This window comes from Podarcis bocagei (genome assembly GCF_964188305.1).
Source record: "Podarcis bocagei genome assembly, chromosome: 3".
Lineage (NCBI taxonomy): Eukaryota > Metazoa > Chordata > Lepidosauria > Squamata > Lacertidae > Podarcis > Podarcis bocagei.
Window position 1 is genome coordinate 46,042,869 of NC_138127.1, and position 272,031 is coordinate 46,314,899.

The window sequence follows — 272,031 nt, forward strand, 5'->3', positions numbered from 1 at the left end:
AGCCATATTGATAGTCATGCATGTTTGAGACTCAAGTCTATTACTTTTCACTCAGTCACAACTAACCAAACTACAATCTAGGTAGGAAAAAGCCAGCAAGTAAAGATAGACTTTCAGTAAAGATAGACTTTCAATAAAGATAGACTTTCAGGGCATAATGGAAAACAATGCATGGCCACTAGGCATTGTTCTCCATTATGCCCTGTATTCATCACATGCAGCACTGTTTCCATTCTGCTGCAGTTCTTCCACCAAAATATAGTTTATTCATTTCACTGTGCACTGTAGCAAAATTATGTAACATATATATATTTATTTATTTATTTATTTATGTAGATTATTTTGTCACTATGTTATTCCACCCCCACTAATTTCAGTGCAAATGAAATGCAATGCAAATGTGGTGTGTGTGTAATCAATTACATATTGTTTGTAATCTGAAAACAACAACAATAGCAAATGGTGATCACATTTCCTTTGAAAAAAATTATATATATTTTTCATTTATGTACATTACAACAATTATTTTGCCAAGTTTTAACATTTTCAATTTCAACTCCCTTCCCCCTCTTTCTGTGGTTCCTTACATTTATTTTTGTCCTTTCCTGCATACTCTATTTTTTTTTTTAATAATAATTTTTATTAAATTTTCCTTTTACAAATTCGCCATCTCAAACAATTTTCACAAATTTCAGCTTTTTGGACTTCCACCAGCTTCTCCGCCAATCATCCATATTTTTCCATTTTAACGCATTCTCTATATTTAATATTACCATTTAATATTATCCTTACTGTTCTATTTCTTTTTTACAATACACCTTTAACTTTCACAAAGCCTCTTTAAATCCCACTAGCGTTGTTTGATCGTCACATATGCTTTTCAGATATTCTGTAAACTTTCCCCAGTCCTCGATGAACTTGTGATCCCGTTGATATCTAATCTTCCCAGTCAATTTGTCCAGTTCTGCATAGTCCGTAAGTTTCATTCTCCACTCTTCAAGGGTCAGTAGCTCCTCTTGTTTCCATTTTTGGGCCATTAATATTCTTGCTGCTGTTACTGCGTATTGAAAGAGTTTGTGGTCCCTTCTGTTTATCTCTCCTCCTGTTATTCCTAACAAAAAGGCTTCTGGTTTCTTTACAAATGTATATTTAAACGTCTTCTTCAACTCATTATATATCATTTCCCAGAAACCCTTCACCTTCTTACATTCCCACCACATATGAAAAAACGATCCTTCTTTTTCTTTACATTTCCAACACTTATTACATGTTTTAAACATTTTTGCTAGCTTAACTGGCGTAATATACCATCTATATACCATTTTCATAATATTCTCCTTTAACGCAGTACATGCAGTAAATTTCATATTTTCATTCCATACTTTTTCCCAGTCTTCCAATTGTATATTATAACCAAAGTCTCTGGCCCAATGTATCATAACCGACTTTACCTCCTCATCCATCGTTTGCCATTCCAACAACATTTTATACATTTTTGACATTGTCTTATAATCGTTATTTATTATCTCTGTTTGAAATTTCGATTCTTTTTCTGTATATCCACTCTCTTTGGAATCCTTTTTAAACATTTCATTTACCTGGAAATAATGCAACCAATCAAACACATATTCTTTTACTTGTTCATATGGCTTCATTTTCCATTTTCCACCTTTTTTAATTATTAATTCTCCATAAGTAATCCAATTCCCTCTCATATTAATTTTATTTATACTCATAACCTCTAATGGAGACAACCAGTGTGGAACTTTGGGTTCTAATATATTTTTATACCTGTCCCATATTTCTATTATGGAACTCCTGAAAATATGATTCTCAAAACCCTTATGACTTTTCTTCTTTTCCAACCATAAATACACGTGCCCTTTCCTGCATACTCTAAATTGTCATAACTTATTCTTTTATTTGTCTATTCTGATATATATCTCATATATATTTTAAAAGCTGCAGGTTGTTACAATAATCCTGCCAATGTCTTAATCTGTTTACAGTTTATTTGTAAATAAACCACTTCCATTCCTTTCTAAAAAGTTGTATCGATTTCTTATTCTTCCAGTAAGTTTCTCCATTTCTGCATACTCCATTAGTTTCTGAATCCAACCTTCTTTCGTTGGAACCTCTTCATCCTTTATCCATCACATTTTCTGGACTGATTTCCATTCTGTACATCAAATTGGCAATTTCCATTTTCATTGAAAATTTCTGTCATCCCTCATGGTGACATAGGTGACAGTATTTATTATGGTACATATTAAACTATAAAGCAACTTCCCTCCATGTTTAAATAAAAATAATAGTAACAACAACAACAACAAAGATTTATTCTACATTACAAGCCATATTGATAGTCATGCATGTTTGAGACTCAAGTCTATTACTTTTCACTCAGTCACAACTAACCAAACTATGGATACAAAAAAAGGAGGGGTTGTGAGCATTTAGTGTATACTTTGGTGCAAATCCCCAAGGACTACTCCAAGGTATAAGTAGATATGATATGTGTTAATTATATATACAACCTACTCCATCTTATTTAGGAGAGAGGTGGGCCATTGTCTTCAAGTCAAAGAGAAGTTTCACATTCTATCAACACGTTCCATTTTCATACTGCTAAAAAACTAAGCCACATTTTCTATCATTTCATATTTTTAATGCCTTTTACAACCATGGATGTGTTTCAGGAGAAGAAAAGAAAGCCCAACTTTATGAAATGTTGTATAATATACTTGAGGTTTGTTTCTTTTTGTTTTTACTGATCATTTCCCCACTAGTTTGAGTAAGTGTGTTGCTCTAATGCCTTCACACATTCTTTTGTTTACAGATCCACATTTTGGTAGAAAACCATGTCCCTATTAAAACGAAACTGAATTTTTAACTAGCTGAATTTGAATTAAGTTTTAAGAAATAGTCACTTTCCCCATAATCATTGTGTTAAAAAATGCTCATGTCCATTTGCATTAACGACCTCATGGATTTTGCTAGTTAAAAATGAAAGCCAAGAAACCAGGACTGATGCCTGATTGGCAAAAAGCCAGTTTAGTGAAATTAAGAACATATGTTGAAGAATCCATTTGTAACAGCTTTCCCATTTTTTTAATGGCAGCTTAAAACCACCACCATGTCTGTCTGCTTTTGTTTTTTGTTTTATCTTATCCTCCCCCCCCCTTCTTTATATATATATTTCCTGGTGTAGTACCACATTGACAGAAGTATTCAAAATAATGTATTATACACCTTTTGCAGTGCATTCCTGTGCAGGACTGTTCCAAAGTAAGACTTCTTTAATTCTATGGGTCTTACTCACAGGTTAGGCCACCATTTGAACTCCCACCCCTTGCTGGCAGGCTCTGAGGAGTGGCAAGCCATCACCCCCATGGAAGGCAGGAGGGGGCAGGTGGAGAATCAGACTCAGTTCAGACCTGGTCTTTGCACCAGCAATTTGACTTGACTTGATGTTCTGTGGTAGGTCAACTGAGCCAGGAGAGCTGGGCAGAAGGACACTTCTGCCTGATCTAATCCCCCTTCCATCCCAGTGTAAGGAGGACATTGCACTGCTCCGCTTGTGTGCATCAGATTGCAGCTTAAATGGTTCTTTTGTAGCACTCTCTCTCTTTACCAATTATTCTAGTGATTTTTATGATTTGGGACGAGAAGAGATAACGAATGCACTGAGTCACTATTTATCAACCTTACACTATCTATCTCATGGAGGGAACTAGACATCATGCAGAAAACATAACCGTGATTAGAATCTCCTGCCCTCCAGTGTTTTCCTGGTTAAACACACACACACACACACACACACAGAGAGAGAGAGAGAGAGAGAGAGAGAGAGAGAGAGAGAGAGACCAAAGCTATGTGCAGGTATTATACAGTATCTGTGTATCAGTATCAAGGATTATACAGTTTCCCATTGGACAGAGAGCAGTTGGTGGGCAGCACTGCTTTCTTCAGACATCAGCTGCATGAGCAAGTTCCCTGCAGGCAACTCTCTTGTACAACCACTCTAGCATGCTTCAGCTTTGTTGCCCATCAGCTGCTAGGCAGGAGAGCCAAAGCCTTCTTTCCCTTGCCAGTGCACAACTGAGAGGGAACTGGCAGGCTCCTGATCGTGCACTGGCAGCTGCATGTCTACCTGCCCACATGTGATGTCAGGCATGGGGCAGATGAGTGTGGTTTGGGGAAAACAGCCATGCAAGTAAAATTTGAACCGCTGACAGGAACAGCTTGCCCTGTGGGTTGGAGGTTCCCCACCTGTGGCGTAACTAAACATGCCTCTGACTTTGAAGAAAGCACCTCTATTTAAAAGATGCCTGCTTCTTGGGAGAAAAGAAATGACAAACCTAGACAGCATCTAGGCATCACCTTGCCGACCAAGGTCTGTATAGTTAAAGCTATGGTTTTCCCAGTAGTAATGTATGGAAGTGAGAGCTGGACCATCAAGAAGGCTGATCGCCGAAGAATTGATGCTTTTGAATTATGGTGCTGGAGGAGACTCTTGAGAGTCCCATGGACTGCAAGAAGATCAAACCTTGAGAGTCCCATGGACTGCAAGAAGATCATTCTTAAGGAAATCCGCCCTGAGTGCTCACTGGAAGGACAGATCCTGAAGCTGAGGCTCCAATACTTTGGCCACCTCATGAGAAGAGAGGACTCCCTGGAAAAGACCCTGATGCTGGGAAAGATGGAGGGCACAATGAGAAGGGGACGACAGAGGACGAGATGGTTGGATAGTGTTCTCGAAGCCACCAACATGAGTTTGACCAAACTGTGGGAGGCCATGGAAGACAGGAGTGCCTGGTGTGCTCTGGTCCATGGGGTCATGAAGAGTCAGACACGACTAAACGACTAAACAACAACATTAGTAGTTTCATCTTTGGCCCACACACCCACCCATATTTGTTTGATGAACCTGCTGGATCAGGCCATTGGCTCAAGTAGCCCAACATCCTGCTCTCAGACTGGCCAACCAAATGACTACAAGAAACCCACAAGAAGGACCCAAACACAAGAGCTCTCTCCCCTTCTGTAGTTTCCAGCACTTGGTATTCAGATGTATTACTGCCTTTGACCATGGAGGCAGAGCTTCGCCATCATGGCTAGTAGCCATTGGCAGCCTTCTTATGGATTTGTTCAGTTCTCTTTTCAAGACACCCAGGTTTGTGGCCATTTCTGCCTCCTGTGGGTGTGAGCTCCATAGTTTATACACTGTGTATAGCCCCAGGTAATGGTGATGAAGAAGAATATGTTAAATCAGCCTTCTACCACATACAGCCCTACCCTCAAGGATCAATATTATGGTCATGATTAATAAGTGAGTGTCAGAGTGCAGTGATTGGGATGTAGGGATACTGATTAGCTGAGATTCTTTGTGATGACATGAATAACTAAGGAAACCATCATTTCATTTGGGTATCTTGTATTAAACAATTTAACACATTTAGGTGTATTTTTGGTATCTTGTGTTAAACAGCAGAATCCATTCTTAGGAATTGTTTTGACTACGGCTGAGTTCTAGCCATGCTTTAAACACGCCTTATTTCCCAAATAGAACTTGACTCCTTATATAGTTTGCATGAAATTATATTGGGCTTATAAACTATTTTAACTTTATCTGAACTTTTTCAAAGCAGACGTTTTGGAGCAGGAGTGCTATAAATAATGTGATTTGCATGGTGTAAATGAGAGCTTACAAATGCACACATTAGTTTCTGAGCTCGGCCAAGGAGTTAATATTGAATAGTTTAGTGCAGCTGAAATGAATGCCAAATTTACTCAGGTTGTCCTGCGAAATGAGCACAGATCACATTACTTATGATGGAGCGCTAGGGGAAAATGAAGGCACGAGTTAAAATATTACCTGCAATTTCTTTGTTTTTACTCAGCATACAGTTAGAAATATGATAACTGATAATGAACTTCGTGGATTTGTTTCCAGAGGGGTAGCTATGTTACTCTGTTGTAGCAAAAAACAACAACGGAGAGGTCTGAAGCAGCTTTAAGACTAATAAATTGATTGTGGCAGAAGCTTTGGTGGACCAGAGCCGCTTTCATCACATGCCTTATATTTTTGTTTTGCTATGTTATTATAAAATTGTTATTATTGTGTTTGTTTGAAATGCATCCCTGTTTCTGTGTTGTAAGCCACTCTGAGCATGATTTTTTTTGTGTGGAAATGAGATGATAAAAGCTTTACCTTATTTGGACTTGATCAGTCTTTGTAAGCAGGGTGCAACCTGCAGAAATAATATAGGCAACCCAAAGCTACTTGTGTGTTTTGATGTGTTGTTGTGTTGTATTGTTATATCTGATATGTTTGCATATTTTGCTGGCTTTAGAAAAAAGAGATAATACAAGTAATTACATTTTGCTTGATAAAATCAAAACACAACTTTGTTAATATTTTAAAAAATGAGCAACTCTACACATGGCCTTGAAATGATTGTTTAAAAAGATGTAAACCGAATGTTTGGAGAAGATCTGCCTTTGCATAATACCCTTACTCTCTGTGTCAATGGACAGTCCAATAAATTGTCAGGGAGTTTTTTTATTCCTCCCATTACAGCAAGAACATACATTACATGGGATTTTGGATTGCCTGCTGTCTAAAGCAGGAGATGGCATCTTTTGGCATCTCACTAAAGTGAGTTCCAGTTGGAGTTTATCAGTTTTATATAATTATCCTTTGGACCACTTTTACACATAAGGAGGTTATCATATCATTCATATCTTTAACGCCTGCTTTGAATTTGTTTGCTGCCACTTATTTATGTAGGAGAAAATTAGATACGGACGATCATTTCCCTAACAGCCTTTGATTTACCCTGAAATGACTAGTGTTTTTATTCTTTTTAAAAAATGTAAGTACTTTTATGATGCACAGAAAATAAGCCCCACTTTCCAGCTGCAGTTTCTCTTCATGCAGCCTTGGAAAATATCCTCAGTGTGCAAACAGTGCAGGTGATAGCTTTTGTGTGCAGGCTGGCTGCTTTCTAAGGCTGCATCATGAGGTGGATGAATCTGTCAATTTTGGTTTCTCTCAGTGTCTCATTTTTCCCATCTTAACTTAGGTCTCCCATTCTCATATCCATTGGGGTTTCAGTGCAGATTTCTCCTAATAGACACATATGTGTATACTAATGTACACATTTTTTGCAAAGCAATTTCACCTAATGGAATGCATTTTCACTAATATGTTATTTTCTTTGCAAGATTTACCTTAGCTAAATGCATATATATTTTTGTACACACTGTGTGGTATGCAACTAAGTTTTACTCTGCCTAGACCCACTGAAATGTATGAACATGACTAAGTTAGGCCCATTAATTTCAAAGAGTCAACTCCATTACTTGGCATCACAACATTCAGAGAAGTGGAAGATTCAAAGGATGGCTGTGTTTCAGTTCACCTATTGTTTCCAAAGATGTGAATTACCGGTAAGTAGGTTTGCCTTTATATGTGAACTGAAACCTGGCTACACCCAGGGGAAAAAAGTGTTATATGGCAAACATCCATCCTCTGTGGGAGGTTCCAAGATATGGGTGCTTCCGTCCAATAGCAGTTTTTCCAAATGCAACCCTTGAAAGCAGGCGAAAATCCAGTTCACACTTCAATCTAAAACAGAGGTGAATGAAGGGGCTTCTCTTACGTTTGCCTCTCCTTTGAGGTGAGTATTACCAAGTCCCTGAAGCTCATTTTTGAGCCTGATCCCATTGAACTCTGGCAGGGTTCCTAGAGAAAATCACCTTAAGGTCATTTCCAGATGAGCTGTTTATTGAACATCCATCCTGATTTGCTTGCCAGGGGATAGGATTCTGATTTGGTTCTGCAGAAGTTAGACAACGTCAACTGTTTATTGAGCATCCATCCTGGTTTGATTGCTGGGAGGTTTGCTGGCATGGTGCCAATGAAATATCCCACACCTTCCAATTCATTTCCCCCACCACTTTCTGAATTGCACAAAGTTGGGGGGGGGGATTTGTGCAAGAGCTTCAAATCAACTTTAATTGTGTAACCTGAATTTGTCGGTATGGGATTCAATCCCATCCCAGAATGGCAACAATGTGGAAGCAGCCCAATCACATTTGGACAAAAAACAAGTCAAAGTTGGATACCAGATTGATTCTTTGGATAGCAAGTGCAATTTGACCCATATAAAAGTTTTCTGTCAAGCGAGATTTAGCCTACTGAAGTTTCATTCAATATCCAAGGATTTATGGTCTAGAAGATCACAAGCTTTCGTTGTTGAGCTGGAAAAAAAGACATGGAATGTTTTTTTACTAGGAAATTAGTGGAGGGGTTTATTTGTGGGAAAAGGGACACCCTTCGTTCTTGCAAGGCTTCATATTTGCATTGCAATTAGGTTCAAAGGACAGCCTTGGCTCAGGTTTAGCCCTCACAAGCTCCACACAAGCTCCACAATCGGTTTTCTGAAAAAAGAATTGGGAGTGACCCTTCTCATGTCACTTCAGAAAATGGCTCTTCATTCTGGCAGCCTGACTTGCTTTCCAGGGACCCCCTTGTGAGGACTAGAAACCTGCATGCAGCCTAGCTCAGGCACCTCCAAACTCGGCCCTACAGACATTTTGGGACTACAACTCCCATCATCCCTGACCACTGGTCCTGTTAGCTAGGGATGGTGGGAGTTGTAGTCCCAAAACATATGGAGGGCCAAGTTTGGGGATGCCTGGCCTAGTGTTTGGAAGTCATAGAATCATTGCCTGCATATGTTCAGCCAGTGTGATGTTTCTTTCCATTTTCGACTTCATTCCAGATTCCTGAAGCAAAGCTGGTGCAACCACCTGAAAGTGGGCATACTTATTTGGGAGGCTTAATTTGCCTTTAAACTTTCTTTTACACTGCTTCAACTTCTGTTGAAGTTACTGACTTTTTGTTTCCATGCCACAAAGTGGGTGGGGGGGGAGGCATTTGTAATGCAAATGAGTATTCTGGCCAGTTTTCATAATTGTATTAGAAGCCCATGACTGATGTAAAAACTGCTTCAAGCTACTAGTGTAGGAAGTGCCCTGTTTGATTTGTTCTGGCAGTAAAAGGAGAACGAAGCTGAAAAAGAAATCCTTCAGTTCAAACAAAATATGCAGTTCACTTCACTGCAAAAATATCTTTAACTCCAGCCCTACAAGGTTAGTTTATTTTTTGTTGAGACCTTCAAAAATATTTAAAACGCTAGCTGGCTCCATCTGCAGATGCTAATTGCTGTTGCCGAGAAGTAGACTCTGAAGAGGGCTTTGGCCGGCACATGACAGGGAGCGCAGAGGGGGAATTTTATTGCACTTTGAACAGACATCTTAGTCTCTTGCATCACATGTATAACATGTCAAGAGACAGTTCCTTTCTAACCACATAAACCAAGGCTTGTTCCTTCTTCTTTCCTGCTCTTGCAGTTTGAAGAGCTTTGGGTTGACTTCCTTGAAGAGAGAGTGAGAGGTTTCATGATGTGTTTTCTTTCTCTTTATAAATGAAATTATCAAAGGAATGCTCATCGAAGACTGAGAAGCGAAAAGTTGTGGTGAAGTTCTATTTTTTAACTGGAACATGCACCATGCTGTGACACACACGCACACATCCAGGAAAGGGGGAAGATTGATGGCCAGACATGTGGAGAGAACTGCCACTGATTGAAATCAGACAACTGCAAACTGCGAGGGAGAGCCAGGGGAAAGAGTTTTAACCACAGCAATCCTCTTTCAGCACAATGTGCTTTCCTGTGACTGCCGTCTGCACCATGGGACACAGGGAAGTTGGAGCAGTAGGACAGGGGCCGAATACCAAATTAGTTTCTGTGACACTATCTAATAATACAATGGTACCTCAGGTTACAGATGCTTCAGGTTACAGACTCCGCTAACCCGGAAGTAGTACCTCGGGTTAAGAACTTTACCTCAGGATGAGAACAGAAATCGTGCGACAGAGGCACAGCAGCAACGGGAGGCCCCATTAGCTAAAGTGGCACCTCAGGTTAAGAATGGTTTCTGGTTAAGAATGGACCTCCGGAACGAATTAAGTACGTAACCAGAGGTACCACTGTATTGTTATGAGCTGGGGGTGGGGGGTAGGTTGTATGCCGAGACCCTTCTAATTCCTGGATCCAGCATGTGTTAAAATCTATGTGAGGATTCAAATTCCTGGAATAGCCAGATGACAGCCTAAGTATGGGTCATTAAAGTACCCAAAAAGTGGCTCTGTGACAGATGATAAATGGGTGGCTCCCCCTCCATCAACTTGCTGGTAGTTAGAAAGACAAAGCCCAGAGTTGAGAGTTGTGATGTGAACTAGATGAAAGCAACAGGCTGGGAAGCCAGAGAGACTGAGTGATGCTTGATTTCTGCTTGAATCCTAGCTCTGTGGCTATGGGAGAAGCAAGACCCTATTGATGCTATGAAGCCCTCCATCATATGCTCAGGTTGAATATATGTGTAAATAAGCCATATGTCATAAATACGCCACAGTCTCTCCTGTACCCCCTTGTGAAGAAACACGGGTAAGTGTCTGGAACTTCTGGAATCCTGTACCACTTGGAGATTGGGGTGGCATGCAACGATATAATGGATTTGGTGTTAGCCAGCACCTTTACACCTAAATTATTTAAATTTCTCAGGTGCAATCAATGTGAACTGAACTGAATTTCTCCTTCATCCCTTGAGGGGAAGTCATACTTGACATTGAAAGATGTAGAAAATTCAGAGGACCAGGAGAATGATTGTGACTGGCTGCCATTAATTCCTGTCAGGAAAAGCAGGACACTCAACTCAGGGGCAATGCTGGAAAACCTGCCTACCCTGGTGGTTAGTGGTTCATCCTCTGCCTTGTGTGAGAAGTGATATCTGGTCTTTGCCTCCAGGTGGGGCAATGTTTTTCCAAATATTCCTTCATACCCAACCCCTGGATTGAGAAGGGGTAAGAAAACTTCCTTAAGCTTAGTCCCTTCTCAGGGCTTCGAGGTCACCTTCCGTTTGAAGGAAGAGAAGGTGGGCCAGAACTGAGCCTATGCCTTGCTCCATAAATGGCTTCAGCAGTGGATGGGAGACAGAAGAACAATGGTGTTCAATTGCTGGGCCCCCCCAATCTTCTCCCACCCAATTTGGTTGGTTGGCTGGATAGATGCCCGTTCTTCAGTTTCTGCCATAGACTAGAATCATGCCAAAAAATGAAAACTGAGAATGAACAAGACCAGCTAAATTCTCTGTATAAAATGGGCTTGTACACTGGTGGTACAAAAATGCCCCTCTGTGTACACCCCTTTACTCCTTTGGGGGAAAGTACTAGGAGAGCACTTCATGTCCACTAGGTAGGTCTGGCTTCCACCAACAGGGAACCCATGGGGGTTGCCATGTGCTTCTATGAACACAGACTGAACTCGGTGTAAGGTACGGCCTGTTCTTCTTTATATACACCCCATGTATTTAAATACTGTACATGCTGTGGCTGGGAGCAGGGAGAGAGAAGAAGATTCTATGTCTCCTTACCCCTCCTGACTCCACTCTTGGTGAGCAGAGAGTGCAATGCTGCTGCCACCTGCTTCTCCGGCATGTTGCCAACCGGTTCAAGCTTGCTCACTTTGCATGCACCTGTACCCTGCTGAGAACAGGCATGCACAGTCAGCATGAGTGCAGGGCTGCTGGAAAATGCCTGAAAGCCCCATGCTGCACTTTGCAGAAGTTGTTGCCTGCCTCTCCTCCTCTGCCCTTCCTCACAACCATTACCTGACTGGCCTGCCTTCTGACAGCCCCAGATTGCTCTGGGTAGGCTAACCTGTGATCTGATAGGTGATCTGGTGCTATTTCAGCCTGATCTGGCCAAAGCCCAGATCCCCCCAAATTGATCCAAATCTCATCCACAGCCATACTTAATAACATATTTGTAATAAGTGTAGATTACAGCTTTATAAATGTAATAATGAAATTCTTACTCCTTTTATATATTCAGCTTTCTTTAGCTCATTTCCCGCTGCCTTAGGAATCAAAAAGCCTTCTGGAACCTGTAATCATTTTAAGGTTCATATTACCATCCTTTTGGCTTTATTTATCTGCTATGAGACTTGGTAGATAAGACAGATTAAACTCCCAAATAAATAATGCAATTGCATCTCTGGTGTGAAAAAAATAGATATACTGAGACATCGCACAGAGCCCCTGCGCTGATTTTTTTCTGCCTTTTTAAGTAAATGCACAACCATGTCAGTGAATTCTCCATTATGTTCCCTATCTCTCTCCATGCACACTGAATTTAAACATATCAAAGACCACCCCCAGTGCCACCATGAGAGGCTAATAAAAGAGCAAAATTATGACATGGAAAAGTAAGACACAACCCTTCTTTGATTCCTGAAGTGTAGCTCTTGTTCCCCTTTTTAAATGGGGAAAATGTGCTTCCAGTGCCTCGCTTAATGCACATCACTTAGATTACAAAGAGTTTGGTGTTGGTAACAATTGTGGAGCTATGCACTTGCAATGAGACATTTTTATGTCATTACAGGTATCGGCTTACAGCCATTAGCAAAGCAGATTGGTCTGAACCAAAATGCTCTTGCATGTGTGTGTGTATGTGCACTCACTCACACACACACACATGCACGCACACCTTATCACTAGATCTCCTCCTTCCATTATTCAGGCTTTTAAAAAGAAATACAGAGCGAAAGAAGGAGGCTTTAAGTGCATTATGCTCCGTGACTTGTCTCTGTCCTCTACTCAGAATTGTCTGAAATAGGTTTTATTGGAAATCATTATTTATATTCCTCTGCTGAAAAGAGGAATATTGATCTCTTCTACATAATAGTTACCAGACTGAAAAAAGTACCAAAGAGAGGCTACGAGTGGCCTGACAAAATGTCAGTGACAATTCATATTTTTTTTACCAGTTAGGATGCTGGTTTAATATCCTGAAAAAAGCACTTAACACCAGCCTTTTCATAGCATCTGTCAGGGCGCTTCCACTTGGCTGTTTGTCACACGGTGTGCTTCCAGGCAGCCTTGAGGCCTAACTCAGAAGCATACCTCCCTCAGTGGCCTTTGAATTCCTCACGCACTCAGTCAGTCTCTCTCTCTCTCTCTCTCTCTCTCTCTCTCTCTCTCTCACACACACACACACAGAGAGAGAGAGAGAGAGAGAGAGAGAGAGAGAGAGAGAGAGAGACCACCCCTCACCACACACTCCATTATGGCGCTGGGAATACAGGAGACCAACTACTACAACTTTGGGGCACATTTCTAACTTCCATGTAAGCCATGGTGTGTTCCAAGTCCAACATAGACACATGCATGTTCTATGCTCATGATAGATAATTCACTCACAATCTGTGTGTCTGGCCAGTTATTTCCTGCATTCCCCTTGCAGTGTTATCAGTTTTGTTTCAGGGTATAAGCTGAGAATGTGAGTCTTCATTTCTCAAATGTGAGTCTTTGCTCTTCTTTCCTCTGTGCCTGGGCGCATATGCGCACTCCCGACAAAGGCTCAAACACTAGTTTGTTTGTTTTTGTTTGCAAACAATAACAATTTTATGGAAGCCACAAGCTGTAACTCTAGGGGCTTGCATATGAGATTAATTACATGGAACTAAAATGGTAAACCATATGTGCAGATAAAGTAATGGAGACATGGAGGGAAAGCATTTATTTACATTTGTGGAATAAAACCCGTCCAAAATTACAGCGCCTGGTGGTGGAAGAAGCACACACACAGAGGAATCAGCTTTTCCTTCAAACTTTCTTTTGTTGTGATATATAATTAAATTTCGTACAACAAAGTGTGAAAAATGTATTTGTTAGTATTGGTAAAAGGCTTAAGCTGCCATTGGATACACACTTACCTAGGAGTAAGCTTCGTTGAGCAAAGTAGAGGTTTCCTCTGAGTAAACAGGCATGAGACCATGTTGTTACTCTCTTACATTTTTCAGTTGTTGTTACCTGGACATTAGTGTAAGCTGATGACACAAAATGACCATTTAACACTTCCCATGATTAGGGAAGTGGGTGCAAAGTATGAGTTTTAAGAGCATATTGCAACCTCAAATGAGATTGAAGTAAGAGAGCAATTCCACAACATGCTCCTTTATTCCATTTATATTTGGAAGATCTGAGCACTTCCTTTGTCCATGAGCTTGTTCCTGAGCTGGTAGCCTTGGGCATACCACAACTTTGCAAGCCCACCAGTTACCCCTGTTATTACTATTTTTAATGCCCAAGCATTCCTATAAGCACCATGCAGTTGAAGCTGAGGGCTGCCATTTTATTTTTCCACAGTGCTCCCAACACAGCAGTGTCCCTCATCACTGTGGGAAAATTTAAATGGTAGCCACCACTGCAGAACTGGGAGCTGCCATTTTAATTTCTTACAATACTCCCAAATGCAATGTCACATGGATCATTATGAGAAAGTTAAATGGCAGCAGTTTGCTGAGAGGCTCCTTAAACTTAGGGGCAGTGTAGCTCCTGAAAAAGTTGGCACATGCAAGGGTGTACATCACTGCATTTCAAAAGGATGCTTCTTATTTCATCAAACTGAAATCCACATTAAGTCAGTTGATGTTCAGCTCTCTTCATAGTTTCAGTTCTGACTCGGCTTTTTAGCTCATCCTGTGTAAACAATGTGTACAACTGCACATTCACGTCCAAAATTATGTCAATATTTTGAGCAGAGGACATGAAAATTAGAGAGTTGCACAGAAATCCAAACTAAACAAGCTTCACGGGATAACTTTTCGTTCTTGATGCAAACCACAACTCTACACTAAATGCAGAGATGAAAAGATAACCGAGAAATCCACAGCATAATCCTCTCTAACAATACTAACTTGAAAATGCTTACCTCAAAAATCCACTCTGAAAGTTTGAATGGCATGTATGTTTTCATAGAGGAAAAATGTCCTGAAAGTTACTTTCTAAGTTGACAGAAGGGCAGTCTATTCAACAGAAAGTCTTTCTTATAAGGAAGGGTGGGCATCAATGTCTCAAGCACCATCACATAAAGGAACCTGCCCACTCTCCCTGGCCTGTTGCCCAAGTTTAACTGAGGAGAGAGCCAGCTGTGATATGTGCTATGACATTAATTGTTTTTGCCTTATTATTATTATTATTATTATTATTATTATTATTACTACTACTACTATTACTATTATTATTAGAAAACATCTAATAAAATAATATTATAAGGTTCGGGGTTTGTTTTCCCTGCTATCTGCATGACTCATGCAGTCACATATAATTATTATTATTATTTATTACACTTGTATGCCTCTCTTCATCCGCAGATCTCAGGGCGGTTCATGCTACAAGCCCCTTACTGCACCTGGATTGATACCTTTAGACAAGGACTTCTTGAGGTTTCCAAAGTTCCCATCAATCCTTGTTTATCTCACACCTGATGGGAACATGCTGATAGAGGACTTGCTTAGAATCTGGGCATTTAGCAATGGCATTGGGCTGGACTAAGAAGGAGGACCAGCTCCTAAATTTTGAGGCCAAAAGCAAAGCAATACCTTTCTACCTTTAGAAGTGGGTCTTTCCTTCCATCTTCCAAAGATTGTATCCTTTTCTTCAGACACTCTTGGGTGTTATGATCAGCAGAGGGGATCTTCTTGGTCATTCCACTTTCCTCAGAAGTTTCAGGAATTGGTCCAGAAGAGGGCATTCTCTGTAGCAGGCTCTAAGTTGTGGTGCACTTTCATCACACAGTTTCTGTCGTATGCTGAAGATGCATCTCTTTACCCTGGCCTTTGACCATACAGACACACACAGGCAGACACACACACACACACACACACACGGACCAATTCTATTATTGTGACTGTAATTTGTTTAATGTTTTTTTTAAAAAATATTTTTTTAATTGTTAAAAATACACCTTATGGTGAAGGCTGGGTAAGACATCATAATATGGACAATGTGTATACATGTGTATAATACAGTATGGACAAACATATGAAGGTTCCATAGATACATTAAATAGTCACACTTAAAATTCGCTTCTTTAAATCACGTCATCTATTTCCCAAAAACAGTTTAGACAGGCCTACTTTTTCCTATATCCCTGATCTATTTCTTCACCAGGGAAATTAGATGTGACAAGTGAATGAGTTAGAAATTACTACATAAATCGCACACCTTTGTCGGTGCCATCATAAACTATTAATATATACTTACATATTAATTGCACTGTCAACAAAGTAACACAACTAAGAGCCATAAATCTGAGTACTGCAGATCTCAACTGCATGGCAAGAAAGGCAATAAAAAAATAGGGTAAATTCACATGACTGTTTGAACCCATCACAACTTAATTGAATCTCCCTGCCATTTTGATGTGGTGATGGGGTCTTGGGAGCACCATAATATACAGTGTGATCACAAGTCATGAGATCCTGGAAAATGTCTGGAAGCTAGGCTGAGTGTGGATCCAGTGAGTTGTAACTTCATAATGTGCTGAAGCCTTCACAAGATCAGTTTCCCCAAGGCAACCGTGTAGGCTTAAAACATTCATAAATTGGTGCTTGGTGATTAAAGGATGTTGTAATTCTGTATGGGCAAAAAATCATGGGCTAAATAAATAAATAAGGAATATGCACATTCCTGTTTACTGTGTGCTCACGTTTCCAGTGGTGGGTTTTTTTAATCTGTGTTCTCATTGGAATTACGAGTAGGTCCCTAGCAAATCCTGCTTGGACAAGGGTAGCTGGGTGGGGTGCAATCCATGTTCCCACACTACATACAGGCTCTGCTAACTGAGTTCTCACCTGAAGCTTCCCCTCCACCACCTTTTCATTTGGCTTTGAGTTCTGCTCTAAGTGAAATGGGATGACAGCTCCAAATGCTTCAAATGCGACCTGAAAGAACTTTTGTGTATTTTTGGTGGTGGAATTTTCCATTTGCAGCTTCTGCTTACCTGCAGAGCAGGTAGTGATCTTGAAAAATGTACACTGTACAATCAGATCAATCACAATTCTCTTTATTCTGCTCCATAAGGGCATCAGATTTCCCCTATGCCAAGCCATCCAGTGCACAAAAAGCAGTGCAAAGGCCTTGAAAAAGCACCCCACTTAATAATCTTTCTCTTTTCTTTTCTTTTCTTTTCTTTTCTTTTCTTTTCTTTTTACAGATCAGACCACTCATACACTTCCTACCATCTGGCATATGGGGAGATCAGAACCCCTCCCAGTTTCAGCTCACATCACTCTGCAGAACACCTTTCCGAGCTATTAGTTGAATGCAAGCAGTCAATGCTCTAAGGAGCAGTGAGGGAAATGCCCACAATGTGGCTTTTGTGGCTGTCACTTTTATAAGCATTGCATCCATTTTGTCTCCAAATCACACTTGCCATGTTAAGATTGGGGGGTGGTGTTGGTGCAGGGAATTCCCTCTCCGGCTCCTAAAATGTTTAACAAAGGAACTGAATTCATTTTCCCCTCCCTCTCCCAAAAGGAATGCCGTGCATTTTATAAGCACTCTCTTTGGAAGGTGTTTCTGGAAGTTGACCTGATGTGTGAGGAAAGCTTCTGTCTGTTTATATGAACACCAGCTTAAAGCAGGCACTAGGTATGGCGAGGTCCTCTGAGGAAGAGGTTCACTGCCCTTCCACTCCCCTCAATTCCTTCCCTCCCTAACACTCAATGAGGTGTAAACAAAAAGTGGCATTTCCAAAAAGCTCCGCAGGTCTGTGTATATAAACTGCAGTGACTGCAGCCTTTACACGGAGAGTAATGCCGCCCATCAATTGTGAAAGACAGTGCTGACGGGCTTGAGGTTACAGAACACTTTCTACTATTTTGAAACAAAATACAGTGGTACCTCGGGTTACAGATGCTTCAGGTTACATACACTTCAGGTTACAGACTCCGCTAACCCAGAGATAGTACCTCGGGTTAAGAACTTTGCTTCAGGGTGAGAACAGAAATAGAGCAACAGCGGCGTGGCAGCAGCAGGAGGGTCCATTAGCTAAAGTGATGTTTCAGGTTAAGAACAGTTTCAGGTTAAGAACAGACCTCCAGAATGAATTAAGTTCTTAATCCGATGTACCACTATAATCTCATTGAAGGAAAGCTACACAAAATGTACCCCTGCGGCTGCAGACATGCCATTTATTGAAAGCACCTCCTCCTCCTCTTCCTCAAAGAATCCTGAAAATCATAGTTCACTCAGGGCTGCAGTTTCGTGGGGCTACAGTTTCCAGCACTTTTAAAAAACTACAGTTCCCAGGATTCTAAGCAGAGGGTGCTCTACAGGTATGGTGCATATGCAGCCATACGTATTGCTGGATGTTTCTGCTGGGATTAATCATTTCTTTCTTTGTGTATTTTTCCTCCCAAACTCCACCTTCATTTAAACATGGATTCCAAGACAGTACATATAAAAATTCCAAATAGCTATACACTTTGGAGGAGGGATATTTCAATTACCGTGGTACCTCTGGTTAAGAACTTAATTTGTTCCAGAGGTCCATTCTTAACCTGAAACTGTTCTTAACCTGAGGTACCACTTTAGCTAATGGGGCCTCCTGCTGCTGCCGCCACCACACGATTTCTGTTCTCATCCTGAAGTAAAGTTCTTAACCCGAGGTACTACTTCCGGGTTAGTGGAGTATGTAACCTGAAGCGTTTGTAACCCAAAGTGTGTGTAACCCCAGGTGCCACTGTAATTGAGATGCATTTATCTGAGATGTAATCATGTATATAGAACGTTGATTGTGCCAGGTACTTTATATTAATTTACCTTTTTGTTACTCATTGGTACAAAGTACTATCTTATCCAAGGGTCTTATCTTCCCCCCTGCTTTTTGTTACTCATTGGTACAAAGTACTGTCACATTTCTTCCTGGGCAGCCTTATGAGGGTTGCATACCAGAGGTGGATAGGACCAAATAAAAAAGTAGGCAGAGCAACAGGCACACATCTTCTCGTGGGATATCAAATCCAAACTACTACTACTACTACTCCTCCTCCTCCTCCTCTTCTTCTTCTTCTTCTTCTTCTTCTTCTTCTTCTTCTTCTTCGTACAGCAGCCTATATGCCAATCACACAATAGTCAAAGGTTTCTGACTTTTGTCAAAATTTTCTGACACACATGGACTTTTTGCTGCCCACTTTTGGTGGTTAATGGTTTTAAGGATAATATTTGTTGTTGTTTAATAATTATATTATGAACCACCCTGTGATTCTAATTGGATGAATTTTATAAATAAAAAATGTCTGTGCCAAAAATCTCATTTGGAGGTAGGTTACTGTGTGCTGCTTCTTTTGTTTTTTAAGTTTCTGCCTACTTTGGAGTCAGATATCCTACCACTAACAAGTTGAGGTGCTGTACAGCTGACATGACCAGCCACGCATGAGACATATATATCCTGAGTTATTACATACATACATACACACAGAGACATATATATCCTGAGTTATTACTACATGTTAAGGGGCAGCTGTCCTTATAAAGCCACAATACTTTAATATCTATCCAGTTTTCAAGTCTTTAATATCTAAAATGTATTGCATTTGGCAAAGAATCAGCACAATTCCTTTCCAAATTCTTCATCACTAGAATGCAGGATTGCAGCCTCAAACCTGTTCTGCTTGGATAGGGGATGCAAAGAGATTCATCAACAGAATGAAAATAGCTAGATTATTCTCCGTTTATAGTACTGAAGCACAAAGGTTGAAGTCTGGGATGATAATTTATTTTAGCATTTCCTCTTACAAGCATATCATATATTGTGGCTCTTACAGGGCCAGTGCTATCCATAGCTGTCAAGTTACAGATTTGAAAATAAGGGACCAGCAGCCAAAATAAGGGACCTGCGGCCTCACCTGTTCCAGGCACTCCAGTCTTCCTGTCCTCCTGCAGTCTGGTCAAACTCATGCTGGTAGCTTTGAGAACACCGTCCAACCAACTTTGTAACCAGAGGTTCAACTGACTAGAATCTGAATCACATGCACCACAAGGCCTATGCAGCCTCAACTTAAGATGGCTCCCCAGCCTGGTTTTGCACTGCAAAGTTTGCAGCAGCACGTGCAACAAAATGGCGTCCAGCATTCAAAAAACCCCTCAGCTTGCATTAACTAGCCACACACAAGGCATGTAAGCTCCACCCCCAGTCGTTCTTAGACTTCTTATTAGGTGAGCAACACAGCCAAGCAACACAGTTGGAGCTCCCCTCCTCCCTGGCCAGCAGGGAGGCAGGGAGAGGAGCTGCTTCCTTTGAAATTTAAGGACATCATTTAAGGTACATTTAAGGGACATCCATCAATAAGGGACAGCAGCGGGACATGGCGCTGGAATAAGGGACTGTCCCTTCAAATAAGGGACACTTGACAGCTATGGTGCTATCATTAGGCCAACTAGGCAACTGCCTAGGGCACAGACCTCAGAGGGGCACAGTACTGACCTTTGAGCACAATTCAAAGTGTTGGTGCTTACCTTTAAAGCCTGATATGGCCTCAGCCCAGTATACCTCAAGGAGCGTCTCCACCCCCATCGCTCAGGTCCTCCTCCAAGGGTCTTCTGCTGGTTCCCTAACTGTGAGAAGCGAAGTTACAGGAAACCAGGTAGAGGGCCTTCTTGGTAGTGGTGCCCTCCCTGTGGAACTCTCTCCCTTCAGATGTCAAGGAGATAAAGAACTACATAACTTTTAGAAGACATTTGAAGGCAGCTCTGTATCAGGACGTTTTTAATGTTTGATGTTTTGATATATGCTGTAAGCCACCCAGAGTGGCTGGGAAAACTCAGCCAGATTGGTGGGATATAGATAATAGCATTATTATTATTAATTATTATTAATTGTGAGCACATCTTTATACAGATTAGTTTTTGTTATAGCTTAAAAATTTCTGGTAATGTTTTGCTTTTGAAGAATTTTATCATTTTTTGAAGTAATTCATACTTTAGAATTATTTGAGGCAGAAGTTAAAAAAGGAGAAAGAAATAGCAGTTTGAGTATGAGGCCCAAGAAGAGGCATTGCAAAATCCAAAGTAGAAATTCAAAGGTTTCTACTATGCTGTCTCAGACATAACCATACAATCTTCTGAAGAGAGATTCCAACAGCTACAACAATAGGATTCCCTGTTTGGCTTCCCGTATGACATATGCATTATGAACAACAACAAAAAATCTGTTGACAATATACTTAAGGCTTGCAAGAATTTGGAAAAACAATTGATGCACAATGGAAACAAATATATTGATGCTGAATATCTATGCCGCCGCAAGGAGTCCTTCTCCTCATAAAAGGTAAAGGTAAAGGTACCCCTGACCATTAGGTCCAGTTGCGGACGACTCTGGGGTTGTGGCGCTCATCTCGCTTTACAGGCCAAGGGAGCCGGCGTTTGTCCGCTTCCACAGACAGTTTTTCGAGGTTATGTGGCCAGCATTACTAAGCCGCTTCTAGTGAGGCCAAAGCGGCGCACGGAAACGCCGTTTACCTTCCCACCGGAGCAGTACCTATTTATCAACTTGCACTGCGTGCTTTGAAACTGCTAGGTTGGTAGGAGCAGAGACCAAGCAATGGGAGCTCACCCCATCGCGGGGATTCAAACCACTGACCTTCTGACTGGCAAGCCCAAGTGGCCAAGTGGTTTAACCCACAGCGCCATCCATGTCCCCTCCTTCTCCTCATACTACAAAAAACAAATAAACAAACAAACTCCTGGATAATGGTTGCTCAAAGGATCCTCCTCATACTTCCACTGTCAGTGGCACGGGGTGAACACAATTTCTCAACACTCAGACTTATAAAAACTTACGTATGCTCAACAATGTTGCAAAAGAGAGTAGATGGCTTGGCAATTGTATCATTTGAATATGCCCAAGCATCAGTGCTTGGCCTGAAGGAATTGGTGACAAAATTTGCAAAGGAGAAAGCATGCAAAGCAAAATTTTCATATGCCAGAAATTGAAACTTTTCAGAGATTTAGGAATTGGGGGGGGGCAGGGGGGCATGTAGTTAGCCTTGCCTAGGGTGCAAAATAGCCTGGCACCAGCACTGGGCTCGTAAGCAAAAAGTTAGCTTCAACCAGCTGTTGGTTTCTATGGGACATGCACCTCATCATAAGCCTGTTTAGTTATTGAATTTAAGCAATTGTGAAAATAGTAGGCTCTTGGTTGGATAGGGACTTGGACTGATTTGTTTTGCATATTTCAGCAAAGTTAAACTATGCAATGGGACAAGGTATTTAATATTGCATACTTTATAGTAAACCAATCAAAAACAAGAGGCTAAAAGCCAAAGAGGTCGACTATGTAACATGCTACCTTTTTATTGGATGGTTTTACAGTGTGGCAGTGATATTGGAATTCGTCTCACTGTATCAAAATTTCTTTCATGGCCTTTTCACCAACAACTTTGTAATGGATGGCAAAGCGTTTGAAAAACGAATTCTCTTCATTTTATTTGCTTCTTAGGGACACACACAGTAACAATAGCTGTCTAACCCAAATATTTCTTATATATGTTTTCCTTTTCGTATTGCAGTTTGGTATTTAAAATACTTAGAAGCAGGCACACATCGTATGTCGGCATTTCTTTAGTCAGTATTGTTTAAGTTGGGTTTGCCTCTGAATTATAGGCCTGTTATTGGAAATAGTTTTATTTTAGAGCATCACAGTCTGGTAGAATATAATGGCCAGCATTTATTTCAAAAGACTCCACTATTAAAGCACTTTAAAGACTAAATAGAGCAGCTCCATATCTTAAATATTACATTTAATGTAGGCTTCATTCCTAAGCACACTTGCTTGAAAATGCTAGTGCTCACTTATTCTTGTTTCTTTGTTTGCATAACCAAGTATAGAATACACAAGTTCTGTGAAGTATGCAGAAATATTACTTGTTATGTATTTAGGCACCTTTCACAACTCTGTATGCTATGATATATATTTCACTTTGAATCTGACATGGACTGACATACTGGCATTTTACCATTCATTCCATGTTCCAGGTAAGTAAAAGGCAACACCCCATAACCCTTTTGCTATGTCTGAAGGTGGGTCGTCATTTTTCTCTAATGCTGAAGTAGCTACACGAGTGACTTTTCATTTGACGATGGTTTTATATTAGTGCAAGGAGACACTTCAGGCAACCACCGCATCATGGAAAAATAGCACATTGCTTCAACTCACTACCTAGCATGCCTTGTGTGAATCAGTCCTGTGCTCATTCATATGTTCAGATGTGCACATCATTTTTCTGCGCTGCATTAGTTTCAGAGGCATATGGATTTGGGTGCAGATGAGTGTTGGGTGAATTCAGGGATGGGAGATCTGGATCCTCCAGATGTTGCTGGGCTCCATCTCACATCAGCCTCTGTCAGGGATGATTAGAGTTGAGAGATGCAATATTTGGAGGGCCATAGGTTCACTACCCCGGGCAACAGGGAGACGCTTCCAACCCTGCCAAAAAATAGCAGTCATCTGAGGGAACGGGCACTGTAAACAGCAATGAAAAAATGTGCAAAAGAGGGGAAGCAAAATAGTAGAGGGTGAGGGGTTGGGGGGGCAAAAAAACTGCATTTCCTGAAATGGCAACTTTCACAGGAAAAATGGGATATCAAAGAGAGGATGAACTTGGAATAATTCATTTTTAAAAAATCTGTTGGAAAGATGTATGTGCACACAAACTTCAGCATTCTTTCCCTTTTGTTGTTTTTTTTCTTTTATCACGCTGGCACTTCTACTCAACCCACACCCATAAGAGGTTACAACTATGTGGGTTGTGAAACGAAGAAAGGTTTAGAGAGATTAAAAACTAAAAATGCATTTGTTGGAGTTTGTGCTCCAGTGAACAAGCCTTATCTATGAGATGCAATCTGATATATGGATTTAAACTATTGTTGTTCAATTATACGTTTCAGGTCTTTGGTGTTTCTTTCCTTCATTGTGTCTTGTACGTTTGCAGTATATAGTTTACAACCTTAAGTCAGAGGTTCTGAAAACATTTTGCTTGCGAAAAGTATTTTCTCCTGGTATCTGGAAAGAGACGGATGCCTTCAACTCTTAATGTTGTTGTTTTTAGTTTGCTGTGTGCCAGGGGTTAGCAGGGGGCTATTAATTATTTGTTACTCAAATGCAAGTTGCGTATAGGATTTTTTTTTTTTTACACTGCACATCAAATACATTATAGTTACAGCTGCCATTTTCATTTTAGAAAAACAAATTGTGGTTTACTTATGAATTGAGTTTTTATTACCCACTGCAATTTATGTCCAAATTATCTGGAGGTTCATAGTAACCAATAAATAACTGTTCCTATGTTTCCCATTAAACATAACTGCCTCATAAAATATAGAAAAGTAATAGTAAAGAAAAGTAAAATATAGAAAAGGGCAAAGCTTGCGTGCAGTAAGATGGAACTAAGGCCTACCAAGATTAACAGAACTTAGTGCAAAGTGAGTGTGAATAGAATTGTAGCCTTAGGGGACAATCCAGATCCAAGATCTGCCAGGATGTGTGTGTTGGGATCCAGCAGATCTCCAGATCAACCAACTGGCTCCTGGTCCATCTGGGCTGCACCAACATAAGCCCCACACACTGGGGGAGGAACAGGGGAGTGGGGGGAGCGCCCCGCCCCCGATGGCACAATCCCAGTGGGGCACCATCATGGCTCCCCACCACCCGTGCGCTGGGCGTCACGCACCCACCGGCGGCTCACCCGCCCCCTGGAATGTGTGCCACGCCTCCGGGACGCGCGCCAGCCATGCCCCCGCCTGCTCTCTCCCCCTCCACCAGGGCTTGAAGTTCCGCCACTGGCCCCACACCCCAGTTAAGCCAGTGATATACTGCCATAAGTCCTTCACCTTGACTCTGCTGGGCTCAGCCAGCTGGGCCTAGACTGGCAGGTCTTATGCCAGTATAAACCCTGAAAAATGAATGTTCTGAAGAGTAGCAGAGGAGTGGTGGGGCAAGCAGGGGGGGGGACTTATGCTGGATTTTAACATTGTTCAGCTCAGACACATGACTTAGCAATTCAAAAGAACTTAGGCCAGTAAAAAGAGTGGTGTACATCAAACTCTGTTTTAAAGCCTTGTTTCCCCTCTGCCAGGTTTAGGCAAGCTAGCAGTAGTCAACTTCCTGAAGGGAGTTTGGAAAAAGGTGTAATTTGCGGAGGCTTCCCCTGCTAAGGGTTGCTCTGTTAGCCTGTGATCTTGTGCACAGTGAAATGGCCTAATTCCCATTGCCCTCAGCAGAACATATTGTGCAATCCTTAGGGTGTCTACTCTAAAGCAAACTGTATTGCGTTAAGTCAGGCCACAATCCTGAGTAACAGTGGCACTTACCTTTGAATAAGCATGCATGGGAATATGTGCAGAACCACCTTCTCAGTGAACTGCATAAGCCAGTGAACTGCATAAACCTTTGTCAACCTGGTGCCCTCCAGGAAATTTGGACTACAATTCCCATCATCCACAGCTGTGGCCATGCTGGCTGCAGCCGATGGGAATAGTAGTCCAAAACATCTGGCGGGCACCAGGCTGGTGAAAGTTGATGTAAATTATTTCTGTATCTTCAAAAGTCCAAGATACTAAAATAAGATAATGAATGAAAAAGCCACTGTTCAATGTACAAAGCAAATGAGTTTTGAAAATACATCATTTTGGTTTTTTTAAAAAGATAAATCTCAGCTGAACAAGGAATATATCAGATAACTCATTTAAAATGGGCTTTGTCCTCAGAAGAGGTTTTTTTTGGGGGGGTGGTTGGATATTTGCTGGTAAGAATGTCACTTTAAATAGAATGCAGACATGCATTTTCCAGCAAAAAGTTTTCTTTTATGTCAAATGAAAATTTAAGGACACCTATTAATTTAGAACTGAACCCTTTACTGTCAAATCTGATTCCAATCATTTAAAAGGAGGGAAATCTGTTTTTGTAATTCAGCCAGAAATGCACTAACTCTGAGAAGGTAGCCAGACTCATTGGCAAAAATATATGTGGTTAATCAATTAAAACTATGTAGGAATGTTGGGACAATCAATCAACTGTTAGAAACACTGAAGTGCAGAGCTGCTGTGAGAACATTATTGAGCTATGGTAGTAGTCATGAGTATGAGAACAGCTATTTGAAAGATGTATGTTTTTCTTTTCTTAACAAGCGGTTGGTAGTGGAATATGAAGTTTTATCAGTAGTGATGGGCAAGATTTCCATTTCTTGATTCGGAATGTGCTTTCCTAAAACAAGCACAGTTCAATTCAATTAAGGCTCAAACCCGACGACTGACTTACCATGGGGAAACGTTTTCCATCACAGATTTATGTACTTGGTTTGGTGTAGTGTGATTGCCCCCTTCCCGCGCACAATCTGGTGTGTGTTGAAGGCTAGGGGCCTTATCAAGGCTTCCTCCCATTAACCATTTGGTGAGTTAGTCATCCGTAAGCACCATCCTAACAAACACACACACCAATGTCAATGGCTGGGCAGTGTTAGGATAGTACATTAGGGGTCCTTTGCCAGCTCCCACTGCCCCTGTGAAGCCCAGACAGGTGGATGGCTATCTATGGGAGAAGACATGGAAGTCCATGCTCTAGCCAGGTGGGTGACAAGGTAGGTAGCCAATGAAAACTCCTGAAACAGGGCACTGTGAGGCTGGGGCACTGGTAGCTTTCGATCCATGGGATCCAAAAGTCTTGCTGATCCCCTCAGGGGCCCAGATGGTGCCCTCTTTTACACCAGATTGAAAACTGGGACACGGACCCTTTTTGCCCAGGCTGGTATGAGCCAGCAGGGCTTCAGATGTGGTGGTGGACCCACCATTCTGCTCCTCTCCAGCCTCATTTAGGGTTGCTCTGAGTATTAGTAATCTATGGCACCTGGCATCACATAGAAAAGATATTCCCTAGAACTATAGAGTCTCGTGGCTAGAGTGGTCTTTTGAGGAACAGGTTTCCATTCCTTCTTTTACTCCATGGTTTTCAGACTTTGAAATATTTAGTTACTTGCAGATTGTTTGAATATTCACCTGAATTTGGCTTTGGTTCAATAGGTGCAGCTTTTCATATAACTCATGCAGACTGATGCACATATTTACCTGAGAGTAAGCCCCACTGAACTCAACTGGGACTTATTTCTGGGTAGACCCATATATGCTCACACTATAAGAAAAAATCTTTATTGCTGGGATACACTGGGCAGAAACAGAAACTGGAAGAGAAAGATTAAGGGTGGAACTCTGCTGCACCTCATGATCATGAGGTTCTAAATTTAACCCCATAGTCATCAGATTACTACAGTGTGTTTGAGGGTGGATGATGATGAAGATGAAGGGAGAATTTAGTAATATCTCTGATTTGGGTGAATTCTTACCACAGTGTGAGTGATCTATGATGAGGGGGCTGAGAGATATATATGTGGGTGTGGGTGTGTGATTAATTTTGATTTTTTAAGTTTGAAAGCACACACCATAGATGGCTAGACAGACTTAAAGGTGACAGGTGGAGACATATTCCCCCTAACTTAAAGCAGGCTGAGTGGCTGTAGGAAACAGTGGAAGTACAGGCACTTCCAAATCGTCACTGTGTTTGGGTGGGATTCAGTTACATACTGGCAAACTCAAGTTGCACAGTTATAGCGGGTTGAGAGGTCTTGCACAACAAACCCACATCCCCAAAATCAGACTTCTTGCGATAAGGAACTCGATGGGAAAATACGATGGAAAGTGTGGTATAATGCTTGTTTTAAGCAATGTCATCTAACCTCCCTGCCAACAAATCAGAATGGATGCTCACTAAGTAGCCAATGTCATTAATTTACCTGCAAGCAAATCAGGATGAATGCTCAACAAACAGTACATTTGGGAGTGCCCTACGACTCTGCCAGTGAAGAGAGAACACTGCTAGCCAAGGACACATAAGTCAAGAGGGATGAACTAGTTGTTTATTTGTTTTAATTTATTTTTTATCAGTTTTCAAATTATTATGGAAGCCCAGAGACTAATAACAAATATTCAAAAACATATCCATCCAAAGGAAGTGCATACAAAACTTTAACATATTAAATCTGAAAACATGACAACCACATTTCTCTAGAGCAGCAGTTCTCAACCTGTGGGTCCCCAGATGTTGTTGGACTACAACTCCCATCATCCCTGAGCTCTGGCTTAGCTAGCTAGGGATGATGGGAGTTGTAGTCCAACCTGGGGACCCACAGGTTGAGAACCGCTGCTCTAGAGGGTGGGGAGAGATGTAATGTTTATTATTTACAGTGGTACCTCGGGTTACATACGCTTCAGGTTACAGACTCCACTAACCCAAAAATATTACCTCAGGTTAAGAACTTTGCTTCAGGATGAGAACAGAAATTGTGCTCCGGCAGCACGGCAGCAGCAGGTGGCCCCATTAGCTAAAGTGGTGCTTCAGGTTAAGAACAGTTTCAGGTTAAGAACAGACCTCCAGAACGAATTAAGTTCTTAACCCGAGGTGCCACTGTATTATTATTTATTTATGGCATTTTTATACTACCCAATGAACAACGCACCTCCGCACCCCATTCAAACAGATTAATCAATCAATGGTCTTAGCAACAGTTCCCATCCCATTTTTTCACCTCTGGATGCCCACTCCCTGCATCTCTGTCTCTCCCACAAAGAGAGCCCTACTCTGCCCAATAAATGTTTTTGCTGAAGATATTTCAATCTAGGCACCAGCTAAATGTATTTTGTGGATGGCCTTCCCTAATCAGGATACCACCGCAGAGAAGACCTTTACTGCTATGTTATGCTTGTTAGTTCCTTTTCTCACAGTTACCCAAAGCGACTTATATTAAAACTACCAATTAACATCCAATAAAAATATAAAAACACAGCTATACCAATAATAGACAGGAGTTGCAGTTCAAACCCCACTAAAAAAAAGGCCACAATGCCACCTGTCAAATTAAGGGCAAAACACCCAGGTAAAAAGTAAAGGTTTTCCCCTGGTGCCTGAGCATAGATGAAGACGGTAGAAGAAGTAACCTGGAATGAACAGGGTCTCACCAGGAGATCTTAAAGCACAGACTGCCTGGCGCTGCATCATACTGGCAAACGTAGACATATTTGCAATGTGGCTTTTAGATTACTTTAAGGATGCAAAAATATTTGTGCCACGGCAGAAGATGTAGCAGCATACAAGTGAAGTAAAAATGATACAGATCGGGGGTTTTTGTGTGTTTTTTTAAAGGAAAAACCCCACCAAATATTAGCAGAAATCATTGCACCTAATTTAGGGCTAGATCACCTGTGAAATGTGCTTATTAAGTTCCTTTAATGAGCAGGAGACTGGATGTTTTTGAATAGACTAGGTGTGAATGAATTCTGCAGAGAAGAATGTTAAGCATTATTCATGGCTGAAATTTGTTTTATAGTACAGTATATCAGTAACAGAAAAGATGTAAAAGCTATTTCCAATCTTAAATGGTCAAAACTTTTACATCATACCCTCTTTTTCTCCCATTTATGTTACTGTCTTTAAAAAAAAATCACAGAGAACCCCACAGCTATTTCATGTATATCAGATCAGCTGGCAAATATCTCTGTATAAGAGATGGTACCAATGGTCTGACATAGCATGAGGCTCCTTCATATGCAAGGCTCACATTTGCACTAAACAAGTACTTGTTCGTACTATGAAAACCATCACTGTTTATTTAAGACTTGAGGAGTTCTTCTTTGTAGTTGGGGATCTTTTACAAATATTAAAGTGGCTGAAATAAGAGTTGGGAATCTCATCTCCGATATTAATCCTGACACTATAAAGCTTCCCTTGATTTATCGTTTATCCACATTTGGTTTAAACTCATTGCTCACATTAGTCAAGATCAGGACTTATTCTCTTGAGCTGGAACTGAGAACAGAATCTGTCTTGTTTAGCACTATAATAAATGAGGGTCTGCTCCATCCCTCCTTACATATGTTTTAAAGCAAAGTTCCCAGTCATTTTCTATTTAGAATCTCCTCTTAGTGTCATTAAGGGAATATCTGAGACGTTCAAATAATGATTTGCCTGTGTTCATTTCAGCAGAAATAGGTTGATTTAAAGAGCCAAACTAAAAGTGACGATAATGTGTTTGGCCTTGCATATTTGTTTTTACTGTCTTATACAGGCTTCCTTCTGTGTTTCTATAGATGTGAGCAAGCGTATGGTCAGATAGGTATGGAATAATAAAATAAGATCCAGCAGTGGTTCAACCCCACCTGTTTATTTGAAAATAAGTCCTGCTGGCATGCAGAATGTACATAAGATTGCAACCTTGTATGAATTACAGGAATTACTAGGTATGTACTGGCCACAATATTTGCCTTTCAACTGTAGGTTTGGGAAACAGTCTGACCTGTTTTGGAGTTACTATTGGTCTTTCCAATTGGACTGAACAGATCTGTTAAAAAGAGGAGCTCTCGTTGCCCATTCACTATAATGGATAATCCAAACACATATACAATTCTTTTTACTTTTTGCAAAAGTTGGTGAAATTTGCAAGCATAGCAGCCCCTCCAGAGTCGGATGTGTCTGCAAACTTGGAAGCAGATACATCAGGGTTTTCATAGGGACATCCTTAAAGTTTCTATTTTACACAAAGGAAAAGTCTATAACTTTTCATTTTCTAGAAGAGTTGGATGTAAAATTCATGTATGGTCATGCCTTATAAGTGGATGAAGCCTGCCAAGTTTCAGATAGCTACAGTGGTTTTCCTGCAAAGGTAGACTTTTCCATTTTGGGGTGGGTACAACAGGAATCACCCTGATTTTGGGAAAGATTGAGGGCACAAGGAGAAGGGGACAACAGAGGACGAGATGGTTGGACAATGTTCTCGAAGCTACCAGCATGAGTTTGACCAAACTGCGGGAGGCAGTGGAAGACAGGAGTGCCTGACGTGCTCTGGTCCATGGGGTCATGAAGAGTTGGACATGACTAAACAACAACAACAACAGGAATCACAGGTGGTAGGTTGGTGGGCAAAAGACCATGGATGCCTAGGAGAAACACAAGGTAGAGAAAATATCAATCCCACACACCCCAGCACGGACTCTGTTACCCCAGTGGACATTGGTGGGGAGCTGGGCTGCTGTCCCACAATGGACTTTTAAGGATATAGCATCTCTCCTTGGGAAAGAGAAATATCTCCATCAACTTGCATAAGGGAAGGCATAGATCCCCCTGAAAAATAAGCATAGTTTTTATTCCCTTCTCCAAATCATTGCGGTTGGAGTGCCCTGGAGAAATAATACACTGTAATTAAAAGCTAGACCTGTTCATCAAACTGAGCATTCTTCCACCTCTCCTCTCAAGTTCTGGGCAGTCCCAAACCAGCTTGGTTTCATTTCTTGGGGGGAAACTGCCATGTCACTCATGCATTTATTGCACTGAGCCTCTCAAATGCTTAGACATGCCTTGATCTGACTCTAGATCCCTTGCTAACAGCTCAATCCAACTGGGAAGCTTCCTGAAGCACCTCACTTTGCCCTATATCGGGGTACACACAGAGTTGGTGCACACTCCTAGTTGTTACCACTGTACAAATCCTCCTGAGCAAAAGGATTATCTTCAAGTCTAAGAAAAATAATCAGTTATTGGAAGAGGAATACAGTGGTACCTCGGGTTACATACGCTTCAGGTTACAGACTCCGCTAACCCAGAAATAGTGCTTCAGGTTAAGAACTTTGCTTCAGGACGAGAACAGAAATCGGGCTCCAGCGGCACGGCAGCAGCAGGAGGCCCCATTAGCTGAAGTGGTGCTTCAGGTTAAGAACAGTTTCAGGTTAAGTATGGACCTCTGGAACGAATTAAGTACTTAACCTGAGGTACCACTGTACTAAAAGATTTGTAACCTTGAAAACAACTTTACAGCACCAAACAGAATATAGAACAGTCATTTAGATGAGCAAAAATATTGTTTTCCTAGCCTGAAAATTACCAGGTTTCTTGGAGAGAGAACTATGTAGGAGGAGGAAGTAGCCCTACCTACTTGCCAAAAAACATAACTTTTGTCATCTTCAAAGTATTTGTTGTGTCTGTCTTTGAAATGCAGAAGAGAAAGCTCAAGGTCATAGCACTATCCAATTCAGCCCAAGTTAAGGTCTTTGGAAAGTCCCTATGTTTGATTTCAATGGAGGAGAGATCTTTGCATTATCATCCTTATTTACCCTAAGGTTGCAGGGCAGGTTAAAGGTACCCCTGACCTTTACGTCCACTCACGGACGACTCTGGGGTTGCGGTGCTCATCTTGCTTTATTGGCCGAGGGAGCCGATGTACAGCTTCTGGGTCATGTGGCCAGCATGACTAAGCTGCTTCTGGTGAAACCAGAGCAGCGCATGGAAATGCTGTTTACCTTCCCACCTATTTATCTACTTGCACTTTGACGTCCTTTTGAACTGCTAGGTTGCCAGGAGCTGGGACCAAACTACAGGAGCTCACTCCATCGTGGGGATTCGAACCACCGACCTTCCAATCGGCAAGCCCTAGGCTCTGTGGTTTAGACCACAGCGCCACCGCATTCCTTGCAGGGCAGGTTACAAAATTCAAAAACAATATTAAAAAGTTTAAACCAACTTATTGCATGAAAGAAACTGATGTTATTTCTTAAAAAAAATGCTTCCCAGATTTGTCTTCCTGTAGCATCTCCCTTGTTTTAAAGTCTAAAGGCAAGCCGAGTGTGGCATTTTGAACCCAAGCTTATTCACACAGACATTTACTGCAGCATTAGAAGAAACAACGAGGAGCAGCTTCCCCACCTACTTTCTCAAAGTGCAGTCAAAATTGCTCTCAAATGTTGGTTATAAACTTGTAATCTGAACTCCAGCCACTTGGCAGGGCTGCAGAAGAATTTACGATGTGCTAAATATTTCCTTTGTTCTTCCCAGTGGTAGCCTGCTGTAGCAATTAGAAAAGCAACTGGCTGCACATGTAAACTGTAGCTGTTTTCTACAGCCCTGGTGATTACTGTTGAAAGCCTCAGCAAGAATAACTTGGGATTTTAATATTGCAGTATTTTACTTTATTTTTTAAAAAATTAACTCTTCATTACGCCCCGCTTCATTTTCTCCTTGGCCTTTGTAACCTACAGCTGTAGCAGTAGCAGTGGCCCATCACGGCTGATCGGCTAGCCTTGAAATGAAAGATAAGAACTGGCTTGCTGGAGCAGACCAACCTGGCTCCATCTAATAATAATAATAATAATAATAAATTTTATTTATATCCCGCCCTCCCCAGCCGAAGCCGGGCTCAGGGCGGCTAACAACAATCAAATAATCAGACAGTAAAATAGTTACACAATCTAAAAATATTTCATTATAAAAATTAATTAAATCAAATTGAAGGCAACGAATTAAGCAAAATTCTGTGCAGGTTGCCAGAGGAGGGAGTCAGGCTGCGCCCTGACCAAAGGCCTGGCGGAACAACTCTGTCTTGCAGGCCCTGCGGAAAGATGTCAGGTCCCGCAGGGCCCTAGTCTCTTGTGACAGAGCATTCCACCAGGTTGGAGCCGCAGCCGAGAAGGCCCTGGCTCTAGTTGAGGCCAGCCTAACCTCTCTGAGGCCTGGGACCTTGAGGGTGTTATTATTTGCAGACTGTAGGTTTCTGTGGGGCATACCAGGAGAGGCGGTCCCGTAGGTACGAGGGTCCTAGGCCGTATAGGGCTTTAAAGGTTAAAACCAGCACCTTAAACCTGATCCTGTACTCCACCGGGAGCCAGTGCAGCTGGTATAGTACCGGGTGAATGTGATCTCGCAGTGAAGACCCCATAAGGAGTCTCGCCGCGGCATTCTGCACCCGCTGAAGTTTCTGGGTCAGTCTCAAGGGCAGCCCCACGTAGAGCGAGTTACAATAATCCAGTCTGGAGGTGACCGTCGCATGGATCACAGTGGCTAGGTCAGGGCGAGAGAGATAAGGGGCCAACTGCTTAGCTTGGCGGAGATGAAAAAATGCCGCCTTTGTTATAGCTGTAATCTGCGCCTCCATAGAGAGGGAGGTATCGAAGATTACACCCAAACTCTTAACGGACGGTGCTGGCACTAATTGTACCCCCGCAAGAGATGGGAGTTGCCCCCTCAATCCCATATCGTCCCGCCCCAGCCAGAGGACCTCTGTCTTCGAAGGATTTAACTTCAACCGGCTCCCACGTAACCATCCAGCCACAGCTTCCAGACATCTGGTCAGTGTGTCTGGGGCCGAGTCAGGATGGCCATCCATCAACAGATAGAGTTGGGTGTCATCGGCATACTGATGGCAGCCCAGCCGAAAACTCCGGACAAGCTGGGCGAGGGGGCGCATAAAGATGTTAAAAAGCATCGGGGAGAGAATCGCACCCTGAGGCACTCCACACACCAAGGAGTGGCGCGATGACAATTCCCCCCCAAGCGCCACCCTCTGTCCCCGACCAGAGAGAAACGAGCGCAGCCATTGAAGGACTGTGCCCTGGATCCCCACGTCGGCAAGGCGGTGGTCCAGGAGTTCGTGATCGACCATGTCAAAGGCTGCTGACAGATCTAGAAGAATCAGCAGCCCCGACCCACCTCGATCCAGCTGCCTACTGAGATCATCTGTTAGGGCGACCAGAGCCGTCTCGGTCCCATGACAAGCACGGAAGCCGGACTGGAATGGATCCAAAGCAGATAGTCCAGCTTTCTAAGGCCATGTACCCATTAGCAGCTTGAAATGCAGTGAGGTGATTCCACACACATACCCCCCCCTGTTGCATTTCAAGTCATATTTGCACATTGCTGCACCCATCAGAATGTGTGTGTGGAGGGGGTGTCTTCATCCAAGGGCGCATTACCTGTTAGGCTTCCCCACAACTGAAACCCCTCAAATGCCTACCCAGGAATCAATGCACTCTGCATGCATTGCCTCTGCTCATGCACAATGGCTGTCTAAATGTGCACACCTCAGCTTATCTGCAACGTGAATGTGGCTTACATTTTCAAATCCCTTGAGGGAAATGGCACCAAACAGGAATATTTATCAAAAAACTACAGGATAGATATGGATTGTGGCTATAGCATGATGCGCACAGGGCTTCAAACATCAGTGGTGGGAGTGCACTGGAACCAGGGTACGTAAAGGTAAAGGACCTCTGGACGGTTAAGTCCAGTCAAAGGTGACTATGGGGTTGCGGCGCTCATCTCGCTTTCAGGCAGAGGGAGCCTGCGTTTGTCCATATACAGCTTTCCAGGTCATGTGGCCAGCATGACTAAACCACTTCTGGCACAACAGAACACTGTGACAGAAGCCAGAGTGCACAGAAACGCTGTTTACCTTCCTGCCGCAGCAGTACCTATTTACCTACTTGTACTGGCGTGCTTTCGAACTGCTAGGTTGGCAGGAGATGGAATAGAGCGATGGGAGCTCACCCTCTCATGTGGATTCAAACTGCCAACCTTCTGATCAGCGGAGCAAGCCAGAAGTTTCTGGAAACTTGTAAACAGGGTACTGGAGGGGGTGCACCCCCTGTTTCAGTCTTTTGCAGACTTCTGGCAGCTAGCACATTTTTTTTTAAAGGAAGAATTGGAGGCACATTTTCATTCTTATATCTGAAAAGGTTGTTTTCTAGATTGTGTATGGTAAGAGTAAAATCTAACTGCACTAACATTAATCCCACCCATGGGTGCTAGGGCTGGGTAGTATTCAGAGATGAGCCTGGAGCCTGAAAACCAAGGAGCCCTAGGCGCAGCCAGGAGGAAGGATGGAAGAGCAAGTGAGGCCAAAAAAGATAAGGCAGGAGGCAGGAGCAAAGAGCAAGCCAGACATCAGGATGGAATGATAAGCAAAGGATGCAGGAACTAGGAATGGACAGACATCTATACTTCTGGTCCATGCCAATTTACATGTGTATAGTGGTACCTCAGGTTAAGAACTTAATTCGTTCCGGAGGTCTGTTCTTAACCTGAAACTGTTCTTAACCTGAGGTACCACTTTAGCTAATGGGGCCTTCCGCTGCTGCCGCACCGCCACCACGTGATTTCTGTTCTCATCCTGAAGCAAAGTTCTTAACCCAAGGTACTATTTCTGGGTTACCGGAGTCTGTAACCTGAAGCGTCTGGAACCCGAGGTACCATTGTATATTGATAAGTCCATCCTGCTCCATTTCCATGTGAATCTGTGGATTCTTTAAAAAAAAAAACACTGTACGAAAGATTGTATTTAAGAATGTGTTGATAAATGCATACTTTATCACAAAATACTATTTTGATACATATTTTATTTCAGCATACACATTTGTAAACACCTTTTGTCCTAAAGTAAGCATCTTATTATAATACATTTGGGTACATTTTTTTTGAGCCAATAACTGTACAGTAAGTCCACAACTTATACACATTTAACTTGTGGACATTCAGCTTATGTACGTGGCAAAAAAAAATATGGAAAGGGGGGTTCCAGGAAAAAGGACTTTGGCAATCCCATCCACCATTGAACCCAATGTGTGTTGACTATACACAATTTTGGCTTTGGCTTTAGGTGCGATTCCCAGAATGTAACCCCTATGTCAGTTGTGGGCTTACATTTCTAGCAAGATTCAGAGAAGGGTAAAATGTGGAGGATAATTATATTCCAATTCTCATCTCTATTTACCTCTTGACTAAGGACCCAGTCCAGGCAACTCTCAGAGTGCAGTGGAAGATTGTAGGTAGACTTGCTTCCACAGGGTGTTTCTCCTCCTACCTAATGGATGGGAATGATGGGGAACTGATCCTCAAGGTATCAGTATTCCCCATGACATGGTAGAAACTTCAAATGACTCCTCTCAGCTCAATTTGAAATTGGGTCAGTATTTAAATATATATATTTAATGCACACACATATCTCTCTATATTCTTTATGTAGATTTATAAATTGGTAAAAGGTAAAAAAAGAAAAGAAATGAAAAAGTAAAGGACCCTGGGTGATTAAGTCCAGTCATATTTGACTACGGGCTGCGGTGCTCATCTCTGCTTTCAGGCTGAGGGAGCCGATGTTTGTCTGCAGACAGCTTTCTTGCTCATGTGGCCAGCAGGACTAAAAAGCTTCTGGAGCAACAGAACACCTTGATGAGTGCCAGAGCACATGGAAACGCCGTTCACTTTCCTGCCCCAGTGGTACCTATTTATGTACTCATGCTGATATGCTTTCCAGCCGCTAGGTTGGCAGGAGCTGACTGGTATGTAATGTTTGCTGCAGCTTTCCATATTGCCTTTCCTATTGCCCTGCCTCTGGTTAGTATGCAGAACTTGGACCAAAGCAAAAGAGACTAAAATGAACAGATCTTGTTTTACATTCTGAGCTATATGAGAGAACTCCTCCAGGAAATGACATTTAGATCATAACTGTTGAGCATTGGCAGTTCCTGTTCTGAAGCAGGTAGTGGCAATCTCACTACTTCTAGTCATCCTCAAGGATGTCAGTCACTGCTAAGAGCAGAGTGATTCCTCTGGGGTAAGTAGACTGGAAGTACAGATTTTAGGTGCCCCCAGGCCCAATGGCTTGGAAGCCCCCCTTATCTCACTGAGCACACTGAAAATTTACAGAAGGAGTGTCCACTCATTTCCTGCCTTTCCCTCTCATGATATATGTTTGGAAAAGAAGATGAGGAGGCCAGGAAGTCATGGGATGGTTGGCTCTAAGGTGATGTAATTATGAGCTGAGCTAAACTTCAAGAGCAGGGTTGGTTTCTCTCACATTTGGCATGCATTTTACAAACTATGTCTTCTCTTTCTGAACTGCCCATTCTAAAATTCAGTGCCATCCCTAATATTGTCTTGTGTTGACTGCTACTGCGTGTCACCTGCCAAGTCTTGTCAAATACTGACTGCTACATGTCAGTTACAGTTAAATTTCGACTGCTGTCGAATGCCACCTGTCAGATGCTGTCAAATGTTGACTGCCACTGAAAAAAACTGAGGGTGGCAAACATTGATGCCGAATATAAAACATTAACTGAATATCCGCAAGGCCCCAGAATGTTCTGATTTGCAGGGCATCCCCCAGTGTAGATCAGCTGACCCCAAATTGTTGCCCGCCAGATGTTATGGTCCATGTTATGGACTACAGCTCCCATGATCCTCAGCCAGCAAGGCAAATGGTTAGAAACAATAAGCATTTTAGTCAAAATCATCGGGAGGGCACCAGGTTGGGGAAGCTGGTAGACTGATTACCAGTCTGATACAGGAATCCCATCCTCCTTTAAATGTGTGATGGAGTCATGAGACATCCTTCTCTTCCCATTTTCTGGTTAACAGAAATTTTAGTTCAGTTGATGGACTGAGGGGGGAAACTGCCCTGGCTGATGGTAGGTTTACACCAAAGGGGATGGCAACTTTTGAGACAACATGCACTATTAGTGATGTTTATGAATGTCATGTCTTTCTAATCAACATCTGATGTCAAAGGAACGCAAAACCAACTTTCTAGATAACAATTTTAATTCTTATGGAGAATTATGTAATCTTAGCTGATTTAATGGCACCTGTGTGGATTTACTCTGTATTAAAGGCAAATTGTTTGAGCAAGTGTCAGCCAACTAAAGGTCTCTGACTGCCACAATTTCACCTCTCCTGCTGTGGCTGCCACTGTGTGATGAGAGAAATCAAGCAGGTGGCAACAACAGAGAGGGCTTTTTCATCGGTGGCATCCCTGGTTATAGAATTCTCTCACCAGGGAAGCTTGCCTGGCACATGTCTTGTTGACTTTTAGATACCAAGTTAAGGCATTTTTATTTTCTTGGGCATTTTAAAGGAAAATATTTGTAAGATTCAATGGAAAAAGAGGCTGTTTTGCAAACCCTGCAACTGTGCCACCTATTTTGCTGTCCAAAAGATTTTGAAGGTGTGATGAATGTGGAAATCACCTTTGTTTTAACTCTGCACATGTGTGTATTTTTAGAGCATGATAACTACACAATTGTATTTTATATAGCAGTTTCCTACTCTTAAATGCCCTGAAATGTATTTTCATGAAAGGTGGTATGCAAACACTTTAAATAAATAAGTTACTTTTAAAAATAATCTTTACACCGTTAATTCTATGGTAGAATGGACATACTCAAAAAGTTGCTCTGTGAGAAAAGTCTTGTGTTGCCTTCCTTCAGTTTGGGTGATTTAAGTCTCTCAAAATTATTCTCTCTCTGAATCAATTGTGTAAACTTGCGATGCACATTTCTGATAGTTCCATTCCTCGTTTTTAGCTTACACGCCGGCAAAACAGCAACAACGGTGTGAGAAGTCTAGTACAGCCCTGTCCAGTTGTGCTGTCCTGCCCACTAGCAAAAGTCTCAGTCACCAACCTCTGATTATTTTTATACTTTGTTTGACAGACACTTCTGGAAATGTCTCCTAGTTTTACGTCGTCAGCAGAGCTCCCAGGCTAAGTTCCTTACGTATCTTTAAATACTGCTAAGCTGATTGGCATTTGCTCACCCCACCCTATAAGAATCATGGGGTCTGCCTTGGCAAGAATTATTGTTATTTTTTAATTGAACAGCTGCCTTTTAAATCTTAAGCCTATCTGTCTCTTTTTTGAGGGGAGGGCGGAGGAAGCAGGTAAACATTAAAATCTGTTCTCCCTAATTGGAGGAAAACACTCTGTAAAAAATTGAAAGGTCTTTTCCTACTTCTGGCCTGACATTTCCACAAAATGTTTAATGGCTTGCATGGGCCTAAAGGGTTAGGTTCTTTTTTTAAGCTGCAGGCGCTCCCTGCCAAATACTCGCTTGGACATGCTGTGAGCGGTTTTTTGGGTCACCAGCAGCTTGGGCTATTTTGGGCTCTGTCACTCCTTGCAGATGTAATTAATTGCAATGGTCCTGACAATCATAATTACAGTTGCACTTGTTTCTGATAGGGCTGCCTTAAGAATATTTCCCTTGAAGAGGATCCTACCTTGGATTTTCACTTCCAGAATACAACTCTGCAAGGAGTCTTCGGATCAAAGGGTTTGAGTGCAAAGCATCCTTATCTCTGGGCATATCCGTGTGGTTCTCTCTTAGGACTAGTGCCCAAAGTTGTGCAAACAGCAACACAAAGTTCCCTGGAGATAGGGCAATGGTTCTGTGAAAGTGGTGGATTGTAAACTGGAACCGAGTCATGTGAAAGAATGCTCCCTTCCCCCTTTTCCTGTTCCCTCCCAGTCACTGCAAATTCTCGTTTGATTCTCTGTCAGCTTTAATTCAGTTTTATCAACACATTAAGACTATGAACTTGATTCCCGACTCAGCCGGGATTTAAAGCCAGATTTTGCAGTAGACTTGTAAACCTTGGTTACAAGGGAACCTGTTTAGTGTTGCTGCAGATGCTGTGCTAAACTGTGGAAATAAACAGAGAGAGGGAGGAACATATATGACAAGGAGCATCTGTTCCTGAGACTGGATCCTGATTTGCAAACCATAGTTTGCAGGGAGCCAGCATTATGTCTGCACCAGGATGTACTTCTTCTGTGCATCTGGCTCCTGCAGTACATATAGGTTGCTTCCTCTGCTACCAGACAGCTAAACGATGCTGCTTTGTCTGCAATGGCTGGCTTCACTTAGTAAACTCAGAGGTCTCCAGAGGGAAAGGTTTTTTGCTTTATCAAATAATAGAATGAATGTTTTGTATTTTGGTGGGATGGAGGTGATAGAATGGAGGCTAATCTGGCCCTAATCTTCCTCAAGAAGTTTGCCAATTGCCAAACCCCTGTGGTTGTTATCTATAGGAAGGATACTTCACAAATCAGAGAAATCATAAACTAAGTTAAAATAAGGCCACAGTCCCAAGTATGCGTACTTGAATGGTAACTCTATCAAAATAATTAGCACTAGCTTCAGAGAAAATATGTTTTAAGATGGGAGCATTACAGTGAAATATACTTTTACTTTCAGAACTCGAACATGGAAAAACCTTCCTCCTGAAATTCCCTTTGTCTTTCCTGTGCTTCCTAAATGTTTTTTTTAGCACTGCCACTGGAAGGTAGTGACACTGAATGTGTCCTGGTTTGGTTTAATGTTTCTATTCTGGGTATATCAAAAACACATTAGCATATAAATAAGGCAAAAAACACAAACAAATCCATAACACAAGTGCACAGAAAAGCACGATAAAGCTTATTTCATAACTTTTCAATTGAATTCAGGTCAGGGCTATTACTGGTCACTTTCTAGGTGACCAGTCACCTCTTTTCACTGTTTGTCCTTGTTCAGTTTGGACTTAAGGAAATCCACTTCTTGTTACAAAAGTAGGTGTGCTTTCTTTTTCTGGTTATTTGGCTATAACTTTTGGTAGAATAAAGATAATTCAACACAGTTGGCTGCATTATATTCGGCATTAAATTATCTTTCTAATGATATATAGTTTCAAGGTATCATTTTATGCCATTCTTCTTAAAAAGACGGATGTTATGAGTCATCAAACCTTAGAAATACAACTTTTCCTAACGGTTTCCACAATTTTCGCTACTAGTGTAGATGTGAGAATAGCAATGTTATGTTGAGTACCATGAATGAGTTCAGTCAATTTAACAAACAATAAAACAGCAGCAAAGAGATGAGGATTTAAGCCTATTCATTAAGCTCACTTTCTGATGAGTTAAAACAGACTCCTTAACTTCATGCTCCATAAACACCCTGCGGCAGTTCAAATCTGTCACGGATCAGGCTGCTGTGACAACATTTATACATTTCCATAATATAGGAGTTAGAAAGTGTCATCAGGCTCCACATATGGTGACATAGTTTCCTTAAGTCTGTAAAGTACGAGAGAAATTTTCTGGATAAAAACCTTAATATGGGCTAATGGCACGTTTGATCCTACTAAAAATTAGATATCTGTGGGACAAGTTTTGAACAATGGAGCTGCTCAGAGTGTCATTACTAAAAAAGTGAAGCCATTGTTCAAAATTGTTCCTGGCTGGAGAGTCGTGTGGTGGGAAAATATTTTAACAGGTTTTCCTATTAGACAGACTGTTCTCGATATATAATGCTAGTGTTTAAACTACAATAGAGCCTTCAGCGAGCAATTTCTGTTCACATACTTTTAAAAACAAAACAAAAATTATCCATCTGAATATTTATATTTCAGCAGAACCTCAAATGACTTGTTTCACTCAACAAAATTATTCTAAACTGGTATATATACAGTGGTACCTTGGTTCTCGAACGGCTTAGTTGACAAACAAATCGGTTCCTGAACACCAAAACCCTGAACTGAGTGTTCTGGTTTTCGAACATTTTTCGGAAGCTGAACATCCAGCGTGGCTTCCACTTGAGTGCAGGAAGCTCCTGCATCCAATCAGAAACGATGCCTTGGTTTTCGAACGGTTTTGGGAATCAAATGGACTTCTGGAACAGATTAAGTTTGAGAAACAAGGTTACACTGTATATTTTCCCATTGGACAATTACAGGATCAGCAGTACTGTACTGGTATGGCCATTTCATTATTTCTGACATAGTGAATTTATAATTTTTAAAATGTATTCTATTTTCATCTCACCCTTCCTCCAAGTACCTCAGGGTAGTACACATGGTCCCCTCGCCCACCAATCCATTTCATGCGCACAACAACCCTGTGAGGTAGGTCAGGGTGAGAGACAGCCAATTTCAGCTCTGTGGCTCATTGTGGAATTGAATGTGCCTCACCACATCAGGCCTCTACGCCACATAGGTTCTCAAATGGAAGACTATAGAATTTTATGGTAATCTCTCCTCTGTATTCCTGCACACACCCTTTAATACTAAGGTTGTGGTCTCACACATACTTATCTGGGCATAAGCCCCATTTAACTCGGTGAAACTTGCTTCTCAAATGACACGCACAGACTAAAGATTCAGAATTAAAACATTTTCTTGGAATTAAGCCCTCTTGGCTTTTAAATTAGCTCCCCTTCCCCCAAGTAAATGTAGCTAGGATCAGGAACGTTAGATAGAAAGGGCATGGGTGCAGAAATCTAATGGGGAAAAAGTTTGTATACAAATGAGAAACTGTACTCATATTTCATTATTCAGTTGCATAATTAGTTGATATATTTGTACAACATGCTATACACTTGCATTACGTCTGCATATCACGGTAGATAAGCTTTGCCACGGTTTACAGAAGAATGATGAAAAATTGTGACATGCATTAGTAAAGTTGTTGTCACAATACTGTCGGGCCCCAATCCAGCTGTGGGTGAACACCACAGTACCTTCTGAATAGTGGGGGCAAAACACATCAGCTGTTTTGTAATAATAATAATAATAAATTTTATTTATATCCCGCCCTCCCCAGCCGAAGCTGGGCTCAGGGCGGCTAACAACAATCGAATAGTTCAACATTCTAAAACATTCATTATAAAATTAATTAAATCAAATTAAAATCAAATTAATGGCAACCATCAAGCAAAGTTTTGTGCAGTTTGCCAGAGGAGGGGGTCAGGCTGCGCCCTGACAAAAGGCCTGGTGGAACAGCTCTGTCTTGCAGGCCCTGCGGAAGGATGTCAGGTCCTGCAGGGCCCTAGTCTCTTGTGACAGAGCGTTCCACCAGATTGGAGCCGCGGCCTAGAAGGCCCTGCCTCTAGTTGAGGCCAGCCTAACCTCTCTGAGGGTGTTTTTATTTGGGGTCTTTAGGATCTTTAGGGTGTTTTTATTTGCAGACCGTAAATTTCTCTGTGGGACATACCAGGAGAGGCGGTCCCGTAGGTACGAGGGTCCTAGGCCGTATAGGGCTTTAAAGGTTAAAACCAGCACCTTAAACCTGATCCTGTACTCCACCGGGAGCCAGTGCAGCTGGTACAGCACCGGATGGATATGATCTCGTTTTGTGGGGAGAAATTGCCATTCTAGTGCCTTTGGGCATGAGATGGATCATTAACTTATCTGGGAATAATAACAATTATTATTTATACCCTGCCCATCTGGTAAGCTCATGCTGCATACAGAGCAGTTTTTCAGTGGGATGCCAGTCACATGAAATGTCAGATGGACAAACTTTTCTCATTTGCTTAGAATAATGTCTCAGTTGAGCAAGGAAGGAATTGTATGTGCAGCTTTCATTTGTGCATGAAGTTCTCCATCCATTTGGAGTACAGTGGTACCTCAGGTTAAGTACTTAATTTGTTCTGGAGGTCCGTACTTAACCTGAAACTATTCTTAACCTGAAGCACCACTTTAGTTAAAGGGGCCTCCTGCTGCCGCCGCGCCGCCGGAGCACAATTTCTGTTCTCATCCTGCAGCAAAGTTCTTAACCTGAAGCACTATTTCTGGGTTAGCGGAGTCTGTAACCTGAAGTGTATGTAACCTGAGGTACCACTGTATATGTAAAGAAGCTTGCTTCCACATGCTTATACCCTTCAGCTGAGTTAGGGCATAGTATTTGATGGATAAACTGAAGTTGGTTCCCCCCCCCCCAAAAAAAGCCAGATGCACATCACTTGCATGGTTCTAACAATTCATTTTGACTTTACCATTTTGTGTGCATCTGTCTCTGTGTGGCAAATCTATGAATGTTAAAATACTTCATGTATAAAAGAAGGAAACCTTTTTAGTAGAGGCAGAAAGCTTCATAAAATCCATAATCCATTATGTTTGAGTCTGTGCACAGTGGTTAAACAACATTTTTGTTGAACGACAAAAGCAAAGAGCTTGGTGCCAAGAGGAAATGATCTCTCTGAAAGGAAACGATAGGTTGAATAGCTTTAGTTGTAGTTTCACCTCTTCAGTTTTTGGTTGAAAGCCATCTCTGCTATCCTTCTCAGAGAAAAGTAAATGCATTCATTGAGGCTGGGAAGTATCATGAGACTGGTTATCATCAAAAATTAGATGACTCTAACCACTGTATACTTTCAAGGACTTCTAATACAATCCAATAGTACTTTTAAAAAGATCTCACTTCTTGGGAAAACAAGGTCCAATGAGATGGATCAAAGTTGTGCTTTGAGAAAGGAAAGAAATAGCCCTTGTATACAGAATATAACTGCACAGAATAACTTGGATATAATTGAAAGATGGGAAGGAAATAGCTATGCTGATGTTCACTTTTGTGTTAATACCAGTTTTTTGAGAGGTTACATAATCTTGGAGAGTTGATCATTATTTCTTAGACTGATTACATACAGTGGTGCCCCGCAAGACGAATGCCTCGCAAGACGGAAAACTTGCTAGACGAAAGAGTTTTCTGTTTTGGAGGTGCTTCGCAAAACAAATCTCCTATGGGCTTGCTTCGCAAGACAAAAATGTCTTGCAAGTTCCTGCGGGTTTTTTCCCCTCCCCCCCCTTTGCTAAGCCGCTTATCAGCTGATCCGATAAGCCGATAAGCCGCTAAAAGCGGCTAATAGCGCTAATCCGTCAATGGGCTTGCTTCGCAAGACGAAAAAACAGGCACCACTGTATATGGATGGCACTAAGGAAAGCGAACTGGCCACCTACAAATTTTGGGTGCCATTAAAGGGTGGGAAATTAAATTTATGATTTCATTATTACCTTGAATATGCATTATTTGGATTGTCCCTCGAGTCTCACATCTTCAATATTTTCCCCACCTACCTGTTTGATCTTAGGGGTTAACTTATTAAGCCTGACCTTCTCCAAAGTACGCAAATGAATTTACATGCACCAGATTTATATTTCTGGTAATGCAAAGCAGTACTTTCCTTCACAAGGGCCTAAGCATAGGAGGTGATGGTGCTCTGAAATGCTTCCAGGACAGCAGGTAGCTTTTGAAGCAGAGGAGCTGAGAAGGCAGGGAAACCAAGAAGATGGAGAGAATGTTGGAGAACCCTGGACATCTTGGAAAAAGAGAAGCTGTGTGTGCATCCATAGATGATGCCTGCATCTCATGTATTCATTCAGAATAAGCATATCTTGGGTGGCAGATAAGCCCCCTGAAAACCTAATCTAGAAGGACCCGCAATCCTCCAGGACAGATTTCCTGGGAGGCTACTGAGGAGAGAGGGAATTACCAAAAACTGCCTTCCCTCCTCTTTCGTGAGCATATTTCTCAGCTAGTGCCACAGTGCTAAGAAGCTTAACCAAATATCAGCCAGTTTTTTACTTTGTAAAAGTCTGAACTGCATTTGTTCATTTTTAATGTTTCTGTAGAGTATCTAGAGAACTAAGTTAGGTGGGCAGTATACAAACAGAATAAAATAATATCTGAAATACAAACAACATGGAAATTAAAATGCAACAGAAGGAACTACATCAAAAGCACATGGGGGGGGGACCACCCTAAGTAACTGACAGGACAAATCTAACAATATCTACTCAGGAACAAGTCCAGCCGAATTCAATCAGGCTTACTCCCATGTAGCTAGGACTGAAACTTTAAACATAATCTCGAGCAGAAAGTGAAAGTAATTCTAGTAATAATCAGGGAGGGGGGAAGCAATCTTATCATCCATGTCATATACTAATTGTGTAAGTGAAAAGAATATGTACGGTTGTGTGTTGCCTTGGTATATTGTATACCAAGAGTTTTCAAATGAACTCCTTTCAATAAATTTATCTGGTGTGCATCCTTCACATTGTTTATATTAATATATTGAAAAATCTTTCACGAAGAGGTCGTTGTTATCATTGAGTCGTTATTTGTGCCAACCACCGTTTCAGCTGGGCAATAACGTGCTGCAAATAAATAATGAAAATAAAATAGGTATACATTTTCATATACATTTTCCAATAACAATTTATGTCCTTCATTCACTGCTGGGTTGTCCTGCATCATTTGATATTTATGAGAAAATCCCCAGGGCACGCTGTTCGCTCTGAAAGTTAAGTCAGCAGCTGCGCCACATTTAACATTCACTTACTTCTCTCAAGAGGATCCTCCGTGTCTCAAATGGGGTCTCTAAAGAGCTACCTCATTTTTCTCCCTGCTGTTTCAGATCCGATTGTTAGCAGTTATATTACTGAAACCATCTTCCCAATTGATAAATACTGGCTTGGAAGCAGGCCTTTGGGAGCTTTTAGTTATCCAGAGGGTTTTAGTCATCCAGACGAATTGCTGAATGACATGAGGTGCCGTATTCCCATATCCTTCCACTGTTTCCGAGTCCTGATTACTGGGGAATGTAAAATGGGGCCTAGCAGTAGGAATCACGGTACTAATGTAGTCTCCTGGATTTGAGGAAGTACTTAAGTGCTTTCCTGTATTGGATCAAGAGGAAGAATGCCATCATGCACTTGATTGCCACCAAATAGTTATACCCTTCTTGGAAAATCACAAATCCTCTTGCAAGTTAAATTTAGCACAGATGCACACGCACACACAGGTACATTAATTCCTCCAATGTATTTTTTTTAAGAGCTAGATATAGCAATGATATTTTTAAAAGCTTGATTTTTGGGGGTGGTAATGATAAATATAAACAAGTATTCAGAGTGTTCAAATGAGCATGCGGCAAATGTATTCTTCCCTGTAAATGCAGGGCTAAAAGACCATCCACTTTCCCTGAAAACTAAATGGTCCCTCACAGTAACATTCTTTCTATATATACAAAAAAGGAGTTACTAGTTACAAAACCTCGTTAAGAGTTGCAGGTCTTCCCTTTTTCTTCGTAGGACATCTTACTTTTCCTCCTTATCATGCGGAGATCCATCATGATCTAAACTCTCAAAGGCAGATGCTCCCAAATATAGCACCTGGGTACCTGATTGCCCGGGACGCAGGTGGTGCTGTGGGTTAAACCACAGAGCCTAGAACTTGCCGATCAGAAGGTCGGCGGTTCGAATCCCTGCGACGGGGTGAGCTCCCATTGCTCGGTCCCTGCTCCTGCCAACCTAGCAGTTTGAAAGCACGTCAAAGTGCAAGTAGAGAAATAGATACCACTCCGGCGGGAAGGTAAATGGCATTTCCGTGCACTGCTCTGATTCGCCAGAAGCGGCTTAGTCATGCTGGCCAAATGACCTGGAAGCTGTACACTGGCTCCCTTGGCCAATAAAGCGAGATGAGCGCCGCAACCGCAGAGTTGGCCACGACTGGACCTAATGGTCAGGGGTCCCTTTACCTTTACCTTACCTGATTGCCCAGTTCACAGGTTTAATTCCCAACTCCACACAGGCCACCTGTGACCCTTCAACCTTCACATCTTCAATGATTTCCCCACCTACCAAAGCCTGATCTTTGGAGAAGGTCAGGCTTAATAAGTTAACCCCTAAGTACGCAAATGAATCTATATGCACATTTTTATTTCTAGGTAATACAAAACAGTATTTTCCTTCACAGGGGCCTAGGCATAGGAGGTAATAGTGCTCTGAAATGCTGCCGGGGTAACAGGTAGCTTGTGAAGCAGAGGAGCTGAGGAGGCAGGGAAGCCAAGAAAGTGGAAAAAGTGATGGAGAGCCCTGAACATCTTGGGAAAAGAATATTATGCCTGCATCTCATGTACTCATTCAGAATAAGCAAATCTTTAGAAGGCACACAAAAAATGGGGGCACTTCCCTCATTATTTTGTTGCAGTACTCCTAACATTGAAGCTCATGGAAAAATGCTTGTTATGTGTGGGAGCTGTAGATTCACATCACAGATTTCACATGTGGAAGGAAGCAGCAGACCGAACTATTTGAAAATAAACAAAATTGACAAATATGCAATTATGTACACATTAAATTCATCTATTTTAATGAGACCTGTGCATGCAGTGTATAGATTTAGCAATAGGATTAAGGTCAATCCCCGAGCTAGAAGCTAAACATATTGTTTACAAAACATAATTAGCAGTGAATACCATTTCACAGGGAACATATCTGACTACTTTCCTGATAAAAATCAACTCTTTATAACCGGGATTAAGGTGCTGATTGCTTTTGGCAAAATGCCACAAATGACATTTGTGGTAACAGTAAGATCAGAAGTATCAATAAATGTTTCTATCCATAAGAAACAATAACAATGGACAATTTGGCATGTATTTGCACCTTGAACTATACTAGAGCCACCATTTACAAAAAAATACCGCTGCAGCATTCAGATATCAATTTCAGCCTTCATGTATCCCGTAAATTCTGTTGTTCTAAATTCTGTTGGCTTCATCTTGCAACACAGGAGGGCTGTTAGTCAAACCACTGGTCTACCTAGCCCGGTATGGTTTGCACAGACTGGCAGTGGTTCTCTTCAGACAAGTCTTTTCCAGCCCCACTGGGTGTTGCCAAACACTGAACCTCGGATTTTCTGCATGCAAGACAGGTGCTCTACCACTGACATTTGGCTCTTCCTCTTTAAATGGCACTACAGTGGTACCTCGGGTTACATACGCTTCAGGTTACATACGCTTCAGGTTACAGACTCCACTAACCAAGAAATAGTACCTCGGGTTAAGAAATTTGCTTCAGGATGAGAACAGAAATCGGGCTCCGCTGGCGCGGCAGCAAGAGGCCCCATTAGCTAAAGTGGTGCTTCAGGTTAAAAACAGTTTCAGGTTAAAAACGGACCTCCGGAACGAATTAAGTACGTAACCAGAGGTACCACTGTATAGCGTTTCAAACCTTGAACTTGTGGCACTTTCCATTTGCTTCATCCCCAACCTATTTCCTTAAGTGCCAGAAGCCAGAGGAGAGTGGAATTTGGGGGCGACATTGGGATATTAGCTAGCTATGGAAATTGGTATTACAGTAAATCTAACACACACACAAAACCCTGCTTAAACAATTTCTTCAAAAACTTACATTGCTTTGGAAAAAGCTTGCTATTTATGTAAATATTTAAAACTGTGAAGATTCATAATTAAGAATATCATATTTTTCATCCTTGCTTAGGAATTAAAATTTTAATATATATTTAACTGTGAAATAAATAACTTCTAATCAAAAAATAAAGTATGTGTTATTTAATAAATCTGCAGGCATAGTTGGAACTTCAAGTTTACAATCGTTAGTCTGTGGTAACTTATCACTGAATCCACAGCTGAACTCTTATACATGTTGAGTTATTGAAGAGGGGAGATATCTTTCTCTCTCTTTTTAAAACTTGAAATCTGAGAACCATGGTAAAAATAACCCCATTCATTTTTACTTTGTAAGAATCTGGGGCTCTGAAGCACTGGCAAGATCCCCTGTATATCATCTACTACAGATTGATGAACTTGCTTTCAGACGAAAAAAGCCTGCTGAAGTATAAAATAAGGCAAAATAAAGTAATTGTGTGCCTCGCAGCACATGCTCTTGTTCTTGACCTACAAAGAATCTTGTCAAAAGAAAAGGAATGGATTGGGATTGCCCTGGGCCACACAGTGTATTTAGGATCATGGAGACAGGAACCAAAGGGAAGCAAAAACTTTGTGTCAAAAAGAAACGCTTTCACAATGGATTTCAAGTTCTTAGGTAAACAATGCAAGGTGGGTAGGTGGGAAGTACAAAGCTTCTTGTATCTGGATGGAATGAGGTCAGGCATGTTGCCATTCTATCCTTTGATTCAACTGAGAAGCAGACTTGGAGCTAATTCATACATTACCACAACAGCATGATAGCAGCTATCCTCTGGCTCCAGTAACACTTCCATGCAAGAATCACACAGGCATAAATACTCAGGCGGTGGCAGGATATGTAAATGGTCCCACCATGTGGTTTCTCTGTCCATATGGGACACTTGGACACACACAGTCTCCTTGCAATATATATGTGCATATCAATTTTGTATAGTGTCTGTGCAAATTGTCCTTTTTGCTAGTGTTATATCATCTGAGGCCCTTTTCCTGTAAGGCTTCTAAAAGTGCTGAAGCTGAAGCTGGAGACAGACAATACAGTGGTGCCCCGCAAGACGAAATTAATTCGTTCCGCAAGTTTTGTCGTCTAACGAATTTTTCGTCTTGCGAATCACGAAATCCCATAGGAATGCATTGAAAATCAATTAATGCGTTCCTATGGTCAAAAAAAGTCCAAACAAAGCCAAATTTGGTACAACAACAGTTTATTAACTGCTCTTTAATGTCACACATACTGTAAAGAGCAGTTCAAAAATTGAAGGGAAAATAAATTAACTTTATAAACAAAACATGTCTTTGTTTTTAGACAAAGGAAACAAAGCCGCGAGACGTTTTCGTCTTGCGAAGCAAGCCCATAGGGAAATTTCGTCTTGCGAGGCAAATCGAAAACGGAAAAACCTTTCGTCTAGCGAGTTTTTTGTCTTGCGAGGCATTCGTCTTGCGAGGTACCACTGTAATTTTTTTAAAGGAGTTGAAGGTGTTATGAAGCACCTAACATTGCCTGTACTTATTTTATTATTTATATATTCTATTACAACCCCCCCCATTCTGATTTTCTATAGAAACTATATACAAGTCAGCTCACAATTTTAATATAAAACATTAAATAATAACTAATAAAACAAATTGAATAATTTAAATAGCAATATTTAGGGTGCAATCCCATGGTTATAGGATACTATAATTTCTTCTCCATTGGAAGTCAACCTCGCAGAGGCCACTATTTTTCAGCCCCAGGATCCTCCATAGTTGTTTCTCCTCTGCTGTCAGCTTCGGGTTTGCTGACCAACACAGAAACTGGCATACTTGTTTTCTGTCCAGCTGCTCTGACTCATGCAAGATTGGCAGGGCTCTGAATTTGGTGGTTCTTTTGCTTTCTCCATCCCCCTTTTCTCCATTCTTCTATTAAATTGACCTCACATTAGAACCATGCTGGAATGATTTGGTCTTCACTGTCCACCAAAAGATAGGAAGTGATGAGGTCAGATGTACCTCTCTGGAGTTGGTGTTCCAAATCTCAGCCATAACTGAGAAAGCACCAGTGGCGTAGTGTAGGTTGTCAGCACCCGGGGCAAGGCAAGTAATTTGCGCCCCCTAACCCGTGGATTTGCGCCCCCTAACCCCCAGATGTTGCGGCCGGGGCCCCCTGCACCCCCCACGCTATGCCACTGCTGGTGAAGGCGCTGCAATTGTGCTTAATTGTGCGGCGAGGTAAAACCAGAGTCCCGAGAACAATAAGCGAGGCTGCCACAAACCCCCGAGGGGTGTTTAGCTGGAGGGTCGCCGCCGCCCGAAAGAGAAGCAGCCGGAGGGCCCCGGAAGAGCCCGGCTCGGAAGAATCCTCGCCACAGAAGGGCGACTGGCGATTGGGAACTGCGCTAGAGGGAGCGTGACTATCTCTCCAGAGGGAAAGGCTGCAAAGGGCGCCCCACATGCTGTTCAAGCAAGGCTTCCCTCCTCCAAAGCAGACCCGATCCAGGCGGCTCCATAAAGCTCCTGGAGAGAGGCGGGGGGGGGCGCGAAGAGACAATGCCAAAACTCAGGGGGCTCCTTGAGCAGAGACACTTGCGGCAGCTTAAGACAGTTGCCAGAGATGAGCCCCTCGGGGGGAGGCAGGGTCCTCTATCGCCCCCCCCAGCTGCCCTTCTTGTATCTACAGCCAGTTTGGCAGGGGGCGGTGGAAGGGTCTGGAAGGAGCGGGGACCACCGCGGAGCACACATACCGGGAGCTGGAGAGGCGAGGCCCAGCTGAGAAGGGGCCAGCCCGAAAGGCGCAGCTTCACAGCCGAAGCTGTCCTCGGCTTGGGGAGCCGGAGAAGCTGTCGGGTCCGGGCCCTGGCGCAGGCCTAGCCGCTCCCGCGACGCCTCTTTGCTCCCGGGATCGGGGCCGCCAGCTCAGCGGTGGAGCGGAGGGAGCCCCCAGGCAGGCCTGCGAGCAAAGGCAGAGCCGCCGGGCGGTGGCCGCTTCTGCAAGGCGGCCGGAGAAGCGGGGACCCCCTCCCCTCCCCGCGCCCCCCCCACTCGCTCCCCCCTCTGAAACTTTGTTAACACTTCCACGCTGAGCCTCTGACAATAGGGGCGGGCCGAGGGCACGACGCGGCTGGGCCCTCTGGACTCGCCCCCCCCAGATGTTGCGCCCGGTGCGGCCAGCACCCCTGGCACCCCCCACGCTACGCCACTGGAAAGCACACCTCCCCATGCCAACTTGCTGGCAAGGGAACATGGAGGAAGGTCTTTGGGATGAAATGGACTCCTCTGTCAGGTTTGTAGAGGAAAAGGCTATTCAGATATCCTAGTTCCAGGCTGCTTAGGGCTCTGAAAGTCAAAGCCAGCACCTTGAACTGAGCCCAGAAACTAATTGGCAACCAGGGAAGTTAGTGAAGACCAGGGAAGTCAGTGAAGGATCAAAATAAATGGAACACCTTACTTTCCTGGCCTTGCCAAAACCTTGGCAGCCACGTTCTGGGCCTGTTATTACCTCTGATTAAACAGGCATTGCAGGTTTGTAGCACTACAAAACCCTGAAAAGCCTGACCTGAAAGGCAACAAAAAGAAAAGGAGAAACAACAAGAACCACCACCAGTTATCCTCTGTTTCCTATTTGGATCAATATCTTATTTGTGTTTTTGGTTCTTCATTAGAACTAATATGAATAAGCAGTTCACTTAGTGACACTAAGCTAAAACAGTTCTATTAACAAAAAGCTGGTATACTTAGAGCCATTACAAATGGCTACATTTTATAATCCAGGAAATTAGTCACAGTCAGAGACTCAGAGGGTCCTGGGACACAAATAATGAAAAATTGAGTGAGCCAAGGGTTGTTCTGCAGAATCTTCTGCAATGGTATAAAGAATTTTGGTTGCACAACTGTGATCACATTCTGCTTCACTGGTGCTCTAAAAATATTACTGGGCAAAGAAGTAACAACTTTGATTGCCAGGGGAGTCACGCTGGCCTTGGGCACACCAGTGGTGGGTTTAATAGTGTAGTATTAACTGTGACTGATGTGTGAGCAAACACTCAGTTCAGTGAGCAAACACTCAGATCAGTGATACAGGTGGTATTTGGTTGTATGTGTAAGGCAAGGAAAGTTACAACAGACCAAAGTTGATAGTCTTGGGAATGAGTAGTGTTTCACACCAAGCACAGAAGAACAAGCATGATACGCATATTCTGGTAACACACTTTTTAAAAAAAATCTCATCAAAGCAATACTACACACCCACACCCCAAAAACAAAAAACAACCCAAAAGAGAAACAACCACCCATTAACTTTTTCCTTTGTAAATAGTTGTGCAAAGCAAAGATAAAGTGCAAAGTCCAATATATATTGGTTCCTAAGGCAGAAAATTCAAATAGTTCCTGCGTTCCCCCAAGTTGCAAAACTGTAATAGGAAATTTTGGCTGCAATACTATGTATACTTATCTGAGATTAAGCACCACTGAAGAGGTTGAGTTTATGACTAAAAACATACATGGTAAATAATAATTTGAAAGTATTCAATAGTATCCTAAAATCCACCACCTGAGGAGAGCTGCCTTATCTTGGTAGTGTGAACCCTGGTACAGAAATGCACCTGTACAAGTAGAATCCCACACAAAACCAGATGCCTAAGGTTATAACAAGGGAGGAGAAACTTTCAGACTTTTGTGGTTTCCCTCACAGGTTAATTAGTTCCCTCTGTGAGACTGATATGCAAGATATGACGATAGCCATTCCTGTCATTTGTCCCCAATCTCACAGAGATGTTGTCCCTGTCATCAACATGGAGGTTTCATTTGCAGCTATTATAGCTAATAGTCCTTGATATATTTTTCCTCATTGGATTTGTCTGTATTATTTATCTGTTGCACTTTTAAACCCGCCTTCATCCAATTACATCCGTTTCTTTGAACATTGGGTCCTCAGTTGTTGTTCAACTACAACTCCCATCATCCCTGATCACTGGATAAGCTGGCTGGAAATGATGGGAGTTATGGCACCCCAAGTTGAAGAATAGATAAATAGATCATAGTCTAGCCATCTTAGGATCCAAGCACACTTTCCCCATTCAACTCCTCTGCCTGATAATTCTAAAATGGTGGTGGGGCAGAAACCACACGCCCACAGTGTTGTCCTGCCTCCTGATCTCCAGCTGAAGCAATGCAAAAGCAGTGCATGAGAGAAGACCGAGACATCCACTGCGGAATGTAGCGAAGTAAACTGCCTACACTATGCTTTGCCATAATCCAAACATCCAGCAGGCTCTGTATGGCAGGGGTGAGTGGAAGGTAGCTCCGGATCTACTGGGTATCACACATTAGACTGGCAAGTACTGTAGATTTCTGACTCCTAGTTGTTTAACAATAGCATCAACAAAACGAACCCCTTGCTGCCCTAAATAATACTGCTGAAATGAAGAAAGCTTCAGGGAAAGGAAGGACAGATTGCTGTGTGTGGAAGGGCTGTAAAACCCATCTGGTGCTACTGGAAACAATTATTCAATTCTATATGTTTGCCTTTCGCGCAAGGCTCTAGTTGGCAAATACTGGAGCTTTAGTAAAAGAAATCTAGAGTAGATCCCACAAGCCTGAAGTCTGCCCACCCCTGTTTTATGTTGCATGACAGAAATTTGCCAGTGTCCCTCACCATCACTCAATGCACCATCTATTTTAACCCCAGCTTCAGGGATTCAGGGCTGGGGGCTGCCCAGTCTGAAGTGGAGGTGGGTGGGTGGCTGGGAGGGATCCAAAGCAGAATGCGAAGGCCATGTTTGTTTGCTTTTAAATCACTGCAAGCGGAGTATAGGAAACCTTTCCCCCATTGCTGGGCGAGCACCTTCCTCTCGGGCAAAATGGTTCTATCCCCAAGGGAGGCTGAGCGCACCTACCCTTCTTCTCGGAACCAGCGGGAAACTGAAGAAGGGGCGGGGCAGCAGAAAACTTGCGCGCGCAGCAGGGTCGGCGGCGTGGGAGGGGCTAGGCCAACGGCCCGAAGTGCACGTGCCTCTTCCCGCCAACGTAGCGCCACCAGCCAATGCCCGCGCGAGAAAACAACCAATAGCGAGAGGGAGCAGCCGCTGCTGTAAACATGCTTCTCCCTTTCCTCCTTCACACACGCACACATAAATAAACGCACGCGCCGTCGTTAACCCGCGGCCGAGCGCGCCACCACAAAACTTGCCACGGCTCCCTCCACAAGGGCAAAAACAGGAAAGCATCCAGAAAGTTGGGCAACGTGGCGCGCTTCCTCTCCCCCCCCCCGCGCCTCCTCCCAACTCCCCTCACGCGCGCGCCTGGGTGCGTGTTTTCGTTTTTCTAGTTCTCCTCACGGAAAGCTCTCTTTTGTTTTCCTCACAGTTGTACTTTTTTCTCCTTCTTCCTTAACTACTTGAAGAAAGACAGTGGTGGTTGGTGGTGGGAGGAAGCACAACTTTGGAAGGGGTGCCCCCACCCCCTTTTTTATTTTTTTGCCTCGACTTGGAACAGGGAAGAGAATAAATCAATAAAGGCGGAGCGGCGACCGCGGGAATAAAAGTGGTGGCAGCAGAAGGTGAGTGCGCCTCTTTTCTTTCCCTCCCCCTCCTCCCTCAGTTTCTCCCATTTGCTTCCCTAGACGGGGTCTTCCCTGGTGTATGTGGGGGACATCCCTCCCCCCCCCAACATCGCCGCCCCTTATCTAACGCCGCTTTCCTTTTAAACAGTCCCACAAGCGAGTGTCCTGCTCCTCCTCCGGAGGCAAACATGCCCAGGAGCCCCCAGCTCAGCTGCTGACGAGGAGGCCCGACGGCGCCTTGTCTGGCGCGAGGGGGGGGGAGGACCATTCCGCGTCCGCGGAGCTACCGAAACCCATTTTGCCCTTCGCGTCACGGGACGAGGTCCAGGCGCAGAGAGAGAGGGCGGGCGTGTGTTTGTGTGCGCGGCAGAAACACGCGACATTTTGCCGAGAGGGGGACGAGGGCGACGGTGGTTGGGCTCGGCAGGGACTTGGTGCCCCTCGCCTCAAATCTCTTGCCTCCCTCCAGGTGACCTCGCCTCGTTATTCGCCCCGTGACGGGGGGCGAGAGGAAATCGAGGGGCGTCCAGGGAAAAACAACCGCAAAACTTTTTGCCTCGTTTTCTCTCCTGAATCCCCACTTCGCCGGGGCGATTCTGTCTCGGGTTTCCTTCCTCGGCTTCTTATGCCATTATAACAAACGTGACATACCGGTAAGAGAAATCAGGCGGCCGCTTTTGATCTCGCTGCGCTGCTCGTCGCTGTCGCTTTCCGGGTTTCTGTTTCAAAGGCTCGCCTTCGCTCCGGGTCCCCCCTGGGCGAGCTGCTCGACCCGAGCCAGGGCGGTGTGGTGTTTCAGCTCCGGGGAGAGAGAGGGGCACGGTCTGGGTGCGGGGTAGGGTAGGGTTCTCTCCCCCCCCCCTTTCCCTTTCTTGACCGCAAAAAAGTCTCTTGAAAGTTTCGGTGCGAGGGCTGGTGTTGTGCAACTTGCCAGCAAATGGAAATTGCACGCATGGAGGTCGTAGAATTAAGAAAGTCGCTCTGCGAACGGTGGGAATTGATGCCAACTTTTTGGGAAAGACCATAAACTGTTTTTCTTTCCCCTGGACTTGGATTGTAAAGCTTGGATCTGGAATATATATTACTCTGCTCCGTTGAAGAGCCTGGGACTTCCCAGCCTCCGTCTTACGTTCTTTTTTTTAAAGCAACATCGCAGTTGGTTTTTTGTTTTAAAGGATATAGTTGCTGTTGAGGCTGGCGCAAACGTAAAATACAGATAGATTTCTAGACTAGTAGAAAGGTACAGAGCTCAAGTGGCTTTTTGTTTGTTTGCTTCGCTCTCTTTCAGAAAAACCGAGTGTGCATGTAGGCTTAAAAGTACACAAAGCAGCTACTGCTTTGTTTATGTGGTGCTGGTGGGGGTGGGGGTGGGTGGGGGCGAAGGAACTTTCCTGATCTCAGGGAGTATCGTGATCTTCACTTAGGTGTAATGATCACTATAACGGGGCTTATGTTTTGCTCTGAAACCACTTCCACGTGGAAAGGTCTGGTGTGTATGTACATACTTGAAGTAATAGAATTCTCAGTGTTCGTCCCAGTGGGCTTTTGGCCATTAGTTTGACTTTCTGCCTGTCATTAGACACTCCCAAAATCTGCTATAAAAGAGCTGAAGGATAGCTTTTGGCTTTATGGTTGCATGGTATGTTGTTTTAACGTTCTTTTTCTCTTACCTTGAGGCCGTTGAATCATTGGTGGGGAAATGTGAATTGGTAAAATGTGTCTACATGCAAACTTCCATTGTCTGCTTTTTTTAATTCTGATGATCGCCTTACCTTTGCATCATTTTCATTGTCATGCATTGAAAAACCATTGGCGTATGAAGTGCTGCTTTTCCAGTGAAGATTCAGGGATTGACAATGGGGTTTTGTCTACCTGTGAAATCTTACATAATTGTCATTTGTTTGATATTTTACCCTGTGGTCAAAGTTTTTAAAACAAAATGTATGTTGCTTTTATTCCACAATCGCCATGAATAGAAGTTTGCAGAGAATATCCCATTACCATTAGTAGTTCACATATCTTTAATATGGAATTAAATTTACTTTGAAAGATAGTGTTTTGATCAAAATACATTTTTGATACATTTAATTGTTAATATGGTTAAGTAGAGTAAGAAAGTACACCATAAATTGATTCAAATTTGATGTGTCCTATATACTCCCTTCTCTCTGATCAGATTTTTAAAGAAAGAAATTGTGGAGTTCTAAGCCAACTTTTCTTTGGTTTACGAGCACTGCTTTACTTTACCTCAATAAAGCTGTAGTAAAGGCACATAGGTTTTGTATATCAGCGCTATACTTCATTCTCGCTTCATTACACCGATAATACAAACTTTCTCACTTATTTTGACATAACTTTATTCAGTGCTTTACTATCTATCTTTGAAAGAACAAGCTCATATATAAAATAATCTCTAGCACTTCTATTCTGTTTATATTGCAATGGAACTTTAAGTCTTGCCACAAAATAAAAGCCACATATTTACAGATGTGTTATGGGTGCAATTAGTAATGTAATACTTTTTCCCTATTGCTTTGAAGTATACTAGCATATATTCAGTGTATGCTTATTTCATCTGGCACAATGTTTTTGGAACCCTTTGTTCCTGTGCAATAGAAACCTGTTTTGACAGTAATTGACAGAGAGCTCATGGACAGAATTCTAGGTCATGCTGCCATACTATTCTTGAGTTTCTCAGTAGTATAGCTCACAATGATTTATTACATAAATTCATTAGAGATGCATATTTAAATCTGCATTCCTAAGCACATAATCTTGGTAGTTCTCCTAATATCGGTGAAACTTACTTTCAAATAAATGTTTTTTAGGATTGGGGATCACAACATCTTTTTAGGCCATTGATGCAAATTTGAGATGCAAACATGCATAACTACAGTATTTTGCTGTAGTTGCAGTTAAATGGTCACATATCAAATGTGCCATCTTGTTGCTTCTGATGGGTTGATACCATGTTACCCTGTAAATTATCATTTGTCATGTCCTCAAATATTATCATATTCTTGAAAGAGGACAACAGAATATGTAATATGTTAATGATGTATCTTATATTGACTTCTGTAGGGCTTCTTATATTCAGGTAATGATTTTTGCCTCCTGAAAAGGAAAGTTGGTTTGGGGGTTGGGTTGATTGCTCAATCACTTATATCTGAGTATTATTTTTTGTAAAGGTTTTTATTTTAACTTTTGAAAATGAAGACTTATGAACCCTTTCTTAAAAAGCAGGTTTTCTTTTTTATATGGTGAGTTTATTTGGCATAGTTTTATATAGCAGCTGCTGATCATATTTCATAGAGCTGTTAAAGCACTTAAAACCTAAAATTAGGTACTGTCTGGTAGTAAATATTTCAAATTGTTGCTTGAAGAAATAAATGGAGAAGTGGTTCTCTAAAATCCATTGCTGAACAAAAAGCAAGTAGGATTTTAATATTAAAAATAGCAATATTATTATTATAAATAACTGGGACAATTTACTTCCATATAATATGTTTTTAGTGCTCCTTTGTAAGTGACTCACTATTGAGAAATCTTAGAATGATTTCTCTGTGGTTGTTGAAAACATGGGATATTGACACTTCATTCAGTTGTAACAGCGAGCACCAATTGCACCCCTACTTCTTTTTCGCTAAAACCTTGTTGTAGAACAGAAGATTGCACATTTATCTGCTTTGTGTGATCAAAGTTTAACATATTCCCCCAAAGTATTCACTTTTCTCACATTTCAAACTAGTGATGAATTTGGAATTTTACAAAATAGCTTCAGATAGCTAGATACTGATTTTGTTTAATTATTTAACCTCCAGTTAATAGAAATGAACTAAAGATAAATAATGTTGTGAGTAATACTCTATGTTAAAACACAATGTAGTTTCAAGCATTTTAAAAATATATAAATCCTCGATACATCGGATTTGATAACATCAAGCCCAGTCTAGTGTCTTACATCAATGCCACAGGCTTGAATGTGCTTTGTAGCTTCAGCCCTGCTCTCACTGCTGTCTTGGACATAATTAATAGAAAGATGCACTATTCTGTGTATGCAATTAATAGAAAGATGCAATTTTCCGTGTATAAGACTAGGTTCCCCCCCTTAAAAATAATGTCAAAAATTAGAGGGCGTCTTATACTTTGGGCCATTTACCCCATTTTTTAAAATCTTAGTCTCCAAAAATAGGGGGCGTCTTATACATGGGGGGCATCTTATAGATGGAAAAATATGGTAAGTATTTTAAAAAAATAAGTAAATGTTAGTTACAATTGGAAAGCAAATTGTTAATAATGCTTTGTTAAAAATTTATAGCACAAATAGATTGATACTTTGTGACTATTTTACAGTTCAATCAATGATTTGAATGTAAACAAAGCAGTTTTACTAAGAACACATCATTTTTGTCTTTTTAAAAAAGAGTATTTTTATAAATGATAGCTCAACTCTAACCTTTCCCTGTCAATGAAAAGTGCTAATTGAATATGCAAGTTTTGACATAATAGTTTAGATTGATGCTTGAAACTTTCAGCCTTTCTGTCCTTTTTAATTGTTCTTCAGATTTCATACCAGTATTCTGCATGGAACTATTAGGCTGCAATTCTATACCAGTTGTATACAATTCTATGCCTGAGATTCTCATTTAAATCAAGGGGACTTATTTCTGAGTAGAGAATTGTGTTGTTAATGTATTATAAAATAATTGTTATTAAAGATGAACTTTATATTTTAACAAATTAATTTTTTAAGAGCTCAAAAAGGTATTAATATTTTGTAGTGAAGAAAGATTACAGTGTATGAACACAATCCAATAGAAGGTGTTCAAGTTAAAATTTGGGAATTGTATCCCAATCCTATCGTCACTTGCTTAGGAGTAAACCCTATTGAGTTCAGGAGGACATTTCTTAGTAGGCATGCTTAGGATTCACTTTTAATTATAACTGGGGTAGACTCACTAAAATCGACTAAGAATGAGCTAGTTGGATACAAGCCTTGTTTAGCAGAGACTGTGTTTTGGCAAACCATTTGTGTCCAAATCTGTTCTGAAGACAGTTTGAAGTGCTTTACATACTAACTACTTTGCCGTTTAAGAAATACAGCCATCATCCCATTGATGGTTTTATCTGTCATGAAAGAAGAATAGGCCATATTTATCATGACAGGAATGACCAAAAGTGAGTCTTATTCTTGTGCCCTGCTTTCTTTTCCTTTGCTGCAACCACATGGAGAAGAAAATGTGTCCGCTTCCATTTTAGATTAACCACAGATTAGCTTTATGTCCAAATCCTAAAGTGTGATTAATCTTAATTACGGTTTGTTGAACCAAGCAAGCTTCATTTCCAATGGTTTTAAATTGACCTGTTTCAAACAAACCATAGTTAAGATTAGCCGCACGTTGGGTTTAGTCATAATGCCAAACTGCAGTTAATGAAATGGAAGTGAAAACATCTGAATGTCTCATGACCATGCCAGAGGAGGAGAAGAGTGGGGCCACACCTTGTCACAATAAACCATGGTCCATTGTGATCTCCAAATTCAGCCAGTTACTTTGATTTATAGCCTTATATAAGTAAATATATTTATAAAAATACATTTGCAACACTTTCTATATAGGGCTGTAATATAAAGTATTGAAGGTTATTTTTATTTGTTGCTTTAAAAGTTTAGACCTCTTACTGTGCAAATTATCCATGTTTTGTCTAAGTACTATTTGATTTTTTTCTCACTTTTAATCCAGGTTGTTAGATTGGTGTTCTTTGTATATAAATGTTTTTTGCATAATCTGACAACATAATTACAGCAGGGTTGGGTATTTTTGGAAACTCATCCAGTTGTTTTGTGAGTGCTCTGCTAAGTTAGTTGTGACTGATACATTTTTTTTCTTACTGTTTTACAACTCATCAGAAAAAGTAGGAAAATTGATTTGGTTTTCCTACTAGGTAACAATCTCTGAATTGCTGCACGTATACTAAAGATGTTTCTGACCTGTATCTATCTATCTTTCTCTCTCTCTCTCTCTTTTTTAGTGGATAGTAACTAGCATATTACATTAACTCCATATGAAGCTATAATAGGACATTTCATTACAATGAAAGATCTATATTTCACATTTTTAGTCAAGTTTAGAATAGTGGACTAGACTTTTTGATACCTATAGTTGTTCATAATTAACTTGAATAATGTGCTGCATCAGTTGGAACCTAGTTTAAATTTATGTTCCCAGTAGTGTAAAGTGTTATGCCCTTAATGTTTAAGTGAAAACAAAAAAAGCAAATATATTAATAAATCTATAGGTTATGTTACAAAGCACAGCACACAAAGTTCTACTCACCCGTGGGAGCGTGCCTCATGCACACTACATTTTAAAATTAAGGAGACTTTCAAAAGTAGTTTCTGATGAAGGTGTAGTGAAGTAAAAAAATCCCATTGCATGTCCCTGAATCTTTGAATGTTTGTATAAAGTAGTTCTTCGAATCTTTGCCATAATTAAATCCAGAAACACCTACCTCAATAAGTAATGACATTGTTAATCCAGGTCCTAGTGAAGGAAGGCAGAAGCGTTGATATTGGTGTAGGCAGCCAACTGGATATAACCTGGATTGGTTAATTAGATGTGTGTAATTTGGAAAAATAGTCAATGGGCATACTTCTTTTAAATATAGTATTTGTATATGCCACTTAGTATAAAGTATACTTAGCATATCAAACTGCCACGGCACCAGAAAACTACTTTTCCACACCAGCCATCTGCGGTGGGTGAATTGGCTCTGTGTGCACCAGAGTTCCTCTGCCTTTAAAGCATTCTGTACTCAACAATAGGAGAGGAAACGCTGTATGTGAATAGTGAGTGACTGTACATACACATCTTCTCTAATAATGATGTTGGCATGCATAGCATCTTAATGAATACATGGAAGCTTCATGGGGTTCCTGAATTGTGGGGCAAAAATGTCTATAGCTATACAAGGCTGTGATAGTACAGTATGGACCTCAAAAAGTCGTTTTAGTTAAAATATGAGGTCTTAATTTGGTTTTGGTTCCTTTCTGCTGACCCTCTATGAGGTTTTAAACTCTTGGGGTTCTAGCCAATGCTATCTATGTGACTTCTTCTCACACAATGAGACTTCACTTTCCTCCCCTTCCTGCAGTCCTAGGTGTACCGTTAAAATCTACTCTGGGGTGTTGGGAGAGAGGAAAGTAAAGTCCTGTTGCACAAGTGGAAACCACTCTCTGTGTTGGATTATGCCATTGGATTTAGTTGTATGTAAAGAATAATGTTTATATTGAACATCATTGCCCAGCACCATATTTCTTTGAAGATATGATAAACTGTTGTTTGTTTGTTTTTTAAAGAATAATGCTATAGGTGCTCAGGAATGTGATAAATTATTTTACAAACCAGCTTTGTAGGTTATGATGAGTCTACAGACGCTCTTTTTCAGCAACTTAAACTATTTTTGCCCACAGGTACACACAGTGAGGATCATTGTACGTATTATGGGCCATATAAACTACCTCTAACCAAATTTCCGTTTCACTTTCAATGTCCTATGCAGCTCTGTTAAAGGGTCTCTAGCATGTCACGGGGATGCGGGTGGTGCTGTGGTCTAAACCACAGAGACTAGGGCCTGCCGATCAGTAGGTCGGTGGTTCGAATCCCCACAATGGGCTGAGCTCCCGTTGCTCGGTCCCTGCTCCTGCCCACCTAGCAGTTCGAAAGCACGTCAAAGTGCAAGTAGATAAATAGGTACTGCTCTGGCAGGAAGGTAAATGGTGTTTCCGTGCGCTGCTCTGGTTCGCCAGAAGCGGCTTAGTCATGCTAGCCACATGACCCGGAAGCTGTATGCCGGCTCCCTCGGCCAGTAAAGCGAGATGAGCACCGCAGCCCCAGAGTCGTCTGTGATTGGATCTAATGGTCAGGGGTCCCTTTACCTTTAGCATGTCACAAGAGCCTTTTCTTGGAAGCTCTGGGTGCCGCAATGAGGAGGGGGCAGAGAATTCCCTTTACACAAATGACTTTGTGCTCATCCTCCGTTAGTTACAACTCAGTACCTTCTGGTGGACACCCAAAATAATTGAAGTGCACACCTTAAAATGTAGCATGCAAATATGTCAGGATATTCTTACCATCGAAGAAGACTTGACAGAGAGCTGGGATTAGGTGTTATGCAATTTATTGTCAAGGATACATTTGGAGGCAAATTTGGGTTTGCTGCTTTGTAAAATAGCTGCCCCCTGTAATGCCTGGTTTAATAGCTAAAATATGTCCTTGAAGTACAAGAAAAATATTTCTCCTACAATCTTTAAGTCTGAAAAGCTATTGTCTATACATAGCCTCTGACTGACTACCGCCTAAAATTCTAGTAGGCTACCTGCCAAGTCAGGTTGAAGCAGTGGCTGTATGCTAAATGTACTCAGATGCAAGACTGAGAAACAGTCTTACTCATCTTGCTTTACTTTTTTCCCCAAGGCTGCACTTCCGTTTTACAGGTAAAATTGGGCTGGGGCTTTGAACAAAATTCAATTTAAAACTGCTGGGAGTGGTGTCTGCATACTGTTTCCTAGTTTCATAAGGCAAAATACTAATTCTCCAAATGGAATGACTGTAAAATATCCAGATATTAGAATGGCAGATATTAGAACAGCAGGTTATTGAAGAATCCATTGAACTGGTTTATTGCAATCCCCTCATTTTTATGTACTGTAAAATAATGTTTTGTATTTACCACCCAGTGAGCTATTTTGTTCCAGTCTTATCATGTTTTATGATTTATGTTTGTACAAAGAAATGATGATAATAGTCTTGTGCTCTGTTATTGAAAAATAAAAAGGGAAACACAAAAAACAGGTTATTTGTATTTATTATGAATACAAGTTTACATGTTTATCTCCAAAATTACAAATCCAAAACATGTAAAATAACTTTTATGGTCAGTGGTTTAGACCACAGTTCCACTCGCATCCTTTATGGTACTAACACCCAGTGCAGAAATACCGGTACATATTGTGAGTTGGAAAGTTTACAAATAATCTTCTTGTATGAGCTTGGTATATATCTTTGATGGTTGTCTTCTTTATTGTTAAGGTTTTTTTATTGGAAGTATTTGTTCTACGATGGTCTACAGGATAGACTGTATTGGTTCGGTAGTTTAGAGGCAAAATAGTGTTTGCATTTGGACATGATGCAAAATAATGTCTTAGTGTCAGCTATCAGGCATGCTTGCTCCTCCCTTTGTCTCCGGCATGGCTCTGTTGGGGAGATCAGTAGTTGTGCATTAGATTAATTGCAGATTTGTCATGATATTCAAAGACTAAATATATAAATATTTAATTTTTGTAACTGGCATTTCATGGCCACATCCCAGGTGATAATTGAATATAGATGAATAAAAAACAAGAATGTGAGTGTGATATGTAGAAGTGGCAGTAGTGATTAAACAATACTGTTCATAGGTATTTCTAAGTCATTTTTTTAAGGAATAGCAACTTGTAGCACAGCTTTCTACACCGTTCTACAATTGCAAATACAAGTTGAAAGACAGAAAAGGAATAAATTAGCTGAAATACTCTAAATCTGGTTGTAAAATCTTCCGAGTAGTATACCTGCCTATTGTTAGTTACACAACTATGTTCAGATGTAGAAGGGATATAAGGTATGCAGATTTGTGTGTTGTTAAATGTAAACAAAACACATAATAGATTTTATGCTCTATTGTAGCAGTTTATGAACACAATGCTAATGTGAGAATAATGAGGGGGGCTGATGTGGAAGAGGTACTGTGGACAGGAGTTCTGCATACAGACCAGGATGAAAGAAGAACACAGTGAGGCACCAAGTTGTTATGTTTTGTTTTGCTGGGCATATTATTCAGTGATAATATTGAAGCAGAACACTCTTCATTTTGTGAATGATATTGAAAGCTCATTGCTGGTTTTTCCAGGGAAGGGGGCCACAATTCACCTAATGAGTCTGTCAGCAAAAGCACTTCACAAGGATTTCTGCTTGTGGGAGTGTAACCCCCCTTCCCCACAATTAACATTGTAGAAAATGGCATAAAGTTAGTTTGGATGGAATATACACTGTTTGCTTCCACAAATTTCTGCCTATTTGGCAGGCAAATACAGCAGCATACTGTTAGCGATACAGACACTGTATAAGGAATAAAAACTACTTATTTATGGATATTTATTTTGTAGTATTTTTACTTGAATGGTCAAACTGTTTTTGTTTGTTTTTTTAGCTTAACTGAATTGTTATTTTACTAATTAACAACAAATGAACTTCTAAAACAAAAACAAAATTCATACTGTTTATATTTAGTGTGTGCATGTCTATGTTTCTTCGTGATTTGTTGTTCGGAGGAAGTGAATCATTTTGGTGTGTACAGCTAGATTGAAAAGTAATGTTGCATTTTGCAATTTGCAAATTGCAAATTGGCTTGTACAGTATTTTGTAACTGGGAGATAATGAAACATGTTTTCAAAATGACAATTGTTTGTAAGGAATCTGGCATGTGTCCTTGTTAGCTGCTTTTCTGACCAGAATACCCTGTGTTTAGTTGATTTGGAAGGGATTGGAGTGTAAAGGGATTGTAAACTTAACATACTATACCTAAGTGGGGTCTACAATCTTTATTCTTATCAGTGCTTGGGGGCTTCCCACATATTTGTTTAATTTCCATTTGTTTTTATGGTTATTGTTATTGTACATAATATCTCTTTAAAATACTGTGGAATGGATAGTCATTTCCTTAGTGTTTTCAGATTCTTTATCAGAAATGAAAATGTTGCACCCACATTAACGAACAGACTAATCCCCAGAATTTTCACAATGTTTTACTTGAATCTGGAGTATTGCAGATCGATTAGTGGATTGCCATAAGGAAGGCTAGAAAACTTTGGATAACAGAAAAAAATAGGGCATGACTTTGAGATCATTTTAAACTTAAATCTTTAATCTTAATTACTTAATTAATGATCTTGCTTATTTTTAGTGGATGGGGTTCAGTTGGATCTGCTCTTTTATCTGTATTATTGATGTGTTAAGTTGCTTTATTCTTGTTTTTTAAGTTAGTAAGTTGCTTTGAATTCTTTCTTTCTTTTAAAAAAGTGACTTAATAGATAATAATAATAAATGCTAACCCATAGAATAGGGATGCGGATGGTGCTGTGGGTTAAATCACAGAGCCTAGGACTTGCCGATCAGAAGGTTGGCGGTTTGAATCCCCGCGATGGGGTGAGCTCCCATTGCTTGGTCCCAGCTCCTGCCCACCTAGCAGTTTGAAAGCACGTCAAAGTGCAAGTAGAGAAATAGGTTCCGCTCCGGCGGGAAGGTAAACAGCGTTTCCATGTGCTGCTCTGGTTCGCCAGAAGCGGCTTAGTCATGCTGGCCACATGACCTGGAAGCTGTACGCCGGCTCCCTCACCCAATAAAGTGAGATGAGCGCCGCAACCCCAGAGTCGGTCACGACTGGATCTAATGGTCAGGGGACCTTACCTTACTTACTAACCCATAGAATAGGCAACGATCTGTATGGTAAAAAAATGTCTGAATTGTCAGATTATTGTATTAGAAAGGGGTGCCCCATCTCAGACTTCCCAGTCTTTAACCCAATGCTTTGCCCCATTAAAGTCACTTCTAGTGGTTTGCTTGACTGAGGTTCCATACACTACTATATGGATTTTCCCCCACTTTTATAGGGTCTCCAAAACACACTTAGGGATACTGCCTGAAAGAGCCTTAAATGAAAAAAAGCAAACCTCTGGCATAGGGCTGGGCAGTATATCAATTATATTGTCCAAAACTGGTTTGAAGTTTATATTGTGATACTGGTTTCATAATTTTTGACCTGGCAATATGTTGCAAATCATGATTGTGTGTGTGTGTGTACGCGCTATGCAAAAATCTGATGCAGGAAAAACTGTGAAGCCAGCCAGTGCCTCTACATAGCTCCATCCTTATTCAGACACCTTGAAATATTGATATATTGTGAATGTTTAGCTGGTGGTATATCACAATGTTGAAAACCAGATGTTGTCCATCCCTGTTCTGGTAACACCTCGAGAGTGTTTTCAGTGATCTCATGGGAAATGGAGTGCCTGGAGTGTGGGGTGATGATGATGGGGGACACTTCCCCAAACCTTTCCCTTCTGCAAGTGTGCAGGTCAGAGAAGCTACAAAAAGTGTTAAATAGTGGCTAAGAAGTTTTTTTGCTTTGTTTGTTGGACTTTTTACCTTCAGGGAAACCTTGAGAATGGGATCCAGTGTAGCACTAAGTGAAAGTCAGCACAAGGATTTCTGCTTACATAACAGATCACCCTCCCCATTTTCTCCCCCAGTGCACAATGTAAGTGTTCTAGGGGTTTCCCCAATACCCAGGAGCAGATTTGGAGAGAGTGCTGGGTGCTTGTAGCAGGAGGAGACAGTGGAAAGTCCAGTTGCACTAGTGGAAATCCTTGTATTCATAATACGTGTTCGTTGAATACCATCCTGTATTTCATGATGTCCTCAGCTAGTATGAGCCAGCTGCTCTATGTTCTCTAAGAGGACAGGTACTGGATGAAGTCCTTGAAGGCAGTTGATTTGTGGGTAGGTTTGTTGATGGAGGACCTATTGGGTTTGAGAGATGTTGAATCATTCTAATCTCTTTGGGGATGATTCCATCTGAGGAAATTCAGAGGCAGGGAAGGATGGAAAGAGGCAGAACCATGTTTTTGTGTTTTCAGGTTTGAATCCCTGCTTCTAATTTTCAACTGTTGATATTAGTGTCAATGCTCTCTGTGGGGAATTGGAATACGCATAGTAAATTTCTTCTACGGGCACAGTCTGGTAATATTCAATGTCTTGATAGCCTTCTTGGCAATTTATGCTGGTTTTTTTGTGCACAAATTGGGCACAACTTTTCAATAATCTGCTCAAGAAATTATAGCATAGTTCAGTCATCCCTTATCTTGGAGCTCTTTCTGAATAACGTTTGATGTGTCCATACATATCTCCTTCTGGCTTCTGCCTCAGAGTGCTGTGTTCCCAGCTTGTGCTGCTGTACTTCTCAGTTGGACCATTGCCATTTTCCATATTGTTGATGATTTGTCAGCTTTGGTCTTATTTTCCCCTTCTACATTTCTCAAAAGAGGAATACACAAAGCTCATGGTAGTGGCTATGGTGGCATACTGAATCTTGTGGGAATATAAAGGACTACCAGCTTTATTGCACTGTTGGTGAATGAAGAGCAGCACACTAGGGTGAAAAAGTTTCCACTGTAGTCTGTCCTCCACCTCCACCATCCTGCTCCTGACGAGTGGTGGGGCCTTTGTGCCTAAACTGAATGATTACCGGTAAGCTTGTGCTGGATTCATGAATGCATGAATCTAGGGTGAGCGCCGCTCTCTGTTGGCCTGTTGGATGGTCCCTTTTGTTCTGGTCCCAGCACAGGCAGGAACTGGTCTTTCCTGGAATGTGAGAGCTGGGAAAAATGAAGATGACATTATTTGTACAGAAGGAATATCATTAAACTCACTCTCTATTATTTTTACTTTCTTAGCTTTTGAATTGGACTGTGTAGTTTGATATGTTGATAGCTGGTATTCAATTGGATGAAATATGTTCCACAGCAAGGTTTAAGGAAAATAGTATTAAATGCATTTGTTGATCAGGAAGTTAGAAGCCCTCTTCATCAAGTATTTAAAAAAGAAAATCTTGGGACATAAAACACTTCATCAACCTTAAATCCACATCTGCAGAAACAGATGCCTCTCTTCACACTAACTTGTCTGCAAGTTTAAAATGTTTTACAGTCATTTTAAAAGTAGTTAAAAATACTCACTGCATAATCGGGATACAGCAGTTCCCACCCTCTGTTTTTAATCTGATTCTATCAATGGAGTAAAGCATGAAGGTTGATTTGGCAACTAGGTTATGGCCTCATAAACTCAATGAGCTTACTATTATCCCTTAATTTTATATATTATTTAAAGGGAGAATTCCACCCTTATTAGATTAATTGAGTTCTGTAATATTTTATAAATTAGAGAAACTATGCTAAAAAAAGAAGGCAATCTGCATGAGTGCTGTTATTTAATTCTGCATTTGTAATAGCATTCAATAATTAGTTTTATTCTGATTTGTAAAAAATATATTTATTTATTTATTAACCAACTGCTTCCCTGAGGCCATCAAAGTGCTGCACACTTGGGTTTTGCATGATATCAGTATTATAGAGAAAGATTTTAAACATTTATAATTTTGATTACTGGTAACTTTAAAGTTTGAAGCAACATGAACATTGACAATGGAAATAAGCTATGCTTTTGAATCGGCGAGGCAGAACTTAGTAGGAGACAAACAGTAGAGCAATTAGAAAATTGAAAGGCAGAGGGCACTGCTTTATCTTTTGTAGAAGTTTTATAGAAATGTGGAGGCTGCAGATGACATCAGTTTCTACCTTTTGCTTCTCTGTGACCTGATATAATTGCTAGCTACAGCTTGGCTGACCATTGGGGCCTGAGCTGAAGGCTCACACATTTTCCCCTCCTTCCCCTGTGCTCTCCAGCAATTTTCTTCACTTTGTTGTTTACAAAAATAATTTTTCTCTGATCGAGCTGAACAACAACAACAAAAGGTTTGCACAAATGACTGCAAACCAGAATTGAGAACCTTGGTTTTCACAAGGGGAGGAGGAAATGGGAAGTACTTATATGCCATGGTTTGCAAATCTGTATGAAGTGAGTCAGTCTGTGGGTTAGAGGCAAAGATGCAACGGTAAGGGAAGTTGATAGGCAATGCCAATGGGCAAAGCAGGGTGTGCTGACATTTTATTGGTTACCTTGCTTTACTAATCAAATACCAAGTCTCATTACCCACTGCAGCATTCACAGTTAAACACTTCCATGTACAATGCTTGGCTTGCTGTTCAGAACATGTGTGGTTTTGTAAAATAGACATGACCAACTCCCAGCATATAATTTCTGAGTTACAGAGCAGGTAGGTTTAATAAGTATTATTCCCACTTTTCCACAATTTACATGCTTTGCCCAGTTTTTCCTGTAGAATAGTTGAGATGGAAGAAGGGAAGAAATGTATTCAGGTTATGTAATGGATATGCAAGTCTTCAGTCAGGCATTTAGTGTCGCCAGTCCCATGCTGTGGAACACTCTTCCAGCAGTTGTTCGGCAGGCATCCTTGCTTTTGACTTTCAGACATTTCTTGGAGATTTTTTATGCTGACAGACCTATGGAGTTGCATTTTTTTTATCTTGAGTTGCCAGTCATTTTTATGCTTATTCTGTATTGGTTTTAAAGGTTGTTACATTGATGTACACCGCCTGACATTTTGGAAGAAGGAGGTATCTAGGTGTTGTTTTTTAATATATATATAAATAAGCATCTTTCACTTTCATGTAAGCAGCAAACATCACAATTCACTAACCAATAGTACTTATTATCTCTCAATTTCACTTGTTACACTATGAGTCATATGTTAAACTCCAAAAGAGTAAAATTCTTGAGTGGGGACTTAGCAACTTCCTTTCACATAAATAATTATTTGTCTAAAAGTGTTGCCATTGTGAAAAATTAACAGTTACCGTTTGGGGCAAACTGTGAATACAAAAGAGAGATTCTATCATTTAAAAAGAAGTGTGAAATTAGACTTATTAAAATTGCAGCAGTGCATATATCTTCCCCCTCTGCTTTCACAGGTTGGCTTATTAGATTTGTTGACTATTAACATTTGGAAAATAGGAAACTGTATAACATCTTTTTAAAGAAGTGAACAAATGAATGCAGGAATCTAGAATCCTCTTCGTGAATCCATCTGAAAAATATTACAGTACCCACACAATATTTTCTATATGTGTTAATGTGATCCCTTTAAAAAGTCAGCGAGTTAGCACAAAATCCTAGATTATATTTCTTGGCAGGAGAGTGTAATAAAGCTGACTATCCTTGTAGTTTTGATGTCTGCCTCATATTTTTGCTGGTTCATTCCAGAATAGTATCTGCAAAAGGTTCCTGCCAAGGGCTAGCATTTACATTAAAAAAAATTGCATTTAAGGTGGAACTCTATTTTACACTTGCCATGGGATTACCACTGAGAATAGCTGGCAGGCCAGTCTCAATTCCTACCCCTCCCCATGACATTTAGACATCTGTGTCACTTAACTACATTTCCCCACAAGCAATAAACAATAATTTAGATGTAGAACCAGGAACTGCACAGCATTATCGTGTTACAGTATGAGTAAATTGGATGATGTCTAATGTTGGTTGTACTCTTGAGTAGGCCCATTGAAGTAAATGTAACCTCAGTTTGGGGGTGTGTGCTGAGTTTGACTTAGATATTACCCAGAATATCCAGTTCAACAGTGCAACTCAGAAACAAACTTCAATAGGACTTACTCCCATATACGTATTTCAGCCTTAAAGTTAGGGGAAGGGAGGGAGAGTAAAATGCGGGGCTTGTTATCAGTGACGGTCCAGTATTCAGCTTAACATCTAATTCTGCCCTTAGACATTTTCAAATCTTTTTAGCTGCTGTATTTAAAATGATACTTATTGTTCATGTGAAAGAATTGCTATGTGTGCATATCAGTGACTTCCCAAAGGAGCTGGTTTCTAACAAGTTGTGCATGTTATAATGAAGTGTTTTGTTTGTGAATGTAAAACCAAACTAACACTTTGCTTACTTTTTTTTAATATTAGGACATCCAGTTACAATTAAAAGGGAAGTTACTTCTCTTTGGAGGAAAAGAAAACTGAGTTACCTCCATGGAAGACACTCAGGATTTAAATGAACAGTCAGTAAGTAAAAATTGTTTAAATAAACTCATTAATTTTTCCTATGTGCTGTGTTCAAAAATATTTTTCATTTTGCAGTTTGTTGTTAGAATTGGTATGTAGCTGCGTGTTATAAAGTAGGGTAGAACTTGAAGGTCTGTGTAAGAAACACTGATATATGTGTAGAAAGCTCTAATGTTTGGCTTGGGTTACTGTTCAGATACTATTGAAAAGTTGCCTGGAGTCATCCCAATTTCACAGTGGGAGGGGCTTCCTTGAGCCAATGAGAAGCAATGCATACTATGCTAGTTGTGCAGGCGGTGCATATCTTATGGGGTAGGGAAAAGAGCTGGCTGGTCCAAAAACAGAGGGAAGCACATTACACCACACTCAGCAACCTGATGTACCTCCCCTTAGGAAATGGGACATTTTCCCCAAAGTGTGGGTGTGAGTGATGTTGGTTGATATAGTGCTCTCTGAAGTGATTTCCTGTTTCTAAATGACATGGAACCTACCAACATTGAAAAGACAAGCCTTCCTTTTTTTTTCAACCTTGGGAACTGTGCCATTTGTGCCTAGATACATTGGTGCCTGGGTAGTGACCAGGAGTGGCTGGCTTCCACTAGCACACAGGATTTGTTAAATCTGGCCCTATATCTTTAGAGGTGATCTAATGTGAATAGTGAAATATCTTGTACAGTCATACCCCAGGTTACAGATGCTTCAGGTTGTGTTTTCTTCGGTTATGGATCCGCCGAAACCCGGAAGTACCGGAACGGGTTACTTACAGGTTTCGGGGGTTACGCATGTGCAGAAGCGCCGAATCGCAACGTGCGCAGGTGCGCCGCTGTGGGTTGCGAATGTGCATCCCGCACGGATCATGTTCGCAACCTGAGCGTCCACTGTACTTATACTTTATATGAACTGGGTTCTTGTCTTGGAAGTATGAAACATTTTTATTCTGAAGTAAATTGCTCTGGTACTGTAAAAGGAACAGGATTCATTCATAATTACAGTTGTACCTTGGTTCTCGAACACCTTGGTACTCGTACGTTTCGGCTCCCAAACACCCAGAAGTAAGTGTTACGGTTTTCAAATGTTTTCCGGAAGCTGAATGTCCGACGTGGCTTCCGCTTCAGTGCAGGAAGCTCCTGCAGCCAATCTTAAGCTGCGTCCTGGTTTTCGAACGTTTTTCAGAAGTCGAACAGACTTCCGGAATGGATTACGTTTGAGAACCAAGGTATGACTGTATTATTTTTGTATGGCTGCTCTCCAGTCTAGCTCTTGAATGGGAGAAAGTCTGCCATGATGTCCACTAATGCTTAATTTTGCTCTCTTGCCCTTAAATCAATTACGCTTTTTTGAACACTTAAAGGATCTAAGGATCTTTTTCATATGTTCAGTTACTTAAAAAGATTATATTATGTTGCATTTCCCTACAAGACACTTAATGGCATGAACACATAACCTTTGTAGCACTTTACATTTTGGAATACAGTGGTACCTCTGGATGCAAATGGGATCCGTTCCGGAGCCCCGTTTGCCTCCAGAAGTGAACGCAAACCGCGTTCGCGCATCTGCACAGGTCGCAATTCGTCGCTTCCGCGCATGTGTGTGACATCATTTTGACCGTCTGTGCATGCGCGAGCAGTGAAACCCGGAAGTAACGTGCTCCGTTACTTCCGGGTCGCCTCAGCGTGCAACCCGAAAATACTTATCCTGAAGCTACTTCAACCCGAGGTATGACTGTAGTAAGCAAACCATATGCCTGTGATAGAGATGTTAACTCTGTATTTTGTTTTACTTCTAAAATGTTGTTTACCATTCAGTCAACTTTTTAAAAAGAAAAATAATCTAGTGGCTAACTTCCCAGTATATTATTTCAAAAGAGGCTTTATTAGAAACTCATGTAATTTCATCCTGAAGCTTTCATATAAGGTTGCATATTTGGGTTAGTTGATTTTTAACTTAAACAATAGATTCAACTACTGTAAAATGAGAAGTTCACAGTTATATGTAGTTAAGCTTGGTTTAATTTGGTGACATGTTAAGAACAGGACATTAAAATGATGCATGCAAATTTGCTTTACTTCCATAGCAGTAGGTGAAAGGGTATATAGCCCATGTCTTGCTTTTCTTGGCCTTGCTGCTAATCCTTATCCTCCTTTCCCAACAATACAATTTCCTTTGATATTAAAGCACTACTCGTTAAATGTTAGAAGATATCCATCTCTGTTTGGGACTGTGTTGCTCCTGGAAAAGGCAAAAGTGGTATCAGATTGGTTCAATATTTTGCCATACTGGCCTTGCCGCTACTTCTTTCTGCAAACCAACCTATAGTAACTGCTTGCCTTGCAGCTAAGTTACACATTTGCAGCCAAGATTAAAATTTGGTCTGGAAATGGATTGGCAGTTGCTGGATAGGAATCACCTTTCTGGGTGAGCTCATAATCTATTGGTCTCAGAGCATTTCAAGGAAACGGAATTTGGGCAGTTTGTGGAGTCAGACTTTGGGGGTGGGGACGGGTAAAGAAAATGTGTTTGAAAGTGCTATTAGCAAAAGATGCATGACATTTCATGAATCTAATTTTTTTAAGTTCTATGTTTGCTTTGAGCATGTAATCACACATGGATTTGTCCATCCATCCAGTACTCTCAAAGTTTGACATGCTGTTTTGCCTTTAGATTGCTTGACTAATGTTTCATTGACATGCTGTGACCATGATAGCTTAGCAAATAATAAAGACAGAATTCTGAGAACTTGTTATTACCACACTACATCAAATATACCGGTATATTTGCCACTTGTCTACACCTGGAAAAAAAGAATTCTAACAGCTCACTCATTTTAACTGGTACCTTGACGTTTTAGGTGCTCAAGAACTAAATGGTTTTATTTATTTTTACTGTCTGACTAGCAGCACTTCTTCAAGGATTTGGGTTCCAGCCCCTTATAGCTGCCCCAGTACACAAATTTACTTTGGAACTGTTCCTTTGACAAAACAAAACATAACCTGCAGAACATTTTGTGGAAACCCTTTAAGCCAAGTTCAGGGGGTGGGGAAGGGTTATTGTATTAAAAAAACCTCTTAGAGATTATGTAGTCCCCATGATAACAGGTCTCACCTTATGACCTAACACCATTTTCTGGAGCCTTGAAAAATAAAAATAAATGCTCAGTTGGGAATTTCTGCACAGTTCCCTGAGAGCAGTGTATCCAAGGCAGGAAAACAGTTTTGATTTTCACATAACTTGACAGGCCTTTTAGATGAAAAGTTCTCACTTCTTGACACAAAAATTGAAACTTGCAAAAAACCAACTTTTACTTCAAATATAATAGTTAATTTAAATAGGATAACATTGCTGATTTCTTTCTTTCTTTCTTTCTTTCTTTCTTTCTTTCTTTCTTTCTTTCTATAGCCATTTTTTTCAGGGTGTTTTTATATATTTTTATAATACCATTAGTGTTTCCTTGGGCAATATTTCAGCCATATTGGAGGGTAGTGAAATGTCTGGTTGAAAGAGCTAGCTTTGAATGAGCCACCGTGCTGAAGTCAAGGGAGCAGAATGGAAACAGAAGTTGGTAGTTAAATTCTGTTAAACCCCATGGAACTTGTATGACCACAAAAAGAGCATGGCCCAGAACGTTTGAAGCAGGCAGGTGAAGTGTTGATGAGCAAGGAAGATTGAGGAAGCAATGAAATATGGTGCCACATACATCATGTGTAATGTGTATTTCACCCTTACAGATGTCTTTAAACTCAGCCTGTAAGTGCAACTAGACATTTCTTCTTGAGAATGTAATGCATATAGCAGTCAGTTGCTGGACAGTCAGATTGACTCTGGATGATATATGTAACAGATATCACTTCTGAATTCTTGAAAACCTTTACTTCTAAAAAGCTCCTTTTGCCAATCAGGAGAGAGGATGATAGTGTGTGGGCTTAGGGGAGTTAATTATCCAGCTATAGTCATATTTGCAGTGAACTTTGATACTACCATGTAACTAACAAAGTTCTTCCTTTGTTGGCCCATGCCACTATGGCCATTTTTTTAAAGTTTTACTAAAATTATTCTCACATGTTGGGTCCTAGTCTTCACATGCCCTCTTTATACCTAGTTCACTTCAACAAATATTACCCTAGAGAAGGGGGAGCCAATATGGTGACCTCCAGATGTTGACAAAATCCTGCGTTCATAATCTCTGACCATTGACAGCTGGCTGGGGCTGACAGGAGCTGGACTCTAAAAACATCTCGAGGGCACCATGTTGGCTACCCTTGCCCTAGGGCATCATGAAAAAAGGTTCTATTTCCAGATTCCCATAAGCTCTTATAATAGAAGCCACAATGCAAGACCTAGAGGTCTGTGGTTTATATACTGTTCCATCTTGTATGGCAGAATTGCCTCTTTGGGAAAGGAAGTATGTACACATCCTAAAACTGGCTTGCATTCAAGTTTTAGATGTATACCTCTTTGTAACACATGTGTTCAGCCTGAAATGGTAGAATAGCTGGCTAAAGATTACCAAGAAGCAGACTAATGAATAGAACCAGGAACTGCAAAAGCTTTCCCCAGTGTAATATTTCTGAAAACAAAATGCAAAGTCACTCCTTGTAGCATTTCTTCCAATTCCCTACTTTTAGAACGCTGAGAAACTAGGAAAAGCACATGAAAGAATGCTCTCTCACAGGCACTTTTTCTGCTGCCCTTTTTTCAGGCTTCTGGGAACACAGAATTTTTAATGTCATTGGCTACAGGGAACCATCTAATCTCTGTTCAAACTCCTTTAAATAATTTAATAAGTGTGAGTGATTAAGACATTAAGAATTAAAGTAACTTCAGACCAGTCCCTGATAATGAACACATGTTGTCCATATTTCAAGGTGAAGAGAAATATGGAAGAGTAAACTTTATGTGCAGTTTACTCTAGATTTGAGTAATATTAATAAAACTCTAGAGTAAGTTTAGAAATGTTTTTAAATAAAATGTCATGTGACTGTAAACAAATTTGCATTGTCACAAAGTTTTATTGGGATGGTATCCCCCCACCTTTAGAACTTCCTCCCCTCAGAGATACTATGAGTACTTTGTTGTTGGTGGCAACCTCTTTGTTTCCTTCACTAGATAAAAACCTATCTATTCACTCAAGCCTTTGCTGGATATTTGTGCCTGGACTGATGCCATTTTACAGTTTTTCTCATTGTGATTTTCCCGCTTTTATGGTGTTAGTGGTTGTAGTATGTATATGGGCTAGTATTTTAAATGTAACCTTCTCTGGAATTACATTGCAATGAAGTGTGGATAAGAAATATTTAAAATAAATAAATGAAGTTCTGAAATAAAACCAAGACAATTGTTTAATAACAGGTAGCCAACTATTGTTTGATCCAACTACCATTAGCCCAGCCAGTATGGCTAATGGTCAAGGATGAGTCTGAAGGGCACCTCATTGGCTATCCCTGGTTCCATACAAAAGCTATAATTAAATTTACTAGAAAAATGCAACCTGTGCTGCTGATAGAAGTAGTGCGACTCATGCAACAAGTTGGCGATTAATATACACAGAATAATAAATTATACATTCTTTATCAACCTTCTGAGAAAAATACAAAACATTAAACAAAGCCACAGAGACTTGTGAACTACCCAACCTAAGATGAACTTATAATGTCTGTTTTCAATAGATCTTTCAAATGCTTAACTCAGTCTTTTAGATAAGTTCATGGAGATACTAACCATGTGTAATAAAGGGAGATCTAAGTGCTGTGGATGTAGTTGGTTCCCTTCCTTCCTTTTTAAAAGTTAATTATTGGTTCTAGCATATTACTGAATGAAAAGTGTTTTTGTTTTTGTTGTTGTTGTTGTTTTTTAACATGACACTTCTCATCTACTAACTGGCCTGATTACTGCTGTAACTCATTGCCCTTTCCTGGTTGAGGAACAAAATCCCTGGTAGCTGGGTGCCTGAGAAAGGAAATGGTGCAGCTTACTCCTACCTCAGACATCTTGCTGCAAACTGTTAAAGTTAAATGTTCACAAACTGTTAAAAGGAGGGATGACTGTGTTCATACTCCTTAAAAGGAGTTTCTCTTATGGTAGTAAAAATGGTGTTGGCAAGCGTGAGCTCTTGCGGTGTCTCTAAGGCAGGGATGGCCAATATGGTCCCCTTCAAATGTTCTTGGACTGCAGTTCCCATTAACCTGATGGGAGTTGTAGCCACACGGCATCTAAAGAGCACCAAGTTGGCTACCCCTGGACTTAACAGTTGCTAGGTTGTGCTGCTGGCCAGTTTTCTAAGTAGAATGTCAGATCATGTTGCATCTTCAGTTCAGACAAGAGGAGGAAAGGACAACCTGTGGACTGCTCTGACCTTACATTCCCAATCTCTGGTGCATCAGCAACTGATGTCGCAGCAGTTAGTTGTGATATAGGATACAATTTGTAACTGTCCTCATTGTCAGTTTATAACTGTCCTCATTGTCAGTTTCCAGTGGGATAGACAAGTCTGTCAGTTTTGGATTTGTTCAGTTTTTAAATATTTTTCTGTCTTCAGTTCTCCATATTTCCACACCAATTTTCTTTTTTAAAAGCTCTCATGAAAATTCATCAGCATTTTAGTTTGAATTTCTCACAAGATACACGTTCTTCTATGGAATTTTGCCAATTTTTTGCAAAGCAGTTTCCCCTAAAATAATGCATTTGTGTCATTTTCACTAATGCAGTTTATGCATACCATAGTGTAGGCCTTTTTGTGCACATTGCGTGGTTGGAAAACTGCATTGCAAAATTTGGGGAAATGTAAATTTTATGAAATGGCTGTGTTTCAATCTGCATATTGTTTTGATAAGTGTGGATTAGGTAAGATATGAACTGAATCAAATTTTAAAATGTATGAAAACCTCATTTTTTTCTTTTTACTTTGCTCATAGAGCAGCTGGGTATACTGAAAGCTTACTGAGGGTAACCATGAGCCAATCAGTCCCTTGCATAGGGTTTTTGTGAGAAGGACAAACCGGGCAAAAGGGAAAACTGGGAGCACTGTTCTGAAATGTAATAAATAAAATATATCCAGGAAGTTGACAAGTGCAGAAGAACATAAGGACAATAGTAGTCCCCTGTTATATGTCACCACTATCTCACATTCAGAAAAAGCGAAGGCTTTTTCATAATATAACAGGTTTTAAAATTTGTCATATACAGTGGTGCCCCGCAAGACGAATGCCTCGCAAGACGGAAAGGGTTTTCCGTTTTTGAGTTGCTTCGCAAGACGATTTTCCCTATGGGCTTGCTTTGCAAGACGAAAACGTCTTGAGAGTGTTCCGATTTTTCCCCACTCCCCCCCTTTTTCTAAGCCGCTAATAGCCTTTTAGCCGCTAATCCGCTAAACCTTTAATAGCCGCTAAGCCTTTAATAGCGCTAAGCCGCTAAGCCGCTAATAGGGCTGCTTCGCAAGACGAAAAAACTGCTAGACGAAGAGACTCGCGAAACGGATTAATTTTGTCTTGCGAGGCACCACTGTATCATGTTTAAAAAAACCCTTTCTGATATTGTTCATCTCTCCAGTTTAAGTTTTATGTTCCCATCTCTAAAATGGGCAAATATTTTCTGGAATGCATTTTTCATGCTTCATTCCTTAATAATAAAAAGCACATCATGTGCTGCTTGACTAACTTTTTTACTTATCTTCAGTGCACATAGGTTTCTTCCTTTGCTGGATATAACATTTGGATGGTATTGACTGGTGGCAGGGGGCTTGTAAGTTCCTGCTTAACCAAGCTTTCTCTCAGTTGTGGCCACCTTTGTATTACTAGTTATCTGTTTGTTGACAAATTTTAATCCTTGAATGTTTTAATATTTTTAATGTAACATTTTATTGTTCATGGTTTATGGAAAAAGATTGTAACTTATAAAATTGCTAAATAAATACATACAATGTATGAGAGAAAGGAGGAGTGGGTGGGCATGAGACTGAGAAAGAGAGAGAGGTTATGTTAAAATCTGCCTTTATTTGAATCTGCGTATAGTTTAGGATATTTGTGTCAGGGGCTTCCAAAATAGTTATAGATTTGAACATAGGATTGGATTATTACTCTTATTTGTGTCTAGCATGAATGTGGTGTGCTGTTAAATTAACACATCTTGGATTAAATCATGAAAACTCCCTATGCCATACCTATTGCTCTGCAGTTAGCACTGTGGGTCTGAGAGAGACAGAGAAACACAGACTGCAGTGTAACCTTAAGGTTTCCTTTTCTTTCTTAGACCACCAAAGATCTATTCTCAGAATCATTCAAAGATGATTAAATCAGCTGTGCATTAATTTTAGCAGGCTGGGGATCCATATAGAATTGTGTTAGTTCTAGAGGTGTGTTTTTTTTTAGTGCTGCCATGAATAATCCTTTTATGAGACAGGATGGGGTAAGCCATGCATTAAAACCCCCAAGGAGCTGACGTTAGAAATCCTTAAGAATAAGAATATTACAGGTGCTTGCTGTGTTATGAAAGAGCTCCTTTTGCTCTGTCCCAGCTCCTGCCAACCTAGCAGTTCAAAAGCATGCCAGTGCAAGTAGATAAATAGGTACTACTGCTGCGGTGGGAAGGTAAACGGCGTTTCCGTGCGCTCTGGTTTCCTTCACAGTGTTCCGTTGCGCCAGAAATGGTTTAGTCATGCTGGCCGCTTGACGCCAAAAGCTGTTTCCCAGCAACTGGTGTTGTGAGTCCTACCACCTCTGATCCTATAGGTGCCATTTAGTCATTATGGCTTATAGTCGTTGATTGCCTTATCCCCATTAATTAGGGTAAACACAACAGTGAACACAACATGAAATACAAAATTCTGAAGGGGGCATTCTGTAACTGGGGAACCACAGCTAAAAAGGCCCTTTATCTTTTATTACCTGCTGTATCTAATTAGACAGGGCCACTTGGATAAAAGCCTCAGATGATTATGCCAAGTCCCTTTAAATGTGGTTTTTTTTGGGGGGGGGGGGGAGGGCATTGGTTTATTTCGTACTTGTTTTTATTATATATTTCATGGTTTTATTCTTACTAAGTAAAGAAATCAATAAATCAGATGAAAATTACTTCAACTTTCTAAGCATCTGGGTAAGAGAATATGGCCCCTTCTACCTGTACAGAAAAATAAGTCTGGTCTGGACCTTTTTCTTTAGATTTGGCAGTTTCCTATCCCCACTGACTAAATATGCCTAGATGGCTCAGGCTGATGGAAGCCAGAATCCAACAACATCTGGACGTCCACAGGTTCCCCATGATATAAAGGCTCTCATCTGTAACAAGCATGCTTTCAAAATATTTGACAGTAGTTGTAATTAGATTTCACCCTTTTCATTTCAATATTAAAGGTTTTGGGAGGATGCAAGAGATTCATTGTGTATGCTGGCACTTCTCAAGTTAATATGTGCAAGTTTTGGAGCAATTAATTGCTCAACATGATGTAGTATTTAAGAGCACACCTTTAGATTCAATCCTGCCTAATATGAACAGCTCATCGGAACTCCCTTTATACCTTTCATCAGCTTCTGAACAGTTTCTCTTTGCCTCTGAGGATCACAATGTGTTTTAATTTTTTAATATGAAGTTTATTGTCATGATGGAAAATGTGCGCAAAACACATAATGAATGGTTGAATAACTACTAAACCTAATGGTGTAGTTTCCTCTTAAGCTCATAGTCCCCCCTAGCTTTGGAAGAGAGAAGCAATACAAAGATTTGCAATTCTTGTTTAAAGAAAGATGATTACATTAGTAGTTGCCTCTGTATAACAAAATTAATTTGGTTTTGTAACTAGTGCATAACCATTATGTTGATGGCTAACAAGTCAAACTTCACAGGTTTCCTGGTAACTTTCTAGCGGGTAGCAACTTGGGTAAGACTAGTAATTATCCTATAAAGTTACCTATAGCTTGAACTGACAACCAATTGTATCACCAGTAAGTGATTGCTACTCAGCCTGTAACAATGTTTGCCATCTACAAGGGAGAGCAACAATGGTGGATTCTAAGGTTACAGCTCCATCGATGGCTTGTGTTGACAGCAGTCATACAGAAAAGCTTGAATAGTTTTTCTAGATATCTGAATCCTACTGTGAATTTATAGCTCCCTATCTTTATTTTACAATCCTAGTTCAGGATTGCAATAATAGTTGGTGGATTTGTGAAACATAGTATAGAGGAAACAAAAAGATGTGGCACTCTTTTTTTAAATTATGTGAATTCTGCACTTATACCCTAAGTGCTGTGCTTATATAGTGGTGTGGATAATAATGCAGTGCTTTGAAGCAAGGTGGATTTTGTAGGTGAGACATTTGCCCCTTCAGTATGATACTCTGCTTACTTCTATAATTCTTAATATGCATTATTTCAGGACTTCTTTAAAAAAATGTGTCTAATTGTTTAAGCATTTTAATACATTCAAGTAAGTGTTCAATCACCTGAGATATTAGTGATTCAGAAAAGTAAAATTTGCTTAGTTTTCTGTATTAGTATGTCTGCAGCATATAAAATATTTGAGTTTAGTGTTAGTGAAGCTTAAATTAATATTAAAACACATTGCATTCTGTTTTGCCTAGAAATACAGTAGTACCTCGGGTTACAAACACTTCGGGTTACAGACTCCACTAACCCGGAAGTAGTACCTCAGGTTAAGAACTTAATCTCAGGATGAGAACAGAAATTGCACGGCGGCAGCAGGAGGCCCCATTAGCTAAAGTGGTACCTCAGGTTAAGAATGGTTTCAGCCTAAGAACGGACCTCCAGAACAAATTAAGTTCGTAACCAGAGGTACCACTGTAGATATGTAGGTTTCAATCAGTGCTGGAGACAAGCAACTCTTGATATTTTAACTTAAAAGGGACTCCCTTCCATTGCTTCTTTATCCCAGATCTTAATAAATGGCAAACTGCTAACTAATTGAGTGTGCAACGCAGCATTGTGAGCATAGGTTAGTCCTATATCATGTATTACTGACCGTGTGAATTAAAAATGTGACACTTGGAACATTTGTGTCTGTATCTTTATTTGGATATGTGGGAGGTTCCATTACATATCCCACTAGTGAAATGTTGGAATTGGTTGAGTTCTGCATTTTTTAAATTTGGGACACCCCCCCCCCCCGAAATCTGTGTCATCGTCAGCTTTATTTAAAAGATTGCACAAATGGTGACATCTGGGAGCCAATTCACCATTTAATTAAATTAGCCTGTAATAAAATCTGCCATAATGAGATTAAAATTAATTATTAATCAGGAGCTGACATAGGCACAAAGCAGCATAAATAATAAATGAAGGCTGTGTCTGCTGTTTCTAATTGAGGACCTACTTCACTGCAGTAATACTTTTTATGAAGCGTTATTGGCATTTCTGCAGTGCCTTAATATATCTTATTTAGACTATGATCCTATACTCAATTATTTGTTAATAAATTTCACTGTCACTGTTGGTGTAGCATACTAGTTAGTGTTTATAGCAAGTTTGAAAGAGTGGTGTAAATTTACTGGAGAACTAAATATTTGGGTTTATATTGTAAAATAAAATAGTGATGTCTTGCCCACAATGGCACTTTAAACTTCTTAACTATGTACAGAATTGTTTCCAAAGCCGTTTATGAGGACATTTAAGAGGATCAAGGGGAGGGACAGATGGACAAATCTAGGCTTGTGTACATCACTGCAAATTTACAATACCATTTACCACAGCAGGAGCCATACCTGAGCCTCTTTGCAAATTTTTCACATTTGTCATTTTGGGAGGTGTTTCTTTAACCTCTACCCACAAAGGGACTTCCTCTCTAGGGAGTCCTTTATCTCAGATGAACCCACCACAAGTAAGATGTGTCCTGCTTGTTAGGAAAAAAAGGAAGGGAGAACTATGGAGATTCCCGGGGCTATTAAAAAAACAAGACAGAAGCAGGAAAAGTGCACTAAAGCGGGGAAACAGCAGGTCCTTAGGACCCCTGTGATTTCATTTGCCTGGTGAGCGAACATCTCACTTATCAATCACAATTTCACTAATTGGCTAATAACATTCACAGTCAGGGCCAGCTGAATGGGCTCATTTCCTAGAACAGAGCTTTCCAAACGTTTTTGTGACACATTAGTGTGTCGGATGCAGTGTGTAGGTGTGTTGCGCAAACGCTCCCTGAGCTCTTCCCGGGGCTGGAAAGGGCTTAGTTTAATGTCCTGTTTGCTAGTAAAACTGAATTACTAAGTTGTGAAACAATACATGTCTAAAAAGTGTGCCACCAACATGAAAAGTTTGGAAAGCTCTGTCCTAGAATCTCTTAGAAGGATACCCACTAACTTTGTTTAATAATTTTATTTCATTGCAGTGGGCTGGACTAGATAGCCCTTTGGGTCCCTTCCAACTCTACAATTCTACGATTCTAGGAGGGCCAAAGACTTACCTTTTTTTAAAAAAAAGATAGCTCAGACTGTAAGGCTCCTGCCTGGGGACACTAATAAAGTTCTTTACAGTCACCCCTTATTTTAAACCTTACATGTGAAAATACCCTTGAGTTGAAAATGGCAAATAGAGGATATGGTGGATTCTTGGGTATCTGTCAGACCAAAGGTATTTAGAGGTAAGAGTGTGGTTGAAGAGGTTCTAATCTAAAATCCAGTTAGGTTGAGCAATTCAGAGATAAGGTCTATGGTGAATAGTCTATATTATCTGTAGATTATAAATGTTCAGTATTTGCCTAGTGGTAATAATTAAAAGTTGTCAAATAAAACTCTGATTTGTTGCCTGAGTATTACCAAATAATCTTTTCTGTAAATAGTTTAAATAGCCATTTCATTAATTACGCAAAGGAAAGATTTCTAATTTTGCAGAGTAAATTTAGAGTAGGCCTTCTTTCTTGCTACAAGTTTTTCTAGTTGTCTGTGATGAAATGACTTTCTGGTGGATCACCAGTTAAATTCTTCTTATCCTTTTGGTACTTTGCCTTAGACATCAGGATGTTAGAGAACTATTTACCTATTACATTCTACCCCTACCCCAAATCCTAAAAGTAAGCAGGAGTGAGTATTGCTAAACTAATCAGCAAGAGCCAATGGCTGTATTTGAATCACAATAATCCAGAATTGCTGACTCACTGTGGTTAATGTGAATGAGTATTATTCTGGTTCATAGTGCCCAATCACTTCTTCCTTACTTCTCCCCTGGCACAAGTGGGAGAAGAAAATCAGAAAGCCTCAATTAAGTTAGGCTTCCTGTGACCTCCGAGTTCATAATCCTGGTTTGCTGATCTCTTAACAAGCAAGATTCATAAACCAACAATAAACTATGGTTAGGCTGGCTAGCAATCCTGGCTTTTTAGGGAGCAACAAACCAAGATCCTGGGTTCAAATGTCACAGAAAACCAAGCTTAATTGCAGTCTTCTGATTTTGTTTTTTGTCTTTGACTGTGGAAAGGTTGGCCTGTGTGCTTGAGCAGGCCACTTATTCACAATAAACCACAAGAAGTAGCCAACTCTCACTTATTGTAACATGTGAATACAGCCAGTAAGAGGAGCCAATTAACCATCTTCCAAATGCTCTTTGTTTCTACAGTGGTACCTCAGGTTAAGTACTTAATTTGTTCCAGAGGTCCGTACTTAACCTGAAACTGTTCTTAACCTGAAGACCACTTTAGCTAATGGGGCCTCCTGCTGCCGCCGTGCCGCCAAAACCCGATTTCTGTTCTTAACCTGAAGACCACTTTAGCTAATGGGGCCTCCTGCTGCCGCCGTGCCGCCGGAGCCCGATTTCTGTTCTTATCCTGAAGCAAATTTCTTAACCTGAAGCACTATTTCTGGCTTAGTGGAGTGTGTAACCTGAAGCGTATGTAACCCGAGGTACCACTGTAAATCCTTTTATAAAGGTTTTTTTCTGTTAAATTTTGCCAAAACTTACTTTCAGTCTGTGCATATACACTGAAGGTGAAAGAAGAACGTGTTATGTGACCAGTGGAATATTTCCACTTATAGGCAAAACTAGGGATTTAGTAATCTTAGTCACTCCATATCAAGGTTAGAATTTTCCAAATTCACTTTTTTCATATCTTGCCTCTCTCTGTGCCCCTGCATGGCATGTTGTAATAGCCCTTTATGTGTTACACTAATACCATGTTGATTTTTGTTCAGAGCACAGGCTCATTCTTTCAGTGTTTGGTTGCATTACACTTTTCAGTTGTATTTATTTCTGTTCTGTTATTGTGTTCAGAAGTTGTTTTATTTCGTGTGTGTGTGTGTTTAGTAGAATTTAAGGGGTTTTGTCCAAACATTTCATACTTATTCCACTTACTACACCTAGTTGACTGTGCCTCTTAGCTCAGACATTATAGTACTGCCAACAATGCATATTGAAAATATCACTTGAATTAATTAACAAAGTAAATAAGTGCTCTGTAACTGCAGGCTGAAGCACTTTTCCTCTAAGGGTTATTTCTTTAATCTAGTAGTACCCACAATAGTCTTTACCTAACTTTTTACTTGGCAAAAAAGCAATGTAAGAGATGGGAAGGCAATTTAATCAGATTCTCCTTTGCTGCTGCAGTTCCCTGTACCCCAACTTTGTGACATCAGAGTGACACCACTCAACTTTGTGACATCAGAATGACACCACTCAAACCTCTCTGTTTCTTCAGCAGAGAAGTAGTGGACAAATTTTGGCTAAACAAACTTCAAATCACCCTTGACAACCATTAACTAACCCTGTTTGTTAGCAGGTCTTGTGATGATTTACCACATAGTGCTTGCATGGGGAGTTGTTTTGAGTGGCTGTTAAAGCTTACCAATGGTGTCCAGGGGCTGCCTTAAGCACCTGCATATCAGAGGCATGCTGTAACAGTCAAAACAATTCCTTCCATGAGTACCGTGTGGTGGACCATCACTGGACCAGCCGCGAACTAGTGGTTTCGAATGGTTAAAAGGTAAGACTGGTATTGTTACAGCTTTCAGTTACAAGTGTCAACACAGCATTATAATATGCCAACAAAATTAAAAGTTGGAAGAGGTTGAGAACTAAGAGCTATAAGTCTTTTGGATTTACTTATAAAGCTTGCAATCCATCTGCACAGTCTTCACATCTCACAGGTTGGGGAGCACGACTGGAACCTGGCGCAGGAGGCTTCAGGGTGAACAAGCCATTTGAGAAAATTACTTACTCTCTTTTACATAAGCAGATGCTTTCACTGTATCAAAAATTGTTCTACAAGCAGAACAGCAGCATGGGATTTCACCCATTGTATTTGAATTTAGGCTGAAAATGTTTTAAAGAATATTAATTTAATTTACTGTGGTATGTTTAAAGCATTTGCTTAGCTGGAGGCTGTACAAAATATTTCCCCCTAACAGTAAAGCAAGCAAAAAATACGCTTCTCCTTATGATTCAAACTCAAGAATTTTTGGGGGAATGATTTACCTGAGAGATAAAAGGAGTTTTCTTTTTAAAAGGAAGGTAATTGATTTGGTTGATTTCAGTTTCTCTTTTGGAACGGTGTAAAGAAAGATGAATTGTTTTTAAAGGTTTTACATTTGGCTCTTTAAATGACAGATACGGGAGTTCCAGCAGTTACTCTACAATTCAATAGACTCTCCCATTCTTTCTACAAATATATAATAGTTCGGTCCCAAATCTTTAGTATTGTGCCAAATTAAATATAGGTCGTTTGAGCAAATCTAGCTATGCAAACACACTTCTGAAAAATATGTTCACTTTACACTGACAGGCTCTAACTTTGTGTGGATCCTTAATTGTACTGGCATGAAGTCAAGACAATTCCCAGACCATTAGCCTAACTGCTGTTGAACTTCTAGAAAGACCACATTTCCCATCATTTGTAGGCAGATATGAACTCCACTGTTTTTACACCATGCTTTGGAATCGCCCTTTTGCAAAAAAAATTCTCCCAGGTTCAAAAGTCCAGCCTGGTTTTTATTACTAGGACTTTGAAGTAATAAGATGGTTTGTGTCTTTACAAGAGGTTTATTACTCCAGAACACTGATTTCCTCCATTTATTATTTTTAATAAATGAATTGCCCATTTGCAGAGATGTCTAAATAGGGCCTAAACTATAATAAACTAGCATGCCCAAAAGATTGAAGACATAAGCATACTATTTTGTATAGCTTTAGAGTTTTATATTTTTTTCTGATGCTATATATTTAGGAGCTGGGTGAATAAACTTGACAGGAATTTAGTCCCCCCTCCCCCTAGCCTGGGCAGGTTGCCTGTTGCATGCCTGACTGAGTCCTGCTACTGTTAAGGATATGCTGAAGTGTTTTTTTCTGACTTTAACTGCATTGTGACAAAATCCAGAGTCTAGTGCAGTGTTTCCCAACCTTTTTTGGGCAAAGGCACACTTGTTTGATGAAAAAAATCTCGAGGCACACCACCATTACAGCCCTGTGACGTCAGCGCGCAGCGTCACGCCGGGAGGGACGCACGAAAGTGTAAGTTTCAATTTTTTTCCCTCCCCCTTGCCGGGGAACCTCCAAGCTTTGGGGGTGGGGGGGGCGGAGGCAGCAAAGCGAGGCAGGAAGGAGAGCGCGGCTTGGCTGGGTGAGCTTTGGCAGGGGCAGGGAATGAGAGCCACGAGGCGGGCGCTGCGGACGGAGGCGCTGCCCGCCGAGCTCGCAGGCAGCCAGGCAGGCATACGGCGAGAGCCCCGCGCTGGGCGGCCTCTCCTCGCCGCCGCCGCCCCGCCTCTCGCCGCCCGACTCACCCGCCTCCCTCCAGGCAACATCTCGCGGCACACCAGGCAACATCTCACGGCACACTAGTGTGCCGCGGAACAGTGGTTGGGAAACACTGGTCTAGTGGATTGTGGGACTGTCATAAGATATGCCTTGCTCACAGATCCTATTTGTGATGGGAATATAAATGATAATATTTTCTCTTTGTGGTAAAGATATGCATTGTGTGTGTACATTTGAAGCAGAAATTGGAAATAACTTTTAGTGAAACTCATATTTTTAGAAGTTACTGGTAATTTTTAATGCTCCTTCAGATACTTATAAACTAATGCTAAAACTTCAGGATCTAAAAGTTTGGTTTCACGAATGGAAGGAACTCATTTTCTGAGAATAAATCTTCAGAGTAGAAAGACCCTATCCCTTAATGGATCCAGTTTTTAAATTCTCCATATTGAACTGTTTTCCAAACTTTAGATGTTTTCAGGCATTTCCAACTTTCCTATGCTCTTAAGGTAATAAGATTTGACATACCTCTGCCTCCCCTTGGAGTATAGGAAAGCTGGAAATGTCTGTAAATGGATAATGTTAGAAGAAATGGGTTGGATCCAAAGGTTCCATTGCAAAAATGGAAGGAGCTTTTGCTCCAATCATCATGTTTTCCTATTGATAGGGTATGAACTCTGTTCTCAGTGCAAATTCTCAGTGTTCTGAACATATAACTGGGGATGTGCAATAAAAACCTAACTGCTTGTTAGTTTTTCCCCATTCTTTGAGGGATGCATGTTTGTATAATCCCTTTATTTGAAATGATACATTTAAACATAATATTTTAAAGCATTTAAACTAGCAAAATCCTCATTTTACTCCGTGTCAAGGTGGAACTTTTTAAACTAACTCCCACAGATACGCGAACTATCACACTGGTGCATATTCTCCAGGGAATGCTGGGAAAGATTGCTCACCAGTAAAAACAACATTTCATATTCAACATTTGCCATATTTAAAGTCAAATCATTCGGACTTCCGGGGTGGCGCCATCGGCAATGGCGGACTCCCTCTGATCTGGAGGGACTAGCTCCACGCAAAACGGGTCTTTACCACTACGGCGAAGCGGGGACCCTTTCAAAAATCACAGGCGGATGAAGCCTGTGACCATGGGACTCGGCGGGCACCTTTAGCGCCCCCCCAACCCGCAAAGGAACCCACTAACGGGCTCTGGAGCGAAGAGGGGGAAGTGGCGCGGTGCTGAGAGTCAACTGCTTCTTCTGTGGAGTGAAGCCGCACAGCCGTTGCCGGAGAGCGCTGCCTTTTTCCTGGGACAATTTGGCTTCTAAAATAATCACCCGTGAGTACTTAAATCTCGGACAATTGGACTTTAAATAAGGACTTGCGAGTAAAAAGGAAAATTGGACTTAAAAGTTTACTTCAATTTGGCACTGAAACGGGAAGGTCTAAACAGGAAGTCAGCCTTCCGTTTCTTGGTAGATAGATTAAAGCAAAGACATGGCAAACTAGAGCTCAGAAAATCGCTTGTAAAAGGTTAACTTTCATCATTTAAAATTGTTGAACCCCCTTCGGAAGCAGGAGAAGAGGGGGGATTTTTTTCGGACTGTTTAAACCTGCAGAAGTGAGTGCAAAATAAAGTAACTTTCCACCGTCTTGATCCTGGAGCGGGGTGTCAGGACTGATGTTTTTTGAAGCTCTTGACCAAAGACAAACGTCTTTGACAGATAGCTAAAAGAAGAGAAACATAGTGATTCCATTGTTCCCCTTCGCATTTTAAAGGAACAAATATTGACAAAATATCTGAAAAAGGAAACTTTGTTGTCAGACTTGTCTTTAAAAGAAAGAACATAGAAGTTTCCCCCCTAGAGGGAGACTGTGAAACTGTAACCAGCTTGCAGCTGTTACTGATTACAATCGTGGGAATAGACTCTGACCTTGCAGGACAATGTATTCAGAAGCTCTGTTGTGTGCTCTCTGTAAAACAAATGCCCTACTGGAACAGCTACATGAGAAGACGGACTTGATGACTGATGCGATCAGAAATTTTGAACAGGCAGTGGGAAATTATATGGAGCCCACCCATGAATTAAATCAGGAGTATGCCCTGACAGAAGAGATGAGGGAAGAGGATGTTGCTGAACCTGGGGGCGCCAGATATGGAGGGAGCTGTGGCCCAGCAGGATCATGAGCTTTTGGATTTGACAAATGAACTTGGAAAAAGCCAGATTTGGAAAGATAAAGTTTGGTCTGGTTTGGAAATGGGGGGTTGGATAGACCCCCCCCCCTATGCAGGGATGTTTGGACTTTTCAAGTCTGGCAATGGGCCGTGAGATGTTTGGGGTTGTGGGGGCTCTTAGTTTTGGAGGGACTTTGAAACATGTTCTTAAATACCATATGGAGTTTAGTGTGGACTATGGAAAAGGGGCTGATTTGTCGAGAAGGGTCAAAAACATTGTTAAGCTGGAGTTCCCACGAGTGAAAGGAGCAGGAGACAAAGGAAAATACAGCTATAAATATGAAGAAGAGCCGCCGAAGGGACATGGAAGAGACTTAAGGGCCTTGGATACAAGATTGCCAGGTTAATGCGCTAGATTGATGGGATAAAAAGGACTGACAAAACCCGGGACCAGGAAGAAGAGACGTTGGATGAAGATTGGATTGTTTTTACTTTCTTTTTATTACTAGGATTGTCTTATAAAATTGATGAATGTTAGAAAAATGTTGGAACGAAATTACTTGGCTTTAGCAAAAATGTTTAAAGAATTATGTAAGAATATTATGGTTATGAGAAGTTGGTAAAAATAAGACTTAAGTTTTAAGCTTTAAGGTTTTTTATAGTAAGATAAGATTAAAATAGATTAAGGTAATGTAATGACAGAATATTATGAAATATGGAAAGGATTTGCTGCGACAATTAATAACCAAGATACAAAAAAAGGGAGGAGGAGGAGGTCAAAGAAAGAAGGTAATGACAGTTGAGGATTTGAGAATGATGGATTTGTTTTTGAGTGTTTGTGGTGTATTTTTGTTTTTTGAACTTGTATTGTTTGATGTGGTTTGTTTTTTCTTGTTTTTTCTTTTTCTGCTTTGTTTTCTTTTGTAATTCTAAAAATTTTTCAATAAATATCATATTAAAAAAAGAAAATAAAGTCAAATCATTGAAGGAAATGCACTTGCATCCATTGATTTCAGTTAGCCTGACTTATGTTAGATATCAGCTGTAGGCTCTCCCTATTAAGAGAACAGTGACTTTTCCATTGTGATAGCATGTCATGTACTGATGATATCAATTCCACCTCAAATATAGTATTCACACATGTCCCTACCTCAAATTGCCAGTATCAAAATTTCATTCTGAAGCTCTCTTGTTGTTTTCGACATGTAAGGACATATTGTATTCAGGCTGCAGTGCTTCTTCCATTCTGTGTTTACACATATGCTTTGGGCATCTTCTGTTAATTACTTTTGGCGTGTTCCTGCTTTTTCCTGTTCTTACAAGATTGAATGCAGTTTGTGATAAATGTTATTGCAAGTTCTTGTTCTCTATCAACTCTATTGTTACAGAGTTTTATAGTTTTAAATTGATGAAAGAATATTTATTGTGAATTAGAAGTTGCCTTGAGAGGAGAGCTTATAAATACTTTAAATAAATAAGTTCTGCTTTTAGGCTATAAGCAGCTCTAACACTCTTATTTACCTTCAGTATCTTGTACAATTGTACAAATACTTTTCATAATTATCTGGGCTTGCTTAGAACCCATCGAAATAAATGGGACAGGTAAGTCATGACTAAAGATTGGTTGATTTCAGTGGGAACTAAATGCAATTAATGCATTTTCTCCCCCCCCCCCTTTAAGCTTGTTTAAGAAACTTTATGTGCACACACATGCACACAGGGATTGTTCTCTCCCTATTTTTGTTTCCCAACTTGGGCATCTACAAGTACAAGTACAGTCAAGATTAATAGGCTTCAGGTTCAACGCTTTAGGGTTGCGCTCTGGGGCGACCCGGAAGTAATGGAGTGCGTTACTTCCAGGTTTTGCCGCTCACGCGGTATGCGCAGAAGCGGCGCAATGCGACCCGTGCAGACACGCTGTCACATCTTACATTCTGTTCAGGATGTGAACGGGGCTTTGGAACGGATCCCGTTCGTATCCCGAGGTACCACTGTACCTGAATCTTAACGAAGCAGACTTTAATATTTTCTTTTATCACTTCCTTTGCTATTTTTTTCTTTTAAAAGGATAATATATATTATATTAGTATTTCTATTTACTTTCTTTGAAAGTGTACTTTCAAATATACCTCTATTTTCGAAACATTTGTGACTCCTATCCCCTACATTTCTGTCCTTCTTGCACATTCACATAGCTTTATGTTTTAGGGTATGCAAACAAAAAGTAGTTTCATTCCTCCATCCATTCAAATTGCATTCATTTAGTTTTCATTTTTTGATTTTTCAAACTCATCCACTTTTTCTTTTTCATTAAGGGGAAACTCAGCCAGTTTTCTGCTACTTGTAGCATAGTATCGTTTTCTATCCAGTGGTATGAAATTTGTAGGCTTCCTAGTAATCTTGACGTTAGGAAATTTAGCACATTTCAGATAGTTATGACAAAGGATCTCATTTTATAGGCAATTAAAAAAGGCTGGCATAAGAGAACACTACGCAAGTTCCTACCATTTCTTTGCTAATTTTATTTAGTTATTCCTTTTGAAATGTGGACATCTCTGCAGTTATCTAATTTCTAGTGCTTTATTTTCTTCCCTCTTTTCTTTGATGTACAGTGGCTTGGATCCAAAGAGCTGAGTGTAGAGTTCCATTTAGTGAACTGTACTTTCTGCCCCCTCCTTTCTGTCTGTAACTCCATGTTCCCTCCAAAGCAAGTGGAATAGGGTCTACAGTTGTGGGGGAAATTGGCAGCAATCTGAAACCCTTCTCCCTTGCATGAGTGGAAGTGCCATTGAATCTTAGCCAATGTTTTCATCTTATAATTTTGCTCTTTCTTTGTCTCTATTTATGTAATGTTTTTCATTCTTCCATACAGATTACTTAATCCTTGTCTTATATCACTTGCCTGCTATCTTTTCTCAGAAGTTGATCTGTAACCTTTCTTTTTCTCTCAGTGGCATCATTCACACATCATGGTATGCCATAAATCATTGCTTACTATGTATGAGGAAATGTGGCCACTTCACTAGTAATTTTTAGCTGTGAGCTGATAAACCACTCCTCACCCCCCACCCCCACTTTGTATCTCTCTATTTTCTGTTTTGCTGAACAGGAACTCTTGTAGAATACTGTGACTTTAAAAATCACCTTCAGAGCCACAAACTTTCCCCCTGAAACCTGGCTTCTTCCATATATACTGTGCATCAATTACTAAAATAAGCTGTGAATTATTTGAACATTCAGATCTGAAGGTGCTATAAAATATGAATTTTACATTTGAAGTAGTAAAAATTAGTACACTTACAGATCAACATTCATTTGTAAATATATTGTTTTGGATATGATGGCAAATTCTGGTATTATAATGCTGCTATATAAATATATGGTGCAACCACATTTTGAATACTGTGTACAGTTCTGGTCGTCCTCCTCAGAAATTATATTGTAGAGTTCAGGAAAGAGTAGCCAAAATGATCAAAGCAATAGATCAAGTTACAATATTTCTGTTTCTGTAATTCAGAGAACAGGCTTGTAGAAGGCAACATGGTAGAAATGTATTAAATAATGCATGGTGTAAAGGAACTGGGCAGAGAAAAATAATTACTGTTTTCTCATAACACTAGAACTTGTGGACAACTAATGAAGCTAAATGTTGGAAGATTCAGGACAGAAAAAATAAAGTATCTCTTCATGCAGCACATAGTTAAATTTGTTCCCATAATAGGCAGTTTGACAACTAACCCTGATGGCTATGTTCTACTCCCACTTTCAGAGGCAGTATGCTTCTAAATACCAATTTGCTGGTAACCACAGAAGGGGAGAATGTTGTCACACTCAGTTCCTGCTTGTGTGCAGCCACTCAAAATTCAAAATGTGCCCACAAGTCCAAAAAATATTGATGACCCCTGTTGTACATGCATGAGCTTTGGACCTTATCTACACTGGGTTGCATCAAACTAAGTCATAGAGTAGCCTCGTTGATTTCACTAAGCTTCAGAGTAGGCCCCTTGTTTATTGATTTCAGTGGGCCTACTCTGAGTATGACTCTGTTGAATATCACCATTAGCTTTCTCCTCAGTGTTGAACAAAAATGCCTCCCGTTCTCTGCCATAGTTGTAGATAGCAAATTTGAAGCGAAGGTCTGTTTGTTAATTTTTTTAACCTCAGCAGTAGTTTTAAACCACTTCAGCTATCTTTGTTTTCCCATACAGAGTCTTAGAAACTAGTTTGAATGATCTGAGTATTCTTTGCTAGTGATTTTGAGTTCTCAATTGCAGAACTTCTGTTCCGAGGATTCTCTGAAAAGAGGACTCACCAGCAAAATCAGTTTATTGGCATGGAGATACCATCAGAAGTGGGGCAAGGGCATTTTTATTTTGAAAGACATTTAATCTCCATCTGTAAACTAATATTTTATTTTTGTTTTATATGCATTGGGTACATTGAGCTTTTTGGTGTTAATTTTTTGTATTTTTATTTTTCATAAATGTTCAGATTATAAACTATGTTAATTTATATGTTGTTTGCATAGGTTTTATTTTATACAGATTTAGTTGCTGTTACTGCATTGCACCTTTTACTCTGTTTCCCTTTGACTTTTGTAGCAGTAAAAAACAAGGCTATAACAATATGCTTCCTTCAGAATTTAAACATGCTTCAGCGGGCTTTTATTGTCAGAGTCTGGCCTGGTTTATGCTGGTTAATGCAACAAAGTGAGTATTACTTGAGATGTTAATGCTTCGGATAATTACAGCTGAGGGGCACCTGTTTAAGGAAGTGCAAATGCTCTGTATTATTTGGGGGTGGGAGAGAGGCAGTTGTAAATAATATTCCCAAGAATAACTATGAGAGCTTGGGAGCAGATTTTTAAAAATCGTGTGCATAATACATTTGTTATGTAACTTTTTAAAATAAAAGTTATGCATTTCTGAGTTACAACCAGACCTTAGATACATGAGAATGTCCATCAAATTCAAAATCTAGAATGTGCTATATATATTTCTAGTGCAGAATAGACTGTGAATGGGAAGTCTGCAGTTAAACAGCATCCCAACAATTAACTCTCTAGTGATCTTAGGCAAGCTATTACTGTTTTCACCTCAACCTCTGTTCTCTGTAATATTAGAATCATAGTATCAGCCTGCCTTACAGGGTTGTTGCCAGAGTTGCTGAGATAATGTCTATAAAGGGCTATTTATATGGTAAGGATTCCCCCCCCCTCTCCTTTCACAAATACAGCTTGTACTTCATGATATATACTTTACCTTTACCTCTCCTTTAAGACACTGAGGACATGGGGTAGAGCATACTCATGTGTCTTTTAAAAAGTAATGTGGAAGATGGTCCTAAATGTAAGCATTATTAATGACCCTCATGGTCCTGGCAAGCCTTTCTAATAATAAAGTGTTGGAGCTGTCAAATGATGGCACAAATATCCTAATCTACTTAGATAGCTTTTTAATCCGAGTCATCAATCATGTTTTATTAGCTTTAACAGAGTCAAGCTGCTGTCATTTAAATGTTGCACTAGGACAATGTGCCGACAATGTTCTGCAGGTGTAACTTTCACTCAAATGCTAAGTCTGCACAGCAAGCTAGATTGTGCTCATGTTGGGAGAGAGTGCCATCTTCAGTTTTAACTCTCCACCAAGCTTCTGAATTTTGCATCTTTGTAGAGTGTAAAATTATACTTCCTATTCTAAAGGAAAGGGTGTGAAGCAGGATTCTCAATACGATACGTGACCATCAATAAACTGAATTGTTATTTTTAAAACTATTAAATATTGTTTTACACAACTGTTGCAACATATGCCTTAAAATATGCTAAAGGCAGCTGGTATAATAATAGTTGCAATAATAATAACAATAACATTAGACAATACTCAGAATATTTATTTCCTACCTTAACATGCAAAGTACTATTGAAAGCACATATTTGTAGTACTACAACAAAAATATACTCTGGTAAAAATGGTGGTAACATGAATGAATAAAAAAGTCTTATCAGCATTGTTTGTTTTTTGTTGAGTTGATTCTGCCCATGGAGGAGAGAGAACAGATTTTCTGTGGATATTAAAGTAGTGTCCACTTTTATTCGGCAGTTCTCTTTTGTTTCTGGTATGTTACCAGAAACATCTACTGAATTCTTACGTGCTAGTCCTGGGACAGATATGTTATTTATTCTTACTACTACTGCTGCGGCTGCTTCATTTAGAAAACACATTTTTTAAAATAAAGTAAAAACGCTTTAGTGTTAGTATGTTTACACTTCATCTAGAATGAATCATTGATATAGTGTATGTGTATATATAGACATAGCTCTGTGCATTTAAATTTTAAAGGGATTTCATACAATAAGAAGCAGATGTGTCACAGTGACAGCAGGCAAGTAGGGGCTGGGGAGCTGGGTTCATTAAAAGAGCCTTGGGATAAATGCACCACATAAGATACCCACTGAAAGACAGAAGCTGTTGATGAGGGTGACCTCTGAATGCAAGTCATCTTACTATAAACAGAAGGGTGTGGAAAGCCATTGGTCTGAGCCAAGCTTGTTTACTATCCAGATCTCACTTTAGTTAACTTAAGTAAGCCCACTGAGCCTGCGGTGACTGCTCAAGGAAGAACAAAGTGTCTTTCGTTCTACCTGAATTTGAGACAATCGTGCTGTCTACAGAATTACCTGATCCTGTAACTGGCTACACATTTCCAGTGTTGGATAGAGGAATTTTGTTGCTGCAGAACTTAATATACGCTTCCCCCCCCTCCCAAATTTGAGTCAAAGTGTCTGGGGAATTCTTTTAAATATCTTGAGAGGGAAATGAGGTAAGCCTGTAATTTATTTCCGTATGTGACAATGATTAGCATGTTCAGAAAGCAATTGAGACTAAATAGTGTCTGTTTATTTAATCAAATCATTAATGAGATTTTTTCCTATTTAGTGATAATATTCCATAGTTTACTTTGCATGTTTTTATAGGGTTTTTAAAAAATTGATCACATCTCATATGTGTGGAAGTTATTAACTGCTCTAACTTCAACCATCATTCATAAATGATAGTTATTTAAATATGCGTTCACGATATTTATACATTTCATAGTAAGCATCCTGCTTTTTTACTAATATATGAAATATTTAATTATGTTTCGGGAGAGACATAAGATCATCAGACATTTGGGGGAAATACTTTTTTGTTCAAAAAAATAATAGCACTATACTGTATATTTTTACTCAGAAGTTACCCCTACTGTGTTCTGTGGGGATTACTCCAGGATAAGTGTGTTTTGAATTTTAGCCTCTGTGTGTGTTACGGAATACCTTTTACATACTTGTTTTGCAATGTTTCATAGACTAATGGCTGTTTGGAATAGAAAACTACACATCATTTATAGTATTTCTTTCGCTGTTAGATATTTTAATCTGACATTCTGGAGCTAAAATATTGAGCTTGCTTTTTGTAGCAGTTTATCTGGGTTTAAAAATCATTCAAACATTTTAATATAGTTTATAGTGATGCAAATAATGTATTTGGCTGTAAAACAATAGTAGTTAAGCAATGCTATAGCTATGTATACATAAATGTTTTTTCTACCTTGTAAGGAGAACAACAGACCATAGAGTTAAGTGCTATATTGCACTTCAGGATTCGTAATGTGAATTGGCGTTAACAACTACTGCTTCTTAAATGTCTCTTTCATTCAAGAGAACTTGGGAGAGTCTTTTGCTTCAGGAGTATTTTATTACCTTAGAAAAGGAAGTAAAGCTTTGGAGAGAAAAATAAAATGCTTGAACTGTCCACTTGTGAAAATAGATTTAGAGCTGCAGGGAGTTGTATTGTTAAGGGACACTGTTTTGCAGAAAAGTATGATAAATTATTACAGCCAATATGCTGCTCAACTTGGTTCGTAAGGTCTAGTGAACAGCAAGCAGCAGTATCCAATTACATGTTTCTTTTCTTAGATTGCTTAGTATTTTCATATTTCAGTTCAGCTGAACCCTTTTTTTTTTTTAATCAGACAGGGTTTGGCTTCTAAACTAACAGCTTTTAGAACACTAAAATTTTACCTATGAACAACTCCTACTAGTACATTTTAAAATGTTTAGATTAAACAACCCCCTTTTCAAAAATATTTTTGTTAGGCTTTATTTATAATTACACTGTGGTTTTATAAAATAGTTTAATGAATACCATAAATTGAAACATAAAAGAGCATCCGGAAAGTCCTCTCAAATTTAATGTTGTAAAAATGATGAGTGTATGTTTAGAAAACGCAAGACAGCTGTTAAAGAAAGACAAATATCAGACAACTTATTAAATGTATGTTGAATGATAATGGGTAATATTTGCTTACCAGTGTGTAATGTGAGATGACGAACAAATATAATGTGCATTATATCTAGGTTAGAATTAAATAACATTGGTTAAAAACCTGTTTTTAACGTTTGGAGCAGTCTGACAGAGATGTCTAAAAATATTTTCTTGTGATTTAAATGTGCATCAGTACTTCTATTTGTGAAATGCTCGGTTATGGGAAACCAACAAGAAATTTGCCCTGTATATAAGTCCAATGAAGTAAATAGAAACATTATAAGCAAATAGAAAAAAAATCAGAACAAACTGCATATACTGTAGAAAGGTTCTACGTTTTTCTCTAGCTAATTGACTTTTAGAGATTCACAAGACAATCCTATGTATGTCCACTCAGAAGTGCCACTGATATCAGTGGGAGTAACTGTCAAGTACATGTGTGTGTAGGATTTCAGTCTTAAAGTACAATATAGTTGAACTAAGTGGGATTTACTTCTGAGTAGACATGCATATAATTTTTAGCAAAGCAATACTGTCAAGTTTTTTAAAAAATAAATCCTGGTATTTCATTAATATGAAGATGTAAATAAATTTATTTATATAAATGTAGGCATATTTACATTTTATCTTATAACTCTGGGCCAGCAATGATATGATTTAAAACAAAAGAAAAATAGATCCTATATGCTTATTTCTAAAAGTACTCAATAGTGAAAAGATACTTGTTAAACAAAAACGGACTACATTAATATTAGTTGTAAGGCACTAATACTTAGAACACAACAGTGAAATTGACATCCTTGCTTGGATGGGTTAGAACATAGTTATTAGTTTAATAAATACTCAGAGGCAAATCTTGTAAACCTATTTATAACTGATCAAAATTGTAATTTTAGAAATAGCTATCTACTAAGAGAGTCCCTAACTATTGAAGATAGGTGTGACTAGGGATTCCCCCCCCCCCCATATGCCTGGCAGTAAATATTAAAAGAGGAAAAAAGACAATATGTGTGGATTTTTGCACAGACAACTAATACAAAGAGAAGCAGAAAACATTAATTGTAACAAATAAAGAAGTCTTCAACAACAACAACTTGTGCAGAAGTATGACATGTAGCATTTTGTATGCTCCAGACAGTTATACATTAACAGTGGAATTCTAGGAATGCCTACTCAGATGTAAGTCCCACTGAGTAAAGTGGAACTTACTTCAAGGTATAGGTGTATAAGATTGCAGCCTATAGCTACAGTCCTATACATAACTACTGAAAGTAAGTTTAATTGAACTCAACTGGACTTACTTTAGAAACATGACTAGGATTGTGCTAGGATTAGTTGAGTACCCTTTTCAGATAAGCAACAATAGAAATAAAAAACTAAAATGCAAAAAAGGATTTGTTATATATTTGATACACATTTATAATTGGTGACATTTCAGTTCATCCACTGTCTGAAGGTCTCCCCCTTCCTCCAGAACTACCTTCCAGAGCATCATCAATGTGATGACATCTCTTACTTCATTCAAGTACCTAAACAAAATCCACATTTTCTATGAAATTTTGGCAAAACTACCTAGAACAGTGCAGGGACACGGGTGGCTCCGTGGGTAAAACCTCAGCGCCTAGGACTTGCCGATCGCATGGTCGCAGTTCGAATCCCCGCGGCGGGGTGAGTTCCCGTCGTTCGGTCCCAGCTCCTGCCAACCTAGCAGTTTGAAAGCACCCTTAAGTGCAAGTAGATAAATAGGTACCGCTTTATAGCAGGAAGGTAAACGGCGTTTCCGTGTGCTGCTCTGGTGCCGGTTCACTGGCCACGTGACCCAGAAGTGTCTGCGGACAGTGCTGGCTCCTGGCCTCTAGAGTGAGATGAGCTCACAACCCTAGAGTCTGTCAAGACTGGCCCGTACGGGCAGGGGTACCTTTACCTTTACCTAGAACAGTGGTTCACTATTAGGTCATTACTGAGGATCCCCTATTTTTCAAAAGCCAAGCCACCCCCCCCTTAATAACTCTACTCTAATTACCTCTACAAAGCAATTTTTTGAACAAAATTTGGGTAGCCCCAAATAAGCAAAGAATTTTAGGCGTGCTAAAAAACAGACTAGGGATGAGTGATACCTGGTTTTCAACATCGTGATATATCAGCAGCTAAACATCAGGATATTCTGATATATCACAGTGTTTGAAAGTGGACATCAGGCGTGGGGATGAGGAAAGGAGCAGTCACAGAGATTTGGGTGGGTGGGATGCATGCTGATCAGATGTAGGGATTGAAGGAGTTGTAGTCATGGAGGTCAGGCGGGTAGGTTGTGTGCAGATCAGGTGGGATGAGGGAAGGAGCAGCTGTGGAGATTGAATGGGGGGGAGGAGAGGAAGCAGAGACCCCTCTGCCGCATGGTAGAGGGGATGAAGATGGGGGGTACATCAAGCCACAGCCAGTGGTGGCAGCCAGCGAAGATACACATCCGCTGTGGCTGCTGCTGCTTTCCTGCTGACCGAGAAAAGCTGCTCTTTCTCAGTGCCAGGGGAAGGTAGTGCCATAGTGCCTTAAACTGAAAGTGATCAGCTGCCCTGTTCTCTGCCAGCGTGAGGGGCAGGCAACTCACATCAGCAGTGTGATTGGCTGAGATCATGCGATATTGGCGGTGCCTTGAAGTCGGTCACCCTGTTCTCCCTTGGGTGTGGAGTGTTATATTACTGCGTATTACCGGGTCAAAATTGTTGTCGCAGTTTGATTTCAAAACCAATTTTGGCCAGTACAGTTGTAACTCTGGTTATAGACACTTTAGGTCACAGACTCCGCTAACCCAGAAAAAGTACTTCGGGTTAAGAACTTTGCTTCAGGATGAGAACAGAAATCCCGCAGTGGCGGCGGGAGGCCCCATTAGGTAAAGTGGTACCTCAGGTTAAGAACAGTTTCAGTTTAAGAACGGACCTCCAGAACGAATTAAGTTCTTAACCCAAGGTACCATTGTATATAGAAAAATCACACAGCGCTAAAATAGACCATAATATTTGAAACATTACCATGCAAAAATGACCCAAAAAAATAGTTGGAGAGGGAAGGCAGGGGGTGGGGCCGTGGACCCCTAATTGGGGACCACTGACCTAGAGAGATGTTAGAGCAGGGTATAACCATAGAAGCCTGTAAAGATAAGGACAAGGATCTCATGCTTAATGTGGAAGTAGATAGAAAGCCGGTGAAGGGATTTAAGAAAGGGTTTCATATGATTAGAGTTACAAGATGTGTAAATGATTTTGGTACCAAAATGCTGGGTGGAAATGGAGGACCAGATGAGGCAATGAAGGAGTAGAGAGGTCACCCTCTGGGTTCAAGTACACTTCCACTTGTCCCCCCGCTTTCTTCCAGGAAAACCCGCCGTTTACCTTTGAATTGGTGCGTGGGAAAAGCAGAACTGTGAATGAACTATCTGTCAGCCTATTCTGTTATGAGAATAAAGTGGGATATAGGTGGTGGTGGTCAGTATAAGCTGTGTTGAACTTGAAAGAGGGGAGGAATAAACTTTTGTTATGATATTTTGTCCTTTCTGTTATGTGTTGCATCATTCCTATTCTCCTCTGCCAAATTTGGGGTTCAAGTTGGAGTATTTGATCAGTAGGCCATCTTCTGAATGTTCACATCAGTTTCCATTACTATGAATTGAAAAAGGAATATGAGTTACACATTAGTTTATAAACTCATTGTGCTTCTTACTCAGCCACTTCCAATTGCTAAAAAACATTTATGTTGCAGGCTGCATTTATCCAGATTGTCTTAGCCCACAAAATGCTACTGGAAGCAGACTGTTAAATAAAACATGATTTGAGATTCTAGACCACCCCTTCTCTTGCAGCCTCTGTTGCTGCAGCAGAAAATGGTGGCAGGCTGTTTCTCTTAACCTCTTGGTCTAGTGTTCTAGCCGTAATCATGCAATAGGAAACAGGCTGAAAGATTTGTATGGATCACCTTAGGTGTGTTTGGTAAGACAATCCCTCTACTTCCATGAGGCAGTGTTTACCTGATCTTATGACAGGAAGGTGGAATTATGTGGCATCCTCTCAAGCTGTCTGTACACCTGTCATAATGCATGTTGCCAGCTGTTCCATCATTGCATCTTGTGCCAAGTGCACATAATGCACCTGAGAATGCACACAAACTTCTGCATGTTGCCATCTGTTCTCACCATTGGACCTTGAACACAATTCTAAGACTCAATGTAGTGTACCAATATTATTCGAAAGGTGTCTGACTTGTGAGCAGAGTAAAATATTGTTATTGAGTAGCTCAGTTCAGCTGAAACCTCATACATGTCCCAGAACTATGTGTATGAATTGGTTTTATTCTGAGCAATGAGTGTTGTTGTCATTGTGCTAGATAGGGAAAGCCCCTAAGGTCCATCTTAGCCCTGATCCTATGAATGACTGCTGGCAAACACATCCTACACCCTTATTAAATCAAGTGCTCTTTTTGCGTTTCCTGAAGAAATCCAAGCTTGCCCATTTTCAAGAATGGCAAGATCATTCTTAATAAAATAAGATTTTGCTCTTTGGCATGATATTTAGTTGATATGATTATTTTATTGTTTTACAAATAAATAGTAGAATGGCAACCCTGATACAGTTATTGCTAGTTCACAGGACCAAGCACACAGTAATAATGGTTTTTATTGATCACTGCTAAATTGCTTTGTTTGGCAAGGTGCATATTTACTTTCAGTAAATATGCAGATCTGGTAATAAGAAGTTCAGATAACGTATCCTTTATCTTCCTAGCTCCTTTAGTTCAGTGTCTTTGCCCATAGGTTTAAGATTTAGGCCCAGTTCAGACATAACAATGGTTTCCTATTCCATGTCTACTAGCGGATGGAGATTGGACACATCTCCTTTTAAATACACCACAGTTCCTGGTAATCACGAAAGCCAGTTAACTGACATTTGTTCAAACTATGATGAATGAGAAAAATGCAGAATCAAACAGTGATCTTAAGCCATAGTTTAAACAAGCCTCAAATCCTTCAGTTCAGATATGGGGAACTGTGGTTTGTTTAAAACAGTTGTAGAGGACCTTTCTCCCAGCATGCCAGAGGTATATCTGCCCTATTCTTTACAAGCTAAATTTGACAGATGAGTGAGGGCACTCACCTGTCAATCACCTGACATCACAATGTTATCAAGTGACAAGGCTCTTTGAGGGGTCACTCCTAGTGTCCCTTCAAAAAAAGCTTGCTCCAAGTTCACAAAGGGGTTTGCATTAAAACCCCTGTTAAAACAGGATTTTAGCTCCATTTTAGCAGTTATTTCAATGCAAACCATGATTTTGGAGCAAGGTGTGTTCCAGCCACCTATCAACTATTTGAGTAGGGAGTGTACCTTTATTCAGCAATAATTTGGAGCTTATTTTAAGCTCCTAATTGTTTCTTTATGGCCACAATAGTATTCGCCCAACATCACATATGACATTAGGTATGGGGCAGGTGGGTGTGGTTTTCCAGGAATGGCCTGATGGGTCAAAGTGGGGCAGTGGGCTAGACATTATCCACTTCTGGTTTAAAAGCAGAAGCAAAAGCTGCTGATCTTCTTGCATATGCAAATGAAGGGAGTAGGATGGGGAAACCTGACTCTTAAGTGGCTTCTGTTTACAGATCTGGTAAATTAAATTGCCTTTTTAATCAACAGAATGTATAAAATACCAGTTTCAACTCTCTTAAATAGTAGAGGGTTCCTAACTTGTGTGTATCCTAGAATAACTATTTCTAAACATACCGTATTTTGCGCCCCATAGGACGCATCGGCCCATAAGGCGCACCTAGTTTTTTGGGGGGGAAATAAAGGAAAAAAAATTATTCCCCCCCCCAGGCACGGGGCTGGGGGGGGAAGCCCGAGCTTCCCCCGACCCCAGCCCCCAGAACAGGCTGCTCTGCGCAAGCCGTGGGAGCCCTCCCGCGGCTTGCGCGGAGCTACCCGAAGCCCCGGCGCGACTGCCCAGCGCACCGGGGCTTCGGGATAAGAGGCAGCTCTGCGCAAGCCGGGGGAGGGCTCCCACGGCTTGCGCCGAGCTACCCGAAGCCCCGGCGCGACTGCCCAGCACGCCGGGGCTTCGGGATAAGAGGCAGCTCTGCGCAAGCCGGGGGAGGGCTCCCGCAGCTTGCGCGGAGCTACCCGAAGCCCCGGCACGACTGCGGAGTGTGCCGTGGCTTCGGGATAAGAGGCAGCTCTGCGCAAGCCGGGGGAGGGCTCTCGCGGCTTGCACGGAGCTACCCGAAGCCCCGGCACCACTGCCCAGCGCACTGGGGCTTCGGGATAAAAGGCAGCTCTGCGCAAGCCTCGGGAGCCTTCCCGCGGCTTGCGCCGAGCTACCCGAAGCCACGGCGTGACTGCCCAGCGTGCCGGGGCATCGGGATAAGAGGCGGCTCTGCGCAAGCCGGGGGAGGGCTCCCGCGGCTTACGCAGAGTTTCCTGAAGCCTGGAGAGCGAGAGGGGTCGGTGCGCACCAACCCCTCTCGCTCTCCAGGCTTCAGCGAAAGCCTGCATTCGCCCCATAGGACGCACACACATTTCCCCTTCATTTTTGGAGGGGGAAAAGTGCGTCCTATAGGGCGAAAAATACGGTACGTCTTGATGTCCACTTATACTGCTGTAAATAGAAAGATTTAGGGGGATATTAAAGGGGAGCCATGTTTTGCAGAGGCTGCAGTTTGTCATAGTAAAGGAGAGTAAAATAGTCTGATGCAAATACTCATTACCCTTTATTGCCAAGACATACAAGAGGAGAAAGCCTCTGCTAAAGGCACCAGAGCCTATGCTACTCCAGCTTATGAAGGATTAAATTTGTGCTTTTATAAAAATCACCTTTGAATGGAAGCTCTGCAAGTCAGATTGATCTGTAGAGGAAGAAATGGAAGATACTTCCCATGTGATGGAGTCACAGAGGAGAGCTACATTCTCCTGTGCTAACTTTCTGGGAGCCACATGCCAGCAGTAGGTGAGCCCCAAACCAAAGTGGATGGCCTGAGCTGACAAAGTGCTCTTGCTCTCCCACTCCCTGTAACAGATTCACACACAGGCACTTATACAGCCTCCCTCTGCTGTTGCTCAGATGACTTAGAAACAGCTGAGCAGTAGGAAAGAAGATGCTGCAGAAGGGGCAGGCATACACTCACTACATCTCATACACAGACATATGGAATTGGCTTCCCTTGTCTCTCACCCTTCCAGTCCTTGATCAAGTGATCTACTTGATGAACTCCTTGGACCTTTCCAGCCAGGAATTGCTAAGAGTCTTATTCTGGAAGGTCTGGGATCCTGACATCCTTCCCACTAGTTCTGCATTCATTTTCCCCTTGGAAAGTCAAAGGTAAAGGAAGCCTTCAAAAACTGCTGCCTCAACGCACTCTGACGGAACCACCACCTCACACTCAGAGCTGGCTGGAGTGGGAGGAGAGCTATGATCTGCTGGAAAAAGACTATGAACAGCAGACTGGCTGGAAAGGTTCAATGATTTCATCATGTACAATGAGTTTGGTCATAATAGACGGTAGCACGTTTAAAAACTCGAACATTCAGTCTCCTCCATGTGGATGTGAAAGAGGAGAAGACGGAATAGGGAGCATTGAAGCCCAAGGCTTACCACACATTCTAATACAGTGGTGCCTCGCAAGACGAAAAGAATCCGTTCTGTGATTCTCTTCGTCTAACGGTTTTTTCGTCTTGCGAAGCAAGCCCATTGAAGGATTAGCGGATTAGCGGCTTTTAGCGGCTTATCTGCTGATCAGATCAGCTGATAAGCGGATTAGCGGTTTAGAAAAGGGGGGGAGGAAAAAAAACCAGCAGGAACTCGCAAGACATTGTCGTCTTGCGAAGCAAGCCCATAGGAAATTCATTTTGCGAAGCACCTCCAAAACGGAAAACTCTTTCGTCTAGCGAGTTTTCCGTCTTGCGGGGCACCACTGTAGTAGGAACCTATAGTTTCTTGTTAAGTGGAACCCAGCCAATAGATATTGGATATGAGCCTGGAACTAGGTGAAGTTCCAGTTTTTTTGTACTGGACCACTCTTGGCAGATCACTATGCCTCGTCCTCTGTTATCCCTCCTGTAACATTGCCACATATTGCAAAAATGAAGGAATTATGTTGGGGTTTTTTAATTTTAAGTAATTAAGATTATAAAGTATTTTATACCAAATGTGCTGTATAAAACACAGCTATAATTTATTTAGGAGTTTAAAGGACATACTGATAACAATTGATCCAGTTTCAATTAAAATGCTGTAAGCATCTAATAGGAGGTCTTACTGTATATGAGATTCAGAAGACACAAATGCTATGCAAAATGTGGAAAATCACATTTAATAAATATTTTATGTTTGCTCATTCCATGATAAACATTGAGTTATTGCACAGATTGAAAAGACAAAGTACATACTAGATTATAGATACATATGGATAATACTTGCAAAATATTTGAACTGGAGCAACACACATTAAGTATACCGGATTTAGAAGATGAAAATTAATGTATGAATTATTTAGCTAACACTGCACTTTTGCCACAGAATCTGGTGTTTATTATTGTGAGCTTTAGCAGGAAACAGAAGCCGTATCAGTTGGGAAAACATTTCTTTACAAAATTGAGAACAGTTTGGCTTTCTCGTTTCTAAGCAGGGAACCTGGTTCTTTGGTTTCTTTGTTCCAAGTCAGACTACTCCCAAACTATTTTAGCTGAACGTTTTACATACTAGCGGAGTCAGGGGAAGTTAAGTTGGCAGCTGTTCGTGGGATAATAATGAAGCACACTGTTTAGTATTGCATATCCGCACTGTAAAATGTGAGAAGTATTTTATAGAGACCATGGTGAGCAGGGCTCTGTCCATTTTGTGTGATGTAAGTGCATGAACTGTAGGTGAGGAAACTTTTCTGTTTCGTTTTTTCATGGGAAAGTAACTGGCAATCATACTCTGTTGCAGGTGAAGAAAGCGTGCACAGATTCAGATGTTTCAGAACCTCAGAATTCCAGGTAAAGCAACTAAACAGTGCTTTGATAAATTCAAGTGCTTTAAAGCAGTGATGCTATTTATAAGAATAATCATGAAAGGTAAAGATAAATGAAAATATCATGGAAGATCATTTGCTTTCATAGACTGAAAATAGCTCCTATTGTAGTCTTCTGAATATATTTCACTTTAGAGGTTTTATTTTGGCTGGATTAAGAGCTAAATGCTGGCATGCAGAATCATATGTATGACCAAGTAATTTTGACATTACTGTATAAAAAAGTCTGGTTTCTCTGTTTTATTGTTGTCTATGTATTGTTACTTATTTTCAGTTTTAATGTTTCTAGTTTTTTATGTAGACTAAAAATGCTACTGTTTGGAAAACAGTACACTGTTCAACATGTTTTACTATTTGCTTTACATATATTACTTTTATGACAATTTTGTCTCTATTTTGGATAATAAAGTAAGTAAGAATGACTGTAAACATGCCACCCAGTATTTATGTTCTGTTACATCTGTTTTGTGTAAAATTTGTAATATGAAGCAATTTAGGCCTTTTCTGAGTTGTTTCATCCATTGCTTCTGTTTTCAAATAGGTCTAAATATTACAAGTTTTTAAACAATCTCCACGCTATCTTGGTAAAAATTGGACTATCACTAGGAGCTAACAGAAACACAAAACACAAAATATTTTCTATTAAGAATGAGTTTCAAGACACATCCTGAAAATAACCTTTTAAGCCACCATGTTGTGTCTTTTAAATTGAGAACCAAACACCTCTTAAAAGCTTCCTAAAAGATCTACTGGATGACTGAAAAATCCTTAGAATTTTTCATTCTGTTTCTTTATTGCAGTGGATAATACATTTTTTAGGATGAATATTGTCCAAATGTAACTAAGTGTAGTTTGAAGTGTGGTCCTTCTCATATCAAGATCAATGAGAATTTTGCTATTAAGATCAATGGTAACAATGTTCCTTTTCCATGCTGTTTATGAGATTCCATCTTTCCTTCCTGTTCTCATTAAATGCTAGAGTTTTTAAATATCTGTAACTGCTGCATACAGATATTTTCAACTGAATTAAGAAACCCAGTTAAGTGAGTGTATAGTTTTTAGCCATTCTAAAATATGAGTTCAATTGCTTTTCAAGAGAAGGGGCTAGTCTTAAGGCATTGTAGTGCCAGCTATGTTTATTACTATTTGAGATAAAGTCTAGTTTAATCAAAATATAAAATCTGTACAGTACTTGTTTATCATTTTGGGTATTACTGTTTGTTAGATTTTTATGTAGCTTTTCATCTGAAGCACTCAAGGTAAGGATATACGATTGCTGCAACCCCTCATAACAATCCTGTTTGGTATGTTAGCCTAAATTATAGTGATTGGTTTGAGAACTTCTTGACTGAGTGGTGGTTTGAATCAGGGTCTCTCCCTAGCTGAAATCTATCCTCTTACACCAGAGTGTTGAAAGCATTCTAAGGCTGCAGTCCTAAACACATTTACCTGGGACTTAGGCCCATTGATCTCAATAGAATGTACTTTGAGAAGAAGTATATAGGATTATACTATATAACTTCACCCATTCTTAGGGCCGTTTCACTTATAGTATGTTTCAGGGATGGGGAATTATATCCCATCTAGTGCGTCAAATCCTTATCTTGCCCCTCCCCGCAAGACAAGCTGGACAGGTACATGGAGAAAGCCACTTGTAGATCATCTGATTTCACAGTGACATTAGGTTACCTATTTTTCCCTTGTGGATGATCAACTGATTGTTGAGGGTTGCAAGGTGACGTACATAGAGCTAGGCAAGCCCTAACAATCAACTGATCATTGGTGTCAGGGGTTCAGAAGCAGAGACGCAGAGAAGGGAGGAGACAGAGAGCGAGGGGGAGGAATACGAAGGAAAGATGAGTGGGGATGACGAACCGAGATCGCCGAGCTTATCCAGTGAGTCCGAGGATTCCCAGAAGGGAGCGCCAGCAGTCAGAGCAAGGGGGGAAAGCAGGGGGACACCCCAGGAAGAAGGGTCCAGAGAGGAATCAGAGAGCAGCAGTTGGAGATCGGGACCCACGTACCCAGACGGGAACAGCGGGGAGAAAGGGGACCAGATATCGGGTTCCGGAGGCTTTCAGAAGGAGGGAGGGCATGAGTCAGGAGTAGTCACGCCCACCTCGGGGAGCGACGAAACGATCAAGAGGAAGGTTGAGAGTTGGGCGCGCGCGCCAAGTTCAAATGTAGCGGAAGCTGGCGCAGTAAGCAGCCCAGAGAGTGAACCAGGTCCCAAAGCCCGCCGCAAGGAGGCGGAAGGGTCAGGGGGGTCCGCGTCAGAAGAGAGTAGGAAAAAGGAGACCCCGGGGGGCAGAAGGACCCAGAGACGGAGGGAAAGGCGCAGGAGGTGGAGCAAGGCTAGGGTATTAAGCTGGTGTGCTAGAGGCGGAGACTCAGACGGGTCTTCGCCGGTCTGACCTAGAAGAAGTAGGGCTGCATATTGCAGTTTGGAAATGGAAGCTGTAATCCAATAAAGACTCTTTTAACCTGAACGCTGGCTAACGTGGTCCTATGTGAGCTGGGACTGAGTGGCAGCCCTGACAATTGGGGTTTGCATAGCTCCACAAATGGCAATTTGCAGTCCACAGCAGTCAGCTGCAAACCACCTTTGGCTCAGCCACATCTTTACTTACTCCGCACTTGAGCAAGTAGGCATATGTGGAATGGCTAAAATGGCCTCATAGGCCAAATTGATAAACAGTGCCTAATTATACCTGTGAACCCTCGATTCCCCACCCCTGACATTGAGGCAAATCCAAGTTAGCCACCATATGTATATGCAACTGGGAGGCAGTGGGAAATGGGCAAACTCTTGGAAATTTATGATGTTAGGCAGGCTATTAAAGTTTTTGTGTTTTAAAATGCTGCTCTAATTTTAATGTTACTCTGTTGTTTTTAGATTTTTAAAATCTCTAATTTATATGTGACTTTAGTATAGAATTTTTTTACTGTCAATTAGGTGTTTTCTTTGCCTTTTTTCTGAATCTGTTTGGGGGAACTTTTAGTTTGAAAAGCTTCAATATAATACAGTGTACCTCGGGTTACATATGCTTCAGGTTACATACACTTCAGGTTACAGACTCCGCTAACCCAGAAATAGTACCTCGGGTTAAGAACTTTGCTTCAGGATGAGAACAGAAATTGTTCTCCGGTGGCGCAGCAGCAGCAGCAGGAGGCCCCATTAGCTAAAGTGGTGCTTCAGGTTAAGAACAGTTTCAGGTTAAGAACGGACCTCCGGAACGAATTAAGTACTTAACCCGAGGTACCACTGTAATGACAAAACAACAGGGTGCTATAGCAGATCCTAGCTCTCTGACTGGTGTATCTGAATGAATAATGAATGAATGCTCACATTTTTACATTTTACATTAATTGGTAAAATTGGTACAATTACATTACAATTAATGGTCTCCTCGCTATTATTCTAAGCACAGTTTATCATGAGCTTACAGCTCTGTGTGCAGAAAGCAAGCAGGAAACCGCTGTTTATTCATACTGAATGGAGGAAGAAGAGAAGGGACAAAGGAGCATGTGAATCTGAGGCTAACCAAAGCATTACATCCACACAAGGGCCAAATTTTCATTTGCCGCAGTTATGTATATTTATAAGTCTATGGGTTGACCAGAACAAGTACACAAGTTACCTAGAGCCTTTCCATCATAATGCACATTTCTTCATAGAATAAACAGTGACCTTGCAATACTGAATATTTAGGCCATTTGGGGAATAATGGGTTTTCAGTGTATATATATTTTTTTAATCCGAGATTTCTTGATTTTTTTATTTTTATTAGTATTTTTATGCATAAGATTGAACTTATCAAAATCGTTGACCAAAAAGAAAAGTTAGAAATGCTATGTACACTATTTAGAATAATCAGTGAACTTTTAGCCTTAGTGGCACTAGAGAGCAAGGTTATGGCATAGCATACAGGCATTGGGCATGATGAACATTCTTCTTAAAACAAGTCTTGAGAAAACATTGTGTGTAAAGTGAAATGTCAGCACAAAAATGGATGCTGGAGGTGCTTTCACTTGCAGAATAGCTCCTGGCCTGTTACTTGGGGCTAAAGTCTTTCATTTATTTAGCTAGCTTTATTGTGTGTTGGTTTTGGACTTGGAAGTATTAGAATAAATGCAGATGGAATATGTTTTTATAGTAGGGAAGTAATTAAGTTGGGTGTGGGAACTTCGTCAGGAGAATTCTTGGAGTGGCATGTGTGTATCAGCAAATTCTTTGTCTTACTTGGCTTTTCTTTTCTAGAAAGAAACTTTCAAGTTATATTTGTGTTTCAGTTATGTAAAGAGAATTCACTAATGCATGAAAATATATTGGTGAAAAGAATGATTCTAGGTGTACCTAGAATGAAAAAGGAATGAAGGGAAGAGAAGTAACGAAAGAACATGCAATAATAATTTCTGGTGTTAGGCTCTTACTGTAAAACAGTTATGCATTTATTTATTTTTTTGTTTCTATAGCACTTTAACTTCAAGGTGGAAATTTACCACAGAAGTAATAATTTTAAACAAAAGTTTGATAATTTGAGCACAAGGTTGTCATTCTGTAAAATCAATGTATGCCCTTTGTGAAGTTATAGGTAGGAAAAGCACATTAAGATAGACTAGCTTGTTAGTGAATTAGCCTGTTAGTGTAGAATTCATAGAATAGAATTGTAGAGTGGAAAGGGACCCTGAGGGTCATCTAATTAATTTTAATTTTTTTAAAAAAAGTGAGAAATAGTGCTGCTTTGCCATTAAAAAAATATAAAAAATAAAGAATGATTTACTTGGAGTAAACACATTAAAATCAATGGACATGAAGTAACATAAGCCCATGGATTTCTGTGGGTTTGCTGTTGGTATGACTTAGTTGGATATCACCAGTTGGGAAGAAACTAGTAGCTAACAAAAAGACAAATCATCTGTAATACACCAGCTGCAACAGGAACCATTTATACATACAAGCCACAAGGAAGAATGTTCTACTTGGCTTTTCTGCATTGGACTTACTAAATTGTGCACCACCTGAAAGAGTCTCCTACTGCTGTTTTCTGCAGATGCAACAGAGGCGGTGAAGGAGGTCTTTTTCGCCATCACTGTCACAACTTGGTGGGCTCAACATTAAATTCTAACCTGTGTCCGGTCAGATTCAGAATGAGTTCTCAGCCACTGGCGCTCTAGCCGTCTCAGCGATTGTTTCATTGTCCTCAGATCCATAGAAAACCACGGGGCTGTCGGGGCTCCATGCAGTCAGAGAGGTTGCTTTGTTGTGTATTTCACTGCTTTAAAGTTACAAATTAGCCAGGGTTGGTTTGCACTTGTCAGTGACCCTATGCAAGCATATCACAGAAATAGTACCTTGGGTTAAGAACTTTGCTTCAGGATGAGAACAGAAATTGTGCTTCGGCGGCGCGGCGGCAACAGCAGGAGGCCCCATTAGCTTGAGTGGTGCTTCAGGTTAAGAACAGTTTCAGGTTAAGAACGGACCTCCGGAATGAATTAAGTACGTAACCAGAGGTACCACTGTATCCTTATAAGATAACAACGAGTAGCTGTGATTGAAATGGATTACATTTGGGGAGTCACAGAAAGGTGGCAAGGAACCAGTAGAATCTGCTTATATTTGTTAAAATAAAAATATATGAGTAGGACTGAAGAAAGGATGGAAATAGGGATCTTTGATAAGGAACAAGGGAAGGCAGTTGCTGGAGCTGAAAGCCAAAGAAAGGAGGCAAGAAAGTAATAGGGGCTTGCACATGTAAATAGAACATGGAACAGGAGGGGGGAACCCTTTAATTTTAGTCATTTCAATCTAAAGAAAGTGATTTAAGATAATACTAACTGGAACAGATTTTACTTTTTTCACTTTACCAATTTATTAAATCCTCATATAATTTAACATATACAGATAATTCAGATTACAGTATAAGTAGTACTCGGTATATTATTAGGTCACCGTTTTCATTGTCCACATTTTGAACAGCAGTTGGAGGATACAGATGACAGCTATAGAAGTAATTCTGCAATCATGAGCATCTGGTTGCTTGGCAGATTCCTCAAGCACTTCTCCTAATGCGTTTGGATTTGCCCATGGGCCTTTTATGTGGTTGCATTGCAGATGGGCTGTTTATACAACCTGGTTATCCTGCAAGTTTCCCTTTCTCTCCTCCCCACCCCCCAATAAAAAAGTCTTCACTGGGAAAGAAAATCTTCACTGATTCTTTGACTCACACATTCTTTCTCCAAAAGATAAGATTTTTTATGAGTCTCATAAGTTCTCTGTATTATGACACTACATATAAGCTATCCAGAAGGCTCCCATATATCCACTCGTGCACCCGGAATTCGTATTGCTGTTGTGAATTACATTTAACAATCTAACTGTTGATTTTCAGTGTGTTTGTGTCTGTATTGTTTCTTTGAAAGTGACCAAATATAAGGTTAATTCCCAAAGTAGGGTAAGTTTACCTACTCTTTTAAGCGTAAAATGGATTTGCCTTTCCGCAATCAGTTCTCCACCTTAGGCTTTCAAAGTTCAAATCTGGATTTGGTTATAAGTGAAAATGAGTATGGTGGTCTCAGCCTAGTCCTTAGGGGTTTCTTGTCTGCTGTTCAAAAGAGGCCCAGAACTGGAATTGCAAGGTTGTTGCAGGTCATGATTTAAGGTATATTGTAGAGTTATGTTAGAAAAGTGTGCACAGCAGTTTAGGAATCTCTGTAGACATGTTTTTCAGCTGAATGCTTTCACGTTCAGAACACTGGAAAAGGCAGTGAGCCAAAAGTATGAATTCTGAGTTTTATTTTTACTGACAATTAAATGTTGGAGCCACTTATTCTTTTGCCTGTATGCTTTGCAGTTCATTGTTGGGTTTGTTTGCCATTACAGTTGTAGATTTAACTCTTAAGACAAGTTGATAAGAAAAACAAATTATCATGTTTAACACATTTCTGGGATTTCAAATCTAGGCCTTTTTGTCCCTTTATTAAGTTCTGAATATACATATTAAATTCTTTAAGATGATTAAGTACTTGAAAAATCTTTCTTTTCCTAAAAGGTATATTGCACTTTTTTGAAACATAACATTGAATAAACAGCAATATTAATTTTATTTTATATTGTGCTACTATCTTCTACTGCATTATCCTGATAGTTTTAGTGAAGGCCTGCCTAAAATTCTTTTAAATAAGGGTAGGGAACCTCTAGGGATGCGGGTGATGCTGTGGTCTAAACCACTGAACCTCTTGGGCTTGCCAGTCAGAAAGTCGGTGGTTCAAATCCCCGCGACAGGGGGAGCTCCCGTTGCTCGGTCCCAGCTCCTGCCAACCTAGCAGTTTGAAAGCATGCCAAAAAAGCAAGTAGATAAATAGGTACTGCTCCGGCAGGAAGGTAAATGGCGTTTCCGTGCGCTGCTGTGGTTTCGGTGTTCCGTTGCACCAGAAGCGGCTTAGTCATGCTGGCTACATGACCCGGAAAAACTGTCTGCGGACAAACGCCAGCTCCATCGGCCTGTAAAGCGAGATGAGTGCTGCAACCCCAGAGTCGTCTGCGACTGGACTTAACTGTCAGGGGTCCTTTACTTTTACCTTTAGGGAACCTCTGGGCCACCAGGTGTTGTTGGACTACAATTCCCATTCTGTCTGACCATTGGCACTTTGGCATCCTGGGAAGTAGGAGTGGTTAATGAGGAGGGGAGCTTTGTGCACCTGGCCTGCTGCCACTTGCCACGCTGGGCAGGAGCAGAGAGGTGCTGTGTGGACTAGTTGGCAGACGCACCAGACTAGCTCTGTTGATGTGCCCACACAGCACTGACCTCCCCGCTGCCTTGCCCCTTGCTCCTTCTCTTGGTAAGTGAAAACAACTTCACTGCTGGGAGGCCATGTGTGTGACATCACCTCTCACCAGCTGCTCTCACAGGGAAGGAGAAATGCATAACGGCAGAGTCCCCATCTCTGGGAACACAGCTCAATTCTTTCTCACTCCTTAGATGAAACACACAGATGATAGGTAGAATACAAGAATGCAGAGCTGAAAAGCACCTGCATAATAGTTAAAAGGGACTCATTTGAACATATGCTACCTTCCACGCTAATCTAGCAACAAATAATAGTTTTAAGGAATTTAAAAGGATGGTATAATAAACTCACCATTATTCAGAGTACACACACTGTACTTTTTTTGTTTTTGTTTTTGCCCCATTGTTGTCTCTGGTCAAGTAGGCTTTGCAAGTTTTAGACGTATGACTAAAGACTTCATGAACTGTGAACAAAATAATGATATGAGTGTACATGTATGTAATGGGCAAAAATGGCTTGGCTCCAAAAAAGTGTGGAACTCACTTTGTCCAATCCATCCTGTAAGGGGCATCCTCAGCTGCCCACTGCAATGGAATGAGATGTGGCACAGGGTGCAGCAGCAGGAGGGCAGAATGAAAAGAAATTTGAGAGGTGGTTTTGTGTGGACTTTTGTGTGGTATATTCCATTCATGCTCTTACCACATATTGTAGAAAGCCAGAAAAAAACTGCATTGGGCTACACATAATACACCTTAGTTGCATTATTCAGGATGACTAGAAATAGGCTGTTGATATAAAAAAAATCCTTCCAGTAGCACCTTAGAGACCAACTAAGTTTGTTATTGGTATGAGCTTTCGTGTTCATGCACACTTCTTCAGATACACTTGATATAGTTCTTCTGTTTATATAGTTGGTCTTGTGCTAATAGTGTAAGGGGGAAAAAATTTTTTTTTGGGGGGGGGAGATTCAGAGAAGGGAGAATCCTCTCTGATGAGGGATTGAAAGAGTCTGTCTTTGATGCAGAGGAATGTGTTTCACTAAAATAATATTGATTATAAATCCAAAAATAGTGGTTGCTTCTATGAGCTTTCCTGTTCCATATGGTCATGTTTATAAATTTAGTTTCTCAATTACACATACATTAATTTGTTGCCTTATGTGCTTATACCTTGATGTCTAATTAATTGTAGGGAAGTTTAGTAATGTGCTTGTATTTATATAACCCGTACCCCAATTATCTGCTGTCCTCTGTTTCTTTAGTAAGCTGCCTTATAATTTCTCAAATCCAGGAGCAGCTAGCAGTGAGTATTGGCAGTGGACACCTGGCTTCCCAGCGGACGTTTGCCAAAGTTTTATACCATGTATTTCACATATTTAGGAGTTATATTAGTCTTCTTAGTTATACACTTAGTGGCTTGCCCACTTAATCATGAATGCTGATTAATCATCACTTAAAAGAAAGACAGGTAGAAATACAAGTTCTTACTGGGGAGGCAGTTCTGGTTTTGACAAGAGGAAGGAAAGTAAGTTTGATTTTTTTGGAGCTAGCTGGCAATGAAAACCCTTTTTGGGACTGAAGCAGTTTTAAGAATTAGTACTTCCTGTGAGTGTGCCTGCTTCACTCAGCTAAATTTATAAACATAATCTATTATGAAAACATAAATCTGCAGTAGTATCTCCTCACAATAAAACTGACCCTGTGGTAGCTGATCCTAGAACTTCCAGTAGCTTCTCTGATTTGGGGAGTGTAAAACAATGTATTGTATACCTCTGGAAAAAGTAGAAAATAATACAATACTTATAGAATCTTTGGATCAATAGACAGAAGAGTTGGCATAAGTATTGGGCAGGTAGGAAACAGAAGTCTTTTTCATTTAGTGTTCCTCTGCTCCAAAAAGGCCTGCATTTGGAATTGGAGCCAAATTGTACCTATCTTGGCAAACAAGTTTCCAACTGTTTGTTTGCTGTCACGGCCACAAGAGCAATTTTAAGTGTCTCCTTCCCCACTCCAGAAATAATCCAAATTGCTTAGAGCCCCCCAAAACACCCTGCTCTCAAATGAAGGAACATTTCAGGGGGGATCATTCCAGCCTTATTATGAAAAGTTTAGTTGCCTGTGCAAATTGATCAGGAAGGTTGCCAAGCAAGTGTTGCCTTTGGGTGATTTCCATAGTGTGGGTGACAAAGTAGAGAAGGTCCACCTGTATCAATTTTTATGTAGGTAAATGATGGAGTTCTATATTAGAGAAGGGGCTCCTTTAGTACACCAGACACAGTACATTTAGGACTTTAAACACTTTAATTTGGGCTGAGAAATGCATTGGCAGCCAGTACAGTTGACCTAAAATAGATGCAATATGACCTCTATATCCTCTCCTAAGCTGTAGAGAACTGCACTAGCTGCAGTCTTTGGGTTATCTACATAGGGCACATTGGAGTACTAGTCCATGGGTGACAGGGACCAGATTGATCTCAGAGAGAAAAGGTTGCAGCCATCATAACTGAGGCAGCTAGGAAAAGTTGTCTGCTTCAGTGCAAAACACCAGCAGCCGGGCTGTTAGAAAACGATATATATGAATCCTGAATATGCACCTTACTGTTAATATACACATTTTAGTACTAATTTTAGATACTTTATGCCAAGGCACATCCATATCCAGTGAATGTACTTTTCTTTAAACAGCGTATCAACAAGTGCACCTCCGCACTCCTTGTAGATCCTCAGTGGCTCATAGGGTTCCACCTTTAGCTTGCATGCGTTGAGTTTCAGGGGATGCTGGGTAATATATTTTGAATTGCCCACAGTGGCCATTGCCAACAGGAGAGCATGATTTGGGTTGAGTGCTCCTGTTTTCCTCCTCCTTGCTCCTTGGCCTGCCAGTTCTCCACTGATTTCCCTCCAAAACAGTGTTGGGTATGAGGCTGATTTTAAGATACTGCTTGCTGTTTTTCCAGCATTTAATTATCAGGGAAAGTGTTTATTTTCAGTGTGTATGTAGTTACGATGGCCTCAAAAGGGCCTCTCTGCACACTTCCATTATGTAAATAGTATAGTAATAGTATTACTTTTCTCTCTCTAATAGATCTATGGAAATGCAGGATCTAGCAAGCCCTCATAATCTTGTGGGAAGCAGTGAAACACCTGGTAGTTCTAAACTGGACAAATCTAATCTTAGCAGCACATCTGTTACAACAAATGGAACAGGCGGTGAGTGAACACCTACCTCTTTCAGTTTAAAAACAAAAAGTGCTCTGACATCTTTAGAGACAAACTGGTTTATGGTGGCAGTACATCACATTAATGAAGAAGTTGAAAGAAAGATATATACCATGGATGATAGCGTAAGGTAATCAGTTGTGTATTAGGTACAGTCCTCTAATATAAAATTTTATAATTAATGCCCTATTCTTTCCCATACTTGTATTTTTCCTACCAGCCATGTCTCTTCTGTCTCCAGTATATCTCCATTAATCTCTACCTGCTAGAGCCCTGTCTGGTCAAGTTGCATGGAATCAATTTCAATCCGTTACCCCCGAGGATGTGGACAGGCTGCTTGGACGAGTGAAACCAACCACCTGTCTCCTTGATCCTTGCCCATCCTGGCTTATAAAAGCTAGCCGGGAAGGGCTGGGCGATGGGCTCTGCGGGGTGGTGAATGCTTCCCTCTGTGAGGGAACATTCCCAGATCCGCTGAAAGAGGCGGTCATTAAACCGCTTCTTAAAAAACCATCTTTAGACCTGGCCAGTATGGCCAACTATCGCCCAGTCTCAAATCTTCCATTCTTGGGCAAGGTGATTGAGCGAGTGGTTGCTGAACAACTCCAGGCACGCCTGGAGGATGCGGACCATTTGGATCCCTTCCAATCAGGGTTCAGGCCTCATCATGGGACTGAAACTGCCTTGGTCGCACTGGTTGATGATCTCCGGCGAGCTAGGGACAAAGGTGAGAGTTGTTTCCTAGTTCTGCTGGATCTCTCAGCGGCCTTTGATACAATCGACCATAACATCCTTCTGGACCGTCTAGAGGGGTTGGGAGCTGGGGGCACTGTTATACAGTGGTTTCGCTCCTTCCTCCTGGGCCGTGTTCAGAAAGTGGTGGTGGGGGATGAGTGTTCAGACCCTTGGGCCCTCACTTGTGGGGTGCCTCAGGGTTCTGTCCTCTCCCCCATGCTTTTTAACATCTATATGAAGCCGCTGGGAGAGATCATCAGGGGGTTTGGACTGGGTGTCTATCAATATGCAGATGATACCCAGCTCTACCTTTCTTTCAAATCAGAACCAGTGAAGGCGGTGAAGGTCCTGTGTGAGTGCCTGGAGGCGGTTGGAGGATGGATGGCGGCTAATGGATTGAAGTTGAATCCTGACAAGACAGAAGTACTGTTTTTGGGGGACAGGGGGCGGGCTGGTGTGGAGGACTCCCTGGTCCTGAATAGGGTAACTGTGCCCCTGAAGGACCAGGTGCGTAGCCTGGGAGTCATTTTGGACTCACAGCTGTCCATGGAGGCGCAGGTCAATTCTGTATCCAGGGCAGCTGTCTACCAACTCCACCTGGTACGCAGGCTGAGACCCTACCTGCCCGCAGACTGTCTGGCCAGAGTGGTGCATGCTCTAGTTATCTCCCGCTTGGACTACTGCAATGCGCTCTACGTGGGGCTACCTTTGAAGGTGACTCGGAAACTACAGCTAATCCAGAATGCGGCAGCTAGACTGGTGACTGGGGGCGGCCGCCGAGACCACATAACACCGGTCTTGAAAGACCTACATTGGCTCCCAGTACGTTTCCGAGCACAATTCAAAGTGCTGGTGTTGACCTTTAAAGCCCTAAACGGCTTCGGCCCAGTATACCTGAAGGAGCGTCTCCACCCCCATCGTTCCGCCCGGACGCTGAGGTCCAGCGCCGAGGGCCTTCTGGCGGTTCCCTCATTGCGAGAAGCGAAGCTACAGGGAACCAGGCAGAGGGCCTTTTCGGTGGTGGCGCCCGCCCTGTGGAATGCCCTCCCATCGGATGTCAAGGTGATGGACAACTACCTGACATTCAGAAGACATCTTAAGGCAGCCCTATTCAGGGAAGCTTTTAATGTATGATATTTTAGTGTTTTTTGGTTTCTGTGGAAGCCGCCCAGAGTGGCTGGGGAAACCCAGCCAGATGGGCGGGGTACAAATAATAAATTATTATTATTATTATTATACCTGTCTTAATGTTAGTCATCCTTCCACCTTCCAACTATTTTTCTTGCATTGCAATTTGGCCTGCACTTTAAGCTTGCTGAGGCTATTTGTACCAGCATTGTCCTGCACCTCATTATCCAAACACCCAGCCTGGTGTTTGCTTTTAATCTTCTTATTTAAAAATTGCCGAGCCTATTCTGTTCATCCAAACAAGACGTGAGTGATCCTTTCGATCAGGTGCTGACATTCATAAGACAATTTTAGTGAGAGTCTGCAGCATTTGAGTAAATTTTAAAAGTTCATTATACTTCTAGGGCGCAGAAAGGGCGACTTTGGATCATTTTCATATTTCTAAAAGTAAATTACCTTTCAGAAAAAAGATGTGTACAGGAGGTTGAAACCAGACTTAATCATGTTTAGCGTAGACCAATTGAAATCAGTGATGGGTCAAAAGCAGCATGACTAATTCTGGATTAAACCCAACATCAATATGTTTAATCAAAGTTTATTTTGCTTTTAAGGATTTTATGTTGTATGCCAAAGTCAACTAGTGAGTTTCTAAGGTGTCACAGCACTTTTTGTGGTCTCACTGACAGACTATAGCCTGACCCACATGTTATACTGCTGCTTGTTGCAGCAGCCTCAGTGTGGTGTCTTATCCACTTAGTAGTTGTAACATATCTTGCTAGTTTCCTTATAATACTTCTAACTGCCATGGGGATTTTTATGCTGTTGTAGCTTGTTCAGTAACTTGGCAGTGGTTCACAATGGCATAAATTCTGCATGGCAAGCAGAAGACTCATATAAGCAAAGGCATCACACATTACATGAAGGGCAAGAGTAAAGCAGAGGCTTTTTCTGTGTGTGTGTGTGTGTGTGTGTGTGTGTGTGTGTGTGTTTTGCTTAACAAAAATGTTCTTAAATCTGTTTAATTTTAGTTGGCTCATAAAATATTTGTGCTAGCCTGCAAGTCCACATATTTGCTACAGTATTTTAACTCACAAAGCACAGCTCAGCCAGATATCTGAGCAATACCTTTACATTTCATTTTGTGCATTCATTTCCATTTACCTTTATTAAAAGGAAAATTAAACCGAAGGAGAAAATATATAAAGTACTGAGCTTAGCGTCCACTTCATCCTATTTGACACAAGCGAGTCACCTGTTGTATCCATGTTCCTGGGTGCATTTTAAATGAACCAAGTTGCTTTTTTACTAACTCATGCTTTAGATTTTTCTAGCCCAGTGTTTGACTGTAACACAATGACGCTCCAGGTTCCTCCACGGTGGAGGTCTTTCTCAGACTTCCTGCAGGCAAAGCATGTGAAGTACTACTGAGATTTGGGCTCTCCCTTGTTGGACGTATATCAATGAGTAAAAGAACCAGGGCATACAGGACTTTATCAGAACATTTTTTTAACTGGTCAGACTTGCTTGGTTTTGGAATTTAAAAACAAAATTAGTTGTAAATGATGTAATACTATATTTGCCTTATACAACAGTGAATTTCATGCCTTTCTCAGGTTGTATAGCTTAAGGGGGAAAAAACACCATTTGTGAGTGTTTGGCATGAGCCATTATCAAGAGGCACTAAAATTGAAAGAGCTAGTGCTTTGCTTGTGCATGTGTATGAGTGAGAGAGTGAGTGAGAGAGAAATAGAGATGGATTTTTTGAAGATTATATGATTCAATATCAAGTTGACTAAGGGTGAGTATTCACATGGGTTTGTTTGGATGCAGACTTTGTAATGCTTAATTGGCCAACTAAAATAAATGGCACTTAGTTAATAGCCCACTTCAAGCATGACAAAATCTGGATTCAATCAGTACATTTTTATATGTATAATGCTCCCTATCATACAAATGTGTTTCCAAATGGGATAATACATTTACACCTGGGGTGCTGTGTCCTGATAGTATTATAATGGAATCTGATGTATGTGTGAGGCTTTTTCTGATTTGGTATCCAGAGACATGTTACTGAAACAGGGATATTTATTCTATGTGTCTTTGTGACAGAAGCACCACACAAACAAGTACTACAGTATATGTGATAATTCACCCCAGTAGTCCTCCTTAAAAATGGTCTAGAGAATTTTCTTTCGTATTTTTTTTCTTATTTTGAAAATTGTTGCTGTATGTTAAGCAGATATTCAGAAAATGAACCACTATATACCATTCCAATTCTCAGGAGACAACATGACTGTTTTAAACACTGCAGACTGGTTACTGAGTTGCAGCACTCCCTCTTCTGCAACAAGTATGAGTAATCCTGGTATATTGCATGTGTGTGACTGGCTTCTTGATTGCTGTGTTGAATCTATGATATTTTGCTTTATTCTTTTTGATTTGACATTGCACAGCTTTCTCGTCAGAACCCTTTAAATATTGAGAGAAACACAGAGATTGTAATGTTTTACAATAACAAAGTATTTCTAATGTATTCTATATCTATCTGTCTGTCTGTCTGTCTGTCTGTCTATCTATGTGCCCATAGAAAAATCAAGTCAGTGTGCCCATAGAAATATCAGATCACTTGGTTTCTTATAAACATTTATATTTACTAAATCATTGTGAATATGATATATATTTTTAGAAAGAATCTACAAACTGTTTTCTGGCATATTCAAGTTTATATTTGTAGCAAAGTTCAGATATTTCTCCAGCAGAGGGAGAAATCCTGCAGCAGATATTTCTCTGTCAGCAAGGGGAATAGATTGCTTGTAGTTCCTAGTTATATTGCTAATTTTCCACTGCCATACAAAGAGCTGTGTTCCAACATGTTATAATCTACCAGCATCCTCTGACCAGCTATGTTGAGGGGAAATTATATTCTGCGGAATTCACATATCATTCCCAACATTCCTTGCTTACCCCTTCTATTCTCTTCTGGTTGCATCTCTCCTTTCCCACCACAAGGGATCCCTACATACACTGACTTGTAGCAATGAATCGATTTCTGCGTCTTCTGAACCTCATTGTTTTGCAATCTGTAGTGGCACATTGTGATAGGTTTAACTTTGGTGACTGGTGGATTGGCTTATTCTGCCTTTCAGCAGGATAGATTTGGGTAATCATTTTTGTTGTATATACTCCCCACTTTCAAATTTGTAGTGAGCATCTCATGTTTCTTTTTAAAAAGCAAACAGGATTTCCCTTGACAGCAAGATTATTACAACACCTCACAGGTTTCTGTGCAGTTTCTCAAACTATTGATGCAGTTTTCAAAATACTGCCATTGTAGCAATATAGGAAAAGTTGTGCCCCTTGTTTTTGTTGTTTAATCTGCACAAAATGTATTCCAAATTACAAGTATTTTAAGTGTTTAGGGTGGATAAACCAAGATGTAATTAAAGTATTTAGGCTCTTCCTCCTTTTCTCTTCCTTCCCTTTTTCTGATGTATTTCATTAAGAGTCTAATTTTATTTAACTAATGTTCAGCCGTCAAAATGTGGAACATAAATTTTGTAGACAGAGAAGTAGAATTGGCAGTCTACTCATATCTGACACGGACTATGATTTAGTGCAGCTTGCACAAGTTTTGAGTTCATGTGTTCTCCCTGCTTTTCTCTTTCTTTTGGTATGACTGTGAGGAGGAGATTGTTTCTGTTTTCAAATAATTGGAATTTATTGTTATGTCTGAACCTGAACCTGTAGTTAATCTTAACTATGGTACAGGGAAACCGACCAAGATTATAAACCACAATTGGAATTGGATTGTTTCCCTAAACCATAGTTAAGAGCCAGTGTGGTGTAGTGGTTAAGAGCAGTAGTCTCGTAATCTGGGAAACCAGGTTCGAGTCTCTGCTCCTCCACATGCAGCTGCTGGGTGACCTTGGGCCAGTCACACTTCTTTGAAGTCTCTCAGCCCCACTCACCTCACAGAGTGTTTGTTGTGGGGGAGGAAGGGAAAGGAGAATGTTAGCCGCTTTGAGACTCCTTAAAGGGAGTGAAAGGCGGGATATCAAATCCAAACTCTTCTTCTTCTTCTTCTTCAATTCGTCCAGGTTAGAATATAAAAATATGTTGCTATTAGTTAAAAATAGAAGCAGAAGCTTACAATCTCTTCCTCTTGGCTGTGATGAAGATGTAGAAGGGAGGGAGCAGCTGATGAAACCAGGGTTCATGCATGCAACACTAAAACATGGTTTAGGCACTGCATTTGAATGCGTCCATGTATAGCTTTCCTAGAATCATAGAATTGTAGAGTTTGAAGGGACTCTGAGGGTCATCTAGCCCAACCCCCTGAGATGCAGGAATCTCAATTAAAGCATCCACGACAGATGTCCATCCAACATATGTTTAAAACGTCCAAGGAAGGAGAGTTTCACTGTGAAACAGCTCTTCCTGTCAGAAAGTTCACCCTGATGTTTAGTCTGAATCTCCTTTCATGTAACTTGATTCCATTGGTTTGAGTCCTAGCCTCCAGAGCAGGAGAAAACAAGCTTGCTCTATCTTACATGTGACATCTATTTAGATATTTGAAGATGTCTCTCATATCTCCTCTCACTCTCCTCTTTTCCAGGCTAACTTATCCAACTCCCTCAACCATTAGTTGCCCCCTTCACATGTTCCAGCTTGTCAATATCCTTCTTAAATAGTGGTGCTCAGAAATGGACACAGTACTCTAGGTGTGGTCTGACTAAGGCAGAATAGAGCAATATTACTTCCTTTGATCTGGACACTATACTTCTGTTGATGCACCCTAAAATAGCATTAGCTTTTTTTTGCTGTTGCATCATACAGTTGTCTCATGTTAATCGTGTGTTCTACTAAGACCCCTAGATCCCTTTTCCATATACTACTGGCAAGCTAGGTGTACCCCATCTTATATTTGTGCACCTGGTTCTTCCTGCCTAAGTACAGAATCTTACATTAATCCTTATTGAAATTCATTTTGTTAGTTTTGGCTAAATTCTCCAACCTGTTAAGATCATCTTGAATCCTGATTCTGTCTTCAGTGGCATTGGCTACCCCTCCCAGTTTGGTGCAATCTGAAAATTTGATAAGCATCCCCGCAATACCTTCAGCCAAGTCTTTTATAAAGATGTTGAACAACACCAGGCCCAAGACAGACTCCTGCAGCAGCCCACTTGGCCCCTTTTACCCAGGATGACAAGGAACCATGAGCATTCTTTAGGTTTGGTCAGCCAACTAGCTACAAATCCACCTAATAGTTACCACGTGCAGCCCACATTTTACCAACTTCTCTGCCAGAATATCACAGGACTTGGTCAAAAGCCTTACTGAAATCAAGATACAGTGGTACCTCGGTTTATGAACTTAAACCATTCCAGAAGTCCATTCTTAAACCAAAACCGTTCTTAAACCGAGGCGCGCTTTCCCTAATGAGGCCTCCCGCCACCAGTGCCCTTCCACCATTCGGATTCCGTTTTTAGACCGAGGTAAAGTTCTCAAACCAAGACACTATTTCTGATTTTGTGGAGTTCGTAAACCAAATCGTTCTTAAGCTGGACTGTTCTTAAACCAAGGTACCACTACATCCACAGCATTCCCTTTTTGTTACTTCTCATGCTTAACTTCTCATGCTTAAGTTCAAACAAATTTTACTGATGAATGTTTTTGTTGTAGATGTGAAGCAAGTGAATTCTCAGAAGCAAACTTTAAGAATAGGAAAAACCAGTTTGGTTAGCATGTCAGTGCAAACCTATGTAATTCACACCTTTGCAACCATTGTACAAACTGAAACATAGCTAGCCTTCAAAAATCTCATGACTTTGTGATGCAGTCTTTCACCAGAAAATGTGTACCAAAATCTGCACATTGCATAAGAGGGAGTCAATTGCAATTGTTTGAAGTAATGAAATGAGTAGTTTAGATTTAAAAATACATACAAACATGCATGCTTAGGATAAATATGTATGACTTTTAAAACATGCAGACTTTTAAAAAAATAAACCCCAGACACATACAGAAATCAGGTAAATGGAATTGAAGATTGGAAGAAGTACTAGTTGACCATTGTAAACTTATTTAAATAATGTATACTTGCATAAGGTTTATAAAATACACAGATCATGTGAGGACCAATCCAGTTCAAAAGGTAAAGTTCATATATTGTGAATTAATAGATTTATTTCCTGCCTTACCCATGTGAGTTGGATAACTAATGTACCCTTATCTCACATGCTGCTATTTTGAAGTAGATTTGACTAACAACCCTGTGGTAAAGAACAGACGAAAAAATATCCAGATGTGATTGTCTGGATTTAAAAGCCCTGAGAGACATCTATTTGCCCTATATCATCCTCTGATCTTCATTGGTTGAACATAGATTTGAGCCTAGTTTTCCATCTCCAACCCCAACCACTGCAATAGCCTGTTTATCTATGCATGGCATGCTTGTTTTGTTGAATCCGTACCCTGATCTTTGAGTTGCAAAACATAATACCTGGATTTATCTTCCCAATCCCCTTTTTATAGGAAGGAAACTTGACACTTCACAGTGTGAAGAATCTGGCAATTGTAGGAAGCAATTTATTCTCCTTTCATGGCTGCCTGCTGGCTGTGAGACAGAGCCTTGTAACTAATGTTCTATCTTTCTAATGGTCTCCGTTGCTTATTTTTTTATAAATACACTAACTTCAATCATAGCATTACTTTTCCTCTGTTTCACAGCCTGAAATAAAAACTGAAAGATATAAACCAACCACGGGCCTTTTGAGAGTTTTCAAAAACGACATGTTTTTCTTAGTGCACTTCACTTGTGCTAACATAAATCCAGCAACAGTATTGCAACTGCATGTTCCTATATAATAGAAATGGGCTGGGGGGGGGGAATAAATCTTACAGGGGATATGGAGAAATAACAATTTATTCCTATTGCTTTAAATATATATATCAGAGCAATAGGTTCCCATGATCTGGAGAGAAAGAATGCAAAGTGTTCAAATAACTAAATAAGAGAAGGTCCACAAATAAGTGTTGCATTTGGCAGGGAGTTGGGGATAGCCCTGTGGGTCTTTTTTATAGGTGTATGCTCTCATGCTAGTGTAAAACTTCGGTAAGTCACTTAACCTCTAAAGAAAATACTTAAAAAAACTAAAACGTTTCAAAATGTCATGGCAGTGTAGAAGGCCACCACTTACCAAAGGCACAGAGATTGATGGCATACATTTACACCTTGCCTCATTCTGCATTTGGGCAGCTCTCACCATAAAATCAATCAATCGGGTTTAATTCAATGGTGTCTGTCCACTAGTGGGATGACTCTGTTGGCAGAATAGATTTCCTGCTGCTGCTTGCCATTCTGCCCAAAAATCTGTTCTGGAAGGTTGAAAGACCTTTCACAGCAGATTGTGGGGTGAGGTGAGGTTGGATGCAGTAAGGAACAGGGAAAGAAGTCCCATCACTCAAGCAGAAATCGTTTCACACAACATTGGATGTCTTACACATGTCTGATAATAAGTAAGCCTATTGACTTACTCCCAAGTAACAGCATATAGGATTGCAGCCTGAATAGTTAAAAATAAAGCAGATCATTTGTTTGCTTTAGAAAGCATATTTAAAAAAAAATAAATGTATACTCTTAAAAGATCAAAACTGCTGTACAGAGAGATAATGAAACATACCATAAAACTATAAGTAATATAAAGCAATACAGATGGAAACACATTGTTTAAACTACATCAAAATGTCACAGGCATCATCCAGTAGGTTTCCATGATGATTTGATAGGCAAGCAGCAATCACAATTGACAAGAGCAGCTAGTAGAAAGAAGTCTATTTTTTCAGTGGCAAAATATTTTAGTTGAAAAATTGATTTGCCTCCCACAGAAATATGTATGTTAAGAGAAAGCATTTGGATCTTGCACAACAAATGGATAATGTTCATGTATTTATTGCACAAAAGATAGTTTGAAAAGATCCTATCTCGTTATATTAGTTAGAATAATCTTTGGAAGATATGTTTAGAAAAACCATGGTTCCTGAGGGCCTACTTTCTCCTCTTGGTAAGAATAGATCTGCTGATGTGCCAGTGTATTTATTCAGAGAAATTTGAAAAGACACTAAATAAAGAGCTGGGACCTGCGGGTATAGGGCGGAATATAAATTCAATAAATAATATTTAAAAAATAATAAGAATGCAATAATATTGTTTTACTTGCTCAAAATATTTGTGTTTCTTTTTTATCCATGGTCCTTCATGGGTGGAATTTAGACTGGATTTATATTAAAGCATATATGGATAAATATTGGCTTTTCCTTCTTTTTCTTTTTGAAAAAGAGAGCAAGTGCATGGTTTTTTAAAGCTACAGTTGTGTTGTAGTAGATTATTCTCAGAATCATATTAAACAGTTTGCACATTTGTATATATTTTTTGATCCACTCATGCAGATTTTTGCTATAGTTTGCATGGTAACTTGTGTGTAAATTTTTGAAGTAAAAACTCATGTTTGCTTATTTTTCTATGTAGTGTCTCTTCTTGCAGTCAAAACAGAACCTATGAACAGTAGTGAATCAACAGCAACAACAAGTGGAGATGGCTCTCTTGACACGTTTACTGGGTCAGGTAAAGGCATAATACACTCATTGTATTGTAAAGTCAGTTTTGGTCAGTTACTCTTATCAAAATAAGGATGCATAATCAAAGTTCCTTAATAACAATTAAGTTATCTTTTTACTACCCTGATAAAGTAGTTAAAAGTCATGGTTAGTGGAATAACCAATCTTTGGTTAAAACTTAGGTAGCAGAGTTCAGAGTGCTAATATTGAATGGCCTTGTGTTGGTAGCAGGAGGGCAATGACTCCTTGAGGATCTCTTCTGTACCCTAGTGAGCAAAGAGGGGAGACCGTTTGCAGCAGCAGCAACATGCCCATGACAACAGAGAGCAACTGAGACAACTGAATGTCAGACAAGACAAGGAGCTATCTGGAGAGGTGGAGGGATCCAGGCCAGCCTCAAAACCAAAGACCATTTTTAACTCTGCTTCTGTGGGAGAGAGAATTCCTGGGGTTCCAAGAGCCTCCACCCGCTGCAAATAATGTGGTTTCAAATAGGCCTGCTGCCCCTTCTGGCTCTCAAGCAGACTAAGACAATAAGTTCCCCACTGACTTTGCCTTCCTCTGCTTTCCCTTCTGTCTAAATAGCTGCACTGCATGAGGCCCAGCAAATGCCACTAATGGTCCATAACTCATCAGTCTCTATTGTTGCCATCTCTGGCAAAATGTAGTACAACAGCATCAAGAAAGAGCTCCTTTCACTCAGTTTTCTAGTAAATAAAACAGTGAGTTAGCTGCAGCTCTCACAGCAACTTCTCAGCACAAAAATGGACACCAAAAAAATGAAACACTGTCCCTGTCTCAAGAGAGAACGGTCAAAATCAGTGGTTCATCTACTAACAAATTCCTCAGAAGACCTGATGGCCCTAGCCAAGATACTGCAGGTGATGGTATCTACCATCCAAGTAACACCATGGGTTAGGTTCCAGACCAGGCCTCTACAGTGAGCACTGTTTCCATACCAATTCCTCATCATATTCAGTAAACACATAGTTTTTTCCTTCTACATTCTCTTAGTCTTACGGAGTATGGATTCATACATTTTTGTTGTCCTAGCTTGAATAGGGGTGTAAGTGTGGTATTACATAATTTCCAAATGCTGTCTGTGTCTGTTGTGTCTGTCTGTCTGTTGTTGTTGTTGTTTGTACTGGGCATGGTCACTATGGCTATTGGCTATTGTGAGGTAGAGGGTCCATTATTAGATCTGCCAGTTAGATCTTGAGGGTGGAATGGATCCTCCCCCTGGAAGAGGAAGCAAAAGACTTGAAAGGTCCTGCCTTTTTGGTCCAGTGGGAGGAGTCATTCTATTCGTGAAATGTCCTCCAGTCCTCTCTTCAAACAGAAATTCATGGTAAGGACCAATTTCCAGTTTCTATTATATTGAGATGGAAATTTTAAATTCAGCTAATGAGCTTGTTGATGTAGCCAGGTTTCCAAAGAATTGCAGGTTTCTCAGAGCCCTTCATGTGCCATTGGGCTTTTAATTTATTTATTTATTTATTTATTTATTTATTTTTGCTTTGATCAACAGGGTCCCATGCTGTCATGTGAAATAGTGGGTCCATGCTCTTCAAGAATCTCAAGCCCAAAACTCCCTTAAGCACCTAGAACTAGTTGTCCAGTTCTTTGGATCCTGCCCATAGTCTATTTCACAAAATAGTGAGGAACTATTCCATGTTTGTGCAATTCTGAAGGCTGTTTGCTAGTACCATTATGACATATTGAAGAAGGGTAAACTTTGAAGTACAATTATGATCGATTAGACGAAAGAAATTCCAGAGCTACTTCATGTACTGCTTTAATCTTTTTCAAAAGTGAATGAACAGCAGATGGCCTAATAAAGATACTCTGTATATTTGCCTAGTATGGATTTGCTGTGAAGGCATTGGTTCAAAATTTTAGAATACATATATTTGGAACACATCTGTCTTAGTCAAGACAGATGGTTAGAGGAAAGAAACTTCAAAATGTTTGGATTCAGTCCAGGCTGGGCAGTACTCTTGAAATATTTTTAATAGGATATGATTGTCATAATTTAAACTTGCCTAGAAATATAATTAATTAATATATATAATAGGATATAAATATAATTAATAGGATATGATTGTCATAATTTAAACTTGCCTAGAAAGAGGGACGCGGGTGGCGCTGTGGGTAAAAGCCTCAGCGCCTAGGGCTTGCCGATCGAAAGGTCGGCGGTTCGAATCCCCGCGGCGGGGTGCGCTCCCGCTGCTCGGTCCCAGCGCCTGCCAACCTAGCAGTTCGAAAGCACCCCTGGGTGCAAGTAGATAAATAGGTACCGCTTACCAGCGGGAAGGTAAACGGCGTTCCGTGTGCTGCGCTGGCTCGCCAGATGCAGCTTTGTCACGCTGGCCACGTGACCCGGAAGTGTCTCCGGACAGCGCTGGCCCCTGGCCTATAGATGTGAGATGGGCGCACAAACCCCAGAGTCTGTCAAGACTGGCCCGTTCGGGCAGGGGTACCTTTACCTTTACCTTTAGAAATATACAGCTGCTCTTTGTATAGGCACGTAGTTAGTTGATGGCTACTGTACTAGACCACTTTTTCTGTGTAAAATTAAATAGGTGTGCTACATCTATGGGGTGTGTGGAAATAAAGCAAGTCCTGGTGGCAGCCCTCCTATAAATAGAGATAATCAGATATATTCATCGTGCAATAGTACAACATAAGCCCAGGTTCCAAAGAAATGGACCTAATGGTTTTCTTTTCTTGTTTGTTCTAAACTGACTTTACTTTGGACTACAGTCCTCTGCTTTGTCCTGCATAGCTTTTGAAAATCAGCTAAGTCTGAGAAGTAGATCATGATATATGGCCTGGGGCTCAGCTGTTAAAAAATTCCGCTGCATTAATAAAAATCTCTTGTGCGAGCTTTGTATTATGACCCTATTTATCTAGCCTCCCCCCCCCATTCTTTTTAATCAAATCAAAACTTCTTTCACATGAACAGTTGCCCCAAAGTGACTGCTATGCCTCTAGAACTGTGCTGGCATCCCTGTTCACACAGACTTCCTTCCCATGTAAGCAAGTTTCCTCATTCACTGTGATGGAGATGGCAGTTCCATTCATCATTTAGCATTGTATGCATAACATTGCTTCCCATCCTCTCCTTATTGAATCCCTTGGAAGCACAGAATCTACTATGGGCATGGAGTCTCTACACTAGAATGACTGGCCCAGTATGGTAAACAATTGCAACTCAGTCCATGGAGGGAAATAAATTAATGCCACTGGTTCTTCTGTGCCAAGTGTACTAAACCATGCTTTATATGTAGGTGTGGTGTGGTTTAAGTTCACATGGTAATGTAGTAAAACATGAAGCCAAACCTAACCCCAGACATCTCCAGAGTTTGTCACAATAGCATGGACAATAGACTTCTATTGTTCCTACAGTTTTGTATAAGGATTTATATTTTTATTAGAAAATGCTAGTTTCATGAAGTATTTGCCAATATTGCAAATTGTGTGCCTAGGCACAGGAAGCTTGTGGCTGGTTGGGGCTCAGAATAGGAAGATGAATAGAGAGACAGGACAAAGTATTGGGTTCAAATAGGGCCACAACTTTATTGCTTACAGATGTAAGTAGGCTTTGGTGCAGACAATGGGTATGTATCCTGAATCAAGCAACCAACTGCAGGTTGATTATTGGCTGTGTCGACCCAAGGTTAAGGGTCATCCTATGAATACAGTGAGGGAGTATTTCCATAGCTAAGTGTCATGCCTGGCCTGCATGCTCACCTTCGGGCAGCACCAAAGTCTGTTGCATCGGGTGTGAGCGTGGGGAATCCAACTCCAACTGAGCTGGCTGGAAGAGATGCAGCTTGACTAAATACCCAGCAAACGGACCTGACTGAAGTCCAGAGGCTTGTATGGTTCATTGCACAGGCCATGGTTGGTTCATTCAGGCAGGCAGGCACGCAACAGCCTGTGTGACTGGGAAGAAGGGTGACATCCTCCAATAGTTGCACAAGCAGGAAGGAGGGATCCAGGCTGGTCCACAGCTGTGCTGAACACAATTGCTGTGTGCCACCATTTGACAACTGTCACACTTATTCATTTGTGGCCTACAAGAGAAAAAAGAGCCAGCTTTTTAAAAATGTCTGTATGTAGTTACCTCTTAATTCTACTCACCACAATTGACTAGGCAAGTGGTTATTTTTAAGTCTCACTTGTGTTTTGAATACTGTAATATGTTACTTTAAAACTTGTATTACTTGAGAAACTTCGTTGCATCTGAAACAAACACATTGTGTTTTGAGATCCCCATCAGTAAACATAACAAGTATACCATACCCTTGTTAGGCCACCTGGCGAGGCTGGTGGGCTTCATTTGTGGGTCACCAGTTGTGCAGGAGTGATGGAACAGAATATTGGACATCATACTCAGTGGCTTTTATTCGTTTTAGGTTTCTAGCTAAAAATATAGCTCATAGCTGTTTAAATGTTGTCTGGTTCATAGCAACTTTGATCAGAGCAGTTATACTTTGATTCAACAGTTTTTATATTGTTTATAAAATACAATATTTTTCTGTGTATAAGACAATGCTTTTTTGCTATAAAAAATTGGGGGTTCTCTTATACGTGGATAGAGAATTCACGGGTTTGGGCTCAGCCTCTACCACGGGTGGCTTGGATTTTGGTTCTGGCGTGGGCAGAAAAATATGGTACTTTGTTGGCTCCAATATTCTCATACACTGAACATTCTGTACTCTTGGTTTTTTGCAGTAATAACAAGTAGTGGCTACAGTCCAAGATCATCACATCAGTATTCGCCTCAGCTATATTCTTCCAAGTTAGTGAGCATGCACCTTCTTACATATTACTGCATATCATTTATTTTAGGTCATTTATTTAAAGAATATTAAAAGTAACTGTTTTTTTTTATATAAAATGCATTTTATGTAATCTGAGTGGTCATTCAGTTCAATGGATACCAAAGGAATTTACTTGTTTGTAACTTCTTTAGCAACGGGAATCAAGATATAAGATTCCTCTAAACCAGTGGTGTCCAAACTTTTTTCAAAGAGAGCCAGATTTGATGAAGTGAAGGGCCGTGAGGCCAACCAAAGTTGTTAACCTTTTTTGAAGATTGAAGATGTTGAGCTTTTTTTTAGGATTTTACCCCAGGAAATAAACTGCCACAGGGGCCGAATCAAACTGACCTGCAGATTCGATTAAGCCCCCGAAACGGACTTTGGACATGCCTGCTTTAAACATATTTTCAATGTATCTCTGCAATGAATAACTATTGCTTGCCTTCATAGTGTATAACTGTAAAGTAGGTTTCAATCTATAAGCCACAATTATTTTAGCCCAGAATAATTTTGTAACAGTCCGTGTGGCTTTATAGGGCTGTATCAGTAGTGTCCCTTGCTCTGACAGAAGACTTTTTGATATGGCAGAGGCTTCTATTAATAGAATAGGTAGGCAATTTTCTCTGATTTCCCCTCCTTCCTGCAGCTCTCACATTCCGTAAAATCTACTTGAGAAGGTTAGCAGACTCATGGGAGCAGACCAGGAACTTAAGGAGGAGAATTGGTGAAAATTGCCTTCCTCTCTGTTCCACTGGCAGAAGCCTCTGCTGGATCAAAAAGTTGTGTCTGTGTGAAGGACACCATCGTGTGCAACCCATAGTAGCTTAAATTAATAATGATAGTTAATTTTTTATTTGCAGTGTTGGCCTTAGTGTGGAAAAGAACGATTTAACTATGATATGGTAGTTATTACATATAAGGTCTTTACAGTTTAGCTTTATTTTAATAATCTGTTACTTAAAGTGTAATATGTTGCATTTTATGTAGGAAAAATGTATGCCAAAAATGTGAAAGTAGTTTTAAAAAGAAAGCTGAAATGAAAAATAAATGAAATTAATAATATATTTAGCCATGGATTTTAAAGGGTATGTTTCATTTAAATCAGCTTTTCTGGGTATTCATGTTAATTAAATTTCATTTTAATTATTAACCATTCAGTATAAAGTATGCATTTTGAAATATGTTTGTAATTCCTTTTAAGAAAAAAAAGGTGGGTGGTTTTGTGTAATGTGCATTATTAGTTAAATGCTTCAAGTATTTTCAGTGATGCTTTGTATAGTCCCACTCTGTGATGACTTGAACTTGAGGGCAATCTTTTATTACATGCTCATATGTGGTAGACTGATAAGTATAGCAGTTTACTGATCTTGCTGCCACTGAATGGTTGTTCAGCTATTGCTTATACCGTACCTCTTATCTAGATATATGTTGAGATTGGGAGTGGACTTTGGGTTTATGAGCATCATTTCTGCTATCTTCTCTGTACCCTCGTTCACTGTGCATAAAATAAATGCTCAGACTAGATCCAGTGGTGTGTTTTTTAAAAAGAGACTTTTCAGAAAAAAGGAAATTCAATATTTGTGGTCACATAGAAATCCCACATTCTAATAAACATAGAATCACACGGTTTAGATTTTCACTTTTATTCATGGCTTGGGCTTCCCTGAAATGTACATAGACTTGAAGAGGAAAGTTTAAAGAATGACAATCTTTCCTACTTTCTCTCTCAGCTCTGTGTGCTTTTCAAGGTTCGTATTGATTCTGCTGGTTCTGACTTTCTTCCAGTTTGCCTTCATGAATAATTGTGAGGAGGAGGAATGAGAATATGTGGGATTGTCTATTTGTTTGAATAAACTTGATATGTATATATTGTCACTTGTGATGATATTTCCCCCCCCCCCCTGTTCTCTAGGCCCTATCCACATATTCTTTCTACTCCAGCAGCACAGACAATGTCTGCCTATGCCAGTCAGACCCAGTATTCAGGAATGCAGCAGCCAGCAGTGTATACAGCCTATTCACAGACTGGGCAACCTTACAGTTTACCCACTTACGGTATTTGACCTCAAGTTGTACTTTATTCTTATTCCAAGTATTTTTGACATCATGGAACTGCTGTTCTTTCCCCCCATCTATAAGAATCAGATGAAAATTAATTTCTTATGCAGATTTGGGTGTAATGTTGCCAGGCATCAAGACAGAAAGTGGACTTTCACAAACGCAATCACCCTTGCAGTCCGGGTGCCTTAGTTACAGCCCAGGGTTCTCCACACCACAGCCAGGCCAGACACCATATTCATACCAAATGCCAGGTCAGTCACCTATTGTCCTTCCTTGCTCTTTAGTGTTATCTTTGAACCAATTCAGAATCTATGTATTATTTATGTGATAAGTATCTTGAGTGAAACTTCATGTCACCTGATAAACTCTTTCATTACAGTTACAACAGCTGTCTGTTGTTTAAATGAATGATAATCTGAAATCCTGCCAAGATAATTTTGTTGATTATTTTCTAATTCTTTATCGTAACTCACTTTTAATATTTGTGAATAACAGCCTCATGTACCGTGTTAACAAAGTTACTCGTAAATTATCTGATGACAACATTTAATACACTGGTGGGTTACTTTAAAACTGAAAATACCTTCTTGAGAATGATATAGACAACAATCCTAACTAAGCCAGCCACACGTGAAATGATCCTTTGGGCATATCTCTGGATGCCAGCATATCCTGTCGTCTATTGTATTTGGCATTCAGTTCTGAAATTGGGAGATCTCTGAGAGGACATTAAATCATTGAACATATACATGTTCTAAGCATTTAGATTGTGTTGGAATCTACATTTGGAACAATCTTGTGGCCCTTCTTCCCATCTTGTTTGTTCCTAGTTATGTTGTTAAAGGAAAACGGTGATACCTGGGGTGCAGGAATTCTAAAAAATTCTGCCCCTAAAATACCTTACAAAATGAAGGGATACAGAAGGACTTTCTGTACCTTCTCTTCTGTTTTAACACATTAGTAAAGTGCATGGGTTGCCAGCTGCAGCCTCTTACAATTGCAATAAAAATAAAAGTCAAGTAAGGGGACCGGGAACCTGCTGCAACCAAAGTTGACAGTTACTGGGTAAGTGTGTATTAATTGTATGTTTTCTTAGATTTTTATCACATCATAGACCTTTTAGTCCTATGAACCATAAGTTTGATCCATTCTTAATTATGCTTGGAGTGGATCCACTGACATCACCCAGACTTCAGTGATAACTAGCTCAAGTTCCGTTGCTGTCTAAGTAAGAACAAGTCTGAATCAAATTCTATATTCAAGATCAGTGTCCTTATCCCTGCTCCCCCCCCCCAACCTTCTTTTCCAAGCCATCCACCATATTTCATTAGTGTGTCATTGAAACTGGATTCCAGGAGGGAAAATGGCAGGAAAAAGAAGAAAAGAAGCTGTTGAAAGAGAACAAGGACTCACCGATCTACAGAGTGAAATTTGAGTGCATAGATTTCTTCATTAGTGCTTCTGTGAAGCTGGATTGTTCTATATGGAAATCATAGCATAGAATTAAAGCTTTGGCAACTAGATTTTTAAAGCAGAAGATGGCATTGGTTATGGTATATAGTTATAAATAATGATCTCTTCAATGAAATATCAGAATAGCTAATATTTGCATATTTCACTTACATATTCTTTATATTTATATATGAAACCTTCAGATTTTTTACTTTTGATTTGTCTGCATTGTGCATAATGTATTACTTATTTCTTATACAGAATTATTCTTTTAACTCTAGGTTCTAGTTTTACACCATCCTCCACTATTTATGCAAACAATTCAGTCTCAAATTCTACAAACTTCAGTAGTTCACAACAGGTATGATTATTACTATTTCTATAAACTTCAAAGTATATTTTATTTGACTTAGCAATTTTAAGTATTTTGAATGGACTGGACAAGAATTTATTTCACATTGCTGTATTTTAGATGGGAATGCTTAGAAAATCTTGCTAGAATTTAAAACATTGTTTCTATCATTCTAGGATTATCCATCATATACAGCTTTTGGCCAAAACCAATATCCACAGTATTATTCAACATCAACATATGGAACATATATGACCTCAAACAACACCACAGATGGTACCTCTTCTTCATCATCAACGTACCAGCTCCAGGAATCTCTCCCTGGGCTCACTAGTCAACCAGGTACAGATCTTCATCCAGGTGAATGGTTTTTTGTTTCATCCATTTTGAAGTGGTGTTCAGAATTTCAAATATGACATAGGTAAATTTTACTTAGAATCCGTTATTAGTAAACCATTAAAAGTTTAAAAAGGAAGTATAGAAATTTGAAAGTAAGGATATAAAAATCCTTACTGGAAAGAAAAGGAAATAATCACAAGATCTTAGAGAAATAGCATTTGAGAGCCAAATTACACGTGATGTAACTATGCAGCATTTATTCTGGAGACTAGCAATGGGAGTCTAATCCAGAATGTGTTCCTGGTCTTCATTGAAGCCATTTTTTTGGCTGAAAATAATCTTCACCTGACTGCTGTTTGTCCTGAAGTTGCTGACTTCAGGAAAGAGCACTTTCAGAGTCAAAAGGTACCCAGGAGAGAGGAAAACAGTGGAGAACCAAATCCCCAAGCAAGGATGTTCTAGATCGGGGCTCCATGGTTGCTATTTCTCCAAAATAAAAGTGGCCAAGTTAAGCATACTTTACAAATGTGTGACTAACCTCACAAACAGATTGTCTCTTGGACCTTGAGTCCTCACACTTGCCGAAAGTCATTGCATTGTTACAGTTGCTGTAGTGTATGCAGCTGCAATATCCTCTTTAGTGGGAAAATGGTGATGGTGCAGGAAGTAGTCTAAGAAAGGTCCTTAGACTTTTCCCCAGTAGTCACTTCCAACCTACATGAAAATTATTTTAAAGGACGTGTCACCATCTCTCTTCATTTATTTATTTATAATCTCAGAAAGGTGGTGGGGGTGGGACTTGATATTTTGGTATTGGGCTTAACTAGCACTGTGTCACATGATCCTAGCTGTGGGTTCTTTGTGCTGTTTCCCACCAGCAGTTAATTCCCTGAAACCTTAAACTGGATAACAGTCTAAAAACATGTGGGGTGAAAAGTTATAGAAAAACATATACAAAAACTATGCCTTAAGGGTAGCTTTATTGGGGTTCAGAGGAACTGGGTCATTAGGACAGTTACAAAAGAAAACATTTCCTTACTAAAACATGCCCCACCTAGGTAGACAGCAATTTCAGCACCGAGCTTCCAGAGTAGGTCACACAGAGGCCAGTTGCTAATCTTCTCATCCTCCCCAGCAAGGGAAGGAATAACCAGAAATGTGAGGTGGAGGGGAAGCTCCATTGTGCAGATGGAAGTCCTGGTGCTAGCAGAACTGCTTAGTTAGATCTAGCCCTATATTTTTAATGTTTTCTTTAAAAATCACCCTCAATGTTCCCATGCTAGCTAAGAAAGACAGCAACATTACAGTGGGGAAACAGACTTCTTAATCATAAGGCTGATCAATTTTATTGTTATCAGTATAAAGTGTCAGGTTTTGGATTACATAACATGTTAATCCTGTCTAGTTGCCTCACTGAAGCAGTAGAAGATGTCAGTGTTACCCCAGTTTTTCATAATGGATCCGGAAAGGAAATCAAAGAACCATTAACCAGAGCTTTCCAAACTGTGTGTCGCAGTGTGTAGGTGTGTTGCGCAAATGCTCCTCACACTCCTCCTGGGGCTGGAAAGGGGTTAGTTTAACCTCCGGTTTGCTAGTAAAACTGAATTACTGTGTCAAGAAATGATACATGTCTAAAATGTGTGCCACCAACATGAAAAGTCTGCAAAGCTCTGAATTAACCCATAATCTCTAAATTAGTTGAAAGCACTTTTAATATTAGTTGTAAAATATATAGAAGAACAAGCATTGATGACTAAGAATCACCATGGCTTCTGAACTGGAAAGCCTCGTTTCTTTGAGGATGTCAACAAATACGGTATATAGATTGGGGATGATCCAACAGCATGTATATACTTAGGCTGCAATTCCATGCATACTTAACTGTCAGTGAGACCCACTGAATGCAGTGGAACTTTTTCCCAAATAAGCATACATAGCCTTTCACTGAAAGCTCGTAAGTAGACTTAAAATTAATTATTGGGGTTGTTGTTTTTTTTGCTAGAGTTTAGTTCTCCTGATCTGGACAACACTTGCAGTTTTAAAATGCTTCTTGCCTTTTGTAGGCTTTTGTCAAATATGCTTGCTCCTTCTTGGACTTGTGTCTTTCCTGCTACATTCCATTCCTGTTATATTTCCAGTTGCTCATTATTTCAACATTTTCTCGCTTGGCTACCTCCTTGATTTCTTTCTTCATCTCAAAATCACCCTCAGAGTTTTGGTGAAAGATGATGATATGTTCCCAGTACTAAATTGCACTTTGGGTTTGGCATTTCAACCCACATTGTTTTTGTAAATAAGTATATCCCTTGGAACTTTCCTAGTATGTTGGACTCTTGTCCTTTATGTATAGAACAACACATACTCAATACACCTTTCCTACTTCTTTGTGTAGATTTTATATCCTTGGACTGACATGCCCACTTTTTCAGCATTGCCTTTGAACAGCACTCTACCTTAGTTTGGAAACTTCTGTATTGCTATGTAAAACCTATATATAGCAACCATTTCATGTGTAATTTCTCATAAGAAACTTTGTTTTCTTTAAATGTCTGTCCTTTTTTTCTATAGGCTCATTGCTAAGTTATGTCTGATCTCTTCTTCAATGATCTGAAACATTTACACTATCTTCCCTAAAGCAGTAACCACCCCAAATCAGATATTCCCAAGCTCCTATCAGCTTTGACTCAGAAATCATTTAAAAACTCTTCACAAATTTCTTGAAGTTCAATGACAATATTCTGCTTCCAGTTTTGGTTGCAGATTGAATGGAATCAGTCTCTTTTGTACAAGTTCTGCTTGTTTGAAAACTTTCTCCAGTGCCTAAGAAAAGGAAACGCTTTGTTCCAACACTGCAATCTTATTTATGCACGGAGATTCCTCAGCGCTGCCTTCCTTATGGGGCTTCCATATGGAACAGGATGCCCTGGGATGTTCAGGCATAAGTGCTTATGTAGCAAAATTAGCACCAGCCAGGCACAAGAGGGAGATACCAGCAGGCTTGACAAAGTCCTGAGGTTTGCAGCAGTACAAAAAAATCTGGTGAAAAGGAGCCTGAGGGAGGAACACCCCCCCCCTGCAAAAGGCTAAAACACTACTGTACATGGATGATTGCCTCTGCAATTATTTTGCCATAAAAAAGTTGGTGTCAGGCTTCTTAAAGCAATTTCACAAACTCCAGGCTAAGTATAATGGCAGAAGAAAGTTGGATGAGGAACCAGTGTAGGTTGGGGAAAGATGTGAACAAAGAGACACAAGATAAATGAAGCTAGATCAGATGATGCAAAGGAAGAAGAAGAGTTGGCAAGAAGCAATTGAGACAAACCAAGAGGCTATTTCAGAGAGTAGAATGCAAATTGTCAGTGGAGACCAGGCAAGAACAGAGGTAGAATGAGAGAAATGGCAGGACAGTTTATAGACTAGAGAAGATAAAATGAGAGGTAACATAGAAATGTGGAGTTGTGGAGGGTACATAAAGTATGAATTAACTGGCACAACATTTTGTTGTAGCCAGGCCCACACTTGTCCTGTCTAGAGACTTGACTTTTCTACCAGAACCTCTCTTATTTCCCAGCATCCAAGAAGGTCTTGTTTCTGAGCATTTAGCAGACATCAGGTCCATTGTTTGAAATACACCTTGAAATACGGTATTCTCTTAGACCTGTTGTAGCTGATGTTAAAGGATGGGTTTGTGTCTATTTTTCTATTTTGCCTGCACCAAAAAGGAGTCAGTCTGTGACTCTCTGAGTCCTCGTTCTTGCTTTGCTCAGTCATGTTTGAAAAACTGAAAAACAAACACAGACCCATCCTTGACATCAGCTCCAATAGGCCTAAGAAATCCCTTTCACTGTAAGTACCAATGGTCTTTTTTCCCCCTACATGAGCATATAGTGATAGTTTGAATTACTGACCATGCATGTGCACACAAATATAGTGCACACTCTTCTGAGCATAATAGTTCTTTATAGGTGAAATAAACACTACACGCAGCAGCTGCGATTTTGGATACTAATGATTACCATTCTATTTTATTTCATTTCTTACATATAGAAACTCTCCATAGTAGACATATTAGAAGAAGGAACTATGTTCACTGTGTATGTGATAGAATTAGTTGTAACACAATACATTCTAGCACATATTTTAATGACAAAACTTGTATTCTTATATCAGATTCTTTGAAACTAAGAATGAACAAGCTAGTGTGAAAGTTTTCGCAGTGTTCTGCATTGCACGATAGAGAACTGTACTAAAGGTTCATGGTTTGCACATTCAAAACATTGCATTCCATTTAGATGAGTGTATTTTTAAAGTGGTACAGAAGGATAGAGGCATGTGGTGTATTTTCAGAGTGGGTGTGACACTGTGACAAGTGTTGCATGATCACTTCAACACTACAGAGAATAGGAAGTGAGTGGGCAAGCTTATATTTCAGGTGCAAGTGCTATTTGAGAAGCCCCTGTTTTGAAAAGCATAGAATATATATACTTCTGCCTTATTATTGTGTTATCATGGGAAATGTAAGTTATTGTACAAATAGATGAATAGATAAACTCGCATATGTCAATATGGTAGACCACACAGACTCAGGCTCAACTCTGTACTCTGCCATGCTTACATTTCTCCCTGGTTTTTTGTTGCAGAGGACTAGGAGCCCTTGGGATCCTTTGGGTTCCATCTGCTCTGATTTTTTTTTTAACTGAAGAGTGGCATGAAAGTGTCTAAATAAATAAGTAAGTAAGTAAATAAATAAATAAAGGAGATTTATATCTAAACAAACTACATCTTTAAATAGGTTTGGGCTAATGAATGAAGCAACCAGAGAACTACATATAATGCTGAATTCATGCATGGAAGTATTTTGTTCTCTGGGACAGTCTGACTACATACAAGGTGGATAATGCTACTTGTACATATTTACTAGTCAAAAGAAGCTAGATGCATTTTACAGTCCTGGTTACTAAATCAGTCAGATTAATTAAAAACCTTTAATCAACATACTGTTGCAACTGATAATCAGAAAGCAGATTTGTTTTTTAAAAGATGTCAAACTAATTGTTATTATAAGAACAATGTTTAGGAAGTAATAATAATAATAATAATAATAATAATAATAATAATAATAATAATAAATTTTTATTTATATCCCGCCCTCCCCAGCCGAAGCTGGGCTCAGGGCGGCTAACAACAATCAAAATAATCCAACATTCTAAAAACATTCATTATAAAATTAATTAAAATCAAATTAATGGCAACCATTAAGCAGCATTCTGTGCAGATTGCCAGAGGAGGGGGTCAGGCTGCGCCCTGATCAAAGGCCTGGTGGAACAGCTCTGTCTTGCAGGCCCTGCGGAAAGATGTCAGGTCCTGCAGGGCCCTAGTCTCTTGTGACAGAGCGTTCCACCAGATTGGAGCCGCAGCCGAGAAAGCCCTGGCTCTAGTTGAGGCCAGCCTAACCTCTCTGTGGCCTGGGATCTTCAGGATGTTTTTATTTGCAGACCGTAAATTTCTCTGTGGGACATACCAGGAGTGGCGGTCCCGTAGGTACGAGGGTCCTAGACTGTATAGGGCTTTAAAGGTTGAAACCAGCACCTTAAACCTGATCCTGTACTCCACCGGGAGCCAGTGCAGCTGGTATAGTACCGGATGAATATGATCTTGCAGCGAAGACCCCATAAGGAGTCTCGCTGCGGCATTCTGCACCCGCTGAAGTTTCTGGGTCAGTCTCAAGGGCAGCCCCACGTAGAGCGAGTTACAATAATCCAGTCTGGAGGTGACCGTCGCGTGGATCACAGTGGCTAGGTCAGGGCGAGAGAGATAAGGAGCCAACTGCTTAGCTTGGCGGAGATGAAAAAATGTCGCCTTTGTTATAGCTGTAATCTGAGCCTCCATAGAGAGGGAGGTATCGAAGATTACACCCAAACTCTTAACGGACGATGCTGGCACTAATTGCACCCCCGCAAGAGATGGGAGTTGCCCCCTCAATCCCATATTGCCCCGTCCCAGCCAGAGGACCTCTGTCTTCGAGGATTTAACTTCAACCTGCTCCCACGTAACCATCCAGCCACAGCTTCCAGACATCTGGTCAGTGTGTCTGGGGCCGAGTCAGGATGGCCATCAATCAACAGATAGAGTTGGGTGTCATCGGCATACTGATGGCAACCCAGCCCAAAACTCCGGACAAGCTGGGCGAGGGGGCGCATAAAGATGTTAAAACATCTTAAAAGAGGAATTTTCCTGTTTCTCATACACAGGAAGAACATCTCTTCTAAGTTACAGCATATATGTGTCATCTAAAAACGGAGAAAACATGTTTCATGCTCAATAAATACTGATTTTACCAATTTGCAAATTTAATTTATAGATGAATCTACAAATTGACTAAAACTCATATGGTTAATTAATTAAAATTTCTATTAGTGGGCTGCAATCTTATTTAGAAATGTTTATGTTTACTTCTTAAAACCTTTATAATGGTGACACAAGTTGAAAAGTTGTATGTTATATCCCTATATACCATTCAAGTGGCTTAAATTATTATTTCTTTTTGGAAATGATTTATTATTATTATTATTATTGCAGTCATTGCCCTATTTATGGAGCAGTATAATCTGCAATTCTGCATTCAGAAAATCTAAATTCTGCATTTGATAATTATTCCTTTTGGACATATTTCATGCTCACTTTGATTTGTGCGTTGAAATTGTATAGTTGCGCATTTGTTTGCATTAGATGTTTGTTTTTTGCAGAATTTGAAACTTTGGAGAAGGTGTTAGGCTAGGGGAAAAATAGAAAGTATGTGGAGAAAGATAGGAACTGAGCCCTATAAAGAGGTACTATACAATCAAATCCTACTTCTGGTCTACGGAATCCATATACATATCTGTTTTCTGTTTAGCAAAAGCTGCCATCTCGTTTCGAAGTTTTTTCATCCACAGTTGCCTGAGCTAAACAAGAAAGTTGAGATTCTCAGGGTTCTGCCACATAATCATAGCCACACAGATTTTCAGAGCCTTATATTATGCTTTTAACCACAAAACTATATCTCTGGGTCATTGAAAAAGTTCACAGACTACCTCATAACCTCCTTCTGGTATGCTTTGTTTCATTTGGAAAGTCAAGTGTGTATTATTATTGCTGTTTCGACCTGGGGAAGTTTGACATAGTGCCTAGTTAAATAGTATAGTGCAAGAAGTTGTGATTGCCCTGTAGACAAACTGGGACTGTGGTATTTGTTCTGTTCATAGTTTTTTTTCTTATGTGGAAAGTTCCATCCTTTCAGTACTTTAAATAACATATTGATAATATTTATGCCATGGATGACTGCTTTTCCATAAAGTTTACCAATTATAGAAAGCTACTGCAGACATCATAGGTTTTGTAACTATAAATATAAGTTATTGGTGTCTAGTCATCAGAAATGTCCGCCAAACTCATGTTTAACCAAGTTGCTCCTTGCGTATCAACTAGTGTGATGTTTTAGCAAAGACTGAAAAGTACAACTTTGATTGTTTTAACAGTTATCTCATTGATTGACTACTTATGTATATTAGAATTGTATATATATGCAAAGAAAGAGCAAGTCACACAATCATGCAGTTCATGTGTAACAACCAAAACTTTAGTTGCCCAATGAAACTGAGCCTCAGGGTCTCACTCTGCCCCTTCCTCACCATTTAGAGGCAGGTTCTTGAACTGTTTAGTGCAAAGGTCGGCAACCTAAGCCCCATGGGCCAGAAGCGGCCCATGAGGGTCTCTTAACCGGCCCATGAGCTGCCCCCGAACTGAGCCACCTGCTTGGTGAGTCCCTGCATGCTGTGCTAAATCAGTGCAGCGCAGGGACTCTCTTCCGCTGCTCCGGAAATCGTGTCTGCGCATGTCCACAGCGCTGGAAATCACTTCTGTGCAGGCGCAATTTTCGGCGTCTGGGCATGCGCAGGATAAGAGGAATCTGTGTGCAAGTTTGTTTCTACACTCTGCTCTGATATTAAACTCTTTTATTAAGTAAACTAACCCTAGGCTTTCAGTTACAGATAGGTAGCCGTGTTGGTCTGCCATAGTCAAAATAAAAAAATTCCTTACTGGCCCCAACAACATCACACATACCATCTCGGGACTATTTAATTGCTCATCGTCTAACATTGTGTATGCCATCAAATGCCAACAGTGTCCTTCAGCTCTCTATATTGGACAAACAGGCCAAACCTTACGCCAAAGAATAAACGGACATAAATCTGACATCAAGAATCACAAAACAGAGAAACCAGTAGGAGAACACTTCAATCTCCCAGGACATTCTATACAAGATCTCAAAGTAGCTGTTTTACTACAAAGGAATTTCAGAAATAGACTGGAAAGAGAAGCTGCTGAATTGCAACTCATTACCAAACTTAAAACAATGGAGAGACCTGGTCTGAACAGACATTGGATTCTTATCTCATTATACATGACTAAGCCATTTCTCACCTTCTCACCCCTTGCCTTTTCCTGTAAGACCTATTACAGTCGTTAAGAGTCGTCAACAGACTCATCTCAGCTATCTGCCAATCTCCAATTCCCACCACCCTTCTGAGTAATACCCCTCCCCACCTTCTCACTATATAGAAGGATCTGGCAACTTCTGTTTCAGTGTATCTGAAGAAGTGTGCATGCACACGAAAGCTTATACCAAGAACTAACTTAGTTGGTCCCTAGGCTTTCAGTACAACAGCATTGTTGTACTACACATTACTCAGTATGTTAAGCTCGTGAGTTGCAGCACTGAGAACCAGCATGAACCCCAAAGTTGTTTAATCTGCCCCATCCTTTGAAACATGTTGATTAAATCCTGTCCATTCCTGTTAGTTGTTTCTGCCACTGGAGGGAAAAAAGCAATCAAAGCCACCATCTTCAGCTTTCTTTCTTTCTACGCTTTGCTATGTTTACTATGTCACTGTGCGCAACTGGGACATTTCTGCACCCAGAAATGTTCTATTTAACTACTCACAAATAGTTGTTCTGATATTCCAACACTGTTGTGTCTGTTGGCTTCCAGGAGAACTTTCAGATTTTATAACTGATATAAAGGGGTGGTTGTCCTATTTTGAACACAGAAAGGAATGATACAGTAATTTCAATAAACAGTTAATAAACTCTGTTGAATCTTTATTTCCTAGTGCTAGTAATATGGAAGAATTTCCTCTACAGTTTCTACCGTGGAAGGATTATTACTTATGCAATCTGGGATTCAGAAAGGCCTTTCATTAATAGCTTTCTGTTGTTTCAGATTTATAAGCTAAAAAATGATAATTTCAGGTCCCACAATCCCACAAAAGGATAGGGTTCTGGGAACTTCATCAGCTGTACAGTACACACTGGCGGAGGAAGAGGAGTGGGGGGGGAGCACACCGCCCCCAGCAGCGCGATCCCGGTAGGGTGCCATCACGGCTGCCCCCCACCCGTGCTGGGCGCCACACCCCTGCGGGCGGCGCAGCACACCCCCAGGACACGCACCAGCCCCGCCCCCTCCTGCTCTCCACCCCCCGCTCCGCCACTGACAGTACAGATTTCCATTTTGAGCCTTGTCTGTGTTCATAGCAGCTTGCCTTGAACCTCTTCCACACATGCCTTTAAAGAAACTCACCTTGACATCTATTCATAAAGTCTCAGAAGAGAGAATTCTCTTTTTGAATGGTTACTTAGGCTTGTTCTACAAGGTACTTGGCCTTCTACAGAGGCCAACTTCAGAAGGAAGGTAGCGCAAAATGTTCTGTGAGAGTGATTTTTGAAGAGCATAGAAAGAATGTGTACTACCATAGAATGGAACTGTTCTTGTGCATCTGAATGAATATACTGCCCTACCACCATTAGTAGACTCATTTTTAACTTGCTTATACCTTTACTGTTCTTTCTAGTGAAAGTAAGGCAGTCATCACCCTACCCCCCTAACATAAAATAATCAAAGAATTTTTTTTAATAAGTGGATTAGAACTAATCTTAAAACAGCAACTACCAAAATAACATAACTAAAATCCAATTGGAAGAAGTGGGATTTAAAGGCTTTTTTTTTTTTGAAGACTGGTACTCATTGGTGCCAATCACATGTCCCTAGGGAGGAGTTCCATAAGTTAGGAGCTACCACTGAGAAGGGCCTGTCTTCACTAGGAAGAACAAGTAATTTACAGGTAAAACAAAATTCCCATTTTCAGAACTTTGGGGGCACTTTAAAAATTTGGGAAGGGGAGCAGTGGTAAATATAAAAAGCATATAGGAGTCTTTTATGTTATGTTAAAAATAACATTGCCTTTTCATTAATTGTTTTGTTTGCAGGAGAGTTTGACACTGTACAGAGCCCTTCAACACCAATCAAAGATCTGGATGAAAGGACGTGTAGGAGTTCTGGGTCAAAATCAAGGGGCAGAGGGCGGAAAAATAACCCATCACCCCCTCCTGACAGTGACTTGGAGGTATGTGCTTGAGAAATGCAGGAGCAGCAACAACAACTACATTAAGACATGGTTGTATTAAATGTAGCTCTGCATTCTCTGTACTGGCTGCACTAAACTTTCCTGCTCTACCTAGATGCATCAATAAATTTCCTGATACCCTAATGAGTTATCTAATTTAGAATATTTATTTTACTTGTGTTTATTTTATTTCAAAATAAAATAGTTACATTTCAGCCTGTATCTTCTAGGACTTCCTTTTTACTGTTAAGAAGGTGCTGTTTGTCCCATCCATGCAAATTGCTACAACCAGACAGTTCTAACCAGTATACAGTGGTACCTTGGGTTAAGTACTTAATTTGTCCCGGAGGTCCATTCTTAACCTGAAACTGTTCTTAACCTGAAGCACCACTTTAGCTAATGGGCCTCCTGCTGCCGCCACGCTGCCAGAGCACGATTTCTGTTCTCATCCTGAAGCAAAGTTCTTAACCCGCGGTAATATTTCTGGGTTAGTGGAGTCTGTAACCTGAAGCATATGTAACCCGTGGTACCACTGTATATTGGTGGTTTCTTCCAATTATTTCTGTTCTGTGCTGTCTGCTGGGGGATTATAACTTGTCTTTGGTTTTCCTACTGTTTTATGTCCATTGATGTTTGTCAATGCCTCTGTTTCAGCGCGTATTTGTTTGGGATTTGGATGAAACTATCATTGTCTTCCATTCACTTCTTACAGGATCTTATGCACAAAAATATGGAAAGGTATGTGACTCATAAATTCAAATTCAAAGCACTAATCCTACAAGTTGCTTTTGTTGTGATACAATTTTTGTGTATTGCAACTGTTAATCCACTTGTGAATCATGATTTTTGAACCTTGCAACAACCTCACAGAATTTGGTGGCATTTTCATATTCTTGTATTGGTGCTCCTTGTATCTTCATAGGACATTTCTCCTGTCTGTGACTTCCGGCAGCTCCATTTTGCTTCCGCTCCCCACCCCACCCCCAGGCCTGTGCATCCAGAAACTCAAGATTCCATTATTCCCAAGGCTACCTGGGTTTTTTGTGGCTCATTGGCGTGGGATAAATTCTTTCAATATTATTAAATGTTTGAGGACAGTTTCAGCACAGGGATAAAATACATATTCTAAGTATTCTGCATATGGGTAGTGTCTGGAGGAAACACTCTGCAGTCCACCTATCTCTTAAAATGAAGTTCTACTAGTTAGAGAGAGTCTGCATAGCATCAGTGTAAAGAAATATTCTCTTAAGCCTAATGCAGAGATTTTAGGGAAGACAATTTTATTAATTTTATTACTTTTCAAATTGTGCCCCAGTGTAATTTGAAAAAGGGTACCATATAAAGGAGCTTTATTAGTACATGTCCTTATTTAGTTGTATTGGGAATATTTAAAGCTTTTCTCCTGATGCCACTACATAATATTAAACCACTTTGATTTTGGCATTAAGAGAGGGGCAGTCTTTTGAAAGGATTCAGGCTCCTTTCCTCAGCCTGGCTCCTCAAAACTATAAGTGTTGGTTCTCCTGAGATATTTTTACTTTGTCTCCTAAGAGGCATTCACTAGTAGATGGCCCAATCTAGCACAGAAGTCCACAGACAGACTGTCTGGCTCCAATTTATGCCCACTGCTAACATAACCGAAGGCATTTGTATTTTGATATAGGGAAGTGTTATAGTTGATCTAGCTTCTCTTGCAATGCTGGCAATCTCTGGCTAAGTGCCATGTTCTCAAGAACCAATGAACTAAGAGGTGTTTTGTTTGGTTTTTTTAATCAACAATACATGGGGGGGGGGTTAAACGGCTTACAGGGATGGGGAGGGTAATAATGCAGAACCATGCTTCAGATTTCCAGTGCAATTCTAACCATATTTTCTCAGAAGTAAGTCCCCCTGAGCTCAACTCCTTACTAAGTGCATTCAGAATTGCAGCATCAACCTCTCTTATATTTCACTACTGAATATAATTAAAACACTTGTTTCTCGGCTTCTTCCTAACTTGATTTCATACTTTATTTTAAACTGAGGGTCATTTCATGCATCATATTTATCATATAGCTGCAACCTTGTGAAATTTGCTTCATGCGTGATTGGCACCCACCTTGAAATAAAAGCTTCTGCAATGTTCCACTGAAGTGATCTGCTCCTACATCAGCCCTGTGTATTATTCAGCACAAAATAAACTGATTTAATAAATGTTTAAATGACCACAAGAAAAATTCTATCTGATCCCCAAAATAAAGCATTGACTGTTATTCTTAGGATTCCCCCCCCCCCAATTCCTACCTTACTCTTTGGCATCAACAATAACCACATTTCTCCATCCCCAATCCCACTAAATATACAAGCAATACATTGTTTTGTATATACAGGCATTGTTATAGCAGTTATTATAAACATTATTGCATACAGGTAATGAAGCTCACTGGATGACTTTGGGCAGCCACTGCCCCTCAGCACGTTGTTGCCTATTGTTACCACCTTGTGCTCCATGGAGGAAAGTTGGGATACTAATGTAATACATTAATAAAATAAATAACCGTTATATACAGAAGCATAAAACAATGCATATAATTTCACCAAAAAAAATTAGAGGGGTGTGTGTGATGCAGAAATATATTAAAGCATGGGACTCTCATATGCACCATGCTTATACATTTTGTGTGTATAATTTGGACTTTTTTTTAATAAAAAAAAAAAAGAACCAGTCCATCAATGCACAAGTGGTTTGGACATAAGCAGGCACTTGCTGTAACAGGAGTTCCAATAAAGGCAAAATTTGAGTCATCAGGAACATCTCAAAATCAGTGTTTAGAACTCATTTCTTCTCCATCTTTAATAAAATTTCATTTCCTCTGCCAGCTGTTTTTCCACATGTGAGAGGAAAATACTGGACCTGCTAACTCCCATGTGGTAAGAGGCCAGTAAATCCTCAAATAGTAGGGAGTTTGAGATACTCTTCAGGATCATAAGTGCTTGAATTATCTGCATATACTCATCCCTTTTCTTTGAATTGTAGACAAGAATCCTATTTGTGAGGCATCATCTCTACCCTAGCAGCTGGAGAGGGAATTAATTAACCCTTACTTTCACAGTGGTGAACCTCAAAACCTGAACTCTTACCTTGGGTCAGAACCCCTGCAGTGCTGGGTTGCCATTTGTTGAAACAGAACATGTGACTTTGTATTGACTCCTCTTTTGCACATATAACATGTCATCATAGGGGTCCTGACCTCTGAGTAAGAGTAGGATTCTACCATGCCCCTTCCATGCCCCTAGCTCCTCTCCCCCAGCCTTATACTAGCAGTGGGCTCTCAACAGTGCAAAGCTGTTGCTATGATAATGCATTTTTCCAGTTGTGGTGTGTTTTAATACTGCAAGGGAGGTTGGAAGCAATCCCATCCTTCCCCTAGATAGGAATACTCTGTTAGTAATTTAATTTGTTTGATAATTGTTTTTAGTCTTACAAAAGAAATTAGATATGTTTTCAAACCAGACAGTGCTGTCACTACTTCAACATTGAGGTCTCAAATTAATGGTTCTTTAATTTCTTTTCTCTGCATCATTTTCACATAGAATAAAAGATTTATAGTTCTAATACCATTATTGTATTTTAAGTAAACTAGATTGTTTGCATTTATAATTCATGTCTCATTCATGTGACATTAGCTTCCGAGGTGCTTAACATACATTATCAGCAGACTTTTTCTGTTGTGTAGATATCTATTTATATTTGCATCTAAAAGTAAATTATACCATTTCTGCCCATAATTACATGCAAATAAATCTATTTCAGTCTACAGGGCATGTACGTACATAATGCACAGAATTACCACTTTTAAGAGTTCAGTTTAATCTACTCATAACATGTTAAGAAAATCCATATTCTTTCCATTTTCCTCCCCAAGGATCCACCTGTGGCAGTGACTCTTGGACTTCGAATGGAAGAAATGATTTTTAATCTTGCAGATACACATTTATTTTTCAATGACTTAGAGGTATGTATCTAAAGAATGTATATTAGCCTACTTGTATCCTAGCATCTAACCCCTTGTTTACTCCAAGTTATCAGTAGCTAGAAATCAAATCTTACAGAAGTAGGTTTGTAGCGTATATCGCCTTGTCAGGGGTTTCTTCTCTTGTTAGCCTGGCAGAAGTGTTTGATAGTGAATGATAGCTGACAGTGATATTTATTAATTGCCAAGTACCTACTACAATTAGGTACTGCTGTATACAGAAATTACAACTGCAACTTTCAGGTTTACAATCTATAATGGAGGGTTTAAGTATCTCAAGATCTCAGTTAAAAACTGGATTATTCCACTGGCCCAAATATGCTTATCTAAGTGAATTTAAAAATAACCCTGCTTTTTAAAAAGAAAAAAAAAAGGTGAAGGGGACCTCTTAGTATTTAGTTTGTGTTTAAATCCTTGGTGGTTGTTTTTTCTCTTCCCTATCTCTTCTGAAAACTTCTGCCAAACTACTTTTTCAAAGGAAATACCTTTCTCAGTTATTCAGTGCTGTGGCTTCTGGATTTAGCAAGAATTTACAGTTTTTAAGTGACAATATTATACTTTATTATGGATCTCTTGTTTCAGGGACAGATTTCTTACATTTCAGTATAATTGTCTTCTACAGCAGTATGATAGCTAAATTTCCATCTCGGACTAAGCCATGGTTTAGTGAGATGTGCATGAGCAGGAAGGAGTTGCTGCTAATCTCTGGATTGCATGTTCCCTTCCTCCCATATGGCCAGGATAAGAACTCTGGCAGTTTTTACCTTCACTTGGCTTGTTCAACTAAACAGAATCTCTGTGTTGGTTTGTTTTGGAACTGATCAGAGTTTGTTTTATACCACAGTCCTTGGTCTGGGTGGCAGGACAAGCTGATATTCAGACAAACTGGAAAAAAGCTGCTTGGATTTCTCCCATGCATACAGGAAGGCAAGGGGTGAGCAAGTGAGTCCAAGGGTCACAGCGGCTCCTTCTTGCTCACACATCTCACTAAAGTATGGTTTAGTGTGTTGTGTGAACCAGTCCATTCAGTATTCTTCCTGAACAGGAGGTGGCAAGCTCTGAAAATAAAAAGGGAAGATTTTATTTACCTGTGTTTTGAATGAATATTCTTATGACACCTATCAACACATGGGTCCTCCCATAGTGAGTGACTCTTCAGAGATGTAAATGGTCACTCCTGATTAATGAAAGTCCTACTCCATGTTAGCCCACTTTTTAAATTCTTGTCATTTCATTAAATGTTACTTTGCTAGTAAGATAATTTGAAGATGTAGTTGATGCAGTACTTGGAAAAAGCCAGAAGTGACCTATTCAAAGAGATTACATTACAGAATATGAATCCCTTTTAGGCAAAATAAAATAATCTTTTCTTTAGTGTTAAAAGATTCTGTTGCTTGTGGCAGTTTTATGATGAGCTGTATGAAAATATTTTAAAGTAATTGCTTGCTTAGGTTATATTTAGAAGTTGTACTGATAAGTGCAAGTAAGTTTCATATATGTCTCATTGTAAATCATGAATATAGTCAACCTACACTGCATTTTTTACTATCAGGGAAGACATTTCTCGTATGCTTGGAAGATAATCCATACCAATTTTACTCTTGATTCCAGCAGATAATGGTGAATGGGAGTTGTTGTTCACCCTCAAGACTGTAACTTCTCAGATCTGCTACATAATAGGATTTTTGTTTTTACTGCAGTGAGTCATTGTTTTTATTGGATAATGAAATTACTGACAATTCCAAAAGGATCATTTTTGTGGGTCATCCGTAGGTTTTGCAGTCCTTAGTAAAAATGTCAAGTTCTGAACATTCCTGCAAGGAACGTTGCACTGAGACATGAATTAAGTTAATGTTACTGCAGTCAAAATCAGTTATTGTACATGAATTTGTAAACACACAGTAATGGAAAATATATTTTATCTTTCTTAGTTTTGAACTTGCACAGCCAGTGGTCCACTGTGACTTGAGTATAGCCAGTTCTGTAGCTGTTTTGAAAGGTATTTTACCTTAAAATTAAAATTAACAGAGAGCTTTTTTACCATTTTTATCCCATCTCTATTACAATCAAACAACAATACCCTGATGTTATGCTAGCAGCCTGTTCATTTCCACTGGGAATGGGAGGGAATTAATTTAGGCTGATGTCCTAAAAGCACTTGGATTACATACTGAATGAACTATGTACAGTGCTAACTTCAGTAGAATTCTGCAGGTCCAAGTACATTTAGGAATTTAGCCTAAATTCTAGACGGCTCATCTGGGACTTGATGCAAACTACTGCATTTATTTATTTATTTTGCAGATTTTTCTCTTGTTACCTTGCGAAAATGGTAATAATTGAGTTGAGAATAAATCTGGGGGAAGCATGTGCATGGAGCACAAGAACTATTATCTAACACATTCCTGTTAATGTTCAGCCATGCATAACAGGAAGTAGGTAACAAAGTAATGTATTAAAAGGTTGAGCCGTAGCACCACAGAAGGTGAAAAATTAGGCCACCCACTTTTTTCATCCTGTGATAATCCTATAGAGCAGGGGTGCCAACCTGAATAAAATATTGTGGGGGCGCAGGTAAGCCCAGCCCCTGGCCCACATAATCGATCACATGACACAGTGCACATGCACCATTTTAATGGGAATGCCCATAAACTTTGTGGGGGCCCAGCCCCCTCAAATATTTTGTTGTGGGGGCCAAATCCTCCACAGCCCCTAGGAGTTGGCTCCTATGGTATAGAGCACTCCTTCAGAAACAAACAAACAAAAAACAAGGCAAAAGAGAGAGAAAATAATTTCCCTGGTACTTTTGATCCACATCATATATTCAAGATAGCGGTTTTCAGAACACAAGAAAAAAAGAAGCATATGAGCAGAGAAATAACTCCTTCATTGCTATTTTTAAAATTAAATTGTCACACATTTATCACTGGGATTTTAACAGTGAATGTTCCACTACTGTACTCTAGCAGCAAGACTATATATTATACAACTTCTGTCTTATATAATAATTTTTCATACTGATGTTCCATATGCCTGCATGTCCTCCTATCCTCACTGGTGTTGGTGAGAGAGGTACCATGGAAAAACTAAGAGGGATAGAATGATAATAGGCCATGTCCAGAGAATCAATGGATTGTATTCAGCTCAGTCTTACTCAGAATAGACCCATTTAAATTAATGAACCTAAGTTGTTTGTCTTTTAATTTTCAGTAGGTCTACTCTGATGAGGACTAGCATTGAGCACAACCCTGCAACCTTTTGTATGGGACAGAGCTGCTCTAAAGCCTTTATCCCAAAGAACCAGATAGGGGGAAGCACTTCAAAGCTTTCAGTGCCTTTGTGACATTACTAGCCAAAAAGCCATTTCCACCACTCTTCTCATGACTGCTTGTCATTAAGCGAAGAGAATGCTAGGGTGGGATATTGCAGGAGCTACCAACATGGAAGAACTATGTGATTCCGCAACAGAAACGGTCCTAACCAGCTGGTGTAGGTTTGGAGAAAAGATAGTAAGTTAAGGGATAAGGCAGAGGTTAGCTCCCTTCCTAGAACTAAGAGAAGGAGGAGTTGTGGATGCTGTAATCTTGACTACCTCACTGGAGTTTCCTAGCCCTGCAAATGATAAAGGATGCTGCAGATTGTATGGGAGTGAGTGACTGAAGAGGAAGGAGCAGGAACCACCAGCAACCAGCAGTGCCTGTGTACACATGCTAATGGGAAGAGGTATTTGAGGATTGTGAGGTGCAAGATCCTTGTGGGAAAACATCAAGACTATTGTGCTAACTTTCCTGTGAGTTTACCATTGGCAGCTCACTCACCTACCCAAATTATGCCTTTTTTGCAGTGCTTGGGGAAGCCATGCAACTAAAAGAAAATACAAGGTCAGGAAGCAAATGAGATAAAAAGACCCCCAAAAACAATGATTGTCAAACATATTAGATACTGAACAATATTAGAAATGACTACGTGCACTTAGATATGAACGAAAGCTTATATAACTACAGCCGTACCTTGGAAGCCGAACAGAATCTGTTCTGGAAGTCGGTCCGACTTCCAAAATGTTTGGAAACCAAAATGCGGCTTCTGGCAGGAAGCTTCTGCAGCCAAGCGGAAGCCCCATCAGAAGTTCAGCTTCCAAAAATAGTTTGCAAACCGGAACAGTTACTTCCAGGTTTGTGGCATTCGGAAGCCAAAATGTTTGAGAACTAGGCTGTTCAAAAACCAAGGTCCGACTGTACTATATACACACACAACTGAATGATAGTGAAGGATGTGAGAAAGTGGGGGGTTTGCCAGATGAAGGGTAGGGAAACCGATAAAAATGCTTATTGCACAAGGATTCACCTGTTCTTAGGACAGGTTTCCATACAGCTTCTAGTGTAATGGGCCATGTCTATGGGGAGAGAAAGAAGGGTGAGATGGAACTAGACAGCGAGAGGCAAGAGGGCCAAGGGAAAGAGAAGAGGAGAAAGATGACATAGGAAAGGTGATAGAGGAAGCAGATGCTAAGGGAAGAGAAACAGGGCAGGACTAGTTTGGTAGGAAACTGGGACTTGGATGGAAGAAGAAAAATCTGATGATAGTTGGATCTGGGACTTGTATTCCCATTCAGTTGTGGTGAATCTTAATAGCCATTTCAACACTTTACACCAGTACATAACACCCAGACTATTCAGCTGGGGAGAGAGCCTTCTAAAGAGCGCCCTAACGCTGGGAAGAGCAGCAGGGCAAACCAGTGGTAAATGCCTTCTATGTTGTTAGAGGCCTTCATTGATACATTCCCTTTTTGTGTTTCACAAAAACTTCCCAGAGGGTGCTGGACCATATTGCCAAATCAAAACTTTATATAGCAATCTACAGGATTCAATATAAGAGAAAGTCAGTTATGCAGTTCTCAGAGAGACCCTATCCCTGAAACAAACATTCCCACAATGGAAAAAGGACATTAATTAAGGCATTTATATACCACTTAATGGGACGCGGGTGGCGCTGTGGGTTAAACCACAGAGCCTAGGACTTGCTGATCAAATCCCCGCGATGGAGTGAGCTCCCGCTGCTCGGTCCCAGCTCCTTCCAACCTAGCAGTTCAAAAGCATGTCAAAGTGCAAGTAGATAAATAGGTACTGCTCTGGCGGGAAGGTAAACGGTATTTCCGTGTGTTGCTCTGGTTTGCCAGAAGCGGCTTAGTCATGCTGGCCACATGACCCAAAAGCTGTACACTGGCTCCCTCGGCCAGTAAAGCAAGATGAGCGCCGCAACCCCAGAGTCGGCCACGACTGGACCTAATGGTCAGGGGTCCCTTTACCTTTATATCACTTAATCATTGGCATTTCAGACACCTGTCTTGGGATCAAATGGGCAGCCAGTAGAAGCTTTTAAGCACTGGAGTTACATGCTGGCCCCATCAGCAATCTAGCAGCAGCAAACTAAACAGATAAAGTTGGTGCCAAAGAGTGGCAAAGCAAGCTGGGGCTGATCCTTGTCTCCCACTTAGTTAGAACCCATCTTCATGGTGATGTTCCCATGCCTATACCTACATTTGGAGGGCATATTGTTTTAAGTTCCAGAAGAGCTGAATCTGTAGTAGGAAGAAAAAGAGAATCTTGGGAACACCAGCCCTCCTGAGAGGAAGTGCTGATTTTTAATATAATCCATAAATATGAGACCTTTATTGCTAAACTCTACAAAATCTGCCATAACTCTGTACTACCGATTTCCCCCATAAATTTCCCCCTTTGCAGATTCAAAGCATTTTCACTGCCCCCTCCCCTGCAAAACACATATTTTAATTCAAATTTTAACATTTGCTTGAAAAATATATAAACAAGAATTTCAGATACAGCTGAGTATAACTAGACCTAATCTGTTCTGAACTGGTCTACTTTTGAGATTGTGGAATTTTATTTATGGGAAACCTGGCTATTTCTCTCAACGGGTTAATATAAGTGACCTTCAGAATTAGTAAACCTATGGAACATTAAAAAAAGAAAATTAGAAATAAAACCTGAAAATGTATCACCAGTCGCTTTTATTCCCTCCACACCCCACACACCCCAAAGCCTCTGGTGCAATAAACCTGGTAGCCTCACCAGCCTTTAAAAAAAAAAAAAAGTTTTTTTCAGCTGTCATTACAGTAAGCATGTTTTGAAGCAATTGCTGAAAGAGCATAAATCTTGATGTAGTAAGGTTGTAGCCTTTTCACTATATGGAAGGGTTGAAAGTGCTCTTGGCTACCAGAGCAACCTAGAATTCCAAGTACAGCAATTAATTCAGGAACACCCCAGTTTGGAAGGAGTTGTTGGGGCTGATTCTGTGAAAAGAATAGTAGCCTTGCTTGTGAGACCTTAAATGTGCATATTCTGCCATCTTCTGGCAGTACAAGTACTACTCAGTATTAAGATCTTTTAATGTCTTAGAACTCTGCCACATTATGTAAATATTGCAAACAAGATATCAATTGTTATTTTTAAAGAAATATTTTTTCAACAGGAATGTGATCAAGTACATATAGATGACGTTTCGTCAGATGACAATGGACAAGACCTAAGGTAAGCAATGCCTTTTTTTAAAAAAAGAATTACATAAGCACATTTTTATAGGAAGTAAAAAGTATTCACTTTTGCATATTTTGGGTGTTTGCAGTACCTACAGTTTTGCAACTGATGGCTTCCATGCAGCTGCAAGTAGTGCAAACCTTTGTCTGCCAACAGGTGTAAGAGGAGGAGTTGACTGGATGAGGAAGCTGGCATTCCGTTACAGAAGAGTAAAAGAATTATATAATACTTACAAGAACAATGTAGGAGGTAAGAGTTTAATTATTTAGAAATGTCCGTAACATCTATACTCTAAAATTCTTCTGAAAGAGAATTACAATCTCCCATTCATCTTACTGTTGGGCGGGGGGGGGGGTGGAAAAAAATCTGAGCTATCTGCTGGTTTGTATTTATACAAGAAAATTGGACAAATAAGGAAAGAGAAGGAAGTTGGTCCTTCACTGGAAGTCTCCAAGCAGAAGACTGGACAACCGTCTGTTGGGGATGCTCCAGTCCTGAATTTCCTGTACTGAGCAGGCAGTTGCACTGAGATGACTTATAAGGCTCTCCCTCCAACTCTGTAATTCTATATATCATTAAGGCATTTATTACTGCAGTTTGGAACTGAACTACACATTCTGAACTATCAACTCCTGTAGCGTTTCCTGCACCATACATCTCTTAGCCTTTTTCTAATGTGCTTTTTTATCTTATTTGTACAGGGAGTGAGCTATTTACATGGGATGTTTGTTGGGGGAACATCCACATCTTTTAGGAACATAGGAAGCTGCCTTGTACTAAGTCTGACTGTTGGTCCATCTGACTTAGTATTGCCTACACTGATGGGCAGCAGCTCTCCAGTATTTCAGGCAAGAGTCTCTCCCAGCCCTACCTGGAGATTCTGGGGATTGAATTTGGGACCTTCTATTTGTGAGGGAGATACTCTACCACTGAGCTACAGCCCTTTATTTCACACCTGCTGTCTAAAGTGGTATACACCACCTGAGGCTCTACTATGTAGCCCTATACATGCCTCACTCATGCATATATGTGCAGGAGACTGGGCTTGCCCCTTTAGCTCTACTCTGCTGAGTCTTATTCCTGCAACACTACACACTTTGCCTGCAAATAATTTCAAACGGCAGACAATTCTGCAGAAGGGCATTAAATGACAGTGAAGATCTACATGTGAATAGCTGCTTTCAGGAAGGATGCTGGACTTGGCACACTGGATTTTATTGCCAATGAGGAGAATGGAAACAGGTGGAGATTAATCCCTTAATAACCTGACCATCCTGGCTTCTGATAACCCTCAACACTTGCTTTGTTGCTTGAGACCATCTGCTGAGTAGCAACATCTACCAGGGAACCACCAAGCGGAGGAAATTATGCTGAACTCTAGACTGTTTGGGAACTTCCTGCCCTATTTAAATATAAATAGCCCGCTGCCACAGGCAAGCAGACCACCCCATCTTCTTGGATATTCATGTCTGGATACATAAGTTGTGAAGGCAACACCCTTTTTAGTTTAGTGGTTGCTTGTGGTGTGTATGGGAGGGACTCCTGGATAAGAGCAGGGAACTGCACCTATGCTCAGGTGAATGCCAGATAGTGGGGACCTTCAGCTGGGTTGAGAAGCTAGCCGGAGTTGGTAGCTATCTATTCTTTATTGTATATATGATGAGCACCTCAGGGTATACATGGTTGTTAGAAAAACTGAGGAGTGCTCTGTGAAGAGGTTCAAGGTATAGTTACCAGGTGAAACTGGTGGGTTTCAGATTGTATAGATTTATTTGGGGTGGTTATGAGTTGCTAGTGGTGGAGAGGTGTGTGGGATTGACTGGTCTTAAGTTAGTAGGGTGATTTTGTGTGTTTTTAAATGGATGTTGAGATTTGATGTTGTGAGGGTGGAATAGAACTTTAGGTGGTGATTTTTGTCTGGTTTGGTGTAGAGGTGTCCATAGAAAAGCCCTGATACCAGTGACTACAGTCAGAGAAAGATATGGCATAGGTAGGATATTTAATTTTATTTATTTATTTATTATGATCTTACAGTTATAGACCATCCTGTATCAGTTATAGTTATATGGAGGTAGGTCCAGTCCAGAGTAAAATAAAGTAACATTTTTAAAATGTGTACATTTTCTTTTGTATATCAGGACTTCTTGGCCCTGCAAAAAGAGATGCATGGCTGCAGTTAAGAGCAGAGATTGAAGCTCTCACTGACTCCTGGCTAACAAATGCACTTAAATCACTATCAATTATTAGCACAAGGTGAGTATGTGTTTAATTTTAAATGCCAGTTGCAAAATAGCTTTCTAAAGCAAGGCAAAAGTAATTTTTTAGGCAAGCTGATATTTTAGTAGAACTGTTAGGAAGGCAGCTATCTCACTTAAAAATTGTCTATATTGGGTTGCTCCAGGTTTTTATACAAGACCTCTCCCCCATCCGTATCCGAAGCTGCCGAGGATTAACCCTTAGTCCTTTTCTGTGCAGCACATATGTTCTCCCACTGAAGGTCTAACTATATGCGACACTAATTGTATCACTTGCAATTACATTAATTACAGTGACAGGGTTATTTTTATTGACACTGCTGCATGTGGAGAGCAGAGATTTAACCTTATCCTTCCCCACTTCATTCTCAATGAAAATATCAACATGAAGTTAGACTTAGCAGAGAAAACTCCTACAGATGCCAATATGCTATGCTGGGCCATCAAAAGGTTGCAGTAGTTTTCTAAATGAGCCACAAAAATGACATCAGCGTATGCTAATTCCCCCACCCCTCTGCTGATCTGCAAACTATTCTACAGAAGGGAATTAAGTGATAGTGAAGATATAGGACAAAGGGACTAATAATTTTTCATCATAGTATTATCAGAGTTGTTTCAGTATCTAAATAAGCTTTGGTTGCAAGGCTTTTGCTGATAACGGAAAGAAACAGTTTTGCAGTAATAAGGCATGTAACCAACTTGTTTTAGAGAAACTTTTTATCATTATATGGATTTATGCTGTGTCTTTTCTCATAGGAGTAACTGTGTAAATGTTTTGGTAACAACAACTCAACTTATACCAGCCCTTGCAAAAGTCCTGCTGTATAGTTTAGGAGGTGCATTTCCTATTGAAAATATTTACAGTGCAACTAAAATAGGTAAGAAAATTAGTCTTCCCAGTCTTTCCTTGTTTTGTGGATGGGTCTCAATTTTCCCCTACTACTGCCAATACTTTGTCTCTTTTGGTTGGACTAAGCAATTTGTTCAATTCTGATGAGTACCAACATTAGTTGGCATACTTAGTTACAGGTAATGCACAGAATTGCATATCAGTTTCATGAACATTGTGAAAATAATCCACTTATGCTTGAAAACATTGGAGTTGTGAGCTTTGAAGTTTAAAGCTCCTTGACAGGAGGAGGGCAGCTAAATTTTGGGAGATCCCCATCCTCTTGGGATGGGTAGGCAATCTTCATTTTTGTGTCTGGAGATGGAAGGCTTTGATCTTCAGTCCCCAGACAGTTTCCTGCATTTGTGTGGGTAGTCAGGCTCCAGCAGAGTCCATGCTTGAAAGCCATATCAGATTTCTTGGGAGTCCCATATCAAATGGTAGCAGCAGGTAGATATAAATAAACAAATAAAGTGAAAGCTACTATGAAACAAAGACTGAGAAAAGCCCCACAGTTGAGGACCACTTGAGTATTGCTCCAACTGGCTTAGTAAAAGAAAGACGGATTCTGTACAGGTGCTTCCCCAGCACTGTACTGAACACCATAGCCTCACACAATCAACATCTCCTTCCACCACCCACAGTACTCCAACCAAAGTCATGGTGTTCTTTCCATAAGAAAGTGGCCTTCATCTGTAATGTTTCTTGCAGTAGCAAACTTTATCATTAGATAAAGCAAAGTAATTTTCCCCACCCCGCACACCTTTAGCTTTATCTGAGAAACAGCCACAAGCCCAAATTGGTGTGAAAATGTGGGTTTTAGACACTCCTAGCTTTTTACAGGACTCTCCTATCTTTTGTAGATCTTTGTGATGCCTGTTTTTGATAGCTCAAATAAGTAGTGCATTGTTTTTCAGGAAAAGAAAGCTGTTTTGAGCGTATAGTGTCCAGGTTTGGCACTAACATAACTTATGTTGTGATTGGAGATGGCCGAGATGAGGAGCATGCAGCTAACCAGGTAATATCTCTCAACTGTATCTCATTTATCTTCCAGGAAAAGAAAGTTGCTTTGAACGAATAATGCAAAGGTTTGGCAGAAAAGTAGTATATGTTGTAATTGGGGATGGTGTAGAAGAAGAACAGGCAGCAAAAAAGGTAACCTGTCTCATGAAATGTCGGTGTGATACGTAGATATTGATGCAAGCTTCTCTGTTTGCATTTCTGTTAGTGTGGCACATTGGCAAGTAATTGAAGTTGTTAGATGCCAAAAGCCCGAAACATAAGACCTACAAATTAAACCATTTGGATTCGAGCATATTCTTTATGATGACTTGCATGATTTGGAGATAAATCAAAATGGATATTGATCATAGATCTTAAAAGAACTAAGTGGCTTCAGATATAATAAGCGTACATAAGATACAAGTAATATATAATAAAATTGGTGCTTTTGAAATTTGATGAAGGCATGCAAAAGGTTATCTGGCAGATGTGGAAAACCAATAGAAGGAATGCCAAATTCAGCTGTCACAAAGTAAAATGTATCTGAAAAGCATGAATAAAAGGTAATTAGCTTCCTTCCATAGAGGGGCAGCTTCACCCATAGAAGTTCTATAGAAGACAAAAGCACCACCAAGAACATACTCTGCTATATGTGAAGTAATTGCAATATGAACATTTGACAACTCAATAATAAGTGCACATTAAAAAAAAAAAAACCTAGCTGGAGGTTTCAATATTTGTCACATTTCAGAATAATTGACAGCAATGTAGATAAGGCATAAACTTTATTAAATACATTTTGGGCTCTAACCAGAAATAGCCCACACTATCCTAGACTTGGGGAATCTAAGGAGACATATCATTCTGATAACAGATAGCATCTGTGGGTTTTGCTCTTTAGCTATAGTGGTTTTATTAACTTATACATGCTGGTTCCAAATGGTTGCTTCATATAGATGCAGTACAGGTGCTGGGATTGTCTTGTAGTTTTTTCCCCAGAAAATCAGGTGATTGGTTTCTTTACTTTATGGTTGGCATGCTTTCCTCTTAACTGTACCCGTTGCTTGCATGAACAGTTGTGGAAGAATAAATGAATGCAAATTCTTCACAAATAGATCTGAACATAATGAAAGTAAGGTCCTTAAAGTCCAAATTATGTATCCACAACATTTTTGCAATGTTTTATTTACCGAGATTTGATTTCACAACTCTTGCACTGGACCCATTAATCCTAGAACCGACCCTGGCATGCCTCAGCCCTCCACCAGGAGGCTGAGAAGGATATCCAACCAATGCCTAAGCCAAATCCTACCTGCATATGGAATCAATAGTGGCCAATTTCAAATCCCAGAACATTGGCCCAGTTTGTTCACCTTCTTGAGCTACTAGGCCTTGCTCCCTGGACAGGGGTCACTGCGAGTAGGTCCGCAATGATAATGTAAAACTAAATCTTTCACTTGTGGGACAAAACACATCTCCCATGTAATGTCCACAACTGAAAAGTTGGATCACTAGCTTTTCCACAGGTAGCTTCTGAAGGTGTGCTCGCATACATAATAACAAGCGCATAAGCTTTGCGTATGGAAAGTACAGCTTCCAGTTGTACATAAACTTTGTGCATCTCCTTGCAGGGGAGAAATACATAATTTTCCATTGGAAATTGTCACCTCTTAACTATTCATAATTGATAAGCGTTATTTTTCGTCCACTCTCAATAGAAAGAAAATTGAGTTTACCTATGGTCCTTACTGTAAGTTCGTATCTATTTGGGTCTGACTTTTTCTTCGCTGTCTTACTAAGAAAAATCAGGATAATTCTCTGGTGTTCATTTAAACTCTCTGAAAGCAAATATAAATAATGGTGGTTTTGGGGGGTGATTTGTCAAATATATTGTTCATTTCTCCTCACCTTTCCCCCTCTTAACTAACACAGCACAACATGCCTTTCTGGAGAATATCTAGTCACTCGGACCTCCTGGCTCTACACCAAGCACTGGAATTAGAGTATTTGTAACTGCTGTCACATAGTTGACAAATACTTTTTATATTTCAAAGTACACTGATATTTTTTATGTGTGATCCAGTGCCTCTGGCGTTTACACATATGTATGGTCTTAAGAAGGAAAAGCAATATTTGGAATGAAAATTCCATTGTGAAGAATTGAGATCACGGATTGGTGGAGTTACAAGTTTTAATTCTACACAAGGATGTTCTACATGGTCTTATACACACAACATTTTTGACGATTAAAGAACTATAAAAGAAGGTTGCTGGTACACACCAATGAGCCCAGGCCAGAGTGAACAGCTTTTGCAATGGACTCAGACTGGGAAAGCAGTGACACGCGTTTTCTGATCGACAAGGGTGGTATTCAACAACATTCCTCACTATGAGATATATTCTCAGCACTGAGGTTTGAATCAAACTTTAGTCTACCTAACCCAAAAAATCTGAATTGGAATGTACTCAAACTGTGCATTGACAATCCTGTCTAGATCTGTAATATGTGTAAATTATTGATGAAAATAATTTACTGTGACTTTATTAGCAGCTGACTTTGGAAGTGGATGCAATTTCTTTCGTTTTGGAGGTGTGTGGGATGGGGGTATATAATAATTATTATTGTCTCTTTTATAAGTTTGGCAAACAGAATGTGCATAATGATGTGTTGTGCCTTAAAAGACAAGATCTTGTTTGTGTGTTACAATGTAACATTGGTTTAAAATAATGTAGATAAAAGAAATAAACCTTTGTGATAATTTTTGAGATGACCAAATTTCAAATTCAAATAATCAAAAGACAAGGGTGTGTATCAAAAGCACTTAAAAGTTTGTTGCAGTAAGGGGTGGGGGAAGTATAATAATTGACAGCTGGTGCTTTTATTTAGTTTCTTAATAATTCCACAGATTGCAGGAGGCAAGTAATTTAAGAGAATGTCAAGAGGCTGAAGTGATATTGGGCACTGTGGGATTAATAATTAAAATGGCTGATTACTTGAGAACCATTTCTCCATTTTCATCTTTAAAGGAAGAAAACAAGTACTTGCACTGCAAGGAGCTTGATTTGATAAAGTACATATAAGGAGCCGCAAATTATTTCCCATTTACCAAGTCTCAAATTGTTAGCCAGTAGGTTACATGAAAACATGGTTGATTCCTTCAAAAAATATACAATGTGCCCTCTCCTTCCTTGTGTGCTGTTCTGGGGGATTCTCCCAACCCACCCAAGCCAATTTGGGAAGTGTGTACAGGGGAAGAAGAGTGAGGAACTCTCTTTGAGCAAGTGGAAATCCTTGTGTGGGCTTCTGGTAGTGGGATCAGTTATCTGGCCCTTGGTAGCCACCATTTTGTTGGAGTACAGTTCAAATTGCCTCCCCATTGGCCATGCTGGCTGAGGCTAATAAGACTTATAGTGCAGCAACATTGGGGGGACGGGACACTATGTTCACTAGTCCAACTTTAGGTTGTTCACAGTATGTTGTAGCCAACAGTCCACGAATTTCCATCAGCATGTTGTTTATTAAAACATTTTCTAACTAATTTTAAGCTTGGATAAAAAGTTCAGCATAGCACTCAATGGAACTCTTTCCTTTCTCCCCTCTGCGGTCAGCCCTTTACCACACATATCACGCATGCTAGCCATTACTTTCAACAGTAGACCAGTGTGTGTGTCCTGTATTCTTACCATCTCCATGACTCCAGCTTGCAAGTTACTCTGTGCATGTGTAGCCACTGTGTGTGTGTGCATGCCATTGCTCACAATGGCGGGACAGGATGTGCTTTCCATATACCTATCCAGCCATTATATACTCTTGCTTTCTAGCTCTCTGCCTACCAGTTACACCTTTTGTTGACATGTGGCTTGTGGAATGGATGCTTGGGACGGAGAGAGGTAATACTGGGGCAGCTATAGATCAGCCCCTTATTAATGCCTGCTGCACTATGGTATGCATGCATGGCAAAGGGCCAGTGGATACAGACAGTGCTCCATGGAACTGTTTTCAGATGCCCTCCTACAGACACAACTGCATTTGTGTAGGGTGAATAATGTACTTAATTTTCTATTTTTTATATTGAAATTCTAATTATTGGAGTAAATTTATGTCATTTTATTTCTGAAAAGGTTTATCTTTAATAACAGCACTGGTGTAGAATAATTCAGTGTGATAATTCGGTTTCTGGTTTTCTTTCTAGTAATGTTCCAGGAAAGAGAATTATATATACTTGTCCCTACACTCTTGTTCTCTACTTTGCAGTCCCAGTGTTTTAATTAATCTCAAATAACAAGTTCTCCAGTATCGACTTTTGGTGCAAAAGATCCTTAAAATAGTGTATGATGAGCCATATGCCATCCCACTATGCAGTGGGTACATATATACTGTTATTTGGGAGGATGAAAAAACTTCAGGTTTTGTAGCTTCAAAGACAAAAAGGCACATATGCAGTTATGTCATAAAAATAATCAGTTCAGATCATTGTGTGAAATGTAACCCATTCCTGTTTTCCCATTTGTAAGGTTCTTTAGTAAACGCACAACCTTTACAATAACTGATGTGCACAGAAATCAGTATTTTAGCTCCCTAGGGCACAGAAAAAGAGGGCAGAGGAACAGGCGTTAAGTTAAGTGAATCAGATTATAATGTGAATGTAAAACCTGTACTACCTGCAATTGACATATGCAGCACAATCCCACACATGGTTACGCAGGAGTACATCCAACTGTGTTGTGTGTGGCTTATTTCCAGGAAAGTGTGCACAGAATTGCAGATTCAGATTCTCTGCTATGCTGTGTCCTGCATTAACAATATTCGTAACCAGCCGGAGAGAGGGTCAGTGTTGCGACTTCATAGGCTAATGTGTAAAAGTGTTTTTCACTGATGCAACAATAGCCAGGAAGGATGGGATATATAGTCAAAAATATCTGGAGGGCTCCATATGGGCTGACCCTGCGCTAATCTGTGCTGGATTTTGCCCTTGTGGACATGCCAAAAAGGAATACTTACATCATCATGTCAGATAATGAAGTTCCTTGCTCTGCATTGATGCATTCCGATGCATAAATCTGAGTGAGATATCTCTTTGGTTCAACTACTTACAGGCTATTGATTCAAGGTTTTTTGTTTAAAGGAAAGGTACTTGGCATATATACTTTTTTAAAAAGGCAGCCATGTTGGTCCATAAGGGAAAACTCCAAAATCTGCAGCTTGAATGTGTTTTTTAGGACCAACCAAAATGTCACTAAACAGGAGAATTTTGAGTTCCCCGAACTTGTCATCAAGCTAGACTCGTGTTATAAATGTAGATTTCTTGCAGAGATTTTTTTCTTCAACCATTTTTTAAAGAGATATATTCCAATGACACACAGAGAATGAAAACCAGCTTATGTTGACAAAAATATAGAATACCATTAATGCATATTTTATTCTTCAGAAATAGTGTGTAGTTGACAGTATGATGTGGTCACAACAGATACACAGTTCTGATGTGGTCTGTATTCATTGAGCTCCCCCCCCCCAATATTTCCATTAATATTCTGATTCACAAAAACTCATATAAATGATGTTGATGCTGGAGGGAGAGGGGGCTGGGTTTGCAATTGCAAGCCCTTCTACACCAGCCTCTGTGTCTAGAGAGAAGTGAGGTCTGTAGGCCTCCACTGCAGTAATAGCCCAAGTTTTGGGTAACCTCCCTCCAGTGTTGTCCCAAAATGGTCATTTTGTGGTGGGGCACACAGAAATTCAAAGTTCTTCAGATTCCCCGAGGGGTCTGATCCTCAGCTATACCAGCCTTGAAACTGTCACAATAAAAACTGGTGAAAAACACCCTCTTCCTGTTCTCTGACCTAGCTGGCAGTAGTCAACAAGAGAAAATCTTAATAACAATTACTGTATTTTTTGCTCTATAAGACTCACTTTTTCCCTCCTAAAACGTAAGGGGAAGTCTTATGGATGCACAGCTATCACAGAAGCCAGAACAGCAAGAGGGATTGCTGCTTTCACTGCACAGCAATCCCTCTTGCTGTTCTGGCTTCTGAGATTCAGAATATTTTTTTCCTTGTTTTCCTCCTCCAAAAACTAGGTGCGTCTTGTGGTCTGGTGCGTCTTATAGAGCAAAAAATAAGATATTTTAAAAGAGAGAAAGAATGAACGAACACTCTTCAAAATGCAAAAGGGGGGGGGGGGAGCAGAGGGCTTCAGCACTGACTCTTCCTCAGCCCTGGCAGAATACCCAGGAATCAAAATTGCCAAAATTCTGGATACAGAAACAAACTGTGTCAAATACTGAGCTGCTGTGTGATAAAAATCTGCATGGGAAAAAATGGAATGTTGCCACTGAATTTTGCCTTAGGTGAAATTTGAAGCAGTTTTGAATGTCCTCAATTAGGTAAAATATCTGTAGGAATTTTGATAAAAGGGGAAAGAACTGCAGTAAGAGCAGGGAACTTTCTCAGAGCAGAATGGAGGGAGCTTCACACATCTCTAGGCAAGCTAGAATTTAAGGCATGCCAGAATATTCCAACCAAAGCAAGGTTTTGTGCAAATTGAAATTTGGTCATTTGGATCGTGAGTTGTATTTTATATCATTATATATATGCAATCAAAAAACTTGTCCTCTTAACTCTTACCCTACCACAGAGAACACAAATATCCCATGTTTTAAAAGGTTGTGCAATTAAAACAGTGTGCCTTTGCAGTTGCTGTACCAATATAAATGGAAACAGCACATAAATATTAAGCACTTTGAATATTGTGCTTAAGATACAGAAATAGAGCACAATTTGAATGCATGTAAATACAAAGAAATAAGGGAAAGGTGGACTCAATTCAGTAAACCACTAAACTGAAAAGTTAAAAAAAAGCAATATATGCAGATTGTGCACAAAAATATAGAGCACAATTTATCCCCACAGTGCTCAATAGAGCCTCCCTCCCTCCCACAGGCCCTTGGCTAAAAAATACACATAGTGTAGTATATCAGTCATTACCTGTTTTGGGAGGCCCAGATGTAGCCCACAACTGATAAGAACCACACACACAAGCTACCCATGCTCTGCTGTTGTGTTGGAGGAATTGTTTTTACTGTACTGCTGGATTTAACTGGGTTTCTTTAAATCTCAAGTAGGAGCAACAACTTGAGCATGCTGTAAAGAAGTAAGCAGTATGTCTGCAGTATGTCTGTGTGTTTAAACTCCAAACTTTGAACTAAATGCTCCTGAAATAATAGATCAGAACTTAATCTAAATCTTTCCACATGTTGAGGGCGTATAAGCTATGCCCACTGCAGTTTTAGATGTGATTTTCATTTCAGATTTATTGGGGTAGGGTGGGGTGTTTTGGAGCCATGTCTAGATGCTTGAATAAATGTGATATTTAGTGTCTTTAGAAGGGAACTTAACTGACATGAGCCAATATTGCATTTGAACTCCCAGCAATTGCAGCCTTGTGGAACTGTTGAAGCCAAGGGTCTATGTAATGTAAGTTGTGATTTATTTGGGGATAACATTATTTAAGAAAATGTAAATTAATATTGAAAGCTTGTAAAAAATGTGTATATCTTTACTATTTCTCAATAAATACATGTGGAAATGTTGTCATTTTCTGCACCATCCCCATGCTACACTATCTTTCATTTTCTGATGGAAATTGTGCTTTTCCTACAGTTGATATTTGCCCAGATCCACAGGAGGACAATTTTTTTTTTTTTTTGGCGGCGGGGGGGGGGGGGGGTTAAAGATGAAAATCCCAGTAAGGTGAAATCAGGAGGACTGAATCCGGCTCCTGCACACACTCCCAAATAACTGATTGCAGGAACTTTAATCTTTTTGGAAAGGCTTGCATTCATGGCTAGTCTCAGGTGTGGGAACATTAAATGTCATATCCTGCTTTTCCTCCAAGGTGTTCATGGCAGCACATATATAGCCTCCTCTACCATCACCATTTTATCCTCACAACTGAAGAGTGAGACTGGTCACCCAGTGAACTTCATGGCTGAGTGAAAATTTGAACCTGGGTCTCCCCAGACTTAGTCCAATACTTCTTCCACTGTACCATGCTGAGTTAGAAAGGAGTGCTTGCTTTTTGAGCATGGTACCACCTGAGAGTGGTACCATTGCTACCACTGTCCTAGGGGTGCAGGAACTTTTAGTCCTAGTCCCCAGCAGGAAAAAATGTGCCACCTGGAACCTTGATCACCTGCTTTCCCCTTTCCTTGCCCAAATACCAGTTTCTGGGCTTTGGAGAAGGGAGGTGTGGTGGAGGTAGGTGCTTTTTGAAGTGCCTCCAAGCCATGTGGCTGTTTGAAATGCTCACAAAAGTTGAAAAGCTTTGGGGATCAGTAGTAGAATGCTCATATATTGACTTCAAATATATTTTCTTGCAGTTTTCAAAAAACTAAACAAAACCTGAAATAATGCAGCTAAGCATTGTGTGTAGTTTGAGCCTAAGTAATTAGGAAGAACCCACACACAAAGCTTTTCTCTATATCAATGCTGCTTTAAGTATTTGCTTACATCCACTAATCATCAGCTTTGGTAATCGTGTGTATTTTTTGAAAATGACCCCTTGGGCTATAATGTAACGCAGGCAGTTTTGCAACGGGGCCTTTAGCCTTTTATATTTAAAATTGGTTTTTGCAAATATTCAAACACATCTCCCTGCCCTCAATTACACTCGTCTGCTAAATACCTGACTCACTGTAGTTTTGTGGGCATCGGGTACAATCCTGAACCAAGCAGTTGTATACCTGTGAAAAGACTGACCTTTCAACTTTTAATGTTATGTTTGCTCCAATAATGAACCAACAAATCATTAGCTTGACATTAATAAGCCGTTTGCTTAGATAGCTATATCTTCTTAAATAGAGTAGCTATTTTATGGGTGAAATTGCTTGTTTAAAAACTTTTGGTGCACAGATAAATTTCCATAGCATGACCAGAAAATACCTCGTTTTAGCAGATGGTAAAAGTGTACATAATTAACGTATTCAGTATTCCCACCCCCACCCCACCCCAAAAGCTGGTAAATGCAACTTATTAGAATTTCCTCTTGAAAGCTGGATTTATTAGCTTCAAAATACTGAGACTTTGCCAAATACATCTCTGGGAGATTGTATCCTGTGTTGCCATCTGTATTACACTAGATTCCAACAAGACAAAATTGAAAACTCTTGGGTGGCTCTTGTCCTGTCACATTCTATTCAAACTTAAGGGTAAGTACACCTCACTCTTTTAGTCCCCCTTTTCACCTCTTCATTCTTCTTTGCTTTGCTTTCTGGGTTGTTTCCCCTCCCCCCTTTTCCATTTTAAAATAAAGTGTGATGGGTGTACCATTTATTTCCCCAAAATGAGTTTAAATTCATCATATTGGTAGTACCTAATAAAGTTGCATGTTTAACAATGTTAAAGGAAATCAGGCATTTTAATGTTTAATTTGGGGGAGGGACCATATTTATGTAGTGTTACAATAATACTGTTTACTTGGCTTCTTGCAGTCTATTCATCATTTGCAATACCTCTTCACAATATGCTTTTCAAAACTAAGCACTGGAATGCTGAGCAATAATTCAGAATAACCCATAAATAAGGCAGCCCAATTGACCCTTGGGTGTTGGCAGATATAGAAAGAGGGGCGCATGGTCTAATATTAATAAATGAGGCAGGTTTGTTGGTTCAGCCCTGCTTCTTTTCTATCCATTTCAGTCAACCAAGTGCTTCTTCACAGTGCTTTTATTATTAAAACAGTAACACTACAATAATTTCTATGAGAGTCTCACCCTGAGGCAGCTTCTTGGTATGTCCATATTTTTGAGTCTTAAGTAGACACAAACATGTTTTTTTACCATTTTCCTGAAAGAGAATTTGCATGAGAGGTGCTGCTACTGAAAAATAAAAATGTAAGAAAGCTATACTTGGACTGTGTTACTTGTTTTACAGTGAAATATACACAAATCCTCTTGAGCCCAAATCTTGCGTTAGCTGGATTAGAGTGCATAACCAGATTATTCTCAACTTTAAGGTATTTGTGGGGAGGGGCTGTACTTCATGCAAGTTCCACAGAGCACCCTGCAATATACCCATATCCACATCCAACCCCCCCCCCACTCACCTAAATCTGCATAAGTTCCTAGTGGAGAGGGCATTTCATATTTTAGGTCATTACTGATCACAACAGGAGTAGCAATAAAAAGAAAAGAATGGTTAAGCGCAATGCCTTATTAAACCCGTCTCCAGAAATTACATTTGTTGCCATTTGAACTTCAGCAATGAGGTGGACAGTCAAGAATTTTGGCAAATAATATACATATTTGTTTAACATGCAGAAGACAACATGTACTGAATAAACCAGAAAGGGAAGATGAGGGGAGGGTGGGCATTGTAAAATGCAAAATTTTGGATATATGCAATTACAACTTGTTGAGACAAAGAAATTCAATAAAAATGTATATTAAAAATTATTTTTAAAATAATTTTGGCAGATAATTTCACAGCTGATGTGCCACTACCATGAAAACCCTGCTCTGCATAACCACTAACTGCTTTTGAGATGGGGAACAGGGAATGACAATGGCTAGGGTGAACTGGGAGCCATATAGGAGGAGATTTTCAGATCTCTCCTGCTGGTGCTTCCTTTTTCTTTTCTTTTCTCCCTTACATTCACACACATACAAACACAGTTAAAAACTGGCACTCTGGTGTGTGTGTGTGTCCCCAAAAAAGTTGTGGGTTTCATTCATTTTTAAAACAGTTCTATATACTGCCCTTAAATTTAAATGCTTTACAGTAACTAATAAGAGCACATGCACATAAGCAATGGAAGGTAGTGCTAAAAAATAATAATAGGAGAGAAATAACACCGGAGATTATAAGCCCTTTACATAAGCATAGATGCCAGATGACCCTTTTGAGGGAGAGAATTTTACAAGTGAACTCCACAACTCAAAATGCAGCATTATCGTACAGTACTGAGTCGGGGGGGGGGGGTCCAATGCTTTCCCCAAATAGCATATTCATTCCAATGTTACTTGAAGACAGAATTGCACAATGTTGTTGTTGAAAATGCCCTTGTGGCATAACTTCCATGATTATGTGGGAAAGCCCCTAGTTTCCTGACTCTGTCCTTTCTTACATACTAGAAGGAGTGAATGTATTTGAAAGAGTTGCTCTATTTTTGTTTCTCTTACAGCAGGACACTGGCTTAAATCTAATTTTAGGTTTAAAGTCACAGAGAGGCACTGTCCTGCGTTCAGTGGCTATAAGCCCAGCAGGCTTATATGAGAGGGGCTTCCTCACAGTAGGACACTTAGCAGGAGCGAAGGACAAAGGGGATTCCTGCTCCCTAGAGCGCAACTACATGCTTGGAAAAGTTCTAACCTCATACCTGCTAAATAGGAAAATCGAGATGAGCAATTCTACCTGTGGACCATGACTTGGGAAAAAGCCATCCAGATGGTTACAGCTTCCCCTGAGGTTTTGTGTGGTTCTAAGAGAAGAGATTGGCTTGGGATCCCAGCTGGAAAGGCTAATCACAAATCTAGAAAGAAAACCCCCTGTGATTTATCACTTTGCACCTCCTAATTTGGAAATTAGAGTCTTCCCCCCAGGATAGGTCCATCAATGGCTGTTGACCATAATGGTCAAATAAACCCCTTCTGTGTTCATAGGCAGTATTCTGAGTTCCGGATGCTGAGAGCAAGCAACAGGGTAGGGCTACTATCACTCTGGTTATGTTTGTGATATTCCCAAATGTGTCTTCCTGATGGCTGCTGAAAGCAAGACTGCTGCACTAGATCGATCTTTAACCTAAGCCAACAATACCATGCTTCTACTCTCACATAACTGAACCTGCCACCCAAATACTTGCTGCTAACATCGCCTACCTGTGTGCTCCAGCAGTGTTGGTTCTAAGAAGAATGGGGAGTAGATGTGATGAGTGGACTGACTAGGCTGAGCTAAAGATGTGCCCACCAGAAAGCTTACTAAGATGGGGTAAGAACATCACACAATATTTCCTCTCAAGGCATGTTCAGATGGTACTAATTTCAGGAAGTTAAAACACTGGTGGTAAGCAGGCAGTGCCATAGGTTTAGGAAAAGCCACCCCCCTCCAAAAGAAAAAAGAAAAAACAGTCTTGCTTGTACACACATTGAGCTAGCAATTCATAGCAGAATGCAATTCACAACTCCGCTGCTTTTATTGACAGCTATCTGGAACTCAAGGCCCGGGCAGACAGAATCCTTTATTGTCACACACACACACCTGCTGTCCTCGCAGTGCCTCCCCAAAGTCAGGTAAGAGAAGCACGGCTTTGGGAAGGAGGCAAGAGACTCTGACAGGGTCCTAGAGCCCCCAACCTCCTTCCTCAAGCTGGGAAAGTGCTAACTAGGCTTTGGGAAGGAGGAGGTAGGACTCTAGGACCTTGTAAGAGTCTCAGGCCTCCTTCCCCAAACCCTCGCTTACCTGGGCTTTAAGATGGCTCAGCACCCATTGCGTGTGTACCACTCGCACAGCCCTGAAGGCTAGATCTAATGGGCTTACATTACAGGAGAGTGGATTTCAGTTGAACTGTTTGGAGAAAAATCTTGATGATAAGAGCAGTTTGGCAACTGCACCAATGAGCAGGGAGTTGAAGGTACTGTAGGTAGATGTTCTATAAGCACCCCTTCAGCTCTGTGGCCTAACAGAATGTTCCTGAACCAGGACTATTCTTAAAGGCAGGCATAGTAAATATTTCCCAATCACTCTGCTTAGCTATCATGACATTCTAGTCGTTTATTTTCCAAGTATTGCTTTTTTTATTTTTAACCCAGGAGGTTAGCTTGCATCGTGACACTCAGGCTGATATTATAAATAAAACAAAGGGTTGTGTCCTCACCCACTAGGAATGCTCAGAACTGAGTGTCAGAAACAAAATGGATGTGTTGACATTTGCCCTGTCAGTAAAAGCCAACTGACTTAGTGGCAGAATATGCCATCTCTGGAATCCAGGGCTGGCAGGCTGGCTTTATCCTTTGCTACTTTGCAATCTAAATTGCCTGTGCTGAAAATTTTCAGTCTTTTTCAACATTTGGAAAACAGCTTAGTTTGAGTTAAAAGTTGTTGGTTTCAAATAACACAGACTCGTGGATTAGAAAAATAAGGTGTGGAAGCGTGGCCATAAGCCAGGATTTTTGTTGGGGTGGCAGGCCTTTTGTTGGGGGGGGGGACCTCAGTTTACTATGTATTTTTTTTTCATTGATGGGGGGCAGCTTCCCCTCCCTGTGTCGTCGTCCCCCCCCCCCGCGCTATTCCCATGTTTGGAAGCGAGCTTTTATTTAAGCAATAATTGAAAAAGTGGAAGTTTACCTAGGACAGGTTTGGGCCTTTTTTTGTTTCTGCTACTTGGTGTGGTTTTTTTGTTTTTGTTTTTTTGCATTTGAAAAGAAACTGTTGACAGACTGCATGGTGTGACCTGAGGGAACACAAGCCACCACTATGAGACTACTTTCTGTTTTTATTAATTTCTCAGTACATGGAACCTCTGCTTACAACCATAATCCATTCCGGAGGTCCAGTCATAACTAGAAACGTACATAAGTAGAGGCACACTTTTCCATAGAAAGTAATGGAAAAGTGAATTGATCCATTCTAGATGATGAAAAATACCCGCTAAAACAGCAATTTAACACGTATTTTACTGTCTAATGAGACCATAGATCCATAAAATGCAATAATCAATGTACTGTACTATATAATAAATAAGACAGTACTGTAGGTGAAAAAAAATAACATCCCCCCCCCTTATGTGCACTGATGATACAGTAGTCATTGTTTGGATTGGGGAGGGGAGGCTTTTATCCATTTATGCAGTCACACAACCAGTAGCTGATCAATCTGGGTGCCACACAGTCACAAAAACAAGTGCTCTGCAGCCGGCGGGGTGAGCTCCAGCAAACCGGAGGCCTCTCCCTGGCGGCGGAGGCCCCAGCACTGCCCCACAGCCGGCCGGGTGAGCTCCGGGCTGCCGGCAAGGCCTCTGTATCTAGAGGAAAGTTCATCAGTCAAAGCACCTACTGAAGGTCGTAATTGGAATTGTACGTAAGTAGAGCCGTAAGTAAGTCGAGGTTCCACTGTAATAGTATTTATCCCTCAGCTTTCCAGAGGAATATTACCAAAGGCTGAAAAATAGCATGCATCAAACTACAAATGAAAACTCATTGAAAAAGAGCAGCACTAAAAACAAAGACAATGCTAATCATAGTTGCATGCATTCAAAGAAACATCCAAATAAAATCAGCCTGCTAATAGGCTGAAATCCAGCTTAAAGAGAGATGCACTTGAAAGAGACATTCGGGTTTTGAATTGCTATTGTAAAAATTAATCTTCTACATCAGACATGTTCCATGTGTCCACCGCAATCGACAGGTAGATCATGCAATGAATTCTGGTCGATCGCCACCCTCCGTCCGCTGGAGATGTTGGGAGGGACTGTTTTGACGCTGCACGCGCGCCCACCCATGTGCTCCCACATAGGGAGGGACTGATTTGACGCACGTGTGCCCACCCCTGCCCTGTTGGCACATGCCCATCCACCCTGCACCCATCCCTGGTAGATCACTGCAGTTTTTATATTGTGGATTGTGGATCACAGTCAACTTCAAGTTGGACATGTCTGTTCTACATCATGAGGTAACTCACGCATAACCTAACTGATGTTTTCATGTAGAGAGGCTGGGCTGTTTTTATAAGCCAGGAAGGCCAAAAAGACACAAGGGAAGCCAAGGACTTGGCCTAAACTGGAATTAGTTGGGAGTGTTCGGTTTTGCTGCTCTGCCTCCGGTCCAGATCCGTTCAGTTCCCACAAACAAGGAAAAAAACAGCTGCCACCTTTTTACAGCCAATCTCCCGTGGCCTTGACAGTTGCAGAACAGGCAGGAAGAGGAGAGGTGCAGCTTTTCCCATCACATTTCTGTGCTGGGAAACACTTCACTTTTGGGGAGTCTGCTGTGGGGAGTCTGAAAGGCACAGACCTAGTCTGTCCAGAGAAAGGGCGATGGATCCACCCTTCTCCCTCAGAAACTGGTCAGGTGGCAGGTCATGAAGGGGGGAATCTGGCAGAAATCTCCAGAAGCCACATCACTGTTGATAACTGGTGTCACAAGGAAAAGGGAAGATATGCAGGTGGGATGGTAAAAATTACTCTAATGATTTATATAGCACAGTTTGAACATTCAAAGAACTCCAAATACCTTCTTTCAGGGCCATGATGCATAAGAACCACCCCGAGACCTGTGGGTATAGGGCAGAATATAAATAAATAAAATTATGCGGATGCATGTCACTTTTATTGGTCTGAACGTTATTTTGGGGAGGGGAGGATTGATAACAGAACACTGCCTAGGGGAGGGGCACCCCCTCCAGTAGCAAGCTTCTCATTGAGCCTGGAAAAGAGGAGACAGAGCCATCTTCAAATATCTTAAGGGCTGTCACATGGAAGATGGAGTAAGCTTGTTTTCTCCTCCTCCAGAGGATAGGACCCGAACCAATGGCTTCAAATTACAAGAATGGAGATTCATGACTATAAACATCTTGATGAACTTTCTGACAGAGCAGTTCAACAGTGGAATGGACTTCAGAATATATATAATGAAAATGATATGTAACAAAATGAAAAAACTATTTAAATACACCAAAGAAACCAGAAGCATTTTTGCTAGCGATTATGGGATGAATTAAAAAAGGAAGATTACAAACTATTCATGTACGCAACGACCGCCGCTAGAATCTTAGTGGCTCAGAAATTGAAATCCCAAGAAATCCCAACTTTAATGGAGTGGCAAACAAAAATGTTTGAATACGTAGAATTGGCGAGATTGACTTATAAGATTCGGAACCAAAAAGCAAAGTTCGAAAAGGATTGGAGTAAATTTGTAGAATGTATAAAGAGTAATTGTAAGAATTTAAAAACTGTAGCAGGATTAATGTAAATCTTGTGATGTGGATGGAGTGTAAATAAGAAACTGTAAGAAAAGATTTGAGACATGAAAACCGTTGAAGGGATGGAAGGAAGTCCAGGTACAATAAGGCGCAGGGTAAATAAGAAGACATACAAATTTTTGAATGTAAGAGTGTTTGTTTTATTTGATGTTGTTACAAAAAAGCAATAAAAAGTATTTGAAAAAAAGAAGAAGGTGGTGGTGGATTCTCCTTCACTGGAGGTTTTTTAAGAAGAGATTGGGTAGCCATCTGCAATGGATTTTGCTGAATTTTTTGCATTGCAAGGGGTAAGAATAGATGACCCTCGGGATCCCTTCCAATTCTATGATTCTATGAGTGGTGTGTGATTTGTAGGAGCAACAGCTAAAGCAGGTAATGGTTTGTATCTCTTCCTCTACCCTACCCCAAGCTCAGAATACTTCAGTATTTCCAGGTCTGTCAGTATTTTCAAACTTCAGTCAGGCACATATTTCTATATATGGCTGAGAAGAGATTTGAGTTCATGTCTGAAGCAGGGATATGAAGCATATTTTTAATCTTCCTATCATTTTTCAGTTTAATATCTTTACCAAAAAAGCTGTACTATTGCTACTGCTATTGCTATTATTATGTTTGACCAGGCCATAGGCCACACAGTCAAAACAAAAGAAAATATAAAAAGTTAGGATCTAGGATGTAGGATGTAATGAATTCACCCAAAGTTTCAGTCATCCTACCTACTGCTGCTAAGGGGTTGAAATGAGGAAGAGGTGTGAAGGTGTGTTTTCATTTGAGCAATGATAAGGAGTGATAACGTCTATTGTGGAGGAGATGAGACAGATGAATCATATTACCAAAACATAGTTTAAAGGAACTGCTTTTATTTGATAAAGCTGAGCCTGGAGTCTTCTCATGGACTGCCTCAGAGCCTAATGCACAGAGGGTCATGGCCAATGTTAGTCCTACTCAGAGTAAGCCCATTGACTAACTTGGGCCTATCAATTTCAATGGGTCTTCTCCGAGTAGAAGTTTGTTGGCTACAGACCAGAATATCTGAGGTGACTTAAGTTGAAACTCAGCACAGTGTATGTGGTCTTGTAATCAGCTGAGAAAACATGGGGAAATTTGTACAACAAATGTGCTAAACTTTGGCAGGGAGACATTGGCTCTGGTAATGATCAGCAACATGGAGTAGTTTGAAGTGTTTCAGAAAGTCTCAGCCAGCCCAACGCATTTGCCAGGAGCCATGATTCATCCACGAATTGGACCGGACATAATGCTTCCTTTATAAAGGAGGAAAACATTCTCAAGCAAGATTGTGGCAATCTTATCACATTCCAGTGAATAAATGTTTGTATTCTGTGAAGATAGTAGTCAGAGAAACTCCTCTGACTCCAAATAAATATATAAATTAAGGCATAAAGCAAGAGCAGCCCTGCTGGAAGAAAAGAGTCCAGCAGCATCCTGTTCTCACAATGGCTAACCTCTGGGAAGTCCACAATCAGTACTCAAGTGCAATAGTGCTCTATGAGCTTGTGATTGCCAGAAACTAGGGTTCAGAGGCTGTGTGAACACCATGACCAGTAGACATCTGTGAGTTTTTCTGATCCTCCTTTAAAGTCATTCAGGTTGGTGGGCAACACTTCATCTTGGGGAAGTGATTTCCAGTTTCACTATGGGCTGTGTGGAAGCCCCTACTTTCCTCTGTCCTGAATCTTCCAACATTCACCTACACTGGATGACCCCATTATGAGAGGGGGGGAAATACTTACCCTATCCACTTCCTCCACACTTCACATACTTTTTATACTCCTCTATCGTGTCCCTCCCTTACCTCCCCCCCACAAAGTCCTCAACATTGTGCCTTTCCTCATAGTGGAATTCCTCCACTCCAGCCTCTTGATGATTTTCACTTGCCCTTTTCTAAACCTTTTCCAGCTCTAAACCATGTCATTTTTGATGTGGGGCAATGAGAACCATACTCTGTAGTCCAAGAATGATCACAGGCCTTTGGATATAAGCCACCCATAGACAAAAAGACTTCTCAGCAGCTCTCTAGAGCCAAGCTTGCACTTGCTTGGACAGCTTTCAGATGTCACATTATTTTGATGGCAAATCAGTCTCAATCCCTATACGTGATGCTACAGCAACACCAGGGGTACTTCCACTCTATGTGTGCTTATTGTCTGGGATAACGTGGGAAAGGGCTGTGGCTCAAGTGAAGGGCACATGCTTTGCATATAAAAATGTTGGATGGATATATATATATATATAGATACACACACACACACACACACACACACACACACACACTCCAAGATCTCTCTTTGATGAGAGAACCCCAGCAGAAATTTAAAGTCACAAAATATGCTTGTTGGACCTTTAAAATGTGCCCTTCCAAGTGAGTTCCAAAATCTCTCTCTCTCTTTCCAAAGTTTCCCTCTTCCCTTTTCCCCCAGCATAGGAAAAGACCACACGTTTGGTAAGTTAAAAAATGGTTTACAGTGGTACCTCTAGTTACGAACTTAATTCGTTATGGAGGTCCGTTCTTAACATGCTTTCGCTAATGGGGCTTCTTGCTGCCGCTGCGCCGCCAGCACATCATTTCCGTTCTCAACTCGAGGTAACTCTTCCAGGTTAGCGGAGTTTGTAACCTGAAGCGTTTGTAACCTGAGGCGTTTGTAACTCGAGGTACCACTGTACTTACCAATACTCCAAAGGTCAGATTCATGTGCTTCAAAAAAGTTGTACAGGCAGTAAAACTTAACTTAATTACAAAGTGTTGAAAGTTCTTAAATTATTGGTAGAGGAACTCAAGAGCAGCTGATGAGAGCCATGTGTTTTGAGCTGGAGCAACCAGCTCAAACCTTTTCCCATGTTGAGCTTCTCAGGTAGAGTGAGGGGAGAACAAAGGCTTGATTACTAGTTACTCCCAAGGTAAGGAGAAGTGGATTCAGCTAAGCCTGGTAGGACAGCTTAGCCCCTTAATTCATTAATTAGACTTAAGCATGTTGGTTATATGGGGCTGGTTATCCCACAAAAAGTCCAGTCCACAGTATCTCAGCAGCATTTGCCTGGGAATGAGTCAAATAAAGTAATGTCCAGTAAAACACGAGCAAGTCCTGTCAGTTAGTGTTGACAGTACTGGATAAGATGGGGTAGTTGTGGTGTGACCACATGCAAGGTACCATTCTGTGTTCTTAACAGGCACATTTTCTTTATTCACTTTGAATGGAGCCTAATCTACATAATACTGTCATCAAATCATTGCCCTTCTGTGGTTTTGCTATGTTTATTCTATCTTTTTTTCAGATCACAGTGTCAGCTATTCTACCCCTCTTTCTACACAGCATCATCAAAGTGGCCCCATCAAGTCTTTGTCTAGAAAACAACCGAGATCTGTTAAATAATAAATTCCATGAGCACAGAGTTCCTTCAAAGATTTCCATTTTACATAAAGTTCTGCCACTTCCTGCATTTCCATCATTGCAAAAGAGACTGTAACAGCTGCACAAGAGACAGAAACCAACCAATGAAGCTTCTCCTATTGCTTCATCACAATGTTTGGGGAAATTTTGAATTCTGCCTGTTGTGTAACCATTAAAGGTGCAGTGATTGTAGAGGCGGTTTTATGGTAGCACGACCAGTACGGCTGCACTGGGCACAGTGCTGCAGGAGACATCATAACAATGTTGTAGAATGGAGCAAGAGAGGTGGAGGGGGCGTTGAGTTTTAGCATTGCACAGGCTGCCACTGAAATTCGAGAGCCCCAAGTCTGCCACTGAGTGATTGAACATCTCTCTGATAAAAGGTGGTCAATACAGCAAATGGAGGATGCCTTGATTTCATTCCCATTTGGTGTTCCAAATTGTCTCCATCATTTCATTGTGTGCCATTCTTGAATGTCCCTCTTTTAAAGGTTCCCTGGCCAATGGCCTGATGATTAAGGTCCAGATCTGAAAAGAATCTCTCCACAAGGAAGGGGGTTGAAGAGGAATCTCAATTTCCTGCATGGCCAAATGAGACCTCTGGTGATTTATCTAGCCTGAGCCTGAGGTCATAGGTCAGCCATCCACAAAGAGGAAGTTTTGGTACTTGAAAACACTAAAAAATAAAACTTTGTTTCTGGCTTATCACCACTATTTGCTAAATTTGTTTTAGTCATTTATTTCACAACATTGATATACTGCTGGATTGCCATAAAACCTCAAAGCGGTTTACAAAACGAATAAAAGCAATAAAATAGGATCCGGATTTTCAGAATTCAAAAATTAATAATAATTAAAACCAACAATAAGCTAAAACCAGATAACACATAACAGCTTTTACATGTTCAGAGAAGCTTGCCTAAACAAAAATGGTTTTAGCTGCTGCTGAAATTTGTGTGCCACTATTTGACATATTTGCTTGCTGTCCTTCTAGAGCTTGATATAAAGTTGGCTGCAATTGGGGGGTCAAATTTCTTGAAAGCAAAATGACTGCTCTAAATCTTTCTATACAGAGAGGGTGTTTGTTTGTTTGTTTGTTTGTTTGTTTGTTTGCTTGCTTGCTTGCTTGCTTGCTTGCTTGCTTGCTTGCTTGCTTGCTTGCGCTACCAATATCTGAAAACCTTCCTAGCAAGAAACAATCTGTGTAGGGACATGCTGCCCTCTTCTGGTAATATCTGTGCCTTCTGTTCACTGCTCTTTCAAAAAAAGAAGAAAAAGGAAAATATGCTGTAAACCTTTCTGGAGATCCTTTGAGCTATGTTGTCAAGTTACAGAGGGGAAATCAAAAATAAGCAAATAATAACTAAAACAATAGCAGTTTAACTGATATGGCTTGCCCCAAGGAATCCTTGAAACTGTAGAAGAAGAGGAGGAGGAGGAGGAGGAGGAGTTTGGACTTGATATCCTGTCTTTCACTCCCCTTAAGGAGTCTCAAAGCAGCTAACATTCTCCTTTCTCTTCCTCCCCCACAAGAAACACTCTGTGGGGTGAGTGGGACTGAGAGACTTCAGAGAAGTGTGACTAGCCCAAGCAGCTGCATGTGGAGGAGCAGAGACGCGAACCCGGTTCACCAGATTACGAGTCCACCGCTCTTAACCACTACACCACACTGTAGTTTGGCAAGAAGCTCTGCTAAAGAACTCCACCCCAAATGATAGTTTCCCAAAGAGTTCACCAAAGAGGGGGAAATCACTGCTAAACCAATTTATGTACGGTATGTAAAGGTAAAGGGACCCCTGACCATTATGTCCAGTCGTGGCCGACTCTGGGGTTGTGGCGCTCATCTCGCTTTACTGGCTGAGAGAGCTGGCGTACAGCTTCTGGGTCATGTGGCCAGCATGACTAAGCCGCTTCTGGCGAACCAGAGCAGCACACAGAAACGCCGTTTACCTTCCCACTGGAGCGGTACCTATTTATCTACTTGCACTTTGACGTGCTTTCAAACTGCTAGGTTGGCAGGAGCAGGGACCGAACAACGGGAGCTCACCCCATCGCGGGGATTTGAACCACCGACCTTCTGATCGGCAAGTCCTAGCCTCTGTGGTTTAACCCACAGCACCACCAGCGTCCCTAAATTTTGTATGTACTGTAGACTAAAACAGAAGCAGTCGGTGAGGATGGCTCTAACACACCTGGCCTCCCAGCAAGCAGCAGAATTGGTGCTTACGGGGGGCCCCGAAGCAGTGGGGAGAACGATGCTGTGCAGGTGCATCAGTCCAGTCCTCTGCCAAGGTAGCCACACAGCACCAGCTTCCCTGCTGCCTCTCTCTTCACCCTCTCCCTGCAGGGAAGCGGCAGTGACTCTGCTGCTGGGAGGCCAGGGGCTTGGTGCCACTTCCTGGAATAAAGCACCCAAGACGTTGGGGACCCTTTGCAGCCCAAGGGCCACATCCCCTTCTGGGTAACCTTCCAGGGGTCACATCCCAGGGTTGGGTGTTGCCAGAGGCAAAAATGGGCACAGGAACAAATGGAGATGGAACCTTTGTGCAGTAGGCTGGTTTCTATATTCCTCTCGATCCTCCATGCAGGCAAGCAAGAGGCGTCCTCCGAGTTCTAGGGCACATTCCAGCCAAGTGCAACTGCTTGAGGGTGCAATTCAAGGAATGCTAAGGGGCCTGGCCTAGGGAGAAGGGGTGCTGCTGGAGAGGGGTGTGGTGAGGCAAGAGTCCTGTGGGCCTGAGAGAGAAACATCTAGCATTCCCCATCCATGCCCTAAAACACCATTTGCCCAGGACAGCTGGTGCACAAAGTACAGGTAGCGCCTCTTTAGTATATTTCTCATGTGAAATTATAGCCGCTGGTGTGCTTGTTGTTTCCTGCTCAGAAGCTGGTGGGGATTCTTAAAATGTACTTCCGTTGCAATTTTGCTAGCAACATTTTAGCATTTTGAGGTGCTGTCTGTAAACCACACTGAGAACAATGTATTAAAAGGTAGGGTGGATATATTTTAATTAGTAAGGAGACAAAAACCCGTGAAATGAGCCTATATTAAATGAGCAAATATTAATGTTTCAATAACCAAAATTCAACGAAAGAAACCACAAAGAGCAAATGGATACTATATTTTGGATATTAAGCTACCCTAGGGTACTATATACTGGGGACTAGGGGAACAGGTCTTAAATCTTTTGAGGCTTGTTTTGCTTATAATGGATAGCTTCCTTTACTCTTTTTTGTTTGCTTGTTTTATAGTCCCATATAAATGTGGCTTCTTTACTTTTTTAAAAAAGTTAATAGTCAAGTGCCCTATGTCTAACACAAGAGGGCATTGTAATCTTGGAACTGTGTTTTCTGGTGTACTAAAGGAATGAATTCACCACCAGCACCAATTTTCACTTTCTGCTGTGCCAACACTTCAAAGTGTATATGGCAAATAACAAGACCTTTTTTTATTTCTAAGAGAGTGAATTGTGAATGGATGTGGGGTGCTAAATGATGCCATTAAAAAACCATCTTCGCACAATGTTTTCAGTTGTGTTATTCGTCAGCTAAGACAATGAAGTCAATCTAGCCCAGAACAGCTGGTTGTTTTGCAATGTGTAAAGTTAGTGAAAGTGCTACAAATTATGTTGCTTTATGCCACAAGCAGCTTGCTTAGAGTGGATGTGTTTGGAGGTATCTGTCATATTTCTGAATAGTAATTTCAAAAATCCTCATGACAATTCATCAGCATACTTATGCAATTTTTTCTTCAAAACACTTTATAGTTTTGACTACCATACACATTTTGGCAAGCAATTTCCATAGATAGATAGATAGACAGACAGACAGACAGATGTTATTTTTGTTTATTTAGAAAGAAGTAGATACAGGTTTTTATGCACTCTTTTCATTTTTATATGCATCCTCCCCTCCCATTGGTTAGAGAACTGCATCACAAAATTGGATACATGTGAAATTTGAAGTATAGTTGTGTTTTGGTTCTCATAGTGTTTCAGAAAGTGCATATTTGAATGCCTTTTGATGCCAGATGAACCAAATTTCTCATACATCCCTGTTCATTAGTGACCTTGTCTGTGCTTATTGCTTCTTTTTGGGAGTGGGGGCAGTGGGTAATTGCAAGCCAATCCAACCCAGATTTTCAACAGCACTTTGGTGAAATAAAAGGATCAGGGATCAGTACTATGAGCTACTTGCCTACCTGTGACACCTCTCCAAACTGGTAGTTTTTTTTACCTGGAAATTTCCTAGTATTTAGTCATGCATGAAGAACGCATGGCCCATGGTTAAGTCATATTTGTTGCCCACTCAACATCAAATTTTGCAATTATGATCGGGAGGAAGGTCACACAGCCTTCCCCCAATGTAATTTGTGCTCCCCTAGCCCACAAAACAGCTGATTACAATGGGCAACAAGGTATGTCAAGAGTTATCCCTGTGCACCTCCCCCTGTGTAAATTGGGTTTCCCTCAACCCCATCACCACTTTCTGTGAGAGTCAAACTAAACGTGACATGATTTATGCAACTAGAAACTGTGTGAATGTTTTTTAAAGTGAAAATGTAATGTGAAGATTACTGATGTGGGGCCACTGATTCAGCAGGGACCCTGGTGGGAGAGGGAGGGGCTCAACCCCTCAGACCTGCTGTAGTGGCCCTGACCTGGCTTGAGAGTCAGTGTGGTGTAGTGGTTAAGAGCGGTAGACTCGTAATCTGGGGAATTGGATTCGTGTCTCCGCTCCTCCACATGCAGCTGCTGGGTGACCTTGGGCCAGTCACACTTCTCTGAAGTCTCTCAGCCCCACTCACCTCACAGAGTGTCTGTTGTGGGGGAGGAAGGGAAAGGAGAATGTTAGCCACTTTGAGACTCCTTTGGGTAGTGCTAAAGCGGGATACCAAATCCAAACTCTTCTTTTTCTTCTTCTTCAAAAAACCCAAACCGAATTAAAGTTTCCACTGGCATGAATTGTGTGAACAATGCCATGTTTAGTCTGGGCCTGGTGCAATAGAGAGGGCTAATGATTTCATACCTGACATGGCTTGGGTCCCAAGTGTCTGACAGCCTCTTTCCCTCAAGTCCTTACTGGGTATTTAGATTGGCAGAGGAAGCCCTGTTGGTGGTTCCATCACCTGTTGGTAGTTCCACTACTCTCAGACTTTTGAGGAGTGATGACCCAGGACAGGGTATTCTCTGTGGTGTCCCCAAAATTATGGAATTGCCCCCCTACAGGTGTGCACTTACTGCCATCATTATTCAGCTCTCGTCAAAGGCCGAAGACGGATCTCTTTACCCTGGCCTTTGACAGCTGAGAAGTATTTTTCATGACCTACTTAAGTAATTAGGATGAGTGTTGTGTATGGTTGGTTTTATTTTGTTTTTGATTGTACTGTTTTTGTTGCTGTAATCTATCCTGGAACTTTATGGCGAAGGTAGGAAATCTAAATAAATAACTATTGCTTCAAATCTTTGCACTAAAAAGTTGAAGCTGGCTTTGTCTTGTGAAGGTGAAGTTGATGGGTTTCAGTTTCATTCTGAGATTCTGTCTAGAATCTAGATGAATTAACTTCCATAACAAATTATTGGGCAGGAGGGTGGTGATTTTTGCTTCCTGTGTGGTACATGATAAAGGGAAATGGCCTTCTTTTCACCACCTGAGTTGTTTTTTCCTTTCATATCCATGGAACAAGAACTGGGTGAGGTTTGCCTTGACGCTGCATGCATTCCACTTTTGGGTGCACTGCATCAGCTGTTCTCTCAGCATGGAGAGCAAACATTTAGAAAAATCATCTGACATAATCCTCCTTGGATTATAACTGTTTTTGACACCAGTTGAAAAACTTTTTTATTTTTTTATTACAACGTAAAAACACCTTGCATACAGCAAACCAGCAGATCAAGCAGAAGGTCAGGCTGGAACTTTCTCTATCATGTGCCAGGTTTCTATATACATGGAAGTTTTTCTGCAGGGAATCATGACCTTTCCTGAACCAGATCCAGTACAGGGTATAGATATTTGGAAATACAGTGATCAATTCTGAAATATACCCTGTGCTAGCGGAATGAATGAATGAATTAATTAATTAATTAATAACTTTGGATGTTGCACTTTTGGACACAGAGAAAGAGTCTGACGATTAAGTCCTTCCCAGTGCTTGTAACTGAATTAGTTCTAAATGAGTGTACTATATGAACCAATAGCATTGCAGTGATTTGTCATCTTTTAATGGAGATGTCATTTCATCTATTTTCTTTAGCTCTGCCTATAAAAACATGGGTTGCTTAATGGAAAAGTGAATAAACTATTGGCAAATGGCAGAAGACAGAAGGGTACAGAACAAGCGCATTTTTTTTGGGGGGGGGGGCGGGATACTCTAGAAGTGGGGCAATGGCATCAAGGGAACTAATGTAATCTAATTTGCTCCAGCTGCCAGATGAACAGTAGAGACAATGCCAGATGTACTGGAACATGAGCAGAAGAGATTATATGTTGTCCAGTGCCAGGGGGGAATGTTCTTGAGCAAAAGATTAAACAATTCAGTTGTGAACAGAAACTGCCTTCTTGGAGGTGTTATGGACTGCTACGATGGTCGGGTTCTAATTAAGGTTGTTGCACAAAACTTAAGTGCTTCCAAATTTGTGTTTGAAGGGTAGACTTGCAAAGTAGCCATCTTGTCTGTGAATGTTTCTTTTGAGATGTCAGCAAAAGAGCTTCTGTTGGAGCAACTCAAGTGATCCAGGATTTTCTCAGGCGTGGATAAGGACTTTGATGTCTCCTTGGCTTCTCTCTCATCACCAAAATCAACTAAGGACATCCTGATGCCGAACTGGTATCATTGAGCATCCTTGCGATATGATTTCATGCCCAGTTTACTAGTGATTCACTGAGTTTTGCAGATATACAGAGGTTTGGGTAATCAGAGGAAGCAAGAGAGACCACACAGAGTCAAGACAATATTCCACCATCTGTGGAATAATGAAACAGTTGGCTCTTTGTTTACCTCAGAGTGTTCTCACAACCCTCACTTCTCTTCTTAATGTTTAGGTGGACAAGAGTAGCTGCATGTCCCACCAATAGTCTGTTCCCTACCTCTAGAGCATGTGCTTTGAGCAATAGTAGAATGCCACCCTCACCCCCAGATGATGGTACAACACAGAGGATTCATGCCAACTTCTTCAGTACATCCTCGGGTCTTGCATTTGTCATCCTTCCATATGGGAACCTCGGTGCCCATTTTCCCAGAGGAATGGTTGGAAGATGGACTATATTAACCGATGACAAATTGCATGTGCATAATCTTGTGAAATGTTTTGACTACTAAAGCTGTTCCATAGCAGTTCATTACAAGACAAATAAAATATTTGAAGTTTACATTTTTATGTAAAGATCAGGAATGCTTTGGCTGATAGAAGAAAAACTATCAAGCATCTGTTTCTGATTTTTTAAACATTTTGCAGCAGTGGTTAGCCAGTTGTATATTAATAGCTGATCTTAACTGGATCAAAACAGTGTAGTTTCGTACCAAAGGTTAGCAAGTCACTTTCTACAACAATGCTTCCTATGGCTGCAACCAACAGCCATTCTTTGCACCAACATCTGGTTTCAAAATATTAAAACTGATAAACACTGCCAGATGCAGTCCACCTGGCCTTCCAGGATTGACCATCTGCATAATTTTTTGCTTTCCTTTTAAAACAATAACAGACTTAGTTAGTACTTAGTATACTTTTGAAAAATTGCCTGCCTTCCAAGTCCAGGGCAAGATGGAAGCTGAATGTCAGCAGATATCTGGTTGTTGTGTCTAAAAGAGATTCCTAAATGACGGAGACTCTGAAATTCTTGACTTGGTTAGCATTGATGCATGGCTGAAGCAGGGGAGAGGTTACGCTGATGTGAATGAAGAGGGACAGTGAAGTTTATAATAGGCTGTAGCTGTGGCCAATGACAGTGGTACTCCTTTAAAGGTGAATTTCTATACCACCATCACTGCTATGGGTTCCCATCTTTGGAACTATAGTCCTTCACTGTATCATTCTAATCTAGAAGCAATATATTTCTTTAATGTATTCATCATAGGTTCATTGCAGATTTGCAAAGGTTGTGATGCATATTGGTACTTATGGCTGTCAGAAAAGGATGCATTACTGAACGTTTGGGGTGATTGGCAAATAAGAATATAGCAGCTTTCTGATCAAAGGAAACTACTTGGAAAACTGGCTTCGGTGTTTGCATCTATATCACTAAAGCTACCTCGAAAATAGCTGCATTGCTAGAGCATGGAACTTTGTATCACCCACAAATTGTGGAAAGTTTATTTGTCTGTTTGCTAAGCATTTGGACATCCCGTAATATACTTAACCCAAATTTGCATGGTGGTTCCTGAGATCAAGGAGCAGGTTCCCATGTGTGTTTAGATACAACTGGATGTCATTTTGAATCAAGGTGGTGGGCTGAACCTTTCAAAATTGAACAGATTTTTACCACTAATTTCAAAGCCGCATTCATGGGGGGGGGGGGTTCTTAGAATTCCTGAGGCTGCTAGTATACTTGGATGCTGCAACAGTGTTGAGCTCAAAGTGGATCACAATAACAACCAAGAATTGAAATTTCCTAGTTCACAAGAGCAAAATCCAGCTCGTGGACCACCTACGCCAACTTTTGTCTACACAGAGTGCACAAGTAGCTAACACTGGGTACTGGTTTTAGTTTTGCAGCACAGGACTTGGGGTGAGGTTTTGGTTCAACCTTCCATTTCAAGGCTGGTGACTCACATACACATGTAGGCAAATGAGCACATGTATCATTTTGTCTTCTTTACTATCCATTAAGAGTTCAACGAAATGCTTGAATGGAAAGTTTAATAACAAAAGACATTTATGATGTTTACTTAAATTTTCTGGACCATTACGTGCAAATGACATGAGTTATGGGACACCAAGAGTAGCCAAAAATTCTTTCTGACCACTCTGCTACAGGATGAGCTGCCAGCACACCCCCTTTTTTTGCAGTGAGGGGGGAGAGAAACCTTTGTGGCCAAAATGTAGTTTCTCAGTGGACTCTGGACTTAAAAATCACCATTTTGGCAAGGACATACCTATTGCAGTTTACATTACCATGGCTATTTATTTATTTCCCCTCGGCAACAATGACAGTGGCTGAGATAAACTGTTTAATTCCAAATAGAAAACACATCTGCTTTCTTTGCATTGTTTGTGGTTGCTGGAGGGGTGACAGTTTCAACCAAGTAGCGTGCAGGACATTTTAAGTGAGATGTTATACGACAGTTTGCAGCTGCCGAGCTCTTCATTGTTAACCTTCGCAGCAGCTCCTGGTGCTCTGTAGCATTTGAAGGCAGTGTTGGGGCCCACGGGCCCTTCGGAAGGATGTTTATTGAAGTAGCGTAAGGTTGGAGCTTTGCAACGTCTATGCAGCTGTTCAAGTCTACATGAACAGCTCTGAATGACTGCATGGGCTGCCCCTGCCACTTCCACAGCAAGGAATGCTCTGCGCAGTCAACAGGACAATGCCAGGGTCAAAAGCCAGGGGAAAGAGGTGCACCTTTAGGCTAGAGTCGAAGCTATACAACGATGCTAGGTGCAGCTCTGTGGAGAGGGAATGTCCCAGTTTAGGAGTTGCCACAGATGATGCTCCAGTGCTGGCTGACCCATGAGGCAAGGTGAGACGAGCACCTCAGGCAGCAGGACACACAGAGGCAGCAGATCTGGCCTCCAAGCAACGCATCGCTTGCTGCTGCCATGGTGGCAGCAATGGCTGCAGTCCATTTCTTGGCAGTCCCTTCATGCTGCCTCTACAACAGCTTCTCAGCAAATACAAGGCGCTGCTGGTCTCCCATCACTAGGAAGGAAATAGCAAGGGCTGTCCACAATACCTCAAGACCGCCTCTTTCCATATGAACCTCCCCGGACCCAGAGATCATCTTCTGAGGCCCTTCTTCGTGTGCCTCCTCGAGAACGGGCCTTCTCTGCAGTGGCTCTTTGTCTATGGAATGCTCTCCCCAGGGAAGTTCGCCTGGCACCTTCATTATACACCTTTAGGCGCCAGGCAAAAACGTTCCTTTTTAACCAGGCCTTTGGTTGATCCGATTTATATCCTACGCCCTTTTAAAATGTGCTTTTTGTGGGGAGGGGCTACTGGGTTGTTTTTATTTTTATTATGTATTTTGTGGTTTTATATTATAGGGCGGTATATAAATTCAATAAAAAGAGGGGGGTTTCTCCTGGACTATGCAACCACCCAGTATGATTCAGAGCTGACCTCTTCACCCTCACCCCCCACCCACCCACCACAGCCTGTTACTCCCACTTCAAATGTTTATTTGGATTCCTGCTCTTGTTCCCAATATAGATATTCACTCCCTCCTTGTTCCCTGGTGGGGGAATACCATTTTATAGTTTGCCTCAGGTGCCAAAATGTCTTGGGCCAGCCCTGTGAAGCCCTCGCCTGGGCAATTCCCTGCTCTTCTCTGCCATACACATATCAATCGGTACAGATACAGCACTAAAAATGACACTGGTTTGAGGTCTTTTTTAAAAGATATTTTCATTTTAAGATAGATGATAGAGTCATTTTGTATTATTTTGATGCTCTTGATTAGGTTATTCTGAAGTATTTTCTGTCGCAAAATATATATATTTTTTAAATTCCAGTAATAAGGAAGTTTAAAAGAAAATGCCCAACTTTAATCCAATATGTGTGTCATCACTGAAGAGAATATAAAACAGACTTACCAGTGATTAGCAAGCCAGTTGAAAATAGTTTTGAGTGGGGATAACTTCCGTATACACTTTCTAGTCACTGAAAATGACTTTATGCTGCTGATAAATCCACATCGCAATTGAGATGAAGTACATTCAGAAGAAATGTACACTATGCAAAAAGGAGTGGGTTCTTAGACCTCCATTTAACAGATTGGCTGAGAAATCTATGCCAATAACATCACCTCATTCCCAACTAGAGCTGGGGATGGCAAACACATATCATCACTTGATCACGTAGCACTTGATGACTCAGTGCCTGATGACTCTCAACCAAATGTCTTAACTGGTCCCCAGTGAAAAGGGAGGAAGAAATGTTAATATGCATACAGTGGTTAATGTGAAAATTCCGTCTCTGGTGCTTCATTCATGAATGCAAGTCATCACTTTCATTTTTTATGTATTATATTTTCAAGGCAGTCCACGTTTGGTTCCTAAGTGGCCACCCATCCAGGCATGGACTAGGCCCAGGTGCTCTTAGCTTCAGCAAAGTGGTGGTGGTTTCATGTGCCTCCAGGACTAACAAGTGTTTAATTTATCCATGCATTAAATAGTCCTTGGGTTTTCTTCCTTGAGCTCCAGAAATTCATACCTGCCTTCTTGGGTACCAAAGACATCAAATTGCATGAAAACCATTTTCTCCCTCCACAGCTGGTATACCATTTGAAGCTATTGTTAATCTTGGTTTTTCAATGCTCCATAGATTTATGAACTGGTTGTTCTATAGGAAAGTCTGTTTCTGGTAGAACATATTGGTGCAGTTTGCCCTCTCTATGTTATCACATCTCTGCCAGATCATTCTTTATCTGAGGGGACCTGGAGTTCATATTAAATACCATTTATTTCCCTTGAGATGCACCCAATTGTAGCAAATATTTTAGCAAGCATTCCCAGGGAGGACACTCTGAGCTAACCCCAGGGTCTCCCTCCATCCCACACAACCCTCTTCACATTGAAGACTCTGAACTTTGTGCTACACTATTGAAGTGCTCAGTATATTTTCAGAAACAAAGTATAAACATTTCCATCCAAGTGGAGCTGTAAATGCAATTTTTAGCCTACTTGCCTTCTTATAGTCATGGGAGAACATTTTTATTTCACAGGAAGAAGAGAGGGGTGGGACTCTTCTTGATATTTTGAATCAAGCATTTTTAGTGTTGCCAACAGACTAGATTGCATGTTTGTCTGGTTGTACGGTGGTGTGGAGCCCACAACAGTATCTCAGGCTTGCAAATGTGCCACCAGGTCATAAACCTTAGTGGCCCATGCCATTTGTGATGGAGCCTGATGCATCTCCCTTGGCAAGGCATCCCACCATGAGAATGTCCTACTCACAGTTGCCATCAGCAGTGCCTTTGAACTGGGCTTCAGATGATGATCAGACCATACAGAGAGCAGCATATGGAAGAATCCTAAAGTACCCAAGCCCTGGGCTTCAAAGGTTAACACCAGCACTTTGAATTGAGCCTGGAGACAAAAGTGACAGTACAGGCCATGCAGAATGAGTTCAGTGAAGTAAAAGCACCATCCATCCATCAATAAATTGGCAGCATCTTTTTGTACTACTTGCTGTTTCTGGGCACTTTTCAAGGACAGGTCCAGATATGGTGCATGACGGTAGTCCAATCTGTAAATGGCCACTAGGGTCAAAGTCAATCTTGTATGGAAGGGTTGTGATTGGCATCTCCAAGGTATGATATCCCTTTTTGATACTGAGATATCAAAGCATTATGACACTGGCCATGTTATTTTACATACCTTTCCCAATAACCAATATCTCTGAATTCAACTTTTCCATCACCTTCACACACTGACTAGATGGTATAATTTGATCTCTCTTCCACAATGCCAAGATCTCCTTCCTGGTCCATCTCTCCTCTTTCAGGCCCTACTATTGCATATATGTGTTGTGGGAAGGAACCTCCAAAGAGCATCCCTTTAGACTTGCTTGCACTGGACCACATTTACATTTTGTTTCCCATTCTATTCATCCTTTTTGGAGAGGCCCCTTTGGAGCTCTTCCCAGTCTGCTTGTATGTTTACCATCCTCAGTAACTTGGTGTCATCTATGAACTTGGCTGCTTCACTGTTCACCCTTGACTCCGGATCATTTATAAATGTTAAATAGCATCAGTCCTCCCAGTACAGATCGAGGAAGCCCATTGCTTACTTTCTTCCTCTTTCTCCTTTCTTCCTAGCTCCTTCCTCCTGTTCTTTAACCATTTAGGAATCCGACCCAAGACCCTCTTTCCTGTGACTTGATAAATTTATGCAGAAACCTACAGTGAGGTTCTTCACAAATAGCTTTCTGAATGTCCAAGTATATCACATCGATCTTCTTTTTAAGGAGCACAGTCCATGTAGTTCAGGATTGTTTGCACCAAGGCTGGAAAATCTGTGGCCCTCCAAAGACTGAGACTGATGGAGTCCAACACTAGCCATCCTCATCCCTGCCCCACATTGGCTATTAGTGGCTCTCTGGGGTTTCTTTCCCAATCCTAGCACAAGTAGCCACAGGTTGGACCTGGGGCTGTGCATGTGCTTTAACATTGAACTATGTCCTATGTCCCTTCTTTCTTCATTGCATTCTAAAAATATTCTAACATTTTCATGAAAACATTTGCTAGAGTTGGAAAGGCAAAACTTTACTTAATCATTGCAGCTTAATGTTTTCCACACCTGGTATTAGACATTAAAGTGAAAGATCTATTAAGTCCTAGCTCTGCTGAATCCGGGTCAAGCAGGCAGACATTCCACAGAATCAATGCCCAATCTTAGCAGCTATAAGAAAGTCAGGAAGATGTTGCCTTCTTCGTTTTTGTGTTGAATCAGGTTTTAATTCTGATATCCATATTCGCTGAGAGGCTTTACGAATTCCACCCACATGTGGCTTTGTTGCAGGAGGTTAGAACATTTCCTTCTCTGGGGAAAAACATCAAACATTGCACAGGCTCCTCATAAAGTTTCTATAAGGCATCCATGTGTAGCTTGGTAGAGTTTCTTCCCCCTCCTTATTTTTATTGATCTGGTTCCAAAAGATTAGACCCCGATTACAAAAAATAAATAAGTAAATGTTGAATTATTGGATGCCTACAGAATGAGCTGTTAAGCACATCACACAATTCTGCTGCAAACATTGTTGTGCAATAAAATGAAAATGCCATAAACAGGACATAGGTCCTTGCTATCTTTTTGGAAGAAGCTGCAGCCTACATATTTCAAGTGATTGTTGGTATGTGTGCTACTTTATCTTCATTATAAAAACAACATGGATATGAGCTCTGGAAGAAATTTATAGTTGCTCCATGACACAATTAAATTATAAATGTCCCATTAGAGATTGCCAGTTTACCTCTGATAAAGGCTCTTTAGTCTTTCATTTCAATTTTTGTTTCCAGGCCCTAAAAAAAATCCTGCACTCCTTTAAAATGTATGTTATTTTAGAGGCAAACCATAAATATAAATGGAGGGCTTTTTAAAGTAGATAAAATAACTGTAATTAAAAATTGAGGAGCCAGTAATACCTACCACAATTTAGTTAACAAGGAATAACTTTTCTTAATTCTTGTTGCTGATAGCTTGATAATTGCTGCCCCCACCCCCCTTTCAGTCACCTTCTGTGTTTCAGTCATTGAGATTGTTAGTATCATAGAATCGTAGAGCTGGAAGGGACCCCAAGGGTCATCTAGTCCAACCCCCTGCAATGCAGGAATCTCAGCTAAAGCATCCATGACAGGTGGACATCCAACCTCTGCTTCAGAACCTCCAAGGAAGGAGAGTCCACCACCTCCCAAGGGAGACTCTTCCACTGCTGAACAGCTCCTACTGCCAGAAAGTTTTTCTGAATGTTTATTTGGAATCTCCTTTTTTGCATCTTGAAACCATTGGTTCAAATCCTATCCTCCAGAGTAGGAGAAAACAAGCATGCTCTCTCCTCCATGTGACAGCCCTTAAGATATTTGAAGATGTCTCTCGTATGCCCTCTCAGACTCCTCTTTTCCAGGCTAAACATACCCAGTTCCTTCAAGCACTCCTCATAAGACTTAGTTTCCAGAACTTTGATCATCTTGGTTCCTTCCTCTGCACACGTTCCAGTAGTTTCTTGCCCTTTAGCAGGTTTCTGGAGCACCACCTTGGTTTCCTGAGCATCAATGAAGCTATTATCTCCAGTGCCAGGTGCTCTTTTGTCATTCGTATTGTTTTCTCCCTCCCCCTCAAGATCCAGGTTAAAGCTCTCCTGAACAGATTCTCAAGACTCTTGGCAAACACATTCTTGCCAACTGCTGTGAGGTGCAGCCCATCTCTTGCCAGAAGTCCTAGCTCAAGGAAGTGAAGGCCATCTTCAAAGAAGCCAAATCCTTCCGGACAATGCCACCTGCACAGCCAGTGGTTTACCTCAAATATTTTCCTCTCTTCTTGGGCCACGGCTTTTAAGAGGAAGGAGTGGTGAAAAGGCTACCTGTGCCCCAAGCCTCTTCAGCTCCTTGCCCGGTGCCTCATAGTCCCTTTCTATGTGTTACAGGCTATGTGTGGCAGTATTAATTGTACCCATGTGAATCAGAAAAAAGGGGTAGTGGTCAGTGAGCTTTATAAGACTTGGCAACTTCTCCATCACATCAAGAATCTTTGCACCCAGAAGACACCCTCCCATGACATCCTGTTTCCTCCACACACTGCTGCCTCTGTTCCCCTCAGTAGAGCATCACCTATCGCCCACCACTTGTCTCCTCCTCCTCTGGGGAGTAGCAGGACTCATTCTGTGGGGTGTGCCTTCCAAAGGCTGCTTGGAGTGTTCTGAAGTCTGCTTCTGTTGTTCTCAAATCTTCCCCCTCTTGTTTATTGAAGCTTATATTGATATTGTTGGGATAAGTTACAAAGGCCGGAAACATGGCTTGAGTACTTCCTACTCCTTTCTCCCAGCTTTTCATCTCTAGGCTGCAATTCCCTTTCTCTAATGTCATCTCTACTGAAGGTTGCAAGGACCTTCATGTCTTCTGAAGTTGGCAACTGCTGTCCTAGCTCTTCTGGTCCAAGGTGAGAGCATGGAAGTGATTTTGCAGCTCTAATGACAATGCAGTAATTCATGTGCAGATGGGCTCATATTTCCCCTTTCATTGGATGGATGCTCTTATTCGTCTATTTGTAGGCTAAAATAAAAGTATACATTTATATGCTGCCATTTCAAAGAGCATACAGTAAGATTTCTACATGTGTCTACTGAGAAGAAAGAATGTATAGGATTACAGCACTGGGGAATCTTAAGAGAATGTGTGGGGTGGGTGGTTATTCCATTTTATGTTATCCACCATGACAACCATGAAGTAAGTTAAGAAGAGAGATTAGGACTTGCCCAGGTCACACAGCTAGTTGAATGGCTTTGCACCTTGGTAGTCAAGTCTATATACACTTGGTATTCAAGTCTATTGTGTTTATTTATTTACCACCCTTCTAATGATCTGAGTGAACAGGTAAGGCTATATAGGAAATTATGTTCTCTTAAGTAACCTGATTCCAAGTTACTTATGCTACCCACATTTATAGACTGCCACTCAGCCACACAAAGGCAGTGGGTGACAGATGATGATCCACATAATTCAACTCTTAATGGTTCAAACAAACAAATCCAAGCACCAATAAGGAATAGCTGCAGTCAAAATACAGTGGTACCTCGGGTTAATTACTTAATTCGTTCCGGAGGTCCATTCTTAACCTGAAACTGTTCTTAACCTGAAGCACCACTTTAGCTAATGGGGCCTCCTGCTGCCACTGCACCTCCGGAGCACAATTTCTGTTCTCATCCTGAAGCAAAGTTCTTAACCTGAGGTACTATTTCTGGGTTAGCAGAGTTTGTAGCCTGACGCGTATGTAACCTGAAGCATATGTAACCTGAGGTACCACTGTAAAAGCAAAAGCTGGACAATGACAGTACAACATCAGGATAAAGAAACTGATAGGGAGGAATTAAACATCACACTATGGCAGTTGTTCCATCAGGGCAAATATTTATGGCTTGAAATGGAATAATCCTATCTGCTCCCCCTGTGTGCTGTTCTAGAAGTTCTCCCAACACCCCCAGAGCAAATTTTGGGGTGGTGCAGAGGGAAGAGAGGGGTTAAAAGCCCCAATATGCAAGTGGAAGATCTTGCTCAGGACTTAAACTGATGGGATTTGTTAGTTGACTCCTGCCTATGGTTTGGGCACATTTACCATATTTTTCATCCTATAGGATGCACTTTTTCCCCTCCAAAAATGAAGGGGAAATGTGTGTGCATCCTATGGGGAAAATACAGCCTTTCGCTGAAGCCTGGAGAGAGAGGGGGGTCGGTGCGCACCGACCCCTCTCGCTCTCCAGGCTTCAGGAAGCTCTGTGCAACCCTCGGGAGCCCGGCACAGAGCTGCCTGCATTCCCGGGCTTGGCGCAGCTCTGCGCAACCCTCCGGAGCCTGGCGCGAAGTCGCGCCGGGCTCCCAAAGGTTGCGCAGAGCTGCCTGCATTCCGAAGCCTGGGGCGTGCTGAAGAGCGCGCCCGGGCTTCGCGCAGCTCTCCACAAGCCTGGGGCAATCGGCGCAGCTCTCTAGGCTTGCAGATAGCAGGCTGTTCTGGGGGCTGGGGTCGAGGGAAGCTCGGGCTTCCCCCGCGCCAGCCTCGTGCCTGGGGGGAAATAATTTTTTTTCTTTATTCCCCCCCCCCAAAAAAACTAGGTGCATCATATAGGGCAGTGCGTCTATGGGGCGAAAAATACAGTATATGCTAACTGTCACCCCCCCCAAATGTAGATGACTCCTTTCTTTCATCCTCTCCTCTTGCCCACTTGCTTTTTGCCCCTGCACCCTAAGAGATCTGCAGAAGTTATCTTCTCTATTCTTAGTTTGGTTGGTGTTTGATTAGCTGCCTGGTAAAGAAAGTTACATTTATGGCCATTTGCTGTTATTGCTGGATATTGTGGCATGACCACACTCTCATCCCTATTTTGACTAGACTTTTTTAAAAGAACCTGATCCCAGAGCAAAATAAATATGTATTTGCTTCATACTTCTTCAAATACCATCCCATAAATGATTAAGAACTGATAACCTGCTAGAGCAGCATGAAGTTATTGCTTCTGCACATTTTAGTAACTGAGGAGGAATTAATGGTTGAGAGGATATTTGACTGTAAACATAGCATTTGTTGTTTCTGTTTTGGACTCCTTTAGGAGGAATGATGGGATAGAAATGTAATTAATAAAATAAAATAAATAATTTCTCTTGAGTTTCTTTAGTCCATGTTAAGGACACCCACAGCAGGCCAAGTGAATATTTTGACACTGCAAGGCATTCAGATCCTACAGCATAGAAAAAGAAAACATTTCCTGCCCTTTCTACCTAGATTGATTCAATTGGGATTAGTTAATGGGGAGTATATGAGAATCAGAAATTCCAGACAGTGAAATGCAATAACCTGCAAATTCCTGATGAGCTTTCTAATAAGCCAGATTTTAAGAAAGTCAAGAATTAGGTGCTTATAAGTGGAACCATTTCTCTGGAAAGAGTTAGATCTTCAAGTTTAGAAATCCTTGGCCTGTTCTCTAAACAAAGATGTGGGAAACTATTAATGTTTATATTAAAGATCTCCTTGAGGATTTATTGGTCACTGTGGAATATGAGCAGCAATGTCTTGTAAAACTCTTACAGTCATCTTCAACATTTTTATACGAGGCACCCCAGATATATGGAACGCTGGAACAGGAATATGATCTGATGCGATGCAACTGTTAAAACACCTCACCTAGGTTTTACTAGTTTTAATTCAGGATGGGTCAGGCTGGAGGAGTGGGGAGGGGGACTGAAAAGTTGAGGCTGGGGGCTAAGCCTTCATCTTTTAAGCTTTCAAAGATTGGCAGGTATGCCAGTGGTACCACAGCCAACCATTACTAGGTAAGACACTTATCAAGTTTTGTTTATGGTTATGACTCTTAATCAGAATCAAAGATCCATTTTAAAATGTTACGGTCTCTCTCCCTCTCTCTTTCTGTCGCTGTTTATCATATTTGGAAAGAAAGGAAGATAAAAAGCAGGCCCCTCATTATCTAAACCCAAATAATCTAAAGTCCTTAGGGCTGTTCACACAGGGAAAATAATGGCTTGCCTCCTCATGTAATCCTATTAGGGGAAAACATTTGCTCTGAAATCCACGTGCAGAAGATACTGCTGTATACAAAACCAATGGACTAGAATCAGCAGCGTAAACATTCAGCCTAGGGCAATTTCTATGACTCTGAGCCAAGAGGCACTGGGAAATCATAGGAATCATAGAACTGTAGAGTTGGATGGGATCTTAAGGATCATCTAGTCCAACCCCCTGCAATACAGGTAAATACGCAGCTGTCCTACAGGGGGATCGAACTTGCAACCTTGGCATTATCAGCACCACGCTCTAACCAACTGAGCTAGGCAGGCATGAGTGTTCATCTTTGTAACCATTTTAGATACAGTTGTCGTTTGCATCATCTCAGCCAATACCTTCCATTCATAGCCAGAATTGTAAATGTTCAAATCCCTGTTCAGGTATGCAATCCCTTGTGTAAAGGGGAGAGTAGGAAAGTGTTCATTGGTCCTCCCCTCCATCACATCCCAGTTGACTGGCCCCGCTGCACTTTCTGTGTTTGCAGTGAAGGTCTGAAGAGGGCAGCTTATTCTGTATGATTTAGGATCCTGATCACACACCCTTAGCACATGTGTTGCTTATGAGTGTGGAACAGGCTCCCAGCTTTTACAATACTCCAGTCTGCAATCCTAGGCACACTTACATGGGAGTAAGCTCCACTGAACACAGCACAACTTATTTCTGATTTCTTAGGGACATACAGGGCTGTGTTGTAAATCCTATCAGGGTTAGAAGTTACCACGTTTTGATGCTGTTCACCTGCCTGAGCACAATGGCAGCTGTCAGAGATGAGCCAGGGAGCCACAGCCAGAAAGATCTTGTTCAATTAAGATACCAGTCCCACAAACAAGAAACATTTTAGCACAAGACCAATGGGAAGCTTGGAGAGATGTAATCACTGTAACCAGAGAGTATGGCCACATCTACACCGTACATTTAAAGCTCTATTATACCACTTTAACAGCCATGGTGTCCCTCCTCCGCAAGAATCCTGGGAACTGTAGTTCATTATGAGGAGTTCTGTGAGGGGTGTCTCAGCACCCTTAGAGTTCCCAGGATTCTTTACAGGGGAGGGGCATGGCTATTCAAGTGGTTGAAAACGGCATTGAGTGTATTATGTGGATGTGACATGCTTCTCCGGCAAGATGTTCCAAACTTCAATTCTGATAGCTCGCCACATGAGGCAGCTGCATGCAGAAAGGAAGGTTACTGGTTCGAGCCTTGTCAGCTCCTGACACCTGGTCAACAGAGAAATACCTTCTATGTTCCTGACCACAACTTTAGCATAAAACTCTAATGTCTAATCTAGGTGGAATCTACACACATGTAATAAATGCTGTGAAAATGCCTTTTTTTAAAAATGGTTTGAAAAATACATTGAATTTTGCATAGCTCATCTAGTGTCAGATTTGTATATTGCACCTTACAACACATTTACAATGTTTTATTTGCATGTGTGTAGCTGAGTCCCTAGCCACAGGTAAGGCCACCCATGTGCTCAGTTTGTGATGCTGAAAGACAGCACATCAATTTAACTGTCAAGCCAGACAGCAATTGGGCATGTTTCAAGTTAAAAATCGTTAATATTTAAAATGTGGGATAACCAGCCTCATATAACTAACATTCTCAAGTCTCATAAATGCATGAAGGGGTTAATGCTACAGAATAAACTGTCCTTCCAGGCTTAGCTAGGTCACTCTGCTTCACTTTGGAAGGAAGGTAATCAAGCCAAGCCTTTTGCTCACCTCAGTCTACCCGAGAAGCTCAGTGTGTAAAGAGGTCTGAACCTAAATTATACCAACAATTTAGGAACTAAGCCAAGTTTTACTGTGTGTTTTCTGACTGCTGTATGGAAAAGCACATTAATCTGACCTTTGGAGAGTTTTAAACCATTTTTAACTTGAAAAAATGTGTGGTCTTTTTCTATGCAAGGGGAAGAGGGAACTTTGGAAGCAACTTAGGGCTTATTTTAAGGCTTAACAGTCTATTATCATGCTTTATTTTGCCGTATATTTTGTGATTTTAAATCTCTGCTGGGGTTCCTTTACCAAAGCGTACTTGTCCCAAACCTGGATCTTGTCATCCAGAAAATTCTCCTTTTATACTTATTTTTTACTTTGCCAGCAGCAAAAAAAATGAATTGTGTTAGACAAAACTGCTTTGCAAAACTGTTCATATTAGGCAAAATTGCAAAGAAACATCTGTCTATTAGAAGAAATTCACTGATTAATTTTCATGACAACTTTAAAAAATAAAATAAAACCAGAAACTTGTGCAGGGAGCTGACCTTAATATTGGGGGGAAATGAGAAACCGAGAAACCAGATTTAATAGATTTGTCCATCACTGTGAAGACTCAACTTTTGCTTCGCCCCCACCATTCTTCCAATGGAAACATATGTGCTGGAATTTAAATTATGCCTGTACAACTTAGAGCCATTGCACACCATCCTTTCCACTGACTTCTCAACTGTGTGGTGGAAGCTCATGTGAAAAAGGTTCTATGTTAGTTTCACTTTCACCTTGAGTCGGAATGGAAGAACATTCCTCCTAGGTGGGCCTCCTTATATCTTATCAAAAATATTTGATTGCATTATGTTTGAAATAACATGTAACCTTAGAGACTCCCTTAGCTTTTAGGCTGTCATGATGATTAAGGTCTCATTAAATTTCAAAACTACCTAGAGGCAAAACTTGTTATCTAATGTTAAAGATTTTGGAGAGTCTTTATCAGCATTATGTTACATAATGAATGTGGAAGAACCCTTTTACACACTAATTCTTTCTGACATAGCTTACAAGAATTGTTTGGTGATTTACACACATTTCAGACTCTGCCTACTCAAGCATACCCTAGATGGATAAATCTGTATTTTCCTGTGTCTTGGATTTCTTTGCGCTGTGTTATCTAAAGTTACTTCCAAATTAAATACCCTCTGACTAATATGTATCTTCCCCACCCCTACTGCCTCACTCCAGAAGCATTAGGAAAAAGGGGTTGTGAGATTATGCCATACATTAAAGCACATGGCTTTCTTCAAAGAATCATGAGAACTGTAGTTTGTTGTGGGTGCTGGGAATTGTAGTTCAGCGAGAGATCACCTACAGTTCTCAGAATTCTTTGGAGAAACTCATGTGCTCCAAATAGGCACTTTTAATTCAAAAGAACTAACTGGAGAACCCAGCAACTCACTCAAAGAACTTCCCGGTGTCACCTCTTCTGTAAACGCTGACATGGTCTTCCTGTGTCTGTAAAACATCTCAGTTCATTAGGCAGATGTGAGATAGCAAAAGGGCCATGATGCATTGTGTTTGGGAACCCCCAAAGCCTGGTGTGTGTGTGTGTTTGGGGGGGGGCACATGCCTTCCTGTAGCAAGCCTGAAGCCTTTAACCCAACAGCAACTTTCGTCTAACGGGGGAGGAACCTATTTATGACTAGTCATGCAAATTAACAAATGAAAAGTATGCTGTAAAGTATGACAAAATGCTTTAAATAGTGTTGTCTTCATTAAACTTTCAACTGCATTTCTGTGTTTTATGGCCACGGTCTATGCTCTTTCTCGGATGTTTACTTCAGCAAGAAATCCATCATGTGAGGACCTTGAAAAGAATTAATCCCCCTACCCCTGGCACAGAACTCAGCTCCAACAATTCAGATCTAAATATTTAGTGATGGATGATACATGTTTATAGAACAGAGGGCAGCATGACATTTTAAATGGGATCTGGAGCTGCTATGGTGAACCAATGTTGTTGAAAAGAAATTGGAAGCCGAAGCGACGTAGCTATCGGAAGCTGATAATGCCGACCCCTATTTTCTGTGCATGTTCTCCCTCCTATTGACTCCTCCTGGGTTTTCAAAGCCTTTGCGGAGAAGGTTACAAGCCACTCTCTGAAAAGGAGAGGGGATCTGCTGACTGTTGAACATTTACTGGTGCATCCCATGCTTAAACTAATAGCCTCCTTGGGTGTCAGCCAAAGGTTACAGGCCTCTCAAAATATTCTTGAAGGGGGGAAAAAAGTTTATCACTGAAACACAGTTTCTCATTAGTAACCCTATGTTGTCTAATCTGTGAAATTACATGATTTAACTCTTTGGCAGAGACAGCTCCGGATGGCATTTGCATTCCCACAGGAAGTTATTAAAAGTATCGCTGCGATAATTTCCCTACTTTGTACTCAGTCCTTGGGGTAAAAAGAAATTCATCACTAGGTGAGCCCTCTGTAATAAAGCTATAGTTCATTCACAATTATTAAATGACCGTCAGGGCTGGTGGTTATTTTTAAAGGACTGCAGTTGGTGGCGGGCAGGATGTCTAGAGGAAGATGGAAGAAATTCGTCTTTGCTTTTGTTTTTCTATTGAAATTAGGAGCATGTTTTCTTTCTTGTTCATCGGGATGTGATGAAATGAATGTAGGTTTTCTCTGCTGACCTGTTGGACTCCATCTCCCATCAGTCTTAGCAAGCATGACCAATGGTCAGGGATGATGGGAGCTGTAGTTCCCCATCCCCATGGTCATTATTCCCCTTTCTAGTTCACAATGGTCTGGAAAGTGAAAATGCCCCCAGTTCTAATACAGTGGTACCTCGCAAGACGAATGCCTCGCAAGACAAAAAAACTCGCTAGACGAAAGGTTTTTCCGTTTTCGATTTGCCTCGCAAGACGAATTTCCCTATGGGTTTGCTTCGCAAGATGAAAACGTCTTGCGACTTTGTTAAACCGTTAAAACCGTGCTTCGCAAGACGAAAAATTCGTTAGACGGCAAAACTTGCGGAACGAATTAATTTCGTCTTGCGAGGCACCACTGTATTCAGGAAGAGGTGTTTTGGCACCAGCGAAAACTTGGCCAGATAATGAAAGATAATGGCATGTAGATTTTCATAGAAAGTCTTTTTGGTCAGTAGAGGTTGAACTCAGAATAGTAGAAAATAGAATTTGCAGCAGAGATTCTCTTTGGATTCTCGCATCTTTTGTAGGCTTAATGTGCAGCCCCCTGAATTGAAATTGTTCTGTCCTAAATATTAAATACCTCCTGTCCTAAATATTAAATATCTCCTGGTGTTGTTGTCGTTTTTAAGATGTCACCAGCAGTAATGGCACTGAAATAAGGGTTGGGGAGAAGAAACTAGCTCCCCCAGTTTAAGAAGTAACAAGTCATTATGATCCCTCTCAAAATTCAGGCCTGCTTTGCAATGGCTTAGCCTGATGCTAAGCCATTACAAACTGGGCTAAGCCAGGCTACACTTCCAGAAAGCCCTTTTTCATATTTTACAAAGTTAACCTTGAAAGGAAGGGCACAGTGCTGGAGAGGACTATCGTGGCTATTAGCCATGGTGGCTATGCTCTGCCTTCACAGCTGGAAGTCAAAACGCTTCCAAATACCAGTTGCTGGAAGGCACAGGAGGGGAGAGCGATCTTATCCTTGAATCATGCTTGTGGGTCTAGTTGGCCACTGTGAAAAAAGGATGCTGGACTAGTTATGCCATTGACCTGAACCATCATACTTGTCTTGTTTTCCTTGCATTGTCCTCTCTGAGGAGCAGCAGCAGATCTCAAACTCTCAGGTTGGGAGGTGATGCTCATCACCTGCTACTATTCTTTTTTTAAAGTCAAAGTGCCTGAGATTAAATCTGGGACCTTCTGCATGCCAAGCATGCTCTCTTCCACCGAGCTATGCTCCTTTGCCAGTGAGGGGAGGGGAGCCATGTAAGCAAATCACTGTATCCACAACTGGAGAAAGCAAGCGAATCAAGAATTTACCCTGCAAATCATTGCTGGCTTCTACACACAGCAGTAGATGTTCTGGAACAGTAGGAGTATGCAGAACCCACATGCTATACTCATAATGTAATGTGTGATACGGGCCTTGTGCCTTGAAAGATTCTACAAATCAGCTGTAAGTACTCGGAGGACACATGTCAGGGTAGGTGAGGAAGCTGCACCTATGCAGGTATTTGTTTAGACGCTACAACTTTTGAATAAAACTTGGACCAAACAATCCTGCACAGTTATCTCATCATGCCACTTACTTAACCTGTTGGTGCAACCTTGCAGGATTCCTAGGCAAGGAGTCTACTTTTGCAATGCATAGTATAGCTCACATTTGAATTACAGTGGTGCCTCGCAAGACGAAAAGAATCCGTTCTGTGATTCTCTTCGTCTAGCGGTTTTTTCATCTTGCGAAGCAAGCCCATTGAAGGATTAGCGGATTAGCGCTATTAGCAGCTTTTAGCGGCTTATCTGATGATCAGATCAGCTGATAAGCGGCTTAGCGGCTTAGAAAAAGGGGGGGAGGAAAAAAAACCAGCAGGAACTCGCAAGACATTGTCGTCTTGAGAAGCAAGCCCATAGGAAATTCGTTTTGCGAAGCACCTCCAAAACGGAAAACTCTTTCGTCTAGCGAGTTTTCTGTCTTGCGAGGCATTCATCTTGCGGGGCACCACTGTAATATATTTAGACTGGTTGCCTGCACAACATCTACTCCACCACTACCCTGTGCACATCCCCTAGTATGCCTGGCCATTCCCATACTCTTTCTCCGAAACCTTCTTCTTCTCACTTTTTAAAACCTCTGCTCAGTGAATGTGTGGGTGTATATAGGCTTGGCGAGCCATGGAGGGGCCCTTAATTTTCCTCCTGGGAAATCTAGCTTGACCCTCTTCCTGCTTCTACCTTACTTCAAAGAGAAGAAAATGTTTCCTTGTGATCCACTTACCTCTTAATTTGTGTCAGCAAATACAAGATCTGTAGCAAACTCAAAAGGAGTGACGTTTTAACTCTTTGCTTGTGCTTCCCCATCTGAGCTCTGAATGGAATTAATTAAGCATCACAAACTCCTGTGTGGATTGTAGCTAAATGTGTTTCTGAATCTGCAGATCTTACTGTAGTTTAAGTACTGTTCCCTTTATTTTATTTTTTTTAAAGTTAAAGTTCAAACATGGTTAATACACGCTGTTGCTATTTCAGACGCTAGCCCCCTGTAACACATTACCTTACTTTTCTTTCAGTCTTTTAATCCATATTTCACTTCAAATGTGGAGGATTCCATTATTCATCATGTTATGTTTTCGTTGGTAGAACACCAGACTCGCAGATGATTAGTGATAACTGATGCAGTGAACCTTCGGAGAAAGTTCAGGGGGTCCTGCGTTATATAAAATCCAATTTCTAAAATCACTGCCTTTGATGTCTTACCAGGATAAACATTTTACTCTATTAAGGCACTCATGTTAAGAAGGGCAACTATGCAAGTAAAGGCAAATCTCATTAGCATAGCTTAAAAAACATGTTAATAGCTCCAATCTATTTCCAGCTTATGTGAAATGGTCAGATTCACTGTCAGTTGGGGCAAACCTAACTCTCTTTATGGGGCAGTCCTCTGGGGTCCAGCAGCAGCCACTAAAATGGGTTTGGGTAAAGTAGTTGAGATCCTATGCATCCTCAGCAACAAACTATACCATGCAGCATATTCACAGCTGTACAACTCTCATGATCGTGGGTTCAAAACCCAGGTTGAGCAAGAGATTCCTCCATTGCAGTCCCTTCCAACTCTGCAATGCTATGATTATTAGTTCCATAAAAAAAGAATGTAGCAACTGTCAATGGCATATGGTGCCCAATCGGCCTGTTGAAGTGGAACGTGCAGCAGATCACTGTAAAACAGAGCCATGGTGTTTGCTAGTGTAACAAATCAGTTTCCACAACCCATTTCACAGAAAAGAAAGTGGTGGTGCACAGAGGTAAACAACTTGCCTATGAAACTGAGTGCAGGCTGAAATTCTATGCATAATTACACAGGAGAAAGTCCCAATTAACTCAGCAGAACTTTCCTCTGAGTTGACATACATAGGATTGTTCAGCATATCCTTTTAATAGCTCTCTTTCTCAGTTTGCCAGATGCCAAAAAGCAAAAAAAGGGGGGGGGCAGTGGATGATAATGCACATATGATTCCTTGTGCAGACAATAAATCGCCTGTCTTATCCCACCACCCCACATATAGAAAGTAAATGTTGCAAAGTAAATTTTTATGAATACAAACCCAGAGGCAGAATGCACTGGCAAAGCATTCTACAGAACTGGTGCAATCACACAAAAAATGCTCCTTTCATAGAAGCTGCCAGATGAATTGCATGAGGCACAGTGAAAAGCACCACTCCAGCCACACTCAATGGGTAGGAACAAATGTATGGAGAAAGGCAACCCTCATGTCTGGCTCAAAGATATTTAGTGCTTACTATACTAACAATAGCACTTTACATAAAACAATTTTATAAAACAATGCCTGTACTCACACATGCACACACCAAAGTTTGTGAGGGGAATTTGGAAGCATAACAGATTTTTGTTCCAGTTACATACATCTTATTTTTGGGGCGGGGTAGATAAAATAAAGGAAAGACCCCTTCAGGGTGGTGGTTTCTTTGTTGGTGTATTCTGCAATGTCATTGGTACAATAATAATTCATTGGTGATTGACTTAGATTGGAGCATCCACACACCATTCGTCCCTCTAAGTTGTTCTGTGCTGCTTCCCTGATATTACTAGGCCAGACACGGGAGTCAAGAAGGGTCAGGCAAAAGAAGCAGATTAGAATGGAGCTCAGTTAGCTGCAAGTCCGTATGCAACACAGCAGTTTCACAGCATCCATAGCAACGCTGCCATGATCACCAATCGTGCCATTGTGCACAAGCGATTTCCCCTCATTAGCCACTCAGAACCAAGCCATGCATGACAATGGCAAAATGACCCCATGTTGCCAGCCTACACATTACACAAATCGCCTTACAGCAGAGGTTGGCAACCTAAGGCCCATGGGCTGAAAGCAGCCCATGAGGGTCGCTTAACCAGCCCATGAGCCACCCCCGAACCAAACCGAGCTACCCACTCAGTGAGTCCCCGCGTGCTGCGCTAAACCAACACAGCATGGCACGAGGACTCTTCCGCGGCTCCGGAAATCACGTCTGTGCATGACCGCCGTGCCGGAAATTGCTTCTGCACATGTCCAGACGCCAAAAATCGTTTCTGTGCAGGCATGATTTTCAGTGTCTGGGCATGTGCAGAAGCAATTTCCGGCATCGCGCTGCGATGGCCCAGCCCACAGAGGATCTCCGCGGGAGTGATCTGACCCATGCCTGGTAAGCCTTGCTGACCCCTGCCTTATAGCATGAATACAAACATCATTTTTTATAAGGGTGTGGGCCAAGTACACAAGAAACAGTGAGACCCACGACGGGAAGCCAAGAAAGGCCAGCACCCCTCTGGTTATCTCCAGAAGGAAGAGCACTCGGACGAGGAACCACAAAGGGGGTTTCAAGTTCTATTCATAGCTTGGTGAGCAACGTTTATGACAGAGTGCAAAGTGGGTGGAAGAAAAAAGGCTAGACTCCGTAACACCCATTCTGCAGCACAACTTGCTAACCACAAACCACAGCAAGAAGAAAGTCTGGAGATATGAGGCCTGGAAAAATAGGAAAACCACCCTCCCAGTTCTCTTTTCTTCAGTTACTTAAAAAAAAAAAAATCAAGAAAACTAATCACGTCCTCCAAACTTTTCTCGGGCCTTCACGTCTCTAAGAAAGATGCAACTGGGTGCTTGTAATGCCATTGGGACCCAAGCAGGACTGGGGGAGTGTGGAGAGGAGTCCTAGTCCACTGGGACAGCACAGTTTTAGAACACATAAGGTCCCAGGGTTCAAACGCTAGATACAACCTCCTGACAGAAAATGCTGGAAGGAGCTACGCAGGCAAACCCACAATACAGTGGTACTTCTGGTTACAAACTTAATTCATTCCGGAGGTCAGTTCTAATCCTGAAACAGTTCTTAACCTGAGGCACCACTTTAGCTAATGGGGCCTCCTGCTGCTGCCGTGTTGCTGCTGCGCAATTTCTGTTCTCATCCTGAGGTAAAGTTCTTAACCTGAGGTACTACTTCCGGGTTAGCGGGGTCTGTAACCTGAAGTGTTTGTAACCTGAGGTGTTTGTAACCTGAGGTACGACTGTAATGCAGTGCCATAGCCTGTCCAAAAGAGCACTGCATGGACCAGCAGCCCCACAGAGGTACCTGTCTGCTTCTTATATCCCTGCAGCTGCCTGAGATTTTCTAGCTCTTTATCCCATCCACCCTTGTCCCATGGTCAATTGGTTCATGGTTTCCCACTGTCTGTTGGTTTCATTTTGAAGTTGTTCCTGTTGATATTAGGAAAAGAAAACGTCTGCCAACCCAGCAATGACTTGGAGGCAGCAAGGCACTTTCAAGAACAGCGGGGAAGACACTTCCCCCAAAACCTGTTCTTCAGCAGCCCTGGAGAAAGTTGGTCACGCAGGGATTGGAAAGGTAGAGAGCAGTGCCTTCTGCCAAATGGCTCTGCTTAGAAGCAGTGGCCCTTTTCCAAGCAGAGAGAGCCTCAGCTCTGCTTTATCAGGATCCCTCGTAAGCCGCTATTAAGAAGTATTTCTCAACAATCTCATTTTTATTAGCTGTTTGTGCCCATTATAATTTTCTAGTTGCGAGTTTGTTATGGCTGTAATATAAATAAGGTTTTTAAAATGTCTTATTTGAAGAGTTGCAGGGCTGGCTGTGCCATTTAAACACAGATAAAAACAGGCAAAAAGGGTTTTCTCTGTAATAGGTCTATTTTATATTAAATAGAACTGTCATATAAACCTGCACTAACATTTAAGATGCAGTTTCTAGGCTATAAAATAAACACCATTTCTAATATTACTTATAGAACTCGGTTTGCTAAACTGTCCATAAGGCACTTAATGTTGGAGTGTCGTCTGCACCATATAGAAGTGGACAGCAAGTGTCTAGGGCTAATGGGACCAAGTGGCGCTTTGCATCTTTCTGGCTATTTCCCTGCTTCTTTCCTCTGTCCAATGAGGTCAGCATTTCACCTGCGATCCCCACTGTTATTAACACTGTGCTTGGATAAAAACATAAGGAACAGCCCTGATGGATCATACCAAATGCATACAAAAATGTGTTTACTCAGAGAAATGTGCAGTAAAATGCTGGTGAATTCTCATGAAGATTTTTTTAAAAAAAGAAATACTATTTTTTTGTAGGAACTGAAATTGACATTCATCCCTAGGGGGTGTACCATACATCTGCCCTGAGACTGTGCAGGTGCACTAGCAGGAGTTTCTGCCTGGCTCCGCTCAACCTCTCTCCTCCCAGCAAAGACTCCTAGGGGCCAAGGGGCCTTCGCCCCCCCCCCCCCCGTGGCAGAGGAAGAGGGTGCGGGGGATGCAGTTGACCCTGGGTGTCATCATGGGTGTGTGTGAAAAATGAGTTTTTTTTAAAAAAAAATGGGCTCACAAAACTTTTTAGGAGTGACGTGGTGGCTTAGGTGCCTGCAGGTTCCGTGCTGCCTGAAATGGCAGCATGGGACTTGTGTCTGCCTACTGCCTCTCCCTCAGCCGCCTTAAAGCTGAGGGGGAAGCAGCAAAGAGGCTCCAAGCGGCAGAGAGGATTGCCCCACCCCCATGGGTGGATTGCCCAACCCTGATGGGCCAATCGCCCCACCTCCAGCGGCAGGACACCCCCCGCACCAGGCACCCGAGTAGCTATTTGAGGGCCCCCCAAAGTTGCCATTCAAATGGCATATGTGCGCTATGTCTTGTGATTGATTATGTGGGGCGGGGCTTACCTGCCACCCCCACCCTCTAAATTTTATTCAAGTTGGCACCCCTGGCTCCCTGCAATCGAAGAGGCTATTTTCCCTCCCAGTAAGGAGGACTCTTGCTGCGACTCTGCCTCCTAATGTTGCTCCTAAGCGACATTCAGTCCTGCAATGCTCCACCAGTAGCTCAAAAGACTGGCTTGAAAGTAGGGGTGCTATATGTACTTCTTGTTTATTTGTTTGTTTTGTAACAAAAGAAAATCTTTAATAAAAACTGATTTTAAAGAAAGCAGATCAGGTACTATCTTCCCATTGGATCAGCTGCTTTTCTAGAAAAGTGCCAAAAATAATCTTACGCTGTCCTTGTGCTCAGTTAGAAAGCTGGGGAAGCAAGGAGGTGGTAGAAAGGCTCTTGGTAGGATATGCAGAAAGGTGCCCATGCTAATCCATTGCAGCAGAAGCAACACTCTTTATTGCCTTAGAGGGATTGTTGCTCAGGCAGCTGACCAGTTCAAGAAGTTGCTTCTATTCACTCCATGCTAAACTGCTACTCTTAAATAATTGCCTACATTCGTCCAAAGTGAAGGCAAAATAATGCACGTTTGCTTTGAAGCAAATTTCCAACCAACCTTTACAGGGAATGGTTCAAGTGTCTCCTTATAATAAAAGGAAGAATGATTTTGACGCCGAAAAGATTGTAAGGTCATAACTGGTTTTGTCAGTTTTAATAACTTCTTTGAAAGCGGAGTCTTTCATTTTGGCTGATTTAGACGCACACTCTTGACTTAGCTGTGTAGCTGGTTTTAAATACTTTTGGTAGCAGTCGTCCTCAATATAAATAGCTTCATCTTTCTTGCTCCTTATCAAAGTCTGACATGGGGAAGATAATAAAAAGGATTTTAGGACTATTGATGGAAAACAGTTGCCTCATTTAATCATCTTAAGTCAATAGTCCTTATGAGTTAATATTTCAAAACCAGATGTACTTGGAGGTAGGGGTGAGGAGATGGATAAGAGAGAAGGAGGGGGTCAGTTTCCCTCTGTCTAAACGCGATTCATTGCTCTGCAAAGGTAACACGTTCAAATGCTATTTTTGCAGTCACATATTTCTCTTCGCTTTCTAGCAGCATGAAGTTTTGTGACGAAATACGCCATGCCCTTTTAAGAGGGCCTTCAGGGTTAAATGCATTCTGCAGGCAGAACGCTGTCAGCACCCTAGCAAGTTAGCAGGAAGATAGGATGGCATTGCAAGGCATATGTCTGTGCAGCTATAAGCTGTGTTTGAAAAGATAATAGTGTTTTAATTTCTTAAGGAGAGGGTTTCCTCTCCCCTCCCCCCAACAAAGTTGAATTTTTGCTTTGTTAGCCTGAGGATATTATGAGCTCCTATGTTTATTCCTCACTGATCATTTATAAATCTTTTTATTTATTTAATCACTAACGTAAAGTTCAATAGCATGCAAAAAAATAAATGAACAGGAATCAATACCATTGCATGAAAATTGAAATTAAACATACACACTAAAACAAATTTTGGTTGTTGCATTCACAAACCCTAGGGAAAACTATTATTATTGATATTACTATGTTGATAAATATCAAGTTGTCCCTAAGATCCTTATGACATTTTCACTTGAAACTGAAAAGTTTCTAATAATTCCAAATAGTAGCATATTTCACAGGAGGCATTTGAACATGGTTCTCAACATTTATATATAAAATACTTTCTGCCACATAATTGAAAATGTATCTTGTAAGACCTGTCAGGAGTAAGCATGGACCAATGGTATCAAATAGTATGGGAAACAGCCTTATTAGAATACTAACCAATAAACTGAAACTGACATGGGGACAAATGGAAGAAGACGTCTTTACCCTGGTATGGGCTCCCCTTTATCACACACCCAACCCAACAAGACAACGACAAAAAGCCACCAACAGCATACAAATCAATATGGCTAACCTGATTCAAAAACACCCACCCCACTCACACATGAAAACAAAGTTCAGCACAGCCAATCACAAACAACCACACCCTAGGCCAACCCCAACCTCTCCCACCACCAAAGGAACACAAGTGAAGCTGACACAAAACCCCACACATACATTAAATAAAACAGAATCATTGCCACCCGTCTCCACCCCCACCCACCATGCCCCCCTCCACCTCTTTCTCCCTTTTCTTCCTAATGTAACACTGTCTCAGCAAATGAAACTGATCTGTAGAAAATATAACTTGAAAAAAGAGACATTGCACATACTTTTGTAAACCAAAAAATCTTTAATAAAAAATGCAGTTTCTTAAAAAAAAATCCTCTGTGATTTGTATTGTACTCGTGACGTTCCATTTCATTATTGCTATTTATTGTTTGCAAGACGCTTTGCAATTCACGTGAATGAAAAGCAGCATAGAAATATAATAAATCAATAAATGAATTATATTTTTTAAAAAATGTATCTTGTTATATTTGTCCTCTGGTTTAACAATACCACAAAAACTTATTTAACTTTTCAGGAAAGTTCAATTTTCTTACAACAACCATCCTGGCATCTAACAAAAATTATAAAGTAAATTCTTTACTCAAACAGCCTCCATTTGGCCATATCCTAAGTAATCCTAACAAAGGGATTGGTATCAGTCCTTGTTTCGTTATTAAATTATGTCTAGGAACACCATCTCCCCAAAAGCTGCCAAATGTATGACACTCCTGCCTTATCAGAAGCTCTCAAAAAATATAGCTGTTACAAATACTTTACTACAAACTTAATTGCTACAAATAGAAAGTTCCTAGTTTTATTTATTTTTACTTGGAGTGCCTCTCTATTAAAGGCCTTTTTTGTTTAGAAAAAAGGGAAGTGGTTGTGGTGGTGGGACACAATTGAGGATTGCAGTGAGAAGAAAGGGGACAGAGATGGTTTTATTTTCTCTGTCCTAGTACTAGATATGCAGGATCATGCTACCACAGTCCACATAGCACTTGTCGTAATTCAGGAGCTACCTGGCGAGAATCTTTCCATATATTTTGGAAAATGGTTTTCCTAGACATGATTTAATAATGAAACAAGGACTGATACCAATCCCACTGATTGGCATACTAAACCCAAAATGCCAAGTTTGTTCTTCTCCTCCTCCCTCTCATCCTTTTTTCATTTTGCGTCATGTCTTTTTTATTGTAATCCTAGGGGCGGGGAAGGTCTTAGTTTTTATTGATCTGTTCCTGCTCTGAGACCCAATTTGGGTGAGGGCAGGATGAAAATGCTTTACAAAAAAAAGTTGAGCCAAACTCACTCTCTGAGCTGCCCAGACATTACATATGACTTGAGCTGCAACCTGCATATGACTATAAATCCTTAGGGAAAGAAAGGGCTTTGCAATAAAAAGTCTGCTTTGACATTCCTGGTAGCAAGAACGAGCAAGGGAGAAGGCACGCTACAGCCTTTTCCTTTCTACCAAGGAGGACACATCACTTGGATTCATATGGTGTAGGATTTTCCCCGTTCCGTGACATTTTTATGAAGGTTACGTATATGACCGTTCATCTTCATTCGGCTGGTGCTAATTGCTGTCTATTGGACTCCTGCTACTGTGTACAGAGAACATATGCTCTCTCCTGACCCTGCCATGCCTGCGGGTGCTCTGGATCGTTCTGCTGTCTACGGACAGGAGCCTGCTGCTGCTGCTGCTCTTTAGTAAGGCCCGGTCGCAACAGCTGGGAAGATTCTGCTTCCAAGACCTTATCTTCCTGATAGCAATTACACATTGGAAGACAAAACGAACAAAGAGAGGACCCTCGGCAAGAAACCCATGGCAAGAGAAGAGAGGGGAGAGGGAGAGGAGCTTTCTTGTAATGCTTGAATGTTTCTTTCATCTTGGAATCGACAGAGATGTGTTTAACATAGGTACTTCCTGTTAAGGAGCTGTGGTGAGTGGACAAAACCAGAAACCAGCAAAAAACAAAATATATAGACAAGTCTGCAACCTCTTAGAGTGTCTACTGGGCTCCTGGGTTCAAACTTACATGCAAGAGTCTAGCAAATCCAGGCAATTTTGTGGCTGGCATCACCTCACAATGTGAAGAGCTTGGCAAACCGCCCTTTGCAACTAGGGAGAAATGTGGAATGAGTATTATGTGGCACCGGTAGTAGTTTTTGGAGTGCCTTATATTGCTTTCTTGGCTCATCGTTTTATTATTATTGGATGTCTCTGAACCTCTGAGAAGACATCAAGTAAACCAGGGATCCAGGAGGGGGCCTTACACAATTCTGTGGGTAGTACAACAAATTAAACTGTGCAAAATAAACTAATATTTTGCAGTTTTTTCAGCTAGAAAATTTGATTGCCTTTGATGCAACATTTGATTTGGGTGACCTTTTTATTATTAGTAGTATGTATACGTTCCCCAAAACTTTCCCAGCCTTATGAGAATGTACGTATTCAAGAATGCCATCCTTACATGACTGGGGGAAGTAGGGCAGTGGAGCATCATTGCCAGCTTTAAAATGCACATTACACTTTTATGTTAAGGGTTTTCCTGTCGTACATGAGCCCTGCCTCCAGTGTCTTTTCAACAGCATTATTACAGACAGTCATTTATCAGGTGTACTACACTGCATGGCAGAGTGATGTTTAGAAATTCCATTTGCCATGTGTTATTCATGATCCTTGCACATTTCCTTCATTTGTCATGGGATTTAGATCTCAGCTGTGTTTAGCTTTAAGGGCTTGAGAACAAGTCAGCCCATAGGCAGACACCTAATGATATAATTTTGAGCGGTGCAAAAGGTTTGACTGCCCTCTACCAACCTTTATGCAGGCAGCTCCTTTGAATACAGTAATGGATGACAGTATCAGAACCATAAATCTCAGCCAGACTTCAAGGTTTCTTGAAAAACCCTGCTCTTAAGCTTCATGCACATAGATACTTGGCACAATGTCAGAAACATTTGGGGCTATTCATTTATTCAACACTAGCCAAAAATAATCCGGGTCTCTCATGTGTCTGTTGATTTGTTTTGAAATTCATTCAGAGCAGCAAGGAACTTCAAGAATTAGCAACTGGCAATTGAGAAATGAAACTCCTTGAAAACAATCTTTTTCTTTTCATCTTGCACTATGTGGTGCTAAGCAAGCTGTACTATGTTCCTCCTGTAAAGTATTGCCTTGGCATTCATAAACAATATTTGAGCAGCATAGAAGTAATGGCACAGACTCATTTTTTTAAAAAACAAAAATCCATAGAGTTGAAGGTACATACACCCACAGTTCCCCCATTACTCTTGGACAAATATATATTGCAATTTTTTTCAGTTGGCGTTCCTTAAACCAATATGTTTGGCCAGAGACAATGGGACAGAAGCAATCAGTGTGTCAACACCACAGCTAATGATGCTTCTTTTGTCTTGATCCAGCTTGGGACGATATGTGTGCTGAATTAGGCTTCCATTTCCCAACCTTATCCATCAGCCATGGATATCACTGTATATCATATGATTGGTGGCATGCTCTTTCATCTCAGGGAGGGGGGAGCTGTTGGTGGGGAGCACTGATTCAGGGCCACTGAGAACAATCTCCCAATTGCACCAAATTATTTGGCATCACTGTTGTTGCAGGAATTGAAGGTTATATTTCTTTGTGGGGTGTTTTGTTTGTTACGTCATATTTTTAATGAAGGAGTTTATTGTGCAGCAGTACTTTGCTGATTGATAGAAGTCATCTTGATTTAACAACAGAATGGTAAGATCCTAAATAGTAAGAAAGCCTGAATGCTTTATTTAGTTCATAGAATTGCAGACTCTTAGAGTTGGAAAGGACCTCAAGGGTCAACTACTCCAACCCTCTGCATTGCAGGAATTTAAACTAGAGCATCCAAGATAGATGACCATTCAACTTCTGCTTAAAAACCTCCAAGGAAGGACTTCCGGAGGCGGCGCGAACGGCAATGGCGGTCTCCTTCAGCTGCTGAAGGGGAAGCTCCGCGGAAACGGGTCGTCCGCTACGGCGAAGCGGAGACCCACGTCGGAAAACCACAGGCAGAGTGAGCCTGTGGCTGTGGGACTTGGCGGGCACCAAAAGCGCCCCCAGAAACGAAGAAGGGACCCCATAAGGGGTCTCGGAACGTGGAAGGGTGTGCGGTGCTGTGAGTCGATCGCTCTTTCCGTGAGGGCAAAGCCGCATAGCTGCTGTCAGTGAGCGCTGACCTTTTTTCCTGGACTATTGGATTCGGAAACAGCAACCCGTGAGTAAAAGGGACTTAAAATAACCTAAATTAACTTTAAAAAAATTCGGATAAGCGGGAGATGCAACCAGGAAGTCCGTCTCCCTCTCTTGCTAAATTTTAAAGCAATTGACTTTGATCTGATGCTTTCGAAGAAGAATCAAAAGCAATAATTTCGTGCATGATTTGAATTGTCGCTATAGGACTAAGGGATTTAAATTTCCTTTTTTTCTGGACGCTTGCTTTGTTTCCTCCCCCTGTGGATTTACAAAATTAGATAAAGAAATCCAGGTACCTGACTGCCGAATTGCTGGGGCTGTCAGTTTTGCGGACCTTGTTATTGTTACAGTGAACTGCTACATCTGAGTGCTCTTGGACTAGTTACTTTGAAACATTGCTCTTCTGCACTTTCTCTGAAACATTGTTTAAGAAGGATCTACTCTGCTGATTTTAAAGAAGAGTTGAAGGTCTTTTTGGTAAATTTATGACTGGTGGGATACGGTTGGACATTGAGAAAAACCTCTAAGTTTTGGACTTAAACTTTGGGGGAAAAGTTTTCCTTTGTTTCCCTCAAGACTTATTTCTACTGCCCCTAGTGGAGCTTGGATTTACAATTGTTCGGGACTGGTATTTTTCCTCTTCCTTCTTTCAATTTTTTTGTTTACTCTCTGGGCTGGTGGGTTCCCATGGGATTATACAGAATTTGACCTTGGCACGTAGACGGGAGTGGAATGAGTGGCACTGGGAAAACAAGAGCGGCCAAAGCTAAAGCAAAACAACTATCTCAAACAACATTGACTTCTCAGCTGCGTAGATCATCGGTTCCCACTGTGTTGGGAACGCAAGAAGCAGAAATTGAGGTGACTTCCTTAGAAGGCATGGCAGCTGGAGGAGATGAATCAGTATTAGATAAAATCTTGCAGAAATTGGAAATATTGGACAAGAAAGCGGACTTACAAGCTGCTAAGACTGACCAAAACACTGCCAGCCTAAACAAACTAACTGAACAAGTTACCTTACATTCACAATCAATTGGGAAACTTTTTGAGGCTACTTCTGAGAACCGTAAATTGGAGGAAGCGGCCAGCCAGAAAGTGGAGGAAGTGAAGAAGGAAGTCAGACCATTGCACAAACAGGTTGGTGAACATCAGGCCTACCTGTCTATGGTTGAACTACGTTCCAGGGAAAATAATCTCAGGCTTAGATCAATTTCAGAACTCGAACAGGGGAATTTGACGGACTATTTGACAAAAGAGCTTTCTAAGTTCTGGAATTTGGAGGAAAACAAGGACTTTAAAATTGTGACTGCCTTCAGACTTGGAAGAATTGTGAAAAAGGACAGACCCAGAGATTGTTTGATCACTTTGAGATCCAAGGAGGAAAGGGATAAAATACTAGGCCTACACTACGAAAAGTCTCTTGAAATTCTGGGCACAAGAGCTGAATTTTACAAAGATATCCCTAAACAACTTTTGGACCTTAGAGCCACCTATACAGATCTGACAAAGCTGCTCAAAGGTAATAAAATTCCTTTTAGGTGGGAATTTCCTCAAGGATTATCTTTTACATTCAGAGGGAAGAAGGTGAAAATTAAAACACCAGAGGACAAAGACAAGTTTTTGCACGACCACGAAGAAGACCTTCAGAAAGGGACTATAGAGCCTGGATCTTGGCCACCGCCGCAGCCGGTACCCACACCTTTGGGATCAACTGACCAGGAGAAAGAAACACCACCACCTACCGAATAACAGATTTGCCCAGGATGTCTCTGCAACTTTTTAGCTGGAACATTAATGGTGGAAATTCCCCGGAAAAAAAGGAGAAGGATATTTCATATTTTAAAGAAAGAACAATTGGACATTATTTGCTTGCAGGAAACTCATGTGACTAGGCTCCACAGAAAAGTGCTAATTAATAAGAGATTAGGCCAAGAATTTATTTCATCAGACCAAGTTAAAAAGAGAGGGGTGGTGATTTACGCAAAGGAGAGCCTATCACCAAAATTTCTTTTTAAAGATGAGCAAGGAAGAATTTTGGCAATTGAAATACAAACTCAGGGCGAAAAGTTTTTGATATTGGGAATCTATGCACCAAATGATGGGAAATCGGAATTCTACAAGAAGCTGCATGAGACAATGCTGGACTATCTGGACTATAGTAACATCATTATGATGGGAGATATGAATGGGGTGGTGTCTACAAACATGGATAAGTCACAAAGTCAAAACGTCACAAAAGATGGCAGACTACCTGTGATGGCCTGGGATTCCGATTCGGAGGATGAAACAGAGGAATCCCAGCCTGCACAGGAGTCCCCGCCTCCAGGGCCGGCTGAACTGGGGCAAGGCCTAGAGGCTGAAGAGCCTGCACCTGTGGCAGTGCAGCAGGAGCTGGCCCCAGGTGAAGTCCTCCTGGCCCCAGAGGGGCCTGATGACTCAGTGGCCACAGGTGAGCCTCCTCCAGGGCCCAGTAACCCTTCGGCCTCTCCTGATCTGCAGAGGCTTAGGGCAGAGAGGCGAAGGGAACTAGTTGCCCCCAGGAGGAGTGCTCGCCTTAAGGCCAGAGTAGGCGGGGCTCCTGGGGGTCAGGACCGCCCCTGACCTTAGAAGAGGATAAAAGCCCAGTCATCCCGGCCCCAGGTTGCGGGAGCAACGTCGTTGTTGGCTTCGGACCTTCCTGTGTTCCTGTTACCTGCTCAGCCTCCTGTTCCAGTGTTCCTGTTCCCCGCCCGGCTCTCTGCATCAGACCTCGCTCCTCTTCGTGTGGACTCTGCTACACTCACGGTACCTTACCCCCGGGACCAGCACACTACCCAAAACTTTCTTTGAACTGACTGACAATATGGACTTGATTGATATTTGGAGGACAAAAAACCCCCTAGGAAGAGAAGGAACATTCTTTTCTGAAGCCCAACTGACATGGACAAGAATCGACCAAATATGGATAACTAGAAGTCTGGCACCTAAGACTAGAAAAGTGGAAATCTGCCCAAAGACTTGCTCCGACCACAACGCAGTAAAGATGGATATGAGACTAACTACAACCGGCTCCTTTAGATGGAAGATGAATGACAACCTGTTCAGAGATCAGGAGATTATTTAAAAGGCCCAAAAAGCTTTGAAGGACTATTTTGAAATAAATTTGAATACCACGGTGGAAAAAAGAGTAATATGGGACGCAAGTAAAGCTGTAATGAGGGGGTTTCTGATACAACAGAACACCATAAAGAAAAGGGCACAGAATGAGAAAAAGGACAAGATTTTGGAGAAAATTAAGCAATGTGAGAAAAAACTAAGATCGAAACCGAAGTCGCAGGAGATTCTGAGGGAAATTAAACTTTACCAAGCACAATACTCTAAATTGATAAATCAGGAAGTGGAGTGGGAAATTAAGTTAATGAAACAAAGATCATTTGAATCGGCAAATAAATGTGGAAAACTGCTAGCATGGCAGTTGAAAAAGAGACAAAAATTAAACACGGTCACCAACCTAGAGATTGAAGGGAAAAACATCCAGAATCCTGTGGAGATTAGAAAGTGTTTCCAGAGATACTTTAAACAACTTTATACTCAAGGGCCGCAAAATGAGATTGAGATAGACCAATTTTTGAGAAGGAATGGTTTACCAAAATTGTCTCAAGAAAACAGGACAATCCTGAATTATAAAATAACACAAGAGATCAAAGGTGCCATTCAGAACATGCAACTGGGCAAGTCTCCAGGGCTAGATGGGCTTACCTCCAAGTATTATAAGATATTGAAAGATTACCTGACACAACCATTAATGGAGGTTTGCAATGAGATTATGGAGGGGAAGAAGGCACCGGAATCGTGGAAAGAAGCTTTCATCACATTGATACCCAAATCGGAAACTGAAAAGACACAACTTAAGAACTACCGTCCCATCTCTCTCCTGAATGTGGATTACAAAATTTTTGCTGACATTCTGGCAAGTAGACTCAAAAAAGTGCTAAATGAAGTAATTCATAAAGACCAGGCAGGTTTTCTCCCAGGCAGACATTTGTTTGATAACACTAGAAACATTATCGATATTTTGGAACTTTTACAAACGAACATTAATACAAAAGCAGTGTTGATTTTTATAGATGCGGAGAAGGCCTTTGATAATATTTCTTGGAAGTTTATGAAGAAAAATCTTGAAGGGATGGGAGTGGGACGGGGGTTGAAAATGGCATAGATGCAATCTATTCAGAACAAAAAGCTAAATTGATAGTTTACAATGTGGTGACAGAAGAGTTTAAGATTGAGAAAGGAACATGACAAGGTTGTCCTATTTCCCCTTTGTTATTTATTTCGGTCCTGGAGGTGCTCCTGTATATGATTAGAGGGGACCGGTTGGTTGAAGTGATTCAGGTCGGAGCCAAACAGTACAAACTTAAAGCTTTCGCAGATGATTTGGTTTTGACATTGCAGGAGCCAGAATCTAGTACGAAAAGGGTTTTAGAAGTGATTCATGAATTTGGTTGGGTGGCGGGTTTTAAATTAAACAAGCAAAAGACAAAGGTTTTGGAAAAAAATTTGACAACTGAGGAATCAGAAAGGTTTCAGAAATAGACAGATTTAAAAGTTGTTAAGAAGGTGAAATACCTAGGGGTTAACATGACTGCCAAAAACCTGAATCTATTTAAGGACAACTATGAAAAGTGTTGGACTGAAATTAAAAAAGATCTAGAAAGTTGGTCAAGACTAAAACTTTCCTTGTTGGGCCGAATCACTGCGATAAAGATGAATGTATTGCCAAAAATGTTGTTTTTGTTTCAGACCCTTCAGATTGTGGACAGAGTGGAATGTTTTACAAAGTGGCAGAGAGACATTTCTAAATTTGTCTGGCAGGGCAAAAAGCCCCGAATAAAATTTAAAATACTAACTGATGCTAAGGAGAGAGGGGGGTTTGCCCTGCCAGATTTGAGGTTGTATTATGAATCTGCAGCTTTCTGCTGGTTGAAAGATTGGCTTCTTCTTGAGAACACTGATGTCCTAGATCTGGAAGGGTTTAACAATGCTTTCGGATGGCATGCATATTTGTGGTATGACAAGGTAAAAATTCATAAGGCTTTCAAGAACCATATTGTCAGGAAGGCTGTGTTTAATGTCTGGACAAAATACAAAGACTTATTAGAAAACAAGACCCCAAGGTGGCTGTCACCAATGGAAGCCAAGGCTCAGAAAAGACTCAATATGGAGGCCAATTGGCCGAAATATTGGAAAATATTAGAAAAAGAAGGAGATACTTGGAGATTGCAGAGTCTTGAGAAACTAAAAGATAAAGTGCGAGACTGGTTACACTATGCTCAGATCAAGGAGGTCTTTAAGGTAGATAAAAAAGTAGGTTTCCAGGTGGAGAAATCGAAACTAGAAACAGAACTGTTAGAATCTAAGACCAAGGTACTTTCAAAAATGTATAACTTGCTGTTGAAATGGAATACGCAGGATGAAACTGTCAAATCAGTTATGATAAGATGGGCTCAGGACATTGGGCATAATATTATGTTTGCTGACTGGGAAAAGTTATGCCTTGAAAGAAAACATTATGAAAATGATATACAGGTGGTACATGACCCCAGTCAAGCTGGCAAAAATATACCATTTGCCTGATAATAAATGTTGGAAGTGTAAAGAAACTGAAGGAACATTCTTTCACCTCTGGTGGACATGCCCTAGGGTCAAAGCTTTCTGGGAAATGATCTATAATGAGTTAAAAAAGGTATTTAAGTATACCTTCCTTAAGAAACCAGAGGCCTTCCTTTTGGGCATTGTCGGCCAAGGGGTGTTAAAGAAGGACAGAACTTCCTTTATGTATGCAACAACAGCAGCAAGAGTACTTATTGCAAAGCACTGGAAGACTCAAGATTTACCCACACTGGAAGAATGGCAGAGGCAGCTGATGGACTACATGGAACTTGTGGAAATGACTGGCAGAATTCGGGACCTGGGAGAAGAGACGGTGGAAGAGGACTGGAAAAAATTTAAAGACTATCTACAAAAACATTATAAACTGTATGAATGTTAGGAGAATGCACGATTGAAAGTAACATAGCAGCAGCAAATTTTGTTGTAAGACATATGAGAATAAGCCAGACTATAAGGAAGTGATGAAATTTGAAGTAATATTATGGTTAAATTAAGCAGTTTAATTTATGATAAAGATATCTGAAATTGGGGACATAATATTCGAAATTTATATAATAAGAATTGAAACAAGCTAATAAATTGCTGTCTATAATTAGGTAACTGAGAACGCAGGGAAGGGCGATGTGAGGAAGTCCAAAGATTATGAAAATATGATATATGAACAACTGTATTTTATATGTATCTTTCTTTTATTCTTTGTTTATTTCTTAACTTTGTTTTAACTTTCTGTGTGTATGGTGATGGTATTTTATATGTTTGGTGGATTATTTGTCCTTTAAAAAATTGCAATAAATATTTTATTATAAAAAAAAACCTCCAAGGAAGGAGAGTCTACCACCTCCCAAGGGAGACTGTTCCACTGTCAAACAGCTCTTACTGCCAGAAAGCTTTTTCGTATGTTTAGTCGGAATCTCCTTTCTTGTAACTTGAAGCCATTAGTTCGAGCCCTACCTTCCAGAGCAGGAGAAAACAAGCTTGCTCCATCTTCCATTTGACAGACCTTTATATATTTGAAGATAGCTATCTTATCCTCTCTCAGTCTCCTCTTTTCCAGGCTAAACATACCTAGCTCCTTCGACCGTTCCTCATAAGGCTTGGCTTGATTCCAATGGGACTTCCAGGTAAATGTGTATAGGATTGCAGCCTTGTTACACTTTATATATCACCTTTCCTCCAAGAAGGTCAAGGTGGAGTATGTAGCTCTCCTTTTATCCGTTTTATTGCCACAACAACGCTGTGTGGTAGATTAGGTAGAGAGAGTCACTGACCAAAGATTACCCAGTTTGCCTTATGGGGATTAGATGGATATGTGTAAAATACAATTGAGATAGGAGATTTCTTTTTTAAAAAATGAATACAAAATATAACTGTCATGGCACTTCCAGACTTACTATTTTCAACTCCCATTTGCTCCACACCCAGTAGACTCCCACCACTGGTTTGGGAAGTGGTGTACACATGATGTTAACCCCAGCCTATATCTACCATGTACAGTGGTATCTCGGGTAAGAACTTAATTTGTTCTGGAGGTCAGTTCTTAACCTGAAACTGTTCTTAACCTGAGGTACCACTTTAGCTAATGGGGCCTCCCGCTGCCAGCGCACTGCCACCGCGTGATTTCTGTTCTCATCCTGAAGCAAAGTTCTTAAACTGAGGTACTATTTCTGGGTTAGCAGAGTCTGTAACCTGAAGCGTCTGTAACCCGAGGTACCACTGTATATCTATCCTGTTATTTCGGATGAAATAGAGCATATTGCTATGTTTTTGCCCCAAGCGACTTTGATCCAAGTTGAGAAAAATAATGACTTAGCCGAATTTTAAGCTGGCAATGTGGACACAGCCCGAATCTAACCTCCCTGTAAACAAATCAAGATGGATGCTCATAAACTGGTCAGCTGGAAGTGCCGTGTATGCATCCTTGTATCAAAAAGCTCATGTGGGAACCTGCAAAGCAAAATGCAGACTCTGAGTTCATGTATCTGACCATCCCATGGGGTAAAGGAATGTTTTGCAGGAAGAGGCTACAAAAGAAGAAAGCAACTGCAAGTCTAGGAGGGGGGTTTCCATTATATCTAGGAAATGCCAGGAAATTTGATAAAACAACACTAAACAAAAAGAAAGGAGAAATATTTTGTCTTTTATGAAGTCCCTCAGAGGAAATAAATCTTTAGAAAAGATGCATAAGGGGAGTATGTCAAAGCTCTAACTTAGAAGTTGGCCATTTGTTGTTGAAGGGTTGGAGGTTAGAGGTGCAACCCGCCCAGCCACAACATTTTTCTTTTGGTCAGTAATCTTGGAGCAGTCAGGTATTTTTTAAAATTTCAGATAGACCTTCTTGTGTGTTCTACCATAAACATAGTTGTGCATGTGTGTTAAGGAAGATGTGTCATTCAAGTATGATATGGGCCTGCTTAGATTATTGTGCCTTTGTTTTGTATTTGCCTTTTAATGGTTTGTTTTTATTTTAAATGAAGAATTTTTGTAAAACCTATAATGTGAAGTTTCCTAACTGTCCAGCAAACCTCCCACAGTTGAAAAAAGAACCACTTCTGAGAACCAGATGTTTAATCTAGGGCTGCCATACGTCCAGATTTTCCCGGACATTGCCTGGATTTCAAAGGCGGAATTGACATCTGGGGGGAATTTACAAAAGGTGGCGCTTTGTCCTGGCCTGGATCTTAGGCAAGTCAATCGAAAAATCACTCGACAACTTCTGGTGGTTTTCTTTAAAAAAGCTCAACAACTTTCAGGGTGTCTAATCTCTGAAAGTTGTCCTTCTCTTCCAGCTCATCTCCCCTGGACTCTTGCTTCTGTCTCTTCACTGTTGAAACAGACCGTAAGTTTAATAGGGCATATTTGCCTATGTTATTCTGAACAGTTTCTTGAACACTAAGAGTACAGTAATAGGGATGATTAAGAAGAACATTTTCAGATTCCAGGCTTGGCCTACCAGTGGCAGAGTGAAGCGGTTGCCTCAACCAGCTGATTTTGAGGGCTGTCTCCAAGTAGCCTTTTTATTGCATATTCATTATGATTTGTGTTCATGATGGTATTGGAGCATGATGGTATTGTTCTCATGATGGCACTGGAACCATCTGTTTTCATCACTGTGCCTGCTTAATGTCCAATTACCAGTAGTCCCATAGCTTCCTGCTGTTAACTTTTTGTTAAGAGAGCAATCAAACTGAAGCTCAACTGAAGCTCAATCCAGATTAGAATGAGAACAGATGGATGGGTGGTGGCCTACTCATGATGAGATTAAACTCCCTCTGAAGAAGCAGGTATGTAGCTTGGGGGGACTTCTGGACCCATTGCTGTCACGTGAGACTCAAGTGGCCTCAGTGGCACAGAGTCCCTTCCATCAGTTTTGGTGGTGGGCCAGCTGCACCCCTATATGAACAGGGATAACCTAATTCCTGTTGTCTATGCTCTGGTAACCTCTAGGTTAAAGGTAAAGGGACCCCTGACCATTAGGTCCAGTCGTGGCCGACTCTGGGGTTGCGGCGCTCATCTCGCTTTATTGGCCGAGGGAGCCGGCATACAGCTTCCAGGTCATGTGGCCAGCATGACTAAGCCGCTTCTGGTGAACCAGAGCAGTGCACGGAAACACCGTTTACCTTCCCGCCAGAGCGGTACCTATTTATCTACTTGCATTTTGATGTGCTTTCGAACTGCTAGGTGGGCAGGAGCAGGGACCGAGCAACAGGAACTCACCCCGTTGTGGGGATTCGAACTGCTGACCTTCTGATCAGCAAGTCCTAGGCTCTGTGGTTTAACCCACAGTGCCACCCGTGCCCCTAACCTCTAGGTTGGATCACTGCATATACAAGGGGCTGCCTCTGAAGACGGTTCAGAAACTTCAGCTGGTACAGAATTCAGCGGCCAGGTTGCTCACCGGGGCAAGATGGTTTGAGCATATAAGTCCAATCCTGGCCCAGCTACACTAGTCCGGACTCATCACAGGTCCACTGAAAACAGCAGAGAGAGAGAATGGCCTGGCAGTTGCTCAGTGCTGCTGACTATGAACTGGCTGTGTTCCACCCTTAAGTGAAGAACGATCTTTTTTTATTCTTGGCGCAGGAGTATGTGAGTGCAGGAAGAAGAGAAGCTGGAAAGGAGGAGCAGCAACTGAGTTCTTTGGAACATAGAAACGAAGGATCATGAACTGTGAATCATGCACTAACAATACAGCCAAATTTTTGGATCGCCTGAGCTCTTAATAATTAATTAATAGCTGAGTTTTATTGCCTGTGCTGCAGATGGGCCCTTAAAGGCAGTACTATTATACTTCCAGGAAGAATTTCTCCTGCGCGTAAAGCATGAATATAAAACCACTGTGCAAATTATAATTTAGGCTTCCTACTGCAGTCTTTTGAGCTGCAGGTTCTACTTTGTTTTCCACTAGGACCCAGAGGTCCACCCACCGGAGCCAGGTACAAAATAGGGTCTTGGGAAAGCAGACATAGAAGAAAGGAATCTGCCTTGTACTGAACTGGCCTATCTAGTTCGGTATTGTCTACACTGACTGGCAGTGACTCTCCAAGGTTTCAGGCATGGGTCTATCCTAGCCTTACCTGGAGAAGGCAGGGATTGAACCTGGGACATGCTGCGTGCAAGGCCGATGTTCTGCCCCTGAGCTGAAGCACACAAAAGGAGGTGGTTTGAGCATATGTTGAGCCTAGGAATTTGTTTTCAGTACCAGAACTGGACTTCCCACACATCTCCTTTAAAAGGAAAATCTACTCTTGCTTTTTCAAGCACCCTTGATATCAGTGTCTTAATTTGTAAGGAAAAGGGGGGCTTTTGGTCATTGTTGTTAAGCCATTAAGAGCAAGAACTTCTTGCTAGTCTACAATCAGTCAGATTTCATCTGTCTTCTGCTGCCCCTGCCCTACAGTTTTGAAACCATGTAAGATTTCCATCAGAAAGAATCTGAAATGTCATTTTCATGCTGTCTGGAATTCAGCAATTCCTCTTCCAGTTCCTGCGTACATGTCATTTCCACAAGTTGGATTTAACTCTGTCATTTGTAAATATTTATATCTCTTTTGAAAGAATACATGGGCAGAGTTGCATTTTTCCCTGATTACTTAATGTGCCTTTTACATGTATATATTTGTGCTAGGTTTCACAAATTGTATTTTTTACATGAAGAACTTGAACAGACATAGTTCTATGAACAAAGCTATGTGACAACTCAACAGCTAATGCAGGAAGAAGAAGAAAAATTAAGGGCATGAGGTTTAAAGGGGCTTTTCAATTTACTTAAAGAAGACATGTCCAAGATTATAATCTCACACGTCTTTGAACATGTGTTCAAGTGTGCAGTTCTTTTGTCTAATGGCACATAACTCTATATGTTGAACAGTTGTGTTGAATCCTGGTCGTGTCTGTGCTCTGAAGCGGGTTTGAATTCCTCTGCAGGAAAGCAGCCAGGTGCAGTTGGGCTAAAGGAGACAACACTCAGAAGATCTGTGCTAAAATTTCCGGGTGTTTTCTTTAAAAAACAAAAACAAAAACCAGCTGCAGGGCCATGGTGCTCGGGGCAGGAAAGTATGGTCAGTGCCATTTTGTTGCAAAGGAATCCCTCCCTCACCCCGCAATGCAAATTGTAAGCATGAGCAATTGCAGGCATTGGTAGCTTTATGCAGATGGTGGTTGCAGATGAGGACAAAAGACCTGAATTTAAGAAACCTGACTGGTCAGAAGGTGCATGGCTGAGGGACTATAGGAGACAGACGGAACTTGGGAACATTAAATGTGGTGGACTTGTAAAAGGGTGAAAGAGTATTGGGAAATGATCCATAATTAATTGGGCGGAAATGTTTAAAAGTACTTTCCCCCCAAAACCAGAGTCCTTTCTGTTGGGGATAATTCAGACTGAAATTCCCAGGTGTCAAAAAAGGGGGGGGCATTGTATGCTACTACTACAGCTCATGTTTTGTTAGCCCAAAAATGGAAAGCGAGCGAGGGCCCAACCAAAGAAGAATGGCAACTTAAGGTGACAGAATATGCACAAATTGCAGACTTAGCATATAGAATAAGAGAACTAGAAGAACATAATGTTTAAAGAAGATTGGAAAATGTTTATTGAATATATGGAAAATAATTGTGTACAGCTGAAAACACTGGCAGCATTAAGATAAATTCAACAATGTACATTAAATAAGTTTTGATGGATGCAGTAATGGACTAGTGAATGGTATAGTTTTTGTAAAATATGCAGGGATTTATGATATGTAAAATGAACCATAGAAAGAGAAGAAGGGAAGTCATTGATATCTTAAGGATATACAATGAGTATTTGAAATTGTAAAACAGAAAATTTAATTAAAAAATTATATATATAAAAACAGAACTTGGGAAACTTTTTGAGGGAGCACTTGAGGGTTCAGGAGCCAAGCCTTGAGGTCATCAGCTGTGGCATTTCTCTGACTGTTTCCATCCATTGAGATATGAGATTTCTGTTGTGAACTGCCCTGGCATCTTTGGATAAAAGGCAGTAGACAAATATAATAAATGATAATAATATGGTCACTTGATTATTGCCACAAATTTTAAAATGCTCTGAAATTAAAGTGATCTGTTTTGATTTTGCAGTTATTTTGGACAACCATATTATGTTTTGAAATGAATTGGAATCAGACATTTTATTGTAATGATGAATTGACATGTATTCTTGCTGTTGTATTGCAAGTCCGCTCACCCCTTTTGGTGCTGCAGCGTTGCAGGATGGTGGAGACCCCAACGTGGGAATCCCGGGTTCAGCTTCCTCTACGGATAGTTGGCGTGGGCATAATCCCGTGCCACCTATCAGGAGCCGGATGCTAGCCTGCACCCAGAACTGGCAAATGGGGCTACAGGTTTGGACATGGGCTGGGTTAGGGGATGGAGCCAATGGAGCAGGAAGGCTTCCCTTGGGTCCACACCCTGGCCATTTAAATGGCCCACTCCTGGAGCACATTTATGCAGAAAAGCCATGTGCACATTGAAATCATCACCATCTGCCTTGACACAATACCTCATTAATCCTCCCTACCCACAAATGGCTCCTTGTACATGGGAATATATTTATATTCATTGCCTCCTATCTTCACCTCTGTTTCAGATTGTTCATTTGTGAGGGCAGATCCAGGAAGGATCTGAATACTGACGTTAATGATGAAGCAGCAGCAGCAACATGGTACCAAAGTCTAAAAGGCTATAGGTACTGTACAAAAGTCTAGGAACCAAAGTCTTGCCCAAACACAGGCATTCTAATGGTTGGTTTGCTATCAATATAAATGCATATAAAATAACACATGGTTCTACCAATTATCACTGGCTTCTAAATGGTTGAAACTCTCTAATGCTTGTAGGATGTTTGTGATTGTGAAACTCCCCAGAGACTTGCTCTTGGTAAACGAATTGCTGCCTATCTAATCTAGCCGGGCTCTTTGACTATCTGTCCAATCTTTCTGAATTCTTAACCTCATGCTTCCTCCTTCCTCCTACTAGATGTCCATTGGGACAGATATTGGATACTTGGGATGAAACATTTTCACCCCAGTGCCTAGCCTCTTGTCAGCATGTACAACATAGGACCCTGTTTAGTTGTTTGCTTTAGCTGCATTCTCCTGCCTCTTTGCTTGTTCACAAGAAGTCGGGTGGGGACTTCCTCCCTCAAAGAAATTGGAGCCTCTCCCTCATTTCCTCTACCACCTCAGCACTTTTCCACACCATCATTTTAGCACAATAAATGTCCAAAAGTTGCTTATTTGTTATATCCAAAGAAGAATTCAGGTATCTTTCTTCCAGGTTGCATTTCCATTATGGTAACATTGTATTTTCCTGGAATTCAAAGCATGATGTGCTGCTACTGGGGAAATTTAAATTAAAAAAAATAGAAAAATGTTATTTTACCATCCCCAACTAGCCTGTAACCAGGTTTTGCAAATGTCACCCCTGTCTCATCAGTAAGTAACATATCTCTATACAGCCACGGCAGGCACTGTAACCTTCCAACAGTTTGACTTCACCTCCAAAGGCAAAGCCCTTTTTCCATGGAGAATTTCATGGAGAATTCAGGCAAGGTGTGTGTCACATCATTGCAGACCACTACTTTCTTTGTTACCATCTTGTGGTGAATTTTTATTTTATTTTATTTTTAGGAAATTGCAATGAAATATAATTGCAGTGCTTACCTGGGACAGGCAAAGCACTATTGTGATTTTGAGGGGGCCCTGTGCATTTAATTAAATGTTTCCTGTTTAAGAATCCCGTCCATTTTAGTACTTCCTATGTGACATTAGTGATAAATGCCCCTTGACTGTTGCATTTGTGTAGCAGTGAGAAAATCAATATGTAATTAACTTAGTAAGTAAAGCCTTCCCCTTTGCCCTCTACAAAGGCTGAAATTATGTGAAACTTGTTTGTGAAAGCCATGCACGTTCCCTTTGCAACTCAAATACATATATTCTTCATTAAAAGAAAGAGTAGACAAGAAAGCAACCAGCAGAAGCAGAGCTATTCCCCTGGAGCAAGACTATGCCCACTTCCATTGCATGAATGGGGCAGAATAATGCTGAAGCAGGGTTTGTGCACAGGATGAAGGAAAGTGTTTAGCACGTGAATGGGAAGCATGGCCAGAAGGGCTACACATAGGCTTGAAAACATACGTAGGCTTGAGGGACGCGGGTAGAGCTGTGGTCTAAACCACTGAGCCTCTTGGGCTTCCCGATCAGAAGGTCAGCAGTTCAAATCCACACGGCAGAGTGAGCTCTGTCCCAGCTTCTGCCAACCTAGCAGTTCCAAAGCATACCAGTGCAAGTAAATAAATAGGTACCACTGTGGTGGGGAGGTAAATGGGGTTTCCATGCACTCTGGCTTCTGTCACAGTGTCCTGTTGCACCAGGATCTGTTTAGTCATGCTGGCCACATGACACGAAAATGAAAGCTGTCTGTGGACAAACACCAGCTCCCTCAGCCTGAAAGTGAGATGAGTACTGCAACCCCATAGTCACCTTTGGCTGGACTTAACTGCCATGGGGTCTTTTACCTTAACTTTATATAGGCTTGATCATACCCACTTAGGGTTTCTTTTAGTCTCTCAGCTTTCAGATGTGGGGGGCACACCTCTTTTTACAGTGCAACCAAAATGGAAGTGCCCTTTCTGCTTTTTCCGTATCAGTTTCTTAATGTTACTTCTTTTGCTTCCTGCTATGATTCTGAATGTAAGGCTGCAAACATTTCCCTGAAGATGCGTTGTATACAAGGCATTCATAGAAGGAATAGGAATGACTGAGAAAATGGAAGGGAAAACTCCCCTGCAAACTGCCCCCCCCCAAAAAAACCCCACACCCTGACATTGCTAGGACACAAATTAGGAAATGACGGAACGCTTCCTTGGATAAACTGCAGGTTGCGAGGGGGAAGTAATTCAGCAAGGTTTGCATTTTTGAAATATACTCGGAGTCGAGTGTGGATTTCATGCTCTTTATTCAGCTCAGAGTAGTGAGGAATGGAAGTTCCTCTGAAATGACTGCTTTATCTACATTATTTACACAATGGCCCCCATGTCATTGGCTAATTCTGGGATTCTCCTGTAGGCCAATCAGGTTGCGGATTCACTTCCACCTGGAGTTGGATTGGGTGGCTCCTGCGGACCAATCAGAATGCTGCATTCTGAATCCTATTGTTCTAGGACCAATCAGACTGCTGCATTTTGGATCCTATTCAACTCAGTACATAACAATTTTCATTGCACAAGTTGAAATGCAGCTGTCCTTCAAATTCCACACTTCTTCAACTTGTGTGATGCAGAAATGAAACCCTGCAGTTTCTTTTTCAGCGAGGATTCTAGCGAGTCACAGAGCACTCTCAGGAGACAAATGGCTTTAGAAAGCAGTGTGAGTGGGTGGATGCACCAGCAGAGAAAGTGTTCTGCTCTTTCTTCTGCTAGTCCTACTGGGTTTGAATTCTCTCCAGCCCATGCTCACTTGGTAGGGATCTGGAGATGCAGGGGTGGGGGGTGGGCAGGAGGGCCATGGATGCCTGATGGTCAGGGACGCGGACTTATAAAAAATATTGGGGGGGGAGCTCATGAATAATAAATAAGCTCATGAATATGCAAATAAAGTGGCGCCGCCTCCTCGTGAGCGAATAGGGGAGAGCGTGCTGCGCCTATTAATCAGCTCCGAAGGAAATTGGGTGGAGCTTTTGCTCGGGAGGGAGGGCAGGAGGCATGCAGCCCGACCCTGTGCATTTTGGGCTGGGGGAGGGGCGGCGATGGCGCTCTGCTGGAGGGGCGCCGGAGATTATTGGGGGCGGAGCCCCCCCCAAACGAATTTTTGAGGGGGCTCAGGCCCCCTCAAGCCCCATGGAGTCGACGCCTATGCTGATGGTACATAGGCCTGGATTCTCCAACCGGTTGTCTTCTTCAAAAGAAGACAGTGAAGACATAAGCATGTTTTATTTGATATTTATTTTCCAATATCTAAATCCTATCTGTACATATTATAAAAGTTGGGTTTCCATAAGTAAGACTGGAGTAGGTTGTCAACGAATCCTTCCCTTTTAATCAACTCTCACTTGAGCACCAATAGGAACAGAAGCTTACTCTTAGGAAGCACTTTTTTTCTACTATGAAAATAATGGATTAGCAAAGTGACCTCTGGGGCAAAGTTGTTGGAACAAGGTGGAGGGTCAGTTGAGAAGCAATTAGATGGTGCCCCCAAGGGAAATGGCTAAATGTGACCTGAATAAGGTTATAGTACTGCAAAAGTGTTTTTTTTTTTTAATAAAAGAAGAGCAAGAACAGGAATCTTCAAGTTTTTCACAAGGAGCTGAGAAGGTAACTCAGAGGTTCATCTCCAGTACATTTCCCTTGCAATTTTGCACATACACTTGGCATTAAAAACATTATGATAGGAGTGTGGTTGTAAGAAACAACCACCCAGGCAGACCTTAAAGGAGGAACAAATCCCAGTAGCTGCTTGTGTGTACTGTAGTATACTTTCTGAACTTTGGATCAAGGTCATTCCCTTCAATGGGAATCATGCTAATGGAAAATATTCTTGCTCAAGTTCATGTATGTTTGCTCTTTTTTTCCTAAGGAAAAGGACACATCCCTTTTTGATTATCACAGATCGTAAGAATAGAGAAATCAGAGTATATTTTCATTAGAACATGTACACAGCTGTCTTAATCCATGTCTTCTTCTCTTATGAATAGACCTTGCCTAATTCATTCTTAAAAATCAGAAAGTACAACTTTATGTATTCAAATGGCCTGGAAGAAGAAGAAGAAGAAGAAGAAGAAGAAGAAGAAGAAGAAGAAGAAGAAGAAGAAGAAGAAGAAGAAGAAGAACTCTGTTTTGCTCTGCACATCCCATTTCACTGAGAGCCAGTGTGGTGTAGTGGTTAAGAGCGGTAGTCACATAATCTGGGGAACCGGGTTCGTGTCTCCGCTCCTCCACATGCAGCTGCTGGGTGACCTTGGGCCAGTCACACTTCTTTGAAGTCTCTCAGCCCCACTCACCTCACAGAGTGTTTGTTGTGGGGGAGGAAGGGAAAGGAGAATGTTAGCCGCTTTGAGACTCCTGAAGGGGAGTGAAAGGCGGGATATCAAATCCAAACTCTTCTTCTTCTCTTCTTCTTCAAATCCATTGCACCCTCTACTCCAAAAACGTTTTCATCAGGCTATGTTATTTTTTTTACTGATATTCTTTAGTACTTCAAAACCAAATAAGACAATGGGGACACAACAGCAAATACTCCCAACTTGCCTCTATTTGTCGGGCATTTTCAAAGTCTCTGTGTACATGGGACTCCCAGATTGCATATTAGTTAAAATATTTAACAAATTATACTCCTTGCTTTAGATATCTATCTGAGCCTTTGAGTCTTTAATGCAATTTAAACACAATTGTCCCCGTGGGAAGGCCTGACACTCTGACCAGTTGCCGTGAAGAATGTTTGAACTCCCGAAGAAAACCTCTGGAGGATATATGAACCGAAGGGTAAAACTTCCTTGCACAGTCATTTCTGGAGGCGATAATGGTCCAGAATTTATATTTATTAATATGGCTTTATTTGGGTCAGACTCCCACAGGAAATGCTGAGGCGTGAATGTCTCTCTCTGGCATGTTTTATCTGAGATAGTTCCGTCCTTTTGGTATTGTGGGCTGATAGTGAGACGGATGAATACCTCTGAAAATCTCTGGCCTTTCTAGGAGCTGAGGATGACAACAAGCAGGGCCTTCAACACTCTGCACAGACAATCCATCTACTTTCCCTTGTTATCATTAAAATGTCTTTTAGACGTAGGTCATACTGGGAACCTATAAATGATGTCTGTGTATTGGGCACCTCCCACAAAGCTGGATCCTGCTGTGATTACAATTTATCACAGTGTTCTTCTGGTTACAAATTCTCTTGAAATGTGTCATTCCTTGAGAGTATTGCCTGGAATCTTCTTGACGCTGATCCAAACTGCTTTGTATTCTCAGTTTCCCATACAAGTCCCAAGACTTGGTGTTTTGTGCGTTTGTGCATTTAAAATGCTGTTATTTGACAAATTGGCTTTTTATTTGCTTTCGTTTCATACAGGTCAGTTATTTTATCCTCTGGTTAGCCATTTCCTTGCACTGAAGCATTTTGTGATGGGAAGCTTTTCATTTCCCACTTTGCTCAAGGAACAATAAACGGTGCATAAACTTGTATGGCCTGCTAGCTTTACCATTAGTTTAGCTTCTGGAAAGTCAGGGAGAAGGTTAAGCAGCACACAGAGAGAAATATTAGCAAAGGATATAACATAGGATGGAGGAAGCGAACTTATTCTGTGTGCATCTTATCCTGCGGCATCTCTCCAAGGTCTTTAGGAATCGGTCTTTCACATTTCCTTCTGCCTAATCCTTTTTTGTTGGTTTAATTGGATTTAGCAGGGATTAAACCTGGAATTTTCCCCATTCATGTGTCCTTCCACTGATACAGTCCTTTCCTATCTGTGCACAACTGGGATGTGCTGCTGCATCTACATCAAATTTGGGCTTCGTTAAATGTGCAAGATGGAACTCAAATGAAAATGTAGAGATGCATTTCAACATAGGCAATGTACTGCAGGTAACAAGTATCTGAAAATGGCTATGGTCTCTTCTAGAAACCAGTGAAGCTCAACAATGTACAGAACGTTGGCTGGATCTTCTGCTGCTGCCTCTTCAACAGTTTATTAAGTCTTTCCATGTCAGAGAAAAAGAAGCAAAGAAGCAATAAAAACTCGGAGCACATGCACCTTTTGGTTACAGCAAACACAAGAGCAAAACAAGCAGACAACAGAAAATCTCCCACAAATATATAATCCATAACACACAAACAAACAAACAAACAAACAAACACTTAAATGAAACAATCAGACAAGCATCATGGAAGTAATCAACTAGCCAAGCGTAAAGAGAAGAAGAAATCAACGCAATCAGCCTGTAATATCACTCCATGAGCCGATGTAAGAAACCAGTCATGCTCTTTGACCAAAAAATACTTAATAAAACAAAACCACTTCACATAAAACATACATTTCTCTTTGTGGTGTTCCTTTCCCACAATTGGCAAGTAAGTTTTTCCATAAGGCCCACCAACCAAATCTGAGAATGCCACTCTTCCATCAGATTGGTTGCTACTAATTTCCAGTTGAGGCTACCACCATAGGGTAGCCACAACAGAAAAGGAAACCAATAAGTTTGTAAAGTATTTTTTGCCTCCATCATTAAAACTAGACAATAGTGCATAAATGGATCTGGGGTCACCGGCTGCCATGTAATCAGTTGGAGCTCATGAAAAGCCTTCTTCCAAAAGCCCTCAATCACTGGGCTTGTCCACCATACATGGTAAATTCTTGGCATGGTGCTAAAACCAGAGCCTGATGCTTGTCAAGGAAAGTGGTGAGCAGGACATTGTGGCAGGACACAACATATGCCTCAGTTCTCAACCCAATGAAGCTAAGAAACCTGATTCAAACATGTTCAGAACTCTGATGTGCTGAACTGACACTTAGATCCCCAAGCAAACTGTACCATAAATCAGTCTTGTTTCTGATAAAGGTACTGGGGGGGGGGGGATATATAGCAAGGCAAGTCATCCAAGCCGGTGCTCAAGTGCTGAAAAGTGGAGAGGAGGGAGGGGATGGGGTGAAGCAGTGCATGAATAAAGTGTTTCACTTGCGTTGTGATGTTTTTAAGTAAACTATATAAGAACGGCCACAGACTTCAAAGTGGTTCCCAGTTTTTGAAATTGTCTGATGTAAAAGGTGCTAGTGCAGGGGGAGGTGAATGGAATAGCTGTTTCTCAAAGGCAGCTCTGTAAGAGGTCAAATGCTGGGCTGGCTTGCAGGGCTGTTTCCTCCAGTTGTGTAGCATATTGTGTAAACTAAATATAATGTAAAGATGCAAATGCTTCCAGAAATGTCATCTTATAGACATTGGCTTGGATTCAATCCACAGCTATGTGAAAACATTTACTTTGGGATCTGAAAAGATTATGTGAGTGTTCTATACATTTTGCTTTAGGAATATATTACTACCCAGACAGAAGCCATGGGAAAGACTTAGGGGGCAACCCTAAGCATCCAGACATGGAAGCTCCATTGAGATGAATGGCACTTCCTTTGGAGTAAATAAATTTAGGACTGTGTGTTCCAGTTGTGTTCCAAAGTACAAGAACAGAAGAGTATTTAGAGATGAGGTTTGCCAGGTTGAACCTATGCAGGATAAATTGGCTAGACTCATGGGTTCATTTGAGCCTGAAACATCACACATTTGGAGTTCCAGTAATTCCTTGGACATCAATACTTTAGAAGAAAACAAAGGATTCTGAGGTAGAGTCTGAGCTCCTATGCAAAGACCTCCACTCCTTTCCCCAAACAGAGCATCTCAGTACTCTTGATCCAACTCTAAGGGGGTGCAACTTTTTGTGTGAAATAACTAGCAAGCCAGATAAGAATAGACACCCTCACTGAAAGATGCATTGACACAGTAGCCAATTCAGGATCATGATGCAATTGCACACCTCTGTGCATTGCATCTGCTGCTTGAGCAAGAAACTTGATTCCACATGTGGACTTCCTTCTCTGGGTTGCGGCAACAGCATCAATCCCTTCCTGCATGTGAAGTTGCGCTCTAGATTGATAGCCTTGTGGACATACGAGCTCCATTATTCTTTTTCACATATCCAAAAGCCAGCTGCACAATGCTGACAAATAAATTGCATCTCCAAAGCCCATCATGGCAATGCTGTAATAGAATACCAATACCAGGTTCTTGCTAGGTGAATCAATAGCACTTGGCTGGTCAACAGGAAAGCACTGCGGTTGCATTGGAAGTCTGAAAAATTGCCAAAAGCCAAGTCGAGGAGCTCAGCAGGAAAAATACTGGGCTGCAATGGTGCCTCGGTCATATCTTCTGGGTTTTTATAATGATGTGAATTTCAGAGAAAACATGACTAATGTAGAAGGGGCCTGAGTTTCTTTGTTTCCCAAGAGAATATCAGTACAGTGATTCTGAGAAATACAAATACAGAAGTAGAACACAAGGATTTATTTATTCTACCTCCAATACTGGAGACAGTTTACCTCTGAATACTAGTTGGGAAGAGTGCTACTGAATGCAGATTTTGCTTGCAGGCTTCTTAGGGGAATCGTGAACCACTGTGAGAACAAAATGCTGGACTTGATGGGCCTTTGGCCTGCTCCTAGAGGGTTCTTCAGCCTCCCTGCTGAAATTAGGTGTGAAGAAGCATTGTGCTGCAGCCAATAGAATAGGTTGCTGTGTGTGATGCCCATGACAGTTTTCTGGCTCTCTGGATCAAAAAGGCTGGTGACCTCTGGCATAGCCTCAGAGCACACAGGATCTGAGCAGTGTTTCTCAAACTTTGGTTCCCCAGCTGTTGTTGGACTACAGCTCCCATTGTCCCTGACCACTGGTTCTGCTAGCTAGGGATGATGGGAGTTGTAGTCCAACAACAGCTGGGGAACTAAAGTTTGAGACACACTTCTAGGTTGCCTCTCATCCATTGTAGTGCTGTGGCCTGGCTCAGTCACGTGCAAACAGACACAACTTCAGTGTGTGTTATGCATAATACTGGGTCATGTTCAAATCAGATCTTTCTGACAGGGCAGATCAGACACGTAAGTGGGAGAGCATTACTTAACTTTCAGCATGTTGAACATTACAGCCGGTGTTATCTCTGCGATGTTTTTCTTGGAGCTCAACCGAGAGCAGCTTTCTAAAGTCCAAGGAACTGAAGCACAGGAAGGCTGCGACTGCAGTTTTGGCAGGATCCTTGCTGGCTGCTTTTAAAAAGCAAGAGCAGTTTGCTCTTCAGTTTGTTCTAGTGAGACCTCTAGCTGCCTTTGCAGGTCAGTAACTTCTGGGAATGGAAATAAAATTGTCTTCAGAAGCTGGAAGCTTCAAGGGCTTAAAGAGGGGGCATCGGTAGGCAGGAGCGGATATCAAATAAATAGTACGGTTTTTGTAACCCAAACAAACGGATGTAATCAAGGGGAAGGGAGTAGTACCTTAAATATGATGCCATATAGTGGCTACAACTGTGATCCAATGCACATGTAGCTAGGAATATACGCCCACTGAACACGGCAGGAGTTACTGAAGCCCAACTCTGTCATACTGGTGAACAGTAGACATCACACTGCAGCCACATGAAAAAAAGCCCTAATGCAGAGGGGAGGGACCTTTTCCAGTCAAAAGGCTGCATTCTCTTTTAGACAACCTTGTGCCACTGGTGGGCGAGACCAGAAATAGCAATGTAAATTTTGTCTTTTATGGTACGCTACTTTCTACACCTACACACACCTCTATCCATGTTGTCATGGGAGCTGATATGCACAAGCGTCTTTTGGTTTCATGCTCTCGCACATGTGTGAAGCTCAGGAACAAAAATGGAGTGTCCTGGTTTCAGTGGAAAAAATGTTGGATGGTATGCTGTAGTGTCAAAATATACTTTCCTAAGAATATAGAGTTCCCTGGGAAGAGGGACTGGCTGTTAATCCACTCTGAGAATTATAGCACTGTGGAGGGAACAGAGGTCTCATAACAACTCTCTCACCCTTAAACCACAGTTCCCAGAATTCTTTGGAGGAAGCCATACTGCATTAAAGCCTTGGAAGTCCTCTCTTGCAGTATTTGTATGGACATACGAAGATTGCTAAAGCCAGATAGAAATGTAAATGGAGACATTTTTAAGTTTTAACCATGTCAGAGCAAACAGTTGTTATGTTTGTTTGACACATAAGAGGGTGAAAGAAAGAAAGAAAGAAAGAAAGAAAGAAAGAAAGAAAGAAAGACAGGAAAATATCTCAAATCTCACAGTATATGGTAAAGCTTTGATGACTTCCCCAGAAAGATATTAAAAAGTGCACTGAATTTGCATTGGTTTTGCATGCATAAACTTCACCTCCCAAAGGACATGTAAAAACATTGTCCTAAATCTTCATTAAAAAGATGAATTAAATGTAGGAAGTTGCATGCAATTGAGGCTTGTTATACTTGCATGGTTTTGGCAGTTCTGAAATAAACCAGCAAACCTTGATGAATTGTGCCATATTTGCTAATAAGCAGACAGACAGCTCCTGATTAGAAAGCATTAAAAATGGTTGTAAATGGGGTGGGGTGGGTGGAAGTCAAGCGAGCAAAAAAGATGTTGAATCTTTTAAAACTATTTTTGCGTCTTAACATTTTATGGGAAGGAATGACAAATAAATATGAATGGCAGTTGTTTACAGACTCTCTCTGCTCCTCCTCAGAAAACATGATAAACTTGTTTATGCTGTTGGCCACATTTGTATTTCTGAACTTCATCAAGTCTGTTATCTTTCTTTCAGTTAGCAAGTCTGGCTCAAGAATAGGTCACATACCCTGAAAAGCAGGACAGGGAATGGCCTTTCTCTAGTTCAAAACCCTGGAAATAAAATACAGTATCAGTAATGTGCTATTCCAGAGCTAAAAATAAGTTTACACAAATGGTTCCATTTGAACAAAACTTTGTCAAAAGAAAGGAAGGCTGTCAATGGCTACTAGTTTGTAATGGCTGTATATTACGTCCAGCATCACAAGCAGTATATGATACTGAATGCTACTTGCCAGGGAGTACAAGTGGGGAGAGTTGCAGCTGGGTCCTGCTTTTGGGCTGCCCATAGGCATCTGGTTGGTCACTGTGGGAATGATATATGTCTTTGGCCCCCAGCAGAGCTCTTTTTATGTTCTTAAAACCCTGACATAACTGTTTCAAGCTATTATGGGTATGTAATCAATCCCCTTTCCCCAGTTTTGCAGTGATGAATTGGGATAGCACAGTCAGTCAACCAGAGGGTTGCAGGAGCTTGAAGCAGGGTTGGATTTAGGTTTGATGAGGCCCTAAGCTACTGAAGGTAATGGGACCCTTTATATGTCCAGCTGTCCTTTGTCAACAACAAATTGTCACCGGTTTTTGTGTTGAATATATGCTATATGGTAATTTATGGACCTAATAGGTATCTAAAGCATAGCAGTCAACTTTTCCCTTTTCTTGCAAGCAATCCAGTTTGGAATAAGGGAATTTCCCTTTAAAAAAGGAAAACGTTGACAGCTATGATCTAAAGTCATTTGCACATGCAGAATGTAGGCACCCTATATATAGAAATGAGCAAACCAGTGGTATCTTAGGGAGCAGGCTAGCAGGCAGGGCCCATTACTTACATCACAGGAACCTACACAACACAAAACACTGTTGCTGTATGTAGGTCTTATTTTTATTTGTTTTTTATCTTATATTTTGGAAATGTACATCCAGGTTTTTTTTCCTTTAATTTTTTTGGGGCCCCCAAGATAGTGGGGCCCTAAGCTATAGCTTGTTTAGCTTATACGTAAATCCAGCACTGGCTTGAAGAACCATTACTATTTCTGCAGCAGTTTCCTAGCAGGGACCCTGTCTGCAGTGTCTTAGAGCTGTCCAATCAGCATGGAAGGGGAACTTTTTAGCCACTAGTAAGGCATCTTCTTTCCCTTAAAGAATTAAAGAACCTTTTAATGAGGATGAAAGGGGAGAGTGCAAAATATGGTCTGAAACTCAGCATCAAAAAAACTAAGATCATGGCCACTGGTCCCATCACCTCCTGGCAAATAGAAGGGGAAGAAATGGAGGCAGTGAGAGATTTAACTTTCTTGGGCTCCATGATCACTGCAGATGGTTACAGCAGCCACGAAATTAAAAGACGCCTGCTTCTTGAGAGAAAAGCAATGACAAACTTAAACAGCATCTTAAAAAGCAGAGACATCACCTTGCTGACAAAGGTCCGTATAGTAAAAGCTATGGTTTTCCCAGTAGTAATGTATGGAAGTGAGAGCTGGACCATAAAGAAGGCTGATTGCCGAAGAATTGATGCTTTTGAATTATGGTGCTGGAGGAGACTCTTGAGAGTCCCATGGACTGCAAGAAGATCAAACCTCTCCATTCTTAAGGAAGTCAGCCCTGAGTGCTCACTGGAAGGACAGATCGTGAAGCTGAGGCTCCAATACTTTGGCCACCTCATGAGAAGAGAAGACTCCCTGGAAAAGACCCTGGTGTTGGGAAAGATGGAGGGCACAAGGAGAAGGGGACGACAGAGGACGAGATGGTTGGACAGTGTTTTCGAAGCTAAGAACAGGAGTTTGACCAAATTGCGGGAGGCAGTGGAAGACAGAAGTGCCTGGCATGATCTGGTCCATGGGGTCACGAAGAGTCGGGCACGACTAAATGACTAAACAACAATAAGGCATCTTCTCACCCTTTGTGATGATTGGAGCCAATCAGAGTGAAAGAAGGCAGCTCAGCCACTGAGGACTGGCTACTAGGGTCACTCTGGGGAAGGTGTGCAGCAAAAACTCCAAGAAATTGTGGTTCTGTATGCTCCAGTGTACGTATTTTGAAACACTGAAAACAGAAGTGTGAAACAGAAATGGACCTTCAAGAAAAACACAACTTAAGTCACTCTGAAAGAAGATTTTGGACACACATACACCCCAAATCCTTTGCCCATGTATGTATACAGAAAGTAGTAGATCTAGCTGTAAGGCAACACATGAAGATCAGCATTGATCATTACAATGCATCTATTATCATTAATATATCTTAGAAGGGACAGTGACTGTGAGAGGGCATGGGAAGCTGCACTTTGAATTTGCCAATATAGTGCTGCAATCAGCATATTATCGGGCACTTCCAGACTATCACAATTTGTGGGATTTATTCTTAAAATCAGGTTGCACAAGTAGTTGATTGGGAAGTCTTGTGCAACAAAGCCACCTCCTCAAAAGATCAGACTTTTTGCAATAAGAAAAGTGACCGGAAAATACACTGGAAAGTGTGAGATATTTGACACAACATCATCTAACCCCCCCCCCCACAAATAAATCAGAATAAATGCTTATTAGGAAGCCAATGTTGCCTAATCTCCCTGCAAACCAAATCTGAACAAATGATTAATAAACAGGTCCTAAGTCTTACTAAGGATCTAAATACCCTAAATCTTACTAGAATTGCTGCTTCATAACAGAGCAGCCAAGTATCAATTGCAAAGGATGGAGCACTACAGTCAGCAGAATTAGGAGGATGAAAGCCCTTTAAAAGAACGAGAGTTACAGAGATATTTTTGACAAATACTATAAAATTCCTAGGAAATCCAAGGAAGACCAGAACTTCTCTGAGCTTTCTTCTGATATGATGGTTGTAATTATTACCTCTTGGGTCATTCCTGGCTTTCTTCTCCTTTTACCCTATCTAACCTTCCAGGAAGAAAAGGCAGGAAGCTACAGGAAATAGTGCAAGATTTTAATGAGTAAGTACATCCTGAGTGTGCTGCTTGTACAACTCCCTTAAAATATTTCAAGAGAATAATTTTTCCCCATTTCCCAAACGTTTGGAATTTGAACTCGGGGCAGCAGGGTGGTGGCGTGTGTACTGAATTTCACTCATTCTGTGGGACACAGCAGCTGTTTTTGTTTGCAGTGTGGAGGATCTTCTGGCTTGGTTGGTGTGTAGCCAAGGTGCAACTGAAGTATACCAATTTGCCACAGTGCAGATTGCTTGCTTGCTTGCTTGCTTGCTTGCATCAGCAGGTGTGGATTGAAGAAATTTCAGACTCGGGACTAAATAGTCTTACATGGGCAGGCCCTCTTTAGATGGTGACGTGTATTAATCCACTGACTTCAAAGTGTACCGACACTGTTGCATTTGAGAAGTCTACTTTTTCTGCTGGTGTAGGGCTTCTCTTCTGCCCCAACCTTCTGTCCTGGTGGCACAATTGTGCCTCAGACTTTGCACTCAATATTGAGCATATTCTATCTCAGTATTGCCTTCTGACAGTAGCTCCCCAGGGCTTCCGTTTGGAGGCATTTCCAGCCCTACCTGCAGACGCCAGGGATTGAATCTGACACCTCCTGCATACAAAACCGAGGATCTAACTCTGAGCTACAGTCCTTCCCTCAACCAGCCAAGAAGTCCCACTTGCCCGGCTCAAATACATCCCCTTGGTGCCCACCAGTGGTTATGCCATGACGTAATTTGTACATACCGTATGTGAAATTTCACCTAGGAAGTATTAGAATGGTAAGTGCAGGCTCAAAAGGGAAGCACTCTTGCACACAGCAGCTGGAGCCTGTTTTCACTAATATTTGACATTGCTCCTTTGGATCGCAGCCAATTTAAGCAGTGCCCAACACTTCCATGCTTCCTGCCACTCCAGAATCCTTTGTAGCTGCTCCTCAAGATTTAGATTCAGGGCAATCCAAGCCCCTTTCCTCCTCTTAATGTGCAGGCATCCCACCCTAATTAATTAACCCAACAGAGATTTCATCTTGATGCTCTGCAGCTTCCCACACTTTGCCCCCTCGCTTCAGCTCAAGGACATCAGCACATTCCTGACTTCATCACTTGTCAACTCCCTTCTGTCAAAGGCCAGTGTTCCCTTGCTGTGACCTGCGCCTTGGCTTGATCTTAATCAAAACTATCCTATTATTGCAAAATGACAGGGCTCTGCAGAGCCGCACGGTTGTTCTCACCTCCCTAGAGACTCTTGAAAAACATTTACCTGTGTGTTTATATCAACTTATGGACTTCAAAGAAGTTGCATTGGAATTGCCTTCTGTGAAATGGGCGCAGTGGCAATATTACTTATTTATTATTTCAGATCGATAGCCTACCCTTCCTCACCAAGGGGAGCTCAAGGAGGCTTACCAAACACATAACCCCATACAAAACATCGCTACAATCAATTACAGACCAGAGTTAAAATCAGCTGTATAAAAGCTTCATAAAACTACAGTATCAGGCAAAAGCCTGGATTGATTTTTTTTAAAGTACCGGTATTCACATTTTCTGAATGCAGGGAAGGAGGGGGTCTGTTTGATTCCCTTTGGGATCGAGTTCTGTAACTGAGATGCCACCACTGAGAATGCCATGTCTTTGTATTATTCCTGCTGGGGAAACCATGAGAAGCCTCTCCCTCAGATTGAAGATTTGAGGGTGGCTTGTACTGCAGAATGTGATCTTTCTGGTCCATGGGTCCAAAGTCATTTAAATCCTTTAGGGCTTTGTACACTAGTACTAACACATTGACTTGTTCTCACAGGTAGCTGGTGCCCAGAGGATGGGGGTAATGTGATCTACTCTTGCTATCCCAGGGACTTCAGCCTGCAAAGCCCTGACTGAGCTCAGGCTCACCCAGAGAAAAAACTATTTGAAACTTTCTCGATCCTGGTAGATTTGGGGTTTGGATTGCTTCCTATCCTAAGCTAGTCAGACTTTCAGGATATGTACTATTTTCCTGTATCTCTGCTGTATTTTGCTTTCAAAATTGTTTTTGCGGGTCTTTGGGCTGCAATAAAGAATGTGTATGCACTAGTGGAGTGATCAAGCAGCGGTCATATGTCACAATAGTACACACAAATTTTGTAAGTTTGTACTTTTCAAGTTTATACATTTCACTGATTTTATATATTTCACAAATCTTACCATCATTTTGACATTTCAAAACTTGACTTCCTTCCCCCTCTTTCTGCGGTTCCTTAAATTTATTTTTAATATCTTCTGCATATCTAAATTAACCTAATTTGCTCATTTATTAATCCTCTTTAAATACATACGCTTATGAAACTGCAGGTTATTACAAGAATCCCGCCAATGTTTTTATCTGTTTACAATTTATCTGTAAATATTCAATAAACCATTTCCATTCTTTTATAAAAAGTTTGCTATCTTGATTTCTTATTCTTCCGGTAAGTTTTGCCATTTCCTCATATTCCATAAGTTTTTGTATCCATCCTTCCTTTGCTAGGACTTCTGCTCCTTTCCATTTGGGGGCAAATAACATTTTTGCCACCATAGTAGCATATATGAATAAGTTTCTATACAGTTTAGGTAGTTCTGTCCCTATAATTCCTAAAGGAATTCTTTTTTTTTTTGCAAAGGAGCTTTGAACAAATTGGGTCCGTGAATGTAGCACTCATATCAGGCTTCCTCAACCTTGGCCCTCCAGATGTTTTGGGCCTACAACTCCCATGATCCCTAGCTAGCAGGACCAGTGGTCAGGGATGCTAGGAACTGTAGTCTCAAAACATCTGGAGGGCCGAGGTTGAGGAAGCCTGATTCATATCATACATTACCTCTTGCACACAGTGGGAAGGGTTCACGTGTGTACTCCTCCATCACACATATTATATCTTGAGCTGATTGAGTCTATAAGTTGGCCCATTGGGAATAACAATTCAATGTTCTTTTTTTAAAAATGTTCCTCCAGTGTTTACTCTGTTGGAAAGCGAGACTGACCCAGTCAACTTGACCCAGGTTGCTGCAGCGTTTCAAAAGTTCAAAGAGCAGACATAAGTTTGTAGGGTGGCGGGAGAGTCCTAAAGAGATAAAACAATGTCCATTTAACTAGTTTAACATTTGAGTGATAGTGCATTGCTCTGCTTTAAATTAAACTATGAGGCAGGTTTTTATATGAACCCTGAGGATAAGAAGGAAATGCAGTGCTGAGCATTAGTTTTCAAAGAGAGCATCCCACAACCAGTGTGCAAATGGCAATATAGCTGTTAATAATAATAATAATAATAATAAATTTTATTTATATCCCACCCTCCCCAGCCGAAGCCGGGCTCAGGGCGGCTAACAACACTAAAATAGTGCAACATTATAAAACATCATAAGAATTAATTAAAATCAAAATTGATGGCAACCATAAACTAAAGTATTGTAAAGATTGCCAAAGGAGGGAGTCAGGCTGTGCCCTAACCAAAGGCCTGGTGGAACAGCTCTGTCTTGCAGGCCCTGCGGAAAGATGTCAAGTCCTGCAGGGCCCTTGTCTCTTGTGACAGAGCGTTCCACCAGGTTGGAGCCGCAGCCGAAAAAGCCCTGGCTCTAGTTGAGGCCAGCCTAACCTCTCTGTGCCCTGGGACCTTCAAGATGTTTTTATTTGAGGACCGTAAGTTCCTCTGTGGGGCATACCAGGAGAGGCGGTCCCGTAGATACGAGGGTCCTAGGCCGTGTAGGGCTTTGAAGGTTAAAACCAGCACCTTAAACCTGATCCTGTACTCCACCGGGAGCCAGTGCAGCTGGTATAGCACCGGATGAATGTGATCCCGCAGCGAAGACCCCGTAAGGAGTCTCGCTGCGGCATTCTGCACCCGCTGGAGTTTCTGGGTCAGTCTCAAGGGCAGCCCCACGTAGAGCGAGTTACAATAATCCAGTCTGGAGGTGACCGTCGCGTGGATCACAGTGGCTAGGTCAGGGCGAGAGAGGTAAGGAGCCAACTGCTTAGCTTGGCGGAGATGAAAAAATGCCGCCTTTGTTATAGCTGCAATCTGCGCCTCCATGGAGAGGGAGGTATCGAAGATTACACCCAAACTCTTAACGGACGGTGCTGGCACTAATTGCACCCCCGCAAGAGATGGGAGTTGCCCCCTCAATCCCATATCGTCCCTTCCCAGCCAGAGGACCTCTGTCTTCGAAGGATTTAACTTCAACCGGCTCCCACGTAACCATCCAGCCACAGCTTCCAAGCATCTGATCAGTGTGTCTGGGGCCGAGTCAGGATGGCCATCCATCAACAGATAGAGTTGGGTGTCATCAGCATACTGATGGCAGCCCAGCCCAAAACTCCGGACAAGCTGGGCGAGGGGGCGCATAAAGATGTTAAAAAGCATCGGGGAGAGAATCGCACCCTGAGGCACTCCACACACCAAGGAGTGGCGGGATGACAGTTCCCCCCCAAGCGCCACCCTCTGTCCCCGACCAGAGAGAAACAAGCGCAGCCATTGAAGGACTGTGCCCTGGATCCCCACGTCGGCGAGGCGGTGGTCCAGAAGTTCGTGATCAACCATGTCGAAAGCTGCTGACAGATCTAGAAGAATCAGCAGCCCCGACCCGCCTCGATCCAGCTGTCTACGAAGATCATCTGTTAGGGCGACCAGAGCCGTCTCGGTCCCATGACCAGCGCGGAAGCCGGACTGGAATGGATCCAGAGCCGATGTTTCATCCAGAAACCTACCAAGCTGTTCAGCAACCGCTCTCTGTTGACAGAAATCCAGGAGCAGAAGCTCGTACATATCTTCCTAAGCCAAAAAGCTACTTAGCACCTTTCTTTCTAATCACAGCAGAATTAGAAATGAAATCACAAATATAATAGCAATGCAGGAACCATCCAATTACTTTTAATTTTGTAGTACAGTGGTACCTCGGGTTAAGTACTTCATTCGTTCCAGAGGTCTGTTCTTAACCTGAAACTGTTCTTAACCTGAAGCACCACTTTAGCTAATGGGGCCTCCTGCTGCCGCCACGCCGCCAGAGCATAATTTTGGTTCTCATCCTGAAGCAAAGTTCTTAACCTGAGGTGCTATTTCTGGGTTAGCGGAATCTGTAACCTGAAGCGTATGTAACCTGAAGCGTATGTAACCCGAGGTACCACTGTATAAATTAATAATACATAGGGATGTTGCTGTTGATATCATTAATGGTCAGATGTTGGCAACTAGTCCTCTGCAAGCAAGCCTTTGAGCAACACATTCAACAGACAAGCAAGAGGGACTAGACCAGCAAGGGAATACAGTCACTCTGAAATCTAGTTGTGTTTATGCCCAGTTGAAACCAAGTAATGGGATTAAGGTGTTGGTCAATTTCCTAATAGGTCAATTCACATGAAGCATTTATTTCAGTGGGGCTGAGGCATATCCAATTCTCTTGCTTGGGAAAGCTCATACAGGTTATTATTCTGTCACAGTCTCCCACACATTTGCACCTGATTGTATTAAAATCCTCCTTATTCTTTGGTGGGATTATACAGATCACCAAGCTATCCTAGAATAGCAAAGCTTGTTCTAGAGTAGTTTGGTTATCTCTTTAGGTTCTGTGGTTTGCAAAACTAAACGGCCTCGGCCCAGTATACCTGAAGGAGCGTCTCCACCCCCATGGTTCAACCCAGAACCTGAGGTCCAGCGCTGAGGGCCTTCTGGCGGTTCCCTCATTGTGAAAAGCGAAGTTACAGGAGACCAGGCAGAGGGCCTTCTCAGTAGTGGCACCCGCCCTGTGGAACACCCTCCTGTCAGATTTCAAGGAAATAAACAACTATCTGACATTTAGAAGACATCTGAAGGCAGCCCTGTTTAGGGAAGTTTTAATGACTGATGTTTTAATGCATGTTTAATCCTTTGTTGGAAGCCGCCCAGAGTGGCTGGGGAAACCCAGCCAGATGGGCAGGGTATAAATATTATTATTATTATTATTATTATTATTATTATTATTATTGCAAGTTTTGGAACAAAAAGCATACTTCATGATACTTATGTTACTTGTATGAGGTTAAAGTTTTGACTGATTTTTTGTTTAATGACAACACCTTAAACCCATTGGTTTGGGGCACACAACAAGTATCTTCTGCCTCTTTGGTTTACTTGAAATATTGAGAATGAAGACCAAGATGGCCTAATTTAACTAAGTAAAACATAGAGTGAAGATTCTCAAGCAACATTTGTGCATCTCTGGCATGGCATCTTCTTTGCGTTGTATCTTGTCAGTGACCACAGTGGGTAATGATCTGTTTTGTCTTAACGGAACCTACTCGGCAGCAGCAAAAGAAAACAAACAGCTAGCAATCCTGACAACTACAGAGGTCTTGTTTAATGAATAAATGTATATGCATTCTTTCTATCAGAAGGCCAGCTTTAAGATGATCTTACGCAGATATAAATTTATAGTTTTCATTTACACATGGATCAAAATTTTCTTTTTTCAGTTTCCATTATCTAATGTTAAGGTTAGGCTAAGATTAGCCTTCTACATGTAAAAAGCTGATAAGATTGAGGTCTATGAGGTTTGGATTTCCATTAAATGCTTTGGGTGCTATCCAACTAAGAGTAGACCTATTAAAAGCAATGGAATCATTTAAGTCCATTAATTTCAATCTGAGTAGTGCTGGACACCATCCATCCTTTTTGTGCATTCTCTGGAAACAATTTGTCTTTAAAATGTCAAGAGCAATGGTATTATTTTTTAACCTAAATAATGAAGCCATCATAATTACTTCCATGAAACCACCCTAGGGGAAATCAGGCCTGGATCCCTGTTTAGGTGTTGCATCACCCTATGTTAGGTGCACCCTATGTTAGGAGCAAAGCCAATGGAATTCAATGAACATTTGTATGTATGTATGTACCGGTATTTATTTATTTAAAAATCATCTTCTCTATTTATGCTGAAATTTCTATACCATTACATCAAGGCGAGGGGGGTCCTCTCAAAGTGGGGTGGGGCATGCAAAATAAATCCAAAACCAAAGATAAAAAGAACCACAATTTTTTAAAGGTGTTGGTAGTTTAGCTCTCATATACTAATAAAAGTTTGACAGCTATTGTGGATGGATCATTCCAGAGCAAAATTGTGAAATTTAGAAAGATATAGTGTGAAGGATTGGGGGGAAGCTAAACTATTCTTGTACAATCGCACAGATCTGATTGGGGTGGGTTAATTTTATCCTAATATCTATATTTGCTTAGTGACAGACATTGCTAATAGTCACAAATTAAGGCAACACTTAAAAAAAAAGTGGTTATCTGTGACAATGAGCTCAACAAATTACAGTATCCAAATGCTTGAGGAGAGAGAAAGGGATTGATGAGTTGCTTCTACCCATTCTAAACTGACTGTTTAGTAATTTCCATAGGAAGCCGTATCTCTTTTTTGGTGGAGTTTACAATTACAAGAGTAGCTTATTAGTATAAACCGAGTCCTTTTCTGGGTTGAATTAAGGTTTAAGAACAACAAATATAAATCCACTTGTGATGCTAACTGGCCAGAGAACAAGTTGAGAGAAGACTTTTGCCTCTTTTATATGTTGGTGGCCTTTGGGCTACAGTCACAATATACCTCCTTCTCACTTGTCAGCGTTAATCTGTGTTCAATTATTTACCCTTTAAGGCTCTCCAGAGTGATTTATTCTCAGGATAACCTAATAATGTCAAACCCAACACACGGCTATGCTCTGTCACCCTCCAGAACGGTCCACAGACAGGGAGGGGGAAGGATCATAGAGAATCACCCTACCCTTCCCCTTTTCACGTGAACCTCTGATGAATGGCTAAACCACCAGTTTGGAAATCTAAGCTGGTTATTATAAACAACTCCCTTACACTTTCAAAAAAATAGGACTATGATGGAACAATTGCAACCTCAATGCCCAGCTCTTATTTCCTGAGCTAATTATTGCCCAAGCTTAATTTCAAGCCCCTTCTCTCTGTGTGTGTCTTGTCCTTACAGAGAGAGAATAATGTTTTATGTTGCTAAAGCAATTAAGGGAAACTTTTAATATCCTCTGGCTGGAGAGATAAGGTGTTTAATTGTTAGCTTTCTGTTAAGAGCAGTGAAGCTTTTTCATTTTTGCTTTGTATATGTAACTGTACCTCTTGAGGAGCTCTTTGAAATAAAGTATACCTTCCCACATCATGGGAGTCTAGAGGGGGATCAGTTTGGTTCACATTTAAAGGTGAACTGACCTGATTTACCCTTCTCCAAATTTTGCAGTGCTGCTCTCCAGCCAAGTAACTTGTACAAAAATGCATATTTTAGGGCCAGGATTTCATAAAAATGCAGATATTAGTGAGAAAAACAAATACAAATGCATTATACTAGGCAAAAATGCTTTGAGAACTTGAGTATATTCAGGGCAATCGCATACAAAAATGTGTATACCGTATTGGCCTGAATATACAGTAAGCCTCACTTTTTCCCCAAATTCCGACCATGAAAAGTTAAAGTGAGGCTTATATTCGCGACCTTACGGTATGCAGCCAGGAACATGGGGCAAACAGTGCCAGGAGTGCAGCAAAGCGGTGCCTGCCCCATGTGTAGCCCCCCATCCTCTCCCCCAAGGCCGGAGAGGGATGGAGCAGGAGCAGCAAGGAATGGAGTGGTTTCTATTTGAGTAATTTTTTCTTTTTCTTTCTTTTTTCTCCTCCAGTTTTACAGGTGCTGCTTATATTCGGGTGCAACTTATATTCGGGCCAATACGGTATTAGGAGAAATTCACACTATAATGCTGAGGATTTATTTTTTTTAATCCTGCTTGTACGGAAATGTGGATAACTGAACTTAACATTGGAAAAAATAAGAAACACAAACTGACCAATTTGCCTCTTGCTACTTGAGTGTCTGCCCGACAAGCAGTGCTTTTTTCCTGGGGCACGCATAACCCTAAACATTTTGTGAATCTAAGTTTGGCCTCGCTGAGGGGGCAGTATTTCAATATTAGGAAAATGAGAGTATCCTTAAACATTTTTTTAGCACTGCTGACAAGTATATTTAGTGGAATGAGAGACATATAATTGATTGCCGAATGAGTGACAGGCACTCTGGATATTTGCCCTCAGCCCAAAGCACCTTAAATCAAAGACCTTTAATTTACTTGCAGTTTTCTCCAAGGGACAATATCTCTGCCCGTCTTGTAAGTAAGGCTGCAGTCTTAACTTCCCTTAGCTGGGAGTAAGCCCCACTGAATTTAATAGGATTCACTTCTGAGTAGACCCAGTTAGGATTATACTGTAAGTATATCCCAGTTTTCAACTAGTCCCCTCAAAGTGGCTTACAACCTTTCTAAATTACAACAGATACACCGAGAATCATAAACTTGAAATAAAATCATCAGCTCCACTGGAGCAGAAGCTGCCTTCTGAGATTCCCTCTCATAGGGCAGGTGATGTTAGATGACAAAACACAAAGCACATTTTTTTGAGCTCCTTGGCCCCATTGTGTGATATACTCTAAGCACTGAGCCTCGTAAACAGACTGGCTAATGATGTGAAAAAGTGAGGACTGGCTTGGCATCTGTCAGGTTTATGTCTAGAGAGGGGAGATAACCATTTATTTTTGCTGCCTTTGCCCATTTCTTTACTTTTCCCCACCAATACTTGACTCACTGCACCTCTCTGGGATCAGTTACTGGTCATCATGCTTGTCCTCCCCACCCACACACCCCCAGTCACCACACCCACATACTCACCTAATTGTTTTTAGATGTCTCAGCTAAAGCCATTTCACCTTCTGAATGACTTGCTCCCCTCAGAAGACAGATGTATATAACACTGATGGAAAGTTCTCACAACTACCTGATGACGACTAAATAAAATGGAGAACGCTTACAGCAGCCTCCATGGGAATTTTCTTCCTTACATTCTGTGAAACGAATGAGAACAGGCATTCAGTCTCAATTCAGCCTTAAATAACATATCAATATAAGTCTCACCACAATTTTCCTTTCTGATTTATGTTTAGAACATAGGATATTGGGGAGAGGGATTACAATTGGAGAAATATGTGAGTTATAGCACTCACTGAACTCGGCTCTTCGAAACCTCCCCCTATTAGGATTGATAATAACTGGGAATGTTTTGGCTTGGCCAAGGAGTAGGTTGGTGAGGCAGGGCAAACAGGGAGATAACCTTGGAAACAAAATATTGGTTTTACACTGTAGGGTATCTGTTACAAGAGAATTTCCTCTGGCGCCATCAGGTATTTGAGTAGGCATCTGGATGGATCCCAGTGGGGGTAAAACTAAGATGGGATTTTGGGGCTGTGGGGATCAGGACATTAAAGCCACAAATACACCAGTGTAAAGTGCTTCCCTGACCCACCACAGCCAAAGCTTTTTTGTTAAAATGTCATTCTAAAACAGATTATAGCAAAAACGAGTTCAATTCATTGACTCTGAAGCAACTGCTTGTTCATTTGGAAAGGCACTGTATTAATTAAAAGCCTCCGAAAGGTATTTATGGACAGTTTTCTGCCCTTTGCTCATTTTGAGCAAGGTATGTGGAATACCCTCCAGACATTGTTGAACTCCAACTCCCATTAGCCACAGTCAGCATGGCCAATAGGGAGGGATGAAGGACAGAGACTGGTATGAGAGAGACAAGTTTTGTTGCAGCTGGGGAAGATGAAGGTGTCCAGTTTTGCAGTTTTGGAAGCTTTCCCCCTCATGCAAATAAAATACTGAAGGGCCGATATATTGGTCAGTGACATAAATATTCTGAGCTATAAGAAAGCATTAATTATTATTTTCAGCCTTGCACAAATTGAAGGTGTTACAGAATTTAGATTTTTTTTTCTGGCAAATTTAGGCTGCATTCCAGCCCCAGTTCTGCCAGGGTGTTAGGGTTTGAATTGAACAGAGACATCCCTAGGGTCACTTCTGCCAACTATGCAAGTGGCACTCTTGTCAGTCCACATCTCCCCCTTCTGCCCACAAAACAGGCAAGCAGGGGAGCCACCAGCTGTATCCCCACCGGTGGAGCCCAGTGGAAAGCACTGAAATGGGGAGTTCAGAGAGTAGGGCTTTCTCAACTGGCACCAGCTTAGAGCTGGCTCAAGGACTGACCCCACATCTGCCCACAACACCTTCTGGTGTTGCTGACATGAGGGGCCAGACTGTGGATGAAACAGTGGCTGCGTGGCTTTCCAGAGCCATGGCAGCTGGGTCGCTCTGACCCAAAATGGAAATTCAATATGAAATCTTAATTTTGAATTGGAAATGTTACGGCAAAGTTAGCCATCTGAGTTGTTTTTATTTTGACACTGTCAAATAGGAAATCCTATAGGCAATAAGATTGGAACCCAGCAACGCAGTGCAGTCAAATACCAAATGCCCTTGAATGTCAGTTGACAAATATCATATCAAATATTAAATACTGACATAATATATATATAATATAATTTGCTGTCAAATACCAATAGCAAAAATTCACTGAATATTGGGAAAATGTCTAGAATAATTGAATATCCTTCATCAACATTTATTTACAGAGGACAAGTTTGGAGAGCAAATTCATTCCCATTCTACTGAAACATACTATTTGGATGTAGGCAGTAGTAATGGAATATATTACTTAATATAGTACATGTTTCATTATCAAGCAGTAAACAGGTGGTATCAAATTGGTTTCGCTATAAAATGTGTGGTTTTTTTAGCCAGCCTTTCAACTCTCTAGACTTGATGTGATATAACTTCATTGGAGGTCTGAAGGCCAATTCATTAGGCAGCTGTCTGCTGATGCGCTTAGTGAAAGTGTGTCTCAGATTTATTTGGGTTTGCCACTATAAAGGTCTTGGGAGACAGTTATTTATCTGATAGGATACTTGACTAATTGGTCCTGAGGATCTGGACAGAACCCAGGAAGGGTTATCCCACATAGTACAACTTGAGAAGAAAACCACTTTGAGGAGTTTTTAACAATCAAGCGGTGCATAAATTTTATGAAATGAATAAATAATAAACAGGTAAAAACGTATTCTCTACCTGCTCAAAAGAAAAAGAATAAAGCTCATCCACAAAGCCTGCACTCAGTGCTATTTTTCTAGGAAAAACTCACCATGAACACCTCTCTTGTTCTCTTATAATAGCAATGGAGCCCACCTGAGAGGTGCCAGAACTGAGTCTGGGTGAGTTCTAGCAGATAAAAGCCCTTCCTAAAAATTAGTTACCACCATGTGCAAAGCCCATATTTCACTTAGCTGGCTTCCCCCCACTTTCAACTATTTTTTAAAAAATAGGTTCCAGTAAGCTAGCACTTAGAGCCAAGTTTTAACAATTGTGTTACTATGTGTTTGTTTGTTTGTTTGTTTGTTTGTGTAGATGGCAGGTGGCAAGATCCAGATTGGGCTACAGTTATGGGAAATTTAACCCTGTGGCCCTTGCTGCAGTTCCATTGTTACCAATGGAAGCTTTCCCCCTCATGCAAATAACTGGCGTGGGTGTGCTCATTGCCACAAACAAAAGGCAAAGACTGGGAGGATCCCCCCTCATTTGAACTGGGCCCTCTACCTTCCACTATGGGAAATGCCTTCTGCTCTTTGGTCATCAACTTTGTACATGGTATCTATCTATGGTGGCTTCCATACAGGAGCTTACTATTGTAACTGGATTCTCCAGTTTATCATGAAAGAGTCAGTCGCTACATTTTTAAAAAAGTTAAAAATTCACACAATTGCACTTAAGTCATCATTGATCTGTTTTATTAAAGTTTATGGATGCAGATGTTTAAAGGAAATGGTGAGGTTAATAGCAGGTGAGAGGAAACCACTTCAGGAAATTATTAATTGAAGAGTCCGGGTCAATAATGGCAGGAGAAGCAGGAGCCACGTTAAACTGCATCAAAGGGGAAGGTGCCTGAAGGCTTCTATATGTGTACGCTTTCTAGGGCATAGCCCTCATTGAACAGAATGGAACTTGTTCCAGAATAAACATACGTACTATCTCATTCTAGGATTGCCAAGCCAGCTAAGCAATGCTCACCCACATTTGTCTTTGCAGTGGGGACAGAGCAATGGCTCAGGACCACAGTACCTCAAGAACCGCCTCTTTCCATATGAACCTACCTGGACCCAGAGATCATCTTCTGAGGCCCTTCTTCGTGTGCCTCCTCCTCGAGAGGTCCAGAGCATGGCAACACAAGAACGGGGCCTTCTCTGCAGTGGCTCCCTGTCTGTGGAATACTCTCCCCAGGGAAGTTCGCCTGGCACCTTCATTATACACCTTTAGGCGCTAGGCAAAAACATTCCTTTTTAACCAGGCCTTTGGTTGATCTGTTTGACATCCTGTACCCTTTTAAAATGTGGCTCTTTTTTGAGGGGCGTGTTAGTGGGTTGTTGTATTTATTCTGATTATATATGCTGTGATCTTTTCTATGAACCACACTGAGACCTCTGGGTATAGGGCAGTATATAAATGATAATAATAATAATAATAATAATAATAATAATAATAATAATAATGGGAGGTTAAATCACCCTATAAAGTGTAGTTTAGAACCACAGCAATGGTTCTCTTTCCACCTCATCCTTCTTCAACAGTAATGCTTCAGCACCAATACAAAAAACTCTAGCATGGAAGCACTCTTAGTTCTCAATGGCCATATAGAGCCCAAACTCTATCATCAAATTCATTTGATTTCCATTTCTCAAGATGAGAATGGATTATTAGGATTTCAGCATATTCTATGTTCACCCACATTACAACTGTCAGGAGCGATGCCTCAATGCCTTCCACGTGTGCTGCATCAGGAAGATTTTGGGCATCACGTGGCAGGACAGAGGGTCAAAGAAAGATGCATTCTCCCAAGCCCACATTCCCACCATGTTCACATTCTTGTCTCAACAACGTCTACACTGGCTTAGTCATGTCCACAGACTGGAAGATGGCAGGATCCCCGAAGACATGCTCTATGGGGAGCTAGGTTCAGGCACCAGGCCCATTGGCAGACCAACTCTGCACTGCAAATATGTCTGCAAGCATAACATGAAGTGGCGACAATAGCCCCACCGTGTGGGAATCGCTTGCAGATGACAACAGTGCCTAGAGACACAGTCAGGTCGTGTATTCACAGCAGTGACCAGAGGAGGAATGATCACTAGGAGAAGCGATGAAAGAAGAAATGCCATGGTGTTTCTGTAGCAGCAAAATTGGACGCCTTCATCTGCCCCAGCTGCAACAAGACCTGTCTCCCTCTTATCATCCCTTTGCCCATCATACCTCCCTGTTGGCCATGCTGACTGGGGCTAATGGAAGTTGGAGTCCAACAACATCTGAAGGGTGCCTTGTTCAAAATGAGCAAATGGCAGAAAACTGTCCATAAATATCCTCTGGAGGCTTTTAATTAATGCAGTGCCTTTCCAAATGAATAAGCAGTTGCTTCAGAGCCAATGAATTGAACTCGTTTCTGTGAAAGTTATAATGAGTGGTTTCCACAGTGAGCATTTTATTATACCAACTAGATATCTTTAAACATTTTGCCTTGGGAAACTTCCTACCTTATCTCTATTCCTAAAATAAAGGGGAAACTGAACTGTACCCTGTAACTGATTTAGGAAAAGAAAGAAAACACTCAAATGATAGCTCATCCATCATTGAGCTTCTCTCTCTCCCACCCCCTGACACTTCTATAATGCATCCCAGAGCCATTTTGCTGCTTCTTTTTAAACATTGTGTTTATTCTAGAGGAAAAAACAATGGAGGTATTCCCTCCCCCCTCTCAAACAAAGTAATTTTTTACCGTTTCTTTTTCAATGGTGGAGAACTGTGCTCTTCTTGAAAGGTAATGTGGACGGCACTGCTTTGTAAAACATTTGGGATTTTCTGAAAACAAAAGTAATGGACCTCTGGAAGTAAAAGCTATATTTAAATCTAACCAAAACAGAGTTTGCATATACTTTGCCTGGAAACTCTTGTGCAAATAAATACGTGTGGCTGGACCATTATGGGTGCAGCTAACTATTTCTGATTAATGGCCTCTTTGAAAATCTGATCATGATGAACTCAAACTGGCAATGAATTTAGTGAGAGAACTGCACACAGATTGACCTTAAATTGTATTGGTTAAATGGGTGTGTGGTTTTTTCAAAAAGAAATTAAGGTACACAGATTTTTAAACATATCTTCCTAAATAATGCAGACTTGAAGTAAGCGATTTAACAATTTAGGCTGTAATCCTTATCTCGTTTACCTGGGAGTAAGTCTCGTTTAATGCAATGGGACATACTTTTAAGTAATAGGATTGGGAACTGTTAAGCTCTACCTTAAAAACAAGTGGGAAAGGGAGAATAATTAGAATAAAGCCAGTGCAGGACACAACTGAAATTTTAGAACAAGAAAAGCTTACACGAGTTCCCAAGCTAGTTTCACTTGTAAAATTCTGCCCCTTACAAAGGGGAATCATATGGGGAAGAGTAGAGCATTTGCTTTTCATGCAGATGATCCCAGGTTCAATCCCACCTAGAATACTGTCTCCAGTTCTGGGCACCACAATTTAAGAAGGCTATTGACAAGCTGGAATGTCTGCAGAGGAGGGCAACCAAGATGATTAAGGGTCTGAAAACCAAGCCTAATGAGGAATGGTTGAGCCTGATAAAGAGGAGACTGAGAGGAGATACAAGAGACATCTTCAAATATCTAAAGAGCTGGTAACATGGAAGATGGAGCAAACTTGTTTTCTCCTGCTCTGTAGGTTAGGACCCAAACCAATGGATTCGAGTTACAAGAAAGGAGATTCTGACTAAACACCATGCAGAACTTTCTGACAGTAAAAGCTGTTCAACAGTGGAATGGTCTCCCTCAGGAGGTAGTGGACTCTCTTTCCTTGGAGGTTTATCAACCAAGGTTGGGTGACCATCTGACATGGATGATTTAGTTGAGATTTCTGCATTACAGGGGCTTCGATTAGATGATCCTCAGGTCCCTTCCAACTCTACCATTCTGGCCCTGAAAGTTGTTGAGCTTTTTTTTTAGGAAGACCACCTTCGAAACAGTAATCCTATTTCAGTCAGCCAGCAGACTTTTTAAATTCTCCAAGGTTTTAAAGCTCTTTATATTGTTTTTGTTCCTGCTGTGACTGCTTTTAGCATTGCCTTTTATTAATTATTGTTTTATTAATTATTGTAAACCACCCTGGAAACTTTGAATTGAAGTATAGAAATGTTTTAGATAAATGATCATTATTATGATTATTTGCTGCTGTTATAAGTCGTACTGCTTCTTATACACCACCACCAATGCACACAGTGCTTTAAATATTAAAATTGCATTACATCCACATTTAAGAAAAACAATTATACTGAGTCTTTGGTGATGGGACAGATTAAAAATCCTGATGAATCAATAAAGCGAGCAGCCAATTTTGGAAACCAAATGGGCATGTCTTCAAATAGCTGAAGTTCTTTCTTCCCTTGTAAAGTCAACGTTGCTTATATCAATTTCACTCTTGCTTATATCTAGCTAAGTGCCTATCTACTCCATTGTATCAGCTCAGAAACTTTCATTAAATCAGCACAGCCAAAGTAAGCATGTCCATGTAATTGATTCCCAGACATTGCTGAACCAGGTTCAAAACCATTACATTAAGTTTGGCACCATCGAAATACCTGTTTTGCTTCTTTATAGGCGGGGGGGGGGGAGTTTCATGCTGAGGGTTTAGGGACGTGAGCAGTGGTTGTGAGATTGTTTTGAAATTAGATGTGTAGAACCTGAGACAAGTGAGAAGGCTAGAGTGCATCGTCAAACATGCTGATGGACATCAGTCTTAAATCATCATTTGTAGAGTAACACTTTGATCATTTTCTTGCACGCAGAGGCCCTGTGCATCAGTTGTTCAATTGTTTGTAATGAGTGATTCTCCTTTGATGTTGTGTACAAATTTGGCCTTGGAACTGCTCTTCTCAATAGTTAACTTCTAGAGGCTTTTATTTCTCTGTGAAACACCGAGTTGCCAAATAATAGAATGTTGCATGCACTATATTTCCTTCCAGCTACAGTGGTACCTCGGGTTAAGTACTTAATTCATTCCGGAGGTCCGTTCTTAACCTGAAACTGTTCTTAACCTGAAGCACCACTTTAGCTAATGGGGCCTCCTGCTGCTGCTGTGCTGCCAGAGCACGATTTCTGTTCGTATCCTGAAGCAAAGTTCTTAACCTGAAGCACTATTTCTGGGTTAGCGGAGTCTGTAACCTGAAGCATATGTAACCCGAGGTACCACTGTATTATGTTCAAGTTTTCAAGGTTGTTCTGTTTGTTTCGGTAAACTGGGCTTTTTAACAAACGTCATAAATGAACAGTCAGCAGAAGTAGATTTAAGGCGGGAATAAAATTAATCTGCTTGGATCTAGCAGTGGGGATATTTATTCATGTAAGTAAGCAGGATCCTGCATCCAGTCACTGCCTACCCTGTTGTAAACATGACACATGCACAAATCTAGCACCCTATGCAAGCAGTTAAGATCAAAGACTTGAAAGGCACCTCAAGGATCATCTTGTCTAGCCTTCTGCCAATGCATGAAATCTACTGTGAGAACATCTGTTCCAGGTGTCCATCCAGCCTCCGCTTAAAAGCTGCTTGGTTCATAGAAGACAGGTCTATCAATAGCTGGTGGCCATAACAGCCAAATCCATGATTTGGTGGTGACCCTTGGTCAGGGCATCCTCAGTAGATTTTTTAACATGGAAGAGGCATGGCATGCAAAACAAGCATTTATCTATTTGTTGCCTTTATTTAGTAGATGCTTGGTAGCGACTGCTCTCTGGACATCCTACCAAGACATGGGGGCGGGGAGAGATCCATTAAAACATGCTCAGCAATGAAGAGTCAACAACAAATATGAAACCAGCATTAAGCGCGTGTAAAATGGAACTAAAACTATATTAATCAGCGAGGAAACTTGTAGATACCATAGAGTAAAAACACGTTTAATAATGACAGAAACTGAGTATTGTAACAGGACATGTGAAGGCTACAGATTTTAAAAATTGCATTCCTTAAGAATGTATGCAGATGTGATGTTGAAGCAGCCTGAATATCTGTGAGTAGAGAGAGTGGGATTGTACCCATTGATACCCCCATGTATGATAACAGAGGCTCTTTCAAAAGTTTACAAAAGGTGCATAGTAAGCAGGCGCAGTGCTCCCCCCCCCTTGAAAAATACGTAGGTGTTGGTACTCACCATGAAGTTCTTACAGTAAGTGCCACACTTTTTAACAACAAAAAAGAGGCGCCAGTACTACGTACTCTTGAGTACCCCCTGGCGGGGAACACTGGGCAGGCGTGGTGTGCCATCCTACTTACCTCCATCAAGTTTACTCAGAAAATAATATCTACAGCATTCTATCAATAGCTGGTTCCTCAAGAACACCAGGAGGACAGCTTAGAAAGTTTCAGCTTCTGGATAAAACCTCTTTTTAAAGAATGCTTACTGTTGTAAAATGTGGGTGGGGAATGCCACAGTTATAAAATATTTAAAAAATTCCCCGATGGACTTTTGAATTGTTTCCTTTAAGCACAATGAACTAAGAATTCCCAGGTCATGAAATAAAAACTTCTTGCCACAAGTTCCAATACACTCCCTTTCTGAAATGTTTACTTGCAGAGAATTTACAGCAAAAGCTAACGTTATAAAGGCTCTAATCAGATCCAAACTGTTGGAACCTCTGTCTGTGCCACTGAAAGAACCAGACAGTCACCAGGTTCAAACTTTTACTTCTTTCTCAGGAGAATCATCTTTTCTTTTCTTTTTTCTTTTCTTTTCTTTTCTTGTTACTTTTTCTGATTTCTCGAATGAAGGGAGTAAAGTTTCTGGGAAGTTAGGAAACAGAAGAAACCCCCTTCAAAACTCCATGTAACAGAATCACCTCCAGACTGTCACTATTTTGTGGGAGGGTACAATCACATCCAGGAAATTTAGGTTTGCACAGTGGAATAAAGCTTTGTGGGGGGGGGGTAATGGTAAATGACTATTTGCAGCTAGTAAAGTGATCAGGGAAATGCACTGAAAGATGTGGAATAAATGACTGATGAACAGGAAGACATATAACCACCATCATGGGCATAGCCAAGGGGAGCAGGGGGCAGGGGAGCAGCTAGATCAACTAAAACAATAGAAATACTTGACTAACTGACTAATCATGTCGGTTATTTCCCCCCCCCCCAACAAAAGTCCTCCCCCTCTAACAAAGTCAATCCCCCCCCAACAAAAATCGTGGTTATGCCCATGACTACCATGCAAGCTAATCATGATAAATGTTTATCGCTCCGAATGAAATCTCCTCGCAAAAGAAATTAGAACTAATGCTCAACAAAAATTGGACATCACATAACTTCCACATAAATTTTGCACAAGCAAATTACGATGAATAAAGTGTTGCGCACCACCCCAGTCTTCAAGTGATGTGATATTCCAGGGGTTTCAAGTACTTATCCAGGGTTTGGTTTCCTCAGGATGAGGGACAGCGGAGATTGTGGGGGTTTTATGAGATGTGGTTTATTTACCCATATATACAACCTGAGCCTACGATGGCGAGGTTTACAGCATTAACAGCCCAAGAGGGTATTGCTTCTCTCAAGGCCACAGACTGGGATTCCACGAGAGATCAGGCCTGGCTCTGTTTCCTTGCTGCCCAGCCTGCAGCCTCCTGCAGCCAGTGTGGTGTAGTGGTTAAGAGCGGTAGTCTCGTAATCTGGGGAACTGGATTTGTGTCTCCGCTCCTCCACATGCAGCTGCTGGGTGACCTTGGGCCAGTCACACTTCTCTGAAGTCTCTCAGCCCCACTCACCTCACAGGGTGTTTGTTGTGGGGGAGGAAGGGAAAGGAGAATGTTAGCCACTTTGAGACTCCTTAAAGGGAGTGAAAAGCGGGATATCAAATCCAAACTCTTCTTCTTCTTCTTCTTCTAGCTCAGCTCTGATCTTTGTCTTTCTAACTAACAGACAGTTGAGGGAAGAGGGGGCACTCATTTTTCTTCTGGCACAAAGCCACTTTCTTTGTTCCCTTAACCACCCATAGTTTGGGGGCCATTACCAAGAAACTTGTCTGGTTATCCCAGCACTTGTTGGATCCAGGAATTAGAAGGGATTCAGGTATACAGCCTGCCTCCTCGCAAACTCACAACAATGTATTTTGGAGAGTGGTTTGTAGATCTGTCTGCCCATCTATTCTCTGTGAATTCAGACACCTCTCGAGATATTGCTGCAAAACTCAGCATGAGAGGGGAAGCAGTTTTTGTCGACATTTGGATGCCAGCCACCATTTTAAATAAAAATTTTGAATAAAATTGGTGGACTGAAAGATTACTTTGGCATGACTTTGCCCATCTTTCTGGCAAAGGTTCAGCCACCTCTCAAGGTACCATCACCAATCTCAGTATCACTCTCTCAAGGTTAAATTAATCTTAGCTTGCAGTTTTTACCAACGCACTATGCTGGAGACTGACTGACTCTCCTTTACCTTCACTTTAAAGAAGCATGTTGAGCAGCCATTGCGTAGAGGAGACTTAAACATAAGCATATAAGTTACCACTAAAAATGAAACATGTACACAAACTCTGAATTGTACTGTAGAATTGCATTAGTTGTTAAAATGCAGGAGAAAGTACCAGAATTAGTCATTTTGTAGGGGAGGTCCAGCTATAACCAAGGTGTAAGAAAACACTCTAACGGTTAGTCTAACCTATGACAGATCTCCTTTGAGACTCCAGTGTCATCCACAAGCGGAAGGATTACAGGAAACTTTTAAATAGTGCTTTATTTTCCTTCCTGGGGAGCCAAGGGACTTCTGAGTACTTTACTAAGGTCATTTGCTATTTTCTGCTATAATGTTACCAGCCCTGGCTTTTTTCTTTTCTTTTTGCATTGCCTCAGTTAAAGCCTTTTTAGCTTAAATCTTCCTTAGTATTCTAACTAACCTGGTTCTAACTAACAATGGGTTTTTTTCGTCCTGAGGGTATTTATATTGCTTTGGCATTTTGAAAGTTGCCATAATGATGCTGGCTTATGATTCAGGCATAGAATGAAGTACTTTTGCAAGTTTAGATAGCCTATGGAAATCCACTTAGGGATGCTTCTGAAAATCTCCTGATCCAGTTGTTTGCCCAGTTTTTGGACCTCCAAATTTACCTAGGCAATAATTTAGGTAGAGGGATGTACCCTGACTCACTTGTTTTCATCTGCATATCAGAAGGGTCTTCTGTCTTGTTTCCAACATAATCCCAATCCATTAAGAATCCATCACCTGAATTATGAATCTGAATAGTGTGCAGAAATCTCTGTGCACACAGCTTGCTACCATTTCCTTTAGCTCATTTCCTTTAGCTCATTTCTATTTGCATACCCATCTCATAAACATTGTACATGTATATATTGCTAAATATTCCAAATATAAAAACCACCACATACACAATATCATGTGATCACACATACCACTGCCTCCAGCTTCTTTGCATGCAGTGCTTTGCTGATGTATAGTTGTGTGAATTGATACAATCCTACAAAAAAAGGCTATAAATAGCTACTAGTTATGATAGCTATATTGTCTCCAGTATGCCTCTGAATACCGGTCACTGGAGATCGTGAGCAGGAGAAGGCAACTGAACACATATCCTGCTTATGGGAGACCAACGGGCATCTTGTGATGTAGGCCATTGTGAAATCCTAACACTGCACTAGGTATACTGCACTTGTGTTCTTATTTTACTAGATTCCGGTAAAAACAGTGTGCAAAAAATATATATTAGGAGCATAGAATTGTAGAGTTGGAAGGGAAGTTGGACAGGACCCTTAGGGTCACTGAGTCCAACCCCCTTGCAATGCAGGAATCTCAACTAAAGCCTCCATGTCAGGTGGCTATGCCTCCTTAAAAGCCTCCAATGACTTCTGAGGGAGTCCGTTCCATTGTCAAACAGCTCTTACTGTCAGAAAGTTCTTCACACAATCACATTGATATGGAGGGTGGGGAAAGGTTGCTGTGTTTTATCAATGCACACATGAACATTGGTAACGTTTGAGGGCAGTGTGTGTGCAAATATGCCAAAGAAAATGAATCCTGCAAGAAACTGCATGTGTTCTGATTCCAGACCGGATTTGCCTAGCAAGAATTCATGATGAGTGAGACTTGAAGCAGTGTGTGCAATGTATGCATTATCAGCTAAATACCTGGCTTGTGGCCTCTTTATGAGGAAGAGTTATGACCCAGGAGGCCAGCTCCCAGAGAGCTGACTCAGAGGTGTGGCGTGGCTGGAAGAGTTAGTTACTATTCTGTGCTGGCCCCCAAGCCTCATCAAGAATAAAATTTAATTTCTCATTAACTCAGGTCGTAGTGAGTTCATACATAAGCAGCAGAAGACAAGACCAAGTGGATCTACTGAAAAATAATGGAACAAGTAAAATCCTCTTGCCTCTATGTAATACTAGAATGTAGCAGGTTCACCCAGTAAATTGTTTGGAAGTAGATTCAGAATGGACCAAATGTAGCATTTCTTCCCACAACACACATACTTAATGTCTGGGATTCCTAACTACAAGATGTGTTGATGGCTACTAGTTTAGATAGTTTTAAAAGGGGATTAACGTATTCATGGAGGCTAGGTGTATCATCAGTGGCTGATAAGGATACTTGCAGGGAAGGAACCGCCATGTTATGTGTTCATTTTGTACATTTCTATCTCTTGCATTTTTCCCTATCTTGGGATTCAAGGCAGCATCCATAGGGTTCCCAGGCAATCTCCCATCTGGATACTGACCAGGCCCAGTTCTGCTTAGCTTCAGCAAGGTGGCTGCTTCATGTGTGAACAGCAGTTACTGGGGAGCAACAGCTGGGAAGAGCTATTGTCTTCAGACCCTGCTTGTGAGTTTCCAGAAGCATCTGTCTGGTCAGTGTGGGAAACAGGATGCTAGATTTTAGGCCTTTGCGCTGAACCAGCAGGTCTCTTGTGTTCTTATGCGCCTCCTGCGAATGTGCTTGGTAGCAATCCAGCCAGGCCCCAAGTAGTAGTCCTCAACTGATTTAAGGGGAGGCACTCTACCTTAGCTGGTGAGAGAACCAGGGTTTGAAATTTGTAGTTCTATGTCTCTAAGAAGCTGGAATCATCTTTCAGAACTATATCCAAGTCTAATTGCTGGGAAGGAAACCCAACGAATGATTTCTTATCAACGGGTTTCATCATGCTCGTAAACCACAAAAATGTAAAGGATTAGCCAACGTAGAAACAGCATGTAAAGAGAGATTCGGTATCAAAACACTTTTAATCTTTGGGTTATAAGTCGTCGTGAAACACTGGAGTCGCCCCCCTGCCCCAAACACACTCTAAGGCTTTTCTGAATATTTGGAAGAAGGAATTGCAACATTTAGTGTGGTAAAACATTTTATAAATATTTCATAGAATTGTGGAGCTGGAAGGGACCACAAGGGCCAATTAACCCCCTGCAAGGCAGGCATCTTTTGCCCAACATGGGGTTCAAACCCACGACCCTGAGATTAAGAGTCTCATGCTCTACCGACGAAGCTATACTGATGCATTTCTCGTCACTAAGGCCAGATTCAGCATTACGCTTAAGAAACTCGCAGCCTCTGCTGTACTCTGATTACATCACTGTGACTCTGTGTGGAAAGCATGTCAAACCTTTTATCTGTACCATGCATTTTTAAGATTGCCTACAGCTCAGTGTGGCTATTCTTTCACATGATATAATGCCATATTCTTTGTTGTGGAGAAATCTAGTTGTGGCCCAACTGTAAAACCAGATGTATTATATGGTATGTAATATTGTAATCAATTTCAGATGTGACATTAGCAAGATTTGCAGTAGTGTGCAAAGGTCAGGCTATGGAATCACTAATAAATGCAGTTCTGAACTGCACCTGCCAACTCACTGAATCCATGGCTGCTTGGCAAAATGCTGGCATTCTCACTGCAATTTTAAAACATTAGCTTATATCAGTGGCACTTCTACCACATTTGGATTCAAGTCATGTGCACATTGAACTGGACATTTTAAAGCCTATGTACATCTGTACCTTCTTTAACCACACACACACACACACCCTAGCAACCATAGAGTTAAAAAACACTGTATTATTATTTTATTTTAAAATGTCATTCAAGATGCATAAACTGAATATTAGCAATTTGTCCAGGCAGACTCTTTCAGAATATTGACCAGTAATGAATCTGGGTTGTTGTGAAATAATGCTAAATTCATGTTTTGAAACAGCTCAAGACATTCCATATTTCCTGCTCTTGAATTTTCAATGCTACATCCTCCTCCATTACATGCTACTGGTACTTAAAAGGATTTAGGGCATGGGCCCCCAGTGGTAGAAACCTCTGCTGTTAACTTTTACTTCGAATCCAGACTCTTGCAAGCCTTTATCTCAGCTTCAACAGCCATGCATGAAAGTATCCAGGAACTCCATTGTCTCTTAACCCTGCACTGTCCACTAGAGTTCTGGGTAAGAAACTTTCATTTTGTGTGCCATCACTTCAGCCTGCTCATGTTCAATGACATGAGCGACTGTCTACCTGATATTTTGGTCATCCTCAAACTGAGGGAGGTTCCTCGTACAAGTTTCTGGTAT

The 272,031-nt window shown here is 41.0% G+C and overlaps 1 protein-coding gene and 1 long non-coding RNA gene across 21 annotated transcripts; one reads left to right on the forward strand and one right to left on the reverse strand.

The window, feature by feature from the left end:
• Positions 1-29,340: 29,340 nt before the first annotated feature.
• LOC308583659 lies at positions 29,341-56,897 on the reverse strand. The gene is made up of 3 exons (XR_014006320.1): positions 56,789-56,897; positions 42,070-42,264; positions 29,341-30,954 (listed from the first exon to the last, which is right to left on the reverse strand). It is a non-coding gene; the product is annotated as an uncharacterized lncRNA (long non-coding RNA).
• EYA4 (EYA transcriptional coactivator and phosphatase 4) lies at positions 55,669-172,426 on the forward strand. Of its 20 annotated transcripts, none has more exons than XM_081187707.1 (20): positions 55,669-56,134; positions 72,841-72,939; positions 109,059-109,108; positions 120,019-120,143; positions 124,297-124,365; positions 130,543-130,638; positions 135,372-135,438; positions 137,373-137,515; positions 137,629-137,772; positions 139,255-139,334; positions 139,502-139,685; positions 149,970-150,106; positions 150,761-150,844; positions 154,012-154,101; positions 160,609-160,667; positions 160,762-160,922; positions 162,812-162,926; positions 163,685-163,806; positions 164,735-164,835; positions 165,776-166,745. In XM_081187707.1, exons 2-20 carry the CDS (start codon positions 72,907-72,909, stop codon positions 165,911-165,913), a joined length of 1,998 nt encoding a protein of 665 aa, XP_081043833.1. In that variant the 5' UTR covers positions 55,669-56,134; positions 72,841-72,906; the 3' UTR covers positions 165,914-166,745. The 20 variants fall into 20 exon arrangements, with proteins under 20 accessions (XP_081043833.1, XP_081043841.1, XP_081043836.1 ...); XM_081187710.1 differs by lacking the exon at positions 55,669-56,134 and adding an exon at positions 56,385-56,790 and having other exon boundaries at positions 139,502-139,667; XM_081187698.1 differs by lacking the exons at positions 55,669-56,134; positions 165,776-166,745 and adding exons at positions 56,387-56,790; positions 166,752-172,426 and having other exon boundaries at positions 139,502-139,667.
• Positions 172,427-272,031: the final 99,605 nt, after the last annotated feature.

Bases quoted from the DNA above. Each gene is read 5' to 3' on its own strand.
- EYA4 (XM_081187707.1), top strand. From the start codon at position 72,907: ATGGAAGACACTCAGGATTTAAATGAACAGTCA. The intron at 130,639-135,371 runs GTAAAGGCATAA...GGTTTTTTGCAG, and splicing joins TGACACGTTTACTGGGTCAG to TAATAACAAGTAGTGGCTAC. The intron at 137,773-139,254 runs GTCAGTCACCTA...TTTTAACTCTAG, and splicing joins ATATTCATACCAAATGCCAG to GTTCTAGTTTTACACCATCC.